Consider the following 259,160-nt stretch of genomic DNA (forward strand, 5'->3'; position numbering starts at 1 on the left):
AACAAGTGCTCCCTAACTAGTCACTGCTTTGAGCCAAACCCCTAAGGCTATGCTGGGACCATTCTGCTTTCCTGGAGCTCCTAGCAGCAGTAAAGCCCAATCTATTGTTTCATCGCGTCTGTTGAGCAGAATGATCCAGTCTGTTCAGTTCCTTTTAGCTGCAAACTTCTACTCCTGTGATCCTTCAGATTAACACTAGAGGCTGGTGCCTAATGTCTGCCATACACCCACAAGGGTAGAGTGGCCTCGATCCTCAAAGGTATTGAGACTCCTAACTTCCATTGAAATCAATGGGATCTGGGCCCTTGACAATGGCAAAGTACCATTCACATATCAGCAAGGCTTTTTTAAAGAGTGACTTTAAAATTAAAAGCTTCACGGTCTAAGGAATGAATCTTCCCCCTTCAGAAGTTTCACCACATGGAAGCCCCAGCAAAAATACAAAATGGCTGACAGCCCCCTGGCCTGGCCTGGGGAACTCCTCCTGGCAATTCTGCCCAGGACTAAAGAGGACAAAAGCTAAAAGCAAACTGTATTCGCTTGAAAGTACAAATCATCCTTCACAGCCACTGAAGTTTCCAGGGTTTAAACGAGGGCAGAATTTGGACAAGGAAACTCACTTTGATTTCTGGAATGTAGTTTTCTACGCTAAAAGTGAAAGAACTCTCTAGTTCTGTTGCTTTCAGTACAGCCTCTAGAAGCGGTTGACTTGTAAATTTATCCTCCTGCTCCAAATCCATAACTAGCAGCCCTTGAATGGAAAGTAGCAGATAATACACTGCATAGGGATCCCATGGATATCGCTCTTGTGAGCGCTTCTTGAAGGCCTCTACTGACTCACCTCAGAGCATGGATAACCCCTGAAGGTCATTGTGATGTTTGAATGTACCCACTATTGCATGGAGTGACGGAGTTAATAACCGGCAAGCTGTTGCTACCAGGATATTGCCACAGCTGTGTGTTAACTGCGGATCTGGCATACAAGATCTTTGCTAAGTCTCCTGAGCTCACCAGGTGCTTTTAAAGAGCCTCTGCTGGTGATAGAAAGTGACTGAGGAAGGTAATAATTAAAGGCTGGCCTCAGTCCATACCAGATGGTTATTTTAAAAGTAGCATCCAAGGCACTAAAGAGCTAGGGAAGTAATAGTTGCTACATCTCATACACCATAAACATGCATACTGTCCTATACATCTATTGTTCTATAGAAGCACTGACCTAGTCATGTCTGTTTTGCCCAGTTTATGCACTGGGTGTATTGCTGTGGAGAGAGTGGCATAGAAGCCAGCTGTGCCAGCCTCTCCCTCCTGTGGACTCTCCCATGCCACGACTGTTGCCAGCAGCATATTTACGGCTGGATTCTGTGCCCTTTGCCCCATTAAGGGATGGACCAGGCCTAAAAACTAATCCACTGCATTGATCCAAACGTTCTCAGCTGGGCAGGTTGACTGAATATGGTCTCAGTGTCTGTGGGATGGGGAGTGTTTGCGTTGCCCAGCTGTCCACCTACAGACATCTTGTAAAAAGCAATTGTGTGCTCACAACCTTACCACAGGGGTACAGCTACATGGAAAGTACACTAAGGGCTAATAATGTTGATTAATTATTATTTATGAACTTGCCAGTGTGGTGGCTGGAATGCTTGCTTCAAGCTTTGCAGGGAGGCTATGGGGGAATATTTTACACAGCTGACTAGCTTCAAAGCAAGGCACATTTGCTGTTGGTTAGTGTTCAGTGCAATGTTCATGAATGGGCATGACAATCAAAAACATCTTTTCACTTTCTAAGGCAGTGAACTTGATCGGGGATAAAAAGAAGCTTCCCCACAACACTAGCTAGTTCAAATGTAAACAGAGAGCATACACAGCCCCTTTAAAAGCCTGCATATTTTATAAAGCCTCCTTTCATTAATAAGTTTTTAAAAGGGAAATTTTACGCCCTTCCCCCCCAAAAAAAATCAGTGGCACAATCAGACCGTGAGACAGAAATGCAAGGCTGCAGATGCAAAAAACTGAACGTATATAGGTATTTTAAAGGCAAACGTTTTCATCTTGTCACAAGTGTTTTGTTTGCATCTTACCCAGAACTGCAAGGAACCATAACCACAAATACTTCACATGGTACTTTCAATTTAATAGCTCCCATGGTCTGTCTGAATTACTGCCTTTTATTTTATGACTAAATTAATATTATATGCACAAGAGCACATTTAAAACACCCAATAGGGTAAAAGAAATGATTGTGGTGTTGAAAAATAAATTTTTATGCACAGGAGTTATTAGTAAAGCCACATTCCCTCGTCTGTTTATGTGCATACATTTACATTTTCCCTTTTTTTTTTTCCTTTTGACCTTTATTTTCAGACACCCTGGCATGTTATCTTAAAGCTTTAATAAAACAGCAATTCACTCACACTTCTTATGCCCTACTAATTTGTCTGTGTTCCCATATACTGGGTTTCATAACTTTTATATGCAAATCAATACAAAACCCCTTTCATATCTCATTTAGATGATTGAATCCCAACCCCCAACTCTGCTCAAATGTGGAAGCAGAAGCTCACCACTCACCCAAGTTAAACTAAAAATGGTAAGGAAACCATATGCACCTTAGAAAGAAAACAAGACTCAAAGAAATCCACCTTATTTACAAGAAGCTAGTTTGGAAAATCACACCAATAAGAAGGAGAAAATCTTGCGCTTGGAAAAAGGAATTCTAGAATTCGTATGCAGCAATTCTAAAAGGTCGGGAAAAAAATTAATTTGAAGCCCAAATTAATTTGAATGTGACATTCATTTTCTAATAAAAGGAAAGAAATTCAAGTTAAATCTTTCAGCTCCATCCTGAACTCAGTCTACAATGTTTGGGTCTTGCAAGGAGCGCAGGGAATGACTAGAGTATACAGTGGTGAGCAGCATATTATTACGTCCACGATGAGCTCTGACACCTTGTGACAGGCTTCGTTATCCGTCAAAAAAAGCCATGAGATTTGCAACAGAATCCACCTCTTCATGCATTACTGTACTGCGAGCTCTCTCTCTTTTTTTTTTTTTAAATTATGTCTCTAGCCCTTGGGATTGTGAAGTTAACCTTGAGAACGTGAACCAACTTTAACCAGTGCAGTGATGTCTGAGTCTGCAGACAGCCTGAAACAATAGCTCTGGAGGATGAAAACTGCTGTATTCCTCTTGCCACGATTGTCTGGGAATCGCTCTCAGTCCCTGCCATTGCAACAGGCCTTGGAGACTGGTGTACCTCAGTCCCTCCTATTCTCTGTCTGTGATACATAACAGTCTAGTCTCCTGTGGGTTGTAATACTTTGATCTAATTTTGGCTGTGGGGTTTAGTAGTGTGGGGATGTGGGTGGTGCTGGTAGCCTGTGATAACCAGGAGATCAGATTAGATGATCTAGTGGTCTTAAATTCTATGACTATCTGCTGGTAGCACACTACAGAGTGAGGCAGTCTGTCACAGTCAAGTCTGAACATCTCCTGTGCTAGCTTAAGGTGCCCAATGTGGCACAGAGCCACCATTATTGCTGCAAGCCCTGAAACACGGCAGCACACAGTGTTGCCAATACTTGAAACATTTAGTGTTTTTCTTAAAACCCCAGATCCTGGAGTCATGTGATTGGGTGAGAATCTTGGCTTTCATTTACAAAAAATAGTTCCTTTTTAGCCTTTGAGGTTGGAAATAAATATTTGAAAATGTAACTTGAGTGCACTCTGAAGGCCCAAAACACAGAAGTCAAATAAAAAGATCCAAAATGTATATTTAAAAAAAAGAGGGAAAAAAAACAAAGCTTATGATTTTGGAGGGAGCAAGTTGTGATTTTTGGCATTTGATTCTAAGCCATTCAAAAATGTGTCATTGTCCCTTGTCACACACACCCATCCTAGCCCCTCTTTTAGGGGGGAAAAGGGCATTTCTCTACCTTTTTTTGTTGTTTGAAAAATACTGTGTGTGTGTGTGTGTGCGTGTGTGTATAAATAATTTTAATACTTTCAGAAGAATAAGGCCAACAAAAATTAAACTAGGAAAAAGGAACTATAATTTAACGACTATGCTTCATCACTGCACCTTCCCTTTTTTATCTTCTGCTCTGCTGTGAGGATTCATAAGGTTTCTAGGGGCACAGAACCTCCGAATGCTTCGATACAACCTAAGGCAGGGGAGGGAAAACTTTTTGGCCTGAGGGCCACATTAGGTTTCTGAAATTGTATGGAGGGCCGGTTAGGGGAGGCTGTGCCTCCCCAAACAGCCATGCGTGGCCTAGCCCCCAACCCCTATCCGACCCTCCCCCCCACTTCTTGCCCCCTGATGGCCCCCCTGGGACTCCTGTCTCATCCAACCCCCCCGTTCCCTATCCCCTGACGACTCCCTGGAACCCCTGACCCATCCACTCCTCCCTGTCCCCTGATCCCCCCACCTCTGATTGCCCCCCCCCACCCTATCCAACCCCTCCTCTACTTCCTGACTGCCCCCCCAGGACCCCTGCCCCCATTCAAAGCCCCTGTTCCCCACCCTCTGACCGCCCCAACCGCTATCCATACCCTACCCCCTGACTACCACCCTGAACTTCCCTGCCCTCTATCCAACCCCCCTGCTCCCTGCCCCCTTACCGCACTGCCTGGAGCACCGGTGGCTGGCAGGGCTACAGCCGCACTGCCCAGAGCACCGGGACAGGCAGCCATGCCGCCCGGCTGGAGCCAGTCACACCACCGTGCAGCACAGAGCACCGGGTCAGGCTGTGGCTCTGCAGCTGCGCTGCCCAGCAAGAGGTCACAGCCCCACCACCCAGAGCATTGCGGCAGTAAGCTGAGGCGCAGTAAGCTGAGGCTGCGAGTGAGGGAGGACAGCAGAGGAGGGGTCGGGGCTAGCCTCCTGGGCCAGGAGTTCAGGGGCCGGGCAGGAGGGTCCCGCAGGCCACATCTGGCCCGCGGGCCGTAGTTTGCCTACCTCTGACCTAAGGTGTCTTTGAAACACCATACAAGGACTGAAATGCAGTGATAATACATAGCACTTACATGCTTTTATGATGCCTCATTGTGTCAGTCCACAGTACACAGACCTTAATAAGTAGGTCTTTGAAACATACATTGGGCTAATTCAAAAATCAGTAAGTGGATCCTTGATGCCATGCATGACTATACTGTCAGCTTGTATGAACAGCATGATTAGAAAGTGTGCTCTGCAGGTACTGGACAGGATTCGGTGTGTAAGAAAGCCATATTCTAAAGAAGGAAAGAGAACATCAAAGGACCAGATCAAAGGAAGTAGGGCGATATTGTCCCCTCCACTAGCCAGACTTCAAACGCTCCAGTATAAGAGGAATCTCAGGTGGCACAGAGCTATCCTAACAGCTCAGATGCCAGCCTCTTCCCCAGGAGCTGATGCAGTGGCCATGGAAGAGGGGGCCTGGCTGGGGGCCCCCTGCACTCTGCTAATGACAATTAGCTGGGTGTAGAGTGGCCTCAGTCTGGGGGGAGCACAAAAGTCCGAAAGATCTAGGGCCCTGATCCTGCAGGCACTTCTGCACATGCTTAACTTTTACTCCTGGGGAAATTGTGTGTCACTGCACTTGGGCAGAATTCATGTCTCCTGCAGATTTTTTTGCTTCCCAGCAGAAAAATGTCTTCTGAAGGGGAAGCAAAGGGAAGACTCAGGAGTGGTCACGTGCCCCTCCCCAGCAGCACAGGCTGGTCAATTTGGAGCAGCTAGCAGAGATGCAAATCACCGCCATGGGAGTGGGGGCTGGGCAGTCTTGTGTGTGAGAGAGAAAGACCCTCTGTTCCTCTCACATTCTATTGTGGCATGCTCAGCATGGAGGGGCAGGGATTTGGGTTGTTTCTGAGGAGGTAGATGTGGGGCAGGCTCTGCCCCCTCAGGCAGAGAGAATGTAGCAGCCTGCCTGCTTAATGAATTGTTCCCATTGTCTCTGTGAATCCCCCAGGGGTATAAAACAGGTGTAAAAGTTTTAAGGCTCCTTTACATTGCCAGAGTGGTGTAAAGGAGTCTTATTTTAAAGGACAGTATGGCTTATATATGCTTATGGTGCTTTAACGATTAGAACTGGTCTAAACGTTTACACTGAAAACTTCCTATCAAAATATGCTCCATGAACTGTTTGCTACTGACCATTCTGGAGATGATCAGTAGCCAGTATAAACTGTAAGTTTAATTCCCAAGCCCTCATTTGCTCTTCAGTTACCTATGATGTAACAGTGAGCAAATGGCTGCATATATTTGTTGACTAATCACTAGAAATAAAATGTCAAACCTAGCTACATTACTATTAGACAAAGGAGGTTTGGGGATTTCTTCCAATGCTCTTCACTCCCATTCTCCATCCACTGCATTGTAGTTTAAATAAATTACTAAAATAATTGAAAGCAGAATGATTATATTGTGTCATTTTGACAAATACAATATGCAGAATTTTAAAATATTGTGTGCTTCATTTTTAATGTTTTGGCTCCGAATTCCCCCAGGAGTAAGTAACTTTATAGCCTGTGTGCAATCACTGAGTCCCACTGACATGGGAATGAAAGGAATTCCATAGCACAGAATAAGTTAGCATTACAAAGACAAGGTGGGTGAGGTAATAGTTTTTATTGGACCAACTTCTGTTGGTGAGAGAGACAAGCTTACACAGACCTGAAGAAGAGCTCTGTGTGAGCTCAAAATCTTGTCTCTCACCAAGAGAAGTTGGCCCAACAAAAGCTATTACCTCACCTACCTTGTCTTCCTAGAATCCTGGGATCTACATGGTTATATCACTGCATTCACATTACTGCACATTTTAGGGTTTCAAGTTCTTGCTATTTAATCTAGTGCCATTGTGTTCCAGGCTACACATGGTCTTGACTATCTTATGTGAACTTGTAGTCCACTAACCAGTTATGCTCTAGGTACCAGGATACAATTTTGAATCAATAAGTGATCAGCAAGGATACTGAGACCTTGTAAATTCTCTACATTTTGAGCCCAATTCTCTGCTTTCTAACTGTTTTATCTGCAGAGTGAAGGAATAATTGACAGAAAAATATATGTAGGAAGTAGCAAAGGTTGTTTAAATTATTCAAGACCTGCAAAACTACATTAAATTGTCATCCTCTCACATGCTGAAACAATTGTTTGGAGCACCAGACTAATAATTATAATACTAAAGATTTTTCTGTATATTTATGCTAATTTAACCAAATGATAGAAACAACCATAAGCTAAAAGATGAGTTGTATGATGAGTGAGATTTTCAAAAGCACTCAGTATTGGCCTATCTCTGTTCCCATTGAACATGAGAGCTTTACCATTGATTTCAATGGGAGTAGAGGTAGACCAACATGGCGTGAAGATCTCACCCAGAGAATATTATCTATAGTTTCACTCAACTGTGAATTACAAAATCAGACAGCAACTTTAAGGACCTGATCCAATTCCCAATGAAGTCAAAAGGAGTCTTTCTATTGATGTCAATGCACTTTCATTCAGACCTTAAGTCATTAAGCACACATGCCTGAGGTTGAGAGTATATTATGGTGTCTACCTGCATATTCATGTGTGTGTAAGAAGCAAGATTGTCTGTGTTTATCATTACATGGTGAAAGGATTTTGAATAGCTGACATTTATGCAATTCAAATAAGCATTTCTAACTATTTTACAGTTCTAACTTCTAAATTAATGTTGCTTAAACTGTCACATAAACCATTCAGCTAGGCTCTGTATTGAAAGAGCCATAATTTCAATACTAATTTTTAAAAAAAAAAACTTCATTGCATTCAATTAGTTAAGACTGCCACTTTGACTTTGATTACTTTATAATAGATTCTTTAGGCTTTATTATTCCTGATGAATTCTCATAATTTCATATTAAATTCATACATTTAACTTTATTGTGCTCAAAACCATCTTAATTTATTTTCTGCATCTACTTATTTATTCTGTGTTTTAGTTAAAAACAAATTGAAAGACAGTCTGCTGTTTGACCAAAGTAATACCTTCAGTCAAATGAATCTTTTGGGTTTGAGGCCTGTGTTATGCAGATGATCTGGGGAAAGCTTGTTATGGTTGACTTTAATTAAACATTGTGTTTTACACCCTATCATTCTCAAAACAGGTAAGATTTTTTGTGTTTAAAATATGGTTTTTAATCTGGCGGTGTCCCTTTAATTAGGCACAGGTTCAAGTGAGAATATTAGTCACAGTAGTGTATCAGCTTTTGTAAGTTCCCAGGCACTTTAAAGCCCTGATCCTTCAAACATTTACACACATGTGTTTCACTGTAAGCACAGTAACTAGTCTCAGTGACTTCAAGCTGGTAGGAACAGCAGACCATGGGGCCAGATACATCACCCGTGTAACTCATCAATTGAAGCCATGGAATTATAGCAGAGATGAAGTTGGCCCATTGTGTTTTAACAGGTGCCTCCAATAATTAACCCTATAATTGCTGTTATGTGTTTTTAAAGCAGTAAAGCACATATCTAAGAACAAAAGCAAAAATAATACTTCTGTTGTGCACTGTGGTAATAATACTTGAACTTTTACAGAGTCCCCAAAACACCTCATGAACATGCTTTGCAAATGCTAATGGATTAAGGCTTTGGGGGAGGGGATGGGCTCCCTGGGTCCCAGTGTCCTTTGGTTACCCTCACTTCTCCCTCCAGTTGGCAGTCTTTGGGGGAACCTCTCTGCAGGCCACCACCCACAGGCCAGGGTTTGGCTCTTGTTCCTTCCCGTTCCTTTGCAAGGGGAGGAGGGAGATCTGGATGGAACAAGGACCAGTCTCTCAGGTAGCCCCTAAAGTCATCTCTAAGGTCTCAGATCTACAGAGTCTATTGCCCCTTCACAGGATTTACCTTCTACCCCTCTTCCTGGGGCATATTGTTTACCGTCAGTCAGGATGGCTTCAGGAGCAACATGTCTCACATTTATCTCCTCTCTATTACCAGCAGTCCCTAGACAGAGTAACCTTTCTCCCATTCACCACCCCCTTCCTGTGGTAACTTTCCCCCTTTTAAGCTCCTCCCCCTCCTGGCTGAGCAAGCCTTGCAGGTGTGTCTCGTTGGCTCGGAACAGGCCCAGAGGAGCTCATTAGCCTCCTTCACATCGGAGTGAGGGTGTATCCCTTCACAAGGCTCAACACCTTTACAGATGGGGAGAACTGAGGTGCAGAGAAGCTAAGGCCAACACTTGCAGACATGGCAACTGATTTTTGGGAGCCTACTTGAGACACCTTGGGCCTGATCATCAGAAAGCACTGAACTTCCACAACTCCACATTAAAAGAGTGGGAGCAGTTTGTATTCATGAGTTCTGAAAGTCAGATCCAACAGGCCACAAGATGGGAACCCCAAAACAGTGACAACTTCTGAAAATTGGGGCCTAAACCCCAGATCTTCAAAGGTGTTTAGATGCCTAACTCCCATGAGAGTTAAATTCCTTTGAGGCTCTGGGCTTTAAGTGACACCAAAAGCCAGGCAGCAAAGTCTCTTGCTGAACCCAGAATAGAGCCGGGATTGTCAAAGAAGCCTACTGAACCTAGGTACCCCATTGAATCTGGACACCTACCCTCAGTGTCCTCTGACTACCCCAGCCAGACACCGTATGTCCTGATTCTAACTCCTTAACACAAGGTTTCCTCTCTAGTGATGACTGTTTCTACTCTCACACCAGCTGAGAAACGGGCCCGCTATCTTTTCTTGTTGGAAATCAGTCAAAACTATGAGCAATAATGTACAATTAGACATTGCTATAGGCCCCCACTTTACTCCCCCCACCCATCACCAAGCTTGGCCTACAGGTCTTCTTTCATTGGTTGCGGGGGGGGGGGGGGGAGGGCGGAATAATTCACAACCACTAAGGACAACTGGGATCAAAACAAATGCCAGATTAACCCAGTGTCCCATTCTAAAATATTTTGTAAATCCCTTTTGATCAGAGTCCCAAACTGAGCCAGTTCTCCATCTAAATGCAACAGTTTCTATATATCTATATCAAAAATAAAAAGCATTTTGAATTTCTATTAAGGTTTAATTAGTAATTAATATTTATGAAGCTATTGGATGAAATTGCTACAAGCTTAATAAATAAATTTTAACCTGTGAATATGATTTTGTTTTTTATAAAAAGCCTTGCATCTTAATAAACATATTTGTGTAACTATTATTTATTCATTAATTCATGTCTAATTCCAATTCCTCTTTGCTCCAGATGGAGGGGGGATGAGGAGAGGGCCCTCCAGGGACTGACACACTCATCGTTTTAATTCTCATTTTAGTTTCTATCACTACAAATTAAACGTTTACAAATCCTAAACAGGGTGTCTAGCAAATCTGATGTGTTGGCTAGATTCACCAGTCCATTAGAATCAGTGTTTCTTTGGTAAGTAAAGGGACAGGTTTGAAACCCAACTGTCCCATGCGCTTGCCCGTTATATATGCTGTCGGACAGCACATAGGTCACAGTCCTGTAGTCCCTGTGGACCTAACACTCCCATTGACTTCAGTGGGTGCTTTGTTTGTTTCAAGAATACAAACGATCCCGATGTGTCGAAAGAACAGTAAATATGGCAGGCGACCAGCTTGGCTTAACAGTGAAATCCTTGCTGATCTTAAACACAAAAAAGAAGCTTACAAGAAGTGGAAGATTGGACAAATGACCAGGAAAGAGTATAAAAATATTGCTCGGGCATGCAGGAGTGAAATCAGGAAGGCCAAATCACACCTGGAGTTGCAGCTAGCAAGAGATGTTAAGAGTAACAAGAAGGGTTTCTTCAGGTATGGTAGCAACAAGAAGAAAGCCAAGGAAAGTGTGGGCCCCTTACTGAATGAGGGAGGCAACCTAGTGACAGAGGATGTGGAAAAAGCTAATGTACTCAGTGCTTTTTTTGCATCTGTATTCATGAACAAGGTCAGTTCCCAGACTACTGCACTGGGCAGCACAGCATGGGGAGGAGGTGACCAGCCCTCTGTGGAGAAAGAAGTGGCTCGGGACTATTTAGAAAAGCTGGACGAGCAAAAGTCCATGGGGCTGGATGCACGGCATCCGAGAGTGCTAAAGGAGTTGGCGGATGTGATTGCAGAGCCGTTGGCCATTATCTTCGAAACTCATGGTGATCCGGGGAAGTCCCGGACAACTGGAAAAAGGCTAATGTAGTGCCCATCTTTTAAAAAGGGAAGAAGGAGGATCCTGGGAACTACAGGCCAGTCAGCCTCACCTCAGTCCCCGGAAAAATCATGGAGCAGGTCCTCAAGGAATCAATTCTGAAGCACTTAGAGGAGAGGAAACTGATCAGGAACAGTCAGCATGGATTCACCAAGGGCAAGTCATGCCTGACTAATCTAATTGCCTTCTATGACGAGATAACTGGCTCTGTGGATGAGGGGAGAGCAGTGGACATGTTGTTCCTTGACTTTAGCAAAGCTTTTGACACGGTCTCCCACAGTATTCTTGCCAGCAAGTTAAAGAAGTATGGGCTGGATGAATGGACTATAAGGTGGGTAGAAAGCTGGCTAGATTGTCGGGCTCAACGGGTAGTGATCAATGGCGCCATGTCTAGTTGGCAGCCGGTATCAAGTGGAATGCCCCAAGGGTCGGTCCTTGGGCCGGTTTTGTTCAGAATCTTCATTAATGATCTGGAGGATGGTGTGGATTGCACTCTCAGCAAGTTTGCTGATGACACTAAACTGGGAGGAGAGGTAGATACGCTGGCGGGTAGGGATAGGATACAGAGGGACCTAGACAAATTAGAGGATTGGGCCAAAAGAAATCTGATGAGGTTCAACAAGGACCAGTGCAGAGTCCTTGGACGGAAGAATCCCATGCACCGCTACAGACTAGGGACCGAATGGCTGGGCAGCAGTTCTGCAGAAAAGCACTGTTACGAATTATACCTAATAGGTCAAGCACACAAACTTCTGCGAATTATACCCGAGATGTCACGCACAAGAACTGCTGCGAATTATACCCGAGAGGTCACGCACAGTTCGAGTCTAGGCTGACGCACACGAACAAAGTCCACAACTGCAGAGTTCTCAAAGATACTAAATTTATTACGCTCGAGCGTGGTGCCCCCCTGCTAGTCAGGAGGGGAAATGTACAAAATACATACACACACTGTATGTAACTGCAGACAGGGGAAGCTGGCACCGTTCAGACAATAAGGACACATGTTTGACACATGCTAGAAGTATAGGGAATGCTGTTGTTGATGAATCATGCAGGAGGCCCAGAACTCATTTTTTGCCACTTGAACTTCAGTCATTTCAGGTTCTGCTCTAAATGTAACTTTCAAGATGATTCAAATGTGGGGACATTCCAGACTCAGGCTCTGACTAAGCCTGTGAAGTTGCTACGTCATGGCTTGAACCCTGATGACTTTGTTCTCTGACTGAGATGGGATTGTCCTGTGGGATTGGCACACAAAGGGGGCTCTTGGCATCTGGATTCCCTCCCCCAGGCAGGTGGAAGGAAGAAGGCAACAGTCTTTGCGATACCATCACCCCTCCCTCAAACTCCACAGAGAGCCCCCCATGGGGTCGGAGATCCACGGACGGGTGTGTACACGTCATCCCACCCAAACCCACAGGGAATTATCTACGGTCATTTGAATTTTCCCACAGAGCCCCTCCCATGTCAGGACATTCCTCCTTTAAGGGCGCTTCCAGGGGCAGGGGTGGCCTTGGTGGCCCATCTCGGTTGGCGATTCATGGTCAGGGAGCTGGAGATGGTGAGAGTGAACCACAAAGCCCGTGAGAAGCTATAGGGCCTTCACGTTACTGACCCTGGCCTCTGCAGATCCCCCCACCCAATACCTAACCCACAGAGAAGAAATCACATTTCTATGTACCATGTAAAAGGTAGAAACTGAAGCAGAGGGAGCACTACCTGAGCCTGCTGGGAGTTTCCTGCTGCGGTGATTATAATCCTGGGACACGTCTGAGCAACTAGAGCTATTCTCAACTAATAACAACCGTTCCAGATGTCGCGCCCACCTCCACGTAAGGCCTGCAAGGTTGCCGGGACACTTCAGGAATGTCAGGCAAAGCAATCTGGCAGCCTCTCTAATACCACATTTTTAAGTATGGCAGGGAAGGGTTCTCCTTGGGCATTGCCTCAAGCAGGTTTGCTCGCCACCATCTCTACAGCTTTACACAGGCAGCTTTACACAGGCATTGGTAATTTCTTCCTCTCCGCAGTTTCCATAATATCCAGAGTATGCCACGTGTCCGAGCTCCCCCTAATGGTTGTGGAATAAATCATACGCATTAGAAAGAAGAATGAATGGTTAATTGTGACAACGATTAATTAAATATAGGGCACCTGCTTGTGGTGCAAAGGGGCTTATAAAGCTGACTTACTGGGCTCTGTAACCATCCCAGTAGCCTCCAGGTCTGTGTCACTGGCATGGCTGAAATGGTGCAGGCACCCTGGTGATCCCTAGCTAGCATAGCGTCCCGTTGGGTTGAACTCCAGCCATTGCAGGGTAGGGAAGCTGTAACTTGCACCAGGGGGAGAGAGAATGGGGGAACCGGTCCCCAGCTATTTACAGGATCAAGAGGAGCAGAAAGGTGGCATTCAGCAGCCTTTCCCACCACCCTTTGGTCCAGCATTAAATTCAGGTCAGCCAGACCCAAGGCCTGGACTCTTTCCAAATAAATAGCAAAGTCTATCACTCTTTTTGAATTACATTATGGGAGATACAGTTATGTCATGGCTCCCTGGAGAGTTATGGAGACTTCTCTGACCTCCAGACATCCGTGAGCTGGGGTTGTACATTCGTTGTGAGGGGGAGTCTTCTTCTGATTTAAACTCCAGTGGGCAGGTAGCATGGTGATCATGCATCATCACTGTTTATAACATCAGACATGGGGACAGGGATTCAGCAGCCTTCATGGAGTTAGCAGGCTTTCAGAGAGAACCCAAGAACATGTCTGAGTTTTCACACACATTCAGGATTGGATATTAACATTCAAGCTCAGGTATTATATAGCTTCTGAAGATCAAATCCTATAGCATCTAAGAGGCAGTCTCCCCATCGCTTTGCACCTTGACACTTCTCTCAGTTTCCTTTAGAGAAGAGGGAAATACATTTGCTGATTTGCACCTCAGAAATTCAGAAACCATCAGTCACTATCTCCTCTCTGGTGACTACGAAGGATCACAAGTGCCTAATTCTTGAGGCTTCTGTCTTCTGAGTTGATGTTTCATAGCAAGATTTATCCAAAATAGTGGGAAGAAAGTCAGAAGAGTGTTAGTGGTAAAGAATATGAGCACCTGAAAGCTATTTATTTCAATTAATGGGTCACTGCCCAGCACACTTAGAATTTCCCATCTCATTGATTCACCCAGCATGTGTCTATGCACATGCTCATATTTTCAGATTTTCCATCCCATTTCATCCAGACCAGCAATGTCTGGAAAAACTTGTTAGCAGCACAATTTCTGTCTGGCACTACCTGAACTCCACTGATAAGATTAAGCTGTAGCCAAAGACCTTATTGCTTTATATTTCACAGTGACCAGACGGCTTCTAGAAAGCAACAGCAAAGCCATATGGATTCCTCTATTACAGCTGGCTGCCAATAAAAATGCAAAGTTGTCTTAAAACAATGCAATTTGAGAGAGATGTCAAAGAAATTCCATCTAGGACCTAAAGAGAGTTTAAACATAAGGGGGGTGAGGGGGAAGCTAGCAAAGTAGCAGTATTATTGAGCCATTTTCAAGTAATATACACCTATTACTACAGACAGGCCATATTAATACTGAATTTCATGCTAGAAGATAGAAGCACTTTACCTTCGAACAAGACTTGACAGAGCAGCTCAGAGAGCTTGGAAGTACAATGAGTCTGGGGATGTATCAGCTGGCCTAACAAGTCCTTCCATCTCTACATTCCACAGACTTTAGGCAGAGCGCTAAGCAAGGCTAAGATAGGAGTAGTCCCATCCTGCACTGCATCTCAGGGACACCCCTCTCTGCTTTCTCCTTGCTCTGGAAGCAGGGAAGTAATCATTTGCTACCAGTCTACACCAGTAGCAAACTTCCACAGCTCCTCAGCTGTTCTGGCTGATACACTGGGGGTGCTGAGACTCCTTCCACACGCCACTTCTTCCCACCCTCCTGCTTTGGGGGCGGGGGTGAGAATGATGGGTAGGAAGCCCATGCAGGAAGGTAATTAGGTTCTTACTTCCCCAGGCAGGAGTGTAGTCTAGTGGGGTCCTCTGAGTCTGTGTTCTTTCTCCTTTCTGATGACAGTGCTGTGATCTCAAACTGGATATTGGAGTTTTGCTGTGAACATGTTTTTTTCCCCTTCAGAAATTCTCGGGGTAAATGCTGTTCCTTCACATAGTGCAGTAGAATTTGGTTTGTCATCCGCTAAGGATTTCAATAATGCATTTCCTAAGAAATATATGCAAAAGCCATGCCGTTATTTAAAGGCCAAGAATATGCTCAGCGCTGTGCAAGAGCCAAAATGACCCAGCGCGCCAAGGAATTTACAGTCCAAGGAAATAACATTAGTCAAAAGGGCACTGAACTGGGAGCCAGGAGAGCTCAGTTCTGACTCTGCCACAGACCTGTGCTGTGTGACTTAAGGCAACTCAGTCTGCTCCTTTGTGCCTCAGTTTCCCCATCTGTAAAATTGGGATGCTACCTACTGAACTGTGCAAAGCGCTTTGAGACTGACGGATGAAAAGGGCCCTGAATAAAGTAACTCACAGTACCATGCAGGAGCGTTTGCAGAACTGGGCCCTCAGAGACAGGGAGAAGCTGGGAAGCCCAGAGAAAGGGTTAATTTACAGTCTCTACAGTACATCAATTCACAGTGCCTAGAACATTGTCAGGAACCAAACAATTTGTGCCATTTGCAACCAAAATACCAAGAGCTCATTTAAGCACCGGATAGAGACACATCTTTGGTTCCGACATTGATGTGCCACAGAAGCTCCCCTTGTAGGCAAGCCAGCATACAACACTTCACCAATCATTTCCTTTAGACAAGCGCAATCTTTGATGTTTGCCCTTTGCAGAATATTTAAAGTCATTTCAGCAGTTCCTGTCACGCAGTCACATCAGCTTGTCTGTCAGTGGACCTTTGTCTCCCTCCTGTGTTCAAGGTGGGCTACTGCCTTCCCCCCGCACTGAACAAGCCACTGGGCTCTGCTCAGGGGTGACTTACAAGAGAAGAAAGAGGCATCAGGGTAACAACGGGAGGAATATGTTTGGCAACAATAGCATTCAGAGGCCAAATAAATGATTCTTCTGGAGTCATCTGTACTGCCACAACTCCAAAGGATATTGTATACTCATTTGCAGCACTGGACATTCGGGTGAAGAAAATACACCTGCTATAAATTATTTTAAAGAAAATATTTGCAAGACATGCAAAGTGGGGGCTGCATTCTGCTCTCACATGCACTCTCGCAATCCCACCGACTACAGGAACTTTCCGTGGGTGTCTACAGGAACACCACTAATACTAGTAATAATCATTAGGATGCTCTCCTCTTGCTGCATTACACAGTCTGATCCTATAAGACATATCGCAGCATTCTGCCAAGCAGCAGCACAGTTTAGTGGATAAGATAGTGGCCTGGGACTCAGGAGAACTGAGCTGTATTCCTGGCTCTGACACTGACCTGCTGTGCGGCCTTGGTCAAGTCATGTCCCACCTCTGTTTCCTTTTCCCTGTCTATTTAAAGCATAAGGCTCTTTGGGGTAGGGACTGTCTTACTATGTGTTTATTCAGCACCTAACATGGCAGGACACAGTTCTACCTTGGGTCCACTTGTGTAGTAAAAATAATCTATAGTAATAATCTGCACCAGTGCCAGAAGAAGTCATGTTTTAGATCATAAAATAATGCAGTATAGTCTTATGCATCTTGTTTCACAGAGTTGCAAAGCTGATTCTAGCTGTAGAATTTGAATCACTCTTTCAATCGTGCTCCTCTCCAAATTCAGAGAAGCTGCCCCATTGCCCAGCCCCTGGTGCCCCATTGCTCATTAAGTAAGGGGCACTAGGTCAGGATGTTTGAACTTCTCGGGCAGATCTGTGCTGCCCAAATTTCAATCTGCCCGGGTGCTCTCTCCATCAACCCAAACACCTTCTGCAGACATGAAATGCAGCAAAAGGAGATTCTATCATTCACAACACACAGTGAATTGAGTATGGATGAAATTACCCTCGTTTCTTCCTGAGACAGACAGATATGATCTGAAATTACTTCCACATTTCAAAATAGTCCCCACAAAATTACTCTACAAATGTAGCTGTTTAGTTGTCATAAAACCCTAACTCTGCATTTAATTTCTCAGTGATCTAAAGTTGTTTAGCTGAACACACTACTCCCCCCACCCCCGAAGACTTTGTTAGCTTAAACATTTTCCATGATAGTTCCAAGTGAACCCGAAACTGTGGGCCAAGTTGAAGATGATGGGAGCTGTCTGATCCAACAAAGAGAGCACTGGGACATGAGTTAGGAGTACAGCTGAGCTCATAATTAATTTTTAGGTTTGGTGGACTAACCAAAAAATAAAAAAAATTAAAAAAAATTTTAAATCAGTTCATTTCAAACCAGAACTGAGTTTTGGGGAGTTTTCTTGCTGAAATAAGAAACAACCAAACCAAATAAATCATTGGGGTCAAACAAAATATTCTGGTTATTGTTGCAAAACGGTATTTCAGAGGGAAGCAGTTTGTTTCTAAAATATCAAAACAAACCATTTAGACTTTTTTCCTCATATTTTACTTGGCCAAATTCTACCAGAATTCAGGAAGAGTTTTGGTGGCCCTGAAACTGCATTTTGTGGGGAATTTACTAATTCAACTGAGAAATTTCACCCAACTCTCGTTAAGAGGCCTGGGCTGGGCTGCAAGGAGCTTCTGCTCTTAGTTGGGTAGTGACTGTCCCTGTACACTCTGGAGTGCCATCCAGCCCAAAAGAGGTGTGCAGGGAGGCAGAACCCTGGCCCTGAAGGGCTGTACAGCAACACGTGGGTGCATGCTCCCTGTGTGGATGCACAATGCCCCCTAGTGCTCCCACTGGGGGGGGTGCAGCTCCGCATCACCCCAATGCAAGACTGAAGCAAAAAAAAACAACCACCCCACAACAGACTTCTATACTAGCAAATCAGAAGCAAAGCAAACAAATACATGCATGCCGTTAGAGAGAAAAGCAGTCTCTAAGCAAGTTATTCTTGTTCATTTATTTATTTTATAGATTTACACAAAAGCAGTTGCGGAGGAGGAATTTGATCAAATGTTAGTCTCTAAGGTGCCACAAGTACTCCTTTTCTTTTTGCAAATACAGACTAACACGGCTGCTACTCTGAAACCTGTCATTATGCAAGGCACTGAATTTAGCCATATGAAGTGGAAATCTATCAACTTCATGAAAAAACTCATACAGATACAGACAGACATCATCTTCCTTTCCAAATGCAAACAGATGGACATATTAGTCTCTAAGGTGCCACAAGTTCTCCTTTTCTTTTTGCGAATACAGACTAAAATGGCTGCTACTCTGAAACCTATCAAATAAAGTGAGTCTCTTTAGAGAAACTATCACTGCCTGAAATACGGTAATCCCCAAATTTTCCTGTGTGTACAACCTGCAGAGTGTGTTGGGATTTTCATTATTTTTCAAAGAGGCAACTCTCACCAAGGTCAGCGCAAGCAACATGCGTAAACATCCACGTGTTGGTCTGAAAACATAGGGATGTCTCCTAAGAACAGATTCGCATAGAGCACCTCATTGTGGGGTATACAGTGCTGTGGACTGGGTTAACAACAAGATGGGTGGCAAGGGTACGTGAATATTATTCCATGCTTGTATCAGAGAGAATCTGTAAACCAAATCTTCAAAAATAATCTCTCAAACTCTGGTCCTTATCTGGCCCCATTGCCATAGTATCTGAGTGCCTCACTATCCTTAATGTCTTTATCTGCTTAACAGCCCTGTGAAGTAGGGATGTTCCATTATCCCCATTTTACAGAGGGGGAATGAAGGCACAGAGAGGCTAAGGCCAAGATTTTTAGAGTGATTAGTGGTTTTGAGTACATCAGTTTTTGGGTGTCCAATTTGAGACATCTTAATGGGGCCTGATTTTCAGAGTGTGGGTTGCTTTTCACTTTCTGAAAATCAGAGCCCTTCAAGGCACCTCAAGCTGAGCACCCAAAATTTGAAGCACTTAAAACCACTAGTCACTTTTGAAAAGCTTGGCCTAAGTAACATGCCCAAGGTCACACAGAAGAAGTCTGTGGCAGAGCAGGGAATTGAAATGCTGCCTGAGTTCCAGGCTAGCACCATAACCATTGAACCATCCTTCCTACATGGTACAAGAGCACCCTGAAGAGCGCATTTGTGATGTCAGAGATGCACTGAGCCATCAACCTCATTACTGACCACTAAATCTGGACTCTGCCTGACTTCTGAACACAGCATGATGGTCTGAGCTATTGCATGGCTGGTTAATTTATTATTAGGGCTGTGATTTTTCAAAAGGAACCCAAGAGCATTGGATCGCTGCTACCTCCCCTGAAATTCATATTTCTTTTTTAACAGCTAGTAAATTTTGTCAATGTTTAAGTACTAATTCTGTGTCATTATTTACACTAGCACTTTTGGGCCTCAGCTGAGATCAGGGACACGTTATGCAAGGTGCTGTACAGACACATTCAGAAACAGACCAGAGTTAACAATCTAAACAGACCGTAAGGGAGGGGGTAGGGTGAGGCAACATGACTTTTCTAGGGTATAGAATCCAAGTTTCCTGAATCCCAGTGCTCCACTATCATGCTGCCTACCTTAATAACAAGCATATCTGAGTACATAGCAGTTAAATTTTCAAAGAGTTTTAAACCCATTTGGACTGTATCTATCTTGTAATTGTGTTAATACATTGAAGAGTCTGGGCCAAATCCTACCCTCCATTTTACTAGTACAACCCTGCGCAGACTTCAATGGCAATAAAGTCAATAAGGCTACACAGCTGGAAACAGGAACAGAATTTGGCCCAGTTAAAAACATATTTATTCATGTTCGACAGCTGTCAGGACCAATTCTGCTCTGAGGCCTTGTGTGCATTAAGGATCCTTGCATCAGCGTATCTACAGAGAGTTAGACAGAAATCAGTGGACTCCATAAATTCATAGATTCCAAGGCCAGAAGGGATCAATGTGATCAGCTAGTCTGGCCTCCTGTAAGCACAGGCCAAGATCAAAGCCAGTAGAACAACTCGTGGAACTGCTGAGGGTTGCAGACTCTGGCCCTTCATCAATTACATCCGCTAGTTGTTTTCTAATTAATTCATGTTTGGAGATCGAGACTAATTCTGGGCCACCATATGCCCTTTACAATCCCATGGACCCCAGCTCAGCCCTTAGTGTGAGTGTGATGCCTGTGAAGGCCAAAGGGAGCTGCCCCCAGAGTCAGGACTCCCAGATCCAACTCAGATGTGGTGCAACTCAATGGTGATCAATTCTGCTCCAACTGACAAGGCTGAAATGCAGTAGGGGTCAAGTCTACACTTCTGCATATAGGTCTGTGTAGACATGTGTGGCCCTCCCTTGCCACGCCTCTTTGCTACAATCTGTCAGAGCCAATAGAGTAAACTGCCATTTCTGTAAACTCTTGCATTTGGCACTCGTGAAGCAGGGACTGGAGTCAGGCACAGTACAAGTGACCATCACCACACAGCACTACCATACCCAGTCCCAGCTTTAAACAACCTGCCTATCCAGGCACAGCCTTCTTTTGTGCACTGACATAGAATCATAGAATCATAGAATATCAGGGTTGGAAGGGACCTCAGGAGGTCATCTAGTCCAACCCCCTGCTCGAAGCAGGACCAATTCCCAGTTAAATCATCCCAGCCAGGGCTTTGTCAAGCCTGACCTTAAAAACCTCTAAGGAAGGAGATTCTACCACCTCCCTAGGTAACGCATTCCAGTGCTTCACCACCCTCTTAGTGAAAAAGTTTTTCCTAATATCCAATCTAAACCTCCCCCACTGCAACTTGAGACCATTACTCCTCGTTCTGTCATCTGCTACCATTGAGAACAGTCTAGAGCCATCCTCTTTGGAACCCCCTTTCAGGTAGTTGAAAGCAGCTATCAAATCCCCCCTCATTCTTCTCTTCTGCAGACTAAACAATCCCAGCTCCCTCAGCCTCTCCTCATAAGTCATGTGTTCTAGACCCCTAATCATTTTTGTTGCATTTTAGTTGTGGAACTACATCAATGCAGTTCCACATGCATCTTGACACAATGTATAAGTACCTTCATGGGGAACAAATATTTGATAACGGGCTCTCCCATCAAGCATAACATGATCCAATAGCTGCAAATGGAAGCCAGACAAATTCAGACTGGAAACAAGGACACATTTTTAACAGTGAGGGTAATTAACCACGCCAAGGGTCATGGCGGATTCTTTGTCACTGGCAATTTTTAAATCAAGTTTGGATGTTTTCCTAAAAGATCAGGCTCATAATGTATTTAGGAATTGCTCTTCCTTATTCTTTCTGCTGAATTCCAACACAAAGCTCCTATTCCCTTTCTTCTCTTTGCCTGTTTTAATTTTCTTAATGAATACTGATGCCTGAGTTATAGCTGAAAGTCATTGACTGAAGACTTCCTGTTATTGACTATCTCTTTGCTGTGTCATCCAAAGTTGACCTTGAGAAAAATACCTAATACATATTCATATCTCCATTTAGTTTAATCATTAGCTCCTCTGTATACCTAATTTATCACCATAACCATGTCAACGTATGAAACCTGCAATTTTCCTTTCTACATACTGTTGATGTAGTAATAAGACATCAACTTCATGATTACTAATATGCTATTCTAAATTAATACCTCCCGGTCTTCGAGGTGGATATAAAGGCGGATGGGTTTTGCCTTTATTTCACACACTGTCATACTGTTCTATTAGCCCAGCCATTATTCATAGCAAGTTACTCCATTTGTTCCTTAAAAAATTCATTAAAAAGAGGCAACAAAGCAATTTTTATCATAAGTCCTATGAATTAGAAAGGAAACCAAGTCAGTAAGGGCCTGTTAGAAAGCTCAGGAAGGACTTCCACAGACATCAACAGGGTTTGATTCTAAAAGCGCAATCCTGCATATAGTTATTCGTGGGCGTCGTTCTTACTGTCATGAGTAGCCCCACTGAAGTACAAGCAGTGATAGTAACAATGCCTAGCTGTTATATAGCACTTTTCGTCAGTACATCATAATGCTGCTTGCCTCCTTTGTAAAGTGCTTTATCTCCATTTTTTACTGATGGGGAAACTGAGGCAGACAGTGGTGCTATGACTTGACCAAAGTCATCGAGCAGGTGAGTGGCAGAGCTGAAAATAGAAATGAGGTCTTCTGAATTTCTGTGCACTGCTCTGCCCACTAGGCTGCACTGCCAACAGCTATTATGCCCAGGGGTATGTACAGGGCTGAGGCCTGAGTTGGATTTAAGCTCAAATATGTAAGTCATGAAGATACTTTAAGGCTGCCTGATTGACATTTGAGTCAGCAGGGATTTAAAGGAAGAGGTGTGTCCTTATTCTAGAGGCAGAGGTGCAAAGTGACAGGCCTCTGGGACCTCAGTGTTCATGGGGGGAGAGCTTTGTTCTGTGTTCCTTTGGGAGTCTATGTTTGAATTAATAAAGCGTGCCCTGAAGAAAGGGCCTGAAAGAGACTTGGGTGTGGCACTGGTAAGGGAGCTCACCAGCATACAGGGTCATATGCAATAATTGTGGCAAGAGAAATCATTGTCAAAGCTTGCCAACTAGGAAAGCAAAGAAATAAAAGCACCCTACCGAGGAATGCTATAGCTTAAATATTCTCTACAAGAAAGGAACTGAGATGTACATAGCTGCCAAACTGAGGCACCAAGCAGTGGCTCAGAAGATGATGCCTTTGCATGTATCTGATGTAAATGTAGAGCAAAAACAGCAAAACATAAATAGTTTGAAAGGCTCAGACTAGCACCAGATGCAACATCAAGGGAGCAGCACACAAGGTTACAATTACTTCCTCAGCATAGGCAAGAAGAAAGTGAAGTTGAAAACAAGCAAAGACAAATTAAAATTACATGACAGCACGATCATAAGATCACTGGGACGATGTACAAGCAGAATACCAAGGAAAAGTACACAGGATGAAATTTCAGTATTACAGACAACACAGAAGTCAGTGCTGTCAGCTAAAACGTGTGAATTCATGAACATGGAGACACTAGACCTGGAACAAACAATTAATACAATAGATCAGTGGTCCCAAACTTTTGAGGGTTGAACCCCTCCTTACCCCTGTCTTTGCCTCCTCATCCCCCTTGAGCCAGGGCTTGGAGCACGGCGGCGGCTCGTGGAGGGGACCACGGATGAGGTAAAGGGGCCAAGGCTGGAGGTAAAGGTAAAGGACTGCAGCTTGGGGTGGGTCTGGGGCCGCAGCTGGGGGCAAGGACGGGAGTGGAGCTGCAGCCAGGTCCACGGCCAGGTGCAGCCCCACTCCCAGCCTTGACCCCAGCCTCAGCCCCAGGCTGGGAACAGAGCTGCAGCCAGCAGCCGAAGCTGGGGATGGGGCCAGGAGCGCGCACGGCTGGGAGCTGGGTACGTAGTGAGGGGCCAGATCAGACCAGAGCTGGGGGGTGGGGAGGGGCTGAGTGGTGCTCCCTCCTCGCCCCCATGGGGGCTGGCCCTGGCCTTGTCACGCTCCCCTGGACAGTCATCCATGCCACCCTAGTGGGGTGCGCCACATACTTTGGGGACCTCTGCAATAGACACACAAGCAAAATAAAAAACAGAGCTAGAGCAGACAACGCACTGTGGCGTTCCTGCAGCAAAGCTGCTGAAAGATTACCAAGATGTTTCTGAAGGACTGTGGTGTCTTCCCAGGCACATTGCGCCCGGAAATAAATAAAACAATTATGCCACTACGGCACCTGCCTCTCAGAGTATCCATTTCATGAAGAGAAAAAATACTGGAAGCAATAAAGCAAGGGAAGGGAAAGAAGGTATTATTGCTCAAGTCACAGAGCTTGCAAGCTGGAGAAGCAGCATGGTAGCCCTTGAGAAGCCACCCAAGCTACGTATTTACATGGACCCAAGCAATTTAAATAAAGCACTTAAAAGGGCTCACTGCCAAATGCCTACAATTGAAGAAATATTACCTGACTTGGCAAAAGCAAAAATAGTCTCAATACTCAGTGCCAAAGATAGATATTGGCAAGAGCTACTGGATAAGGAAAGCCACTATTTCACCACAGTTTGGACAGCAACAGGTAGCTACAGATGGCGGGGAGTGCCCACATTGAAAAGGAATGTCTTGCAATAGTATTCCCATGTGAAAAGTCCAACCAGTATGTTGAAGGACAGGAAATCTTTGAGTAGAAAGTGACCAAAAATCACTATAGTGTTTTTTAAAATCAGCTGCTAGCAGCCCCAAAGCACCTTCACTGAACACCACTGAAATTTCAAAGCTGCAGCTTAGATGTACACCCCAAGAAAGGAACTGAGATGTACACGGAGACCTTCTTTATCCAAAGCAGCCTTGCAGTTTGAAAATATGGCAACAGAATAAGCATGAAATCTTCAGATTAATAGAAATACAGAAACACAGAAAGACATGGAAAGCATCTTCCACGGCAGTTATGTGCCAGTTTCAAGGCAAAGGCTGGAAAGAATCTGAGAACAAATCATGCAAGACAAAAGACTGACAAGTGCTAACATCTGTCATTCCATCAGGGTGGTCAGACCCCAGAGAGAAGCCCACCTGCCTCTCAAGAATACTGGAACTATCAAGAAGAGATGAGTGTATAAGGTACCATCTTATATAAAGGCAGTCAAAGCATAATACCCAAATAATTGAGATTAGAAACTTTCCCAAGAATACTTTGGAACCATTCTGAAATAGAAGCCTGTATCTAGAAAACCAGAGATGCCGTATACTGGCCAAACATGAACAAAGATATCCAAGTCCTGGTGAGCCGCTTTGATACATGTGGGGAAATGCAGGCCAAGCAGCAAAAAGAGGCAATGAAAATACACAGCATTCCCAGCAGACCTTGGTGGAAAGTAGGAATGGATCTTTTCATAGAATCCTACAATTATAGAATATCAGGGTTGGAAGGGTTCTCAGGAGGTCATCTAGTCCAACCCCCTGCTCAAAGCAAGACCAATCCCCAACTAAATCATCCCAGCCAGGGCTTTGTCAAGCCTGATCTTAAAAACTTCAAAGGAAGGAGATTCCACCACCTCCCTAGGTAACCCATTCCAGTGCTTCACCACCCTCCTAGTGAAAAAGTTTTTCCTAATATCCAACCTAAACCGCCCCCACTGCAACTTGAGACCATTACTCCTCGTTCTGTCATCTGCTACCACTGAGAACAGCTGAACTCCATCGTCTTTGGAACCCGCTTCAGGTAGTTGAAAGCAACAAACTACCTCATTATTGTAGACTAGTATTCAGACTTCACTACTGCAGGGACCATCCTAGACAAAGCAATGAAAGCATGTTATAACAGCAGGCACATCATATAGACAATATAGGACCCAAGTTCACTTGCAGTCGGTTTGTGCAATTTACCCAGGAATGGGAATTCAGTCATACCCACATCATTACCAGTCACGTAGCAAAGCTGAATCACAGTTAAATCTGCTCAAGTTCTAATAAAGAAAGCCACAACAAGCAAAGAAAATATATGGCAAGCCATTCTTAAATGGAGAAGTGATTCCACAGAAATCCATACTAGCAGCCTGAGTACAATGTTTGATGTTAAGATGCACATATACGTGGGTGCTTATAGCCCGAGCATCGCTACAACTTGCCGTAGTGGAAGGAGTAACAGACTAAAAAGGAAGAGAGACACACAAAGGCTAAAACCTATGAGGCCAACAATCTAAAGTCCTCCGAAAACTACAACTGGAAAACCTTGTCAGGGTCAAATTATTTCCCCAGGACAAGTTATGCGCTTGGAAGCAATCTATATGTGTTGAACAACTAAATCCTCATTCATATAACATAGCAGCAGAAGGGCATCTCCAAAACCACAAATACATTCACCCGCTGCAAATACAAAACATAAGCATGGACAGGAGGATGGTGAAATACTCACTCTGCTGAGACTTGATCAGCAGGACACCGAAGGAACATAAGTCAATTAGCAACCGATAGATATTAGAAAAGACTCTCAAAACACCACACCACCAAAAGAACCAAGTGCACGGCAGTCTCCTGTCATCACAAAAAAAACTTGCACTCACTCCAATATCAAGTTGCATGCAAGGTACACAAGGTATACATATATCACCGCATCTTTTTGCATAATGCAGTAGTGTGAGAAGTATGTATAGAGTAGTAGCGTAAAACCATAGGCTGTAGTTGTTGGTGTTTAACAGGCTGCTGCAAACATAATAATTTGGAGAAGCAATATCCCTCCTCTCTTAGAAATGTATTCCTCATTAACTGTATTTCACTGAATGAGCCAACAGAGCTGGGCAGATTTTGCACCTGAACAGCCAATTCTTCAGAAAAATTGCTTGGCCCTAAAAAGCCCAGTTCTTCATTTTAAACAGCTCACTGTCAAATGATGGAGAGCCAGAATATGGAGACCCAGTGATTGGCCTATGCTAATTCCCTCCTTCGGCCCACTGCCTTCTCTTACTAGAACAGGGCTTCCAGCTCCTGCATTTGAGAGTTCTTTAGCTAACTGCTTATGCTGAACTGTTCAGCGGAGCAGGGCTATTCCAGTGATAAGACAAAGAAATCACAGATCATGCTGATGTGGTGGTTGCACATACAGTTCAGAATCCTCATTGGCTAATCAGATGACTTCATTCAGTTATCATTTTACACGCAAGGGGCCCGATCCTGCAAGCAGTGAGCGCCTCCAGCAAAGTACGGTCCACCCTCAGTTCCTGGTAATCAGCTCTTTGCAAGAGGCGCTCACGCTTTTTGAGCAATCAGCCCTGACTTAATAGGATCTACTTCTCCCTCAGTGTACACCTATAACTGCTATTAATGGTAATCCTTTGCTAGTGCTACTGACACACATTAGCTCCCCAAAGAGAACTTTTAATTGTTACAACCTTTTTTCACACACGTAGTCCCAAATCACAGGCTTAGTCCCACTGATTTCAATGCAACACAAAGGGCCTAAAGCAATGGGAACTCTGTGATGCTGCTGCCCAGGGAGCAGGGAAAGAACCTGGATCTTTCTGCATGCTGCAGCGTTCCATGGAACCACTGCAATCTGGGAAATTCCACAGGGATAAGCAGAAGGAAACTGCAGGCTACAGAGCAGGAGTTATACCCCACTCCATCAATGGGGTGGGGAGGTAGGCGGTGGACCCATGTAATGACAGACGCAATGGAATGGCCTTTGTACCTCCTCCAGTATGCTGAGGTGTACCCTCACAGGATGCAAGGCCCTTGTCTGAGGTCCCAGCAGACTACTCCTCTTCTTCCACAGTGGCGCAGCACTCGCTATTCTCAGGCAGGCTCCTCTACGATGTCGGCATGTGCACAGGACTCGCAGCTCACCAAAAGGGAAGGAACACGGAACGATGTAGTCTGGAAAGTCAGTCTAAGATGGCTGCTTCCTAACATGGATCCAGGTTGCAATTAAATGTGCAAACAGATTTTGGCTGGAGCCAAAAGAATCCCTGCTCCTGAATGGTGTCCCTGTGAATCTGCCAGCAGGAGACGCCGCCTTAGCAATGTTTTCCCATTAATTTTATTTCAAGGAGTGAGCTCATTTTTCTAAAAGAAATTGGGTTTTTTTGAAAAAATTACAGGAAGCTGTTTAATGTCAGTGGGCCAGATTCTGAGCTTAGCTATGACAGCGCAACTCCCTGGAGCTCAGCAGTGCTACTCCTGTTTCACACAGATGGAACTGAGATCAACATTTGGCCCCCCCATCTCAGCAGCCATCTGTGCTCTGTGCTGGTGCTTTCACGGGATTGGAAAGCCCAGAATCTCAGCTTTCTTGGGATGCCAGGGCAGAGCTGAAATCCCAGGTGGTCACAAAGAAATACACACATTGAAATGGCACTCTATTGTTTGCAACTGAATTTAGTGCTCACAAAAGGGGCAAACCTGACAGGCCTGAAAGCTGAAATCCTGAAATCAATGCCAACTGTCAAGGGTTGAGTTGGGTTGGGTTGGGGGGAGGTTGGGGGGTGGATGCCAGTGCACCAGGCATTGGATTGAGACTCACAGCAAAGATAGTAACAACCTTCAAACACCACCCAGTCTGACTGGTACTGATATTTATAATAAATTGCTGTGTTTCTTTAGGAGTATAGGAATTGACCAAACTGATTAGATCAGTGATTTATCCTGCACAATCTCCTGCACAGCTGGTTAGGAAATGTGGGTTTTTTTCCTGTAGAAATGTTGTGGTAAAACCAAAACCTTCTGTTTTGGTGCCAGAAAACTGAATATTTTCCTCCCCAAATCACTGAAAACTGCAACATTTCTGGCTTTTGGTTTTCAGGTGAAAATGTGAACATTTTTGACAAGAGCAGTCACCCTCTGCAAAATCTTTCATTCTGTGGAAAATCCAATTTCCCTTTGAAAATAAAAGGTTTGATGGATAATTTTCAGGCAGCCTTAGTCTCTTCTCTGTGAAAGTGGCCAGCAACGGGTCTACAGGAAATAATTGTTCCATTTGATGGTGTCCCTAGCCTCAGTTTGCCAGAAGCTGGGAATGGGCAACGGGATGGATCACTTGATGGTTACCTGTTCTGTTCATTCTTTCTGGGGCACCTGGCACTGGCCACTGTCAGAAGACAGGATATTGGGCTAGATGGACTTTTGGTCTGACCCATTATAGCCGTTCTTATGTTCATATGAATCATTCAAGTTTCCTTCTTTTTCTTTTTCTTTTTCTTCTCAGAGGAAGGATGGTCTAGTGGTGAAGGCACTAGATTTGGAGTGCCACAGTCTTCCTCAGTTCCTCATCTGTAAAGTGGGAATAATACTGCTCCCTTTCTCCTGCCTTTTGCCTGTCCTGTCTCTACGCGGAGACTGTCTCTACCATGTATACATAACACCCAGAGGGCCTTGATCCAAGCTGGATCTATGTGGTGCTACCATGATACAAATAACAATCATGATCGATTTAAAAAAATCACTTGAGAGGAGGAAGGGAGTGTAGGATAGAGAGAGAGACTGGAGTGATCTAGTTTTTACCCTCACTTACACTTGGGCACGCCCACTGGAATTGAATGGTATGTGCAAGGGCGGGATTTGGCCAAGTGTATGTAACACCAATTCCTTATCTGCAACTGCCGTGCAGCTGCTGTCATTCATTGCTTCTGCTACATAATTACACATGGAGACACACAAATCCCTGATGTCTACATGTAATCAAGCTTCAGGGCAAAAAGGGTGATTCCCACCAACTTGCATACATAACCACAGTGTTCTCATGTCTAAATCCCTCTCACCTGCTGCTCCCTGCCAGTGTGAAACTTATACTAGGCATATGCCTGGGCAGGCCAACTCCCTTGTAAACATTCAGTAAGGAAACTGTATCTTGTATCTGATACTTAAGAGTCATATTACACCATGCTGATTAGCAGCATAAGCCAAGTAAAGTCCCTCTGATTTCTCTGCAAGCAAGGGGATGAGAATATGGTAAACTGGTAATGTACAGTAATATATCAGCCTATTTTTCCCTCAGAACCAAGAAAATAGTTTCAAATTACCATCTATAGTATGATGATCCTATATGTGAGATTTATAGAACCAGATTAAGAACATCTTGGAAACAGCTAATTATTCAGATTCTAGAACATTTAGACATTGGGCCAGAGTTTGATCTTGGGTACATCAGGGTATATCCATTACAATGGAGATCAGATTCGGCCCTGCCACATCAATAACATTCTTATTCACACCAGTGATGAGCTGCCAAAATCTTAACAACGGGTTCTCTCCTCACCCCATGAGGGGGTCGTTGCCCACCCCCACCCTCCCGGAACTCCTGCCCCATCCAACCGCCTCACATTCCTTGACGCCCCACCCAGGACACCTGCCCCTTCCACCCCCCTCCCCTGTCCCCAGAACCGGGCAGGAGGGTCCCGTGGGCCACCATAGTGGGTGCCCACCCCACCCCTAAGAGCCAGAGGCACCTGCTGGGGGGGGGGCGAGGTGGGGAGTCCCTGAGGTGCTTACCTGGGGCAGCTCCCAGGAAGCATCCGGCAGGTCCTTCTGGCTCCTAGGGGCAGGGGAGCATAGCTGGAGGGGAGCAGGGGAAACGGCTGCTCCCCCCACTGATCACATCAAAAGTGGCGCCTTAGTCGCTGACTCCCTGGGTGCTCTGGGGCTGGAGCACCCCCGGGGAAAATTTGGTGGGTGCAGAGCCCCCACTGGCAGCTCCAAGCCCGGCCCCAGCTCACCTCCGCTCCGCCTCCACCTCCTCCCCTGAACGCACCGCCCCGCTCTGCTTCTCTGCCCCCCCCCCCCCGGCCCGGCTCCCCGCGAATCAGCTGTTTGGCGGGAAGCCTGGTAGGGCTGAGAAGCAGGCGGCGGCTTCACACTCAGGCCCAGGGAGGCGGAGGTGAGCTGGGGTGGGGAGCGGTTCCCCTGCGCTTCCCCACCCCCCCACCCCAGCTCACCTCCGCCTCCAAGGGCCTGAGCGAGAAGCCGCGGCCTGCTTCTCAGCCCGCCCCAGCTTCCCGCGTGAACAGCTGATTCGCAGGAAGCCTGGGGGGGGCGGAGAAGCAGAAAGGGGCGGCGCATTCAGGGGAGGAGGCAGAGCAGAGGTGAGCTGGGGCCGGGGGTGGGGCCCCAACTCACCCAATTTACCCCTGGGGTGCTCCAGGGCTGGAGCACCCATGGAGTCAGCACCTAAGGCACCACTTTTGGCCAGTTAAATTTAGAAGCCCTTTTAGAACTGGTTGTCCCCCGCAGAACAACCGGTTCTAAAAGGGCTTCTAAATTTAACAACCAGTTCTAGCGAACCAGTGCGAACCAGGTCCAGCTCACCACTGATTCACACCAATGTAAATCTGGGGTAACTCCACCACGCTCAATGGTGTTAAGCTGGTGTGAAAGTGAGGTTAGAATCAGATCTTGCTCTGATATTCTGCCCCATATTCCATTTGTTTTTACATTATTATTCTATGTGTCAGTGTTAAAAACTGATTTCCTGTAGATGGAAACTGCATACTATACCAGTATGAAAGCAAACAGTCCTACCAGGGGCTTAGATTAAAATAGCAAAGCAATGCTGTCTTCAATATCTTCGAAATCCTAGAAATCAGCTACATTGAGCTACCCCACTGTTGTACGGTCTCCAAAATGGTGATGCAAGAATCTGAGGCCAGAAATACAGTGTAAATTTCTAACAAAGTCCCACAAGTCAAAGAAGAGAAATCACTAAAATTGTAGAAATAAAATAATTATAATGGAGTGCTCAGAAGCACTGATGGGTTACAGTCCATCTGACAACGGAAGCTTATCAGGGCAGCTAATACCCGCTACTCCAGTTGCGCTCAGCTCTAAAAATCTGGGCCTTCATTTTCAGCTTTGTCTACTTTCAAATGTCCTCAATTTTCTCTGCTGACAGCAAAGATAAGGACTAACCCTGTGTGGTTTCGAGGCTCAGTATGTCTCCAAATTAGGCCCATCAGTAAAGTTAATTTGACTTTTGGAACATTTCCTCTCAGTTGAGGAAACAGTCTCACCTGATCTTGAATACACACTGCAGGGCATGTTGGGTAAACATCTGGAACTGCTTTAACTCCCTCCCCTCCTCACTGGCAGCATTATGTTATCCGGGGGGTGAAAAATGTTATTCTGAGCTGGGGATCATTCAATTACCAGAGAAAAGCCAAACATCAGACCCTGGCCTGCTTCTGTGTCCCCTAAGCAGAAGTGTTGTTAGACCAGGAGTACTTGTGGCACCTTAGAGACTAACCAATTTATTTGAGCATGAGCTTTCGTGAGCTACAGCTAACACGGCTGTTACTCTGAAACTTGTTGTTAGACCATGGCTGGACTGTAATGGCAAGTCACATATTAGCTCAGAGGAACAGGTCAGCCTTAGGAAACTAAAACACTGAAGTAGTATTAAGACTGCTAAATCATCTGTTATAGGACTAGAGAGAGATTGTGTTATGATTCATAGATTCATAGATATTTAGGTCAGAAGGGACCATTATGATCATCTAGTTTGACCTCCTGCACAACACAGGCCACAGAATTTCACCCACCACTCCTGCAAACCTCACACCTATATCTGTGCTATTGAAGTCCTCAAATCGTAGTTTAAGACTTCAAGGAGCAGAGAATCCTCCAGCAAGTGACCCGTGCCCCATGCTACAGAGGAAGGCGAAAAACCTCCAGGGCTTCTCCAATCTGCCCTGGAGGAAAATTCCCTCCCGACCCCAAATATGGTGATCAGCTAAACCCTGAGCATATGGGCAAGATTCATCAGCCAGATACTACAGAAAATTCTTTCCTGGGTAACTCGGATCCCACCCCATCTAATATCCTATCACAGGCCATTGGGCCTATTTACCATGAATATTTAATTACCAAAACCATGTTATCCCATCATACCATTTCCTCCATAAACTTATTGAGTTTAATCTTAAAGCCAGATAGATCTTTTGCCCCCACTGCTTCCCTTGGAAGGCTATTCCAAAACTTCACTCCTCTGATGGTTAGAAACCTAACCTAATCTAATTTCTAGTCTAAATTTCCTGGTGGCCAGTTTAAATCCATTTGTTCTTGTGTCCACATTGGTACTGAGCTTAAATAATTCCTCTCCCTCTCCAGTATTTATCCCTCTGATATATTTATAAAGAGCAATCATATCTCTCCTCAACCTTCTTTTAGTTAGGTTAAACAAGACAAGCTCCTTGAGTCTCCTTTCATAAGACAAGTTTTCCATTCCTCGGATCATCCTAGTAGCCCTTCTCTGTACCTGTTCCAGTTTGAATTCATCCTTCTTAAACATGGGAGACCAGAACTGCACGCAGTATTCCAGGTGATGTCTCACCAGTGCCTTGTATAACGGTACTAAAACCTCCTTATCCTTACTGGAAATACCTCTCCTGATGCATCCCAAGACCGCATTAGCTTTTTTCATGGCCATACCACATTGGCAGCTCATAGTCATCCTGTAATCAACCAATACTCCAAGGTCCTTTTCCTCCTCCGTTACTTCTAATTGATGCGTCCCTAGCTTATAACTAAAATTCTTGTTATTAATCCCTAAATGCATGACCTTTCACTTCTCACTATTAAATTTCATCCTATCACTATTACTCCAGTTTACAAGTTCATCCAGATCCTCCTGTAGGATATCCCGGTCCTTCTCTAAATTGGCAATACCACCCAGCTGCGTATCGTCCGCAAACTTTATTAGCACACTCCCACTTTTTGTGCCAAGGTCAGTAATAAAAAGATTAAATAAGATTGATCTGTGGTTATGCACTCATCTGTATTAAAACAACAATCAGATTAATTAACCCCATTGTCAATTTAAACAATTTCTTTCATTAGGCCTATACACTTATAACTAAGAGTGAAATTCCCATCACATGTATAAAGATAAGATCAGAAAATAGTTGCCTCTAGCCATGGAAGTTTCCAAGATATAAGATCTTAAAAACACCACTTCATTACAGAATATCTATGGACAAGCTAATTCAGGCCAGAGACTTGATATCTGCTAGTTATAATTTCTCTTTTCTTCAGTGATCTGAACGGTTGGACTCATGCTATTGAGTACCGCTGCAAAAAATTCAGCACAAACTTTCATTCAAAAAACCTCAGAGTGGTAGTATTTACAAATTTGATTATTCACTTTCACAGAACATTTGCACATGAGAAAGTGTTGCAAACCCTAGTGAGAATTTGAATTAATGGAAATGTTCTCAATGAAAGCATATTGGAGGTTTAGGAGTCATCCAGGCAAGAAGTAGAAACAGTACTTCGTGATTAATCATGAATAATGAATTAAAATAACACATTCCCAAAGCAATAGGATGAGCAATGTTAACAGGTGGCATGGTCCAGTTGTTACCAGTTTTGCCCGTTCCTTTGGGCTACGCTCATTTATCAGGGTTACTCTTCCGGCGGGGGAGGGTTCTGTACTTCTATCAATGTACTGCTTGTGTTTTCATATGGTTGCTCTACTTTTCCCTTCTGCAAGTTCCTGCGCAATGGAGCTATCCTGCAGGACCTAGGTTCCCTAGGGCTGGGTTCCTCCAGCCCCAGAATCAGATGAACACGCACACATTAACAGAGCGCGTCTGAGTGGACTGGGTCCATCAGCACTCCCAAGCTGACCCCTTATATGCCCCTGGACTCCGCAGGCTGGATCAAGCAGCAGTTTCAAGCTGCCACTCTCCTATGCCACAGGTTCAGCATGTCCCTGTCCCCACTTTCACATTACAATTGTTCTGGTGCTACAGGGATCTTTAGTTTAGGTAAGAGGAGAGTTGCTGGAGAGCAAATGGGGAAGCCAAAAAACACAAAAGAGGGGGAGGGGAAGAGAAGCAACCAGTTTAACCATAAAAGTTATTTATTGCCAGGTAATAACCATACAACGAGAGCGAAACAGACCAAACAGTTACAATATTAAATGTAGCTTAAATTTGATTACAAAAGCCAGGTTTATAAAACTACACCTGATCACACAAGTCAGGGTTAGAAAGCTATACCTAGAGTAGAAAAAAGACAGAGAGAGAGAATTGGGTTCTCACCACTCTGAAGCTTGAATCGAGGGTTCAGAGTGCTGGAGACAGGCAGAGCCCCCAGCATGATCAGTCAGGAGACGATGAAGTCCCAATAGAACTGATGCAAATTTTGGATCCAGGCATCAGAACACTTACTTGAGCATGAGTAGGGGTTTTTTGTAGGGAACCAACAATGGTTCAAGGGAGAACACTAGATTTGTTTATGGGTAAACTGATGGATCAAGGGAGTATACCAAAGTTGTTTTGTTCAGGCTAGATAATAGGAGCTGATCATTCCTGGCTATGGGCGGTGTTTCTTCGAGGGAGCTGACAATGCAATTAGGCAGCTTCAGTATTTTGGATACCAATAAAGGATTTATTACTAGAATTGGTCTGATAACTACTGAGATGGGTGTGTGCAGGCGTGGGTTCATTAACATCTGGAGCAGAGATCACCCATCATGCAGTGCTTCCCAGCTTTTCTGGTCCCAGAGTTCAGTGCGGCTCTTACCTTGGAATCTCTGTTTTCTATTCCGTATGCTAATAGAGATGCCTCCCTGTCCCATCTTCGATGCAAATGAGGCTAGGGGAGTTGCCTTAATCCTGTCACCCTTGTCCGGAGAGGTTTAGGTGTGTCTCCCACTGCCTTTTCATTGTCTTTTGTAGGTCTTTCTTCTGATCAGTTTTGGTTCAAGCAGAGGCTGGCGGGGGGGGGAGAGGGGGGGTTGTGTCCTTCGTGAGTCAGACAGGCTGGGTACTGCACCCTGGTTCCCCCAGAACACAGAACTGACAGGTAACACAGTAGAGAGGGCACTGGATTAAGACTCATGAGAGTGGGATTCTAGTCCCAGCTCTGCTACTATGTGACTATGTGATGGTCCCTTTGTGTGTTTTGTATGGCACCTAGCACGAGGCCCTGATCTCAGTTGAGGCATCTGGGCACTGTTATATTATAAATAATAACAACGTAGGTCCTGAGCATCCATAAGCTAAAATATATTTGCATAAAACCATTCATTGATCATTCCAAATAAAAACCAAATACGTAAAAATTAAAGTCTGTTCACAGATAATTTATGAACAGAAAAGGGGACATAAATATTTTAATAAATATATTGTTTGCTACATATTCATATGTTTTAAGGCCAAACAGAACCAATGTGCTCATTAAGTCTGACTTCCTGTATAACGTAGGTCAAAGAATCCCACCCAGTAATTTCTGCCCCTAACCCACAACTGCTATTTAGCTATCGGACATCTTTCAGAAGGAGATCCAGTCTTGTCTTAAAGATGGCAAGTGATGGAGAACCCACCATGTTGTCCCAAGGTAAGTTTAGTTTCCCCAGCCGGAGTGCTAATGGAAGATGGTTCTCTAATAAGTTTTGCTTTTGCTATCAAGCAAATATATACATTAGTTTCCTGTGTGTCTAAGAAGCATGAATCAATGTGATACTGGTTTGTTTCTTTCCAATACAGATCTGACAATGGGGTTAGTTAATTAGCTTTTGTGCTCTCAGGTGTCTTTTGAGGACTGCGTATCTGATATAAACATTGACTTTTGGACTATTTCACTTAATTTCCATTTCAGGGCCAGAATCAACTCCTGTTCAACTCAGTAGGAATCTTTATGGGGATTTCATTGGAAGTTGGCCCAAGGCCTCAATTTCTAATCACATACATGGTTGCATTTGATCATTATGTTTTTATATTTGATTTCTGGTACCAAAAATATATTTTTTCACCAACCCTCCTCCCCCACAAAATAACTTTATTAAAATTTCTCAATCACATAAAATATTTGATATTATATTTTTTTTAAAATAGATCAGCCGGGAGATGTTTCCCTTTTCCTTCTCCATTCTATGGGGGAGGGATAGCTCAGTGGTTTGAGCATTGGCCTGCTAAACCCAGGGTTGTGAGTTCAATCCTTGAGGGGGCCATTTAGGGATGGGGCAAAAATTGGGGATTGGTCCTGCTTTGAGCAGGGGGTTGGACAAGATGACCTCCTGAGGTCCCTTCTAACCCTGATATTCTATGATTCTATGTAATGTAAAAAAATCCTAACTCATACGTGGACCCTTCTTTTAAATAAGAGGAAAAGTGCCCAATGATATGCCACATCTTTTCCAGTTTTTCTGCTGTGATACCAAAGTAAATGAAGTGATAATTATGTTCTAGCTTTTACAGATTCTGTGGTTTATTTTTCTGTTGTCCTTTTTCAAAAAAGGCTAAGAATGAAGGGTAGAGGATTTCAAACAGAAGTGAACTAATACTTTCTCTCTCTTAAAATACCACACTCACTCAAGGCATACTTAATTAGATTTGTGGATAAGAATATTTAATCACATAAATGTACCTGGGCCTAAACAGTAAGTACACCTTAAAATATATATATACTGGAATTGAATAAACACTGATTTCTGGACTGGGATATTCTAGGAGAGGCTCAGGCAAAGATCCTGTAGAAAAAATAGCATTTAATCATGTAATTAAAGACTGTGTCATAGGCAACATTAATTCTGGCATTTCCTAACTTTTGAGTGCTTGACATTGCAACCTTAGTAACAGTCTTTTAATGTACTTTGTTTTTGTGTGTGTAATATGTATAAAACATGGGGGGAGGGATAGCTCAGTGGTTTGAGCATTGGCCTCCTAAACCCAGGGTTGTTAATTCAATCCCTGAGGGGGCCATTTAGGGATCTAGGGAAAAAATTGGGGATTGGTCCTGCTTTGAGCAGGGGGTTGGACTAGGTGACCTCCTGAGATCCCTTCCAAACCTCATATTTTATGATTCTCTGCATGGAAGAATCCACAGTCACTATGGGATCCAAGTCTGCCATCATTATTCATGTCAAATAGTACATTATACAGTGAGCAGTCCCATTATTTTGAATGGGATACTTATAGAGTAAAGATAGGTTTCAGAGTAGCAGCCGTGTTAGTCTGTAGTCGCAAAAAGAAAAGGAGGACTTGTGGCACCTTAGAGACTAACCAATTTATTTGAGCATAAGCTTTCGTGAGCTACAGCTCAAGTGAGCTGTAGCTCACGAAAGCTTATGCTCAAATAAATTGGTTAGTCTCTAAGGTGCCACAAGTCCTCCTTTTCTTTTTGTAGAGTAAAGGAAGGCTGACAAAGTCTAGCTCCATCTCTCTCAGAACACTTCTCACTCTTCTACAGGAAAATCACTGGGCTGCTTTCCTTATCCAAGCACATTTCTTTGTTTCCATTTTTACCTTTGAAGTCTCTGAAATAACTAGAGAGGCACCAGTGTACCCATGTGGATGTGTAAAATCAGGGATTTAGACATAAAGATGTAAAGTATGTAAATGTAAAGTATGTAAAGATGTAAATACTATCAACAATACATACATTTATGTGGGCATGCATATCTACTATCTGTGTTGTATGCTCTAATATTTGCCATGGCATGTTACACATGCTATAGTAATCTAGAATGATAGATTGGTTGTAATGTGGCAAAGGCCCAGGCTGGCAGCTAATCTTTTGAAACCAATTTAGTCCCTAATGTAAAGGTGGTAATAATGCTGTGCATAGGGACTGATCCAAAGTCCATTCAAGTCGAGAGGAGTCTTTCCATTGACTACAATGACCTTTTTGGATCAGGTTCACACATACTAGAAGACCTGTGTGGCTAAGGATTTCAGTTCTCAAAAAAGCCCACTGTGGAATAGAAAAGTAGTATTTTATCCATTTTAGTGATGGGAAAATTGAGTTGCAAAAAGAGTAAGCAACTAGCCCAAGGTCACACTGAAAATCTGTGGCAGAACTTGGCATAAAAAAACAGGACCATCCTTGAAATATTTAAAGGTATTTTAAATGTAAATGCTGAAGAAACGGGCCTAGATAAGCAAAAGGACAGTGGTTTGCATGTCAAAGGGTGAGAAATGTTTGGAAAGATTTGATGATTCTGTAGCTTCTTTAAGGCATGTAACCATTTTCTAGTAGAGAAACCTGGATTTGCTCATTGCCAATATTTTTTTGCATATGTGCCTGTTTATCACTGTCAAGGTTCCTCCCCCACTCTGAACTCTAGGGTACAGATGTGGGGACCTGCATGAAAAACCTCCTAAGCTTATCTTTACCAGCTTAGGTCAAAACTTCCCCAAGGTACAAAATATTCCACCCATTGTCCTTGGATTGGCCGCTACCACCACCAAACTAATACTGGTTACTGGGGAAGAGCTGTTTGGACGCGTCTTTCCCCCCAAAATACTTCCCAAAACCTTGCACCCCACTTCCTGGACAAGGTTTGGTAAAAAGCCTCACCAATTTGCCTAGGTGACTACAGACCCAGACCCTTGGATCTTAAGAACAATGAACAATCCTCCCAACACTTGCACCCCCCCTTTCCTGGGAAATGTTGGATAAAAAGCCTCACCAATTTGCATAGGTGACCACAGACCCAAACCCTTGGATCTGAGAACAATGAAAAAGCATTCAGTTTTCTTACAAGAAGACTTTTAATAAAAATAGAAGTAAATAGAAATAAAGAAATCCCTCCTGTAAAATCAGGATGGTAGATATCTTACAGGGTAATTAGATTCAAAACCATAGAGAACCCCTCTAGGCAAAACCTTAAGTTACAAAAAAGATACACAGACAGAAATAGTTATTCTATTCAGCACAGTTCTTTTCTCAGCCATTTAAAGAAATCATAATCTAACACGTACCTAGCTAGATTACTTACTAAAAGTTCTAAGACTCCATTCCTGGTCTGTTCCCGGCCAAGACAGAATATAGACAGACACACAGACCCTTTGTTTCTCTCCCTCCTCCCAGCTTTTGAAAGTATCTTGTCTCCTCATTGGTCATTTTGGTCAGGTGCCAGCGAGGTTACCTTTAGCTTCTTAACCCTTTACAGGTGAGAGGAGCTTTCCCCTGGCCAGGAGGAATTTCAAAGGGGTTTACCCTTCCCTTTATATTTATGACAATCACTTATGCACATGTGCACTTGCAAGATTAAATATAGTTATTCACAATTCCTGTTCGGCAGAACTTGGAACGAGAAGGATAAAGTCATACCTTGCTTCTATTAGAAATGTCCGTCCCTTCTTTGATCTCCTACATGCAAAGGGCAGTTCTGTAACACAAAGATGATCAAATCTTCTGCTGGTACAAAGGTGAAATTCTGTTGGAGAGGATGGATTTGCACCCATTCACACCAGCAGAATAACTGATTCTTTAATTATGGTGACAGAAAAAAAATCTACACAAATCTATTCTGAGGCATATGCAGCTGTGAATGGGCAGAGTAGCTCATAGATTCCAAGGGCAGAAGGCACCTTTGTGATCATCTAGTCTGACCTCCTGCATAACACAGGCCAGAGAACTTGCCCAAAATAATTCCTAGAGCAGATCTTTGAGAAAAAACATCCAATCTGGATTTAAAAATAGTCAGTGATGAAGAATCCATCACAACGTTTAGTAAAGTGTTGCAGTGGTTAATTACCCTCACTGTTAAAAATGTATGCCTTATTTCTAGTCTGAATTTGTCTAGATTCAGCTTCCAGCTATTGGATCTTGTTATACCTTACTCTGCTAAACTGAAAAGATAAATGAGCACAGAGCTGATCATTAAAATAAGATTACAAACAGCATGTTTAGATAGACACGGCAGAAGTCAGCTTTCATTTCCATTTGTGCAACCTCAATCACTGTGGCATGGGAGGTCTCAGAGGCAGAACCAAATCCACAACAAAGAGAAATTTTCTGATTAAAGCCTAGGGCTATGCCTACACTTAAAACAGCTGTGCCGCTGCAGTGTAAACACTCACTCAACACGGGGAGGTGTTCCCTCATTGCTGTAGTTAACCCACCTCCCCAAGAGGCAGTAGCAAGGAAGAATTCGTCCATCAACCTAGCACTGTGTACACCAGCAGTTAGCATGGCATAGTTGTTACTCAGAGGTATGGATTTTTCACACCCCTCCGAGACATAGCTATGCCAATGTAAGTTTTCAGCGTAGACCAGCACAAGAGCTGGCTGAAAAATGGACTTTTCTTCCCATGGGAAATTCTGAGATTTTGAAATTTGACTTTATCCCAAAAATCAAAAATCACTGAACTTTTCATGACATGAAATATTCTGAAATATTTTGTTTTCGCCTTATTCTATTACATTATATTATAAATTACCATCAAACTAAATTGAGGCAAAGCATTTGGACTTTATCTAAATGAAACTTTTTGATCATTTCAACAAAATCCTAATCAATGCACTCTCAGGAAACATTTCAAACTCATCCAATCAGCATGTTCTGATGGAAAATTTCCAACCAGCTCAATTACAGATCGTTCGAAGGGCAAAAGTTAACAAGGGGCTGTAAGGAGCCAGGATAAGAGTTACAAGCTTTACTATGTGAGGTCTTAGTCCTACAAGCTGATCCACCTGGGATACAGAAGTCTCCCACATGGACCATCTTATAGGAGTGGAGCTTAAGGGAGATATCAGGGCCCTTGTACTCAGCCCAAGTGAACAGGTTACTTGTAGGAAAGGCCCACGCTGGGACAATGGAATCTTTTCCCTGTCACTCCAAGTAAGCCATAGGCTGCGCAATCACTGTGGGACGTTGGCCAAGCTCCACTGGCACTGTGAAAATGCTACATGGGAAGCCGTATCATTCCTGGAGATACCCACATGCATCCCCTGCACTGTGGAAAAAACACGATCCAAGTCACCACATCTATAATAGGAGGACAAGTGACTTCTCCTAGGCCAAGCCTGGCCCTGTAACATCATTGTGCAAAGATGGGAAGAATCTGTTACAGAATAAACAATTTATTGTATTGTCCTTACCCTCTCTCTAATCTGGAATGGGAGTGCATAGACAATCATGAGGCAATAAACCACCTACTTATTTATAAAGTTCTCAGATAACTCTGTGATGAGCCCAGTATAAATAACTAGATTCTCAAAAGGGACTAATCTATCTAAGTGTAGTGTGAATCTAACAGTTCAGATCTCTAAAGTATATAGGAATAAGGTAGTATCCCTTTAAGTAGTTTGTGAGCCTTTTAGTGGTGCTCACTTTGTCCTGTGTTTTGGAAGCCACAAAAAACAAGTCAGAGCCACAGTATGTATGTATCTGGACCTTACATCTTTTAGTATATTTAGCAAACACAGTTATTTGGGATCTAACTGTACCCATGTGTTTTCAGTATACTGTTGTGGAAAGAGTAAAAGACAAGAGTCTCAAAATTGAGTTTTGTTTTAAAAATAGGGTTTTTACAAAATATAGTATGACTATCATTGTTTAGAAGCATTATTAATTAAAACTAACAGATTTGTTTTAAGCATCAGAAAGTGAAAATGATTATAAATCAGAAAATGACATTGACTATAACGAACTACCTCTAATACTGCGCTTTTCATCAGTAGATCTCCAAGCACTTTACAAAGGGCAAGAAATATCATTCCAGCCTAGGTGCACTGTCCACACTGAATCAAAAGCAAAACAAACAAACTATATTAATGGTAAAAGTTAGATTTTCAATTCTGAAATAACTTGTAACAGCTATGAGGTCAGGATTTTTAATTTTAAATTCTAACACCATCCATTTAAATCAGAAGTTGCAAGCAGAGGTGACCTATAATAGTGACTATCATTCACCACCAGAGGGTGCTGCGTTGGTATCACAAATAATCAAATTTGCTGTTAAACAAGATTAAAGTAAGACAGGTGCACACCTTTAAATAAAAACCCAACACCTCTCAAGGTCTGCATTTGAACTGGCTTAAAGAGCTCAAGCCTTTTAAGCTTTGTTTATCTGAACCCATATTCTCACTTACTGATGTTAGGGCTACTTTAGTAGCCCAAAGTTGCCTCTGTGCACTATTTCTGCATGTTTTGTGTTTTAAAACATAGTGTGTCAGAACAGTCTGTTGTTCCATTCTGCTAAATGGTAGAAGAGCAACAATGCTGAAATAAAACCCAGGAGGATTTTCTGAAGCACAGCTTGACTGCTTGCACCTTGCACTCTGGATCTAGCATCTGTTTCCCTTTATTTTGGGCAGACTGGATAACTAATTAGGCACCCATTCATGGGTTTAATGGATCTCAACCTAGTGCAATCCTTCCAGTTTTGATAGGCTCCTTCCCGTCACGAGCTAAATTGCAGGGAAACCTGAATGAGTCCCATGTAGCTGCCTGGTAAATCAGGCACTTTGTGTTTAATTATACAGCTGAGTGACACTGATGAAACTGGGCTTTTTCCTCACTAGTTTGTCACAGGGAAATAAACACATTAGACTGTAAAACAAAACAACTGTGGCATAAATAGCGTAATTGCTGTTTTCTCATCTGTGGAAACAAATGATCTGTAAGCATCATTACGCGGTTAGCCTGAGCCACTTCGCCGTCTTGTAATCCTGGCAGATAATAAATAGTACCTTTGCCAATAAAAAGTGTTAAAATGCACTTCAATGCATTAAACTGATACAGAGTCACAATCAGATCAGTGGGCCACTGACAGAATATCAATGGAACTGGTGAACATGTTAGGACATGCTAGTGCATAAACTTAGTATGAATGGCATACTCCCATCTTCCTTGCTAGGCTGCTCCATACTATGGAGTCCAGATCCCAAGGCACTGGACCCCTTACAAAAGTCCCCAGTCCCACTCTATCTATCACAGTAGTGCACCGCTGAGCTGCTGTATCCTTGGAGTGGACTTAATTCTTGGCCACTCACATTCTACAAAGCACTTCAGCATTTGGACATAAGCATGTGCTTAAAGGCAGGTATGTGCTGAAACTGAACTGGGAGCTACCCCCTAAGGCTGCTCTCTGCATCTGGGCAAACATTTTCATTCGTATTTCATTTTGGAGGCATGGCATTTTCTTAGTTGCACCCTGCATCCGAGTGTCTAGTCCCGAGAGACAAGGAGCACTTTCTCAATGGTGGCCAGAGTGAGTGAGAAGAAGGGTTGCAGCCCACAGCGAGTTCCTAGCTGCATGAAAATCAAGCAGCAATAGCCAAAATGGGAAATTGAAACAGGATGAAGCCAAGCAGGCTGTGATTACTGGAGTGCATGTAGATAGGACATAATGGAATGAGAGTCTGCACATACATAGTGCTTTACTTCCAGGATTATAAACATGTGGCCAGATTCACAACCGAGCTTGCTGGCCCCCATGCTAGTAAGTTTGCTCAGATCTAGGGCATAGCAGCATAAACTCCCTGAAACCCCCATTCTACTGGAGAGGATCTGGGTCCAAAGATCATAGAATCATAGAATATCAGAGTTGGAAGAGACCTCAGAAGGTCATCTAGTCCAACCCCCTGCTCAAAGCAGGACCAACCCCAACTAAATCATCCCAGCCAAGGCTTTGTCAAGCCGGGCCTTAAAAACCTCTAACAATAGAGATTCCACCACCTCCCCAGGTAACCCATTCCAGTGCTTCACCACCCTCCTAGTGAAATAGTTTTTCCTAATATCCAACCTAGACCTCCCCCACTGCAACTTGAGACCATTGTTCCTTTATTCTGTCATCTGCACCACTGAGAACAGCTGAACTCCATCCCCTTTGGAACCCCCCTTGAGGTAGTTGAAGGCTGCTATCAAATCCCCCCTCACTCTTCTCTTCTGCAGACTAAATAAGCGCAGGTCCCTCAGCCTCTCCTCATAAGTCATGTGCCCCAACCCCCTAATCATTTTCACTGTCCTCCGCTGGACTCTCTCCAATTTGTCCACATCCTTTCTGTAGTGGGGGGCCCAAAACTGGATGCAATACTCCAGATGTGGCCTCTCCAGTGCCGAATAGAGGGGAATAATCATTTCTCTGGATCTGCTGGCAACGCTCCTACTGATGCAGCCCAAAATGCCATTAGCCTTCTTGGCGACAAGGGCACACAGTTGACTCATATCCAGCTTCTTGCCCACTGTAATCCCCAGGTCCTTTTTTGAGAATTGCTGCTTAGCCAGTCGGTGAGTGAAATGTGGCACAAAGAGACAAGAATAGATGACTGTGATCTGCTGCAGCAAAGTGCTTAAGCATGCAATTAGCTTAAAGCACATGGGGAATTCCATTGACTTCAGTGCACCTACTCACATCCTTAAAGTTTAGCATGTTCTTAACTGACCTTCTGGAGTGGGGCCTTATAAAGTGAGTCACTATCAGAACAAGGAACAGAACTAAGGATCCTGATTTCTAGTCTTATGCTTTCTACATAAGACTGTTCTCCCTGCCCCTTGTGACAACACAGCTATATCCTGCTCATGTTTTATCCTAATGTTGGGCCTCTCCTCCTACAGCTGGTTGCACCATCTGCAAAGTCATCCCTCACCTGCCAAGTGTTGCCACCCTTTGTGATTTTACTATGAGTCTTGCAATAGTTGGTGTTTTTCTTCTTAAAGCCCCAGCTGGTGGAATATTTATAGATTCATAGAGTTTAAGGCCAGAAGGGACCATTCTGAACACTGAGTCTGACCTCCTGCATAACAGAGGCCATAGGACTTCCATGAATTAATTCATGCTTCAGGTCCAATAGCTGTGTATATCTAATCCTAATTTAAAAATTTCCCATGGTCCAATGGTTCCTTATTCTTGCTGGTAAAAATGTATTTCTAGTCCGAATTTGTCTAGCTTCAGTTTTCAAAAAGTGGTACTTGTTATACATTTGTCTGCTAGATTGAAGAGCTTTCTATTATCAGAGTTCTGTTCCCCACGTAGGTACTGATAGACTGTGATCAAGTCACTACTTAACCTTCTCTCTGATAAGCTAAAGATTGGGCTCCTTAAGATCTTCCCCTATAATGTATGTTTTTCAAAGCTTTAATCATTCTCATGGCTCTTCTCTGAACTCTCTCCAATTTATTAACATCCTTCTTGCCTTGTGGACACCAGAACTGGACACAGTACTTCAGCAGTGGTCACACCAGTGAGGATTTGCAATTCACAAGAAAGCTCTTGAGAATCTCAGTTTTCACATTTAAAAAATGCATTTCTAATCATCCTGGTTGTGGAGAAAAGCTTGAAAACATGAACGAGGTGTAGCCTATAGGCTCATTAACCTGAAGGCTACAGCAAAGAACCCAAAATGTGTTATTTTAAAAAAGAACCTCATGGTTTTTTTGGGACCTGGCTCCTGATTACTGAACACTTGGAATTGGCAATACTGCACATGGAATGCTCATTGCACAGCTGTTCACCAGCAGCTGGGAAGTCTACCAGCAGAAAACATTATATCAGTGTGTGTTTGGTTTTCTCCTTGTGATATGTGCTTCGTCCAAAGGTCCCTGAACAGAAATAGGACCCAATTACGCTCACATTTCAGCTATGAATATCTAATTAGATGGAAGAATCTACTTGTGGCAGCTCTCTTTCTGCAAGGGATGGTTTCTGTTTTCAGAGTTATAGCAATTGGCCACCATGCTACTAGTGCCAATAAGAGGCCCAACCCTACAATCCTTGCTCATTTGAACTCTCCTTAGTCTCCCTAGGACTTTCAGCTGGAATGAGGAGGGCAGAAGACATCCCTTCACAGATCTTCTGTGAAGGAGGTGAGCACTGTTCCCTCTAAGCTGTGCTCATGCACACAGATCGTAAACCCCGCACACACGGTGAAACACCGTGCATACAAAAATTTGCACAGAAGCACAATTTGCACGGAAGAAATGTTTTGCACACACAGCCTGTCAAAAATTTGCACAGAAGAAATTTTTTGTGCACACGGCCTGTCAAAAATTTGAGGGAACACTGGAGGTGAGTACTTATATGCCCATTCAGAAGATGGAGTAAACAAGGGGTTTAATGGGACGATTACAGAAGGCCTGCAACCAGAGCTCCCACTGACTGCAATGGGAGTGGCAGGTGTTCAGCAGCTTTGAAATAAGGATATTAGTCACACAGGAAGTCGGCGGCAGAGACAGGAATAGAGCCCATACCACCTGACTCTTTGTTTGATGCTTTAACCACAGAACCATCCTTCCTCCTTAGCTATTAGCTCATGCTCTATTGTGTTGCCAAGCAAGTGTAGGTCTGTTTTAAGGACAGTGGGCCCATTTCTTCTGCCAGCAATTCTTGCCTTGGTAAAGGACCAATGAGCTTCAGTGAAGTTACTCCTGCTTTACACGAGTGTGAGTGGTAGGAGAATCAGGCCAAATGAGAAGCTGATTGTACTACAGTTGGCTACATCAGACATGGCTTCCATAGTCCTTTTCAATAGCTATTCATTTCCCCTGCTACTTTCTTCTCGCCCTCCATGCACACAGGTTTCCAGCCCACTGCTCTTGCTTTTGCAATGATATTTTGTGTCCCATAATCCTAGCTCTGCTGATGGACTTCTGTACCTAGTGTGTTCTGTGATGCCAGCCCTATCACAAATAAAAGCAAAAAATATCAGAGGGAGGTGCTGACTGGTACTAACAAAGGAACAAACAGCAGGGACTTGGCAGGGCATGTCTTCAGCCCATTGATCCAAGACAGCTTGGGTATTTTCTTTTTTAAATTAGTGTGAACTCAAGTAGGGAGCACAAGTAAAGTTACAGCCATGAAATGCACTAGTGATTCTACTATTGGCTGATGGTGCAGAATTTTAATAGGACAGCTCTCTGCAAGATGCTTTTTGCTATGGTTTACCTGCAGCAAGAGAATCCTGCACTAGCAAATTGGGTGGCTGGGTTATTCCATGCCTCTAAATTCAGATCCTCCGCTAGTGTAAACTGCTTTAGGAATAGAATATCAGGGTTGGAAGGGACCTCAGGAGGTCATCTAGTCCAACCCCCTGTTCAAAGCAGGACCAATCCCCAATTTTTGGTCCAGATCCCTAAATGGCCCCCTCAAGGATTGAACTCACAACCCTGGATTTAGCAGGCCAATGCTCAAACCACTTAGCTATCCCTCCTCATATCCTATATACCTTTTGGGATCTGGGCCCAAGAGTTTAAGTGATTTTCTCAAAGTCATGCAGCAAGTCAGAAGCAGGACTAGAACTCAGATTTTCTGACAATAAAGCCAGGGCCCTATTTACTGGATCACATGGCCCTCGTGCATCGGGACACTCTGATAGCATCTGGCTGAAATGAAAGCCAAGCAGCACAGCTTGGTCCAGCTCATGCATCTTTCTAGGAGAACTGTGTATCCTGGGACCCCACCACAGAGGCATATTGTTGACAATATTCCAATACCAACGATGTCCCATGACCATCATCTGCCTGACTCTCTTGCTTCTGACTATTTGCTTCCCCTTTTCACAGGGGAATATGTTTATTTGTTTGTTTTTAAACAGGGCCTGAGTTTTCTCCTTCCTAATGTGTTTTATGCTTCGGGAAGTGGTGAAAATCACGCCTTGCTCTTTGATTTTGGGAGCCAGATTCTAATCTCATCTACAGCTGTATCAATCTAGAGTAATCTAATTAACATCCATGGGACCCCTACAGATTTCCACAGTTGGGCCACATCAGAATCTGGCCCTTAACTTTCTGTGTTATGTTTCAGACACTTTAAAAATAAATGTTAGTTACTGACTCTTATTTGTCACTTGACACAGATTAGAACCTCTCTTTTCTATTACCTTGTATTTTTCCTTTAAGATTCAGTTTGGGGGTTCAGAGCCCAAAAAAACAGCATGTTCTCCAGTGGATTCTCTTCATTCCTTATATATTCATGTGTTTATCATCAACCCTTTCGGGTGTGTCAGACATGTGGGAATCTAGCAAATACATATTTTCTATAGTGTTTGCAAAAAGAAAAGGAGTACTTGTGGCACCTTAGAGACTAACCAATTTATTTGAGCATGAGCTTTCGTGAGCTACAGCTCACTTCATCGGATGCATACCGTGGAAACTGCAGCAGACTTTATATACACACAGAGAATATGAAACAATACCTCCTCCCACCCCACTGTCCTGCTGGTAATAGCTTATCTAAAGTGATCATTTGATCAGACACAAGAAAACAGATTTCTTTCTTTCATTCCTTTGCCGCTGCCCTGAAAGAAGTACAGCTGAATGCACGGCATAGATTTGGGGGAAGGGGAGCATAAATTGTATATATGAGGTTGCACTGAAATAGAACACTCTGTTGAAATTTACAAAATCAGTATCTCAGGGGCACTGAGTCTCTTGACTCAAGTTATTCTTAGCTTCAGGGTCACTTGGAAATGAAACTAAATGAAAATTACATGCTCATTTCCTATGGGAAACCGTATTGGAATGTCTGCAGTTATCATCCTGCTTCAGGAAGTGATAAAAGACTCCAAGTTTCATGGTATTTCTATAAGAAACAGTTTGGGTCATTTTCTCCACTAGCTAGAGCCTTCTGTAGTCATTTGCACTTGTGCAAAGTGGGGTAAAACCATGCTTCTATTCTGATTTGGAAGCATTTTGCACAAGTGCAAGTGGCTACACAAGGCACAACACAGCAGAGAATCAGGCTCTTTGTTTAATTGAATCAGTCACACTTAGGTGAGGGTCTAGCCAGTTCCAGTGCAACATTGCTCCTTTATGAACCTGAGAAATGTCTCAACACCTACAACTCCCCCAGTGCTTAATTTGTAATGAAAGCGGTGCTAGGCCTCAAGCAATTTTTTTTACATTCATAAGTGATGCAGCAAGCCCAGAGGTGCTGGGGCTATGAACTGCCAAGCCTAGAAGTGCTGGGGCTCAGCCCTGGCAAGCCCTGGCACAAATTAAGCACTGAACTCTCCCTAGTTTTACAGGCTCTGAGCTAGTGTCACCAAGGCTGTTTTGTGTCCTCTCTGGGTTGTGCTCACTATGAAGTCACCTAAGATTCTCAGATCTGAAATGAAAAATCAGGGCACCATATGGTTCATAGCCTCTTTTTCTACTTCTTTGGCATAATTGTTTCATTCCATAGGAATAAAATGGAAATAATATTTATGACACATTTGAGGGCTAGATCACATGCCCGCCCTCCTCCCGATTGTTTATATTGGCAGTACAAAAGGAGCTCATAACTACACCATCCCCAGAGAAGGACCCATAGTTCAGGGAGTCACAGTTCCACCAACCCAGAGGTAGCAATTTGCTGTGTACGTATACCAGCAGCAAGCTCTTACCCACCCCCCTTACACTGGTCATCTCAATTGGCTAGTGAATTGGGGCAAGACTAAAGCTCTTCCCATTCCCCTGCACCTGCTAGAGGAGGAATGAGGAACAGTCAGGGTGACCCAGCTGACCCCTGCGCACCCAGACTCAGGAGCTGGATATCCCATGCAGGGACATAAGGAGAATTAAGTACTGTCTTATGTCCCTGCACAAGGCCACTGTCCAAGGCACAATGTAGCCTAAATAGTTATATGACCCTGAGTGTTAGAAGCCAGAAGTTTGGTGGCTTGCCAGCACGAAGACACGGCAAGAACCCCTTTTGCTAAATTTAAATGACTGGCCCTGTAAGTTCTTCTCCCCGATCCACACTGTGGATCTCTTAGCTGAAGCACAGATCTTTACTACACACATGCCCTGAACTCCTTCCATGCATGAGACAGGAGTTCCCAGTCTTCAGTCATAGCGGGCCACTAAGGGGAAGTATAGGTGCAGTCTCCCTGAACTGTGACGCCATCTTTATTCATTATATTACTGTAGTGCCTGGAAGCTCCAGTCATTGACCGGGCCCCGTTGTGCCAGGGACTGTACAAACACAGAGCAAAAAGACTCTGCCTGCCCCAAAGAGCTGGTACAATAAATTTAACCAAGCATCTGATGAGCAAGCTCCCTTTCAAAACAAGCTGAGCATGGCACAACCCCAAGCCTGTGGGAGGCGGTGTTATCCTGTGGATAGGACCTTGGACTGGGAGTCAGGAGACCTGGTTCTGGCATTGACCTGCTGTGTGACCTTGGTAAGTCACTTCCAGTTGTTGTGCCATAATGTGTCTATACAGCAGCCAGCGTAATGGGGCCCTGATCTTACAGTCAGCAGGGTATCTCTGCCTCAAAAGGTGCTAGAAGCCATGGACTTGTAGTTGTCAGGCGTGTGCAATGCCTATGTGTATCCAGGGGTGTTTGGAATGCAGAAACGTTAGGCGTGGAATTGTGGGCTTCAGCCTCCACGGCATTATCTTGTGTCCTCTCTTTGTCAGGCCCTGATCCTTCTCCCAGTGAAATCAATCACAAAAGTCAGAATTAGCCCCAGATCCTCAGAGGGATTTCGGTGCCTAACTCCCATTGATTTCAACAGAAAATCAATGGGCATTAGATGCCTAAGTCCATTTGAGGAGCTGGGCCCTAGTCCTTAGAGTGCTCGGGAAGAAAGCATGTAACATTTGGTGTCTGCCTGTGCTTCCCTCCAGCCCACCCCTTCTCTCCCCGCTGGACTCAATCCTGGTCTTTTCCATGCAGAGTGTGCACAAGCGAAACATTGCCATGCGATGATACACAGAGCAGAGGGTGGGCAGTTCTGACTTGCAACTCCTCTGTTACGGCTGGCTGTGCTGCATGTCAAGTGCCCGTTCTGTAGCGTGGTTTTGTAGCTGCAGATATGAACCCTCTCAGGAGAGACTAACCACTTCTGCTTCTGCAATGTGCTAAAGTTGAACCTGACCCTTCGAGATGAATGGCTAGGCCACCCACTAATGCACTTTACTGCATAATACCATGACCACAAATGTTATTTTAACTGAACGTCACCATAGCCCAGACCCAGGGCAGCACAGGCTGCGAATAGCAGTAAACAGAGGGCTAGCTTGTGACTTTAGACACTTCATTGAGCAAGGGGCAATACATAAACTTCCCCCCTACAGGAGTAGCCCTGTGAGGCCTGGTGACTCAGAGATTCACCCTTGAGTCACAATTCCCTTCCATGCTTCCTCCTTGTTATGGGAGGAGGGAAGAGAGCAATCATGCACTGCTGGCCTATACCTACAGTAAATTACAACACCCCCCACCCCATGGGCTGAGCTGGCCAGTGAAGGAGGCCAACGCTCATCCCACTCACTCTATGTTCACCTGCTCTGGACATAGAGCAAGCAGGCATGTGGCCCTATGTACTCCTGAGTGCCAACTCCCTTAAGTAGGCATGTGGTTTGAGTCACAATCTAGCCTGAAGTAAAGACCATGCCATTCCAGTTTAATAGAGACCCCCTCACCCAGCCCTGAAACACTCTCAAACTGGGTCCAGCAAGTTTTTATCTGAGATTATTACGTTAGTCAAGTCCTTTTTTTTTTTTCTTTCCTTTTGGAGCTGTGAAGTTCCAAGAGTCACTCACACTGGTAACTGAGTCAGAAGAAGCCCAGCAGTGTCTAGCCAGAGCATAGTTTCTACCTCACACATGGAAATTCCCAAAGCGCATCAGCTGCCATGACTGCAGCATTCTGCATGGACAGAGCCCACGACAAGCATCACAGCTACATCACAATTAGCTCAGCGGCAGCCGTAGGATAAATGTTTTGACAATGTAAGAAAGCACTTAGAAAAAGCACTTAGTGTCATCTGACCAGGACCAGCCTTACAGATGAGTGACGTGGGTACTATGGTTGGGGGGGATGCTCCAGTCAATAGGCTTCAGAAGGGCCATGCCCACCTAGGAGGCAAGGAGGGAGGGGATAAAGGGGACTGCAGGGTGGGAGCCAGGCTGTCACACATGTCCCCTCTCTGTACCCCCAGCAGCATGACACCATGCTCTGCTTGTTGAGCCATCACCCACTGCTCAGGGAGCAGTACTTAATGGGCGCCAAAGAAAGTTCACCCATAACACCTGTCAGGGTTCCTTCCCCACTCTGAACTCTAGGGTATAGACGTGGGGACCCGCATGAAAGACCCCCTAAGCTTATTTCTACCAGCTTAGGTTAAAAATTTCCCCAAGGCACAAATCTCTATTTGTCCTTGGACTGAGGCGTGCTGCCACCACCAAGTGATTTAACAAAGAGCCAGGGAAAAGGACCACTTGGAGTTCCTCTTCCCCCAGCAATCCCCCCAAGCCCTTACACCCCCTTTCCTGGGGAGGCTTGAGAATAATATCCTAACTAATTGGTTACAAAATGATCAAAGACCCAAACCCCTGGGTCTTGAAACAATGGAAAAATCAGTCAGGTTCTTAAAAGAATGATTTTATTTAAAAAAAGAAAGAAAAGTAAAAATAGTCTCTGTAAAATCAGGATGGAAAATACTTTACAGGGTATTCAGATTCAAAACACAGAGGATTCCCCTCTGGGCAAAGCCTTAAAGTTATAGAAAACACAGGGGAAATTCACAAGCAAAACAAAAAACTAATCTGCCTTGCCTGGCTTATTTATACTGGTTGCAATATTGGAGACATGGATTAGGATGGGTTGGAGAAGACGGATTTCTGTTCTGTCCCTCTCAGTCCCAAGAGAGAACGGCCACAGAAACAAAGAACCCAAAACAAACCCTCTCTTCCCCCGCCCCAGATTTGAAAGTATCTTTTGTCCCCATTGGTCAGGTGCCAACCAGGTTATTTGAGCTTCTTAACCGCTTACAGGTAAGGAGGAATTTTAGGCTACCCTTATGGTTATGACAGCACCATTTTCCCTAAGGCCAGCCCTGCATATGGTATAGGAGCAGCACATAACACCCCAGTAATAACCACTCATGGTCTTGGGTAAGGCCCTGGACAGGAACTCAAGAGATCTAGGCTCAGTTTCCTGACTCTGCCACAGACTTCCTGGGTCATCTTGGACAAGACACCAGGGGGCAGATTTTTGAGGGCTCAGCACCAAATCTGAAGCTAGTTTTTTCAAAAGCGCTTGGCACCCAATACACTGAACCCTGCTGGAAATCTGGACATTTCATTTAGGTGTTTAATGGGGAGCAGAGCTCTGTTTAAAGCCTGGCCTCAATTGGAGGTGCTGAGTTCTTTTGAAAGCTAGCCTTTAAAAATCGCTCTGTGCCTCAGTTTCCCATCAGTACTTTTGAGATAATACCTTTCTCCTGCCCTTTATCTGTGTTCTCTATGTAGATTCTTCCAGTAGCTCTTCAGGACAGGGGCTGTCTCTGCCTTTGTACAGTGCATAGCACAGGGGAGCACTGACCACACTTGAGCCTTTTGGGACTAGTGCAATACAGTACAGTGATAATAATTAATCATAAGTTGAGTGATGAGAACTGCAGAAAGCCGTAAGGCAGGTGCTAATGAATTCTTGACATACTCAGAGGATATTCCATACTCTGTAATATAAGCAATCGGCCATGCTACTGGAATCATAGACTCATAGGACTGGAAGGGACCTTGAGAGGTCATCTAGTCCAGTCCCCTGCACTCATGGCAGGACTAAGTATTATCTAGACCATCCCTGACAGGTGTTTGTCTAACCTGCTCTTAAAAATCCCCAACAACGGAGATTCCACAACCTCCCTAGGCAATTTATTCCAGTGCTTAACCACCCTGACAGGAAGTTTTTCCTCATGTCTAACCTAAACCTCCCTTGCTGCAATTTTAAGCCCATTGCTTCTTGCCCTATCCTCAGAGGTTAAGAAGAACAATTTTTCTCCCTCCTTCTTGTAACAACCTTTTATATACTTGAAAACTGTTTTCATGTCCCCTCTCAGTCTTCTCTTCTCCAGGCTAAACAAACCCAATTTTTTCAATCTTCCCTCATAGGTCATGTTTTCTAGATCTTTAATCATTTTTGTTGCTCTTCTCTGGACTTTCTCCAATTTGTCTACATCTTTCCCGAAATGTGGCACCCAGAACCGGACACAATACTCCAGCTGAGGCCTAATCAGCACAGAGTAGAGTGGAAGAATTACTTTGCAATTGTTACTTACAACACTCCTGCTAATACATCCCAGAATGATGTTTGCTTTGTTTGCAACAGTGTTACACTGCTGACTCATACTTAGCTTGTAATCCACTATGACCCCCAGATCCCTTTCTGCAGTACTCCTTCCTGGCAGTCATTTCCCATTTTGAATGAATGTCCTCTTTGTTCCTCTTGCTTAAGTGAGAAAATATGCACAAAGATTCTGTTGCAATAGGAATCACTCTTCTTTTCTTTCCTGACACCTCCTCAGCATGAGAACATTGTTCCTCCACGGGACCTTCTGTGCCATACATGAGTCATATGATTATTTGACTCATGTCATTTTGTCATGGCCACAAAAAGAAGCCTGATTTTCACTTAGCCCCAATCAATTTACCGTCTGATCACAATTTCCACATAAAAAATGGTTTTACCCAATAAAACACCAGATAATTTAAAAAACACCAGCATCATTTGACTTTGTTCAGCTATCCAGATAGCCATTGACATGAACAAGAATTCAGGTGTATATGCTGCATACGTAACTATATATTAGGGATTTGTACAGATGCCATCACCATAGCATCTGAGCTCCCCACAATCTAAAACGTATTTATCCATATAACACCCCTGCGAGGTGGGGAAGCTCTCTTAATCCCATTTTACAGACGGAGAACTGAGTCGCACAGTGACTAAGCAACTTGCCCATGGTGACACAGGACATTTGTGGCAGGGGGTGGGAATTGAACCTACATCTCCTGAGTACTGGGCTACTATCCTAACAACTGGGCCATCCTTCCTTTCCTGAATATTCATTTATAATCTATATACATCCATGTATATACTATAGATTAGCAATAGTAGAATCACTTATCAGGGCACCTGACCTTAGCTTGGCATGCCTGAGGGATAGAGAGGAGGTGGCAGAGATGGTATTACACCCTTTTCTGGCCCCTTGGGTTGTCAGGAGGCCAGTGTAGCCTCCAGTGTAAACTTAGAACAGCCTCAGGACTGCTCTAAATTTACAAGAAACAGGAATAATTCTGCTTTCTGAGGATTGGCCAGAGTGCTGTGAGTGTTCCAGCTATGCCCCTCCCATACATCCCCTCCATCTCCCCTGTGATGAGGGATGAAGCAGGTGGTGTAAAAGCAGGCTTTGCACCTCCTTTTTCTGGGGGAATCCACAGCTACTCATTTAGGGGACTTGGAATCCAGGGTCCTCTGCAACCCTAGCAAGACTGGGCATCAGCTGGGGGAGAGGGGTGCAAAGACACAAGAGCAGCCCACTTTTCTGAAAACTTGTTTGCAGAAGTCTGAGTGTGATTAGGGAGTCTGAGCCAGTTGTAGGCCTGTTCATTTACAATGAAACATGATGTCTGCATGTAAAGAAGAGCCAGATTCATAACTATTCTGGGCTATTAGCCACTCCAGATGAGAAGCAAGGTCAGCCTTTGTTCTGCTGAATGCATTCGCTTTGAAAGGGCAGCCTTGTATGTGAAAAAAGATTGCTGTTTGTATCGGTTCCATCCCAAAAATGACCGGGGGTTGGGGGGGGAAGGGTTACATTTTTCCCCAAATCACACACTAGGCCTAAGTACTGCACACACAAAGGGGTTCTGTTCAGTTGCCTTCATTTAAAACACTGACTTAATTTAGCAAAACTGGGCAAGAAATACAGTGACATGTTGATGGCTCAAAGTGCAGAACGAGCTGCTTCTGCTTCATCTCAGCAGACTGAGATGATGGGAACAGATAGCAATCTGAAAAAAGGAAGGTCGTTCCTTTATTTCAGATGATACTTTCTTCTTCTATCACCTTGGTTAAACTGATTAAAGCCAACCATAGTCTGGCGCAGATTTGTCATTGAAAACATTAGCTTTGTATCCAAGGCTTGTCCATACACCAATTGCTTTAACTACTCTGGTGTAGTTAAAGAGGTACAATCCTCGGTGTGGATGCAATTATACAGTCCAATTATACTTTCAGTAAAAAGGTGCTTTGCTGGATCAGGGTTGGAGTGCTCAGAAACTTTCAGGATTGAGCCCTTGCAAAACAATTTCCATGAAATAGAATGCAGTTTACATTTGCCCATTTCTGCATGCCCTGACATTTTGGGAAGGTTGTATCACAACTATGGTATTTTGACTGTAACCCTGTTTTTTTCATACCCCTGAGCGACATAAATTATACCAACAAAAGTGGTAGCGTAGACATGGCCCTAGTGACATCAAGGGTCTGGCTACGTGGATATGATTGGAGCCTTAGTGTGAACATTTTGTAAAAACACATCCAGTTTCAAATGTATCTGAAATTTGAAAGTGGAAGGCAGCTTAGGTGAAAATGATCATGAAATGGTAGAGTTCATGATTCTAAGGAATGGTAGGAGGGAAAACAGCACAATAAAGATAATGGATTTCACCAAGTCAGACTTTAGCAAACTCAGGGAATTGGTAAGTAAGATCCCATGGGAAGCAAGTCTAAACAGTTCAAGAGAGCTGGCAGTTTTTCAAAGAGACATTATAAAGGGCACAAGAACAAACTATCCCACTGCATAGGAAAGATAGAAAATATGGCAAGAGGTGGCTTAACCTGGAGATCTTCAATGATCTGAAACTCAAAAAAGAGTCCTACAAAAAGTAGAAACTAGGATGCTTCTGAGTAGTTTAAAACAGAGTTACACAGTGCAGGAAAAGAAAACAAAGAACATGCAAGCACTGGTGCTTGCAAGATAGGTGCTATTGCAGTACAGGGCTGTGAAACCCAAATAGTCTGTGAAAATTCACTGTAGTTTTCAAAATGCATGAAAAGGCCCTGGACAGAGGATACCAGCGGAGAAGCTGAGCCAGCAGTGAGCCACACTCAGACAGTTTGAGATATGAGATGTAAGTCATCAGCCAGAGGTATCACATATAGGACAAGGTTTGCAATAGCCTTTCTTTGCGACCTTAGAGAACAGACGTTTTTGTGTAACACAATGCTACTAGCTGGGTCGTTGGCAATAGGGACTGAATGCAGGACTTTGTATCTAAAAGCATGAGGCTATACTGCATGTGCTAAAATAAACAGTTCTGTTAGCTCAAAAGGTATAGCAGGCTCATCAGTAAACATGGCTTCCATCTGTGAATTTGAATTGTAGATGCCTCTCCCATATGTTAAACACACAAAATAATATCAAAGGAACTGTCCATGAATATGACCAGCCCAACCATTAGCTCACTCCTTCCCCAGCAGCCTGGGGACAAAGAGAGGAAGATGTGCTTTGCAGTGTGCCAGGAAAACTAACATGTGAGAGCAGCAGGAGAAGCACTATTGGTTATGAAGGGATCTTAAGGAGGTCAGAGAACTCAATCTGTAAGATTTTACCTTCAATTAATCTACGCTTCAGTATGGCTGGATGTATCCAACAGAAGGCAGAGTCTGGCATTGGAATAACTGCAGTTCTTTAGAGATCCACCAGGCTGAATTTTGGTCTCCGTTTCAATGGTGTAAATAATGTGGAAATCTCTGAAATACAATATGTGAAATTAATCTGTGGTGTAACTGCATTGAAATCAACTAGACCTGGCTCTTGCTGCTTTGACCCCATTTGAAATCATGTTTGAGATGTAATATTTTGGGTGTGCACAAAAACTGGGACCTAAGCAGTAGGGGCAGATGAAGACTGAAGAAACAGAAGACTCTCTTGCCATGCAAGTCAGTATCTATCAAAATAAAATATGGGGAGGTGAGAATGACTGAAAAAAATCATTAAATATCACCTCTAATCAAGCTATGTTATATAATAGAGGCATGAGTGGGTTTTATCTTCATTTTTAGGCATTTGACCCATTCTTTAAATCCATATTTTATAAATAGTTTAAGTTCTTATCTTCCACCCATTTCAACATCTGTTTTAACATTGTAAACTTGTATCTAAATCTCGGTGTGTGTGAGAGAGAGAGAGAGTGATCACCAAATCCAGATCTTCAGATACGTCTCTGCAATCTTTATTAGCAAAGCTATTCTTATTTAATCTCCTGTGGTTTAGGGAACACAAAAAAAGCAAAGATTGCTCTATGAAATACTAGTGGACATTATCTTTGCCTATATCCCTTACTGTGCTTCCTGCTGCAGGAAATTAAACATTTTTTACTAATTTGCAGCTCAAAACTAGAGAAGTTTTTGTTGTATGTCCTGACCTTCACTTTGAGTATCATTTCCATGTGGATTAAGCAAACAGAGAACAGTTTAGAAATGTTTCTGTACAATAAATTACTTTGAACCTGGATCATGCTAGAGACCTGTTCAGTTTGAAAAAAACCATTCAATAATCCATAGGGAAGATTATAAAATATGATTAATACCATGAAACCTTGGGACTACAATTTATAAAGCTGTGCAATAATGAAGTGCTGTATATGTCAGATCCCTTTCTAAACAAGGTAATTCATAGAATCATAGAATCATAGAATATCAGGGTTGGAAGGGACCTCAGAAGGTCATCTAGTCCAACCCCCTGCTCAAAGCAGGACCAATTCCCAGTTAAATCATCCCAGCCAGGGCTTTGTCAAGCCTGACCTTAAAAACCTCTAAGGAAGGAGATTCTACCACCTCCCCAGGTAACGCATTCCAGTGTTTCACCACCCTCTTAGTGAAAAAGTTTTTCCTAATATCCAATCTAAACCTCCCCCACTGCAATTTGAGACCATTACTCCTCGTTCTGTCATCTGCTACCATTGAGAACAGTCTAGAGCCATCCTCTTTGGAACCCCCTTTCAGGTAGTTGAAAGCAGCTATCAAATCCCCCCTCATTCTTCTCTTCTGCAGGCTAAACAATCCCAGCTCCCTCAGCCTCTCCTCATAACTCATGTGTTCCAGTCCCCTAATCATTTTTGTTGCCCTTCGCTGGACTCTCTCCAATTTATCCACATCCTTCTTGAAGTGTGGGGCCCAAAACTGGACATAGTACTCCAGATGAGGCCTCACCAATGTCGAATAGAGGGGAACGATCACGTCCCTCGATCTGCTCGCTATGCCCCTACTTATACATCCCAAAATGCCATTGGCCTTCTTGGCAACCAGGGCACACTGCTGACTCATATCCAGCTTCTCGTCCACTGTCACCCCTAGGTCCTTTTCCGCAGAACTGCTGCCTAGCCATTCGGTCCCTAGTCTGTAGCTGTGCATTGGGTTCTTCCGTCCTAAGTGCAGGACCCTGCACTTATCCTTATTGAACCTCATCAGATTTCTTTTGGCCCAATCCTCCAATTTGTCTAGGTCTTTCTGTATCCTATCCCTCCCCTCCAGCGTATCTACCACTCCTCCCAGTTTAGTATCATCCGCAAATTTGCTGAGAGTGCAATCCACACCATCCTCCAGATCATTTATGAAGATATTGAACAAAACTGGCCCCAGGACCGACCCTTGGGGTACTCCACTTGATACCGGCTGCCAACTAGATATGGAGCCATTGATCACTACCCGTTGAGCCCGACAATCTAGCCAGCTTTCTACCCACCTTGTAGTGCATTCATCCAGCCCATACTTTCTTAACTTGCTGACAAGAATACTGTGGGAGACCGTGTCAAAAGCTTTGCTAAAGTCAAGAAACAATACATCCACTGCTTTCCCTTCATCCACAGAACCAGTAATCTCATCATAAAAGGCGATTAGATTAGTCAGGCATGACCTTCCCTTGGTGAATCCATGCTGGCTGTTCCTGATCACTTTCCTCTCATGCAAGTGCTTCAGGATTGATTCTTTGAGGACCTGCTCCATGATTTTTCCGGGGACTGAAGTGAGGCTGACTGGCCTGTAGTTCCCAGAATCCTCCTTCCCTTTTTTAAAGATTGGCACTACATTAGCCTTTTTCCAGTCATCCGGGACTTCCCCGGTTCGCCACGAGTTTTCAAAGATAACGGCCAATGGCTCTGCAATCACAGCCGCCAATTCCTTCAGCACTCTCGGATGCAACTCGTCCGGCCCCATGGACTTGTGCACGTCCAGCTTTTCTAAATAGTCCCTAACCACCTCTATCTCCACAGAGGGCTGGCCATCTATTCCCCATTTTGTGATGCCCAGCGCAGCAGTCTGGGAGCTGACCTTGTTAGTGAAAACAGAGGCAAAAAAAGCATTGAGTACATTAGCTTTTTCCACATCCTCTGTCACTAGGTTGCCTCCCTCATTCAGTAAGGGGCCCACACATTCCTTGGCTTTCTTCTTGTTGCCAACATACCTGAAGAAACCCTTCTTGTTACTCTTGACATCTCTGGCTAGCTGCAGCTCCAGGTGCGATTTGGCCCTCCTGATAACATTCCTACATGCCCGAGCAATATTTTTATACTCTTCCCTGGTCATATGTCCAACCTTCCACTTCTTGTAAGCTTCTTTTTTATGTTTAAGATCCGCTAGGATTTCACCATTAAGCCAAGCTGGTCGCCTGCCATATTTACTATTCTTTCGACTCATTGGGATGGTTTGTCCCTGTAACCTCAACAGGGATTCCTTGAAATACAGCCAGCTCTCCTGGACTCCTTTCCCCTTCAAGTTAGTCCCCCAGGGGATCCTGGCCATCTGTTCCCTGAGGGAGTCGAAGTCTGCTTTCCTGAAGTCCAGGGTCCGTATCCTGCTGCTTACCTTTCTTCCCTGCGTCAGGATCCTGAACTCAACCAACTCATGGTCACTGCCTCCCAGATTCCCATCCACTTTTGCTTCCCCCACTAATTCTACCCGGTTTGTGAGCAGCAGGTCAAGAAAAGCGCCCCCCCTAGTTGGCTCCTCTAGCACTTGCGCCAGGAAATTGTCCCCTACGCTTTCCAAAAACTTCCTGGATTGTCTATGCACCGCTGTATTGCTCTCCCAGCAATTACCAAGGAGTGGTCAAATAAGGGATAGTTCTCTCACAGACATGCCTCGATGCCTGTGATCCAGCATCTAGTCACATTGATGGAAAAACTCCTATTGACAGCAACATCCCCCTGTTCAATGGGAACACTATGTGACCCAGAACCAGTAATTATTTATTCTGAGGCAGTTTACTGACATGTTTAGCAAACATTTCAGCACAGCCCAGTCCATATGAAAAGTCAACTTGAGTGGCTAAATTCAGCCTTGCTTTATGCCAGCTTGTGGCATAAATGTCCATAGAGGTGAAGTTGCCTCACAGAAAAAGAACGGGCAGCCAGAAAAATGGGCAGTGCTGGGAAAGAAGGGTGACTGGCAGATGTGCATCCCCTAAGCAGGGCCAGTGCTTAATTTGTAATGAAAGAGGTGCCAGGGCCCAACTAATTAAGTGCCAGGGCTCAAGCAATTTTTTTACATTCATAACTGATGCAGCAAGCCCAGAGGTGCCAGGGCTACGAACTGCCACAAATTAAGCACTGAGCAGGGCTCTTATGCAGGAACTAAAGATGCCTGTCCCAGGAATAGCAACACTGGAAATGCTGCCTGCCCTCTGGAGTGGTCTTTATTAGTACACAAAATATCACAGTTTTCATCTCCTTGTGCCAGCGGTCATCAATATAGCCCAAGGACTGATGGCTATCACAACTGGCAAACCAAATAAATATTAGCTTTTTGTCAGCTTTGCATAAGTACAGCACACGTCACTTTCCACCAGGCAGATTTCACAGAGCGTATCACCAGCTCTACCACAAGGCACTTTAAGTATTGCTTGAAAACTGAGTCTAAATATGGACTCATAACCCTTGCCCTGTGCTCTTTTCGTACCAGAAGGAGTGGGACTGAATGGAGATGAAGCCAGGTGGGCATTGTCTATACTGGGAAAGGGCATCATGTTAGAAAACATGTTAAATTGACCTATGTTGTTAAATAACACACTATAAAAACACACAGGCTGAAATTTTCATTGCTGCCTAGGAGACGTGGATGCTTAATTCCCATTAAAATTAATAGCTGAGTAACCAACTGAAGTGATTTTAAACACAACAGTCCTGGTCTATACTGAATGCTAAGTCATGTTTACATTGCGTTAGTTAATGAGTTTTCTAAACCAATGGATTTTTCCCAGGATAGGCTTGGTCTTTCATTACTAGGCTTATGCTTTCATAAACCTCTGGAGTGAAATCCTGGCCTGGGATAATGGGGCAAACTCCCATTTGAGTTCAATGAGGCCAGGATTTCACCCCTAGTTTCAAACACAGGCTCTGGTTTCTTGGAGGGTCATTTAAGTGCAGATAAATGAATTGTCTGAAGACAAAGATTCACTGAATAATAAAGCTCAAACAGTGAATTATGAAAAAGAGAACAGGCGAGCAGCAAAGCATGAGAACAAATGTATTAGCAGTGATGGGTGACCTTCAAAAGGATTAGAGTTCAGGTTTCTTTCAGATAAGCAGCCAAGAGTTTGGAAAGTCCAGTCTTGCCCCATTGAACCCCATGGAAGTTTTGCCACTGATTCCATTGTAGCAGGAGGAGAGCCTTTGTGCTTATTCAAACCCTATTAGTTTGTAAAATTGGGCTACCGATATTATGAGAACAAGATTTCATGTCCCATGTTGGAACAGAGACAGCATCACTCTAGTGTACAGACGTGGGGACCTGCGTGAAAACCCCCTAAGCTTATTTTTACCAGCTTAGGTTAAAACTTCCTCAAGGTACAAACTATTTTCCTTTTTCCCTTGGACTTTATTGCTGCCACCACCAAGCGTCTAACAGATCAACTGGGAAAGAGCCCAATTGGAAACATCTTTCCCCCCAAAATCCTCCCCAAACCCAACACCCCCTTTCCTGGGGAAGCTTGATAAAAATCCTCACCAATTTGCATCGGTGAACACAGACCCAAACCCTTGGATCTTAAGAACAATGAAAAAGCAATCAGGTTCTTAAAAGAAGAATTTTAATAGAAGAAAAAGTAGAAGAATCACCTCTGTAAAATCAGGATTCATAGATTCATAGATATTTAGGTCAGAAGGGACCATTATGATCATCTAGTCTGACCTCCTGCACAATGCAGGCCACAGAATTTCACCCACCACTCCTAAAAAAGACCTCACACCTATATCTGTGCTATTGAAGTCCTCAAATTGTAGTTTGAAGACCTCAAGGAGCAGAGAATCCTCCAGCAAGTGACCCGTGCCCCATGCTACAGAGGAAGGCGAAAAACCTCCAGGGCCTTCCAATCTGCCCTGGAGGAAAATTCCTTCCCGACCCCAAATATGGCGATCAGCTAAACCCTGAGCATATGGGCAAGATTCATCAGCCAGATACTACAGAAAATTCTTTCCCGGGTAACTTGGATCTTACCCCATCTAAAAACCCATCACAGGCCATTGGGCCTATTTACCATGAATATTTAATTACCAAAACCATGTTATCCCATCATACCATCTCCTCCATAAACTTATCGAGTTTAATCTTAAAGCAAGATAGATCTTTTGCCCCCACTACTTCCCTCGGAAGGCTATTCCAAAACTTCACTCCTCTGATGGTTAGAAACCTTCGTCTAATTTCTAATCTAAATTTCCTAGTGGCCAGTTTATATCCATTTGTTCTTGTGTCCACATTGGTATTGAGTTTAAATAATTCCTCTCCTAACCTTACAGGGTAATCAGATTCAAAACATAGAGAATCCCTCTAGGCAAAACCTTAAGTTACAAAAAGACACAAAAACAGGAATCTACATTCCATTCAGCACAGCTTACTTTATCAGCCATTTAAACAAAACAGAATCTAACGCATATCTAGCTAGATTACTTACTAAGTTCTAAGACTCCATTCCTGTTCCGTTCCCGCAAAAGTGTCACACAGACAGAGATCCTTTGTTTCTCCCCCCTCCAGCTTTTGAAAGTATCTTGTCTCCTCATTGGTCATTTTGGTCAGGTGCCAGTGAGGTTATCCTAGCTTCTTAACCCTTTACAGGTGAAAGGGTTTTTTCCTCTGGCCAGGAGGGATTTTAAAGGTGTTTATATTTATGACAGCATCCAATTGAAAAATATCATGTGGCCTAGAAGCTAGTATTGCTAGCTGTGGTATGTCTTCAGTGGGGTTGCCCAGGTGTAAGCGTGGGAGAGTTTGGCCCATGTAATTTCATTCCATTTGCAAACATATGATGCAATCAGCCGTGATGTGTTTTGTGCTAGCAAACCAGGGAAATATGGTCTAGATGAAATTAGTGTAAAGTGGGTGCACAACTGGTTGAAAGACCATACTCAAAAGAGTAGTTATTTATGGCTTGCTGTCAACCTAGCAACCTGGGTCCAGTATTATTCACTATTTTCATTCTGATTGGATAATGGAACAGAGAATAGGCTTATAAAATTTGAGGATGACACCAAATTGTGAGGGGTTACAAGCACTTTGGAGGACAGGATTTGAATTCAAAACAACCTTGACAAATTAGAGAACTGCTTTGAAATCAACAAGATGAAATTCAATCATGATGAGTGCAAAATACTATACTTAAGCAGGAAAAATCAAATGCACAACTACAAAATGGGGAATAACAGGCTAATTGGGAGTGCTGATGAAAAGGCTCTTGGGGTAATAGTGGTTCATAAACTGAATATGAGTCAATAATATGAAGCACTTGCAAAAAAAGGGTAATATCCATCTGAGGTGTATTATCAGGATTGTCATACGTAAAACACAGAGGGTAATTGTCCCACTCTACTCGGCAGTGGTCAGGCTTTTGCTGGGGTACTGTGTCCAGTTCTGGGTGCCACACATCAGGAAGATGTGGATAAATGAGTGAGAGTCCAGAGGAGAAAACAATAATTATAAGAGGTTTAGAAAACTTGACCTACAGGGAAAAGTTAAAAAAACTGGACCTATTTAGTCTTGAGAAAAGTGGACTGAGGTGGGGACCTGATAAAAGTCTTCAAATATGTTAAGGACTGTTATAAAGATGATGGTGATCAACTGTTCTCCAGCTCCATTGAAGGAAGGACAAGAAGTAATGGGCTTAATCTGCAGTAACGAAGATTTAGATTATACATTAGGAAAAACTTTCTAACTAGAAGGGTAGTTAAATTCTGGAATTGGCTTCCAAACGAAGCTGTGGAATCCCCATCATTGACAGTTTCTAAGAACAGCTTAGAAAACCACCTGTTGGGGTGGTTTAGGTTTACTTGGTCCTGCCTCCACATAGGGGGCTGAACTTGACCTCTTGAGATCCCTTCCAACCCTATATTTCTATGATTCTATGCCACGGGTGGCCAACCTGAGCCTGAGAAGGAGCCAGAATTTTCCAATGTACATTGCCAAAGAGCCACAGTAAAACGTCAGCAGCCCCCCATCAGCTTCTCTGCCCCCCCCCCACAAACTCCCAGCACCTCCCACCCACCGGCAGCCCCGCCGATCAGCACCTCTCCCTCTCTCCCTGCATCTCCCAATCAGCTGTTTCGTGGCGTGCAGGAGGCTCTGGGGGGAAGGGGAGGAGCAAGGGCGGGTGCAGGCTGAGGGGAGGGAGTGGGAAGGGGTGGAGTGGGGGCAGGGCCTGTGGCAGAGCCAGGGTTGAGCAGTGAGCACCCCCTGGCCCATTGGAAAGTTGGCACCTGTAGCTCCAGCCCCAGAGTCGGTGCCTGTACAAAGAGCCGCATATTAACTTCTGAAGAGCCACACGTGGCTCCAGAGCCACAGGTTGGCCACCCCTCTTCTATGCTATTATTGAATGAACAATGCAGGACAGAAGTCAACTGCATAGTCATTCTAATTTGATCAACACTGAGAAAACAATAACAAATGTATAGGGAAGTAAACTGATTATGAGTGCTTCATAAACCTAGTGAATTGTGTTTGACAATGAAATGCAGAGATGAAAAATAAAAAAAAATGCACACAAGATCTACACCCTTCTATAGAGTCTCGTGCAGACTAATCGAGGCATAGGTGGAGATGAAAATATGACCCTGTACTCTTTTTGGGTGTAGAATAATAATAAAAAAGGCAAATGCTAAATAAATTTACAGAGGAGCCCAGAGCTCAAATGGTACACGTGCGTGTAAAAAGGAAACAACTTTTCCCCGTCCTATTCACTCATTCTCTCTCCCTTTTTCATGCACACAGTACTTTATTTCAATAAATTAACATGGAAACCTGTGTTCTTTCCAGTTCCTCCTATTTCACTTCAGTGGGACAGATTTTTGTGGGGTAATGGCCAAGGCTGTTGCAAAGAGACACAGCTCAACTTCATAATTGTCATAGTCCTTACGTCTTTTTCCATTGCCTGCTGTTGGCGAGCCTTGCCCTTCATTTCTACATGAGATGACAGAGGTCCTCTCACAGCCCAGAAATTCTTCTGCATGGTGTCACTTTTCCTCTCATTCCTAACTGATGCACTGAGCTAGCTGGTGTGCAATGTGCAACTCAAATCCCAGATGGGAAGCAGCGTTGCCAATATGAACTTTAGAGTAGGATGGGTGAACTAAGAGCAGCTGAGCAGGAAGCCTGGTGAGCCCCTGTTATAGCTCAGAGAAGCTCCAGATACACCACTTTATTCAAGGGCTCCAAAACAGCCAGGCCTCCCCTTACCCCCTACTTCAGTGATTCCTAAACCCCAGGAGAATCCCCAAGAAGAGAAGAATAAGAGATCAAACAAAGGAGAATAAACATACTGAAGTATAAAATATCTGGGATTTGTCTTTCTTCAGCCACTGAAGCAGCCAATACCTGAGGACATAAAGCACTTCTATTTCCTGGGTAATAGTTAGCCCTTTAAAAATCAAGCTTAAAACCTATTCATTTCAGAAAAACATTCTTGGGGGCCCATCAATTTGTTTTGGTGGGGTGTCTATGTTTATTGCATTGGGGTATTAGCTGGGAAAGAACCACAGCAATTAAAAGGATTATTTTTTTAAAAATAACAATAGAACTGTGAAGGTTAAGAGCTGTTCCTAAAAGATGCAGTCTCCTTCTCCCATATCCCCTCCCCACCAAGAACTAAAGTTCTCCCGTCCCACCCTCAAAAAACCCTTGTGTTTTACAAGCAAATGGTGACATCAACATCACATAGGTCCACTTTTACAGATTTCCCAAAGTTGCATATTTATCCTGTAATCATTGCGTAACCTAAATCAAGCGTCAGAAGGCTTGGCTATCCCCAGCCCACAGCAATGGTATTACTGTTCAGACATTGCAAAACAGCTTCATCCTGACTTTCAGTTCAGTTTTTCTCCCTCGCCGAAGTCTGTCAGGTGATGTCACTGGCGGGTTCGCTGAGTGGAATAAAATGCTCATCAACTCTTAGGGTATGTCTACACTACAAAATTAGGTTGAATTTATAGAAGTCGGTTTTGTAGAAAGCGTTTTTATACAGTTGATTGTGTGTATCCCCACACAAATGCTCTCAATGCATGTAGTCGGCGGAGTGTGTCAACAGTACCACAGCAACCGTCGACTTCCGGAGCATTGCACTGTGGGTAGCTATCCCACAGTTCCCGCAGTCTCCGCAGCCCATTTGAATTCTGGGTAGAAATCCCAGTGCCTGATGGGGCTAAAACATTGTCACAGGTGGTTCTAGGTACATATCTTCAGGCCCCCCTTCCCTCCCTCCCTCCGTGAAAGCAAGGGCAGACAATCGTTTTGCGCTTTTTTTCTTGAGTTACCTGTGCAGACACCATACCACAGCAAGCATGGAGCCTGCTCAGCTAACTGTCACCGTATGTCTCCTGGGTGCTGGCAGACGTGGTACTGCATTGCTACACAGCAGCAGTTTATTGCCTTTTGGTAGCAGACAGTGCAGTATGACTGGTAGCCGTCATCGACGTAGTCCTGGGTGCTCTTTTAACCGGGCGCCTGGGAAACATGGGAGTGACTCAGCCAGGTCATTTCCCTTGTTTTGTCTCATGGCAATTGAGTCCTACCAGCAGTGCACTGTCTTTTAATCTGCAGCTAGCAGAAGATGATGGCTAGTCATCATACTGCACCATCTTCTGCTGAGTGCCCAGGTGTTGATGATGGCTAACGGTCGTACTGCACAGTCTCCTGCCAGCAAGATGTATAAAGATAGATGAAGTGGCTCAAAACAAGAAATAGACCAGATTTGTTTTGTATTCATTTTCTCTTCCCTCCCTCCCTCTGTGAAATCAATAGCCTGCTAAACCCAGTTTTGAGTTCTATCCTTGAGGTTTTGAGTTCTATCCTTGAGGGGGCCATTCAGTTTCTCACAAAGCCACCCCCTTTGTTGATTTTAATTCCCTGTAAGCCAACCCTGTAAGCCATGTCGTCAGTCGCCCCTCCCTCTGTCAGGGCAACAGCAGACAATCGTTCTGCGCCTTTTTTCTGTGCAGACGCCATACCACGGCAAGCATGGAGCCCGCTCAGCTCACTTTGGCAATTAGGAGCACATTCAACACCACACGCATTATCCAGCAGTATATGCAGCACCAGAACCTGGTAAAGAGATACCGGGTGAGTAGGCGACGTCAGCGCGGTGACGTGAGTGATGAGGACATGGACACAGACTTCTCTCAAAGCAGGGGCCCTGGCAATGTGGGCATCATGGTGCTAATGGGCCAGGTTCATGCGGTGGAACGCCGATTCTGGGCTCGGGAAACAAGCACAAACTGATGGGACCGCATAGTGTTGCCGGTCTGGGATGATTCCCAGTGGTTGCAAAACTTTCGCAAGCGTAAGGGCACTTTCATGGAACTTTGTGACTTCCTTTCCCCTGCCCTGAGGCGCATGAATACCAAGATAAGAGCAGCCCTCACAGTTGAGAAGCAAGTGGCAATAGCCCTGTGGAAGCTTGCAACGCCAGACAGCTACCGGTCAGTTGGGAATCAATTTGGAGTGGGCAAATCTACTGTTGGGGCTGCTGTGATGCAAGTAGCCCACGCAATCAAAGATCTGCTGATATCAAGGGTAGTGACCCTGGGAAATGTGCAGGTCATAGTGGATGGCTTTGCTGCAATGGGATTCCCTAACTGTGGTGGGGCCATAGACAGAACCCATATCCCTATCTTGGCACCGGAGCACCAAGCCGGCGAGTACATAAATCGCAAGGGGTACTTTTCAATAGTGCTGCAAGCACTGGTGGATCACAATGGATGTTTCACCAACATCGACGTGGGATGGCCGGGAAAGGTACATGACGCTCGCATCTTCAGGAACTCTGGTCTGTTTCAAAAGCTGCAGGAAGGGACTTTATTCCCAGACCAGAAAAAAACCTTTGAGGATGTTGAAATGCCTATAGTTATCCTTGGGGACCCAGCCTACCCCGTAATACCATGGCTCACGAAGCTGTACACAGGCAGCCTGGACAGTAGTCAGGAGCTGTTCAATTACAGGCTGAGCAAGTGCAGAATGGTGGTAGAATGTGCATTTGGACATTTAAAGGCGCGCTGGTGCAGTTTACCGACTCGGTTAGACCTCAGCGAAACCAATATTCCCACTGTTATTACTGCTTGCTGTGCGCTCCACAATATCTGTGAGAGTAAGGGGGAGACGTTGAGGCAAATCGCCTGGCTGCTGGTTACGCACAGCCAGATACCAGGGCGGTTAGAAGAGCACAGGAGGGCGCGGTGCGCATCAGAGAAGCTTTGAAAACCAGTTTCATGACTGGCCAGGCTACGGTGTGCCACAGGGGATCAGGACTTTTGTCTCCTTTCACTGGTAGAAATATGGAGGGGCTGACTCACTCAGTGAGTAGCATTGCTAGCCACAGGTTAAGCCCTGGTCGAATTGCGTCCACAGTACCCCAAATTCGACCCAGCAAGGCCGATTTCAGCGCTAATCCCCTTGTCGGGAGTGGAGTAAGGAAATCAATTTTAAGAGCCCTTTAAGTCGAAAAAAAGGGCTTCGTTGTGTGGACGGGTGCAGGGTTAAATCGATTTAACGCTGCTAAATTCGACCTCAACTCCTAGTGTAGACCAGGGCTTAACCTGTGGCTAGCAATGCTACTCACTGAGTGAGTCAGCCCCTCCATATCTCTACCAGTGAAAGGAGACAAAAGTCCTGATCCCCTGTGGCAAGCAGAAAAGCGCCATGCATACCCTTTCCTTCTCTTTTCCCCATCTTCCCCCCTTTGATGATAATAATCATGTTTAGAAGGTAAATGAATCCTTATTCCTATTTTACAGATGGAGAAACTGTGGCACTGAAGTAACTTGCCAAAGGTCATACAACAGGCCAGTGGCAGAATTGGCCTAAAATCCTAATCCACTGACCTACTCCAGGGTGGCCAACCTGAGCCTGAGAAGGAGCCAGAATTTACCAATGTACATTGCCAAAGAGCCTCAGTAATACATCAGCAGCCCCGCCGATCAGCGCCTTCCCGATCAGGTGGGAAGGGGTGGAGTGGGGGGCAGGGCCTGTGGCAGAGCCAGGGGTTGAGCAGTGAGCACCCCCCAGCATGTTGGAAAGTTGGCACCGGTAGCTCCAGCCCCGGAGTCGGTGCCTATACAAGGAGTCGCATATAAACTTCTGACGAGCCGCATGTGGCTCCGGAGCCACAGGTTGGCCACTCCTGTCCTACTCACTGGGCCTCGCAGCATCTATTTAGCCTACTCCGATCTTCCCCAACTTCCCCCTCACCTCCTTTTTCCTCTCCTCCATAACCCCCCTCCAGCAACAGAATAAAGGACTTGGGCTCCAGGCCCCACAGTCAGAGGGAGCCCGATAGAAGAGAGAGTCAGTGCCAGGGTAGCGGGTAAGCACACAGGTGCAAGCCAGCTCCTCTCTGATGTGGGCAGTTTCATCTGGGAGGAAGATGAACTGAGCAGGCAGAGAAGAACGGATCACTGCAGTGCTCCCCTGTCACTGGGCTCCCATTCAGTAGTAGACCCAGGTTTACGTCCTTCACCTTCAAGGCTCTCAATATGCTCAGGAGCAACTGCTGGGGGTCGCGTCTCCCTCTGCTCTATGTGATCAACAAGAATACTAATATCGATGGCACAGAGATGAGCTTCCTGAGCAGGGGACAAAATCTCTCCTCTTCAGTAGGATTCTCTGCTGCACGTCAAGCTGTGCTCAGGTTGTCTCCCCTACTTCAGCTCAGAAGCAAGACACAACCCTTTCTCCCAAAGGAGGCAATACACTGATCAGTACCAAAACTGCACCGGGGAAAAGGAGAGACTTTATTCTAGACACCACTGCCAGAGGTGCTCTAGACTACTGCATGGGACATGCAAGGAGGACTAGAAGAAATCCATCCTCCCAGCTTTGGCTCTTATGTTGTGTTTGCTTCATAAAACATTGGGCATGTTGGGTTGTAAGTGAGGTGACATCTCTAGAGAGAAGCTAACAGCCAGAATTACCCTGGCTACGGCCAGGGAGGCAGAGACACTGGATCCTCAGCTCACACCCTGTGCACGCTACAAGTTCCACATAATTTTCTGTCACCTGTGGATAACGTTTCCCCATCCTCCCTCACCCACCTCCCCTCCTCTTCCACCATTTCCCTTCTCCTTCATCCACTCTCCTGCTTCCCCCATCTCCCTTCACCCTCATCCACCCTCCCCTCCTCTTCCACCCCTTCCACCATCTCCCTTTCCCTTCACCCACCCACTCCACTCCTTCCACCGTCTCCCTGCACCCTCCCCCTCCCTCTCCTCCTCTTCCACCATCCCCCTCACCCACCCACCCTTCCACCATCCCCCTCCCTCCCATCCCTTCCACCATCTCCCTTCTCCCTCATCACCCTCCCTTCCTCTTCCATCTCCCTTCCCCTTCATCCACCCTCCTCCTTCCACCATCTCCCTTCACCCTCACCCACCCTCCATTCCTCTTCCACCATCTCCCTTCACCCTCACCCACCCTCCTCTCCCCTCCCACCAGCCTCCTTCCCCTCCCCTTCCTTCCATCATCTCCATTCCCCTTCATCTACCCTCCTCCTTCCACCCTCCCCTTCCACCCTCACCCACCCTCTTCTCCCCTCCCATCTCCCTTCCCCATCACCCTCCCTCCCCTCCCCTCCCTTCCACCATCTCCCTTCCCCTTCATCCACCCTCCTCCTTCCACCGTCTCCCTTCACCCTCACCCACTCTCCATTCCTCTTCCACCATCTCCCTTCCCCCTCACCCACCCTCCTCTCCCCTCCCACATCTCCCTTCCCCATCAGCCTCCTTCCCCTCCCCTCCCTTCCACCATCTCCCTTCCCCTTCATCCACCCTCCTCCTTCCACCCTCCCCTTCCACCCTCATCCACACTCCTCTCCCCTCCCATCTCCCTTCCCCTCCCCTCCCTTCCACCATCTCCCTTCTCCCTCATCACCCTCCCTTCCTCTTCCATCTCCCTTCCCCTTCTTCCACCCTCCTCCTTCCACCATCTCCCTTCACCCTCACCCACCCTCCATTCCTCTTCCACCATCTCCCTTCCCCCTCACCCACCCTCCTCTCCCCTCCCACATCTCCCTTCCCCATCAGCCTCCTTCCCCACCCCTCCCTTCCACCATCTCCCTTCCCCTTCATCCACCTTCCTCCTTCCACCCTCCCCTTCCACCCTCATCCACCCTCCTCTCCCCCTCCCATCTCCCTTCCCCATCCGCCTCCTTCCCCTCCCCTCCCTTCCATCATCTCCCTTCCCCTTCATCCACCCTCCCCTCCCACCATCTCCCTTCCCCATCACCCTCCCTCTCCTCCCCTCCCCTCCCCTCCCCTCCCCTTCCACCCTCCCACTTCGCCCTCACCCACCCTCCCTTCCTCTTCTAGCATCTCCCTTCCCCTTCACCCCCCATCCCAGGTACGGGCCGGGGGGTGGGGGCCGAGGTCTCTCCTCCCCCTGCTGCTGCGGGGCCCCTGCCGTTTTGCCGCAGGGCAGGGAACGGCTGCCCGGGGGCTGCTGGGGAGCCGCGGCCCTGGCTGGGCGGTGCCTGGGACCCGGCGCTCCCTGCACACAAGCCTCCGGAGCTGCCCGGCGAGCAGGACCCGCCCAGCATGGGGGCCGGGGGCCGATCGGCAGGGGGAGAGCGGGGCGGGGTGCGGCTCCTCCACGTGAGACGCTGGGCAGTGACAGGAGCCGATCGCCGCCTGCACAGCGCCGGGGACCAGCTGGGCTGGGGCTGCCTGTCCGGACCTGCCCCGCGCCCGCCAGCGGCTCCCTCCCGGGCACGCACTGGAAGCAGGGAGAGGATGATCTTGGCTGCCCCGCCTGCCAGCAGCAGCTGCCTGTGAAGGAGAGAAAAACAAGCGCAGGGAGAGCCGGGTAAGACCATCCTCTCTTTCCCACTGACCCTGGGGGGCTGCTGCGGGAGTCAGGGGGCGGCAAGAAAGTGTCAGTGGTGGCTTTTGATTTCTCAAGAGCCCGGGGCTGCAGAATCGTTTCTGGGCGGAGGCAGGCGAGCTCCGCACGCGTTCGGTAGAGAACAGGGTCCCCTGCAGCAAAGCCCGCTGCATTCAGCTGGAGGAATTTGTTTTTCCTTTAAAAGAATTGTGAAAGATCTGATTGTCTCCGACTCCGCTATGCAAAGAATTTCAGAGTGGAGGGTAACAAAATCTGGGCTGGCCCATCCACCTTAATTCACGGCGGTGCGCCAAAAAAAAAAAAAAAAAATCGGATTGAGAGCTAGTCTGTACCTTCAGTCCTAGGCTGCTTTTTAGCAGAAATATGGTAAGAAAAACCAGTATTTTTAGACTTGAATGTGTATGGCAGGGGTGTTTTGTAGGTATGTTTTGTAAAATATTACTATATAAAAGGCCAGATTCTGACACCTTACTCTTACTCTGCTGGGGTCCCACTGATTTCAGGTTAAAATGTCAGCATCTGCCCCTTACAAATGCCTTCATTAGCTGTGATGGGCTATAGTGTAATTACATGCTTTAAAATATTATCATAATTTACTTAGAATAACAGCTAAATTGACCTATAAACTAACCGATATGCTCTCTCTGAAAGATGCAATCCTTCTGGCTGAGGGTGAGGCACATTGGTAGTGGAGTATGGGGAAGTTTCTACTTCTGCTTGCTGTGCTAGATCTAGAGACATACCACATCAACTACATGCTTTTAAAAATTGCTTTTGAAGGAAAAAAGAAAAGGAGGACGTGTGGCACCTTAGAGACTAACAAATTTATTTGAGCATAAGCTTTCGTGAGCTACAGATCACTTCATCGGATGCAGCTTATGCTCAAATAAATTGGTTAGACTCTAAGGTGCCACAAGTACTCCTTTTCTTTTTGCGAATACAGACTAACACGGCTGCTACTCTGAAACCTGTCATTTTGAAGGAGAGTATCCTGTCTGGCATTTTTCAGCAAGGCTTCCCCATATCTTACCCCACTCATTCCTGTGTGCACACAGGTGCACACACCCACTGCCATTTCCCAGAGAGCATTTTCGCTGACATCCTAGCAATGCTGTGAAGGGATAACCTAATCAGCGCATCAACAACCTCAGATGAGTTCCAGAGCCATGAGGAAAATCTAGGAGCTCTCCTGGCATCCTGGCTATAGTCTCAGGCAGGAGAAACTCTCCAAATCCTGTCTGAGGTTCTAATTCCCAGCACTGTACCCATTTTATGAGACACACAGTTCTTGCCCAGGTTCCTTGGACTCAGCATACATACATGCCAAATGATCTGACGTGGCAACTCCTCTGGGTGGGCAAACCCCAATTTGAGAAGCACATCAAACAGAATATTTTGTAGCTTGCACCGTACTCAGGGGTCAGACTGTTGGCCAAATTCAAGCCTGGTGTAAAGGAACTGAACTGAAGTGAGTGGAGTTACACTAAGAATGAATTTAGCCTACTGCATTTGCCTGGACTTTAACTTCTGTTTCTCAATAGTCGGACTCAACCCTATTTGATCCTTGTTGACTTGATTTTCCATTATGCAGAGGAAATGTAGGTGCTGTCAAATAAGACCTAGAAAATATGGTATGCAGAAATTTATCAAGATACCTGAAAAGTTATTTCTGTCTTGTAATAAATGGATAGTTCTATCAGACTCTCATCAAAGGATCTCACTTTACAAATGTTAATTTTGAAGTCTCACATGACCATTGTGTATAGGATAATAGATGAAGGATTTCTCCCACTGCTATATAATGAAGCCCTGTCTGCAGGAGAAGATGGGAGCTGTTGATAACTATACAATGGATCACATCAGGAATAAACAACTTATCCAGTTAAAGCTGGCCTGATGTTTTAGGAGGCCGAATGTAATTATCTGAGATGCCGTTCAACTCTGGGACCATGCTAGGGGGGAAAGTCCCAGAGCCCAACCTCCAGCCTGAGCCCAAATGACTACAGTGCAATTTTATAGCCCTGCAGCCCAAGCCCTCCCGCCCACGCCAGCCCAAGTTAGCTGACATGGGCCAGCCACAGGTGATTTATTGCAGTGTTGACATACCACAGAGTCCTAGGAATTATCCATGCTTTTTTACATTTATGATCTTGATACTTTTTACTTGATTGAGTAAAAATGTTAAATATATTGTAAATTCTAGCTGTAGTCTTACAATGTGATTTAACACTATTCTGACTTTGCCGTGGCATGGGGCTCACCACTTAACTCTTAAAACGTTATCAAAGTATTTTCCTAGTCATTTTCACAGCACACTTTATTAGGAGTCTCTAATTCCCAGCTAGAACCAGAACTCAGGTTTATTTACCTGTTTTATGGAATCACATACGTACAACAGATTATTATAGGGATGCTTATAAGTACTGTGCTCCCAACACTGACTTTGTCTTATAAGGTGAAAAATGAACACTGAAAGCACGAAGTACAACATGGATTTTGCAAACATTTATCTTTTTAAGATACTTGGGAGGCACTCATGTAGTACCCTGTAAAGGGCCATGCAAATACTTACATAAACGATTAGATCAAATCAAAGGTTGAGATTTAGACTATCATCCTTGATTATAGTTAATTTAGCTGGCATTGTTTCTGTTAGTTCTGCTGTGGATTTGGGCGTGGGCTCCGACACAATGTTCTGGTAGTTCCAGTTTAGGAGCTGTGCTGGAAGAATACTAAGGAAGGAACAATTAAAAGAACCTTGCAAAAGAAATGCACTGAATAGTTCTGTGCCTTAGCCAAGCAACTAAACTTTCTAATCAGAGGCTGGGCACTGTCTGTTTTCCCTGGGAAAGTGACTGCTGTATAACAGACAAATTTTGTAATTGCTTCCAGATGTCGACAGCTTGGATGGGTAGCCAATTTTATGGAACTGAATGTGGAAATAAGTACAAAGAGGGTGTCTGTATTCATATGCTGTTGAGTCACAGCGTATGCATATAAAGAGTTATTGCAGTTGAAAGTAACTAGTTGTATAATGTGGCAGCTGAATATTGGTTGTGATTTGTCAGCATAGTCTTTTATTCCCACAGAAAGTTTAAAGTCAGAGGGGTCTTTGTTGATTAGCAGTATGATAATTTTTCCATTTGACATAATGATCAATATTGTTTCCAAGTTCAGCTATTTCCAACAGCCTGGCATCTTACCTGACATTTCAAAATGCTTCAAAATAGTGAAGTCAGAAATAAATGAAAACATAGGATTTCATGATGTACTTAAAATGACCTTAGGAAAGCTGTGAATGAATAAAGGGCCTGACAACAAAGTCAATGGAATTATACTGGACAGGAATTGGACCCAAATGATAAAATCCTGGCTCCATTGAAGTCAAATGGAGTTTTGTCATTGACTTCAGTGGGATCAGGATTTCACCCAAAATGTTAAAACCACCTTAAAAGTGAGAGCTGCCTTCAAAAGAGACATTAGACTAGGAATAATCCAGTTTAACAATAAGCAGCTGTAGATCTGTCAGATTTTGGAGTTGAAAAGGTCCCAAGTATGGTTCTGCTCACTATAGTTATAGTTATGGCAGTTGTTCTGTGCCAGGAGACGGAGAGTTTGTTCTCTGCCTTGGCGTACAATTAGAGTCATAGGCCTGGTCTACACTTAAAGTTAGGTCGAGATAGGTATGGTGCTTTGGGGTGTGAAAAATTAACACCGCTGAGTGCCGTCATTAAGCCAGCCTACTCCCTGGCGGAGACACAGTTAGGTCTATGGAAGAATTCTTCTGTCAACCTAGCTACTTCCGCTCAGGGAGGTGGAGTTCCTGCATCGACTGAAAAACTCCTTCTATCGCTGTAGAAAGAGTCTACACTAAGGTGCTACAGCGGTATACTTGCATCATTGTAGCTGGGTGGCTGTAGCACCCATGATGTAGACATGGCCATGGAGTTTAAGGCCAGAAAGGATCACAAGACCACCTACTCTGACCTCCTGTACATCACAGACACTTAAGGCCCACTCATTCGCCCTTGTACTGAGCCCAATAACCTGGATTAGACTCGAGTCCGTTCTTCAGGTAGAATTGCTCCCTGAGAACTGGGCATTGGTGTTGGGATGAGATTCCTGAAAGAGAGGAATATAAAAGGGAAAGTCTGATATATGTGTAAATAAAGCAGTTACAGTTACACTTAGAAGATATCCAGATGTCACTTCTTTGATTTTCTCCTCCACTGGGAAGCCAACCTGAAAGGCCCTAGACATCTGCTACTGCTTGGCAGAGGGGCAATGCTGTTATCAGAACAGGAGACTGGGGTCAGGAGAAGGGGCAACAATAAGTACCTCAAAGCATCCGAGCGTCACAGTGGTTTTGCTCACTTTAGTGTCTCTGGCTTGGAAAGCTGAACCATGTTTTAGTGAGCCAGGACATCAAAGCCCAAGGATAGAAGTCACGAGAGGAGAGTTGGGCAGAATGCAGTCCAGCTCCATCCCGTGCAATGCAGGATGCTCGATATACTGAGCAAGACTGTCCCCAGCCCTTGCACAGGTCACAATGGGTAAGAAGGGATGGAAGTAGACTTCCTTCCTTGGTAGAACCTGTGGCCAGAGCAGCACAGGAACTAATCCTTTCCTGTACTCCCAGGAATATATGCCACTTCCAAGGGGCCAGGGAGGAGGTGGGGCCATCATACCCGCCTCTTTGTACTAGCCTTCCTAGCACACTAGCAGAACAAGTGGCATCTTCCTAAAGGATGTTCACCAAGGCGAGCCCAGGCCTGCTTGAAGCACATTCCTTCGCTGAGCTCCTGAGTTTACGTGCAGCCTTGTGTCTCTGCACTGTTATCAATACAAGGCTGTGCAGAGACGCCCCAGCCCTCACAGCTGTCCAACAAAATGAATGAAGATGACATCGTTTTTAACTTAGCTGAGCCGGGTCTGTTTGTCTTGATATAGCTGGGACATAACTTCGTTACAGTCCAATCACTGGCAATTAAACTACATTATTTTTAACAAGGCAGCTCTCTCTGTGCTTCTTATTCCACATTGGTTTTATCTATCTGCAAGCTGTCTTCTGCTTATCCGTTTGGATGACATTCTCTTCTGTTAAGTCATGCACATCCAGCCCAAAAAGGGATGTGTTGTATTTTCTTTCGAAGATGTTTGCACCATCCGTTCTTAGGGCCTCCAGATGGAAGCACAGGCTTATCTAATACAAGGTAGCTTAGTTTCGTAAATAGATTTTCTTCTATAGTTCAACACCCAAGGGCCTAATTTTCCATTGCCTTTGTGTGGTCATGCATAGCAGCAGTAAAAAGCTACCATTCTGAGGCCTTGTGTACACACGAACTTGACCCTGTTTAATTCAACTGGATTAGTTAAACTGGTGCAAACCCCTGTGTGGACACTCTTATTTCAGGTTAAGAGTGTTTTATTTCAGTTCAGTTTAATCTTCATAATCAATTTAAGGTAAACCACAAAAATTCTGGATTACAGCAAAATTAGTGTCCACACAGCTTTTGCACTGGTTTAATTACATTAATTTAAAATCATACCTTAAATTGAACCAGTGCACCACTGTGTATAGACAAGCCCTGATTGGGTAGCATTTTACACCCATTTTTCACAGGTGTAAATGACTACAGAAGGTGCAGGGCATTGGAGAATCAGGCTTCTTTCCCTACCTGTTCCAGACCAAAATTTTATCTTCCAGAAGGCCAGGATACTCCCAGATACTTTGCCTTGCATCTGCTTCCCAGATCACTATTTCATCTCTGTGAACTGTTATCTACTTGGTCTCCCCCGCCCCCAGTAAATTATGAGAATTTATTTTGCTTTCAGTTGTCAGTAGCTTTCTCTTCTGTAAGCATGGCTCTCCCGTTCTCCAATGGCAGTATCCACCATGTTTATTTAATCATACCCCACAACTCCCACCCCCACCTTAGTTTCTCACGCAAAACCTCAGTATAAGAGCCAGTCAACGAACTGTACTTTTCTAATGTTTCTTCAGTAATGTGACACAGCCCTTCATGGTTTATAAAGCCATGAGCGACCACTATAATAATCTAATCTGGCCTCCTGTATAACACAGGCCATAAAACTTCCCTGAATTAATTGAGTCTTCTAGAGAGGTGCCTGCCATTGTCTGTCACCATTTGTATTTTAAAATGCAGGCTTTTGGGGTGGTAGCTAACTCCATAAGACTTCCACACATCTAACTCCACCAATCTAATTTAACACTGTTTAGTGATTAGTCATGGCCAGGAGCCCATTGTGCAGGGGACAGAATCAAGATAACAAAAAGACAATCTTCGCCTCAAAGTGTTTTCAGTCTAGAAGATGCAGATTGTGTTTTTCAGCCAAGATATAATGCTGCAGCCCAAAACTGCACTGAGGTCCGTCCCGCTGTTCATAAATTATAGCTGCTACATAAAATATCCAGAGATTCCAGCTTTCTGGGCCAGATTGTGGAGCTTTTGCTCATATTGCTGAGCACATCCATAAGTAGAGCTATTGATTTCCGGAGGGCTGTTTGTGAGTGTAATTGTTCGCCACTGCAAATGCTCTACAATCTGCGCCTTTTGTGTATTCTTAGATCAAAAATGGCTGACAAAAATGAGTCACTCCATCAATTAGATTAATTACTTCTGCCATTAAAAACTTTGGAAATCATTGGTTTAAGTTTCAGCCATATCTAGAATGTAGACATAGTGGGAATAAAAAGCTTGTTGGGAGAAAGAAAAGTAGATTGCAATATTTTTACAGGATATTAGTGATTCACACTAAGATATTGTGAAGCAAACATTGACTTGCCTTGTTCATGTGAGCTAATGCACTGTTGGGCACAGAATCAAACCTTCCCCTTGGCTAAACTGCAGGAATAAATACACCTAATGTTATAGACTAGAAATAGCTAAATCATTTCTCTCCATTTTAATTAGGGAAATGTGGCTTTTAGCTCATTCAGTTGCCGTTTCTATAAGTAGCAAGGTTGAATTACTCAATTTTTCTCTATTACATTGATTTCCTAAGGGTCAAAACCTGATCCCACTGAACAACGGGACTCCAAACTGCAGAACATAATGTCCAGTATTTGTGAGCTGTTTAGTGTTTATCCATCTCTGAAGAGCACTTGCTGCTTTTGAAAGCCTGGGGACAAATTCTACTCTTCTCAAATGTTACTGTTATTCCTATCTAGATATTGGAGTTACATTGGATTTACACTACTGTAACTGAATGCTAAATGTGCCCCACAAGGTCTATAAAGGTATGTTTACACTGCAGTTAGACACCCATGGCTGGCCAGTGCCAGCTGACTCGGGCTTGCCGGGCTCAGGCTGCAAGGTTACTTAATTGTGGTGTAGACTATTGGGCTTGGGCTGCAGCCTGGGTTCTGGGATCCTCCCACCTTGCAGGGTCCTAGATCTTGGGCTCCAGCGATTAAACAACCCCTTAACTCAAGCCCCACTAGCCTGAGTCAGTTGGCTCGGGCCAGCCGTGGGTGTCTAATTGCAGTGCAGACGTACCCTAAGACAGTGGTTCTCAACCAGGGATCCGGGGCCCCCTAGCGGACCTTGAGCAGGTTTCGGGGGGTCTCCACGCAGGGCCAGCATTAGACTCGATGAGGCCCAGAGCAGAAAGTCAAAGCCCCACCACATGGGGCTGAAGCCCAAGTCCCTGAGCCCTGCCACCCGGGGCTGAAGCTGAAGTCTGACCAATGTAGCTTCGTGGGGGCCCCTGTGGCATGGGGCCCCAGGCAATTGCCCTGCTTGCTACCCCTTAACGCCAGCCCTGGTTTTTATATGCAGAAACCCAGTTGCTATGACACAGGTGGGCCGTGGAGTTTTTATAGCATGTTGGAGAGGCCTCAGAAGAAAAAGGTTGAGAACCCCTGCCCTAGGAGAATGAAAGGAGCTCTATTACCTGGCCAAATTGGTTACACTTTCTCAGATTGATTAGGAAGTCTGCAAGCCTCAAACTGTTGTTCTGGGTGCACTCATAAGAAAGCATTGGAGCAGTTCATATGTGTAGAGCTGGACTGCTTTAATAAAAAATGTCATTTTATTTATTCATTTAAAGATATTGGACAAGTCTAGTGTCTTCTATGTATTAGGCCAGGCAGTGAGAGACAGCTCCTAAGCTGGTGTAAAGTGGTGCAGCTTTTTAAACTTCAGTGGAGCTTTGCTTGTTTACACCAGCTGAGGATCTGGCCCAGGTAACTTAACCCACTTTTCTATTTATTTGGAAAGACAGAGTAAAATAAAACTTAATGCCAGCAAACTGTTTATGAAGTTCTTGAGATCCTTGCATAGAAAGCACTATGGAAGAGCAAGACATTATTACTACTAATGGAAACACACCGTATATAACTTTAAACAATCTTTATAGCAAAGGCGTTTTGCTACAAGCAGGAACATAAAAATTACTCATAAAACACTTTGCTTTCAATCCACCCTGTCTGTCACTTCAATTACAAGACATTGGACTAGATTTGAAAATAAAAGGTTTGAGAAACACAATTCTAGGCCCCCAAAACTGATGTCTGAAATAATTGATACCTCATTGGTACAAATTCTGGAGCAGAGCAATGGAAAGGTTAAAATTGGCCAAGATGTTTTAGAATTACAGAACTGCAACGTGAATAAGTTTTTTAAACTGGCTTCAAACTTTTCTATATGGCTCTAGAGCAGTGGTTCCCAAACTTGTTCCGCCGCTTGTGCGGGGAAAGCCCCTGGTGGGCCAGGCTGGTTTGTTTACCTGCTGCAGCCGCAGGTTCAACCGATCGTGGCTCCCAGTAGCCGCGGTTCGCGGAGCAGCAAACCGCGGCCACTGGGAGCCACGATGGGCCGAACCTGCGGCCGCGGCTTCCAGCAGCTCCCATTGGCCTGGAGCAGCGAACCGCGGCCCCTGGGAGCCGCGATCGGCTGAACCTGCGGATGCGGCAGGTAAACAAACCGGCCCAGCCCACCAGGGGCTTTCCCTGCACAAGCGGCGGAACCAGTTTGGGAACCACTGCTCTAGAGAAAGTAATTGGATTAAATTTAAAAGCATTTCTGGAGGGGATTAGTTTCTAAGCACACTAAGCCCCTTTTCTACCTTATACAAGAAATGATTTTAAACAGCTCAGATTCTTAACTTTTAAAATTAGTGACTGAACATGCTCAGTAGCAATTCCTCATAATGTTTGTATGCAAACAAAGCTTCCAATAAAGTACAATAGAGAGGCACAGCCACAGATTGTAAGGTGAGGGAGATAATAACTTTTATTGGACCAACTTCTGCTAGTGAAAGAGACAAGCTTTTGAGCTTACACAGAGCTGTTCTTCAGGTCTGTGTAAACTCAATAGCTTGTCTCTTTCGTCAGCAGAAGTTGGTCCAATAACAGATATTACCTCAGCCACCTTGTCTCCCCAATATCCTGGGACCAACACGCTACAACCCTGCTGCAAGCAATAAAGTGTGTGGAAGAGAGAAAGGATCCAGTCACTTGAAAGAGTGGGTGTGTTATGGAAATCCCAGCTAAGGTTAGTTTAGTTTGAATAGGGGGTGTGTACATATCGGGTGTGTGTAATTAGGCCACTTGCTGTGTAAAATAACCAACTGACCTGGTTCAATGTAATGCCCATAAATATTCATTCAGATTGTGAGTGGCTGTTTGGTTGAGCCCTGTTTTTGCCCCATTCATTTGTGAACATCCATACAAATATTTTTTGTTCCCACTGATGTTTGGGAAGTGGCTATTCTCTGTATGAATGTCCATCTTCTTGTGTGAATATCCATCTTGTATTTGTGCACATACAAGAGTAGGACTGGTCCAAAAGTTTTGAATTAAACATTTTCCATCGAAAAATGCAGTTTCATTAACATCAAAACTTTCTGCTTGAGAAGATCAATTTTGGTGGAATTTTCTGTTGGTAAAATTAAAATGAATCTCTATCTTCCATGAGGCACAGCAGCAGTTCAGGCACAGGGAGAAACTTAGGTGCATCATGGGAGATGTAGTCTAGCCAAGAGTAGGGCCCATAGAGAAAAAGGGATACAGGAGAGGCCAAGAACTACATCTCCCATAAGGTACCATGGTGGCTGAGGCAGACTGAGAAATGAGTGTCAACCTAACTCAAAATGAAACATTTCAATATTTCTGAATCAAATTTTTTCTGAACAATGTTTTGATATTTAGACTTGTCATCCAGATTCAGGAAGAAAACAAATGTCAAAACATCACAATTTCCTGCAAGACAGAAATTTTATTTTGTATTAGCTTTATATTCTTTATCCTCCACCTGCCATTCACTTTGTTTGAGAAGTTTCAGGCTTCCAGTCAGGGGGCAGGAATAATACCATGTGATTTAGGTTTCAAATCACACACCAAAAGTAGCATGAAAAAAAGTGAACAATCTTTAAACAACCTGTAGCCTGAAAATTCTTCCACCAGACTCTTTGGTGAATACTCATGCACATGTTAGCAAGAAAGCTGGATTGGCTTGCAAACAAGTTGTAAACACAACAAAGGGATACCTTGGATAATTTATTCACAGTAAATAATTTGGCCAGCTCTAACAGAAAAGCCCATTTTGTTACGCCAAAGTAACATTATTATTAATTGTTCATGTTACAGCAGCACCCAGAATGCCCTAGCAGGATCAGGGCCCCATTTTGTTAGGTTCTATTTAAACACATAGTAAGACAAGAAAGCGAAAGTGTGGGACCCTTACTGAATGGGGGAGGCAACCTAGTGACAGATGATGTGGAAAAATCTGACATACTCGGTGCTTTTTTTGCCTCGGTCTTCACAGACAACGTCAGCTCCCAGACTGCTGCACAGGGCAGCACAGTATGGGGAGGAGGTGAGCAGCCCTTAGTGGTGAGGTTAAGGACTATTTAGAAAAGCTGGACATGCACAAGTCCATGGGACCGGATACAATGTATCCAAGAGTGCTGAGGGAGTTGGCTGATGTGTTTGCAGAGCCATTGGCCATTATCTCTGAAAACTCGTTGGCAATCGGGAAGGTCCCGGACAATTGGAAAAAGGCAAATATAGTACCCATCTTTAAAAAAGGGAAGAAGCAGAATCCGGGGAACTACAGACCGGTCAGTCTTACCTCAGTCACTGGAAAAATCATGGAGCAGGTCCTCAAGGAATCCGTTTTGAAGCACTTGGACACGAGGAAGGTGATCAGGAATAATCAACATGGATTCACCAAGGGCAAGTCATGCCTGACCAACCTGATTGCCTTCTATGATGAGATAACTGGCTCTGTGTATATGGGGAAAGTGGTGGACGGGATATACCTTGACTTTAGCAAAGATTTTGTTATGGTCTCCCACAGTATTCTTGCCAGCAAGTTAAAGTTTGGATTGGATGAATGGACTATAAGGTGGATAGAAAGCTGGTTCAGCTGGTAGTGATCAATGGCTCGATGTCTTGTTAGCAGCTGGTATCAAGTGTAGTGCCCCAGGGTCGGTCCTGGGGCCGGTTTTGTTCAACATCTTCATTAATGATCTGGATGATGGGATGGATTGTATAGCTGTTTCTTTGAGAAGCTTTAGCCCCTTCATGGTTTTGAGCAGAGGCTTGAAATTTGGTAGGACTATTGCTTGGTGCCAAGCATGTGCCTTTTTTAGATCCCAGGGAAAAGGGACTAAATTTGGGCAAGCTATAAGCCTTTGCAAATCTCAGATCGCACACACTCATTAGAGACTAGTTAGAGTTTCGAAGCTAAGATCTCTGGAGATTCAGTCTGCACTGAGCATCCGCCAACCTAGGGCTGCAGGAGCCAAGCAGGACTTCCCTTGCAATTTGCACCTCCCAGCTGCTGTGGTATTGGGCACTGGAACTGTAAACAGGGAGACTGCTTTTCCTGTGCTCACAATAACTCCCATGCTGGTCGCAGACTATGTGGTGGAGGAAGAATAGCATGACTCAGATGGAGAGGGAAAAGACCTGGACCATAGGGAGTGATGAGAAGCTAAGATCAGATGAGGAACTGAGATAGGGAAAGACTGGAACTGGCTGGACATGGAGACTGGACCTGGGAGTTGAGGGTGGAGGGGACTGAGATCTGAGGAGAAATCTGGAGGAAGGGACTTGAACTGACGAGTGGGCCAGGAGACTGGTACAAGGAGGACAGACCAGGATGAGTTGCCCAGAGATGGAAAGTAGGACAGGGCACTGGGTGAGAGGAAGACCGGGACTCAAATGGGCAGCCCAGAGTGGGAGACAGACTGGCTAGGCAACGAGACTGGGACAAGGAGCCCAGGGGTCGGGGAAGTAACAGGAGTAGGACAAGCATAGGCCAGAGGTGGCGGGGCAGAAGGATCTGTGACCACTAGCGAATAATCTCTTTCAGAACCTAGGGTGACCAGATGTCCCGATTTTATAGGGATATTTGGGGCTTTTTTTATATGGGCTGCTATTACCATCCACCCCCGTCCCGATTTTTCACACTTGCTATCTGGTCACCCTACCTGGAATAGAACCCAAGACTGCTGAGCTCAACGGTTCCTCTGCTTTCAGCACATGCCTATGAAATCCCAGAATTAAGGTTGCCTGTGCATTGTGATACAGTCTTTAGTTACATGATCACATACCATTTTTTCCAGAGGATCCCTGCCTCATTTAGTGCACAGGATGGACATGTCTCGGGATAAATCAGGATTGTGCAATGAAGGAGGCTGTGGTCTGTAGGACCCCGTCGCATTTCTTGGAGTAGTTGGGAAGTGTGTAATGAGTGAGAAAGGGGATTGAAAGAACAGAAAAGAGGATGGTCTCATGGTTTATTTAAGCAGTTGAATGCTGTCCTGCAGAATTAGATTCTGTCACTACCTCAGCCACTCCTGTGTAATGCTGGGCAGCTCACTTGAACCAAACTTTTCACAGGTAGCCACTAACAGCGTGTTCTTCATTTCCTGGGTACCTAACTTGAGACTCCAGGGGTCTGATGTACAGAAGTGCTGAGTCCTCACAACTGCAACTGAAGTCAGTGGAAGCTGTTTTTTGAACATTTAAAGTGCCATATAATGCTAAATACTCTGAAAAATCAGGACTGAGGCTTCTCAAATTGGGCACAGAAAATTTTGGATGTAATATATATGTATTCAGAATAAATAAATAATAAATATCAGCACTACCCCACTGGTTCTCTGTATTGGCATTAGTAATTGGCATAAGCATATCTGTTTGAAAATAATTTGTAAATGTTTCCCGTCTATATTAGGATTACTGTGTTCATCACTCTATATGCAACCACTGATGCTGTTTTTTCTGGATACTTTTGTAATCTCCATTCCAAGCTGAACAAAGCCCAAAGTGTTGCACTGAAGCAGAAGATCCTTCTGTACTGCTGCATGTACCCTCCTGAAAACAGGATATCTTATCTCACAATGTTTTCCTAGTTAAAAAAAATGCTGATATTTTTAACTATGTATCACATTTAAAGCAGGCATTAAATGGAAAACCTCTGCCAAGAAGCACGCACGTTCTGGCAGCAGTAAAGCCACTGCAGCTAGTCCTAATTATCCATCAGATAAAGAATTTTCCCAATTTGTTCTTACAACGTTCCATACATACAGAGTATATTTTACGCAAAGGTGGTAGGAGAAATAGTTGTGAGGCGGAGAGGGCTGTAGTGTTACCAAGGTACAAACACATCCAGAGGTCGGAATCTCCTTGCTTTTCATGGTTTTCATCTCCAAGGGAACTAGGGAAGTGAAAGTAGGTAGAGAGATTCAGGAGGTGGCACAGGAGGTGGCTTTACAGCCCTATGTGTTCCTCCTTGAGACTTCCTATTCCTTATGTGTTCAGAATGCATTGTTAAGGCTACAGTTATGTCATGGAGGTTGCGGGAGTCATGGAATTTGTGACTTCTAGAGACCTCTGTGACATTGGGTCCCTGCAGCAGCCCAGCCACCGGATCCTCCCCCAGCTCCCAGGGGACCCAAGAGCTTTCCAGTCGCCACGGGCAGCAGGCCCCTTCCCCGCAGCTCCCATCCTCTGCAGGGGGATCCTGGAGCTCCCCAGCCACTGTAGACGGCAGGCTCCCCCCGCCAGCTCCCGCGGGCAGGGGGGGATCCCCCTAGCTCCCAACCACTGGGCAGGGTTGAGAGAGGGGCTGTAGCTCCCAGCCGCTGCATGCCGTGGGGCAGGGTGCTGGACCCCATTTTGTCAGGGATGTTTTTAGTAAAAGTCTGAGACAGGTCACTGCATCCGTAAATTTTTGTTTATTAGCCATGACATATCCCTGACTTTTACTAAAAATATCCATGACAAAATCATAGCCTTATGCATTGTTCATAAATGAAGAAACAAACCAGACTGATTTTAGATAGCCAGATATCAAACCTAGGAAATACCCCATCATCACTATTGCCTCATAGGCCGTTCCCCATCTGTCACCCAACCAACTACTCTAAGGAGTTTCCTGCCTCTTTGCAAGTAGGCACTGTGCCAAGGAAACCATGTTCCTTCCCTTCTTTGCAGTTAGAAGGAGTTGTACCCCCTCAGTTTCCTCTCCATGCACATTTGGAGAGAGGACACTTAATTTAAATAGCTCCTCTAGTACCATGGCTGGCTCTGATTGCTGAGGCATTGGTTCAGCGCTCAGTCAGAGGGAAGACCTGACCATCTCCTGAAGCACCAAGGTTACTTCTTGCAACACCCTATAGCTTTTCCCTAGAACTCTCTTAAACAAGTACTGACTCAGTCTGACCTGGCTTACAGCTTAAGAGACCCAGTGACTAACATTCCTGTGCCATTACTAAGGACTGGGTAGCTTACCACGGAGAGGGTTATGGAGATAAATATTACTTCTGTAACTCTCTGGCGCTAGTCTCTTCCAGTATTTTACAGCAGGTGAGTCTTCTGCCTAAATCACCCAAACAGAACACTGCTGTTGCATTTGCTGAGTTATTGGGCCTGTGCCAGCTGGCAATGTGTTGTGTATCTAGTTTCTAAAATTCTTAGCACTCAGCCTACAAGAACAATCTGAACCACTTGGATGGTGCTGATTAGTCACGTAAATCTACAGTTGCAAGACGACACTGATTGCTAGAATTCAGAATAATCCAATTTTTAAAGGCAAAATTGACTTATTTATATTTAATTAGTTTATTTCATTTCATGTATCCATTGTGTAACCAGACAATACAGTAAATTATGGAGGCAGCAGTGAAGATGCCATAGTTCAGTGGTTCTCAAAGCCGGTCCGCCACTTGTTCAGGGAAAGCCCCTGGTGGGCCGGGCCGGTTTGTTTACCTGCCGCGTCCGCAGGTTTGGCCGATCGCGGGTCCCACTGGCCACGGTTCACCGCTCCAGGCCAATAGGGGCTGCGGGAAGGGCGGCCAGCACGTCCTTCGGCCCATGCCGCTTTCTGCAGCCCCCATTGGCCTGGAGTGGTGAACCGCAGCCAGTGGGAGCCGCGATTGGCCGAACCTGTGGACGCGGCAGGTAAACAAACAGGCCTGGCCCGCCAGGGGCTTTCCCTGAACAAGCGGGGTACCGGCTTTGAGAATCACTGCCATAGTTAAGGATTCACTGGGCTTTTTGCTTAAAGCAACATTAAAATCTCTCCGTTTCACACAGCAGTGATTGAATTAAATTACCAAAGCTTACCATAATTACTGCTCAGAGAGCAGGTACATTTTCTGCAAGAGCTTTTGTAAAAAATATTTGCTAACTATTCCCAAGACAACAATTAGAAATGAGTCACTCTTGAAATTTAGCCTTGATTGTCTCACATTTTTGGCTAAACAACCTCAAGTTCAAAAACTTCACATGCAGACACAGGTCCATCCTCATCATCACACAGTAGAAGAGACATCTGTAGCAGGCAAATTTGCCGGACAAACAGTTTGAGCAGCTTGCAATCAGGCCTGGTCTACACCTAAAACTTAGATTGACTTATTTATGTAACTTAAGGCTGTGAAAAGTTCATGTCTGAGCACCGTACTTAGGTTGACCTAACCCCTGGAGTAGGCAAAAGAATTCTTCTGTCGATCCAGCTACTGCCTCTTGAGGAGGTGGATTAACGACGTCAACAGAAAATCTCCTTTCTCAATGCAGGAAGTGTCTACATTACAGTGCTATAGACTGACTATGGGAGAACTGAAGGCACTAGGGCAGGGGTGGCCAACCTGAGCCTGAGAAGGAGCCAGAATTTACCAATGTACATTGCCAAAGAGCCACAGTAATAGGTCAGCAGCCTCTCGTCAGCTCCCCCCACCACACACTCCCAGTGCCTCACACACAGCGGCAGCCTCGCTGATCAGTACCTCCCCCCTTCCTCCCCGCACCTCCCAATCAGCTGTTTCATGGCATGCAGGAGGCGGGGGGGGGTAAAGGAGTGAGGGCACCGCAGGCTATGGGTAGGGGCGGGAAGGGGTGAGTGGGGGGCAGGGCCTGTGGCAGAGCCAGGGGCAGAGCAGTGGGCACCCCCTGGCACAATGGAAAGTTGGTGCCTGCAGCTCCAGCCCCGGAGTTGGTGCCTGTACAACGAGCCACATATTAACCTCCGGAGCCACAGGTTGGCCACCCCTGCACTAGGGGTATGTCTACATGTATGTCTATACTACAAGCCATACCGTGGCACAGCTAGACCGCTGTAGTGATGCAGTGTAGACACGTACTACTGCGACAGCAGGGCTCTTCCATCACTATAGTAAATCCACCTGCTGGAGAGGTGGTAACTAGTGCGATGGAAGAATTCCTCCGTCGACCTAGCTGCATCTACAGTGGAGGTTAGGTTGACCTAACTGCGTCATGCAGGGTGCTGCTCCCAGCCCAGCTACCTCATTCGCAGGGTCAGGGAGTGGACGGAGTTCTACGCAACCAGTGGAGTTGGAGAACCAAGGCAGCAGCAATTTAATGTTGAGCTGAGGTTTTCTTCAGCAGCCGGAACATAGCATAGAATTCACCAGTAGGAGCGGGCCCCTTTGTAAGCAGTGTTAATCTTGATGAGGTCCTGGCTTCAGTGTGATTTTGAGCAATGGGATCAGTGCACTGTGGGAGACTATTGCCTATCATTCTGACCAGTATTGTCTCATTGATGCCTTGTACGTTCTTATCTGTCTAGATCTATCTGTTGTCTCTTGCCTTGTCCTTGGACTGGAAGCCCCCTGGGCAAGGACTGTCTTTTTGTTGTATTTGTGCAGCTGTCAGCACAGTCCTGGTCCATGACGAGTGATCCTAGCCACTAAAAGAATACAAATAAATAATAAAATAATAATAATTATTATTATGTTGTGGAACTGAGGCTTGCATACGTTCAGGTAGCTATTATGATGCAAGGCCTGTACATTGAATTTGGTCTGGATTTTAATGTTGTCTCAACTGGTGATCTCTTTGACGACTGTTATTAGTATTTTTTTGTATTGCACTAGTGCCTCAGGGACCCAGTGAAGAATCATGGCCCCACTGTGCTAGGCTGTAAACACAGAAAAACAGTGCCTGCCCCAAAGAGCTTGGAAACCATGTATAAAACAAGAGACGAGAGGTGGATACAACAGACAGATGGCGTAGCAATGATATGACTATGATCAGTTCAATAAGCAGTGATCACAGCACACCAGCTGCCTTACCCTTATTGAGATTTTTGTAGGCATCCCAGCAAAGGCGAGTTTCAGAGGGAGATTTAATTGAGGACAGTAGGTGGCTTTGACTGTTAGGCCTTGTCTACACTAGAAAGGGGTTGCTGGTAGAGCTATGCCAGTTTTGCTATATTGCCAAACCCTCTTATGGAGACATACCTTATACTGTCAGAAGGGTTCGTTTGCCAGTATAGCTTATATCTGTTCTCTGAACAATAAGCCTTTTTTTTTTTTTACAAGTATAACTGCATCTACAGCCAGGCGTTTGCTGCCACAGCTAAGTTAGCTGGGGTGTGATTTTTCCAATCCCTTCATTGACAAAGCTATGCAGCAAAGCTTTGAAGTGTCGACCAGGCCTTAGTGGCTGTGCTGATAGGAAGTTCACTAGGGCAACTGTGATACATTGGGGGTAGGGGGGCAGTAGCTCCCTTTGATGGACACCCAGCCAGCCAGTTAGATGTAAAATCCCTCTTGGTAGCTGTTCTCTCCTTGCTTTACCTGTAAAGGGTTAAAAAAGTCCCCCAGGTAAAGAAAAAAAAGGTGGGCACCTGACCAAAAGAGCCAATGGGAAGGCAAGAACTTTTTAAAATTGGGAAAGAAACTTTCCCTTTGTCTATTGTTCTCTGGGCTGCAGGGACACAAAGCAGGAATGCTATGTAAGGTTTGAACCAGGTATGAAAAAGTATCTTCCATACCTAGAAGAAATAATTTGGATAGGGAATGTTTAGTTAGACACAATCAGGTTTACTTCTTATTTTGGCTTGTGGATCTCCTCTGTGCTAACCCTGGATGCTTTTGTTTGCTTGTAACCGTTAAGCCGAACCCCCAAGAAAGCTAGTTTTGGTGCTTAATTTTTGGAATTGCTCCTTTAAAATCTAGCAAAAGCCTAAATTCCAGATGTATTTTCTTCCTTTTTGTTTTTAATAAAATTTACCTTTTTTAAGAACAGGATTGGATTTTTGGTGTCCTAAGAGGTTTGTGCATGTTGTTTGATTAGCTGGTAGCACAGCTAATTTCCTTTGTTTTCTTTCTCAGTTCTTGCCCGGAGGGGAGAATTCCCAAGTGTTCCTTCCTGGGTCCAAGGGTTGGGTTTTTTTTGCATTGGGTGGTGACAGCGTTTACCAAGCCAAGGTCAGAGAAAAGCTGTAACCTTGGCAGTTTAATAAAAGCCTGGAGTGGCACGTATTAATTTTTAGAATCCTTGCAGGCCCCCACCTTCTGCACTTGAAGTGCCAGAGTGGGGATTTAGCCTTGACAGCAACCTTAACTCCAAGCTAACTGAGGCCATGTCTACACTACAGCTGCTACAGTGGCATAACTACGGTACTATAGCTGTGCCATTGTAGTGTAGATGTTTCCTACATTGACAGAAGTGTTTTTTCTATCACTGTAGTTATTCCATCTCTCTGAGTAACAGTACTGGATCGACAGAAGAATTCCTCCATCAACCTAGCCGTGTCTATATCAGAGGCTAGGTCGACCTAACTATGTCAGGGGTGTGAGCTAGGTCAAACTAGTTTTTAAGTGTAGACCAGAGTGGAAATTCCCCTGTTTCTTTTAAAAAGGCAATACATAATACAAGTAAAAAAGGGATTGGGGTGCAAAGTCTGCAGATGAGAGGATTTTGCTACTTTTCCATCACAGATTAAAATAATGTTAAAAATGGAAGTTGCTTGAAACTGCCATCATAGACTCATCACAGCAGACAGAGCATGGTCAGTGTACTCGCAGCGAGCAGCCATACTGGCAGTGTTGGAGACACCTGGAAGGAACATGTCTGACTGAAGAGCCACAGGCTTGGTGTCAGTTTTTTAACTCCTGCCCTGTCCCCTCCATGTCCCTTCATTGGCAACGTGTTCCTGGTACAGGGAGAGAGAAATTGCAATCCATCCAGTGGCAGTATGACAGCAGCCAAAGAGCTTTTGGATTAATTTGTTCCCCTCTGTGCATGAACACAAATGGTTTTGGCACGATCACACCAGTTCAGGATTAAACTGAGGTCTCCTGGCAGTTGATATCCCTTTACATTTCTTCTTGCAGCAGTGAGGGATGGAATTTGAAACATCAATATTCTTTTCCGTGTCTTTTTTTTGTCAACATAATCTACTGTGAAACTAATTCTGCTTTAAGAATCGGCTCAGCAGCCGACATTGTCAGGATTTGTGGATTACACCTCTGGAATGAGCCTAACATAAAACAAAAATGCATTTACTGATGTGAAATCCACCAGGGATTAACATTTCTCCTCTGTTATATAAATAAAGCCCCAGACTGTTTCCTACAGCAGGATGGAATGCTTTGCAAAGTCATTTCCCTGCACAGTGAATTATAAGAGTGAAACTGCTCATTTTAGAAAGTGCCTGGGCCAAATTCAACTCTGGCTAAAATAGGCTGAATTTAGCCTAAAGGGCCAGCTCCTCAGCCAGTGTAAATTGGTGTGTTTCTATTGAGACTTGAAGTCATTTTATACCAGCTGAGGATCTGGTCCTTCATGGAATATGAGACAGATGTTTGCAGTATGAGATCAGCAGAATTTATACTATGCTCCAATTTCTGACTTTTATCATTCAGCGATACAGGTTAGATGGGGCGCAGGGGGGAATAGCACTCAAACTACAGTCACAGTCCATAGCCCCAGAGTAGCTGGAGGCTTCTGCTACAATGATCAGTCAGTAGTGAAACAGTTAGTGTTACGTCCAGTGGCACCTTAAAGACTAACAGATTTAATTGGGCATAAGCTTTCGTGGGTAAAAAACCCAAGAAGAAGTGGTTTTTTACGCACAAAAGCTTATGAAGTGGTTTTTTACCCATGAAAGCTTATGACCAAATAAATCTGTTAGTCTTTAAAGTGCCACCAAACTTAACACTAACTGTTTTTGTGGATACAGACTAACAGGGCTACCCCTCTGATAGTTAGTGTTGACATTTAAATAGCCATTAGGCTTCAGTTAACACCTTGCAGTGAAATCATAGAATATCAGGGTTGGAAGGGACCTCAGGATGTCATCTAGTCCAACCCCCTGCTCAAAGCAGGACCAATCCCCAATTTTTTTCCCCTCAGATCCCTAAATGGCCCCCTCAGGGATTGAGCTCACAACCCTGGGTTTAAGAGGCCAATGCTCAAACCACTGAGCTGTCCCTCCCCTCCAAAGAAGGAAATAAGAAACTTTTCAGTAATAGTGTGCTGTGACACTTCTGTATTTTTATGTCTGAAATGAATGGGTGCATTCCATACCTTTAAGAGCTATTGTTCTAGACTATCTCCAACTACACCTGCTCACATTTGAGAGGGTTTTGTTCGCAGGCACAAGGGGCTAGAAACTTTTTCTTTCAAAATTAGACATTAATTTCTGTAGAAGCTGATTCGACTACAAAAGAGATACGGGCATAAACATTCAATGCATTCCAGCTGAGTCTGACTCCTATGTGCACAGAAATAACTGTAGGATTCCAGTATTCATGTACCTGGCTAATATGCTCATTGTCTAAATGCTGGGTATGTTTACATGATGTTTCTAGCTGCAGACTCCAGAGAAGGTGTCATAGTCAGCCATCATCATCACTATAATACTCTGCACATAGATAGAGCCATTCATCCAAAGATCTAAAAGCACTCTAAGACCTGGTCTACACCTAAAATTTGGGTCAACCCAAGACCCCTGAGAGATGTAGTTAAGCCGACCTAAGCCCCAGCGACCTAGATGTTACGTCTGAAGAGAGTGGATTTACTACAGTGACAGAAAAACCCCTTCTATCGCTGTAGCAAGTGTCTACTCTACAGCGGTGTCATTGCAGCGCTGAAGCTGTGCTGCTGTATTGCTTGTAGTGTAGACAAAAACACCCCTGTATGGTAGGTATTATTTTTCAGATAGGGATGACGCAGAAAGGAATTTAAATGACATTCTGATGTGGATCAGAGAGCAAAACTGAGCCCTTCCTGCAGCTTACATGAAAGGCACGTGCTTTCTCTCATCAGAAGCTTTATAAGAATGGTATTTACATAAACGTAAACACCGACATCCTGTCAAGCTTTCTGATACAGCGCAACTTTCAGACACACTCAGGGATTAAGCCTTTATTAGCAAAAGGTTGCTTGGCACAGAGCAAGAATGATGGAGCTTTGGAAGTGAAAGTTTACACAGCTTTTTTAAAGGAAGCTGATTTGCTTCAGTGTAAGAAAAAGGCTGCAGAATGCTTTGGCTTCAGCTATTAGACACATGAATTCCCTCCTCTCTGCCAATTTTACCATCCTCTTTTGCAAGGAGCAAAAATGCTACCAACGATGCTCTGTGGCACTAGTTTTCTTAGCTGGTCCTGCAACAGCTTCCTGCTGAGATATTAATATAATTGTCTTAGAAAGTTACAAAAGCATTTTCCATGTTGCTGGGTAAAACAATTTCTATTCTTCACGTGATCAAAAAATTAACTGTTAACAAGTTGCATCTTGAAATGCCAGATGGCTTAAACTTTGTTACGTGTAAATTAAAATTCTCCTGGGGGTGGGGGAGGAGAGAGAGAAGGAGTGTGCTGGGAAGAAAGGGGTGTGTGTGGAAAAGAAGGAAGGAATCAGATTATATCTAGTCGCTAGGGGTAGAAGAAAGGAAGGACGGAGTGTCTTAAGGAGTTAAGGGGTGTGTGTGCTAATGGGGCAAAGGGTGTGTGTTTCATTTGTGATCACTTTCGTTAAGCTATTACCAACAGGAGAGTGGGTCTGGGGGTGGGGGGGGGAGAGAAAACCTGGATTTGTGCTGGAAATGGCCCAACTTGATTATCATACACATTGTAAGGAGAGTGATCACTTTAGATAAGCTATTACCAGCAGGAGACTGGGGTGGGGGGAGAGAAAACCTTTTGTAGTGGTAAACACCCATTTTTTCATGCTTTGTGTGTATAAAAAGATTGCACTACAGGGAGGTTGGGATGGGATGTTGGGTTTGTGGACTGGTTGGCTGGTATTCCACTCCCACTTAAGGTACCAGTATTTGAGCCTCCAGCAAGATCAGCTAGCTGGAAATCCACTCACCCTTTGCAACCCTGTTCATTCAAGCGAGCTAGTTTAACACAAGCCCCCTCAAGATAACACATTTGAAGCCCTGTTAGCTAGCCAAGTTGCAGGCAGACTCTTCCAAATAGAATGGGAGGAGATTCAGGTCCATCATAGAATCATAGAAGATTAGTGTTGGAAGAGACCTCAAGAGGTCATCTAGTCCAACCCCCTGCTCAAATCAGGACCAACACAATCATGCCTGCGGATGTTGTTTTCAGAAAGCCTAGAGCCATAATTTATTTTCCTTTAAGTGACTAAGTAGTCTGGCATGCTGAAAAAGAAAAGGGCTCGGCCTGTTTTCTGTGGCTGGATGAGCATGGGATTTGCAAAGAAGAAAACCATATAATTAAAATTCACTTAAACAGAGTAGTATTCTGAATGCTCTCAATACGCGCAGGAGGACTTAGCAGGAAAGATCTGTGCCTTTAAAAGGAGCTGCCACTGTTCTCAGTTCAGAACAAGAGGGAGCAGGAGTGCTCTGGACTGAGCAGGGAACAGAGCCAAGAAAAGCAGCACTTAGCACTAAAAAGTAGCACTAAAATCCACTGACCAAGACAAGTCAAACCTTGTGGATCTCACTGCAGAGCTTCTCCTTCCCTGCTCACCTCCCAGTCCTCCAGCACAGGAAGCAGCATGGCTGGCAGTGTTGCTTTCTGTGCTGCCCTGGCTTTCTTAGCAGAGCACATGGCCCCTCCTCCCATGTGGTTCACAGATCCCCAGAGTGACAGTCACCATGGCGGGTAGTTACAGCCGCCTGTAGCCACGGTGCTTTGGGCCAGCAATGTACCAGAGGAGGCTCTGATGGTTACAACGGCATAGTGCAGCACATTACACCCAGGGGCCTGCTCCAGGTTGTGCTGTGCTGGCAAACTCCAGGTCCCTGGCCGTGAGGATTGTGGGTGGCTTGTAGGGTTGCATCCACACTCCTGTTAGTCTTTCTGACATGGGGGGTTCAGACCTGGCTTTCAGGGAATGAATCAGACCAAGAAACAAGTAGACCAAGTTCGACCTATAACTTCCCATCCCCGTCAGTTGATAGGATGGGTCCCAGCTGCTCTTCTACATGACTATTCAGCTCTGACACCCCTCCCCCCGTCAGCAAGACATGTAATTATTCAGAGCAGATCCTCTGCTACGTAGCTCCATTCTCCCCAAGTTCACAACCAGAAGGAAGTGTTCACTCCCCACCCCAGTTACCTCCCATAGACAGTGATGAATAAACTCCCGGTGAGTCACTGGTTCACATTAAAGAGAATGTGTATTAGCACAGTACACAGAGGATTCCTAAGTATTAGTCAGAGGGGAAGAACAACGGGGTAGTTGGTTCAATAAGCTGGGTTGGATGGATTCAGAGCACACTTAGCATCGCCTAATGGCTTTGCAGAGCCCACTGCTCAAAGAGACCATCTGGCACCATGAACCACATCACCATCCTAGACAAGCACAGGAGGAGGAGCACTGTGATAGCTTGGCCTTTCCCAAGGGAGGTTCTTTACATCCTAGTATTTCTGCACTGACACTTCCCCTGCGAGCTTCCTCTTGCACGCAGGCCTAACCGGCCTCACAGAGCAAGACGCGAGATCATGACAACTGCATTGATCAGAATGGAATATTCTGGGGCTGGCTAGAGGTGCTCTGGAAGGGCAAAGACCCTAGTAGAATGCTTCCTGGAACTCAAGGGGCAGCCCACTGTATATAGCGTTCCTCACATCCCCAAGCACCTGCTGCCCGATGCTAGCAGTATGGAGTGTGGGCCTTTGGTGCACTAACCCTGCCCTGCCCGGCGCCCAGGAAGCACTACTGTCCTCATCCTGCCTGGGTCCACACTGTGAGGGGCAGGAAGGAAGAGATGAGCCTCCTCTCTCCTTCATCCCCTCCTCCACACAGAACAATGCAGAACTGAGTCTGGTACATTGTCTCCTTTCACAGGGAATCTCCTTGATCCAGTCAACACAGAGCTCAAATTTCTTCTCCCAAGGACATGAAAAACATGTACTGTCCTGTAAAGGGGCTAAGCCAGGGCTCGACCCTCTCTGGGGCAGCGGGGAGCCACACCGGCTCGCTACACACAATTAACGTTGGGGAATTTGTCCGACCACCGGAGTCTCCCTCAGCAGCCCTTGCAGTAACTGGACTGAGCACCGTAGGTCCGGGCCCTGAGTCAGGGCGGGGCACCAAATATTCAGTAGCTCATGCCCTCAGGCAGGGGCTGAGCAACACAGCATGTGTGAATTAGCCCAGGCCTCCACGGACCTGGAAGAGGCGGAGACTGCTACCCACGAGTTGGGTGGCAGGGGGGATGCAGGGGCCCACCCACTCCACTGCGTCCCAGCCCGGGGCCCTAGCAGCAGCAAACGACCCGCTGCTGGGTCAGTGGGGATCCTGGCCGCAACACACTGACATGGATTCTGGCAGAATCGTAGAATCATAGAATATCAGGGTTGGAAGGGACCTCAGGAGGTCATCTAGTCCAATCCCCTGCTCAAAAGCAGGACCAATCCCCAATTAAATCATCCCAGCCAGGGCTTTGTCAAGCCTGACCTTAAAAACTTGTAAGGAAGGAGATTCCACCACCTCCCTAGGCAATGCATTCCAGTGTTTCACCACCCTCCTAGTGAAAAAGTTTTTCCTAATATCCAACCTAAACCTCCCCCACTGCAACTTGAGACCATTACTCCTTGTCCTGTCCTCTTCTACCACTGAGAATAGTCTAGAACCATCCTCTCTGGAACCACCTCTCAGGTAGTTGAAAGCAGTTATCAAATCCCCCCTCATTCTTCTTTTCTGCAGACTAAACAATCCCAGTTCCCTCAGCCTCTCCTCATAAGTCATGTGTTCCAGACCCCTAATCATTTTTGTTGCCCTTCGCTGGACTCTTTCCAATTTATCCACATCCTTCTTGTAGTGTGGGGCCCAAAACTGGACACAGTACTCCAGATGAGGCCTCACCAATGTCGAATAGAGGGGGACGATCACGTCCCTCGATCTGCTCGCTATGCCCCTACTTATACATCCCAAAATGCCATTGGTCTTCTTGGCAACAAGGGCACACTGCTGACTCATATCCAGCTTCTCGTCCACTGTCACCCCTAGGTCCTTTTCCGCAGAACTGTTGCCTAGCCATTCGGTCCCTAGTCTGTAGCTGTGCATTGGGTTCTTCCGTCCTAAGTGCAGGACCCTTATTGAACCTCATCAGATTTCTTTTGGCCCAATCCTCTAATTTGTCTAGGTCCCTCTGTATCCTATCCCTACCCTCCAGCGTATCTACCTCTCCTCCCAGTTTAGTGTCATCTGCAAACTTGCTGAGGGTGCAATCCACACCATCCTCCAGATCATTTATGAAGATATTGAACAAAACCGGACCCAGGACCGACCCCTGGGGCACTTCACTTGACACCGGCTGCCAACTAGACATGGAGCCATTGATCACTACCCGTTGAGCCCGACAATCTAGCCAACTTTCTACCCACCTTATAGTGCCTTCATCCAGCCCGTACTTCTTTAACTTGCTGACAAGAATACTGTGGGAGACCGTGTCAAAAGCTTTGCTAAAGTCAAGAAACAATACATCCACTGCTTTCCCTTCATCCACAGAACCAGTAATCTCATCATAAAAGGCAATTAGATTAGTCAGGCATGACCTTCCCTTGGTGAATCCATGCTGGCTGTTCCTGATCACTTTCCTCTCATGCAAGTGCTTCAGGATTGATTCTTTGAGGACCTGCTCCATGATTTTTCCAGGGACTGAAGTGAGGCTGACTGGCCTGTAGTTCCCAGGATCCTCCTTCTTCCCTTTTTTAAAGTTGGCACTACATTAGCCTTTTTCCAGTCATCTGGGACTTCCCCCGTTCGCCACAAGTTTTCAAAGATAATGGCCAATGGCTCTGCAATCACAGCCGCCAATTCCTTTAGCACTCTCGGATGCAACTCGTCCGGCCCCATGGACTTGTGCACGTCCAGCTTTTCTAAATAGTCCCTAACCACCTCTTTCTCCACAGAGGGCTGGCCATCTATTCCCCATGTTGTGATGCCCAGCGCAGCAGTCTGGGAGCTGACCTTGTTAGTGAAGACAGAGGCGAAAAAAGCATTGAGTACATTAGCTTTTTCCACATCCTCTGTCACTAGGTTGCCTCCCTCATTCATTAAGGGGCCCACACTTTCCTTGGCTTTCTTCTTGTTGCTACCATACCTGAAGAAACCCTTTTTGTTACTCTTAACATCTCTCGCTAGCTGCAGCTCCAGGTGTGATTTGGCCCTCCTGATTTCATTCCTACATGCCCGAGCAATATTTTTATACTCTTCCCTGGTCATATGTCCAACCTTCCACTTCTTGTAAGCTTCTTTTTTATGTTTAAGATCCGCTAGGATTTCACTGTTAAGCCAAGCTGGTCGCCTGCCATATTTACTATTCTTTCGACACATCGGGATGGTTTGTCCCTGTAACCTCAACAGGGATTCCTTGAAATACAGCCAGCTCTCCTGGACTCCTTTCCCCTTCATGTTAGTCCCCCAGGGGATCTTACCCATCCGTTCCCTGAGGGAGTCGAAGTCTGCTTTCCTGAAGTCCAGGGTCCGTATCCTGCTACTTACCTTTCTTCAGAGTTACAGCCAGACTAGAGTCGGCTGCCCCCGGGCTACTTCCTAACTCCCCTCCTTCTGGTACCTGGGTCCCGGCGGTGTTCTCCGGGGGGTCCAGCACCATGGGTTCCTCGAGGCAGTGGACAAGCAGCCAGCCTTGTAACTCCCCTGGAGAGCTGGCACGGGGCAGGTCCGGTAACTCCCCTGGAGAGCTGGCGCGGGGCAGGTCTGGTAACTGCCCTGGAGAGCTCGCGCGGGGCAGGTCCGGTAACTCCCCTGGAGCGCTGGCGCGGGGCAGGTCCGGTAACTCCCCTGGAGAGCTGCCGCGGGGCAGGTCCGGTAACTGCCCTGGAGAGCTGGCGCAGGGCAGGTCCTGTAACTCCCCTGGAGAGCTGGCACGGGGCAGGTCCGGTAACTCCCCTGGAGAGCTGGCACGGGGCAGGTCCGGTAACTCCCCTGGAGAGCTGGCGCGGGGCAGGTCCGGTAACTCCCCTGGAGAGCTGGCGCGGGGCAGGTCCGGTAACTCCCCTGGAGAGCTGGCGCGGGGCAGGTCTGGTAACTCCCCTGGAGAGCTGGCGCGGGGCAGGTCCGGTAACTCCCCTGGAGAGCTGGCGCGGGGCAGGTCTGGTAACTGCCCTGGAGAGCTGGCGCGGGGCAGGTCCTGCCAGTCTTGGCGTGGACCTGGGGCCGCGGGATTTTCCCAGTCACAGGCTAGGCTGGCTACGTCTGGCCTCCCCGGCAGCTGGTCCTCTAGTGAGCTCTGAGGCCCCCCATTATACTTCCGGGTCGCGCCTTTCTACTTCCGGGTCGCCACCTGACCCTCTGAGGGGCGGGCTCAGAGCTTCCTGGCTCCGCCCACTCTGCTGTCTGGAGGGGCTCGACCCTCTCCAGCGCGGCAGGGAGCCACACTGGCTCACTACACACACACACACACACACACACACACACCCCAAGTCCGGCTCCTGCTCGTCGGGGCCAGACTCTTCCATCTCTCCTAGGCGGAACAGGGCAAGTCTGCGTTCACATGGTCCTTACCAGCCCTGTGCCAGATGATTATGTGGCTCTAGGAAGAAGGATAAAGGAGTTGGAGGCGCAAGTGGTGTTCTCGTCCATCCTCCCCGTGGAAGGAAAAGGCCTAGGTAGGGAGCGTCGAATCGTGGAAGTCAACGAATGGCTACACAGGTGGTGTCGGAGAGAAGGCTTTGGTTTCTTTGACCATGGGATGGTGTTCCATGAAGGAGGAGTGCTGGGCAGAGACAGGCTCCATCTTACGAAGAGAGGGAAGAGCATCTTTGCCCGCAGGCTGGCTAACCTAGTGAGGAGGGCTTTAAACTAGGTTCACCGGGGGAAGGAGACCAAAGCCCTGAGGTAAGTGGGAAAGCGGGATACCGGGAGGAAGCACAGGCAGGAATGTCTGTGAGGGGAGGGCTCCTGCCTCATATTGGGAATGAGGGGCGATCAACAGGTTATCTCAAGTGCTTATATACAAATGCACAAAGCCTTGGAAACAAGCAGGGAGAACTGGAGGTCCTGGTGATGTCAAGGAACTATGACGTGATCGGAATAACAGAGACTTGGTGGGATAACTCACATGACTGGAGTACTGTCATGGATGGTTATAAACTGTTCAGGAAGGACAGGCAGGGCAGAAAAGGTGGGGGAGTAGCACTGTATGTAAGGGAGCAGTATGACTGCTCAGAGCTCCGGTACAAAACTGCAGAAAAACCTGAGTGTCTCTGGATTAAGTTTAGAAGTGTGTGCAACAAGAGTGATGTAGTGGTGGGAGTCTGCTATAGACCACCGGACCAGGGGGATGAGGTGGATGAGGCTTTCTTCCGGCAGCTCACGGAAGCTACTAGATCGCATGCCCTGATTCTCATGGGTGACTTTAATTTTCCTGATATCTGCTGATAGAGCAATACAGCGGTGCATAGACAATCCAGGAAGTTTTTGGAAAGCGTAGGGGACAATTTCCTGGCGCAAGTGCTAGAGGAGCCAACTAGGGGGGGCGCTTTTCTTGACCTGCTGCTCACAAACCGGGTAGAATTAGTGGGGGAAGCAAAAGTGGATGGGATCTGGGAGGCAGTGACCATGAGTTGGTTGAGTTCAGGATCCTGACGCAGGGAAGAAAGGTAAGCAGCAGGATACGGACCCTGGACTTCAAGAAAGCAGACTTCAACTCCCTCAGGGAACGGATGGGTAAGATCCCCTGGGGGACTAACTTGAAGGGGAAAGGAGTCCAGGAGAGCTGGCTGTATTTCAAGGAATCCCTGTTGAGGTTACAGGGACAAACCATCCCGATGAGTCGAAAGAATAGTAAATATGGCAGGCGACCAGCTTGGCTTAATGGTGAAATCCTAGCGGATCTTAAACATAAAAAAGAAGCTTACAAGAAGTGGAAGGTTGGACATATGACCAGGGAAGAGTATAAAAATATTGCTCGGGCATGTAGGAATGTTATCAGGAGGGCCAAATCGCACCTGGAGCTGCAGCTAGCCAGAGATGTCAAGAGTAACAAGAAGGGTTTCTTCAGGTATGTTGGCAACAAGAAGAAAGCCAAGGAATGTGTGGGCCCCTTACTGAATGAGGGAGGCAACCTAGTGACAGAGGATGTGGAAAAAGCTAATGTACTCAATGCTTTTTTTGCCTCTGTTTTCACTAACAAGGTCAGCTCCCAGACTGCTGCGCTGGGCATCACAAAATGCGGAAGAGATGGCCAGCCCTCTGTGGAGATAGAGGCGGTTAGGGACTATTTAGAAAAGCTGGATGTGCACAAGTCCATGGGGCCGGACGAGTTGCATCCGAGAGTGCTGAAGGAATTGGCGGCTGTGACTGCAGAGCCACTGGCCATTATCTTTGAAAACTCGTGGCAAACCGGGGAAGTCCCGGATGACTGGAAAAAGGCTAATGTAGTGCCAATCTTTAAAAAAGGGAAGAAGGAAGATCCTGGGAACTACAGGCCAGCCAGCCTCACCTCAGTCCCTGGAAAAATCATGGAGCAGGTCCTCAAAGAATCAATCCTGAAGCACTTGCATGAGAGGAAAGTGATCAGGAACAGCCAGCATGGATTCACCAAGGGAAGGTCATGCCTGACTAATCTAATCGCCTTTTATGATGAGATTACTGGTTCTGTGGATGAAGGGAAAGCAGTGGATGTATTGTTTCTTGACTTTAGCAAAGCTTTTGACACGGTCTCCCATGGTATTCTTGTCAGCAAGTTAAGGAAGTATGGGCTGGATGAATGCACTATAAGGTGGGTAGAAAGCTGGCTAGATTGTCGGGCTCAACGGGTAGTGATCAATGGCTCCATGTCTAGTTGGCAGCCGGTATCAAGTGGAGTGCCCCAAGGGTCGGTCCTGGGGCCGGTTTTATTCAATATCTTCATAAATGATCTGGAGGATGGTGTGGATTGCACTCTCAGCAAATTTGCGGATGATACTAAACTGGGAGGAGTGGTAGATACGCCTGAGGGGAGGGATAGGATACAGAAGGACCTAGACCAATTGGAAGATTGGGCCAAAAGGAATCTGATGAGGTTCAATAAGGATAAGTGCAGGGTCCTGCACTTAGGACGGAAGAACCCAATGCACAGCTACAGACTAGGGACCGAATGGCTAGGCAGCAGTTCTGCGGAAAAGGACCTAGGGGTGACAGTGGACGAGAAGCTGGATATGAGTCAGCAGTGTGCCCTTGTTGCCAAGAAGGCCAATGGCATTTTGGGATGTATAAGTAGGGGCATAGCGAGCAGATCGAGGGACGTGATCGTTCCCCTCTATTCGACATTGGTGAGGCCTCATCTGGAGTACTGTGTCCAGTTTTGGGCCCCACACTTCAAGAAGGATGTGGATAAATTGGAGAGAGTCCAGCGAAGGGCAACAAAAATGATTAGGGGACTGGAACACATGAGTTATGAGGAGAGGCTGAGGGAGCTGGGATTGTTTAGCCTGCAGAAGAGAAGAATGAGGGGGGATTTGATAGCTGCTTTCAACTACCTGAAAGGGGGTTCCAAAGAGGATGGCTCTAGACTGTTCTCAATGGTAGCAGATGACAGAACGAGGAGTAATGGTCTCAAGTTGCAGTGGGGGAGGTTTAGATTGGATATTAGGAAAAGCTTTTTCACTAAGAGGGTGGTGAAACACTGGAATGCGTTACCTAGGGAGGTGGTAGAATCTCCTTCCTTAGAGGTTTTTAAGGTCAGGCTTGACAAAGCCCTGGCTGGGATGATTTAACTGGGAATTGGTCCTGCTTTGAGCAGGGGGTTGGACTAGATGACCTTCTGGGGTCCCTTCCAACCCTGATATTCTATGATTCTATGATTCTATGATTCAAGCATAGGGCTGTAAGGCCAGATACCACCGCAGTAATCGATTGTTGTTATTTTTCATTTTCGTTAACCATTGGAGGGCGACGTGGTCCGTGACTAACGTAAATGGAGCCCCAAGGAGGTAATACCGCAGGGCGTCACAGGCCCACTTCACGGCGAGTGCTTCCTTCTCGATCACGGCATAGTTCTTCTCGCAAGGGAACAGTTTTCGGTTGAGGTATAGGACCGGGTGGCCATCTCCATCCACGTCCTGAGACAGGACAGCCCCAAGCCCCACCTCCGAGGCGTCGGTGTGGAGGATGAACCCCCGGTCAAAGTCCGGACTGTATAGGACTGGCTCCTGGCAGAAACATGTCTGGAGTGTCCGGAAGGCATCTTCAGTTTTGGGACCATTGCACCCACCAGGGACTGTTCTTCGTCAAAAGTCCTGTTAAGGGGGCTGCGATGGAAGCAAACTATGGAATGAACCGCCGATAGTAGCCGGTGAGCCCCAGGAACTGTCATACTTGGCGTTTCGTAGTAGGAGGCGGACAGACTGCCAGGGCTTGCACTTTCCCCACGAGGGGTTTCACTCGTCTTTCCCCTATGGTGTACCCAAGGTACGTGGCCTCCTGCCACCCGATGCGACACTTTTTCGGGTTGGCTGTCAGTCCCACCTGCCGCAGTGATCTCAGGACCGCCGCTACGCGTTCCAGGTGGTCCTCCCAGTGGTGGCTGTATATCACGACATCATCCAAATAGGCTACCGCATAGGCTTGATGGGGTCGCAACAGGCGATCCATCAGTCACTGGAATGTCGCCGGGGCCCCGTGGAGGCCGAAAGGCATCCAGGTAAACTGGTAGAGTCCCGAGGGGGTCGCGAATGCCGTCTTCTCCTTAGAGGTGTAGTCGAGCAGGATCTGCCAGTACCCTTTACTGAGGTTGAGGGTGGTAATGAACTGGGCCTCCCCCAGGCAGCCAAGCAGTTCATCTACATGAGGCATAGGGTAGGCATCGAGCCATGAGATGGCTTCACCTGCCGGAAGTCTATACAACCGGGTGCCATCGGGTTTGGGCACCAAGACCACTGGACTACGCCACTCGCTCTGTGACGGCTCAATGACTCCTAAGGCTAGCATGGCCTCTACCTCTTCCTCCACCTCCTGTCGCATTCGGTATGGCAGCGGGCTGGTCGTCTCCCGGATTACCTTCCCTGGCTCAGTCTGGATGGAGTGATGGACCAGGGTCGTATAACCGGGTAGGGCCAAAAAGGTTCTCTGGAACGCCTGTAGGAGACATTGAGCCTGCTTGCGCTGTTCCTTCGTGAGGGTATCGCCGAGCTGGGGGCTGGCAGGATCCTCAGTCAGGGACACGTGGGGACCCAACTCTGGCTCTAGCGGGCAAGGGTTAATCAGCAGACCCTCCCGCTCTCGCCACGGTTTCAACAAATTCACATGATACCGTTGGGTCTTCTTGCGCTAATCGGGCTGGTGGATCTCGTAGGTGACGGGCCCAACCTTCCGAGCCACCTCATAGGGTCCCTGCCAATGGGCCAGCAACTTTGACTCGCTCGATGGCAGGAGGAGCAGGACCCGATCTCCTGGTTCAAAGGCACGCACCTGCGCGTCCTGGTTATAAGTTTGTTCCTGTATCTCCTGCGCGGCTTTCAAGTTCTCACGAGCTAGGGCTCCAGCCTGAGCGAGGTACTCCTGCAGCTGGAGGATAAACTTCAGGAGGCCTTGGGTTGGAGAAGGGGACTGCTCCCATGTTTCCCATATGAGGTCCAACAGGCCCCATGGACAGTGTCCATATAGCAGCTCAAACAGGGAGAACTTCGTCAACAACTAGGGTTCCTCTTGGATGGCTATCAGCAAGGGAAGGAGCAGCTGGTCCCACCGGCGTAGCTTCTTTGGGGGGAACTTCCGCAACATCTCCTTTAGGGTTGTATTGAACTGTTCCACCAGCCCGTCCATCTGCGGGTGATAGACGGACGTGCGTAATTGTTTCACCCCTAGGAGCTCGCATGCCTGCTGCAACAACCGGGAGGTGAAATTGGTGCCTTGGTCCATTAAGATTTCCCGGGGCAGGCCCACTCGGGCAAAGGTCTTCACCAGTTCACCGATGATGGTCCGGGCGGTAGTGCTCTGCAATGGCACAGCCTCCGGGAACCGGGTGGCGTAGTCAACATGACCAAGTCAACGATGACCTGAAGGATTTTTCGGGAGCGGGCCCACCAGGCCCATGGCCACTTGCTTGAATGGCATCTCCACTATGGGCATGGGAACTAGAGGGGCCCTGGGTACTTGCGGGAGAGTGGCCAACTGGCACTCCAGGCAGGAGCTACAATAGTCTCTCACCTCCTGGTGAACACTGGGCCAGAAGAACCATGTCAAAATCTGGGCAAGGGTCTTTGCATGGCCTAAGTGCCCAGCAGTGGGGATGTCGTGCGCAAGCTTCATCACGGCCCGTCGGTGACACCGCGGTACCAGCTACTGTGTTCGTGCTTCCTTCGTGCGGGGATCATTTACCTGCTAATCTATCCTTGTGGTCAGGAGATACAAGGAAAATGAGGAGCTCTTTAAAGATGAGGCTAAATGAACTTAAAGAACTACTGGTGCTTCACAGCAAATATGGAAAGACAGTCTATTTATAACATCTCAGCAATGCTATCTGTATTAACACGTTTATCACATCATCGGTATAATGATACCATCTTTTCCTCTCTGTTTGTTTTCTTCCCATTTATATAGCACATTTTTGGATATTTATTCCCTTCTTTTTATGACTAAAGATGTTTCCACAATAATAGGCACTTTCTTCCTTATGGAAAGAGTTTATTCTCCTGGTAATAAATTGCAGTTAAAGATGAGAGTTTATTTTAATCAATCCAGACTTTTCAACCTAATGCACAACCACGAGCCTTTATTCTTTTCAGATGCACCTGTTTGGAGTTGTGCTGGGCACGTCTTCTCTGCAGATCTGTTTAGTGCAGGTGGTGAGGAAGGCAAAGTGCTGATAAACAGGAAGCTGTAATCAGGATTTCCTGTCTGTGCTTGGAGCTGGTTTAGCTTCAGATATTAACTTGAAAATATAACAAAAAGGCAGCACAATTCTGTTATCTTCAGACTTTTATGGATGATTTTAAATTGATTTTATAACAACAATGTATTTTGGTTAGGGCTGTCAATTCATTGCAGTTAACTCGCGATTAACTCAAAGAAATTAATCACAGTTAAAAAAATTAATTGTGATTAATCGCAGTTTTAATCACACTGTTAAACAATAGAATACCAATTGAAATTAATTAAATATTTTGGATGTTTTTCTACATTTTCATATATATTGTATTCTCTATTGTAATTGAAATCAAAGTGTATATTATTTTTTATTACAAATATTTGCACTGTAAAAATGATAAACAAAAGAAATAGTACTTTTCAATTCACCTCATACAAGTACTATAGTGCAATCTCTTTGTCGTGAACGTGCAATTTACAAATATAGATTTTTTTTTTGTCACATAACTGCACTCAAAAACAAAACAATGTAAAATGTCAGTCTACAAGCCCACTCAGTCCTATTTCTTGTTCAGCCAATCCCTAAGACAAACAAGGTTGTTTACATTTACAGGAGATACTGCTGCCTGCTTCTTGTTTACAATGTTAACTGAAAATGAGAACAGGCATTCCTTTACATGACCCTTTTGTAACTGGCATTGCAAGGTATTTACGTGCTAGATATGCTAAACATTCGTATGCCCCTTTGGCCACCATTCCAGAGGACATGCTTCCATGCTGATGACGCTTGTTTAAAAAATAATGTGTTAATTAAATTTCTGACTGAACTCCTTGGGGGAGAATTGTATGTCCCCTGATCTGTTTTACCCGTATTCTGCCATGTCTTTCATGTTATAGCAGTCTCAGATGATGACCCAGCACATGTTGTTCATTTTAAGAACACTTTCACTGCAGATTTGACAAAACACAAAGAAGGTTATGAAGATAGCTACAGCACTCGACCCAAGGTTTAAGAATCTGAAGTGCCTTCCAAAATCTGAGAGGGACAAGGTGTGGAGCTTGTTTTCAGAAGTCTTAAAAGAGCAACACTCCAATGCGGAAACTACAGAACCCAAACCACCAAAAAAGAAAATCAACCTTCTGCTGGTGGCATATGACTCAGATAATGAAAATGAACATGCATTGGTCTGCACTGCTTTGGATAGTTATCGAGCAGAACCCATCATCAGCATTGATGCATGTCCCCTGGAATGGTGGTTGAAGCATGAAGGGACAAATGAATCTTTAGCACATCTGGCACATAAATATCTTGTGATACCAGCTACAACAGTGCCATGAGAATGCCTGTTCTCACTTTCAGGTGACATTGTAAACAAGAAGCGGGCAGCATTATCTCTTGCAAATGTAAATAAAATTGTTTGTCTGAGCAATTGGCTGAACAAGAAGTATGACTGAGTGGACTTTTATTTTTGAATGCACGTTTTTTTGTATATAATTCTACATTTGTAAGTTCAACTTTCATTATAAAGAGATTGCACTACAGTACTTGTATTAGGTGAATAGAAAAATACTATTTCTTATGTTTTTTCACAGTGCAAATACTTGTAATCAAAAATAAATATAAAGTGAGCAATGTACACTTTGTATTCTGTGTTGTAATTGAAATCAATATATTTGAAAATGTAGGAAACATCCAAAAATATTTAAATAAATGGTATTCTGTTATTGTTTAACAGTGTGATTAATCACAGGTTTCAGAGTAGTAGCCGTATGAGTCTGTATCCGCAAAAAGAACAGGAGTACTTCTGGCACCTTAGAGACTAACCAATTTATTAGAGCATAATCTTTTGTGGCTACAGCCCACTTCATTGGATGCACAGAATGGAACATATAGTAAGAAGATATATATATTCATACAGGTAAGTTGGAAGTTGCCATATAAACTGTGAGAGGCTAATTAGTTAAGATGAGCTATTATCAGCAGGAGAAAAAAACTTTTGTAGTGATAATCAAGATGGCTCATTTAGACAGTTGACAAGAAGGTGTGAGGATACTTAATTTAGGGAATAGATTCAATATGTGTAATAACCCAGCCACTCCCAGTCTCTATTCAAATCCAAGTTAATGGTATCTAGTTTGCATATTAATTCAAGCTCAGCAGTTTCTCGTTGCGGTCTGTTTTTGAAGCTTTTCTGTTGCAAAATTGCTACCCTTAAATCTTTTACTAAGTGGCCAGAGAGGTTGAAGTGTTCTCCTACCAGTTTTTGAATGTTCTGATTCCTGATGTCAGATTTGTGCCCATTTATTCTTTTGCGTAGAGACTGTCTGGTTTGGCCAATGTACATGGCAGAGGGGCATTGCTGGCACATGATGGCACATGCTGGCACTGTAGTAGCTGACTTAGAACAACGCTTCCTTAGCTCTCGTCCCCTAACACCCCTGCTCTACTTGCGCTACATTGATGACATCTTCATCCTCTGGACCGATGGAAAAGAAGCCCTTGAGGAATTCCACCATGATTTCAACAATTTCCATCCCACCATCAACCTCAGCCTAGACCAATCCACACAAGCGGTCCATTTCCTGGACACTACTGTGCTAATAAGCGATGATCACATAAACACCACACTATACCAGAAACCTACTGACCGCTATACTTACCTACATGCCTCCAGCTTCCATCTAGGACACACCACACAATCCATTGTCTACAGCCAAGCTCTAAGATACAACCGCATTTGCTCCAATCCCTCAGACAGAGACAAACACCTACAAGATCTCTATCAAGCATTCTAAAAACTACAATACCCACCTGCTGAAGTGAAAAAACAGATGGACAGAGCCAGAAGAGTACCCAGAAGTCACCTACTATGGGACAGGCCCAACAAAGAAAATAACAGAACGCCACTAGCCATCACCTTCAGCCCCCAACTAAAACCTCTCCAGCGCATCATCAAAGATTTACATCCTGTCCTGAAAAATGATCCCTCACTCTCAAGGATAGGTTCCTGACAGCTGCTTCTGCTGGGCTAAGAGTATAGTTGGATAGGTCAAACTGGACAGTCTCTACGTAAAAGAATAAATGGACACAAATCAGATGTCAAGAATTATAACATTCATAAACCAGTCGGAGAACACTTCAATCTCTCTGGTCACGCGATTACAGACATGAAAGTTGCGATATTACAAGAAAAAAACTTCAAATCCAGACTCCAGCGAGAGACTGCTGGAGACATTTTTATGGCTGACTTAGAACAACGCTTCCTCAGCTCTCGTCCCCTAACGCCCCTACTCTACTTGCGCTATATTGATGACATCTTCATCATCTGGACCCATGGAAAAGAAGCCCTTGAGGATTTCCACCATGATTTCTACAATTTCCATCCCACCATCAACCTCAGCCTGGTCCAGTCCACACAAGAGATCCACTTCCTGGACACTACAGTGCTAATAAACGATGGTCACATAAACACCACCCTAAACCGGAAACCTACTGACCGCTATTCCTACCTACATGCCTACAGACAGCCCCCCAACCTGAAGCAAATACTCATCAGCAACCACATACCACACAACAGAACCACTAACCCAGGAACCTATCCTTGCAACAAAGCCCGTTGCCAACTGTGCCCACATATCTATTCAGGGGACACCATCACAGGGCCTAATAACATCAGCCACACTATCAGAGGCTCGTTCACCTGCACATCCACCAATGTGATATATGCCATCATGTACCAGCAATGCCCCTCTGCCATGTACATTGGTCAGACTGGACAGTCTTTACATAAAAGAATAAATGGACACAAATCAGATGTCAAGAATTATAACATTCATAAACCAGTCGGAGAACACTTCAATCTCTCTGGTCACGCGATTACAGACCTGAAAGTTGCGATATTAGAACAAAAAAACTTCAAATCCAGACTCCAGCGAGAGACTGCTGAATTGGAATTTATTTGCAAATTGGATACAATTAATTTAGGCTTGAATAGAGACTGGGAGTGGCTAAGTCATTATGCAAGGTAACCTATTTCTCCTTGTTTTTTCTAACCCCCTCTCCCCCTCAGACCCTGGATTTGTGCTGGAAATGGCCCACCTTGATTATCATACACATTGTAAGGAGAGTGATCACTTTAGATAAGCTATTACCAGTAGGAGAGTGGGGTTGGTGGAGGTATTTTTTCATGCTTTGTGCGTATAAAAATATCTTCTACACTTTCCACAGTATGCATCCGATGAAGTGAGCTGTAGCTCACGAAAGCTTATGCTCAGATAAATTGGTTAGTCTCTAAGGTGCCACAAGTCCTCCTTTTCTTTTTATTGAAATATAGGAATGAGAATACAATACGAGTTTTCACTTTCAGCTGAGGATCTCAAAGCACTTTACAGATGCTTAGGAATTAAATCTCAAAACACCCCAATGAGTTAGGAACGTATTATGGTCATTTTACAGGAAGAGAAACTGAGAATCAGAAAGATCACTGACTCAGCCACAGACACACAGAGCAAGGAACAGGACTCCTTATTGCTAGCCTCTGCTTTGGTCATTAGACCATTCTTTCCTCCGAGGAGAAATGCTATGCGCAGAACTAGACGTAGACAAACATTAAGGTGTGGGTAGCAATTACTGGTGCCAAGACAAAGTTGCACACATAACAGTTTGAATTCTTCCAGTGGTTTCACACACCTTAGCTCCAAAGCCATTCCTCACGCCCTTCCCCACCCAAAGAGACACTGCAGCAGGAAATGTGCTTGAGGAAAACAATTGCCCATTAACTTTGCTCTGCAGGCAGAGGAGGCAGTCTTGCTTTTATCTGCTTCGATATAAAACACTGACATCATCTGGCAATAGGGAGAGGTGCTTTTATTTATTTACTTCCCTTAGCCGCCTCCTCCTCCTGTAAAGCTAGAGGGCCCTGCCTGCAGTGAGCACCTGGTCTAGAGCTCATTGAAGTCAGCCAGCCAGATCTGGCCTTCTCATGGGCTTGGCATCGGACCCTGGAAGGAGTGTGGTTTTCATGCAGAGCATACGGCAGGATTTGAGGCACATGGGAAATGGGTTTGCTGCATCCCTGCCTCCATCAGAGCCCTGTTTCCTGGGGAGTTCCTTTGCAGGAAGAGAACAGGCAGTGACCATAAATCCACTGTGCAGCAACTCCCCTGGTAAGAGGGCTACTTCTGCCTCAGGGCTCTAACAGGGACTGCATATAGCTCCACAGCTTTTGGGGTGGGGAAGGATTTTTTTTCTTCCCCTCCCCCACAGATCACTGCTTTGTGCCAAGCCCAGCTTCTTGTACTTAGTACAGTGGGAGAGAAGCTTCATCCCAGTGAATTTAATGAGGCTTTTGCCCAAGTTAGGACTACTGCAGAATTCAGTTGTTAATGACAGATCATAAAAGTCTGGCTGCACTTGGAATGGATTTTTGGTTTGTGTATTTTTTAGCTATCCAGTACATGCCTAAATGGCTCATTCGCTGCTTCACATTTTCCATTGTTACTGTAATTTTTTCAGTCAAACAGAATTGAGAGTGAAGGGGACGCAGACTAAGTGGTGCTGAAATTTTCTCTGTAGCTTCAATAAACATTTGATATCAGGAACTTTTTCTGTAAAACTCCCCACAGTGACACCACCCCTTTTGACCCCTCACCCAGTTTTAAATCAGTACCCATTGACTTTAGTGTGGCTGGCAAACCTGCATGATCAGAGCTTTTTTCTTTTTGAAAATAGCAGTCAATCCAAATGCAAAAGTTCTGAAAAGCTAAAGCAGTTACAAGTCTAGTACATTCCATTCCGATGACACATCCGTACTGCAAGGAGACACACTTTAAAGCAACAGCTCCACACCTTAAATGCCTGTGGCTGGTGAATAGACACATATATGCATAGGTTTCCAAAGGCCTCCTAACCCTAAACTAAACAATGATGGGGGAAGGAGGGGAAGGAAAGAAAGGGGAGAGTAAATAAAGTTCCCTCTGAATCTGAAAAGCTGGCTGTATGTACAACAGCATAATGGACACAGGGGTAATCACTGCTATTGTCCCAAACATTGAAAAATCACAAGTCAGGCACCAGAAAATCGTGAGATTGGCTTTAAAACCACGACACTATTTTGGAACAATTATAAATATGGGTTTTTTTTCATTTGTCTTCTGAACCTTTTGATACACTCAGTTCATGCTTTCAAACTTTTCTCCACAACCAGAAGGGCTAGAAACTTACTGCTTCAGTGGGGTTATTTTAATGGAAACTGAGATTCTTGTATAATCACTTGACTTCAGGAGCTGGGACTTTAAGAAAAACCTCAAATATTGCAAGACATGATAAAAATCACAGGAATTGGCGGTCCTCGGTTACTGTTATAGTTCAGCCATTTGCTCATGGGGCTGCTGTTTCTAGCTGCCCTGCAGTTTACGTGTGGCCGGTGCTGCAGAACATTAGAGAGTGAGGATCCAAAACACTAATTACTGTAACCCATGTGACTGTTTCATCCATTATTATAGAACCACTAGGCCACTGTTGTCCTGCCTTTGTCAGCGGAGGGGATGAGCTCCTGGAGGACTGGAGCAGGAGCAGCATAGACAGTGGTGCTACCTTTGTGCTGTCTTTCTCTCCACTCCCATCCGTATGGAAGCCTATCTTTCGATGTTGCATTGAGTTGATGCTCTGTGGCTGAAGGGAGCTATCAGAAATTAGAACAGGAGAACTCTCTTCACATCAGTCCACCCTTCTCCTATTTTGTGGGCCTGACTCCACTAATTTACCTTGGTTTCCTTTGTCTGTATGGAATTCCTCACCCAAGAGAGGTGGGATTCTGGGAGCTGTAGAGATTCCCTGGCAGCACAGCGGTGTTCTTAAGGGAGCTGGCGGGAGGGGAGGTGCTCCAGGAGGCCAGGTGAGGAACCAGAAGCCAGCAGAGCATTGAGGCTCAGGGCCTCTGTGTGGAGGGCTCTAGTCTCTGAGATCGGCTGAGTTTAGGGACTGAACCCTGGCCTGTGCTGGTTCAATTGCTCCTGACCTCCAGGAGCAATGCCAGAGAAACTCTATAAGGCAAATTTTGGAGCTTGTAGCAACCTAGATGGATAATTCCCTTATTATTTTGATTTGAACTGTCCTGTTAAAATGCAGCATAATGACGTAAACCCGCTTGACAGGCTGTCAAGAGTGACTTGACTCTAGTTTGACATTGCTTTCAATCCCTGTGCCTCCTTGCTGCAAATAGAATGCCTGTTGCAGACTAGACCCTCATGGTAGAGGGGCCTTAAAATGAGGTACCTCATAAGATGTACTGCTGTTAAAATAGCCTCACACCTCAGTTCTTCTGCACACAACCCATCACACTTTCACATATGCAGGGCCGGATTAAGACCTTTAGGGGCCCTAAGAACTGAAAAGATTATGGTGCCCCCCCCCATGTAATTCAAAATAAAAACAATACACCTCTAACCCGATATAACGCGACCCAATATAACACGAATTCGGATATAATGCGGTAAAGCAGCACTCCACGGGGGCGGGGCTGCGCGCTCCGGTGGATCAAGCAAGTTCGATATAACGCGGTTTCACCTATAAAGCGGTAAGATTTTTTTGGCTCCCGAGAACAGCGTTATATCGGGGTAGAGGTGTACTATACCGTAAAATAAAATTTTATTTTTCGAAATGACACAAAACTTACATGTATGCTGAAATTAAAATAGCTTCTTTCTAGATTTTCTGATTGCAAAATTCTGGATAAGTTCATCGAAGCTGACTAGACGAAGCATGTCCGCTTCCATACACAATAGGGAAAGCGAATCACGTCTGTCCTGACACATTGTTGTTCTCTGAGGGTTTTTTATTCTTTTCAGCTGAGAAAAGATTTTTCCCATGATGACTACTTCGATGCTTTTTTTGAAATATCAAATTTTTTAAAAAAAAAAATCTCTTTTTTTTGGTGCCCCCGGCTTTGCTGGTGCCCTCAGCACGTGCTTAGTCTGCCTACTGGGTAATCCAGTCCTGCACATATGATATGCAAATAGCACATTTTGCAAGTGATGTCCTATTAGAATGGAAGAGGAAGACATTAGGAAGCTGTTACCAAATTAACCTCCACATCAATCTAAAGGAAACAAAAGAAAAGAAAACATTTGTGTTAGGATGTGCTTAGGAATAGGATCTGATCAAACTGAGTTCAAGAGCATGTTCTGAACACTTAGAAATTTTAAAACAGTTCAGCTGTGGTGAGATGTAAAAGAACAGTTAAAGGGAAACTCTCAGATGCCATAATTGCATATTTTTAAACATATTATTAATTATACATGTCTGGAAATAAAGCCAGAGATTTGCGCAACTAAAAGAATTTTTAGAAAACTAATTTACTCTCCATTGTTTATGAATGCATGAACAGACAGACAGAGGATAGGTCTTTGTCAGTTGTTTACATTGCATATTTGGTTTAGCTTGAACAATGAAGACAGGTTTATCAGGCTGACTGTTCTTTCTGGCAAGGAAGCATGAACCTTTCAGGGTTAAAGATTTTGAAAATCTTCAGTTGATGTTCACACACACACACACCCGTAATTGAAACCATGGGGCTCAGTCCTCTGCTATGTCTAATGTCTGCTGCCTGCCGCAGTGGGAGGGAAGCCGTAAAGGAAGTGGTTGCTACTCCCTGGGCCTGGGGCAGCTGAGAGCCAGTTTTGCCCTCAGCATAGATTAGAACAGCCATGGAGTTGCCCTAAACTATCTCAAAAATACAGTGACCATCAGACCATGGTCTGCCACAGCACAGCCAGCCAGCCAGCCACACTCCCTTGCCCTAGCACATCCCCAAGAGATCCACTTTGCACCATGCAGATATTCTTCCTACATCAGGAGAATCCGTGGCTAGCAGTTTAAGCACAATGGAGCTGTTTGTGAGTCTCAGGATTCAGCCTGTGTGTTTCCCAAGAGTGGTTCAATTGAAAAAAAAAAAAGGCAAAAGAATGTTGCTGTAGCTGAAGGGAAGCCTGTGCTAGGTGTCAGGAGGCAGGGCTCGATTTACACCTTACTTGCCCCTAGGCACGGCATCTTCCGTGCCCTCCCGCCCAGAGACCCCTTCACAGATCCCCCACCACAACTGCACAGCACCCTGCACACCCCCACCCAGTGCTCCACTGCCCTCAGACCCCCCCCACTGCCCAGCACCCCCCCACACAGCCCCACCACCACAACGGCCCAATGCCCCACACAGACCCCCCTACTGCCCAGCGCCCCAACACACACAGACCTCCCCCATCGCCCACGGGCCAGCACTCTCCACAGACTTCCCGACTGCCCAACACCCCCCCCCACAGCCCCACCACCACAACTGTCCAGTGCCCCAACATACACAGACCTCCCACACCCCCCACTGTTCAGCGCTCCCCACAGACCTCCCCACTGCCCAGGACCCCAACACACAGAGACCTCCCCCACTCCCCAGCACCCCCACAGACTCCCCCTACTGCCCAGCACCCCCACACATAGCCCCACCACCACAGCTGTCCAGTGCCCCACACAGACCCCCCTACTGCCCAGCACCCCACTTCTCCCACTCCCTCACTGCCCAGCACCCCCCACAAATCCCACGCTGCCCAGCGCCCCCACCCCCTCACTGCCCAGCACCCTCCCACAAACGCCCCCCAGAGACCCCCTTTCTTGTGCCCTACCCCCCGGCCGCATTCACCAGCCCCGCTGGGAGGTGACTGTTTCCGCCGAGCTGAGCTGGCAGTGCGGCCGGGGCTGGTGGGGATTTTTCTGGCCTCTCAGGAGCGGCACGATCAGCCATGCTGGAGCAGGGGTGGGGCCTGCCCAGGCTGGGCTCCCTCAGACCCACTTACCTAGCAGGGCCCCCTGCGTTGGACTGCTGAGCTGTTCACCTGCTGCTTTGCCTTCCCTGCTGTCAGGAGCGCTCCAGCAGGGCTGTGTGGGGCCGTCTCCCCCTCAACCGGCCCCGCACCCTGCCCGGACCTGCGAGCGGCAAACGTTGAATTGTTAGCCACCGTTAGAACTCGGGTGCCCCTAGGCATGTGCCTATTGTGCCCAACTGGAAATCCAGTTCTGTCAGGAGGAGAACTCCTTCTTCAGCACGTGTCCTTTAGAGGCAGTGTATTTAGTTTTTCATGAGAATGTTTCCATCACTCTCTCTCTGCTCCTCTTTCTACTGTCTCCTCTAAGGAGAACACGAACCCCCTAATGTCCAAAACTCATGATGCTCCATATGAGGTACAATAGCTTCACCCCTCTCCAGTACCTACCTGGCTTCATTTCTCATTCTCTTGCACCATGCTGCAATGCTGGGGTTGGAAACACCACAGGGGGATGTTTAAATGCATACACTAAACCTCTGTGTATATTGAATTAAGAAAAAATTAATAGAAACTATTATTAGCTTTTGAATTTTTCTTTTCTTTTTTTTAAACAGTGTAGACAAATCCAACAGGAGGGCTGGTCAAATTTTTGCCATCCAAGTTATTTAATGATGGAAAATCGGGGTTTGACCAAAGATTTTTTGGGGGGTTGCAAAAACAAGGGTTTGTTTTTTGTGGAAATTTCTGATTTTTTGTCAAAACAAAAATCATCCAACCCCCACAGTGTTTTGCTTTTCTGCCAAAATCTTTCAGTATTTGAATTTTTGCCAAAGAGAAAAGAAAATTTCTGTGGAAAATTTAAATGAAACATTTTCTGGGTGGAGGGGTAGGAGGACCCAAACATTCTTCAACCAGTTCTGTTCAACAAAACCTAGGAGATGGCCTGATTTCATCTTCTTCAAGTACACAGAGCTAAAGGAAAATACCAAGCCCACACCTGATAATACAACACTTACACCACCATCCTTTCCATTGTGTGAAAACTAGCAAGTGGTTATTGAGTGAGGTAAATTAATTACTTTTAAAACTATGGATTCCTGTTATGGTTAAACCAGTCTGGACAGATTGCAGTGATTGGTTGTGATGTGAGTGGATTAAATGCAATGGTATCTTCTTTCAATAGCTGGAGGGCTACTCTTCCAGTTGATCAGAGTACCTGCTGGGTGAGACAGACCTTTACTATCTGTGATTTAAGTCTCTGATCACTATGGGAAATGCCCCTTCATTTGAGGAGAAGTTGCCAAATCCAAATATTTCTCACTTTGCCTTTTCGTTCCCTTTAAAGGAGAGATTATTCATGATGTCTGTCAAGAAGGAAGGTGCCCAGAAGAAATGGGCTGCCGTAAAGGAGAAACTTGGGCCCCAAGAGACTGACCAGTCAGAGGCCAACCTGGAAAATGCAGAGCCAGAGCTATGCATTCGCCTCCTACAAATGCCCTCAGTAGTGAACTACTCTGGTCTCAAGAAGCGATTGGAGAGCAGTGATGACACCTGGATGGTCCAGTTCCTTGAGCTGAGTGGCCTAGATCTGCTCTTAGAGGCCCTGGACAGGCTGTCTGGAAGAGGAGTATCCAGGATTTCTGATGCCCTGCTTCAGCTCACCTGCATTAACTGTGTGCGAGCTCTCATGAACTCCCACAAGGGGATCGAATACATTGTCAGCAATGAAGGCTATGTCAGGAAACTCTCTCAAGGTAAGAACGCTTATTGTTCCTTTTAAACACACACAAGTCAGCTTCGCAATAAGGCTTCTTGTTGCTTAGTCACCAGCTCCGTTCTGAACATATTATTTCACAGATAGATATTAAAGAGTTTTTTACATTTTTATCATGCTGTTTTCTTTTAAATATAGGGCTTTAGCAGCTTTCTCACAAGGACATTAGAGGCTATACTTATGCCTACTCATTTAATAAAAGAGGGATTTTTTACTCTAAAAAAACCTACTGCTTTTAAATGCCACTTCCCCGAATTTTTGGCATATAGCAGAGAAGAAATATTGGAACCGTTTCCACACAGAAGTCTTTTATGTTTTGCCATCAAAGTGTAAAACGTTCTCTGTCTTAGGATAACATAGGAACTACTGGTTCCTTACCTCTCTGACTTCACCTTGCAAACAGATATCTGTCACTTATTGTTTGTCAAGTCAAAAAATAGAGTGTGGACAGTTAACCAAATGGACATCAACAGCTACAATTGACAGAGAAGAAGGGCATCTCTGTGGTTAAGACTCAGGACATCCCAGTTCTATACCTGGTGCTGCCACAGATTTCCTGTGCGACCTTGAGCAAGTCATTTAATTTCTCTAGGCCTTAGTTTCCATCTGTAAAATGAGGCTAATGCTGCCTTCTTTCTTCCATCCTTTGTGTGTCTTGGTTGTTTAGATTTAAGTTCTTCAAGACATCTCTTACTATTTGTATAGTGCTAACCAGAATGAGGCCCTGATCTTAGCTGAGGTCTCTAAAGTTACTCAATGCCACATGGATCAGCGTTCATGTCGTGCTCCCTGTCAGGACCTGGCCTGGGCCGGGGAAGCTAATGATCCAACCAGTGGACCAAATTCGGTGATGAATCCTAGTCAGATGTTGCGCATATGCTAAGAAGAATTGCCATATCTACAAACCCATTATTTATAGCTATTTAAACCCTCCACTGTTTGATAAGCTTTTCTATTTTAAAGTGATCTTCCTTTTTCTCCTCCCAAAAAAGAAAAGACTTGTCTTTCCTAACAGCAATAAAATATAGGAATGGGCATTTTTCACTGTGGAAGTAGGAGCATTTGTAGGGTTATTCAGTAATGCAATCTCTTTGCTTCAATGTAAAAGATCAATAAGGTATATCCTGGCCTATGCTCTGTGGAACACACAGGGAAAGGGGAAGCAGAAATATAGGATGGCTGATGAGAGCAATTCATAGTGCACCCATTTAAACTCAAAGAATAAGACTGTTCAAACAAAAACCTGCGAAGTTTCTCCTGCTTTTCAAGAAACTGAACCGTTTTTACGAATTTGCAACAAAATGTGTAATTCTTAAGTGTCCAGGTATTTGAATCTCATTGCAAATACTTCCTGTAACACGTGCACAGATGCAAGCCACAAGTACATTGCTTATGTACGTCACAGATTATGGATGTTGATGGAGTTTCAGAGAAGTATACACTAATAAACATTTTCTCTTTTTGGCAGCACTGGACACATCTAATGTCATGGTCAAAAAACAGGTGTTTGACCTGCTCGCTGCACTCTGCATTTACTCCCTGGATGGGCATGCCCTGGCTTTGGATGCTCTGGACCATTATAAGGCAAGCGCATAGTCAGAGTACTATATAGTGTTATTATCTAGTTCCCTGCGTGATAGGTAGACCAGTGTGCTCTATTATTTTGGCTCTGATCCTGCAGCTGGATGCACATGGGTGCATCCCTCCACCTGGGGGCACAGCGCAGACATAAGGATCAAGTTGCATCATTCTGGCAGAGAGTCAGGGACTTAAAGACAGAGCTTTGTAGCAAGTAAAAAAAAAAAATAGGTGCCTTGCTTGTCAGCAGAAGTCTGAGTGGCTGCACAATGACTCAGCTGGAGGCAGCTGGCTGGCAGCCGTAAGGATCTTTGTGGCAGCCCTACCAGCATCAGTGGGAAACTCCCAAAAATCAAAGGTACCATGCCTGTGGGTTTCACAGCCCTGGATGGCTGTACCAGGGAGCAGGAAGAAGTCTCAGGTCAAAGAGGGAACCTTTCCAATGCAAGTGATCAGTTTCCATTTACTTTCCCTGCTGACTAGATGTCTGCTCAGTGATTGAAGGAGCTGTCTCTAGCACACATTTTTCTTTCTCATGTTTAGTGAGATATGCTGATGAGGAGTTAAGATACTGACTTTGTTTTAGAGTCTGTTTTTAAAAGGGAAAAAAAAGTTTCTGAACTGGAACATCTGCAATATCACCTGTGTGTTAACAGACGGTGAAGAACCAGCAGTACCGATTCAGTGTCATAATGAATGAGCTCTTCGCTACGGATAACGTGCCTTACATGATAACACTGCTAAGTGTTATTAATGCCGTGATCCTGGGGACTGAAGAACTAAGAATCAGGACGCAGCTCAGAAATGAGTTTATAGGTAAGAAAGTTGGTTGGATCTAACCTTATCAAAGGAATTAAACTCTTGAACTCAAGCCACTTCTGTGGTAGGTTTTCAAAATAACAGTAAGATAGTGAAATGAAAAAAAAGTGCAAATTGCAATGTGTCATACCTGAGACACCAATAATGAGCCTAACTTATAGCCAGAGCAGTAGCCTTTGACTCTTGTTTTATATTTGATAAACTTTCTTTAATCCCATTATTTCAAGCTTTGTTCTTCTTTTTCACATAAACTTGATCTTTTCTCCTTGTATGCTAACAGAATTCCAGCTTAATCTATCCTATAGATACACTGTATCCTCTATTCCATGAGCTAGTTTAATCAACTCATGTCTGTAGCAACCCAGTCTTTATTCAGGCCTGATCTACACTACACAGTTATGTCAACGTAAACTGCCTTACATTGATCTAGTTCTGGAAGTGTCTCCACTTAAATTTGGCTTGCGCCGATTTAGTAACAGTACCCAAGCGGCATAGAGTCACGGTTGATATGATTAGGTTGATGCAGTGTCAGTGTAGATACTGCGTTGCTTACATTGACTGTGGCTTTCAAGAGCTTTCCCACAATGCCCCTTATTGACCATATAGTTGATACAAGCACTCCTGGTGAGGATACGCACCACCAACACAAAGAGCCAAGTGTGCACACACCCAAGCGATTTAATAACTGTGGTGGCTGTATGCTGATGTAAATTAGGTCAACATAATTTTGTAGTGTAGACATGGCCTCAGTAATCCAGGGCCAAACTGAGATCTGATGCAACTCCTCTCACAGTTAATGGGAGTTGTGCTTTCTTTCACCAGGACTCAGTTTTAGCCCATCCAGTGTAGCACGTGATTTAAGAAAATAGTAGTCTCTAATTCCTTGAACATAAGGAATGTTGGGTACAATGAGACCGATGTTCAAATATTCCGTTTTAAGAAATTTCATGTGCAGTTGAGGATAATACACCTATGTTTTTCATAACATTGTAAACTAAAGTCCTGATCCTGCAGATATTTAGCTCCAGGGTATTACGTACCTGCACAAATATTTGCAAGATTGGGATCCAAGCTCTTTTTAATGAACATTCTCCTTTCTATGTCCCAATCTTGCAAACATTTATGCATATGCTTAACTTTACTCATTCTGAGTAGTTCTGTTGAAGGCAATGGAACTGCTTGCAGTAGTAAGTAGTACTAAGCATGTGCATAAGTCTTTGCAGAACAGGGGTCTTAATTTTTTTTTTTTTAATTTTTTGTACAGCCTTGCAATATGCAATGATTCGAGGTTTCAAGAGGAGAATTAAGTCATCTTGGTAATAATAAAAAAATGTAACTTTAAATAGCAATTTAATCCTTTGCACCTGGGAAATGTTAGATGTAATGCATATACAAACTCCTTACAGAAGTGCTTAACATCTAGTAGATTAGAATGACAACACTTTTTATTTTCCTCTGTCAGGTCTTCAGTTGTTGGATATTTTAACCAAGCTAAGGTAAGGTTTTCTTCTTTTAAACTTTATTTTATAATGTGATTCATTTTGATACAATTGTAAAAATATTTAGTGCTTATTTTAGCAATTCTTTCACTTTATAAAAATTTATATTTTTATTTTATTTCCTTTTTTAAAAACATGTTTGGCTTATCTATATTTTTGTACTGCTTCCTTTCTGAGTTCTCTCCTGGTTAAAAATATAAAAAACAGACTCCAACGAGAGACTGCTGAATTGGAATTAATTGGCAAACTGGATACAATTAACTTAGACTTGAATAGAGACTGGGAGTGGATGGGTCATTACACAAAGTAAAACTATTTCCCCATGTTTATTTCCCACCCCCCACTGTTCCTCAGACGTTCTTGTCAACTGCTGGAAATGGCCCACCTTGATTATCACTACAAAAGGTTTTATTCCGTCCCCGTCCCCCCTTCTCCTGCTGGTATTCTCCTATCTTAAGTGATCACTCTCCTTACAGTGTGTATGGTAACACACATTGTTTCATGTTCTCTGTGTATATAAATCTCCCCACTTGTATTTTCCACTGAATGCATCCGATGAAGTGAGCTGTAGCTCACGAAAGCTTATGCGCAAATAAATTTCTTAGTCTCTAAGGTGCCACAAGTCCTCCTTTTCTTTTTACGAATACAGACTAACACGGCTGCTACTCTGAAACCTGTATTTCACTGCACTTTTTCCTGTGGTATCTCATTTTTTTCTCCCTTTATGTTAACCATGGGCCAGAACCAAAACCCAAGAACCACACCCCCTCCCCACCCCTCCCTTCGCAGTGTTCCGAATCTGAATCGAGATCTAAATTTTGTAAATAGCTCCTTTTTCTAAACCAAAACCTAGGATCCAAGCACCCCAAATTTTGGAGTCTTTGAAATCTAAATCCAGATCCAAATTCTGATGCTTGAGCTCATCTCCATGTTGTAGGGCCCTGATCCCGCAAGTATTTGTGCACATACCTAGCTTTCAGCATGTGATTGTAGTCCTGTTGAAGTCAAGTGAACTACTCCATGCGTATCTTCAAGAATGTGTTTAAGGGCCTGATCCACATAGCACATTGATGTCAAAGTGAATCTTTCCATTGACTTCAACGAGCTTTGGATAAGGCCTGATGTGTGTTATTAGACTGGAGCTAAAGTGATCAGCACCTTTCAGAGTAAGCAGGGCAGTCCTTACCCATACGCAAAGTACACAGCTGCGTAGGGCACCAGGAAATTTGGGGCACCAAATTTCCTGGTGCCTTGCACAGCTGCATGCTGCTCCAGCCCCTGCTCCGGCTCTGCCCCAGGGCCCCGCTTCGCCCCCAGCCCCGCCCCCACTCCCCATAGCTCTGCAGCAGGGTCGGGCCTGCAGTCACTGGCGGTGGGAAGTGCAGCAACCCAGCCCCCGCCGCACCGCCGGTGATTGCCGGGGGATGATTCCTCTCTGCCCCCCAAGCCAGCCCCCCCCCCGCGGAGGCCTGCCCCCCCCACTCCCCTGCAGGGGCGCTGCGTAGGGCCCCAGAACAGCTAGGGACAGCCCTGAGGGTAAGCCCGAAGCGACGGGAGGCAGATGCATCAATGTTTTCCATGTGACAACTGGATTCTTGCTGTAGGCAGCCCTTGATATATATTTGTGTTGCCACATAGTTAATCAAAAGGATGGATTAAAAGATCAGGTCCAAAATCTGATTTCCTTTAAAAGATTTCCCCCTCCCACACACACACTCCAACTCCCTTTTATGGCTTGTTTCTAATTTATCAACACAGTTATGCTTTAAAACAGTGGTTTTCAACCTGTGGTCTGGGGACCCCTGGGGTCTGCAGACTATGTCTAAGATTTCCATAAATACTACAGTGGAGGTGCCAGATTCAAACTCTTTCAGGTTTCCATGGCACAGGAACACTAAAATCAGTCTCGGTGACACAGAAAGCCAACAGTGGTAGTAAATTAAATCTTCATTTTACCATATTTTTTTCGTTTTTGGAGGCTTTTGGAATCCATTTTTAAGCGACAATTTCATTTTAGCGTTGTTGAAAGATAAGGTAAAAATCACCACCAGACACAGAATTACCAACTAGCTGGGAAGTGAAAATTCCCAGGTGTGAGTAAGGTGAGAAACGTGGTTTTTTTCCCCAGTAGGTCTGTAATACATCTAGCAACATTGAATATGAATGCTAATGCTACTGCTACGACTAATAATAATAATGTAAAATCCATATATCCAAGGGTTTAGACCAGGGGTTCTCAAACTGGGGGTCGCAACCCCTCAGGAGGTCATAAGATTATTACCTGAGGGTCATGAACTGTCAGCCTGCACCTGGCGGGGTTCAGGCTGACAGCCCCATGCCCACGTTAAATTAAATTAAAATTAAAATTTCCATTTTTAATTTATAAGGGGGGGGTCGCACTCAGAGGCTTGCTGTGTGAAAGGGGTCACCAATACAAAAAGTTTGAGAACCACTAATTTAGACTCTTCGTATAGATATCTGCAATTCTCTAGACTGGAAGGCTCATCCAACAGCTATTACCATGGTCAAAAACAGTTGTTTCTGTGGATTCGGTCACCCTGACTGGAGTGTACAGGAATTTGTAGTCAATAATCATATAATCCGGGGGGAGGGGGGAGGAGGAATCATATGGTATTAAATGCTGTTTCAAACATCTTCAATCTACAGTAACCATTTAAACATGGTTTGTCTGGGAAGTGTAGAAAGGGTGCAGCTGTTTTAAAATGAAACTTGAGAAGTTTTAGGCTGACATGGCTTAAAGTGTCGCTTACCTGGCGTTTTTGGTTTTTATTTTGGGTCAGGGGACGCGTTCAACAAAACAAGTTTTGCCTCATCCACACTGACCACCGCTTTAACAGGGGCAGTTTCCAAGATTGTTTTTGCAAAGAGTTTGCAGACTTAATCCAAACAGATCACTGTGGATCGATGTGCTGTTGTCTTGTTGAGTCTGTATCTCAGCTCAGCTTACAGTATCAATAGCTTCTGGTCATTGTACAGTTTGAGGACATTTTACCGTTTGATTGCTGATTCTTGTCCCAGAAACATCCAGCTAAGACACATGGCTGGACGTGCCTGTCTGAACAAATTGTTCATTTGGAAGGACAGTCCATGAGGAAACCATGCCAAGTTTTAAGATATGTGCATAATAAATGTCAGTTATTCACACGGTTGGGATGTAAGCTCCAGTCCTTTAAAAATTAAGAGATAAGTGATGTTTCCATTGCCATCAGCTAACCAGGGTTGGATGCCTATTCTGTGAGTCCTGCAGATTGTGATTTCCAATTTAAAAAAAAAACAAAAACGTTTTTGATCAGGGAGTTGAAACAGCAAATAAATCATTTGAATGATCCTCCTTTGTCTGAATAAATAACTAGTGTCAAGTGAAGAGGGAAGAATTAAAAATGGGAAATGCCATGATCCTGTCAAAACTCCCAGCAGATTTTTCTTTTCCCTGCTTGCAAAACACATCCGGGGTCAGGTTTGGCCACACTTCTTTACCTTGAGTAACACCTTCTCTGGAAGCTGTCCCGTTGATTTCAGGGAGTTACTTGCAGAGAAAGGTACTCCGCAGCAGGGGAGAGAATGGTGGGATTGGCTCCTTTATAAATAATAAGGGAAGGGTCATTTCAGCAGTGAATATTAGGTTAGTGGGTGATGAAGTACAAGCGACACCAACACAGAAGTTTCAACTGGAATTGGTGCTATACGCTTTCCAATTAAAATGGGTGCTGTGATATTGTAGAGATATTGAGGACGAGGACCTGTTTATCCAATGTGAGACATTTGAGGAGTCCAAGGCCGAAGACGATGAGGAATTGTTAAAGATATGCGATGGGATTGACATGAACAATCACCAAGAGGTCTTTTCCTGTCTTTTCAATAAAGTGAGTAGGACCTACTTTGGGGATACCATTCTGCACTGGGAATGACAGCAGCCAACCCTGGAGACCAGAAGTGGGTGCTGCAGTGATGTTTGAAAGGGAAAGGATGCAATTAATAGGAAACTGTCTTGTATTTCAGGTGAGCAGCTCTCCAGTTGCCATCCAACTGCTGTCCATTCTCCAGACCCTTTTGCATTTGGAACCTTCTCATCAGTCCAACCTGTTGTTGTGGGAATCTTTGGAAATCTTAGTGAACAGAGCCATCTTGCTTGCAAATGACAGTAAGAACTTGTCTGCTATTTCAGGCTTTGCATGTCCCCCACCCCCAACTTCCCCAAATCAAATGTACATAAATTACTTCCATTATTGAATCCACTCAGAATTAAACAGAACCCAAGGAAAACAAATAGGTAGTCTGTGCTGAAATCCTTGGGTGAAATGCTGGCCCTATTGAAGTCACTGGAATCAGGATTTCACTCCTTGGCCTTGTCTACACTAGAGAGCCTTTAGCTACAACAGCAGAGCCCCCTACTGGAAATAAGTCATAAGTCAACAGAAGGAGGTCTGCCACCGCAGGCACAGCACCTCCCTGAGAGCCATTACCTTAGCCACCATTACCTGAGCTTAGGTGACATTACCTTAGCTAACACAAGCGTTCTTCTGCTGGCACAGTTGCATCTACCCAGGTTTTTTGGCCAGCATAGCTATGTCAGCAAGAGGGAATGATTTTTTTCACTCTCCCAGCTGACGTAGCTCCACTGGCAAAACATTGCAGAGTAGAGTAAGTCCTTGTCTCTACAAACGAATCCCAGGGTTTATTCTGATCCAAAACCTGTTGAAGTCAATGGGAGCCTTTCTATTGATTAAAGAGAAGGAGGACTTGTGGCACCTTAGAAACTAACAAATTTATTTGAGCATAAGCTTTCGTGAGCTACATCCAATGAAGTGAGCTGTAGCTCATGAAAGCTTATGCTCAAATAAATTGGTTAGTCTCTAAGGTGCCACAAGTACTCCTTTTCTTTTTGCGAATACAGACTAACACGGCTGCTACTCTGAAACCTTTCTATTGATTACAGTTGGTATTGGATCTGGCCTTCATTGCTGGGCAGGGCAGCACCATTTACATACACAAAGGTGTTGTTAACATGTGAGACCCAGCTCCTGTGGCGAGCTCAGTGGGAAAAGCTCGCTGCGGCAGAGATCAGTTCCAGAGGTTTCTGTAACATAACCGACGAAACCTGTGGGATGCTCATGTCGCTGCTGATCAGTTGCTCAAAAAGAGATCTGGATAGTCTTTAATAATGTTTAGTTTACATTTGTTTTCCCCTCACCTGATTGTTACAGTCCAAGGGAACAGCATTGAAGAAGTCCTGGAGAGACTGTTATCCATAAAGAAGTGCCCAAACCAACAAAACTTAGAGCGAAAGCTATCAGCTGAGAGAGTGAGCGAAAGCACTCAGACTGACACAGATTTAGGGGAATCCCTGAGTGCAGCTCAGAGCTCTGCTACGACAGCCTTCCCTCCGGTGACAGCAGCACCTCCACCGGGGCCACCAGGAGCCACAGAGAACGTCTCACCCTCCCAGCTACCAGCCTGCTCCACTTCACCAGGGCAGTGCATATTCCCGCCTAGTTCTGCTCTTCCTCCTCCCCCCCCACCACTGCCCGGCACGGCACCTGTGCCAGCCCCTCCTCCCCCTCCCCCACTGCCCAGCCTGGGAGGCATGCCTCCGCCTCCTCCCCCACTGCCCGGCCTGGGAGGCATGCCTCCGCCTCCTCCCCCACTGCCCGGCCTGGGAGGCATGCCTCCGCCTCCTCCCCCACTGCCCGGCCTGGGAGGCATGCCTCCGCCTCCTCCCCCACTGCCCGGCCTGGGAGGCATGCCTCCGCCTCCTCCCCCACTGCCCGGCCTGGGAGGCATGCCTCCGCCTCCTCCCCCACTGCCCGGCCTGGGAGGCATGCCTCCGCCTCCTCCCCCACTGCCCGGCCTGGGAGGCATGCCTCCGCCTCCTCCCCCACTGCCCGGCCTGGGAGGCATGCCTCCGCCTCCTCCCCCACTGCCCGGCCTGGGAGGCATGCCTCCGCCTCCTCCCCCACTGCCCGGCCTGGGAGGCATGCCTCCGCCTCCTCCCCCACTGCCCGGCCTGGGAGGCATGCCTCCGCCTCCTCCCCCACTGCCCGGCCTGGGAGGCATGCCTCCGCCTCCTCCCCCACTGTCCGGCCTGGGAGGCATGCCTCCGCCTCCTCCCCCACTGTCCGGCCTGGGAGGCATGCCACCTCCTCCCCCACCAGGAGGCAACGTGGAGGAAGTAGTGGTTGCCCACGTTGACTATGCTTTGGGCTACGCCAGGCCTTTCCCCAAGAAGGTGAAGACTCCGACCCTGAGAATGAAGAAACTCAACTGGCAGAAGCTGCCCTCCAATGTGGTGCGAGGTAGGTGTGTCTAATGGCTGCACTTAGTCATTGTTTTTGTAGCTGCTGTAGCGAGACGCACACACGCATAGCTGCCCCAGTGTGTCCTACGCTATCCATTTCCACTGGATTTTGTTGGGTTGGGGGTGGGTGAATAGTGTTTTCCTTATATCTCCCTTCCCCAAAACAGCCTGAGGTGCCCTAGCACTGAGTCTTCCCGTCGGCTTCATTGGGTTTTGGCTCCAGTCCAGGGGTGCTGAGAGCCATTGAACCAAACTGTAAACCCTGTATATGATGGAAGCCACTTCAAGCCAGGAGGTGCTGCAGGACCCCTAGTTCCCGCACCGATGGTCCAGTCTTCAGAACTAGTTACCCCACAGTGTCTATCACTGCACGTTTAGTAATTCATTGTGACAATAGCCAGAAAATGAGACTAGAGAAGCAAAATGGCCAGACTGTGGCCGGTGCCTGTGCATGCATGCGAGGAGATGGGCTGGGTGCTAGCCACGGAGCCATGCCTCCCCCCCCCACCCCAAAGCCCCCCGAATCACTCTAACCCAGCCAGCTACAAAGGAGAACACCATCTGTATCCTTTAAGGAACACGGCTGTGCTGCCCCTCCATGCCTGGTAGCTCCTAAAAGCATCTTGCCCTCATCGCAGTGCTTTGGTGTAAAGTCACAATTTAGCCCCCAAACAAATGAAGGTTCCCCTTCCAGCATGTAGCAGAATTCTCTCTAGTATAACTAACACTGTGGATAGCTTCACATACTGGGGAGCCAAGGAGTCATTTAGAGGGTTCCTAATGAGTCTGGCGGTGTTACTGACCTTCGGGAGCCCTTACGTAGTAGGGCTGTTTGCATCTCTGTAGAGATGATAACCTAACCCGAGCTCAGTGTCCCATGTGGACACCTGTGATTTTGCAATACATAGCCTATCATCTAGAGCAAACAGAAGTTAGTAAATCCCATTTAGCTCGGCTGCTGCCTTCAGCTTGGCTAAATCGCGGACGGCTGTAGATTTCCGGGTTTAATTCACCTTCAAACCTTTGGGATCCTGTCTGTGGGAGAAGCCACTCTTAATTAGCACAGGTCCAGGGCTAATCTGTCTCTTTTCTTATTTATTGCATTCATCTTTCTCAGTGTTTCCCTTTTAGTAAGTAGGGTTGCCAGTTTTGGTTGGACGTATTCCTGGGGGTTTCATCACATGACCTAATCTTTAATTAACGATTAATCTTTAATTCCTGGAGACTCCAGGACAATCCTGGAGGGTTGGAAACAGTGGTAGTGAGGAGCATTACCTTGATGTGCTGAGTTTTGAGATGCCTCTGTAGCATTCTTAGTGCCTCGTCTCTTTCAGAAAGTCGCTCCATGTGGGCGTCAGTGAGCAGCGGCAGCGATGAAGCTATAGAGCCGGATTACATGAGCATTGAGCAGCTTTTTTGTTTTCCGCAAACAAAGCCCAAGGAGAAAGCAGCTACCCCAGGGAAGGTGGAACCAAAGGAGGTAATGGGCTATTTCTCAATGTTTGAACATTATGGTAAAAGGCCACTGCACATGGCTTATCTAACATAAAGTATTATTTCTTAAACAGATCACATTCTTAGACTCCAAGAAGAGTCTCAATCTGAACATATTTTTGAAGCAATTTAGATGGTAAGCTATGAACTGGTTTCACAGTTGTTGAATAAAGCAACAGTTTGGCAAGTAAAATTAGCATGGCCTTTGTAGCAGACAGTTCTGTGAGGGGCTGAAAAATCCATATGACTCCCAAGACCCCGGTTAATCCCTGAGCCACTTGGCCATTCTTCCTCTGAGGACATCCAGGGCCTGGTCATACAAATAATTACAAACGAGTAATTCTATTCACAGCAGCAGAGTTCAGTGGGACTATTCACTGTTGGAATTATTTGCAGGATGACACCCTAAATTTTTGTAATGAGAGACAATACAATAAAGATTGTATTTGAGATTTAAAATGAAAGGACAATACAGAGCAGTATATTTCCCACAGTTCAAACACATCCTGGATTCTAAGACATAGAGCAAGTGACTGACCATCCAAGGAGTGACTATAAAATGACATACCTAAATACAAACAAGGAAGACAGCTAGTTCAATCTCATCTATTTATAATTTTTCTATATTTTCTGTAATTACATATCTATTCATGTCCACAGTTACTGATTTTAAAGCATCTCGCTTATGTTCCACGGTGTGAAAAATGATGGAAGGTAAACACAAGAGGGGAAAATAGTAATTTTATTTGAGACAGTGGCCACTTACTCCTACACTATCAGTCCCTCTTATCTTCAGTTTATTATAGCTATCTACTGAAGATAGACTTGTAAATTTTTTTAAAAAATTTAATGTATTTATTGTCACAAAACCCCAGCAGGGAAGGGCAGTGCTATTTATACCCCATTTTACAGAGGGAAACTGAGGCACAGAGAGACAAAGGGCCAGATTTTTAGGTGCCTAAAGATATGGACAGGTACCTGATGTGTAACCTTTGGTTTTTGTGTTCCCAACTAGTAGTGTAAAGATAATAAATAAAACCAAACTGAATTCTGTAAGGTTTGAGCATTCAGGGCAGTTGCAGATAGTTTAATTCAGTGGAGGCCTGTGAATGACACAGTAAGGAGGCCTGTCAGTAAGGCCTAATTATGCACCATTCACTAGGGTCTGTAGGACCTAATCAATAGCATATGGTCATAGGGAGCTGTCCAATGTTATTGTTCTGTTGTTGCTTCTAATTACATGCCTGTTCTCTGCAGCTCAAACAAAGAGGTAGCTGACATGATTCAAAAAGGGGACAGGACCAAGTTTGACGTGGAGGTTCTGAAGCAGTTACTGAAGCTGTTACCCGAAAAACATGAGGTTAGATGGAAAGACTCTTTTCATTCAATCCACGAAGACTGCAGATATGATGCAGTTCTGGGGTCTTGAGTCTTGTGTTTTCTTGTTAGATAGAAAACCTGAAAACCTTCAAGGAAGAAGAAGCCAAGTTAGCAAGTGCAGATCAATTTTATCTTCTCCTGCTCAGGGTTCCCAGGTAAGGCAGATCATTAGCAACTTCAGCCTGATCTTTTGCTTGCATATTGTATTCCATAACAACAAGCTTCACTTTTTGATCCAATTGGATGTAGCACTCTGTGTCATTTAAAAGGATACTAAAAGGACTCTAAATTAGAGCATTACTCTGCAAAACGTTCTGAATGCCAAGACATTGGCTGCACTTAGGGAAAGTCAGCTTTAGAGTCTCTTTTATTGTGATAACACTATAGAAAGGCCATCTTAAAAAAAAATCTTTCTTTTAATGGATTTGTTGCTTTAAAACTAAGCCTTTCTTAAAATGCTTTTAGTGTACGCCAAAGTTGTTGGGTTTGTTTGTTTGTTGGCGTTCATATTATAATATTGCACTTGTATATTTATTTGCATTTCACATGCCTCTTCCATCAGAGACTCTCAAAGTGCTTTACAAATATTAATCATCCTCTCCCGTGTGAGGTAGGGGAGTAGTCTCTATGTCAGAGAGGAGCAGACACACTGGTACAGTGAAATGTAAGTTATACATTGCTGGGCCAACCTGGCCAGTTACTCAAGGTTAGTAAGACTGCTGTACTGAAGGAAGGGATAGCACCAATGCCCTTCTGGGTTTGCAGCCAGAGGAAACAGTCGTAAGGCAATCGGAATCCCTGCCAGCAGATTGTGATGAGAGGATGTGATGGCCATACCCTTCCACAGTTAGTGCTGCCTCTTTTTCAGGCTGAGGGGGATGTCTGTGGCCTTGTAGAATGTGGCTGGTCCCGCACAATCTTCTGCACTGAGATGGCAGAAGCTGGCATAGGCCCTGGGTGTGGCCAGCTGGTTAAGTAACTTGCCCAGTCACACAGGAAGGCTTTTGGAGTGTCAGGAATAGAATCCAGATCTCCCAATAGCCACATGGCCGTCCTCCCTCTCTACGGAGATCAGTGTATCCTCTACGGCAGGAGCCACCATCTCCGTGCTGCCAGTTATGGCCTGCCATTGAGAAAGAACCGCCCCAAGCCACAGACAGAGCTGTGCAGTATCAATGTGATGCAGATGTGGTAGCTGGTCACGAGTCTGGATGTGGCTTTTGGCAGAGGTTAGAGTGTGATGGTTTGGGAATGGGTCAGGAATCTTTCTGTTGGCAGGGTCAGGAATCTGTTAAGCGTAACTGTATATTTGTGCCGACTCCATCTCTTAGCTACCAGCTGCGGATTGAGTGTATGCTGTCATATGAAGAGACCGCTGTCATGCTAGATATGCTACAGCCAAAAGCAGAAGCAATCAGGAAAGCCTGTGAAGGTAAATGGGACCGTGTCACCCCTCAGCGCGTTGTGTTCAGAGCCGTGTGAGGCTTTATTTCGGCTTGTAGTAGTATATCTATCTTACCTGAGAATTTAAGGAAGAAGTGGCCTTTTGTTGTCTCCATCTCATATATATGCAAATCTGCAACTAGCCAGCACATTGCATGCTCATCCTATCAGACACAGACCTGGCCAGGATGGCCCATGTATTCATGGCCACCAGGTTCAAATTATTGCAACTCATAGCTAGGAATAGAGCTACAAGCCTTGAAAAACCTCCAACAGGTACAAAACTCAGCAGCCTGTCTGCTTAACACCATTGGCTACTATAAACACATCACCCTAGTTCTCCACTCTCTGCCCTGGCTCACCTATGAACATAGAGTGTAGTTCAAGCTGTCTTTCCTGATGTTCAAAGCCCTACCATGGAGCTGGCACTGGGTACCAGAGAGAGGACACTTCACCCTCTATGACTTCCCAGGATACAGTACACTTCAACAATGACTTTGTCAACCAGTCGGAGGCTTGTTAGTGCAAGTGACACAGCTTTCAGAGAAGCAGGTTTTAGACTATAGAACTCACTCTTGCATAGGGTGACCAGACAGCAAATGTGAAAAATCGGGATGGAGGTAGGAGTAATAGGAGCCTATATAAGAAAAAGACCCAAAAATCGGTACTGTCCCTATAAAATCGGGACATTTGGTCACCCTACTCTTGCAGAAGTTAAGAATGACCAAATTTAGAAGTTAATGCTAAACAAATCCATTCAACTGAGCTTTCCCTCAATAAATTCCTCACACACAATCCTGCCTCACCTCACAAAAAATCCCACTCCCAAATCCTCCTATAAACTAATCAAAACTCGAGATTTTGGAGGACAAGAAAGTTTGTTATGTTTGCTTTTCTAAATAGGAAGTGCTTGTATACAGCAGCGATGTAGGCCATCATGCATATACCTTGGTATATCACGTAGTAGCCCTCACCATATGTTATGCTTCCTTTTTTGGAGTACGTGAAGTTGTTTAGGGAGCACAGGGCTGATATGAAAAGAACAGAATGGGAAATGCTTCTGGAAATAAGGTGGCAGGGGAGGAAGGAAGGAATAAATGTATTGAGCGATTCTTAGGGTAGGTCTACACTACCTGCCGGATCGGAGGGTAGCAATCAATATATCGGGGGTCGATTTATCGCATCTAGTCTAGACGCGATAAATCGATCCCCGAGAGCTCTCCTGTCAACTCCGGAACTACGCTATTCTCGTAGCTGAAGTTGCGTACCTTACTTACATCGACTACCCCCGCAGTATAGACCAGGGCTTATTCAAGATCTCCTGCTATTGGAAATAAAGTCACTAGCTCCACTTTTAGGGCACTTTCCAGGCTGGCAGCCCCAGCATCTTTACCTCCTAGCTGTAAGTGGCTGCCCCACACATGGGGGTGGGGACAGGCAGCCCAGATGTGCCTACCTTTAAGATGCAAATACTATACTGTGCCTGTATTGCTTTTTTTTTTTTTTTCGGGGGGGGAGGGAGGGAGAGGGTGTCTTCCAGTTTCACATGGGGTCTACTTATAACTCTGGTGTTTGAGAGTCTTTGAGGTTCTAGTGTATGGAAATCCTGCCTTGGTACAATGGAAATTCTGATCCAATTTGGGAAACAATCAGTTTTGAAGCTCACCCTTATGTAAAGGATAACTTTATTTTTCAGATCTTCTAACGACCCATCGTCTGCCAGTTTTCTGTCAACTGATTCTCAAAGTTGGAAACTTTCTTAACTATGTAAGAAATCTTTTTTGTTGTTGTTGTTGTTAAGAGATCACTACATTTTATAGATGAAAATAACTTTTCTTCTCTCTTTTGTGTGTATAGGTTATAAATACATAGTAAGTGTTTGAGTTTGACATGGGTTATTCCTGCCTCTTCTTTCTGTCTTTCAGGGAAGTCATACTGGAGATGCTGATGGCTTTAAAATTAGCACTTTACTCAAACTAACTGAAACCAAAGCAAACCAAACCCGTGTTACTCTTCTCCACCATATTCTGGAGGTACTACTGCAATTTCCTTCGAGAATTTTGGTTGGACATGAACTATTTTTCCAGCCATACCTTCGGTTGATGTTATATACTTGTGTTTATATGCTCGTCACTTGTTTGTATAACCCACACACCTCCTGGGTGTGCTGCTCTGTGCCATCTAGTGGCACCAAGACCACTTAGACAGAGATTAATGAATCTGCTCTAGAGCCTTAGCTAAGAGCCATATCGCTTTTAACTCATGCAGTAGAACAGTGGTTCTCAACTGTGGTCCATCGTTTGTTCAGGGAAAGCACCTGGCACGCCGAGCCGGTTTGTTTACCTGCCGCTTCCACAGGTTTGGCCGATCGCGGCTCCCACTGGCTGCGGTTCTCTGCTCCAGGCCAATGGGGGCTGCAGGAAGCGGCACAGGCCGAGGGATGTGCTGGCCGCCCTTCCCGCAGCCCCCATTGGCCTGGAGCGGCGAACCGTGGCCAGTGGGAGCCGCAATCAGCCGAACCTTCGGACGCGGCAGGTAAACAAACTGGCCCGGCGTGCCAGGGGCTTTCTCTGAACAAGCGGTAGACCACAGTTGAGAACCACTGCAGTAGAGGCTCAGGCATTTAGCTCCAGAGGTCCCAGGTTCAATCCCACCCGTTGATGATCTGGGTCTGTGGGTGTTACATTTGCATAGTACTGGAGAGATTGCTTAATTTGCTTGGGCTCATAATACTTGGGCTGCAGGTGCTACCTAGCTGTAAAAGAATTCTAAACAAAGAGTTGAGAAAGCAAAGAATCTCATCCAAGCCTTAATCATTTTCCACCTTGATTTCTGTAAGTTCCTCCTCTCTTGCTTCTTTGACACCCATCTCACCCCCATCCAACCCATATGAAATGCAGCTGAAAGGAACATATTCCTGGCCTGTAGCTCCAGTGAAGTCCCCTCCAGTGTTGGCACGCTGGATCTCCCCTTTCTACCAGATCACATTCAAGCTTCTTGCCCAAGCTTTAAGCTCTTTCATAGCTTTCTCACTGCTGCTTAGCTGCCCTTATATTTATTTTTTGTATTACCATAGTGGCTAGGAGCCCTAGTCATGGACCCATCATGCTAGGCACTTGTACAAACAAAGAACCAAAAAAACCCAGTCCCTGTCACCCAGAGCTTACCACTTCTCCCTCTCCTCTGCCAATGATGCCAGTCTTATTGCCCTGTTCATTGAGCTTTCCCCTTACCAATCCTATGCATTCAAACCCTTTTTGGGGGTCCCACTTTTACCATGACACCTAAAAAAAAATTAGCCAACTCCTAATTGCTATGCTGAGGTGCTCAGACACTGTGGCAAAGATGGTTGTATAAGTTAGTAGATAGATAGTTAGGCAGGCAGATAAACTAGAACACAGATATTCTTAATGCATAGACAGACCCGTAAGAATTGCCAGATTGGATCAGACTAGTGGTCCTTTTAGTCCAATATCCTGCCTTCAGCAGAGGCCTGGACCTTGCACTTCAGAGGAAGGTGAAAGAAACCCCGCAGTAGGAGATTCTGGGATAATCTATCCACTGGGAAAGTTCCTTTCTAACCACCCATCAGTTAGAGATCGCCCTCCGCCCTGAGGCATGAGGGTTCATACCCCTTTCAATACTCTTGTATATTTTTTAAATCTGTACTCTTATAATTCTGGATAGTCTTGGCAACCATAGAAACGGCTGGTCCCCTTTTGAATCGTGCTAAACAAACAGTGGGGGGTGGGGTGGGAATGAAACATTGCGCCCACCAGTCATTCCCTCTGTTTGTAACCCTTCCCCTCCTCCCCCCCACTGTGCACCTGCTGCGTACGAAAAATAAATACAAAAATAACAAACGTTTCTGTTTTAGGAAGTAGAGAAAAGTCACACAGACCTCCTGCAGCTTCCCAAGGACCTTGAATGTGTCTCAAAGGCAGCCGGGTAGGATTGTGAACCTCATACTTTAAATAAAAAAAAGAAGAACCACCCAGATTCAAGAAATTAAGACATAAATGGCTGTTATTATAATCCATGCATTAACCGGATAAAGACTCAATTAGTTGTAACCAAAGGATTTCCTTTTGCAAATTCTGAAGCCATTTTAAAATGCAAATCGGCTATATGCACAGTTCAGCAATAAGCAAGACAGTAACTAGGGTCAAAAATTGTTCTGCATTCAATTAATTCTGCTTTGCAGGAATTCACAGAAATGGTATGGCGTTCAAGGAGGCTCTGTCTTTTTAATCCTAGCTACCTATAAGCAGTGCTGAAGTATCTGTCACTGCTGTATTCAGGGACAATAGCCTAGCAGCTTCAGAAGAGCCCTGAATCTGTAGATTAGTCTCTCTAGTGTGTTAGTGAAGCCAAACAATTAAAGTCCGTATGTATCCATTTCCAAATGTACAATACACAAGATTCCAGTTAGACCTGGCCCTCTCTTCAGAAGTGCTGCTGGGGGATGTTCTCATGGCCAAAGAGCTGGCTTGTTAACAAAGGTGTTTGTGTTGTTGCTGGAAGATTTTGGGGGGACTGTTTGGATTTTTCATCCGTCTTACACTAGTGACCCTTTTGCTCTTGAGAACAAAACATTAAGCACAATAAGATACGTGTGGACAAATGTCCCCTGAGAATTTGCACAGCCAGATAATTTTGAGCAAATATTAGCATGATCCATTCTAGCTGGTGATGCTTTGTACTATCAGGGGATTTGAAAAGCCCACCTAAAGTGTTTAATGACTTAGTAGCACAGCCCCATTGAAACACAAACTCCATTGAAAGTGAATGGAGCTGTGCTCCTAAATCATTGAAGCACTTTGAAAAGCCCACTCTAAATTCATGAATTATTTGCATCACAGTAGTACCTGAGGGCCTCAAATGAGAGCAGGGCTCCCTCGTGCTTGGCGATTAGTGGGCCAGTCAATGAGACAAGTGAAGTGATTTGTCCCAGGTACAGCAAGTCAGTGGCAAAACTAGGAATGGAACTCATGTCTCCTAACTCCGCCCAGTGTCCTAACCACTAGGCCATGTTTCCCTGTGGTGCTACCTAGAATGACACAGGCATAGTTCTGTGCTTAATACCATAGAGTCACTGGGAAACAGAAAAGGGGAGGAGAGTGGGAAATCATTGCTGTTTTTCCCCTCTTCTAGCTAGCCCAGCTCTCCGAGAAGTGAACTGTGTTTAATCTCCTGCGGCTTTGTGTTCATTTTCAGAATTAACCTTGAAATCATACGTGCGGAGTCCAGTTCCAATTTAAAGAAGCTGCTAGAACTTGAGCAAAAGGTTTTGTCATCGAAAGACGACGTGAAAGCCCAGTATGAGACGCCCATCCAGGTCAGTGAAAGGAGTGCCCTCCCTTGAGGAGAGAAGAGCCGAGACTCTGCAAAGGCAGCATGTTCAGGGAGGAGTGAAGGGTGGAAACATTTGTCCCCTCATCGCCTCTCATATTTGAAAATGAATGTGAATGCCACACAACCCTTTTGTGTTCATTTGCCATGACCAGCAGGTACTGACTAGAAAGGCAGAGAGCAGGGCTAAGGGAGAACCCAAGCCATCTTTGCACTTCTTCTCCTAACTGCCCCAGGAGCTCCTGGGTCACAGCCAAGGATCTGGGCCTTGGAACTGAACTCTGGTTACATTGTCATTCTAACTACTTTTTTCTATTAGTCTTTCCTTGCAATGTCTGATGCACAATGCTTTGTAACTTGGCCTAAATGCATTTCAGGACAGCATAAATGCATCAAAGAAGTTGGAGGAGGAGTTTGAAATCATTGAAAGGAAGAAGGGGGAACTTGCAAATTATCTCTGTGAAGATGCAAACAAGCTGTCATTAGAAGATATATTTAGCACCATGAAAACCTTCAGGGATCTCTTCATCAGAGCACTAAAGGTTTGCATTTGTGAACATTATGCAGTAGGATACAGGTGCTGGAACACATGCATCAGTTCAGATAGTAAATAGGACCTGATTTTCCCTTACATCTGAGCTCCATTTGGTGCAGGGGGCAAGGGCAGGGTCATCAAGGAGCTCATTATGGCCCTTTGATTCAGCACTGTCCCAGCCCTGGTTTTCATTAGAGCAACCAAGTGGCTGCTCTAACTTCTCCACAGGCATAAGGTCCCTGAGGGACTATGTGCAACTGGAGAACTGGTGTAACAAAGCTCTGCTCCGCCACACCCTCAGCCGACCCCCACCACGCTCCTTGCCCTATTCCATCCACCTCTAAGCATGTCCCCTAAGCCAGGTGGGCAGGACTGCAAGAAGTGTTCTCCACTGGCCATTTCCAGCTGGAATCTATCCACTTTGCACCATCTGATCACACTGGAGGATATGAACCTGAGGTCAGATCCTGAGCTAGGGCCTTCCCCTGCTAAAGTCCATGGGATTTTTGCCACTGACATTACTGGGCTCTGGGTGTGGTACTGAAACAGCCAGCTTGGGGATTTGACTGAGATCTGCAGGGAGCTTTCAGATTGTGATGTGCACTAACGAAGGAACCTCCTTGCCGAGTGAGGATGGAAAGCTCAGTGAGCTTTGCACTACCAAGCTAGAGCTGCTAGGCTAGAGGTTGGCATTAACCCAGAGTTTGAGTGATGGACCCAGGACGCTCTCTCTTCCAGGATAAGTTTGTAGAAAAGTTGTGGATTTATAGTGGGTCAGAAACTGATCCCTGAGTCCAGCCCAAGCAACCAGGTTTGACTCAGAGAGGGTTTTGCAGCAGCTTGGGAGGGTTGCAGAGTGCATTGCAGCTGTCGGGGGAGATTCCTCAGCCTGCTGTACATCCCCTGTATGTGGGGCATCTGGACAATGGATCCAGTCACTGCCCGTCCCCATGGCACACTGTGGGATGGGGATGGAGCCCCAGGCAAGTACACTCACTGCCTCTCACCCCCACAATGGGGGAGCACACAGCTCCCAGCTGCCTATTGGATCTCTCTGGGAGGGAGGAGCCAGGATTTCCCCCTTGTTTTGCACAAGCTGTGAATAGATTGAACCATCTTCCCTTTAGGACGCTTTGCTACTAGATATTTAACCAAACATCCCCTGTGACTCTTCTCTGGCTCCAGGAAAACAAGGACAGGAAGGAACAAGCTGTAAAGGCAGAAAAAAGGAAGAAACAGTTGGAAGAGGAAGAGGCTAAGAGACAAAAAGGAGACAATGGGAAGATCAGTGAGTATTTGAAAGGGTTTATTTAAAAGGAGATGTACATACCTCACCCAGCTTGTCTCTCTATGGATTGTAATACAGTATCTTTTATTGGACCAACTTCTGTTAGGGAGAGAGACAAGCTTTCGAGCTTACACAGAGATCTTCTTCAGGTCTGGATGGAGAAGTTTACTGGACTAGACGTTGGTTCAATTAAAGCTATTACCTCACCCCCCTCTTGTCTCACTAATATCCTGGGACCAATATGGCTACAATAACACTGCATACAATCCATATAGGTGAGGACTGATAGAAGCTCCAAACTCTTCCTGCCTTAATGTTCCAATAATAATCATTCAGGGTAGATTTCTGAGTGTTCGATGACTGAAGGCTTTTGGGTGCCTTAAAGAGGGTCCCTACCACAGTGCAGCAGAGAACAGCAAAGGAGAGAAACAAGATTACCCCTCCCTCACTTTCAGTAAAATTCAAGATACAGAACAGGAGCCATTTAAAGGCCTTGGCCTGCAGGGTGCCACAGGCGTACTTTGGCATAGGGCAAAGCGGAGAGAATACTAGAGTCGCCGACCCTGGTTGGCAAGGGCTCTGGGCCAGGTTCTTCGCTGCCCTTCGCCTTCCATAGTCATTCACACCGGTGCAGTGGGTGTAGAATGGTGCCAGCTCAGAGAGGCAGTGTTTGACACCCACTTTGCACTGGAATGGGTGATACCGCAAGGGGCAGGGCAATGGAAAATCAGGGACTGCTCCCCAGCATATACCCTTGGTGGTAACCCCACCACTTTCAACTATCACTGCCCGTTCCCCCGGAGTGCGACGTTAGCCATTTTCCCATTTTTGTTTAAAACACTAGTTAAGAAAGGGGCCGTGAAGCAGGACGAGGTGTGTGTTATTGATGCCCTGCTGGCCGACATAAAGAAAGGTTTCCAGTTGCGGAAAACGGCTAAAAACAAGAGTGCGCCGGACACTGCTCCTAAAGCCTCACCTGCCGAAACGCTGAAGGAGAGAGAGCCTGGTAAGACCAAAGACTCAACCATACCTGCAACCATTAACCTCCAGTCTGCTGCAAATATTGTAGCAAAACAAATACTTATGTAACCCACACATCTTCTGGGTGTGGTGTTCTGTCCCATCTAGTGGCACCGAGACCACTTAAAGATAAAATGAGTCTGCTCTATAGCCTCAGCTAACAGTCAGCTGGCTTTTAGCCCATGCAGTCGAGGCTCATGCACTAAGCTCCGGAGTCCCAGGTTCGATCCTGCCCGCCGACGACTGGGGTCTGTTGGCGTTACACATACAGAGGAACTTCTCTTTGAATTGTTGCAGTTGATCAATAGACGAGGGGGACCATTTTCAAAAAATTGTGCAAGTGACAAAGTCCCATTTTCCAAGGGACTTGGGCACTTCGGGAAATGTTACCCAAGAGATGCTTATTTTCTAAATTTGCAGTGTGAGCTTCCTTTCCGCTTTTGAGGTGATAGCCTCCACTCCCAGAGGCAAACCAGCCAACAATCTTGTTTAAGGCCATCACCCGGCCTGCCACAAGAGATAACGTGCAAATTGCAGCCTTTCTGCAATCCCTTTAAAAAGCAGGGCCAGGCTGGGTTGCAACTTGGATGGAGAAACCCAGATGGGGGGAAGTTCTGAAGACATGTCTCAGGCAGAGCTATTTTCTGCAACAGCAGGATCAGGCCCATGATGCCAGCTGGGAATTCATTGTCCCTTAGCTCCCCTCAGGTAGGCTCCTATGCAGCATGTCTAAGTTCCATTGACTTCAGTGGGAATGAAACTGATTAACGTCAATGGGAGCTAAGCACAGACTCAAAATTATGCGCTGAAGTGCTTTGCTGTGTTGGGGCCTGCGTTCTGAACCAAATGCCCCCATGTGATGTTTAGGGTCTATGGGACTATGAACTATGGGAGTGGCTAGTTTTTGGATGAGACATAAAAAGCTCCTGATCGCATATGACCATTATAAATCCATTGGCCCCTTTGCCCTGAGCCGTTAGCCCGGGGCCCATTGCAGGTGGTCAGATTACACTCAGACGACCCATTGTTGTTGGTTGACAGTCACACGCTAGACTGAACAACTGTGCCTGATCCTGTGTTGTCCGTTTAAAGGAAAGAGTGTTGATGAGTCAGAAACAGCAGCAGCGAAGGAAAGTGCCTCTGAGACCAAGCGAAAGGATGGCAGTCAGCACACAGAAAACACTCCGGCCTCAGAAGCTGCTGCCACTGCGAAGGCTACCGGTAGAGTTGTCAAAGAGACACCAGCTTCCGACGAAGTGCTTCCTAAAGACAGAGCTGGAGGAAGTTCGCCACAACAGCCCTGTACTGACAGGAGCGCCTTAGCTTCAACTGAAGTTGAGGGAACCCATCAGCCCAACAATGGAGTGAGTATTCAGCAGATCAACGGCTTGTGTAGCTTTCAAGAGAATGTGGAATACAACGCCATTGTGTTCACGCCATCGAACCCCGGAACAACTATAAAGTTTGCAAGCAGCTATTCAGGCAACTGTACTGGTTTAGAAGAGGAATTGAACGGATCCCTCTCAGGAGACAAAAACAGTGAATCCGGACCCACTCAGTTAGAAAGAGGCCTGGTGTCTAACGAACAAACGTCACAACCAAGTGATGCAGTTGGGAACGAGGCTAAAACCAGAGCTGAACTAGCACCTGGCAGTGCTAAAATGACTCCAACCAATGAGTCGAGTTCTCAGCATACAGAGTTAAGGGGGACAGAGAAAGAAAATGACGACCCGGCCGCAGACTCCTTGCTGGACACCTCGCAGGAGAAATCCTTCTCAGAAGAGCCAGTGACTGATTCCTCTTGCTCAGCAACAGTCCCTCCAGCGCAAGCACTTACTGACAAGGAAGGGCAAAGAGGGTCTGGGAAACGGAGAAAGAAGAAACGACACAGCAAAAGCCTGTCAGGTAACACATTTCAGTGCAGCATATGGAGATTAGCAAGCCTTTAGCTAAATACAGGAGACTGGAGTTCACATCTTCAGCTCTCTAGGATTTTTTAATTAGAAGTATTCCTTCCTTTTTTAGGGTCCATTCCTGCACCAGTGAGGTCAATAGGACTTTTACTATCCTCAGGAAAAACACTGTTTAATGCAGATGTCCTTTAAAATCGGAGACTGGTTAAACAATGCAAAAACTTTGGCCCCACTAGCCATTAGGGGCATGTATAAATAGTTTATAAAGGGTTAATGATTAATGGATCAATAGAAACATGTTGCACACATGAATGGAGTACAGTACAGATGGTGACAAGCACATCTGTCAAAGGTGCTACAGATAGTTGTAAATTAAAGTTAGATGCAACTAACTGGCCCATTGGACTCTAGAAGCAGTGATTAATCATTTACTATAGTAGAGACTAACCATTCATTATAACATCTATTAATCATTTGTTAACCCATATAAACTATTTATAAATGTATCTTTAATATAAGTGTATTAAAACTCTTCCCCGTACTCCCATCACTCAATTTTTATGAGGTTTTCCCCAAGACATCAGTTACAAGAGTATTCTGCACATGAGAATTAGTGTCACCGAAGTGTAAAGTTCTGTTGTATTTCAGTGTGACCCTTCCTTAGTGTTAAATATTCAAGCACACAGCTTGAGGGGGAAAAAAATCACACTGATGCTTGTGCAAAAGATCACGTTCTTAAGGCTAGAGACAGCTTTTAGATGTAGCCCTGACTACGTGTAACTGTGCCGCCCCAGGAAGGACTGGGGGACTCTCTGGCACCATTCCTCCAGAGCTCTCCGTCTCACTTGGGATTTATGGGGAGATCTGCTGTATCTTCTAGAGGGCTGACACAGTGTATTCCCATTGCTGTCCCAACCCGACATGTGCCCCGCCAGCTCCAATGGTCACCAGACGGGAAGGACAGTAGTAGACCCATGTCTCTTCAACTCTCCACCCCTTCTCCTCCCTCATGAGTAAAGGGGAGAGAATATTGGGTATGCAACTCCTGCTCTTCCCACCTCCATGGCTGGAGACATGATCAAATGGTGTGTTTCCCGTGCAGTGGGATGGGGATGGGGCTTTTACTCCACTTTACTCCTTGGGTGGCCACCATAGGGTCCAAGCACAATTTAATCGTTTAAGTTTTCAGACTGTTTAGCTATTGACTAAACTAATAGTTTTTAATCCCAAGAAATATAAACTAGTCATGTTTCCAAGAGGACGGTCTCTATCCTATGACGTTCCATGTTGTTACCTTTATGTCACAGCGGTCAGATATATTTAGTGTCTCTCTTTTATTTAAAAGCAGAGGTTGACATTGATACTGGAGATAATAAAACCAAAAATCGTTGTGTGATACAGTGAGGTATGTAAACACGCAACATTGCTTTTATGTGAACTAACCCCAGCACTGGGACTTTACACTGTATGATGCCATCAGTAATCATTACGGCAACCAAGCTTTTTGCCTTAATATCTGATTATGTGTTTGTGATTTTTGCTGTCCAAGGGCTTGATCCTGCCCCACTGGAGTCAGTGGCAATACTCCCAGTGCTGCAGGATCAGGTCCCAAATGTCTGTCTTTTACGTCAGCAGCAGCCAATCTACCTTTCCCAGCAGAGACCATAAAGTCTGGTGTTAATTACCTTAACCAGGATAACTGGAGGCCTTGCTTTTGTCTGATTATTATTTTTTCCAAAAATTGTAAAAATGTAACTTCAGTACATTCATCCTTCGAAAGAGGCGACTGCTCCTCCCCTAGGCTTCCGGTTGTGGGTGGGGCTTATCCATTACAGAGTCGTTTTAACAGGTTTATTGGAATTATTTAAGCAGAATAGTGGACCAGGGAAGAAATTCTGCTCATACAGGACTACCAGCCCAACTGAAATCCAAATTTCATGTGCTAGTCAGCACTAAGGTCTTGGTGTTCAAAGACATGTGCATGTACTTAAAATTAGGCTGATGAGTAATCCGTGGAAGTGAATGGAGCATGCAGCTGCTTACGGTTAAGCGCATGTGTACATCTTTCCAGGGCCATGTCTTCACTAGAGAGCTTACAGCGGCACAGCAGCATCGGTATAGCTGTGCCGCTGTAAGACCTCCCGTGTAGTCGCTGACCAGAGAGCTCTCCCGTTGATATAATTAAGCCACCACCCCAGCGAGCGGCGGTAGCTATGCCCGCAGGAAAGCATTTCTCGCTGACATAGCACTGTCCACACCGGCGCTTCTGTCAGTGTAAGGGATATTTTTTCACACCCCGAGTGACATAAGTTTTACCAACAAAAGTGCTAGTGTAAACATAGCCCAGCACTGGGGCCTGATTTTGCTTTGTCTGAGACACCCATGCAGCTATGGGTAAACCCAATTTTTCTGAAACTCTCTATCAAGTGCCCCTGCACCTCCCACCTGATATCAGGGTATTGTATGTTCCTGACATTTTACATTCCAGTTTTAAGAAAGCTTTGGGTGACCCCCACTAAGATTTTCATTTTCCAAGATTTGCCTTTATTTATATTAAGGGGGCAAGGGGGAAATTGCATAGTTACATGTACTGAAATTGCATAGTTACATGTTTTCCTTTGCATTCTAATCATGAGCAGCCATAATTAAATGAACCAATAAACTGAACCCTCTGAATATCTGATTTCATGAACAAAATGTATTTATTCTACAGAGTCTGCAGTTTCTTGCTATGTAAGAATATTGGGTATCCCTCCCTAGTGATCCCCGGAAACTAATATTCCTCTTAGCCAGTCATCTACTGGTGGTGAAATAGAAGCCATGGGAACCACTGCTAAGACTTTTTTTTTTTGGTATTTTCTGCATCAGTAGCCTGAAGACTGCTCTAATTTACCATGACAGGAACCAATCTCTCTCAGCCATTTTGGTAGCCAAGGATTAGCCAGAGAGCTATGTGTTCCGTAAGAAGGCCATTTGGTCCTCTTTTGGGGTTGTTTGTCCCCCATGTGGTACTGAGACAAAACCAGATGTGGTTGTCTCCAGTATCATACCGAGGATGCCATAATGAAGAGTGTGCTTCTCTGCCTCCACCACCAGCATTAGTGCACTGTCACACCAGCGAGATCTGGGCAATGTGCTCTTCAGAATGAGCCCTCCCATGTGGTGCACACAAAGCCATGCTGAGGGACGGAGTCATGCGACGCGACGTTCCTGGCAGTGCCGGAACGTCCGGTGTTCTGGGCATGTGCGAGTGACCATCCTAGTGTTCTGACTCATGGCTCCTCCTGCACCAGTCACACCCCTTCTCTACAGCCTCCCACCTGAAAGAGGCGGGCAGCTGCTGTGCTGCCTTTCAAAATCCAGTCGCCAAAGATTGACAGGAGCAGCAGCAAAAATTCACATTTGAGACACAGGTCAGGGACTGAGCCCCCATATGTCAGAAGAGTAGCTTCAAGAACATTAAAGATGTTTGGAGCAAGATGACCATACGTGAGTTTATAACATCCCTACTCAGACAAGACCTGAGGCACATCCAGGTTTTTTTTGGACTGGCCTTGGAATACACAAGAAAGCCACACACAAGAATTTACATTAAGGGTCTGATCCAAAATTGGTTGAAAATCAGTGGGTCTTTCCACTGATTTCAGTGGGCTTTGAATCAAGCCCTGTGAGAGCTGTAAAGGTCCTGAAAGAAAGCAGTAAAAGTAAAGGCAATTCACAGCTGAGGTTGTCCTAAAATTCCAGCTATGATAGGGTCCCACCTTAATGTCTGTCTGTCAGTGCCCTCTGGTGATCAAGTATTGGAAGAACATGCTACAGTGAGCCCCTAACTGAAATTCTGTCCTTTCCGTCTTTTATCTGGTGTCTTAACATTATTTGCTTGTGTGAATTAGAGTAGATGAGAAAAGCCCTTTACTTCTGTTGCCCTACAGCCTCTAGCCACAGCTTTTTCCTCACCAGTCTGTCTGTAAATCCGATTCATGGTTCCCACCTATCAGTACAAGCAGCAGCACTGTTACTTCACTAGGCAATGAACGTTCGCTGTAAAAGAGAGTGGGAACAATCCCAGTAAAACGAGGAGATGAGTTGTGCTATTAGTCATTGTCACCTTCTGGGGAAAAAGTCGCTGGATTTCCATCCTCCCTTCCTTTCTATCGGAATACAGCCTTTTAGTTTGGAACCCAAGGAAGCACAATTTGCAGGGAATGAGGAGAACGGATTTACGTTTGGGAAATGGTCATTTTTTAGAAGCCTTTTGCTGGATCTTGAAGTCATGGCAGCTCCCCATGCTCCCCCCTGGCCAAATCCAATTGGAAGATCAGAGCTGAACCTCTCGCAGCTTTTAGCATGCTGTGGGTCTGCAACAGCAGTAGAATAAAGACAGGCTTTGATGTGCTCAAATTTACCTTGTTTCACAGAACCATAGATTTTAAAGCCATCTAGGCTGACCACCTGCATATCACCAGCCATAGAACCTGATTCCTGAATTAACCCCAATTTTATTGAAATAGCTGTTTGTAAAGGCCAAATGATGCTACTTTTGTTCTCCCCTCATCCCCAGAAGTATAATTTTGTTCTTCAAAGAGTAAAAGATGAGTGCCTGTGCTTGGCACTTGTTTCTGTTTGAACAAAGCAGTGTGATCACAAAAGGGAGGAGGGAAAAAGAAAATAAATCAGGGAGGAAGTAGATTTCAGTTTATCAAGGGTTACAAAGAAAAGTAAAACAAAAAAGTCCCACACTATGTATTATCTAAAAAAGAAAAGGAGGGACTTGTGGCACCTTAGTGACTAACAAACTTATTTGAGCATAAGCTTTCGTGAGCTACAGCTAAAGCTTATGCTCAAATAAATTGGTTAGTCTCTAAGGTGCCACAAGTCCCTCCTTTTCTTTTTGCGAATACAGACTAACACGGTTGCTTCTCTGAAACCTATATATTATCTGTTACATATACACCTTGACCTGCTCTTTTTTCCAAAAGGACTGTATTTCTTCAGTCTTAAAAAAAAATAAATTAGGATAACTTTCATGTTGGGTCATTTTTGTTTTCTAATTCTAGGGGGATAACAACCCATGTTATCTTCTACAACAGATTCAGTGCTTCTTATGGTCTTAAATTTTCTCATCTGCCACTATAATCTAATTATTCACTCTTGTGAGTGTGTATATCTTTAGTCATGGTGTCCATATCTGTAAAATATTCATGAGATCTGGAGGAGGTTTTGTTTGGTCAATGAGCTAGAAAGCACCTTAACATTTACAGATTAAGGCTCCAATCCTGCAAACACTTCCTGAAGTGCCTAACTCACATGAGTAACCTCATTGTCTTCAATGGTACTACTCACCTGAATAAGTCTGTGCAAAAGTAGAATTCCTCGACACTGGAATTTTGGTGTTTTCTTTCTGGAAATTGACACACTGGGAAGATTCAGTTAAGTCCATGCTGAATATCTTTCACCACCACTATGCTAAAACTAAAGACCCCACTGTACTCCATTTACAACCCCATTTATGCAAGTTACTCTGTGCTAGAAGAACCCTATGCCTGCGTGCAGCTCTGTGTGAAGGCAGTAGGATGTCTGTCTCCTCAGATTTACTTGTGAGATCAGTGCCCAAGTCAATGGCAAAACTGCCAGCTCCTGCAGAAGAAGCAATATTAGTCCATAAGCTTGGTGTGTCAAACTAGCATACAGCTGAAAACCTAGTATTTCCAGCATTCAGCATGGAGAACATGACATTTATTGTTTCAAGTACTGTGCTGAATTATTAGCAGTGACCAGATCCAGAACAAAGAAGATGGTTAAACTCTTCAAATAAAGTTAGAATCTCAGTGCATGAATGAAATTGAGTTTTCATAGAGTACATACATTAATAGTTTTACCATTTTTTTGTTTTTTCTTCCTCTCCTCTTTTTTTTTTTAAAGTGCATTGGGGCACCTGGCTTATTTGATGGATTTAAAACCAGTTTTCCCAACTAGTACATCATGTACAGGATACGCACACACACACACACACAAACACCTGACCACAACATTTTTGTTGTTGTAATTGTTTTATGTTTTCTCCCACAGGTGTCACAGCAAAGCAGAAGAATAAATAACAAGGAGTCAGTGAAACACTGACAAATCCATATAATGCTGCCATGCTCTAGGAAGCACGTTCCACAGTGTTGAAATTCCATTACTGATCATGTTTGTAGTAATATCTTGGGATGTAAAGTTTCTTCTAAAATGGTCTTTCACTAATCCTTCCTTGGGGATTCTGTGTATCCAGCAAATAACCGCCAGATGCAAGAGACTTAAGCACCTTCAGAATGTGCCTTATGTGAATGCTGTCAGGGTCTGATGCTGAAAATGCTCCATACCCAGAACTTCTGTGGAAGCTGATGGGAGTTCCATGTGTCGAGAGCTGATAGGAGTAGGCCACTGATAAACTTCACTTGGGGTCAAATCCTGCAGTCCCTTCCTAGGCCAAACTCTTACTGAAGACAATGAGGGCATGGCCTGGGTAATGACTGCAGCATTTTACCCCATGAGTCATTTTAGAGACAGCAGTGCCTCCAAAACTGAATTATGGGTAAATGTAGGCACTGTCATCAGCATCTGATTGGAAATCTGTTACTTCCCATTCTAGTGCCGTACCAGCAGTTGGAACTGATGTTGGACCAAATAAAAGACCCAATTCAGATGAACATACTTTCCCTTGCTATCATTTTAGACAGGGGATATCTATTAAAGGAAAATGTATTGTAGTGAACAGCTGGCTGTTTGAACACTAAGGACTTGTCTATATGGAGAGTTAGTTCGCGTCAAGTTGGAGTTCAAATGTACAATGCACTGGCCTGCTGCGAACTAACTGGTCATGTGGGCCCTGGTACCACACACTAGAAGTTTTACGTTGCACTTTGATCTACTCCAGTTTCAGTTTGGGGCAGTATTCTACCTATTTCAAATGGGAGTAGATCAAGGCACACTACAGAACTTCGAGTGGGCATTCAGAGGGTCCACACTGCCTGTTAGTGCATGTGACAGGGTGGGGCACTACACTCCAGCTTGCTGCACACTAACTCTCCATATACACAAGTCCTAAGGCCTGGATCCTGCAAAGACTTAAACACACGTTAACTTTAGGCACATGAATAGTCCTATGGAGTTCAGTGGAATTTCTGATGTGCATAAAGTTAGACACATGCATGAGTCTTTGCAGGTCTGGGGCCTAGAGTATCTATTTTGTTAAAGAAACAGGAAGAGATTTTTCTAGGGGGATCCATTCAAAATATTTTAAACTAATGTTATTTTGCAAATCTCTGGTTCTGAATATTCATTGGCTGCTGCATGCACTCAAAGGCATTTGGACTCAAACTACAGAATGTTTAGAGTCTGTTTCAGTTTAAAAGATAGTTATGCAATTTGTGCTTTAAAACTGGGAACCTGCAGTATTTTGTGTTAAGAAATCAGAGTTTTATTTCTGAATTATGTTTTATAATAACCTTGTACCATGTAATTTTGTACATAGCTGTCAATTTAAAATTCTATATGTTTGTTCAATCTGTATTGCAGTATTAGATTGCAGTGGGAACTGTGTGGAAAATCATTACTTTTAGCAATCATGCCTATATACAATAACTTGCTGAGCATATATAATAGTCTTCAGGTTAAACCGATTTTGCACTGCTTATTTAGAGTGGATCAAGGGTCATTTACTATTGAAGTTCAGAATTAAAACAGGGGCTACCTTTAACTAAAAACTTTGCTTGGAGTGTAGTGAAAATTGGTTAACTACAGCAATTACCAGTTTAGAATGGACCGCTACCTTTATCAGATTCGGCTGCGGAAATCTTCTGTAGCAGTGTAGCAAAGCTGCATTTGAAATCGTGTTCACCACTGGCGTAAACATGTAGAGGTTCATTAACTTCAGTGGAGCTGCACTGTCAGCAATGAATGGGACCCTTCGTAATGAGAAAACACACATACACACACAATCTATACACAAGAGCTTAGGGGTCAATCACCCTTGTAATGGTCATGGCTGGAGGGCTAGCTGCACTCTGTCCCCTTTTTGGTCTTTCTGAATGCATGCCCTCAAGTGTCAGGCCTCGTGTCTTTACCTATCCCAGGCTGGAAATCTACAGTTCTCCCACTCAGACTGGTACCTGGGCTTCAGTACCCAGCAGGTTGACTGGGTTCCGCACTTATGGTTCTTCCCTTCAGGAGCCTGTGGCCAATGGTGTCTAGTGACAAAACTGCCTTAGTGAAAATGGAATATTGTTCATTCTATGTATAGTAACAAAGCATGCAGATAAAAAGCATTTTAGGACAACAAACAGTCCACACTTGTCCATCTTACCCAAAGGCTTACCATCCCCTCAGGGTCACCTAGTCAGCCCTAATTTCTTCAGACAGTCCATCCAACGCCTGCATCTTAGTCTGGTTCCCCCAAACAATGACTCGTCTCCTCAGAGAGCACCCCTCCCTAAACTGTCAGAGTTGCTTTGTTCTCACATTCTTGGGCTTTGTCTTTGGAAAAAACTAGTTTTGGAGGTTGGCTTGGGAGGAGGTAAAATATTGATGCTATAAGAGTATGAGCATTGCCCACTGAACAACACTCCTGAGCCATGCTTCTTCCCTTCCTGCTTGTTTTCTTTATAGCCACCTACTAAACTAAACCAATATATTCACACAATAAACATCCCAAAAGCCAGGTCAACACTCACTGTTCATAAATCATGACAGAGCAGTTTCAATTTTGTCACAGGAATAATTTAGCAAGAATACAGGTGACTGCGACAGGGTGGGAAGAGGAAGGCTGTCTGAGTGGGATGTGCAATTTTGGGTAGTATTTTACCTGTGATCTTTGCGAGAAGCTCCCATTGATTTTCTCCCAAAAGAGCTAAGTAGTCCTCATGATTTCTTAGTAGTCACATCAGGGCCAAATTCAGTGCTGGTGTAAGCAAGGCCCTTCTAATTTGTTTCAATGGAGTTGCATCCACTTATGCCAGCAGAGCAGTTAATTTGGCCACCAGAAAGAAATTCACTTTTCCTTCAAGTATTTTAGTAAAATTACAGCAAACAAACAAATTAGAGTGCATTAAACAAGCAAGCCTGTGAAAGCCACAAGCTTCTAGGAATCAGGTTAACTGTCCATGTTCATTTAGCATTAAGCAGCATCTGCATGATTAATCTATGGTATAAATAAATTCAAACACCTTTTTTTTTTTCAAGGTCCTTGCATGAGAGGTAGGGGTTTTTTCTTCTTCATTTCAACATTTTGAAGAAATTTTTTAAAATTTAGAATTTAAAAAAATGGAAAAGATGAATTCACAACTTTCCTGTTTTTGAGGGGGAGGATTCCACTCTATTTTGTATGGTTACAGATATGGTTATGGGGATTATAATTATAAAGTTAACATATTACATTGTTACCAAATAAATATTCCTACCGGAATCACTTATTTAACACAGTTTTATCCCAGAGAATCTCAGTCCTTCCCGCAGTGAAAAGAAACAGAAAATAAATCAAATTGTGAAACTAATAGTACATTTCACATTTCAGTTGCATTCCTTTTCCACCCTCCTCCCACATCTGTACAGCGCCTGAAGCCTTCATCCTGCAATCCATATGCACATGCTTAACTTTATGCACTTGAGTAGACGCCACAGAAGTCAGCAGGACTTCTCATATGTCAAGTTAAGCATGTGTGTCGATCTTTGCCCGATGAGCGCCTTACATTGCAAGCTCTTTGGACTTTGTCTCCTACTTGGCTATAAAACACCTAAGCACACTGTTGATGGCATACACATAGTAACAATTGTCACATAGTTATTTTCTCTCATACTGACCTTGTCTATGAATTTACAATAGTTTTTGACCTACAGATGGTGCTAACAATTTCCACATTCAGTACAATGTCAACGGGAGTTGTGTGTAGAATGGGGCTAGAATGGCTTTTGTGTACAAAAGTTATGTAAATACCTGTCTGCCATGGTCTCTTCATTATTTGATTCACTTGTTATGTGCTATTTGGGAGAGAAGATTAGAGAAGCACCAAAGGAAATTTACAATAAATGTAAAAGTTAACCAATTTTCATCCCCTCTAAATGTAAAGCCTAGTTCTACAGTTAACATTTCTGGGTTTCTGTATGTAAAGGATTGGTTTTCTGTACACAGTACTCTATTTGGAGTGCAATATAGAGCTTACCAATAATAAATCAGCACTATATGAAATCTTGCCTTTTTTTATTGGGTAATAATTCATCAAAAAACAAACTCAGTCATGGAGTATTCTGTGTTCCACCCACTCTCAGTCACGCTTTGTGTAACGGTGTGAAAAATGGTTTGGTCCCGTCTAGAGCCTTGACTACTATGTGGAAAACTGGGACCTGTAATTTCTCATGAGGGGTTGTAAAAATGGAGGCTGTAGTACAGATAGGGCTCTTGTGTTTTTACAAGTGTGTGATGACAGCCTGCCATAGTATGCGATTACACTTTCGGGAGCAACAATGCAGCTCTACTTTTGTTAAAAAGTGGGTACTAATTTTCCTGGTCTAGACAAGGTACCAGAGTTTAAAGACCAACAAAGACGAGCACTTGTAACGTTCTGCAAGCAGATCAGCACATGAAAGAATTATATACACACATAGCTGTATATAATAGTGCATGATATATCTAGCTATAGAGAGTGATTATACATGTGTGTGGGTGTGTATACACACACACACACACACTATCCATATATATTACACACTCACACACACTTTGATCAGTACTAGTACACAAACTAACTCACAGTAGGCTCTTAAATCCTTACAGTGTTTGCCATGAAAATCTTGTGTAAAAATGCGGGTAAAACTGCATCATGCAGAGCCAGACAGAATAGAGCAAAACTCCCTAACGATGCCACTGCCTTAGGGCCCAAGTGGGCAAAAGCTCATCGTCTTTAAAATTCAACTGGCTTAGAGAACTTATTGACCAAAGCCTGCAAAGAGACAACCTCAGACACTCAGGGCTTAAAACCAGTAGAAAATATGTAATAATGCTATGATGGTGATAAAACTTTGCACACCATGTGTCAGGATTCTACTGAACATTTGGCGAGTGCTGCCTTGCTGAACCACAAGAGAGAAAAACTCCACAGTGAGCCAGGAAACTACCGCCTCTGGGGGGAGCAGTAACCCCAAAGCTAGATCAATTGCCTTTCAGGAATTAGAGTAGACTTGAAAGGATTTCTCCACAGTGAACTAAACCAGATGCTAAAGTGAGGCATATTGACAACCAGGTTGATGCCACTGAAAGAAAAGTTTTCAAGCTGTTGCTCTCTCATTTCAAACACGCTTCCTATAGAGTTATCAGAACAGTTTGGCCTGTATACACTCCCAGATGAGGAGAGCCAGGATGGACCACTGGCTGACAAGGTTTCATTTTCTAGGACAAGCCAGGATATACATCAAAACCTGTTCTGAGAAGATTTTCTCCTGCAGGACTTGGAGACATTGGGGGAAGGGGAGAACTGTTGTTTCCCTTACGTGGCATCCATAATAATCCAGTCAGTCCCTACTGAATTGGTTTGAATACAGTTATTAAGCCCCCTTGGTTGGATGGCTATCTATATTTACCAGTATCTCTTGGAAGTTTGGTATCTTTTGCTGACAACACCTACATACTGATTAAGGCTGGTTTAGCCAGTTCTGGGCAAAGAGAACCCTTTACAGGTTTCAGAGTAGCAGCCATGTTAGTCTGTATCCACAAAAAGAAAAGGAGTACTTGTGGCACCTTAGAGACTAACAAATTTATTTGAGCATAAGCTTTCATGAGCTACAGCTCACTTCATCGCTGTAGCTCACAAAAGCTTAGGCTCAAATAAATTTGTTAGTCTCTAAGGTGCCACAAGTCCTCTTTTCTTTTTGCAGAACCCTTTGCAGTTATTTAGCATTCAAAGAGGTCAAACACTTATTTCGGAATGTAGCCTGATTTGAGTGGGTTAGGGCTTACCTACAGGATAAGGCAATTTAAGAAGTCCGATAGAATGATTACAAAATGAAAATCATGAATACAGCTGAACTAGGTAGTCTTTTGCCATAGTGACGAATGAACACATATACACACACACACACACAGAGACAAGAAGAATAATGAAGGGAATCTACAGTTCTTCTAGCTACATTCTTTCCAGATCCCACAGATTTACTTTGAGACATAAGGCTAGACCCACTCCCCTGAAATCACTGGATACTCAGGCCCTGATCCTCAATTTAGATATTTTAGCTCCTAACTTCCACTGAAATCAGTGTGTCCCTTTGATGCATTGTGCACAGTTATACAGTACCTCTCTGACAATTTTGGGTTAGGGTAAAATCAGTGGAAGTTAAGACCCTAAATACCTTTGAGGATCTGGGCCTCAGTACCTTGCAGGACAGAGACCGCACTCACTATGCAAACTCATTGTACCACACTCTGTACAGGGCCAATGGACTCCATCAGTGTCTTTTCCCCTACTTGTATTGCCACTTACATGACTAGCACCAGATGCAGGAGCTGCAGAAAAGTTGGTAGCTGTCACAAGTCCAGAGGCCCTTTGAAGAAGGTACTTTAATCCTGAAAATAGTCAACAGGAACGTAACACCCAATGAAAAGGAGGAAGGATGAAAAGTTGTGGGGTTTTTACCATGTTCAGTGAGCGCATTTCTTGTGGAAGTTGCCACGCAGCCAGCTCTGGAGATAAAGGCTTCTGCTATCCACAAGGCAACTACAGCATAGGTACAAGTGGTTCAAGTTTTTCCCAACCATCTCATGGACATGCTGTAGCAACCCTAACACTTATAAAGGCGAGAGGGTAGTTTATGTATATTTGGTCCTTGGCCTCTCTGCAAACATGGGTGTCAGGGAGTGCCAATTGGAATTGTGGGTTTTCAATAAATTGTGAGGTCATAAGGGGTCATTATGATCATCAAGCCTGACCTCCTGCATAACAGAGGCCTGGTTTTGTGACATGTATGGCTGTCCACAGAGATCTGGACAAAGACCATAAATTCCTTTCACATATGCCACACGATAGCAAACACATAGTAAATCTCTTCAGTCGCTACCTGTCTGGAGTCCAGCAACCATCCTAGAAATTGAAGTGTTTACAATCTGTCACTAAGCCCCTGAGCCATACAGTCCCCAATGAAGTTACTGAAGAATCTTCTTTGTCACAAGCATTAAGTACTGTAGTGTTCTTTATGAATGTGCACAGTATCAAGGCTACCTTATTGGTATATGACAGGTCTCCCAGAATTATGTACGTGCTACTCTTGATTTATCTTTCACACTCTACAGCACACAGTAGCTCTGTGATAATTCTGGATTAGGGTCATGCATATTTGCCAAGGCAGGTTTCCCACAGGAAATGGTTTTAAAATAGCTAATTAATAAACTAACAAAAAAAACAGGATTATCATGGAAAAGCTGGCAGACCTTAAGGAAAAAAAAACTTGTTTTTAAATATGGATTCTAATTTAATCCAGCGCTGATATAACAGAGAAGCAAAGAATGATCGCTCACACATGGTATAGAATAGAACTTGAATGCCTGTATATCATGAGCAATTACCTTGAATTTATTAGGGCTCTTATAGACAGGCAGCACTCAACAAAAGGAAAGACAATATTACAGCAGATATGCTAAAAGTTAGCATTACCTCTGTCTCCTTTTCTTGTTCCAAGTTTCTCCCATAAAACCTAGACATTATGATAACTAAATCAGAAATAGGTGAGTAACTTAAAATATTGGTAATAAACAACACCATTCACAGCTCCTCTTGTTTTGGTGTCTTAATACAAATTTATTGTTCTAACAATAATAATGTGCGCACAGTCACAAATGGAAGTGTAACTTTAAAGTTGCTGCTGTCTCTTTAAAACCTCTCCAAAACCAGAGCCTAGTGAATCCTTGAAGACCATATAACTTTTCCTGACATTGTTGAGAGAAAAGACTCTTGAAGGTAGGATGTTAAATAGTTTGCTTATTGGATAGGAATTAAGATCCCTGATTTCATTTAAAACTGTGTTTAAGGTTTTCTTGAACATCTTTATAAAGATCTCAAACAAGAATGGGAAGACAAAAAAATTGTGAAATCATTAAATTAAATCATTGTGAAAAATTAACATCGCTTTACCAAATCCTTGAGACAAGCAAAATACTAAATACCTATTGTAACAATGTTGCTCATTGTGAGACAATCAGAAGTATGTACTCTCCAATGATTGGAAACCGGCTATATATGCGATTGATTAGCTTCCTGTCTGGTTTATTTATATATCTTATATTTATATTTAGTTGGCTTCTATTTACTTAATGAACAAGTCATTTTATTGCATTTCCAGAATAACTGATTTAAGTCCTACAATAGTTATATATTTCACATTTAAAACTAATACATTTGGATTCACTTTACTTTCAAATCAGCTTTTAAGATAAAGCTTCTGAGCTAGTATGTCTGCAAAAAAGGAAATGTCAGGTTTTTGAAGTGTCTCTATTCAGCAGATGAATGGGCTCTCAAATATCCACTACAGATAATGAGGTCTGACATGATTATGTAGCTACCTATCTTCAACAACTCTAGGAACTGAAAACTGAGCTGTGCAAAGACTCTCAGAAGTTAGAGGTAAAACAAACTTTTTAAAAAAAACTAACCTTTTAAAAAGTAAGAATTTAAATTCTAACTTGGGGAAATTGTGTGCTTCTACATCACATGTTTTCAATCCATTGGTAAAATAGATGTATGTGAAAGAGATACACAGCTTGCATTCTGTCATACAGACATCAGTAACTCTCCTAGGATTAGGTTAATTTAGCAGCGCATTGAAAAGAAATAGCCATGATATTGGCAGTTGTAGGTAAATTTACTTTAACTGGATTATCTCAGTTAGGATATCCTATTTCAGTCAAGCTCTGGCTCCTTGCCTCTATGCATGCTAATATAATTGCTATTCCTTAGCTACTAACCAATTTATTTGAGCATAAGCTTTCGTGAGCTACAGCTCACTTCATCGGATGCATACTGTGGAAAATACAGAAGACGTTTTTATACACACAAACCATGAAAAAATGGGTGATTATCACTACAAAAGGTTTTCTCTCCCCCCACCCCACTCTCCTGCTGGTAATAGCTTATGTAAAGTGATCACTCTCCTTACAATGTGTATGCTAATCAAGGTGGGCCATTTCCAGCACAAATCCAGGTTTTCTCCCCCCACAAAAACCCACTCTCCTGTTGGTAATAGCTTATCTAAAGTGATCGCTCTCCTTACAATGTGTACAATAATCAAGGTGGGCCATTTCCAGCACAAATCCAGGGTTTAACAAGAATGTCTGGGGGGGTGGGGGGGGGACAAGGGGAAATAGGTTACCTTGCATAATGACTTAGCCACTCCCAGTCTCTATTCAAGCCTAAGTTAATTGTATCCAATTTGCAAATGAATTCCCAATTCAGCAGTCTCTCACTGGAGTCTGGATTTAAAGTTTTTCTGTTGTAATATCGCAACTTTCATGTCTGTAATCGCGTGACCAGAGAGATTGAAGTGTTCTCCGACTGGTTTATGAATGTTATAATTCTTGACATCTGATTTGTGTCCATTTATTCTTTTACGTAGAGACTGTCCAGTTTGACCAATGTACATGGCAGAGGGGCATTGCTGGCACATGATGGCATATATCACATTGGTAGATGTGCAGGTGAACGAGCCTCTGATAGTGTGGCTGATGTTATTAGGCCCTGTGATGGTGTCCCCTGAATAGATAGGTGGGCACAGTTGGCAACGGGCTTTGTTGCAAGGATAGGTTCCTGGGTTAGTGGTTCTGTTGTGTGGTATGTGGTTGCTGGTGAGTATTCGCTTCAGGTTGGGGGGCTGTCTGTAGGCAAGGACTGGCCTGTCTCCCAAGATTTGTGAGCGTGTTGGGTCATCCTTCAGGATAGGTTGTAGATCCTTGATAATGTGTTGGAGGGGTTTTAGTTGGGGGCTGAAGGTGACGGCTAGTGGCGTTCTGTTATTTTCTTTGTTAGGCCTGTCCTGTAGTAGGTGACTTCCTGGAACTCTTCTGGCTCAATCAATCTGTTTCTTCACTTCTGCAGGTGGGTATTGTAGTTGTAAGAATGCTTGATAGAGATCTTGTAGGTGTTTGTCTCTGTTTGAGAGGTTGGAGCAAATGAGGTTGTATTGCAGAGCTTGGCTGTAGACAATGGATCGTGTGGTGTGGTCAGGGTGAAAGCTGGAGGCATGTAGGTAGGAGTAGCGGTCAGTGGGTTTCCGGTATAGGGTGGTGTTTATGTGACCATCGTTTATTAGCACTGTAGTGTCCAGGAAGTGGATCTCTTGTGTGGACTGGACCAGGCTGAGGTTGATGGTGGGATGGAAATTGTTGAAATCATGGTGGAATTCCTCAAGAGTTTCTTTTCCATGGGTCCAGATGATGAAGATATCATCAATATAGCGCAAGTAGAGTAGGGGTGTTAGGGGACAAGAGCTGAGGAAGCATTGTTCTAAGTCAGCCATAAAAATGTTGGCATACTGTGGGGCCATGCGGGTACCCATAGCAGTGCCGCTGATTTGAAGGTATACATTGTCCCCAAATGTAAAATAGTTATGGGTAAAGACAAAGTCACAAAGTTCAGCCACCAGGTTAGCCGTGACATTATCGGGGATAGTGTTCTTGATGGCTTGTAGTCCATCTTTGTGTGTAATGTTGGTGTAGAGGGCTTCTACATCCATAGTGGCCAGGATGGTGTTATCAGGAAGATCACCGATGGATTGTAGTTTCCTCAGAAAGTCAGTGGTGTCTCGAAGGTAGCTAGGAGTGCTGGTAGCATAGGGCCTGAGGAGGGAGTCTACATAACCAGACAATCCTGCTGTCATGGTGCCAATGCCTGAGATGATGGGGCTCCCAGGATTTCCAGGTTAATGGATCTTGGGTAGTAGATAGAAAATCCCAGGTCGGGGTTCCAGGGGTGTGTCTGTGCGGATTTGATCTTGTGCTTTTTCAGGGAGTTTCTTGAGCAACTGCTGTAGTTTCTTTTGGTAACTCTCAGTGGGATCAGAGGGTAGTGGCTTGTAGAAAGTGGTGTTGGAGAGCTGCTGAGCAGCCTCTTGTTCATATTCTGACCTATTCATGATGACAACAGCACCTCTTTTGTCAGCCTTTTTGATTATGATGTCAGAGTTGTTTCTGAGGCTGTGGATGGCATTGTGTTCTGCACGGCTGAGGTTGTGGGGCAAGTGATGCTGCTTTTCCACAATTTCAGCCCGTGCATGTCGGCGGAAGCACTCTATGTAGAAGTCCAGTCTGCTGTCTCGACCTTCAGGAGGAGTCCACCTAGAATCCTTCTTTTTGTAGTGTTGGTAGGGACGTCTCTGTGGATTAGTATGTTGTTCAGAGGTGTGTTGGAAATATTCCTTGAGTCGGAGACGTCGAAAATAGGATTCTAGGTTACCACAGAACTGTATCATGTTCGTGGAGGTGGAGGGGCAGAAGGAGAGGCCCCGAGAAAGGACAGCTGCTTCTGCTGGGCTAAGAGTATAGTTGGATAGGTTAACAATATTGCTCGGTGGGTTGAGGGAACCATTGCTGTGGCCCCTTGTGGCATGTAGTAGTTTAGAAAGTTTAGTGTCCTTTTTCTTTTGTAGAGAAGCAAAGTGTGTGTTGTACAGAACACCGCTAGCCGTCACCTTCAGTCCCCAACTAAAACCCCTCCAACGCATTATCAAGGATCTACAACCTATCCTGAAGGATGACCCAACACTCTCACAAATCTTGGGAGACAGGCCAGTCCTTGCCTACAGACAGCCCCCCAACCTGAAGCAAATACTCACCAGCAACCACATACCACACAACAGAACCACTAACCCAGGAACCTAGCCTTGCAACAAAGCCCGTTGCCCACCTATCTATTCAGGGGACACCATCACAGGGCCTAATAACATCAGCCACACTATCAGAGGCTCGTTCACCTGCACATCTACCAATGTGATATATGCCATCATGTGCCAGCAATGCCCCTCTGCCATGTACATTGGTCAAACTGGACAGTCTCTGCGTAAAAGAATAAATGGACACAAATCAGATGTCAAGAATTATAACATTCATAAACCAGTCGGAGAACACTTCAATCTCTCTGGTCACGTGATTACAGACATGAAAGTTGTGATATTACAACAGAAAAACTTCAAATCCAGACTCCAGTGAGAGACTGCTGAATTGGAATTCATTTGCAAATTGGATTCAATTAACTTAGGCTTGAATAGAGACTGGGAGTGGCTAAGTCATTATGCAAGGTAACCTATTTCCCCTTGTTTTTTCCTACCCCTCCCCCCCAGACGTTCTTGTTAAACCCTGGATTTGTGCTGGAAATGGCACACCTTGATTATCATACACATAAGGAGAGTGATCACGTTACATAAGCTATTACCAGCAGGAGAGTGGGGTGGGGGGAGAGAAAACCTTTTGTAGTGATAATCACCCATTTTTTCATGGTTTGTGTGTATAAAAACGTCTTCTGTATTTTCCACAGTATGCATCCGATGAAGTGAGCTGTAGCTCACGAAAGCTTATGCTTAAATAAATTGGTTAGTCTCTAAGGTGCCACAAGTACTCCTTTTCTTTTTGCAAATACAGACTAACACGGCTGTTTTTCTGAAACCATTCCTTAGCTAGCCACCTGCATTCCATGAGATAATTGGTTCATTTTCACAGGTTTCTATAGCAAGCCAGTCCTTGCTCTGTTTATTAAGGTATAGCTAAGATGATTTAATTAGAATGATATGAGGGTTCCTCTTAAATGCTCGAAGATAGTGGATTTTGTATGTAAAGATGCAGATATTCTAATAGTAAGAATCTTCTTGTGCAGCTTTTCTTTAAATATTCCCATGGGCTCATTTGGACACTAACTGCAATGCAAGCTAAAGTGCCCTTTAAATGATAATACTAAACTCTTAAACTGTCTAACAGCATGGATTTCTCTAGAGGTTCTTAAAGTATAATCTATGGTGGAACTTTGTTATAAACCCCTTTATCATTCAAAGAATATTAACTATAAGTGTACATAATTTATATTCATATTTAAACAGTTTTTTTTAAAAAAGTAGCTCTACTTGTATAAGAATCCTACAGTAATCACTTAAAACAGTTCTCTGAAAAAAAAAAGCTTCCTAATTAAGTCTATTACTGATTCCACCAATAGCATAATTAGAACGCATAAGCACTAGAAGTTTAGTATGATTATTTCTAATATGATATTTATCATCTCGTTTTAGTCTTAACACTTATAACACCAATAGGATTATTTCTCATTAAGATAGTTCACAGTAATAAAATCCTCACTTACCCTGCTAGAGTAATTACAAACATCTGCACAACTTTAATACAAAGATTGTAAGATCCTAAAGGGGATACATTAAGTTGCTTGAATAAAAGAAATCAAAATCTATTTTACCTTTGGGAAAGCATTAGTGATTATTTGTACAAAAATCATTATGGAAAGTCAGGGTGAGAGATTTCAAGTAGACAGCAGATATAAATAATGCTCATTTGCTATTTTAGGTCTGTAGCTGTTGCCTATCTTAACCAAACTAAATTTTGAAATGATTCTATTTCATACCTAAATCAAATGTAACTTTGACTGATTTGATGCTTTTGCTGGTTTCTAATGAAAAGATCTTGTTCATAAATTAAGATTAAAAACCACAAGCCAACAGTTTTACCACTTTCTTTTAACCTTGGTGCCGTTGTTCCAAAGTTTACTGTGAAGATATTATAAGATCAGTGAACACATTGTCATCAGTATAAAAGGTACTGGCTTTTTAGGATGAGAGTTGATTTGGGTTACTGTAGAATTGTTAGTGCAGTAGTATAGGACTAGGAACCGGTAAATTTCTGGGTTCTAATCCTAACTCTATCATTGACTTTGTGTATCCCTTTGCAAATCACTTTTCAAATTAATTCATTAATGTTAATCCAGAACTTTGGAAATACAAAGCATTATATAAATACTAAGTCTTCAGTCCAACAAACATGCCTGAGAAGAACTCTACTCATAGTGTCATTAAAGTCAATGGTGCTATTCACAGGTATGTTAAGCCCGTGCATGATCAGAGCCATTGTTATTGCTGCTACATAAATTATTTAAAGGAGTAGATGTTTACCTGCAATCCTTAGAGAAGTCTTCCCACTGTCTGTAGGTCTTTGCTTCCTTGCCATTTGAAGTGCAATAGGCAGTGTTTCCACCTGCTTTCCTCTTGAGGTTAGTGATGAAGAGGAATGGTAAAGTTTGTTATAAAATGTCAGTAGGTAGCCAAGGAAACTAGGAAGCATCTCCACACCTTTTTTCTTTTTCTTTTTTTTGTCTTAGGCAATTCTTAATGCCCTCTCCCTACCCCACCTGTGGCCTTCCCAAATCTTTTCACAGAATGTTTGCAAGGCAGTAGGCTTTGTCTCTCCACCACTTTCAGGTTAGTGGCTTACCACGGGGGACACTCAAATGTTCTGCTAGATAGCTATAACGTTGTTTCATATATTCCCTCCAGTCTCCCATTGAGACAGCTATGTTCTTTAGGTGAGGGAGGCAACAGGGATCAGTGGATAGGCCACTAGACTGGGAGCCAGGAGACCAGAAGTCTACTTCCATTCTGCCACCTCAAGTAAGCCACTTATCTTTCTGTCTATTTTCCCCATCTATGAAAAGAAATTAATGTTACTCAGCCATCTCTTGTACAATGGTTTGAGATATATGGAGGAAAGGCTTATATAAGAACAGTATTATTGTTTAGATGTGGTAGACTGCCTTACATCTCCGTGGGTAAGTCTATTGTCTGATCAGATATTATTAGTACCCCATGTAGACCAAATGATATAACAATAAGCCCATAGGGTTTTCAAAAGCAAAATGTCCTTTAGATATTGATCTCATAGACTAGTATCAGAGGGGTAGCCGTGTTAGTCTGTATCCACAAAAACAATGAGGAATCCGGTGGCATCTTAGAGACTAACAAATTTATTTGGGCATAAGCTTTCATGGGTAAAAAAATCCACTTCTTCAGATGCATAAGCTAGTATCTTTCACAGAAGTTTAAGGTGTCAGCAAACTTCCTTTCCCAGGCGTCCTCGCAGCTTTTTGATCAGTGGTAGTGGTAATGGAAAGTGTGAAATGACATTTACTTTATGCTAGTCACAGAAATGGATGCCACTTTAAAAAAAATCATTACTAAAGGATTGGACCACGTGGTCTGGGAGACCACCGTGATATAAGCAGTGAGAAATTAGGTCCTAGTCCTACAATCCATGGGGGCACAAAGGGCTGCTGGTTTCTCCGAGACCTCTTTCAATTTGTCCATCTCTGCAACTTCTCCTAACTAGCTCCTATATCAGGTTCTTCCTTGCAATTGTCTTGCTAGCAAGGGATCCTTCTGATAATCTTCCCATTCATTCCACACTTCCAATAAAATATGGTGGGGGGAAGTTCACAGGGACTTCATTTGACCAGGCATTCAGAACTTGAACCTGAGCTTGCAAACATTTATGCCTGTGAGAAATTCCACTGAATTCAATGGGACTACTCACTCGTATAAAGCTAGGCATGTGTATGCGAGTTTTCTGGATTGGGACCCCTGTTTAAAGCTGCACTAGCCTCGTTCATTTCTCCAACCTTAGCCACTATGTTGCTAATTAGCTAGTCACTGAGTGTAGGAAACAGTAATATTTTCTGGCCTGTTGACAGTTGTAGTTTTTAAGGCATACTGACACAACCACCTCTTTGAAACACTGAGGAATGTGTTGTGATGTGGTTGGATCCGCGTGGCTACTATAAAGGAGAACGATGCCTCTCCAACCTATTAATGTTCTCTGGGAGAATCCATAGAGTAGTGAATGAGGGAAAACCACTGGATATGATTTAGCTGAACTTTCAAAAAGCCTTTGAGGAGATCCCATGCAAGAGGCTATGAAGGAAACTAATCAATTGCAGGGTGAGAGGTAAAGATCTATCCTGGGTTAAAAATTGGTTGAGAGAAAAAACAAAAAGTAGGAATAAATGGCTAATTTTCAAGCTCATCTGCAGTTTACTCATGCCATGTGTAGGCTTCTAGGGCAATGAGCCAGCCCAGTCAAATAACCCTGGGCTATCCCCAGGTGTAGACTATTAACTCATATTACCTACAGCTTCTTTCAGGGGCTTCTCATTTCTGAAATCTAAGTAATTTCAGTGGCAATACTTAGGATCCTTGGATCTCAGGCCTGGGTGACTCATTCTAGGTGTGGCTTCCCCTGGGTTCCATCAGATTTCTGTCTGATCTTTTTCCTCACAGGTGAATGACTCTGGGAAGAGAGAAGTGGCTGAGACTGGCTTCCTCTCAGTCTTTGAAGTAGGTAAAACAGTCTAATGAATGTATGAGTGATAGGGAAAGAGAGCAACAAGGGAAGTAGAGTGATTGTTTCCCATTAGCTAGTACCTGCTTCTTGTTGCAAGGGTGGGGATACAGTGGAGACAGTGCATGGGTTTGTGGTCTGGGCTTTGCTCTTATTGATGCTGGATTATTCCCTGACATGGACATGTTAAAACCATGTTTAAAATAGAATTTGCTTGTGCAAAGCAGATTTAAACATCACCAGGTGAAATATTTCAAGTGAGGCCTGATCCTTTTGTATTTCCAGATGGAATTTTGCACTAACTGTCAGTACTGGAGAATTTTGCTAATCCATAGGCCTTATTATTTTGTAGAATAAGAAAACAGTATTGAGGAAGCCATGGAGGGACTTCCAGCACACAAGAAATGTCCAAATAGTAACAAAATGGCACAAAAGAGATTGGTGCAAAAAGTGAACAAGTGTGTTCAAGTTGACATGGACTTAGAAGAGGAGTCCCTCAGTGCAGATCAGAACACTGCTACAAATATCTGCCCTCCAGAAACACCAACCCTTTCACGGCAGCCACTAAGAACTTCAGAGAACTCTCTATCTTCCCAGCTACTGGCCTCTTCAGCACTGCCAAGGCAGTGTGCGCCTCCACTTCCTGCTCTGCCACCATCCCTCCTGCCCCCGCCACTCCCTCTGTGGCCTTGTATTGGGCGAAGTATGGGACCCATGCCACCCTCTTATCCCCCATCATGCACTAATGCTGCATGTGATGGTGCTTCTTCTGGACATGAAAACCAGCCTTGTCCTAAGAAGGCAAAGACACCAACATTACGAATGAAGCCGTTTGACTGGCAGAAGCTTCCCTTGGATGTGGTGAGAGGTAGGGGCTTGTAATGCTGCATTCATGTACTTACTTTACCACTCTTTAAGAAAAATGTCACCACCAAAGGTTAGGCCCTGATCACTGCAAGCTGCTTCATATGGGTGGCTCCTTACGCCTGTTCTGAGTCCCCCTCTGCCTGGAAGCAAGCATCCCACTGCACGGTGGGGCTTGAGAAACTGGGCTTTTAGTTAGTAGAAATATTTGCTTGAGTCAGAGGCCTTGTGGGAGAAGCACAGGACTGGGAGTCATAAAATCTGTATTCTGTTTCCGGTTCAGCTAAGTGAGAACACTTTGACATGTCACTCAACGCCCCTGCCCCCCCCACCCCCCCGCCTCAGTATCTCATCCATAAAATAGGGTTAATACAGAGACTTTACTAATTCAGTGTACTATAAATTCAGTTAAAGAGCACAATAATGCTTTAGCAATGAACTTCACCAATTTGTGGTGTTGGGTTTTTTTGTTTTTTTTTTTTAAACTGGTGTTCTGATATTGTCTTTGATGGAAGCAGCAAAACAGATCTCGCACTGCCAGAAAACATCAGTCACCAACCCATTTCCAGGATTGTTTATGCAGCCTTGGGAGTCCTTAAGTATTTTAGGCAGAGATGTTAATCTAATTTGAGCTCAATGTCCCGTGTGTGCACACTGCTATTCTGCAATATGTAGCTGATCAGCTAGAGTAAACAGAGGTTAGTAGAATCCATTTAGCTCGGCTGCTGTCTTCAGTTCATTTAATTACAAATGGCTGTAGTTTTCCTGATTTAATTCGCCTTCAAACTTTTGGGATATTGTCTGTGGGAACTGCCACTCTGATAATTTCCCAGTGTTTCCCTTCTAGTAAGTAGTATTGCTTTGAACACGATATGCTGAGTTTTTAGATGTCTCTGTAGTCCCAGTCTTATTACCTTATCTTTTTCAGAAAGTCGCTCCATGTGGGCTTCAGTGACCAGCAGCAGCGATGACGTTATAGAGCCTGATTACACAAGCATAGAGCAACTCTTCTGTGTTTCACAAACAAGCCCCAAGGAGACAGCAGTACCCAAAATAAAGGAACCAAAAGAGGTACTTGAGCATGCCTCACTTCTGGCTATGGCAAAGATCATGGAAATGGCTTTCTTAAAATGAAAGACTTTTATTTTTGGTTGTCTCCTGTATTTTTATACCATAGTTGACTCTTTATTCTTATTAGCCTTTCATAATGCAGTAAGACGCCAGGGATATATTCCCTCCCCATGCCTTTGATAGCATGTGGCTTATGCTTTTAGGGTACATGAATGACAGCTTTACAGTAAACAATATTTCATCAGCGCCAGTGAAGGTTAGATGCAGTCTTGTGGGTGGGTAGTGGGTGGAAATCAGGCACACTAGGGTACTCTGCCGCCTTATAGTCTTTGGACAAATGACTTCACCTTTCTGTGCCTCAGTTTCTCTAGCTATAAGCAGGAGATGATACTTGCACTCCTTTGTGAATTGCTTTGAGCTTAACTTATGAAAAGTGCCATCTAAGTAATATAAACCTGATACGCTAAAATCAAAAAGCCCTTGCCTAGATTTTATTAAAAAAAGGAAAATGTTTCTTCTCATCTGATTGCGTTTTTTAACACAGATCACATTTATAGATATGAAGAAAAGCCTTCTCTTGAACATATTTTTGAAGCAATTTAAATGGTAAGATTTGATGAGTACCTCATTGTTTGAATAAAATACAATAATGGCATGCAAATCAATTCAACAGAAATATTTTAGCAGATCTAAAATATCTTTAATAGGGAGTCAAAAAGTGTTTTCTTTTAAAACCGTAAGATATACCTGGCAATATATTCCTGGACCAAGTCCCAGATTGTGCTATAGGACCTAAGGGTGAATGGGCTAAGCCTCCAGACAAGGAATATTGGTACATAATAACAAAGGAATCTTTCAGATTGGTGCATCTGCTGGGCATTAGTGACATAAATGTTACTTGCTGACATCAAATGTGCATGGAGATTCCTGATTGGAAGTTCTAAATCCATTCAATAATTTAAAGAAACACTTCAAGTAATTTAGACCCAAAATATAGTCAGTGTCTTGAGTCATCTTTTCTTTCAAGAGGAAAATACCCTACTAATTAATAATGTTGTCAAATTCATGGGCTGAATTAGCCCATGGGATGGCGCGAAGAGGAAGAGATCGCAGCAGGACCTTGGCCAAATCTCTTCCACAGAGATTTCCTCACATGATCACATGGTGAAGGTGTACTTTCTCCCCCCACACGCACATAACCACCATGTAACAGGACATCTCCACTGGAGCCACACTGCCATGTACTCCTGCCTGGGCATGGCTGCTCCAGGACCCACCTTTAAGAGGAAATCCATACCTTGGAAGGAATGTCCCGGAAAAGATAGGTCAGCCCCAGCCTGTACTAACTTAGTATAAATGCTGCTTTCTGTGTGGGATATAGGGGCGGAAGGATGGAGAGAATGGTATGTAGCCCATCCAGTCACTGCTTCCTCCCTCTGTATGGACCCCTAAATGTAGAGAGAGGCCCACATGGGATCAGAGAGAGATTGGAATGGTGTTGCAAAGCTGGCTGAGCCTGTCCTTCCATTTGTGAGTGACGAGATCCATGTAAGCGTGACCTCCTCTGCTCTCAGCTTGGTGGTCATGCTCCATCCCAGTTAGTATAGCAGCTGTGAGTTTGCAGAACCAACACCAGAATCTTTTTGATTCATGTCAAATGTATCTTGTTTCACCAAGTTTGGGACAGCAGGGAGAGGTCATGAGGGGGTTCGGATAAAACATTCTGATATGCGCCCATCCCAAACTAGTGACATGTCTTCATTACGGCAGGAAGAGAGTTGTCTTTTGCTTTGACTTCTCTGAAAGGTGGGGCGGGAGGGACGAAGGAGAGAGGAGGAAGCTGGGGGGATTAGAATCTTTCCCTATGATACTGGAAACTCAACCAAACTAAAAACGGAGCTTTTTTGGTTCAGTGTGCAAGCCAAATGAAGTTCAAAATGTTGCCAAGAAACATAAATAAATAGCGACAACTACATTAGGCTTCTAAAATTCTTCCCATTTTAATAATCTAAGGGATATGGATAAATGGAAGGTTTGCCTTTTGCACAAGCTGAAAAAATGGATGGTCATAAGGCTCATTAAGTAACTTTAGGAATGGTTCCAGTGAATAGACGTCATTTGAGGTGACTATGGGCTGCTTGTCGAGCCTGTATCTGCATGTGACTGAGTGATAGTAGGAGCTGCAGATGAACAATTCTTCCTTTCTCTCTCTCTCCCCTTTTTTAAAAAAAAAAAATTGTTTCTAACCTGTCTTGACAGTTTCTCTCTTCGTATCATCCTATTTTTCTAGCACACCTACGATCCTAGAAATAAAAGTAGGTAAACACAGTAGAGGGGAAAAAGCAGTAACTTCCACTTGACCGTGATCCATTACTGATGCAATGTTAGCTGCAGAATCAGTTCCTCTTATATTTGGCATGTTACTCCTAGTTCTCCTGCAGCTTTTAAGTCTTTCCTGCAGCTCGAATGAGGAGGTTGCTGACATGATTAAGAAAGGGGACAGGACCAAGTTTGATGCTGACACTCTGAAGCAGCTGATTAAGCTACTGCCTGAAAAGCATGAGGTATTGACACTATTTATTCATTCTTGCACACTGTAGACGTGTCTGGTTCTGTTTAAAATACAGACGAAATCCCAGTCCCAGCTCTTAAGAGCTCACATTGTATGGGACAGATTCTGCAACTGGATCCAAGGGTGCTCTAAGAGGTAATGTGTCTTCCCATCTGGAGCTGATTGCAGGATCTGGCACTGAGACAAAGATTAGACAACATCACGTTGGGAGATTCAGAGTGGATATCATTTTAAACACTGGGTTTAGCACAGTGGTCCTTTTAAATTGGCTGGGTGGTAGTCTAATGTTAAAATATGTTAGCACAGTGGTTTTCAACCTTTTTTCATTTGCAGACCCCTAAAATTTTTTGAATGGAGGTGCAGACCTCTTTGGGAATCTTAGACATAGTCTGCAGACCACAGGTTGAAAACTTTTGTTCTTTGGTAATGACCCCTTAGACATAGTCTGCAGACCCCCAGGGGTTCATGGACCACAAGTTAAAAACTACTGTGTTAACATATATAGGCTTCTCTAAAGAAGCCAGATTTCCAGATGTATAAGGAGGAAACTTTTAAGTTCAGAAGTGGCTGCCTAACTTGGGTGTATATTAATATTCATTTGTCTGGTGATAGATCCTCAGACCCCCCCCCCGACCCCTCCCCCCGCACCAGGTCACAGAAGAGGACCCCGTTGTGCTGGGTGCCATACAAACACAGAACAAAAAGATTGTAAGCTCTTTAGAGCGGAGACCATCTATGAATTTGCACTCACAAAACAGTCCTTGGATGCCCAGTTGCCCACCTTGTCCATGTAAATACTCATTGACATGTGCAGCATTAGGCGGTCGCTTTTGAAAAGTGGGCCCTGTGTGAGTATGGAATGCAATTACCAAATGCAATTATTAGTGTTAACGGATTTATTCCTTGTTAGATAGAGAGCCTGAAATCCTGCAAAGAAAAAGCAAAACTAGCAAATGCAGACCAATTTTATCTCCTCCTCCTTGGGATTGCTAGGTAAGGGAAATCTTCACTGATTTCAACGTGTGTGTGTGTGTGTGTGTGAGTTCTCTCTCACAACAGGGATCCTCCCTGGGGACTAAACCCACAACACTAGATGCCTGTGCCTCTCCTGCTTAATCTTAAGTAGCAACTCCTCTATTTGCAGCTGTAATAGACTCCTTTCTTCTGTGCACCAGCCACTGTCAGGCGTCACATAATAAACACTAAATAGTGGATTATGTATGTGCCAGACAGTATTTGACCAGAGGAGCAACCTTCCTGAATTAACTGGGCAGACTGGCAAACGTACAATCATCTTTGTACTATTTATGAGAACACTGTGACATGTAAATTGTAGTCGTATTCTACAAAAAATCCGAAGGTTTGACTATTCTGCATCCACAGAGAGACTGTTTTTAACATTCTGCAAAATGCTGTAGAAATTTATATCTGTCTCAAACTGCATTTATTGCTTTAAAATAACCCTTTTTAAAATGCTTTCTTGGCTATTCTAATATTTGTATACATTACTGTGGATCATTGTGCATCACTGAGAAAGATTCAGGATTTCCATGCAGGCAAATACTGCCTCTCATTTAAGAGGAGAAGTACAAACCCCAGCCAAAGCTATATAACAGGAAGCAGTGTGGTTTAGTGGACTGGGTCTCGGGAAACATGAGTTCTATTCCCATCTCTGCCACTTGCCTTCTGGGTGACCTTGGGCTAGTCATTTCACCTCCGTATGCTTCAGTTTCCCCATTTGTAAAGCACTTTGAGATCGACTGATGGAAAGTGCTAGGTATTATTATTTTATTACCATAATTGCAATGATGTGTTTTTCTTGCGTAGGTTGCAATATGATGTTGCCTACGTGGGTGTTCTGGTGCTATGGGGCGTGTTTATAGGACACTTGTCTAAATGTCTCAGAAGGTTTGATTTATTTGTAATCTAATCCAATGAGGGAAATATCTCACGTGGTGGCATTAAGAGAACAAGATAATACTTGCGCTGGTCTTCAGCAACATGTTGCTGTCATGCTAGACATGCTTCAGCTTATTTCTTGCATTGACTTTCTCTTTTAGCTACCAGTTGCGAATTGAATGTATGCTGTTATGTGAAGAGACAAGCAGTCTATTGGATTTGCTATGGCCTGAAGCACACATGATCAGGAGAGCCTGTGAAAGTAAGAGGGATGCAATTGTATCACTGCTTTGGGCTCAGAGCCAAGTGAAAACTCGCTGTTAGTTGAAATGAAATGACACCTACAACCTAGACTGGATGAGTCTCTTCATTATCTGAACAGGAAGCTCTGTGGGAGCACTAGCCACAGATTTCCCATTTCTGGAATATTTGATGCAGAACTGCAATTTGTACAGTTCAGCTGTGAGACGGAACACACAGAATGGGGGAATGCTTCTAGCAGATTGTGAGTAAAATATAGATGTGCTGACTAACTCCCTACCAAAGATCTCCACTAGTGAGGGGGAAGGTCCCAAATTCTACATATAGACCACTTGTTTTTTGTTTTAATCTAGGCTTATTTTTGTGTGTACCTTTTTTTTTTTTTTTTTTTTTTTTTTTAACCATTGGGAACATGCACAGCAAAACACCTGATGATGACCCTTTTGGCCTGATCCACTTCAGAAATTGTTCAAGCAGTTCTTCCTACTATTGATCAATTTATACATAGACATATTCTAAACGTAAAGGGAAGATCAACTTTCCACATAACTATACAGTCCAAGCCTACTTGGGCCATTTTTATTCAAGTTATTTATTCCTGTTTCTAATTTGTACTGGACAAACAAATCCTATGCCTGGCATGTTTCCAAAGCCATAAAAATACTGGCCCTGCCTACTCTGAGAAAAGACCTTGGGGCAAGCCCTATTTAAACTTCAGGAAAATCCAATTTCCAGGTCTTCACTGAATTTATTTAAATCATCCATTTTAATTTTTTTAGCTCTTCTTACCAGTCACCGGCTGCCCATTTTCTGTCAGTTGATTCTTAAAGTTGGAAATTTTCTGAACTATGTAAGTAAGGCTTTTTAAAATCATTACATTTTTATAGATGGTAAAATATCATTTCAATCCAGTTTCCTGTGTATGTATAAAATAAAAATAACAAAAATTGAATAATGAAGCTTGCTTTATTTTAAGCTGAAACAAGGATTTTATTTTATTTTATCTATCTTTTTTAGGGGCGTCACACTGGAGATGCTGGTGGTTTTAAAATTAACGCTTTGCTCAAACTAACTGAAACCAAAGCAAACCAAACTCATATTACTCTGCTCCACCATATTTTGGAGGTACCGCTGCAGTTTCTTACTGGGAAGTTAGTCTTGCATGTAACATATTTCCAGACGTACATTCAGCTAATGTTAATGTGCTCTAATTTAAAATGTACCTCATTTACATTTTAAGATCTGCCCCTGTACCTGTTGAAGACAGTGGGAGCTTTGCCATTGATATCAGTGAGGACAGGATCAGATCCATATACAATGCCGTCTAAATTATACCGAGGTCCTGTTCTTGACTTAACGTATAAATGGCCATACTGAGTCAGACTATCTAGCCCAGAATGCTGTTGTCTGACAGTGGCCAGTGCCAGATACTTCAGAGGGAATTAACAGAACAGGGGAATTTATCAAGTGACCCAGCCTCTGTTGTCCAATGCCAGCTTCTGGTAGTCAGAGGCTTGGGGACATACCGGAACATAGGGTTGCATCCCTGACCATATTGGCTAATAGCCATTGATGGACCCATCCTCCATGAACTTATCTAGTTCTTTTTTGAACCCACTTCACAACATCCCCTAGCAATGAGTTCTACAGGTTGACTGTACGCTGTGTGATGAGGTACTTCCTTGTTTGTTTTAAACCTGCTGCCTATTAATTTAATTGGGTGACCCATGGTTTTCATGTGAAGGGGTAAATAACACTTTCTGCACCCATTCATGATTTTGTAGACCTCTTAAAATATTGCCCCTTAGTCAGGGGTGGATTAGGGTTTTGTGGGGCCCCTAAGCCAGAGCAAGTGGGGACCCCTTCCCACCCCTTCCACTTGCAGTCGCTCCCCCTCCCCCCACGCGCTCCTGCTGGGGAGTGGAGGCTTGCAGGAGTGCCAGATGGGCAGATGGAGCAAGCCCCTGTGCCCCGATCCCACTCCCCGGCTGGAGCACTGGGTGGGTGAAGTTAGGCAAGCCCCCATCCCTCAAACCTGCTCCCTGGCAGCAGTGCCAGTGGATGGCTGGAGTGAGGCAAGCCCCCATGTCTCAATCCTGCTCCCCGGCAGGAGTGCCGGATGGGTGGAGCTGTCAGGTGCGGGTGCACCCATTTTTCTGGGGGGCCCCAATTGGCCGGGGTGCCTGGGCACAGGCCCCATTGGCCCAATGGCTAATCTGCCACTGCCCTTAGTCGTCTCCCTTTTTCTTATCCGAACAGACCCAGGTTTTTAAACTCTCTTCATATGGAAGCTGTTCCATGCCCTTAAACATTTTTGTTGCCCTTCTCTGTACCTTTTCCAATTCCAATATCTCTGTGGTTGTTGTTGAGATGGGGTGACCAAAACGGCCCACAGCATTCAAGGCATGGGTGTGTCATAGATTTATATAGTGGTTTTATGATCTTTTCTTATTTTCTATCCCTTTCCTAATGGTTCCCAACATTGTTAGCTTTTTCGACTGCTGCTGCACATTGAGCGGATGTTTTCAGAGAACCACCACAATGACTCCAAGATCTCTTTCTTGAGTGGTAACAGCTAATTTAGACTCCATCATTCTGTATGTATAGTTGGGATTATGTTTGCCACTATGCATTACTTTGCATTTATCAGCTTTGAATTTCATCTGCCGTTTGATTGCCCAGTCACACAGTTTTGTAAGATCCCTTGATAACTCTCCATAGTCAGCTTTGGACTTAACTATCTTGAGTAATTTTGTATCATGTGGAAATTTTGCCACTTTTTTACCCCTTTTCCCAGATCATTTATGAGAATGTTGAACAGCTTTGCTTCCAGTACAGATCCCTGGGGTGGGGGGACCCTGCTAATAACTTTCTGAAAACTGATGATTTATTCCTACCCTTTGTTTCCTATCTTTTAACCAGTTACTGACACATGAGAGGACCTTCCCTCTTATCCCATTAGTGCTTAATTTGCTTGAGACCCTTTGGTGTGAGACCTTGTCAAGGCTTTCTGAAAGTCTAAGTACACTATATCCACTGGATCACCCGTGACCACATGCTTGTTCACCCAGCCAAAGACTTTTAATTTTCTTGGAGGCATGATTTCCATTAATAAAAGCTTTTTTAATGTAATATCTCCTAGCTGCTCCTTTTGTCTCCTCCTATCTTTGCACCTTCATTCATGCTATTCCCATGCTGGGCCAATCTGCCAAATTAAATGAATTTTCTGTCCTCTATTAGTGAGAGACAAGAGGTCAGGTTCTTGCATCGCACAGGCCGGCTGGTGTACGTTGGCCACAAACCCTGGCGAGCACCACCCCAGTAAAAGGTGATTCTGCAAGTGGTGTAGAGCTGGAACAGAGGCTTGTTTGGCCCGCATTCTCTCTGGTGCTGGCAAGGCAGGAAAAGGGGGTGTGGTTAGAAGAAAGGTGTCTTCAGGATGTTTCCTTTGCCATGCCATTCCTGGGTTGTATTTTTTTGTCCCCTTGTAGGTGTAATAGGCCAGCGCAAATCAGCACAGTCATCAGGTTGCTTTGTCGACACAGTGTAAATGGAGAGCATCTATAGGAACACACTGGGGTCAGAGCAATTCAAAGGAAACTTTACTCACACACCTCTGATTTGACTTCTGTGCATTTTGGCCCTGCCCAAGAATCTGTTTCAAGAAGAGTTTCTTGTTAGGTATGTGGAGGGTCTAGCATGTAGCACTTACTATAAGATGCAGCATTTACCCTATATATACCAATTATCAGATTTCAACATAGTAGAGTCAGATAAACTGATACTCCCCACGTGTACAATGTGTATGAGACTATTTAAGTCAATGGAGTAATAACAGGGCTAAACTTACCACAATACCTGTAAACCGTACTTTCTTAGTTCTCACTTTTTAAAATTAAGCGTCTCGGTGCCCACATGAGTAAGGAAATGCACTATACAAAATAAACAAATTTCACTTACATTTTAGGAAATCGAAAAAAACCACGCAGATCTACTACAGCTTCCCAGTGACCTTGAATGTGTTTCAAAGGCAGCAGGGTATGACCTTTTTTTTTTTTTTTTTCTTTTTTTAAATCTTTAAGGGTGGGATCTACAAAAGTACTTAGGCACATAAACCGCAGACTTAAGTGCCTAAAATAGGCACTTAAGTCCCAGTTTTGGCTCTACTGAAATCCATAAAACTCCTGTTGAAGCCTGTAAGCACCTAAACTTGCTCTGAGTCTGTTTCCAGAGTCAGAGGTCCTGAGGTCCCTATAGTTCTGCCTCTGAGCATGTGCATTGCTGCAGACTGCCTAATTGCTCAGAGTGATTTCACAAACCAGTGGAAGCTAGGCATTCAGCTGCATAAGGCCTGATCTGACCAGTATGCATATGCAAGGCCTGATCTGACCAGTGTGCATGCTCAGAGGCATCCTGCTGGATCAGGTCCGATTCAAAATCTGGCTGGATGAGGAGCCGCTGCCATCTGCCTTATAACTTTGTAGCGCAGTGGTTGGAGCACTTGCCTGGGATATGGGAAAGCCAGGTTCCATTTCCCCCTTCTCAGGCAGAGATGGAGAAAGGATGTGAACAGGGAGTTCCCACCTCTCAAGAGCAGTGCTCTAACCACTGAGCTATGGGATATTCTGGGGTGGGGCTCCCTCAGTTTCTCCTGCTAAAGCTATTCCACTATGGATAAATAATGAAAGAAAGACAGGACCCAGGATCTCCCACCTTTTAGGGGGGTGACCATAATCACTGGACTACAGAGTCATTTTGTTTCTCTCTTTTGCCTAATGACTAAGTATTTATCCACAGAGGAACACAGTCATTGAGGGAACACCAAATCAGAATTAACATTATAACTAGTGCTGATTTATGCTATATGCATTCACAAAATCTCTGTGGTATTCTAGGAGTCTGTTTTCCTTGCAGCTAGTCACGGAGAGAAACTGTAAATCTGAAGATGGACTCTCATGGTCAAGCAGTTGCTAAATTAAATGCAAAGAGTGTATTTTTAAGAAAATAGGTAGCATTTTGGCTTTAACTTAAATTCTGAAGTAGCTTGCTAATGCTGTTGGAAAGTAAAAGTATAAATATTCCATTACCTAAAGTTCAAATATGAGTATTAGTATAAACATGCTCATCATATATTTCTGAATGTAATGGTACTGGGGTTACGCCACTCCCTGAGAATTTTCAAAACAAATTTTCAAACCCAAAACCCTGTTGATTTAAATAGATATCCAGGTTTTCATTTGTAAATATGAAAGGGGGGGAGGGGTGGCTTTAACGCCGCTTTAGCGGTTTACATTTGGATGTACAGTATAATTCTGCCTCACATTATGAGGATACAATGCTTTGCCTACCATGAAGGGATAATCAGAAACTGGAAAGTATGTTTGGGCCCCTATGCTGCTGCCACATATGCTTTTGAGGTTCCCCATGAGCACAGAAGTCCACCCACTGGGATGCTATTGCAGGACTGGGATTTTACATCCTTCCTCCGTTAACAAACCAGGCTAGTCATTATATTGTTTGCAATCCTCTTGGTTTACTACCTTCCTGTGGAATTTTCAGAACCAACTTTGAAGTTATGAAGGCAGAGGCAGATTCCCATTTAAAGAAACTTTTGAAAATTGAGCATAACATGTCATCAATAGATGATTTAAAAGCACAGTATGGAAAGTCTATTCAAGTAAGTAACATGAGTCTGATCCATCTCATGCTTCCCTCTTCCAAGATGTCCTATATCTCTAGGAGGTCACAAACAGGTCAGAAAAAAGGGGTGTGCCTTAATTCCTAGATGGGAGGAGGGTCCTGAACCCTTTTTCAGAGTTCATGTGCAGTCGCAGTATGGAAATGGTTGAGAACCACTGGTCCATTTAATCCCCCCCTCCCCCCCCAAAAAAGCTAAAATTAAGCTTAGGATTCTATAGTACACAGATGTACCACTGCGGCATGACATCTTCTAGAAATGCCAAGGAGTTATTTGTGTTTTTTGCTTGAAAAACTGTTCACATTCCTGAAGAATAGCAAGGTTCTTTTGTATCCATTTATAAGCATTGATTATCACGGGTCCAGTCTTACTCTGCTTAACTTAACATAACAGGATCAGGCCCTTCCTATGTTTAGAAAGTAGGTGCATCTTAAACAAAACTAAACCCTTGTGTATGTATTGCATATCTCCAAAGTAAATAATTCACTATCACACCATCCTTCAGAGTCTGTCATATTATGAAGAGATACTCTTAAAGCAGGGTAATATTAATTAAGGGCAAGGAGGTAGTCATGTTCCTCACAAATCTTCTGCTTAGCCATGTAATGCTGGCCAAGAATGCCAAGTGATCATGTTGTGACAGTGACAATACATGTGTTGCAGGTAGGTAGGGTTCCCCAATAGTAACATACTTTTGAGGAAAACAACAATTACAAGTAAAGTAGCATACTGTAACCAGTTTTAACTTTCCATTAATTGCTGTGTTTCCAAAGCAAGCAGTACTTAGAGTTCTGTCTGATTTTCTAAAAGCTATTGCACTGATTTGTTAACTACTTTGCCCCTCCTCTTGAGACTTCAGGGTAATTGAGATGCATGTTGCTTTTAACTTGAATAAATTGCATTGTAAATATGTCTCAGGACCATATAAACCTTTCAAAAGAACTGGAGGAGGAACTTGGCACCATTGCAAAGAAGAAGGCAGAACTTGCGGATTACCTCTGTGAAGATCGAAATAAATTGTCATTAGAAGATGTGTTTAACACAATGAAAACCTTCAGGAATTTATTTATCAAGGCACTAAAGGTGGTTTACACTTGTGAATAATTAGGGCTAGATTGTGATTTGAACTTTTCACACTTCCATGCATGGGTGATTTCCCCTTCTCTTCTAAGCCCCTTTACACAGATATATGGGCTACCCAGACCTTGGATCTGAGTACCTAGGAGTCAGTGGGGCTGTTCACCTGCTTGTGTCCCTCCCCCTCCCCAGCAGGTGTCCAGAGAATGGGTGAACAAGCTAATACAAAAATCCATTATTTATATAAAAGAATTAAGGACGCTCCAATCTCTTGGGCTCTACTTAAAATGACTGGCTGGCCTCAGTGAAGTAAAAGCTAGTGATGTGTAAAAGTGAGTAAGCAAAACTGATACATTTTTAGAAGGGAGTGAAGATCTTACTGAATAGCAAGCCTCAAAACATGATAGGCAAGGCCTACCAGGTGTTTACTCTGAAGAGCCTTCATTCTACCACTCATCCCACAGCCCAGAATCTGAGTGACTGAGTCACAGCAGTGGGTATCAAGTGAAGAAGCATGTTTGGAATAGCTTTTGCTTATAACTGCAAATATCTCCATCAGCTCTTCTCTAGTTAACTTTTCTCTTAAATGTTTTATTTAACATTCTATCTGAATGTTTGTATGTAGGAAAACCAAGAAAGGAAAGAACAAGCTACAAAAGCAGAGAAAAGAAAGAAATTGCTTGAAGAGGAGGAAGCTAAGCGTCAAAAAGGAGAATATGGAAAGATCAGTAAGTCTCACAAATGTATTTTGGAATTATTTGCTACTTTTTAAAGAGAATGTATGTCTATATAGATGTGGATAATCTGATTTGTGACTGAAAAAGCATTGGTTAATTTTCTAAGTCCTTGGCATACTTATTCCATCAGATATGAGAGAAATTTAAAAAAAATACTAATTTTGAAGCCCTTTTTTCACACAAGGATGATAAAAATGTACACACCTCTTTTCTTACACCCCTCACAATGGGGCTCGAGCTGAAAATAATAACTCACAGTAAACAATGCATTAGCAGAAATAGAGGCTAATTTAAGTTTGGAGGCTTCTGATTTCTTTGCGTTTCTTTTAATGCTCGTTTGCATCTTTTTAGGATATGACTCCATTAAGGAATATTTGAAACTAAGCTGTGTTGGGCAAAGCACATGTTACTCTTCCCCTTCTCCTCCTCTTTTCTGTCCTGATTAGGGCTTTGATTCAGTAAATGCTTAAAATTAAGCACATGCTTTGCTGAATAGGAACTGGATGAGTTGTATTCTTAAAGTTAAGCATGCACCTAAAGGGATATGCATTTTTAGTGTAAATGTGTGCATGTGTAAATTTAAAATTCCCTTTATATTTTAAGTTCACATTACATGAAGGTTTGTGCCAGTAAAATCTGATCACTTGATTGTTCAGAGATTGAATGTAAAAGGAGCATTAGCACAGCTGAACAGGATTCATGAAATTGACTGGATGGTCACACACAAATATTTTGCATTTTTCAACAAGCTCAAAGTAAGAATCTGTGGCCAAAAAAGCTCAAATCTTCTTTAGCCCTATTTGTTTTAACATCTATTCCAGTTATTGATCTTTAGAAACTTCTAAAGAAAAATCTGAATGTTGATAACCAACCACAAGAGGGCCAAGATTGTCATTGGACAGACTGTATTTCCAATGTGTTGTCATTAGCACATAACAACAGGTTTCAGAGTAACAGCCGTGTTAGTCTGTATTCGCAAAAAGAAAAGGAGTACTTGTGGCACCTTAGAGACTAACCAATTTATCCCATCATGCACACTGTAGGGATAGTGGTCACTTTGGATGAGCTATTACCAGCAGGATAGTGAGTTTGTGTGTGTGGTTTTTGTGAGGGGGTGAGAGAACCTGGATTTGTGCAGGAAATGGCCCAACTTGATTATCATGCACATTGTGTAAAGAGTTGTCACTTTGGATGGGCTATCACCAGCAGGAGACTGAATTTGTGTGTGGGGGGGTGGAGGGTGAGAAAACCTGGATTTGTGCTGGAAATGGCCCAACCTGATGATCACTTTAGATAAGCTATTACCAGCAGGACAGTGGGGTGGGAGGAGGTATTGTTTCATATTCTCTGTGTGTATATAAAGTCTGCGGCAGTTTCCACGGTATGCATCCGATGAAGTGAGCTGTAGCTCACGAAAGCTCATGCTCAAATAAATTGGTTAGTCTCTAAGGTGCCACAAGTACTCCTTTTCTTTTAGCACATAACAGTACATTTAATGTAAACTTATATTTAATGTAGTCTTACTAATTAGAATCTACATTTTAGTGTAAATACAAAAAGTAATTTAATATATTGGAAAGTTACTTAAATATAAAATTAAGAGTGAAATTTACCCCCCATGCAGAGAAACAGCACAAGGCCCTTCACCATTTAAGCTTTCCAAATTGGGTTTAAGAAGGACTCAAGCGGTGTTGACCCACTGCATCAGGGTGAATCCCATCCTATATGGGTATAACTCAAATGTGAGTTGGGAATCTGGACTGAAGTTTCTTCCTCAATATTTATTGCAGAAAACTGTGCGCCTAGCTACTTCAGCACTTGTGGCCATTCTTAGCTGCAATTTCTATTCACATTGAGTTTTATTAAAGTAAGCTTGGGGACTATCAACTCTGATAAAGTTAGAACCTGGGTGTTTGTCTTATTTAAGCTCCCCTGAAAATTCCCATCCTATGTATACAACTCAGACATTTTAGAATCATGGTAATGGTGTTTTAGGTTTTTTGTTCATTTGTTTTTAAGTAGATGAACTAGATTTCCGTTTTTAAGGAAGAAAAACTGGATGGCAATGGATTAAGTGAAGTCCTATTAGCATGTATGGACCAGATTCTTAGGCCTTGATCCAGCAGAGAGTTAAGCACATGCTTAATTTTGCTCAGTGAGTAGTTCTACTGGAGTAATTGAGACTATTCATATTGTATAACGTTAATTAAGTGCATAAATCTTTGCAGGACTGGAACCTTAATCTTTGATTTACTGACATGAATGACTGTCACAAGTTCCTTCAAGCCAATATCTGGTTTCTGTATCTGTGCATATAATTGAGGATCACATATCTGCGGATGACAGACAGGCCCTTAGCTGTAGCTGTCTCTTAGGATTTCAGAACACACGGCATCAAAGTATTTTGATATGTATTATAATCTCTTCTTTATAGTTCAAAAAGGAGATGTGAGACCAGAAGCATGTGTCCCTGATGCCTTATTAGCAGATATAAGGGAAGGCTTTCAGCTATGGAAAACTACTAGGAACAAGTCTAAGCCAGAAATTGTTCCCAAAACCTCACCTACTGAAACTGGTAAGAGCACAGATCCAACTGCACCTGCAATGTGGCTACAACTATTAAACTCTAGTCTTCCATTAAACAATGCTAAAAAGATATAGGTTAGGATTTTCAAAGAAGCCCAAGGGAGTTAGGAAGCTAGGTTCCACTGAATTTCAAAGGAATTTAGGTACCTAGCTCCTTTAGGCTACTATTGAAATCTCAGACATAAGAGATTTTTATCTGCATTATTTTTGATGCTTTATAATGGACAAGAGATTATTTCTCTACTGCTTCATTTTTCTTTAGCTTCTGTTACTTCAGCTTCCATTACCTGAAGTTATCAGACAGTTACATTGTTGAAGTGCATCACACCAGCTTGCTTCAAGAAACTAGTCTATATATATTGTGTATGAGATGCTGAAATATTTGTTTTGCTTTAGTTAATCAAGTGAGAAATATGAACTTATTTTAATGCAAACATGCATATATACACTTTCCTATTAGTTAGAATTTTATATGAACTAATTTAATTACATGTCTTGTGTCATGGTTCCTTCCTCACTCTGAACTCTAGGGTACAGATGTGGGGACCTGCATGAAAGACCCTCTAAGCTTATTCTTACCAGCTTAGGTTAAAAGCTGCCACCACCAAAGTGTTACACAAAGAACAGGGAAAGTGCAACTTGGAAACTTCTTTCCCCCCAAAAAATATCTCCCCAAGCACCATACCCCCTTTCCTGGGGAAGGCTTGATAAAAATCCTCACCAATTTGCATAGGTGAACACAGACCCAAACCCTTGGATCTTAAGAACAATGAAAAAGCAATCAGGTTCTTAAAAGAAGAATTTTACTTAAAGAAAAAGTAAAAACATCACCTCTGTAAAATCAGGATGGTAAATACCTTATAGGGTAATCAGATTCAAAACACAGAGAATCCCTCTAGGCAGAACCTTAAGTTACAAAAACAGGAATATACATTCCATTCCGCACAACTTATTTTATCAGCCATTTAAACAAAACAGAATCTAACGCATATCTAACTAGATTGCTTACTGACTTTTTACAGGAGTTCTGACCTGCATTCCTGCTCTGGTCCTGGCAAAAGCATCACACAGACAGACAAGACCTTTGTTTCTCCTCTCCCCCCCCCCTTTGAAAATATCTTGTCTCCTCATTGGTCATTTTGGTCAGGTGCCAGTGAGGTTATCTTAGCTTCTTAACCCTTTACAGGTGAAAGGATTTTTCCTCTGGCCAGGAGGGATTTAAAGGTGTTTACCCTTCCCTTTATATTTATGACATCTTTTCAATACTGGCAATACTAGATGTCTTTCATATTGGACTGTCCAATGACAAGTGTAAGCAACAAAGATATACACACACAAAAGAGGAGTAGGGGTTGGTTTAAACATCTGGTGTTAACTTATATTCATCTTATTTTTATACAAAAACTAGTGGCAGAAAGTAAAATTCTGTTAAATTGATGAAAAGCAATACAGAGTTCAATGTATGGTACAGAAGTTCCACTGAATTAAAAGGGCCTGTCCTGCCGTCTTTGTGCTCTCAAACCAGCCACTGACTTCTAGAGCTGCAGAAGCAGACCCCAAAACCAGTTTCTTAAGCAGTGTTCATTTTTAGTGAGAGCCAAATTCTGCAATCCTTTCTCAGGTAAAATTCCAATTGTCTTCAGCAAGAAAGGACTTCAGCGTTTGGTCCTTAAATAATAAACTCGGAGATGTCAAAAAGGTCAGCATCAATTGGAGAAGTGTGACTAATTGTTCACCCTTATCTACTACTTACAATGGTGGAAGATTCCAAGCTGCAAGTGAAACCAGTTGAAGGGAAATGTAGTTTTGTTGCCTGCTTCTTCTTTCCTCTTTGATCATTGATTTGCAGTGATAAAGTGTAATAGTGGTGAAAAAGTACAAAGAATAGTCTGCAGGAAACAAGACACAGAAACTGAGTGTCTGATAAGTAGTACTTTGAAATATAATGTAAAATCTTGACGGTTTATTAATGGAGCATCATTTAAAAATAGATATACATTGTATTGTTTTCTATTTGTACTTGATGCATATTTTGTTCTTGTCTTTGTTCATCTCAGTACAATGCTAAACAAAGTTGCCTGTTGTGTATGTTTTGTTTTCTATGAAGAAAAAATGGTCATTCTTTTACTAAACTGAGCCCTCCTGGTCTCTCTAAGCATACCCTTTAGCTCTCAAGCCTCTAGAGGTCACCTCTCTCTCAGGGTGGAATCACATGATTCTCTCACTCTCAGACCTAGCTCTGGGTTGCAGTCCCCTGGTACTAACTGTGATTATCTCAGCAGGTCTGACCTAGACACAGACCCTGCAGTCCTGTATCTTCCAGGGCAACGACAGTGATAATCAGTGACCAAACAGCCTTCTGAAAGCAAAGTATCATTTATTTACAACAAAAGAATTTCAGAGAAAACATACGTTGAAAACAATGAACCACCCTATATATACCACACATATATTATATATATAATATATGTCTGCTTATGAAAAATCTAACCATCTCATGCATGGGGACCCTGGAAGGACTAATTCTGTAGACTCTTCTACAGAGCCCCCTCTCTGTCAGCACCTTAGAGACTAACCAATTTATTTGAGCATAAGCTTTCGTGAGCTACAGCTCACTTCATGCATCCGATGAAGTGAGCTGTAGCTCACGAAAGCTTATGCTCAAATAAATTGGTTAGTCTCTAAGGTGCCACAAGTACTCCTTTCCTTTTTGCGAATACAGACTAACACGGCTGTTACTCTGAAACCTCTCTGTCAGCGTGTGTCCCTGTCAGAGTTCACTGGCAACACCCTGCACAGCCCTTGGCAACTCACCACCTCTCCTTTTCCTCAGAAGGTTTTTAAGTGTTCTTTTGAGCTCTAGCCTCCAAGCCTGGTACAACAGCTGTGTCACTTCTGCCTGGAGTCTGGAAATCTGCCATTGTTTGCAGGGCCGGCTCCAGCTTTTTTTCTACCCCAAGCGGCAAAGAAGAGAAAAAAACAAACCCCGATTGCGTTGCTGCTGAAGAGGAAGGGAGGGAATGATGGACCTGCTGCTGAAGACCCGGACATACCGCCCCTTTCTATTGGCCGCCCCAGGCACCTGCTTCCTTTGCTGGTGCCTTGAGCCGGCCCTGAGTGATTGGTAACTGCCCCCCAATGTTTGCTGGGAGGTTGCTTATCTGAAACCATTGTGTTGCCTTCCTGTTTATTCTTCCCACAGTCCCCTATTAAGCATTCAGACAGGAAAGTCTAGCAACCCCAATATACAATACCGTCCCTTCACTGACCCATCACATATCATGTTCATCAAATGGTTACGTCTCAGTACATCATTACATATCAGCTCCATGTCTATTACACTCCCTCTCTTCTTTTCTTGAATGCTTTGACAGGTAGGGAATTAATTTAAATCTCAATTTCTTTAACTATTATCATTAGGCAGAAGACTTTGAGGAAAAACCTCAGTGTAGACAAGAGTGTGTGAGTGTGTATGAGCCTAAATAGTTCTAAATATACTAGGAATCTTGTAATTTCTATAGAAAGTGTAAAGATTGTGTGCTCCATCCCTCAGCTCTTACAAATTCATATCGGTCTATGTGACCAAGAAAGTTCAGTATTCAACACAGTGAGACATTCCCCCTCTGGTGTTATCCGGACCGGTGATCTGCTAGTTCACTCCAATCCTTGACTCTGGAAGCCAGCCTTACCTTGCTCTGCTGTGAGAACCCCCACTCCTGGGCTGTTCACGCACAGCCTCTAGCACGTAAACTGCTCCTTGGATTGTGCTACCGAATGACACTAGCCAATATCTCTGGTCCCAGACACAACTCTAGGAACCTCTGTCTTGCAGTGTCCGGTTATGCCTGCTGGATGCTGCAAGCTTATATGAGTTTGTCAATTTAACAAAGAAATTGATATGTAGAATCATAGAATAGCAGGGTTGGAAGGGACCTCAGGAGGTCATCTAGTCCAACCCCCTGCTGAAAGCAGGGCCAATCCCCAATTTTTGCCCCAGATACCTAAATGGCCTCCTCAAGGATTGAACTGACAACTCACAAACTCGGGTTTAGTCAATGCTCAAACCACTGAGCTATCCCTCCCCCCCAGGTTTGTTATCCCAAGGGGAGTCTCTGACATGCTTCAAACCAAACACACTGCTTCAGGTAGAATAAACAAAGATTGTTTAACTATAAAGATAGATTTTAAGTTATTATAAGTCAAAACATAAGTCAGATTTGGTCAAATGAAATAAAAGCAAATGGCATTCTAAGCTGATTTTAACTCTTTCAGTGTCCTTACAAACTTAGATGCTTCTCACTACAGGCTGGCTGGTTGTTCTTCAGCCAGGCTCTCCCCTTTGATCAGCACTTCAGTCGCTTGGTATGGTGTCTGTAGATGTAGGTGGAAAAGAGAGCGCAAGCATGGCAAACATCTCTCCCTTTTATCATGTCCTTTCTTCCCTCTTTGCTTTGCCCCCTGCTTCAGAGTCAGGTGAGCATTACCTCATCACAGTCCCATACTGACCAAAGGATGGGGGATGACTCACTCGAACAGATCCTTTTGCTGCTGCCAGTGTCCTTTGTTCCTGTGAGGCTAGGCTGGGTTTGTTTCATACCTGCCCTTAATGAGGTATGAACTGCCTCTCTGCTCTTGGAGAGTTTTTTCCTGGGCTTATTTTAAGCCATGAGGATACATTTTCAGCTTCATAACTATATACATGAAATTATAACCTATAATATTACTGTAACAATTACGATAACATCACTATAACAACAATGCTCAGTGCATCGTGAGCCTTTCGAAGACACCCAACATGATAAACTTTGCATTGGATACCACACAATCATTTTATAAAGATGACCATGGGGTGCTGGGTGTTCCCCCAAGGTACAAAGCATCACACACATCCACACAATGATGGAGAACCATGTGCATGAGGCTGGAACACGTTCTGTGATCTTCCATCCACCTTTCCCTCAGCGACACAGCCCCATGTGTCTCAAGCCAAAAGCCGTTGTGTCCATTCCCTCCCCACCGACACACACATACACTGACACAGTTCCTTAGGTCTCAGGTATTAATGTGCATGTGTGACACCTCCAGTGACACAGCCCCGTCCAGGGGTGCTGGAACAATTTGTATAGCAGTGGTGTTGAGCGCCATTGAACCAAACTGTAAACCTTGTATATCATGGAAACCACTTCAAACCAGGTGGGTGCAACAAACCCCCCACAACTCTAGTTCCAGCACCTATGGCGCCATCTACCACAGGCTGGAGTGTCTGTCTGTCCCCAGCCAGGGTCATCACTTGCTATGGGGAAAAGGTGGCAGTTGCCCTTCTGACATTTATTCCCCCCCACAACTTTTAATAGGTCCACATGCTCCACTTTTTGCTCCACAACCACTCCAGCCTTTTCAGGATATAATATAATCACGTATAACCTTATATATGCTGACACACCCTTGCTCCCTCCTCATACAGACAGAATTTGCCTGAAATAATGCCCCTGTCCCCAGTGACACAGCCCCATGTGCCTCAGGCTGGAGTGTGTGTGTGTGTGTGTGTGTGTCTAGTGACACAACTCCAGTGCCTCAGGCTGGAGTGTATGTCCATCCAGTGACACAACCCCGGTGCCTCAGGCTGGAGTGTGTGTTTCCAGTGACACAATCCCTGGTGCCTCAGGCTGGAGTGTGTGTGTGTGTGTCTAGTGACACAACTCCAGTGCCTCAGGCTGGAATGTATGTCCGTCCAGTGACACAACCCCGGTGCCTCAGGCTGGAGTGTGTGTGTGCGTGTGTCCAGTGACACAACCCCTGGTGCCTGTGACTGGAGTGTGTGTTTGTGTCCATCCAATGACGCAACCCCTGGTGCCTCAGGCTGGAGAGGGAGTATGTGTGTGTCAGTGTAGTGTATCCAGTCACAGTCCCCCCCGAGTGTGTGTCGGCTCCGGCTGGGGCCGGCCTCTGAGTCCGCCTGCCCCCCACTGCCCGCCCCCGCCCGTCCCGCGCTCCGGGCTGGCCGGGCCCTGGGCAGGCGGCTCGCGCGTCAGCGCGCGGGGCGGGCTCGGGGCCCGGCTAAAGGGGCGGCGGACGCGGCGCGGTAGCGCGCACACAGCCGGGCTCCGGGCCGGGCGGCGCTGAGCGAGCCAGGCAGGCCCCATGGCCACCAGCCGGGCGTCCAACGGCCGCGCCGCGCACCCCAGCGCGGGGCTCAAGCGGGCGCGCGGCGAGCCGGGAGGCAGCAGAGTGACCGTGGTGCTGGGGGCGCAGTGGGGGGACGAAGGCAAAGGGAAGGTGGTTGACCTGCTGGCCACCGAGGCGGATATCGTCTGCAGGTGCCAGGTGGGTGCAGGGGGGCGGCGGCGGGGGCCGTAGGGGCTCGCAGGGGGGCAGGCTCCGCGGCTCTCATGTGCGCTGTGGCGTCTTGCTTGGCTCCTGGCGTGTTTACCCTGGTGCCTTTATTAATTATTATTCTCCTCTTCGCTCCGATTTGCCGTTTCTCTTCGTCTCGCTTTTCTCGGGCCCTTGTTCTGTCTTTTAACCCCTCTGGCATCTTCTCTCCTCCACTTTCCCCGGATCCCTTTTCTCTTTCTCCCTTTTGTCTCTTTTTCGGGTTCCCCCTTTTCTCTTTCTAGCTCCAGTTTCTTTAATCTAATCTATCTGATCTCTGGTATCTTTCTCTTTATTTGTCTATTTCTGATCTCCCTCTATCTCTGATATTTCTCTTTGTCTATCTCTGATCTCCGCCTTTCTCTTTCTCCGCCATCTCTGATAGGTCTATCTCTGATATCTTTCTCTTTATCTCTCTGTTTCTGCCATCTCTCTCTGTCTCCTTTTGCCATCTCTGCAATCTCGTTCTGCCATCTCTCTCTCTCTCTCCTCTTTGCTTTTCTGGACATTCGCATTGTTTCTCTCTCCTCCTGTCCCCCACTCTCTGGTCCCCTGTTGTCCTTTCTCTCCCTTGTCTCTGTGCTCGAGGAGGAGGTGTGATTCTTCCCCAGGACCGGGCTGGGAACCTTCCCCCTCCTCTGGTTGCAGATTGAAATGTCACTGGGAAAGGGAAAAAGTCCTGAACTATAAATATAAATAGCTGAGCGTTCATGATAAGAGACACAAGATCCCGATGTTCAGACAGGCATGGGCCGTGACTGAGCAAGGCGTCTGCTGCCGTCTGATAGCGGCCCGTCGGCTGGCTGGGGACGCGATGCATGCAGCAGGTGTCAGATGATTGCCTCTTGGAGAAAAGGTTGCCTAAGGTGACCAGAAGTCGGAGCAGCTAGTGTTTCCTGGGGGCCTGCCCTCTCCCCTCCTTGCACTACGTCCTCATGATCGATGGATGCTTGCCCCTTTGGGAAATTAATCTGGCTGGGTTCTGCAGGAGCCCTACATTTCTGTGATTATATGTAACAAGTCCCAAGATCTTTCGTTGAGCAGCCCTTTCCACTCAGTTGACCACTTGCACTTAATGGATTTAATACTACTCCAGTTTTGTTATTGTGTAAGGGAGAAAGTACTAAGTAGTTCAAAGACTGGTCACTAATAAATCTTAGTTTTCTTCAGTTTTGCCACCACATGTTTTGGATGGGCAGATCTTCCCTGCAGAATTGCTTGAAACTTCTTTTAAAAATATTTTGAAATAGAATGTGTATAGTGAAAATAGAGAAAGGAAGTAGCCACTTGAAGTATTTTTGTGTGGTCATGGAACTTATTACACTGCTTTGCTTAGATTTATTTCTGATTTGGTCTGAATACTAAATAGAGTATAGTTCACAGAGGCTCAACACACAGAGACTTGTTTAGTATAAGCTAAAGAATGTGGACATATTGTATACAATATACATAATCTTAATTACTTAAAAAAAAGATAGTCAAAGCATGAATCATGAAAGTGCTTATGCAAACATAGTTACAATGCTTATCTGAGGAAGAGCTCTGTATAGATGGAAAGCTTGTCTCTCATACCAACAGAAGTTGGCTCAATAAAAGATATTAACTCACCCATCTTGTCTCTCTTATCTTTTAACTGTTATAATTATTTCTATAAATTTTATTCTGATTGTATTCATACAAGTTCAGCTCAGTTAACAGGTTATATGAACTGTTTCGGTTTTAAAATGCACAAGGACAAGCAGTGAAAAGCACTGATATCCTTGAAACTGAGAACCCCAAGGACATTTCCTAATTAAATAAGTTAAGTAAATAATATTTAACTTATGTGTCAAAGTTTAAGAATGTGGGTAAAGTATTTTCAGTTGGTATTGATCTTGAATCCCCTTGGCAGGTTCTCTCTACAAATGGAGACTAATGAATGTGCATTAATATGACTGTACTTAAGGTTCCTCCACAATTTTCTGTGTCAACTTTCATAAGCAGCAGTGTATACTCTGGTTTTAGAACCACTTTAGGAGACTGAGGCAGGGAATTGGCTTGAAAAGCTTAAAACTGGACCTGGAAACACACTTTATTTAGGCCCTAATCCTGCAAATTTGTAAGCGTGCTTAATTTTACTACTGTCAGTAGTACCATGGCAGATGGTAATAAAGTTAAGCACAGTATATATGTGGCTGGAGGATTTGGGTCTTAATGGGTGGTGGCTGAGGGAAGACTTTAGTCATTTTGAAGGGAAAAATAAAATTAGAATAGCAATTTTTTATATTTGAGTGGCAAAAAAGTAGAAGTAGACATCTTAAGGTGCTTTAAAAGTGGTCTTTTTCCAAATAAAATATTTAAAGTGCTAATCTGGATTACAAATTTGCTATTTAGAGGACAACATTTTTAAAAGATTGTCAACTTAATCATATATTGTGAATAAATCATTGTAGCTTGTGTTAATATTAACACTATAGATTATTAAAATGGAAAGAAGTTTAAAAATCCTGTTTAATTTTGACAGGTTTCAGAGAAACAGCCATGTTAGTCTGTATTCACAAAAAGAAAAGGAGTACTTGTGGCACCTTAGAGACTAACCAATTTATTTGAGCATGAGCGTTCATGAGCTGAGCTGTAGCTCACGAACGCTCATGCTCAAATAAATTGGTTAGTCTCTAAGGTGCCACAAGTACTTGAGCTGTAGCTCACGAAAGCTCATGCTCAAATAAATTGGTTAGTCTCTAAGGTGCCACAAGTACTCCTTTTCTTTTTGTTTAATTTTGACTATCTTGTTTCTTTACTATTTGTCTCCTCATTGGCAACGAAAATCAAAGAAGTCTTTTTCACTTGTGTTTATAGTCAGTTTCACATTCAAGGAGACAGTTTTGTAAACACATAAGCATGTGTGTAACTTAACTCATGAGAATTCAGATGGAATTGCTTATGGCAGTAAAATTATACACATGTTTAAGTGTTTGCAGAGTCAGAGCCCAAGTTCTCAATATGGCAATGTTTGGTTTTCAGGCTCTGGGCATAGACAATTGGGACTTGGATTGTTCAGGATTGCATTAGTAAATAAAGGAAATACTGAATTTGGAACAGAAGTTCATTAAATTTGTTTATTTTTAATAAACTGAGATAAGTTATGGTACAAAATGCTCATTAAAGTGATATACAACAGCTTGTTGTATATTATTATTGTAAAACTTTAACCCCCTCCCAATGAAAAAAAACTGCCTACTCTCCTGACCGTAGAGGAATGTTTATTTCTTTTAAAACAGTTGTTTCTGCTGGAATCAAATCTTTATGTCGTGGGAACATGTTTTCTGGTCTAAGGTTTGTAAAGTATTTTCCTTTCTTTCTAATAGAATTTAAAATTGGGGCCAAATTTGTTTCTCAGGATCCCTTTAAAATAACAATTAAAAAAAATTAATGTGGATTCCAACTGGAATTTTTAGTATGTGGATTTATTAATGCAAATCTGTGACAATCAGATTCTCATAGATCTCAGCCGGGGAAATAAAGCAGAAGTCACAAGGACTAAATTAAAAGTGGAAAGCAGGGGTAGTCAGGAACTGTGGAGGTCAGCTGGAGAACATCCAGGTTCTTCTTCCCCATTCTGTCTTGCTTCTCCATATCCACATGGGAAATCTACAGTCACCCGGGCAGAAAAATCTGATTGTGCATTGGCCAGCTGGATTCTGCAATTCTGGCTGTGTTTGCAATATTAAATTTCGAAGGAATGGCTGATTCCCAAACTTTTTTGGTCACATTGTTTCAGGTGAGTTTTTTTTTTTTTAAATGCATACTTAAGATATCTGCCCTGTAATTTATCTCAGTTTTACAACAAGCAGAGCTCAAAACTTTAGCTTTAAAAAAAAAAAAGAAATTTTAGGATGAAATCCTGATCCAATTGAAGTTAGTAGTAAACTTCCATTGAAGTTAATAGGGCCACGATTTAATCCCTGTAGTTTGCAGAATACAGCAAAATAAATCCTTGTGAGTCTCTTCTAGTTCAGCAATTACTTTTGTGCTTCTATAAATATGAAAGATTGTTACCTAGCTATAATCATGGACCATTCTAGGGGGCATGTTTTCAATCTCCCTTAATTAAAATGCCTGCCAGATATATGAGCAAATCTTATTGTATATGCAAATCCACAGAAGCAAGCACAAAAATGCATTTTATGTACAAATAAGTTTAATGACCCTAACTACAATTAGCTTTGTGTAAGCATACAAGTGGGATTACATACACATTCAGAAACCTGGATTTGTGTATTAGAGGTGGGCAACAGAAAATTTGGCCCCACAAATTTAACTCAAAGCAAAATTCAGAAATAAGAACATAAGAATGGCCATACTGGGTCAGACCAAAGGTCACCTAGCCCAGTATCCTGTCTTCCAACAGTGGCCAATGCCAGGTGCCCCAGAGGGAATGAACAAACAGGTAATCAAGTGATCCATCCCCTGTCGCCCATTCCCAGCTTTTGGCGAACAGAGGCGAGGGACGCCATCTTACCCATCCTGGCTAATAGTCATTGATGGACCTATCCTCCATGAATTTATCTAGTTTTCATTTTCTGGCAAGTTCCACAGGTTGACGGTGCATTGTGTGAAAAAAATCATTTTTTTTTTAAGCCTGCTGCCTATTAATTTCATTTGGTGGCTCCTAGTTCTTGTGTTATGCAAAGGAGTAAATAACACTTCCTTATTTACTTTCTCCACTCCAGTCATGATTTTATAGACCTCCATCATATCCCCCCTTAGTAGTCTCTTTTGCAAGCTGAAAGGTCCCCGTCTGATTAATCTCTCCTCAGCTGGCAGCCGTTCCATACCCCTAATCATTTTTGCTGTCCTTTTCTGAACCTTTTCCAATTCCAGTATATCTTTTTTGAGATGGGGCAACCACATCTGCACACAGTATTCAAGATGTGGGCGTACCATGAATTTATATAGCAGCAATATGATATTGTCTGTCTTATCTATCCTTTTCTTAATGATTCCCAACATTCTGTTTGCTTTTTTGACTGCCACTGCACATTGAGTGGATGTTTTCAGAGAACTATCCACAAGGACTCCAAGATCTCTTTCTTCAGTGGTAACAGCTAATTCAGACCCCATCATTTTATATGTATAGTTGGGATTATGTTTTCCAGTGTGCATTACTTTGCATTTATAAACACTGAATTTCATCTGCCATTTTGTTACCCAGTCACCCAGTTTTGTGAGAGCCCTTTGTAGCTCTTTGCAGTCTGTGGAAAAGTGGGCTAATGTTGGCTTCTAAGAACGGTAACACCCACAATATAAAATACTGTGCATTAATCTTGGCTCCCTGCAGTAACTACACAGAGTGGAATAAATTAAGGGTTTAGCTGAAAATATATAATCTTAAGTAAAAAAACCAAAATCTTTAACATGCTGGTGCGTTTTTGGGGGCACGTCAGGCTTTTGATTAATAGGGTATCAGGCATAAATGTGAAAGTTTATTGATTTTTAGCCTTCACGACATTGCAAGATGCAGCACCTAAGGGTAGATTTCTAGTGTAAAAACCACTTTAAATAGTTTGGACAATCTGCAGCAGTGGCTCTCAACCTTTCCAGACTACTGTACTCCTTTCAGGAATATTATTTGTCTTGCATACCCCCAAGTTTCAGCTCACTTAAACTACTGGATTACAAAATCAGACATAATACAAAAGTGTCACAGCACAATATTACTGAAAAATTGCTTACTTTCTTATTTTACCATATAATTATAAAATAATTCAAATCTAAATATTGTAGTTACATTTCAGTATATAGAACAGTATGAACAGTCATTGTCTGTATGAAATTTTAGTTTATAGTGACTTAGCTGTTGTAAAACTAGGCAAATAGCTAAATGAGTTGAGTACCCTCTGGAAGACTTCTGTGTACCCCCAGGGGTACATGTACCCCTGGTTGAGAACCACTGCTCTGCAATCATGTTAAGAATGACAGAAGTTCTATAATGCCGTGGTTACCAAACTGCTGTTCATGGAGAATCTTTGTGGTATGCAGTGAGCTGAATAATCACATGATGCTGGCTCTCTTCCTTGTTTTCAGGAGCTAAATTTAATTAAAAGAAGCTAACTATACATTAGAGAGACTTCTCTAAAATTTTCCTTTTTATATATAGTTGCCAAAGGGATGTTGCATGATCTCAAACGGGAGACAGTGTGCTTTGCACTATCTTGGGAAGCAGTTTGTGAGAATCTTTCTTGTAGTATGTGTTTTCACACTGAAAATGTTCATAAATTCCAGCTGTGATGCATATCATGCAATTAGAGCTGTCAAAAATCATTTGACACTTTTCCAACCAAAAAAGATTAATATTTTTTATTTTGTCAAAACAGAAATTTCCTCAGAATAGTCATTTTCTGATTTTAGGTTTTATTTTGAAAAACTAAAAATGGTTATTTGATTTTCAGTTGCCAAAAACTCAAACTTCTCTGTTTTCAAATTTCAGCAAACAATTTGGCCAGATCCCCTGAAATGTTTATGAACTTTGTTTTTTACAACCTGTAGGAAAAAGTGTTGGCAAAACAATTCCATCAACATGTTTCATGGAGAGGGAAAATGAGTTTTCGTTATAAGAAAGGCTACATTGCTGATAAATCCTTCATGTGGTCCTCTTTTAACAGTCAGTAAATGTAATAGATTTTGTGGAACAGACTGATTAGAGTAGCAAAGTATTGCTATACAGCATTTATGCACCTCCCTAATTTCAGCCTGAAAGAAGTATAACATTGATTCAACAATAGTGACTAGTCCAATAAGGTAATAAGATTAAAGATTCACTCCTATTAAAAAAAGAAAAGGAGTACTTGTGGCACCTTAGAGACTAACCAATTTATTTGAGCATAAGCTTTCATGAGCTCACTTCATCAGATGCAGCTCACAAAAGCTTATGCTCAAATAAATTGGTTAGTCTCTAATGTGCCACAAGTACTCCTTTTCTTTTTGCGAATACAGACTAACATGGCCGTTACTCTGAAACTCCTCTATTAGAGGCTGGTTTTCCCCTCTGTCAGAGGTCATGCATGCCCTGTCCCCTTTTGGGATGGGGTACGGGTTGTTATAGGCTCACAGGCATGTCTGCACAACCCCTCTGGGTCTCAGAGTAATGTGGCCAAACAGCCAAAGTCAGTCTACCTGCCCTCGCAATCAGGGCAGCAGAGCCCAGGTAAGCAGAGCAGCTCTCACAATCAGGGCCCAAGTCAGCAGAGTTGGTGTGGCTGGGCTGCCACCCCAGGGTGGGCAGCAGCCAGGATAGGGGGATCCACCCCATCAGGTCCCAACCCAGGGCCCTGTCAGTGGCAGTGTTGCCCACCACCAGCTCAGCAGGGATCCAGCCAAAATACATCCAGGTCTCCAAACACCTCCTCACAAAGCCTCCCTGGGTTACTTCCTAGCCGCTTCTCTGCGGCTTGTGGTCTCATGGTTTCCCCGGTCTCTCCTCCTTCTGTGGCTTCTGGAGTTAGTGGGTAACTGCCATCCAGCTGGCCTCTGCATCATGGAGTGTCAGCAGTCCTTCAGCAGGAGTCTGCAGCAAACCTCCTTCCTCACCTGCAGTCAGCCTCAAATGAGCTGGGCTGCTCCCTTTATACCTGGCCTCCAGTCAGAGCATGCCCAGCAGAGCTGAGGGGGCATGGCCTCCTCAGCCCAAAGAGAGGAATTAACCCCCGCAGTCCCAGTGCGGGGCATGCACGCCCTGTTACACCCTCCCATCCATGCCAAACAGTGGACTTGTGAGATCAATGACACTTCTAGCTTCCAGATGTCTGGAAGGAAGGACTCTTAAAGGATTCCTGAAAAATACAACCTGGCAGCTCATGTCAAAATTCTTTTAGGAATGGGAAGTAGAGATGGAACGCCAGTTTAGTGGAGGTGGCTGCTGTAAGAGTTAGCCCAGTTCCATAAACAGTGGGGAAAAGTTTGCAAAAATCTATGGCTTACAAAAATCTACCATCAGGGCAAGTGCTATCTATTATTAGTTGTTCTCTGAATATATAGGAAAATTGTAGATAAATCACCTTGTGATGTTATTAATATAAACTGTGACCGTATAGATCATTGTTGCAACCAAGATCATATAGTGGCACCAAATCTTGTACAAAGAAGGGCCAGTAAGGTGTCTATGAAAAGGTTATGATTTGCTGGTTATGATTATGCTATCTATATGCGGGTATCATTTTTGTATTTAGAGTTATAGGTATTGGCTCTATACTGTCTGATTTCAAACTTGTGCTATGCTTCTGGGTGACACCCCAGACAATTTGGCATCAGCACTGCCTAGCCTGTTTGATGGCCCATTAAGGACCATCAGCTGTACAACTGACCCATTGAGAGAAGGCAGATACACCTTGTGACTCAGCAAGGCATGCAGGGACATGCCTATGGACAGAATTCTAAGGTTTTTCCATGCCATGTGTTGGGTAGTTTGTGCTTGGACCAAAGGAGGCATAAGCATAAGCAAGGGACTATAAAAGGCAGCTGCACCGTCTACATTTTGTCTTCAATCCTGCTTCTTACCTCTGGAGGAACTTTGCTACACTGAAGCTCTGAACAAAGGACTGAATGACCCATCCAAGCTGTGGATGTACTCCAGAGCCTTGATTTGAGCCTGCAGCTTATTCCATCACTGCTACAAGCCTGAACCAAGCACTTTGCCATTACTGTATGTCATTGATTCCATTTAATCAGTTTTAGCTCTCATCTATATTTCTTTCTTTTTATGAATAAACTTTTAGATTCTAAAGGATTGGCAACAGTGTGATTTGTGAGTAAGATCTGACTGGTATATTGACCTGGGTCAGGGGCTTGGTCCTTTGGGATCAGGAGAACCTTTTTTCTTTTAATGGGGTATTGGTTTTCATAATCATTCATCCCCATAAGGAGTGCTGGTGGTGGTGAGACTACGGAACTGGAGTATCTGATGGAATTGCCAGTGAGATAAAACCAAAGTCCTCTCTGTTTGGCTAGTTTGGTATGCCTTAGTAATAAAGGACACCCAGCCTTGGCCTGTAACTGCCCTGCTCTAAACAATTTGTCCTGAATTGATACTCTCAGTAGTGTCCCACCAAAGGCAGCATCATTATACACCTGTATCCAAGTTGGATTATTTTCCAATTAGGAATTGTCTCAGCTTTACAATAAAAGGAATGTCAGGCATGGATAGAAAGAGATAAAAATCATGGGTGATATTAGTGACGAAAGCAAAGTGCTGTAATTTAAAATGATAATGTAAATCCCATAATCTCTCGTTATTTCTCAGTTGTGACCCAGAAGTTTACAAACTCCTTTGTACAGAAGAGGTTATGAACAGCACATTAAAATGAAGTGTATCAGATGTTATCAAGTGAAGTGTTGAAAGATTATCAAATAAGAAAATCTAGGGGAGAGACTGGGATTCAGATGGAAGTGTAAAGGCTAGCAGGACTTGAATCCAGCATCCCCACACTGCCACCAGCTATTACCTGGCTACTCCCTGTAGCCCACAATCCACAGACATTTGATGCCACAGGAAGTTACACCTCAAGGGGTCTGATTGACAATGGTCTTAGCCATCCCTGATTGGCTCCTTGTCCCTATATAAGCCCATGGAGCATCCCTAGAAGTGTTCAGGTAACAGTATGGATCCTTTATGAGCTACCCTACTTCTCTGTTCCTAATCTCCTTGTATTGACCTTGGCTCTGACTTGTATTCTGACTCCTGATTGACCCCTGGAATTACCAACACAGACCCTGAGACCTGGTATTGACTCTCAGCCTGATTCCTGACTCTGTCTCTGACCCTCAGTTTACCTCCTGACTCTGACTCTAGCTTGGCCCTCAGCTTGACTCTTGACATTGATACTGGCTGTGACCCCTGGCTTCAGTTCCAGAATCCTAAACTCCTGCCACTAGTCCTGCGTTCCTTTGCCCAGGATCCTGATGGCTTGCCTGGACCATCCCTAACCTGTGGAGAAGGCTGTCCCCGTTGGACATCGAGGCAGTGGGTTGCCCCCTTCCCAACATGTCCCAAGGGATCCTAGACACAGCTGAAAGGGGTGACAGCCCGCAGGAGGAGCTTCCCATATTGCAGACACAAGTGGTCCAGCTCTTGTCTGTGAACCAGACCCTGTAAGTGCAGACCACCCAGCTATTTGATGAAAATGCCATGTTACAGGCCCAACTGACACAGTATGCCACCAAGAACCAGATACTGTGAAAGCAGGCTGCCTGGGTGTGGGAGGAGAACACTGTGCTACAGTCATGTGCTGCAACAGCATACCTGGGCCAAAAATCCCCTTCCCAGAGCATTTTAGCAGAGACTACCAAAATTTCAACCAGTGCTGCCTTCTGTTCCTGCTCTGCCCCCAGTTCTTCTCCACTGACCAGGTCAAAGTCTCCTGATGGGAGAGGTACTGCAGTGGGCTTCACCCTAGTACAACTATGGAGCCCAACATTGCCAAACTGGGACACCTTCCTCCAGGCCTTCTCCTCTATTTTTGATGACCCCACCACATTGTTTGTTGGAAGGACCCCTGCGAAAACTATGGCCAGAACAGGGACCGACTGGCTCCTCCACCACCCACTTTTGGCAATTCAGCTCCAATAGAATGGAATGAAGCAGCCCAGCTCTACCAATTCAAGGGGAGATTACGTGAAGAGATCCAGCATAAGCTAGCTCATGTGGAAATCCCAATCCACATAGATGCCTTCGTCAGTCTTGTCATAAGCATCGATAACAGGCTGCGCAAGCGAAGAGAAGAGAGGAAGTGCACGGCCACCCTAGTGCACGCCTAGGCCGACAAAATTGCAGGGCGGCAAATTTATAATAGCAGCCAGAGGCTGCTTCCCCCCGCCCCAACTCCACCCCTTTCCTGCCCCCTCCCTGGCCCTATTGGTCCTCTTCCCCAAATCCCCGCTCCAGCCCCGCCTCCTCTCCTGAGCGCGCCGCATTCCCCCTTCTTCCCTCCTCCTTCACGAACCTGTTTCGCACACAAGCACTGGCAGGGAGAAGCAGGACCTGGCAGCACGCTCAGGGGAAGAGGCAGAGCAGAGGTGAGCTGGGGTGGGGACCTGCTGCGGGGGAGAGCGGCAATTATTTCAGGGCCTAGGGGCAGCAAAATCATTAATTTGCCACTGCTGCCACCTAGCTGATATACCCCAGTAGGCTTACATTACTACTAAAACCCATGAAGGAGGAGATGCCATCTTCTCTTAGCACTTGTTTCTATAGCTAGCCACTAAAAGGAATGTAAACTTTGTGTAAAGAATGGCACACTATAAAAATTTAAAATTCATTCTTTTAGCAGTTCTGGTGATTGTGGTGATACCCACTCTAAGTCATATTTTCATAGCAGTAATAAATATATATAGGGTACATCAGATCATTATAGATTTAGAACAACATGGTGACACAGCTATTTTAAATTTAGGCCTCTCCTTTGGGTACCAATGGGATCTTGTTAGGACCACCTGGATTATAAATACAGAAAGAGAATGTCAGGTTTAAAGTTACCAAGAAAACAAGAAAACAAGCTTCCTAAGAAAACAAGCCTAATTTCCAGTATCATATATAAAATCTACTAAATGTATTATCTGATATAAGCATTAGAAGAAAACAGCTGAAAATTAAGATCAAGTGACATCTTTTTTATTTCATTTGTTGTGTGACTGGCTAGCCAGTCACACAATTTATTTACAGATATCAGAAAAGTAATGTTCATGTCCTTAGGTCATTACTCCCCCCAGGAACATCACTACTCTTCTGCAGAAGAGACGGGCTAAAGATGAGCAGACATCTTATGCTGTTCCGGTTTTAATTCCTCGGTTCTGGTGTTCTGCTCATTTTCATCAGGATGTCTAATTATCCTGTTTAGGATTTAGAGTGAATGGGCTGTAACAAACTTTGAATATGTTGCTTTCTTCCCATCTTCTGCAGCCCAGTTTTGGGGTTTTGTTCCGAGGAAGAGGGGTTCTATTTACAACCAAGAGTTATTTAACCTTACTCGTATGAAGTATGAAATACAGAGCTGCAGTTAAGGATATTAACTTTAGAAATATTTTGTATGTTCTTTCACAGGTCAGAAGCTTTGCTCAGGTCTCGAGCTGTGTGTATTTGTATTTATTTATCATACTAATGATGAGCTCATTAGGCTTTAGGAGATTGAAACATTTTGTTCTGATTTCAACATCTTACAATTTAAAAAAATTTATAAAAGTAGGGGGTTGCACACCTCGTAGCTTCTGTAGGCCAAGCTCATTGGATGCACCAGGGGCTCCTAGCATCCCTCCTTTCCACCCCACAAGCTCCCTATGTATGGCCTCCCGTCCCCTTCTGTTTAGGGACTCCCTGCAATCCACTCACATGCCAGAGGCTCTCTGTGTGCCTCCCATCTCTCCCTCCCCCATCATTCTTTCCCCAGAAATTGAGGGGCTCTGTATATCCCCCATTCCTCCATGCTATGATCCCCCATGCTGGTGGCTCGGTGTGCAGCCCCTTTTTCCCTCCATGCCAGCCAGGGTCTCTATATGTCCCACCCATGCCAGGGTCCCCATTATTCCTGCATGCCAGGGGCTCCATGTACCCACATTTCCCCATGCTAGGGACTCTGTATGCCTCCTCCATTTCCCCATTTCTCTCTTTTCCCCAAACCAGGAGCTCTGTGTGTACCTCCTTTCCCCACATGTCAAAGGCTCTTTATGCACCGCCATTCTCTTTTTCCTCCTCCATCATGCTTTCCCATCCCCGTGCCCCCATGTTCTCCTTTTTCCTTCCTTCTTTCTTTCTCTGTCAGTATTTTAAAACTGTATTGGGAGGATAAGAAGAGCTAATGTGAGGCATGTTGTTGTGCTGGAAATTGCAGAGCTGGTTGAAGCTTGATACGGGAATACAATATCACAGATAGGCCTAAACTCCAAAATCTTTAAAACTGGAAAAGTTTTAAATAAAATGATGTACTGAAGAAGGCAACAAGTTTTATGAGGTAACCCAAGAGACTTCTTATACTGTGTCCTTTGCAACCTAGGCACTACAAGGATGGGTGTTTGATAATATATTGTAAAAATAAATCTATTTATCAATGTATGCATTCTTTTAACGGAAGTCTCACCATGCAGGGACTCTTGTGCAATTAGTAGAATGCAGCAGTCCCAAGGAATTCCCCTTGTTTAAAATGAGAAAGTTGGTCTTATCTACACTTAAAAGTGATGTCAGCCTAGCTCCATTGGTCAGGGGTATGAAAAACTACATCTCTAATTGAGGGCTTGTCTACACTTAAAACACTGCAGGATGCACTGCACTGCAGTAGCGCTTCAGTGAAGATGCTACCCACACTGATGGGAGAGATTCTCCCATTGACGTAGCTCTGTCTACACCGGGGGGTTAGGTCCGTTTAACTCTCACCCCGAGAAACATAGCTATCCCAACCTAATTTCCTAGTGTAGTCCAGCCTCAGATATAATGGAAGACGGCTTCTGTCAATGTAGCTAACATTATTTAGGGAGTGGAGTTCCTGTACCAGCAGAAAAACTGGAACCCTGTTGGTGTGGACTACGTCTATCCTAGTGGGCTGTCCTGGCATAGCTCTATGGATATAGGCTTACTCTCACTTAGTGCAACTTCCCCTCTTATGTACACTTAAATCTCTTTTTGAGCCTGGAATATGACATGCATCTCAGGCTGCACTAAATTTAGACCAAATTGTTGGAAAGGGTTTTAAAGATTTAGAAGAAAGACAGTATGATTTTAAAACAGCACAGGAATGTAGAAAAGTTAAATAGAGCAGCCTTTGGGCTGGAATTTATTGAAATTCCACATAACATACAAATGAAAACAAGTAACATAACAGTAATATTATGTACATACTAATGTACATAAAAGTGCATTAAAATAAACTAAAATACCTCAGATTTTCTTTCATATAATATAAGCCATGTAGTAATGAATACACAGTGTTGTCAACTCTTGCCTTTTTGTCATGAGTCTTGTGATATTTGATGCTTTTTATTAAAGCTCCATTTTCTAGAGCTATGTAATTACCTGAAAATTTCTGATTTCATTAAAAGATACAAGTTTCTAGCCCTCGTGGTTGTGGAGAAAAGCTTGCAAATGTGACCTGAGTGCACCCTAAAGGCTCAAAACCCAGAAGGCAATTAAAAGAGAACCCAACCTTTATTTTTTTAATATTTATTAAATCTCATGATTCTTAAATCAATCCCATGATTTTGCCCTTAGTCATGGGTTTCGAATGCTCTGAGACTGTAATACTGAATACACATCCTATAACACAATTAATATAGCTATGAGGGCTCCAGGCACCCATGGTCAGCCCTTGAAGGGAAAAAATATCTTGTGGTGTTCTTGAGCAAACTACTTGGGAGTTAGATCCCTAGGCACTTGTAAAAATCCCAGTAGTCACCTGTCTGTGTGTTTTGGTGCCTAAACAGCATTAAAAATCTGGCCCTTAGCTTTCAAGGGTCACTTTCAGTTAGACTTAGGTTTTTAAGTACCTAAGACAAGTTTAGAATATGAGACTTAGGTTCTTTAGTAACTTAGGCACTTTTGAAAATTTCCCCCCTATTCTCCAACTGCAAGACATTAGTGACTTAAATAACAGAACGCCACTAGCCATCACCTTCAGCCCCCAACTAAAACCTCTCCAACGTATCATCAAGGATCTACAACCTATCCTGAAAGACGACCCATCACTCTCACAGATCTTGGGAGACAGGCCAGTCCTTGCTTACAGACAGCCCCCCAACCTGAAGCAAATACTCACCAGCAACCACACACCACACAACAGAACCACTAACCCAGGAACCTATCCTTGCAACAAAGCCTGTTGCCAACTGTGTCCACATATCTATTCTGGGGACACCATCATAGGGCCTAATCACATCAGCCACACAATCAGAGGCTCATTCACCTGCACATCTACTAATGCGATATATGCCATCATGTGCCAGCAATGCTCCTCTGCCATGTACATTGGTCAAACTGGACAGTCTCTACGTAAAAGAATAAATGGACACAAATCAGACGGCAAGAATTATAACATTCAAAAACCGGTTGGAGAACACTTCAATCTCTTCGGTCACTCGATTACAGATCTAAAAGTTGCAATTCTTCAACAAAAAAACTTCAAAAACGGACTCCAACCAGAGACTGCTGAACTGGAATTAATTTGCAAACTGGATACAATTAACTTAGGCTTGAATAAAGACTGGGAGTGGATGGGTCATTACACAAAGTAAAACTATTTCCCCATGTTTATTCAATTCCCCCCCCCCCCCCCCGTCCCACTGTTCCTCAGACGTTCTTGTCAACTGCTGGAAATGGCCCACCTTGATTATCACTACAAAAGGTCTGTTCCCCCCCCCACCCCGTGTCGCCCCCCCCCCTTGCTGGTAATAGCTAACCTTAAGTGATCACTCTCATTACAGGTTTCCACACCCTCAGTAGGTAAAACAATCACATCACCTTCATGCTCTCCTTGTGCCCTGGCTAGGATCTCACCCTGATTAGACAGAGTTGCTACACCCTTTTCCAACAACACACTAGCAACAGGCAAAATACAAGCACCAGAATTGTCTGGTCTCTGGGATTTTACATAGACACTAACTGGATGCGACCTAGTTACAGTGCCATTCTCCCGAGCAGACACAAACTTAGGACCCTTCCCTTCCTGGGCTTTAGCTGAATCCAGAACCAACTCTGAGACAACTGCACTATTTTCAACCATCACAGGCTGAAAGGGCCCTTCTGTCTGCTCCACAGACAAAGAAGAGCTGGACACACTTTCTCCTTTACCAAGCACCTTGCCACTCCCAACAGATAACCTGCCCTGCCTGTGTCTCCCCACACTCAGCTGGGGTCTCAGCTCCCACTGTGCGCAGCGCTGCCCTTGCTGTCCCAGTGGGGGTAGGCAGCAAGCTCGCTGCTTTCCTCACTGCATCAGAGCCAGCGTGAGCCCCCTCTCCACCGATTGGTTCCCTGGATTCAAATTCAAACCCTTGGCAGTTACAGGAGCAAGGCCTGGATCCTGTCCCAAAGAGACACAGTCACCCCACAACAGGGTCTCGCAGCTGGTATCCTGGAGAACCCCAAGGACCAGCCAGCCCGACCCCTCCTGGGTCTGCACAGGGATCTGGGCCATAGGCAGGGCGAGGGGCTTCATCCCTGGGACCCTCACCCAGCTCACACACCCCTCAGCATCTGAGGCTGCACCACCCAGGGCCTGACAACAGTTCTCTCTGTCCCAAGATCTCGCCACCCCAGGAATGTCTCCCCATTGACCATCACCTTCCGCTCCCACTGGAGGTCCGAGGGGCCTGACCCCAGGAAACTCCACACAGACATATATGTTGGGGTCAGGAATGGGAGCCTGTCCACCTCCCCACCCATCTGGCTGACGGAGTCTATGGCCTTGGGACCCAGCAAAGGAGCTAGACACCGGGGCTTTTCCGCAGGGTCCCCCTGGTTCAAATCTTCAGCCTGCTCAAAGGCAGTGAGGTGGGCATCCACATTGCCCCGCACCTTAACCAGGGGCAGCAATTTAGTCTCGAGGTTCCCTGCAGAACTGGCACCCCGGGGTCTATCCCCACTCACCTCTGGGAGGTCCCCTAGGCCTCTCCGCTCCACCACCGCCAGTTCATGCTGCTGCTGCTTCTGCAGCTCTTTCTCGGGCTCTCGCTGTCTCTCACAGTCCTCTTGCTCTCTCGGACTCAGCTCCAATCCCATCCATCTCTGATCCCCCGATGGGGAACCCGATCATGAAGACCCTCGTCTGGTTGGGGACAGGAGTCTTGGTGATGCCTGGCTACCACTCCAGCTGCTCCCAGATCCTGCTATAGCCCCATTTGGGGTCAGGAATCTGTTCCTTAGAGCGGTCATCCTCCTCCAGCTGCACGATTAGCTGTGCTTTGGTGAACTTTCCAATGCTCAACCCTTCCTTTCTGCATAGGGTTACAATGTCCTTCTTAAGGAGACGGTGACAGGCCATCACTCCGCTCTTCCCAAGTTGTTGTGGACTCACAGGCCTGTGTGCTCTCAGCTCCCCACGGTTTCCAGGGAGAACCCCTAGTGTGCCTGCCCTTCTCGAGGTCACCACCTCTTTGCCAGGGTCGAGCTGCAGACTCCTCCGCCCCTGGGACCGCTTGCTGCAATCCACCCTGTTGTGTATGGTAACACCCATTGTTTCATGTTCTCTATGTATATAAATCTCCCCTCTGTATTTTCCACTGAATGCATCCGATGAAGTGAGCTATAGCTCACGAAAGCTTATGCTCAAATAAATTTGTTAGTCTCTAAAGTGCCACAAGTACTCTTTTTCTTTTTGTGGATACAGACTAACATGGCTGCTACTCTGAAACCTGTAATTAATTAAGATGAGCTATTATCAGCAGGAGAAAAAAACTTTTGTAGTGATAATCAAGATGGCCCATTTAGACAGTTGACAAGAAGGTGTGAGGATACTTATCTCACACCTTCTTGTCAACTGTCTAAATGGGCCATCTTGATTATCACTACAAAAGTTTTTTTTCTCCTGCTGATAATAGCTCATCTTAATTAATTAACCTCTTACAGTTTGTATGGCAGCTTCCACCTTCTCTGTATGTGTATATCTATATATCTTCTTACTATATGTTCCATTCTATGCATCCGATGATGTGTGAGCTGTAGTGCACGAAAGCTTATGCTCTAATAAATGTGTTAGTCTCTAAGGTGCCAGAAGTACTCCTGTTCTTTTTGTGGATACAGACTAACACGGCTGCTACTCTGAAACCAATCAGACTATAGTTCTTGAGAAAGCTGGGAAAAACTGAAAAACTAAAATAAGGTGGAAAACATGGGGACCTGACCAAGACATGGATGCAGAAATAATAAAGATCAAACTGCCAAATCTTTAGCTGCAGTAGTAAAGAGACATAATAATGTCCTTAATCATCTGTTTGTGTCTTTCTTTTGCAGGGTGGGAATAATGCAGGCCACACTGTCGTTGTTGATGGGAAGGAATATGATTTTCACCTCTTTCCTAGTGGCATAATTAATCCAAAGGCAATTTCTTTCATTGGTAAGATAAACATCTTGTCCTGTTCAAAAGTTAATGTTGCATGGAAGGCAATCATAATCAGGGTTTTATAAAACAAATAAACAAAAACATGAAAGGTTGTGAGTAAGGATTCTTTTGGCTTCAGCTGTTTTATTTTTATTACTACAGTTGTAAGATTATTTGCCACATTTCACACCGTTATTTCTTATTCAATGTCATGTTAATATCCATTATTAGAGAAACCGTGAAAATATAAATCTTCCTTTCTGTATCCTTGCTTTTTTAATGATATTTGGGAGTTCAGCTCTTGTCTTCCAGATGTGCATGTTCAAAATTGCATATGCATATACATTTGCCTGCACTTTGCAGATGCGAACACCTGTACATACACTAACCGATCCTTTTACTTTTCTCTAGCCTCTCCTCTTTTCCCAAATTTCAGAAATAGGTCCCAAGATTCAGTGCTTTACTTGGCAGAATATCTTCCAGGCAGTCTTTTGCCATCCATACTTCTTGAAATGTGTGCTCTTCTGGGCTGATGTCACATCGCAATGTTATGATTTTTGTGTTACAACATCATGATATAAGTGTCATTGCAACACTGCATTCATTGGGTTTGTCGAACATGGTAGCTGGAATGCAAACCAGAAGCTGGATTTCTAAGAATGTATCTAGCTCCATTTCCTACATACTGACTATCGCTAGCATGAACTGCATTTCATGAATAATTTTTCAACAGGATATTTACTATAGCTGAACTAAACTAATGGGCCGTTTGAAAAAAATAGAGGCCAATGGTCAGATTTTAAAAGAAGTTAGTGCTTGAGCCTACCCAAGTGGTAACTCTGTACTTGTTTGCAAATTGGTTGTTTTACATGAACAGCCTGGGTTTTCTTGGCACAATTTATGCATCTGAGTTTGACTATTTGGTCCTAGCAAATAAACAAAGATTTGAATGGTTTGTATCTTGCTTATTGTCCCTAATTATACCACTTGTCAGCAACATAGATATTACAGGGAATATGCAAGACATGACAAATGTAATTAAAGCTTTTAGAAAAAGTAGATGTCACAGTACACTCCTTATATGAAGTATACCTTACTCTGAGATTTTACGTTGTACTAATCAAAATAGCTTCAATTTTCCTTTAACATTACACCAAAAGCAACACTAACATACTGTTATAAGTACTCTAAAGGTTGGCCTGAGTCAGATTACTTAGGGTTGGTCTACACCGGGAATTTACATCAGCGTAGCTGGGTCGCTCAGGGGTGTGAAAAATCCACACACTGAACGACGTAGTTAAGCCAACCTAACCCCCAATGTAGACATCAAGTCAACAGAAGAATTCTGCCATTGACCTAGCAACTGCTTCTCATGGAGGTGGATTAGCTAGGCTGATGGGAGAATCCCTCCTGTTGACAAAGGTAGTGCCTGCACTTGAAATGCTATAGCAGCACAGCCCTTAGATCCAATCCCAGATTTTAAATCTTTTCCCATTCCAAATTTTGGAGGTGCTCAGATTTGTGGTACTGGTTCCAGCCCATCTCTAGTTTCAATACTAAAATATACTAAGTAAAACTTCTGTTTTTCTGGTGATAAATATGGTTGGTTCTGTTTCCAGTTAGTATGGAAAATAACTAATAACCAATCTAGATTTATGCAGAGAAGCAGGTACTGCATGTATTTCTGGTGCTTCCAGGAAGAAGCAAGTAGCAGCTGTTTCCAGCCCACCATGTCTCTAATCCTTCCTCATCTCCAGTACACACTGTATTGTTTATAGAACTTAATTTCCAGTTTTAAAGGAAAAAAACATTTCTCATGTATCACAGTAGCTATTTTGAGCTCAGTGTAAAGATATAAGAACATAAGAGCTGCCATATTGGGTCAGACCAAAGGTCTGTTTAGGCCAGTATCCTGTCTTCCAACAGTGACCAATGCCAGGTGCCCCAAAGGGAATGAACAGAACAGGTAATCATCAAGTGATCCATCCCCTGTCGCCCAGTCCCAAATGCATTTGATAGATGAAGACTTAAATAATATCAGCCATATATGTCCCTGGTGTAAGTCCATTGACTTCTTTGAGCTTACACCAATGTGGAATTGAGGTCCAAAAGCCATTTCAATCAAAAGACTCCATTGACTTCAGTTGGCTTTGAATCAGACCCCAAATTCAGATCTGATGTAAGCAGGTACCATTCTATTGACTTTAGTAGACTTAGCACCTGTTTATACCAAATGTGAATTTGGCTCCAAAGGTTCTTAAAACCAATTAATGATGAGCACAGGGTAATCTTCAGTCCTAGGGAAGTTTTAATGAGATTTTTTCAGTACAAAATATGATGTTTACATGAGTCATTTTAAAGGATGGATATTCTATCTCCTGCTTTTTAAAATAAATCTTTTGTGTTTTCCCAAAGGTAATGGGGTGGTTATACATTTACCAGGCTTGTTTGAAGAAGCTGAAAAAAATGAAAAGAAAGGTTTGTGTCAACTAATCTTGTAAATAATTTTTTTATAATGGTAGGTAAATCAAAGTACATTTCAGACCCAGATTTTGACCACTTGCCATAAATATTCTGCACAGCAATTTTCCAATTTAAAATAATTTAGAGAGCAATCCTGACAAAATACAGGGTGTAAGTGTCTTATGGACAAATTTTAAAGAACAGTCTCTGAATTCTATGGGGGCAGTTATTTGCTGCAACAAAAGATAAGGTGAAATCCTGGTTCCACTGAAGTCAGTGGCAAAAATCCCATTGACTTCAATAGGCCCAGGATTTCTGTGTCCTAGCTTCTGTGCAGAAATGTTTATAATTGCAAATTCTATGCTTTGGTGGGAACAAATTGTGGGTACAATTTTTAAAAATTTAGTTAAAGCTTTTTTTCATAGACAGGCAGCACTTTGGAAAAAAAATTAAAGTATCATCATTAGCAACACAGTTAATAGCTTTTGACTTAATTTATAACAAAAATTGAATGTGTGCTACAGTATAATGGGATTATGAAGAATACCTGATACCTTTATCCATACCAAAATCAGAAAGTATTGTCCAGTTGAAAACAGTTGATTGATGTGTTAACCAAGGTGACTTCTACTCCATTTAAAGTAAACTGTACATCTGGATTTGCAACACATTTAACAAGAAAGAGAATTAGAGGAAAGATACAGTAAAACTAAAAGTAAATGCCCAAGTCTGACAACCTCAGTAGAATATAAATCTTAAGTCTTTAATTTATATCTTCTGACAGGTTTAAAGGATTGGGAGAAAAGACTCATCATATCAGACAGAGCACACATTGGTAAGTATTTATCAAAGTGAAGATTAAAGCATAGAAAGGACTGATAGGAAACGCAAATGATAGGCCCAGGATATGCATTCAAAACTGCTATTTTACCTTGAAAAGGAATCCTGTATTTGTATCTAATATTGTTTCTTCCCATGCTGTAGAGAATGAATAAACTTTACCAGTAAGATATTAATAGAATTTATAGTTCCTAATATGTAGTTCTGCATATTGTTTTCATAATATTCTGTAATACTTCATGTGAGAACAGTGCATATTCAACAATCACAAAGGCTTTTGGACTTAGCATTTAAATTGTAGATACCAGTGTGTTTTGTTTTGTTTTTAAGATGTTTTTCTCCTTCGGTGTCTCATCCTGTTCCTGTGGTTTTCCTTTGCTGTGCAGTGTTTGACTTTCACCAGGCAGTTGATGGACTTCAAGAAGTACAGCGTCAAGCACAAGAGGGAAAAAAGTAATTATATATCAACATCTTTATTACACACACACACCCCTCCTGCCCTGGGGGTTCTTAGCTGAGTTGAGCCAGATCCAAGGATTGAGGCCTTTTCTGCACACAGTGCATAGTAGCAATTATTATGCATGTGTACTGAAGCAGGAAAACTTCAATATCTGTAATAATAAAAAGTTAGAGCTTTATTCATAAAATATTCGTCTCCATTTTGGAACACTTCCCGAATATGTAGTATAATGAAAAGTTTTGATAAAATTCAGTAGCATAAAACATATTTTTATACACACGTTTAGACACACTTTTTTCTTTATTTAATTAGTATTGGTACGACAAAGAAAGGAATTGGACCAACATATTCTTCCAAAGCTGCACGAACAGGCCTTCGTATTTGTGACCTCCTTTCAGACTTTGATGAATTTTCTTCAAGGTACAATTATTAATACTTGTAAAATAGTCCATAGAGGAATGGTACGTTTTGGATGACAAGTTGGCTTTATAAGGGGATATTTTTAAACTAGTGTGTATGAGTTTGTGTGCAAATCCTTTAAATAAAAAAAATTAAGGAAGTAGGTGCAGGGGAAACTTTAGTAAATATTTATTGTGTGTGTGCACAGCTTCCAGTCACTTTAAATGACCAGGGCATGGATAAATGTTGTTTATACTCGTATGTGAGTCATATGTATTTTCACTGGAGAACCTTTACTATACTTATTTTATGATACAAACTGAATAGTTGCCAAAGATTTTTAAAACAGAAACTACTGCAAGTTCTGCATATACAAGTTTTTGGTATTTTGCAGGTTCAAGAATCTGGCACACCAATACAAGTCAATGTTTCCCACTTTGGAAATAGACACAGAAGGGCAACTGAAAAAACTAAAGGTAAAGATTTAATATTGGGGAAGATTCATATAGTCATAGATTCTAAAGCCAGAAAGGAACACTGTGATCATATATAAAGATGTAAAAAGAACCAAGGTAGAAAAATGTTAAAATCTAAATCCAGCTGAAAATGTCTCTGAATTATTTCTTATAAAAACTGTAAAACTACAAAAATTGTATAAGAAATTAAAGCATATTGAGGAAATACATACATACATACATACATCATCATACAACTGATGAATCACAGTAAAATATATATTTTATAATAGAATGCTCTCAGATAAGGAATATTAAAAATAAGTCCTAATAAAAAGAGATGTTCAAAACATAGTTATTATTCTAATGTAATGTGTATCAAGATAAATTGATCATGCTTTATTAAAGAGATCTGGGCAATACAGACTTGCGGTCACTTTTCTTATTCTTCTGCCCGTGACTGAATTCTAGGCTATCTAAGAGACTTCCAGGCCTATTGCAGAACTAGTTTTAGCAATTAGTTGTTGCACAGAGCATTTCTGTCTCATCCATATGTTAGTATGGCTAGATTATGTTCTGTTTAAAATATGATGTAGCTGTGCATCATTGCTGCTGAGGTACACAATATAGAAATGGTATACAACATTCTATCAGTAATCGTCTTTTTGGGTGTGTGAGTGATTAGGCACAGTTTTGTTATGGCATGATAACGAATTGTTTTGTTTTCCAGGTAAAATGTAGTTTTGAGGCTGGCATATTAGAGTCATTTGTGAGTTTTTACAGCTGACCATATTGTTCATTGCTCCAGCCATTCTGGTAGCATTGTTTGGTGAAATGTACATTTATATTGAAACTTTCAGGGATACGCTGAAAAAATAAGACCAATGGTCCGAGATGGTGTTTATTTTATGTATGAAGCTCTTCACGGCTCCCCAAAGAAAATTCTTATTGAAGGTGCCAATGCAGCACTACTTGACATTGACTTTGGTAAGTAACCCTGTAAAGTACATTTAACTCCTGAGAGATGGCTTGTTTTCATTTGTCTTTGCATCAGCTTTGCTAACAGTAGGAAATCAGAAAAAAAAATCCTCTTATTATATCATTTGGGGATTATTGGGAGAATGGCCAGAACATTATTTCACTTTTCATAATTCTGAACTAAACATTACTGTTCAGGCAAATAGCAGCAGTGCACAAATGCAGTGGCTGATGATTTTACAAGATATGCTAAAGGAGGTGGCTTTGCCTCTGTGGGCCCTTACACCAAATTCTGTTATCCTAAATCCAACCGAAGTGAAAGCTTTATCAGTTTCAATATATGTATACTAGCCTGGTGGATAGGGGGAAGTGGTAGATGTGGTATATCTTGACTTTAGTAAGGCTTTTGATACTGTCTCACGTGACTTTCTCATAAACAAACTAGGGAAATACAGCCTAGGTGGAGCTACTATAAGGTGGGTGCATAACTGGTTGGAAAACCCTTCCCTGATAGTAGTTATCAGTGCTTCACAGTCAAGCTGGAAGAGCATATCAGGTGGGGTCCTGCAGGGATCGGTCTTGGGTCCAGTTCTGTTCAATGTCTTCATCAATGATATAGATAATAGCATAGAGAGTACACTTTTAAAGTTTGTGAATGATACCAAGTAGGGAGGGGTTGTAAGTGCTTTGGAGGATAGGATTACAATTCAAAATGGTCTGGTCAAACTGTAGAAATGGTTTGAAGTAAAGAGGATAAAATTCAATAAGGACAAATGTAAAGTACTCCACTAAAGAAGGAACAATCAGTTGTACACATACAAAATGGGAAATGACTGTCTAGGAAGGAGTGTTGTGGAAACGGATCTGGGGGTTATAATGGATCGTAAGCTAAATATGACTCAACAGTGCAACGCTGTTGCAAAAATAGCAAACATCATTCTGGGATGTATTAGTAGGAGGGCAAGCAAGACACTAGAAGTGATTCTACTCCATGCTGATAAGGTCTCAACTGGAGTAATGTGTTCAGTTCTGGGCACCATATTTCAGGAAAGACATGGACGAATTGGAGACAGTCCAGGGGAGAGTCATAAAAATAATTAAAGGTCTAGAAAACGGGTCTATGAGGAAATATGAAAAAAATGGGTTTGTTTAGTCTGGAGAAGAGAAGACGGAACAGGGACATAACAGTTTTCAAATACATAAAAGGGCGTTAGAAGGAGGAGGGAGAAAAATTGTCTCGTTAACCTCTGAGGATAGGATAAGAAGCAACGGGATTAAACTGCAGTAAGGGAGGTTTAGGTTGGACATTAGGAAAAACTTCCTAACTGTCAGGGTAGTTAGCACTGGAATAAATTGCCTACGGAGGTTGTGGAATCTGCATTATTGGAGGTTTTTAAAAGCAGGTTAGAAAAACACTTTTTCAGGGAGATCTAGATAATACTTAGTCTTACCCTGAGTGCAGGGAACTGGGCTAGAAGACCTCCAAGGTCCCTTCCAGTCCTCTGAGACTCTACCTCTGAGGACAAAAGAATGGTGCACTACAGCTAACAAAGAGAGATCTACTTATGGGTATAATCACCTATATTTCTATTGGTAGAAATGTGACAAAGTAAGCTTTAGCAATGAGGAACATGAAATGGGCACTCCCTGGAGAATATCATTCTGCTGGCTATGAAATCTGAGTTGGATACTTCCAATGGGTACAAATCTGGTTCCTTTAAGTCTCATGCTTGAACACAGGAAAAAACACCCATGCTTCTTACTCTGGTATTCTGAAATGTCAAGGTATTCCTCTCAGCAGGAATATGTGTAGGAACCCGGAAGAAATGTATCTGATATCACCGCTTCAAAATGCATGTCCTGCTGAGGAGCCAAATGGAGAGAGTAGTCTTCACAACTGTCAAATACCATGTATGAGGGAGCCATATATAATGATACTTCCAAAACCTAACCTTTAATCTGGTGTGGTGACTGCATGATTAAACCTGTGACAGCTGGCAGAGCTGCAGGTTGGCCTAACTGACTGCAATGATGGTTTGTCTTCAGACTATCGAATCATGGAAATGTAGGGCTGGAAAGGAGCTCAAGAAGTCATGAAGTACAGACTCCTGCACTGAGGCAGGACTAAGTAAATCTAGACCATCCCTGACAGGTTTGTCGAACATCTTCTTAAAAACTTCCACTGATGGTGATTCCATAACCTCCCATGGAAGACTATTCCAAAGCCTCAATACCCTTAGAGTTAGAAAGTTTTTCCTAATATCTAACCTAAATCTCCCTCGCTGCAGATTAAGCCCATTGCTTCTTGTCCTACCTTCAGTGGACATGGAGAACAACTGATCACTGTCCTCTTTATAATAGCCCTTAATGTATTCAAAGACTGTTATCAGGTCCCCGCTTTAGTTGTCTTTTCTCAAGACTAAACATACCCAGTTTTTTTTAACCTTTCTTCATAGGTCAGGTACTATTATAGCTCTATATACTTAGCAATCCATTGGATGGCAGAATCGTAAGTCTGTGTTTAATGTAGCAATATTGTATGTGGACTGCAGATGGCCATGTTCTCTTTTCATCTTTTATGTTTTGTGCTCTATGGCTGAAAGTAGAAGATTCCAAGTGAGATTTTCTGCCCTGTTGGTGCACAGAGATCTGCATGCAATGAGGAGGATACATACCATGCATGGGGCAAACCTTCCCTCCTCTTCAAGCTTGCACAGGGGTTACTACTGTCCTTGTACTGTGGAATTGTGCAACAAAAAATTATCCTTCTCTTTACCTATGCTGATCTGCCAGGTGTATAGCATGATCACTCAGGCACTACACCAGTAACAAGATTTGCCTTAAGAGGCAAGAGGTGAAATCCTGGCCCCATTTCAGTCAATGGCAGTTTTGCGTGTGTGCATGCATACATACACACACACAGAGGTCTCACTAAAATGCTATTGAGAGTAATTCATGTTCATTGGGAATGAAATTCATCCCAGTGCAGGCAGCCTGTACAATACTCTGTGCACCTGTTATGCTCTAAGATTGATATCCATTGCATCCACATAAAGCCTCTGAGTACTTGGGCTCCATGAGGTTGAAGTGCAGAACAGTAGGGAGGTGAAATCCATGCTCCATTCTAGGGCCAAGGTGTAAGGCAGCTGAATAGCATCCTGTAGACTGGGAAAGAAGCTGAAGCCCTCTGCCAGTTGTATAGGACTGTCTGATCCACATAAAAGTGACTATGCAGTCCCTGCTCTTTTGTGGCCTTACAGGCCAGATTGCGGGGGCTGATGTAGACACATGCAACTGCTTCCCCAGCAATTCCACATTGCAGCCCCTAGGCCTGCTTTGAATGTCATCCTGACAGCCAGTCTTAAATGGGATGCAAGAGATGTATGCTTATGACCTTGTGTGGGCCTTCTGTATCGGGATAAATTTCACTGTGAAAGAACTGTGGTTTTCTTAATTTGGCAGAGCTAATGATTTTGGGCACTCTGAAAGCCGCCTTATATCACATGGAAGCATCAGTCAGTAAAGTTATCTTAATTTGAATAAAGTCACCTTTAAATTTCTAATGAGACTTTAGAGAAAAAAATTATACAACTGAAGCTACTCTGATCACCAAGTGGGAGTGTTAAGGGAGCAGAGCTCAGCTTTCTCTGCTAAATTGCTACCCCTCCTCACCTTGGGGTAAACAGCACTTCTCCCTCCTCCTTGACTGGTGTGGTGAGAGCTTCTCCTATAGAGTCAATCTAATTTAGCCACCGGTGGTAACCATGTGAAGTTACAAATGCAAGCCCATCTTTGATTAATACAAGGAAAGGTAGCCTTTGTTTTCCATCACCATGGAAACAAGGTTGTGCTGTTTTGTTTTGTTTTTTGGCAGGCACGTACCCATTTGTGACATCATCAAACTGTACTGTGGGTGGTGTATGCACTGGACTTGGTGTTCCTCCTCAGAACATTGGTGAAGTATATGGTGTGGTGAAGGCATACACTACTAGAGTGGGAATTGGAGCCTTTCCCACTGAGCAGATAAACGTAGGTTTAACATTACATTACAGTAACCGAGAAATAAGGTCAATGGGATAGAATATTGTAACAGGATAATGGTCTCCTGCTGACACATAAATGCCAAGCCAATGTCAAGGGACCACATTCATCCCTAGTGTAACTCAGTTGAAGGCAGCCTGAGATGTTTTTTGCAAAGCAGACAACACTGATGTGATGGCATTCTATTACAATCTCTGTACCTGTCATAACAAATTACAGATATAAATGTCTTCCATTGTTGTATGCTGTGTTGTTGTAGCCATGTTGCTCCCAGAATATTAGAGAGACAAGGTGGGTGAGGTAATAGCTTTTATTGGACCAACTTTTGCTGGTGAGAGAGACAAGCTTTCAAACTTACACAAAGCCCTTCTTCAGGTCTGGGAAACGTACCCAGAGTGTCACAGCTAAATAAAAGGTGGAACAGATTTTTTTTTTAGCACACCCATAACGGGTATCATCAAACAACTACAACCCATACCTGATGGGGATCCCATCTGGAAAGAAATCTTTCCTGAACCCCCTCTTCTGGCCTTCAGACAACCCCTCAACCTCTTCAAGCTCATCATCAGAAGCAAGCTCCCCATAGACCAGGACACACCACCTCAAAGCTGCACCAGACCCTGCCAGAACAACAGATGCAAAACCTGCAGACATTTCTCCACTGCTACAATGATCAACAGCCCCCACAACACATCTTTCAAGAACAATGGATCCTACACGTGCCTATCACAACATGTGGTGTATCTTAACTGCCCAAATAGCAACCATGCGCATGAAACTAGGCAATCACTACACTCTCAGATGAGCACACATAGGAAAATGATAAAAGACAAGAATACAACATCACCTGTTTGATGAACACTTTTAACAAAGCAATTACTCTATATCTGACCTTTCAGACCTTATCCTCAAAGGAACACTCAAAAGACAAGCCTTTTTGAAAGCTTTTGGGAGCTTAAATTCATAATTTCGCAAGACACTAAAAATCATGGACTGGATAGAGACACTAGATATGGCTTATTACAACATCTATAACCCCCTAACAGCCCCTCCCTCCTTTCTTCCGTATGACTGGAGGGGTATTAATGGGCCACTTCACCTTGAGTTGTCCCTTGCAATATGTGTTAAATACTTATGCTAAACCCTCTTGTACTTAGCTGTGACACTCTGCTGAAGTTTCCCAGACCTAAAGCTTGTAAGCTTGTGAGCTTGTCCTCTCACTAACAAAAGTAGATACAATAAAAGATATTACCTCACCCACCTTATCTCTCCAGTATAAATGTCATCATTTTATCTCACGGCTATTGGTGCAGTTACACTGGCAATTGTTTGTTGTTGCCAGAACCTCCAGCCTTCACTCAGGCAAAACTCGTTGCTTCACTAGGAATTTTGTCTGTATAAGAACTTGGGAACTGCAGGTTATAGTCTTGTGTTATTAACGATATGATGTATTCTGAATGATTTATAAAATAGACCAGTTTGTGCTTCAGCCAATCATGCAAAAACTTCTTGATTAAAAATGGGGAGTGGGTAGGGTTTTTAAATGTATATTGTACCTTCGTTATCAGTAAACTGGATGGCTCAGGAGAATAATAATGAGATATGCGTCCATAAACTTCTAGGTCTCTGGTCTGAATCCTCTTTAATGTTACAGTGACTAAATCTAATGGATGCAATGAAATGAATTGGTGGTCTGGTTCAGTTCCTCATGGGAAGGTTTTTCTCTTCTTTTTGTTCGCATAACAAAAATTGCCATCCCAATGGGCACCAGCTGGCACTTTTAGTTATTTGTATTATTATAATGACACTTTTTATTAATATTTATTATTTGTATTATCATAATGCCCAGGAGCCCCAGTCATGGACCAGGACCCCATTGTGCTAGGCTCTGTGAAATACAGAACAAAAAGATTGTTGCTGCCCCAAAGAGCTTATGGTCTAAGACAAAAAAGGCACAACCCCTCCTGCAAACCACCAGATGGAAACAGACATACTGATGGGGGAGTGCAAGGAAATAAACTCTTAACAGAGAAATCAGGGGCTGAATTGCTAAGAAGATTTTCTTATCATATGAAGGGGAAATAGGGGCTCCTCCAAAATAAGAACCAGTCATACTGAAGCATATTGAAGCACATTGTGGGAAAAGTCATACTGTTGATGCTGTACTGTACCAGTTTCTGTGGATAGGGGCATTAGTTTCAACTGAAGTCCCCTTTTAAGAGAACTAAGCTTTACTTTAAAAAAAAATTGATTTGACAGGCTGAGGTTTGTTACCTCTGTTGTTGAAACACCATCGACGTCTCTTTATCTTCCTGTAGGAAATTGGAGACCTCTTGCAGTCCCGAGGCCATGAATGGGGAGTAACCACAGGCCGGAAAAGGCGCTGTGGCTGGTTAGACCTTGTCATTTTGAGATACGCTCACATGATCAATGGATTCACCGCGTAAGCGTCACAGATTTTGCGTTACATATGGAACAGATAATTTTGTTTTTCACAAAATAAAATATGTAGGTCACGTTAATATAAGTGCAGTTAAGTGTTACATTTTATTCAAAAATGCAATAAAATATTGTCATAGGGAAAATAATCTCAGACTGCTACCTAAATGCCCATGAAATGCAAATATGTGTATTCTTAGAGCTAGAGACTTTGTGTGATATGATGACATTCTGATACAAATACTCATTTGCTCTGCACCAAATGACTGATGTCGAACATATCAGTGTATCAGAGTTTGCTGCAGCCGTTCTTCTGTCTGTCATTCTTTACCTAGTGCATTCAGAAAGACTCCCATTGACTCCAGCAAACATTGGATTGGTCCATTAGAGAGCCTGGCAAAGATCCACAGGATCTGTGCGATGACCCAGCTTTCAAACAGTTTCTTGGCCATCTGTGCACCAGGCCCCCAAAGGTCCCACTTTTCCTTAAGGGTAGGCCACGCAGACTCAGCATCTCTAAGATGGTGCCTCTGGGCTGCAGCATTCTTGCTTCTCACTGAGAGCTCTGCCCATTGAGCCCAACTCGGAGAGACTCGTGTTCAGGGACGTGCACCCTCTTCAGGGGTCAATGCACGAGAATTTGCAGTGTCTCCAGGTAGCATTTTCAAAACAGAGTAGGGTTTGTTAGTGAACTGGAACACAGCATTGGGAAGTCCTGAGGTTTGCACAGAGAAGCAAATGTTAAGGCAGAGTTCATACTGGCCAATTCCAGGGCTCCCTCTTAAGCCATACAACTATAGGAACCATCTCTGTTTCCTTTCCCTATCTCGGTCCCTTTTTCATAGGCTATATCTACACTAGCACTTTTATTGGTCAGGGGTGTGAAAAAACACCCCCTGACTGACATAAGTTCCATTGAAAGAAGTGCTGGTGTGAACAGCGCTATATTGGCAGGAGATGCTCTCCCCCAAACATAGCTACCACTGCTCCTGAGGGTGGTTGAATTATGCCGATGGGAGTGCTCTCTCCCGTCGGCATAGAGCGGGTACATGGGAGACCTTACAGTGGTGTGGCTGCAGTGATATAGCTGTGCCACTGTAAGGTCTGTAGTGCAGGCGTAGCCTTGGTCCCAGGTAGGAGCTCTGAATCTCTCTGTGACCCCAGTTCCTATCACCCCCTCTGGTCACCATCCTGCATTGTCTTCCTGCTGAGTTCATGTGTGCTCCAGCCAGTCAAGCTAGGAGCCTCCTGTTAAGTGTCGGTTGTTCAGTCCTTGGGGTTTCCATTCTCTCTGTAGGGCTTTCCATTGATATGGGTTGGTCCCAGCCAGTCCTCAGTGCGGAACTTTCCAAACTTTTTTGCTGGCACAACCCCATTTTAATGAAGTATTTCCTGCTGAGACCCCAGACAGCATGGACGATGCCATTTTGAAAAGCAAAATGGCATCCACCATACACTAGGGATCACCGCAACCCCATCTGCTGATGATGCAACCCCATTTGGGGTCGTGACCCACAGTTTGGGAACCACTGCCTTAATGACCCATTCATATCATCCCAGACAGCTATGCCACTGTAGTGCTGTAGTGTAGACGCTTGCTACAGTTACAAAAGTCATTCTTCCATTGCTGTAGTAAATCCCACCCAAGAGGCAGTAGCTCTGTCAACAGAAGAATTCTTCTTTTGACCTAGCGATGCCTATACTGGGGCTTAGGTCAGCTTTACTATGTCTCTAAGGGGTGTGAAAACATAGATTTTTATCAGTCATGAAACAAACATGAAACAATCTTTCTGCAGTAACTTATCTGAATGTTTTGTAAAATTAGTGTTTACCCAAGGCCCTATGTTGTTTTCACTTCTGCATCTCCATTCTTTGTAGAAGTGACATTAAAGAGCTATAGTCTGTTTCCTTTTCAGTTACATGGAATTACTGTTTTCCCCATCAGCAAAACTATGTTAATCCTGGGGACTTTGGCTCAGATCCTCCAAGGAACTTAGACTTCTAATTCCAATTGATTTCAGTGGAAGTAAGGAGCCTAAATACTTTTGATGATTTGGACCCTTGACACCTAAGCAACAATAGGAGGTGTATGCCAGTGGCTCTCAACTATCCAGACAACTGTACCCCTTTTCGGGAATCTGATTTGTCTTGCATACCCCAAGTTTCACCTCATTTAAAAAGTACTTGCTTACAAAACCAGACACAAAAATACGTACATGTCACAGCACACTATTACTGAAAAATGACTTACTTTCTCCTCTTTACTATATAATTATAAAATAACTCAATTGGAATATAAATATTGTACTTATATTTCATAATATATAGAGCAGTATAAACAAGTCATACTAAATTTTAGTTTGTATTTACTGCACTAGTCCTTTTTACATATCCTGTTGTAAAACTATGCAAATATCTAGATGAGTTGATGTACCCCCGGAAGACTGCTGTGTATTCCTGGTTGAGAAGTGGGAACCACTGATATATGCCATGAATGAGGCAAAGAACAGCAGCCCTGTGCATCTCTTTCCAAATTTTTAATGACTCCTTCATCCTCCCAAAGTCAATCTAACATTGAAAACATGCGTATGTCTGGCCAGATCCCTAGATGAGTGATGCAAATATCAGTGGAGCTACACCGAGGATCAGGCATGTTGTTTTTAGAGATATTTGGGTACTATTTTCAAGTGCAGTTCTACTTCGAAAAGTGACTCTGCAAAAACAGCACCTTAAGATTCCACTATTTATCCCTTTATGATTTCTACATGAAATGTGTTTTGTAAAAGATAGCCAGGCTATCAATTAAATAAACTAACTCATCTAGGGATCTGGAAGTCAAGCTGGGATCTTTCCTGACTGCATATCATCATCAGTAATAAAGGTTCTGTAGGCCAAATTATGCCATCAGTGGGTTTACACAGGGCTAAGTGCTTGGCCCTGTAACTGGAACTTATTAAACAATTCTGTTGAGGCCGAAGAAAAAATAGAACTCAGCTCTTTTTCTCTTAGCCTTGTTAGTTCTGCAAGGATAATGTGAGTAAACAGTAGTACCACTAAGGTAAGAAGATGTGCATCTTAATACAGTGACTACGCCTGATAGTTAAAAGTGCCGTTTCACATAATCACTTTTCAGTGCATAATTGCATTTTAAAGGATGTGATTGAACACACTGTTGTTCACCTATATGAGCAGGCAAATGTGTGGAAGTAAAACATGGTAATTTGGTCATCACAGAGGCATGAATTCAATTAACAAAGTTCATATTCTAATATGTCTGAATTTTCCTTTATACTGGGTTGGCTGAACTTGGTCTATGAGTACAAGAGTAGAAAAAGCAGGTGGAAGGGATTAAAGAAGACGATGATAGAAGGATTCAACTTGTGTGTAACTTTATCCAATGTTTTTCTGGACAGTCTGGCATTAACAAAACTGGATATTCTGGATGTCCTTGATGAGATTAAAATCGGTGTTGCTTACAAACTGTCTGGAAAAAGAATTCCATATTTTCCAGGTATGTTTTTAAAAAAGTCTTGGTGATCACTTCTCTCTTTTCTGTTAAGTATTTTGTACTTAAAAGCCAGACCTGATTCTCTGTTGCCCAGCGCTTTGTAGGAACTTACACCGAAGCAAAGTGGTGTAAAACGCTTCCACCAAATCAGAATAGTAGAGTTTTACTGTCACTTCGTACAGGTGTAAATGACTCCAAGATATAGGACAATGGAGAATCAGGCTATGTATACACAGTGATATTGGATTTTTTGTTTTCGTTTTGGGGTGTTTGTTTGTTACATTTTAATCTCTGATGAACGAGGGCTGCAGTCTCAGGAGTATGTCAATGAAATCATGCTTCGCAACGGAAAAGTAAAGGGAGTATTGTTATGTTGTAAAAGCTGAGACACGGAGACAAACTGCTTTGCTCTCTTTGCAGAGTGCCAGTATAATTAGCAGCAATTGACATTTTAGTTCATAAAAAGATACAGTCCATTTCAATACATGTTAAAACTTTTTTGACTTTGGTTTAAAATAACATGGGATTTCAGATGTTAGGACTCTTACTGGTCTAATGATAGCCTACCCCATAATGCTTTGCAGCTTTTCATGCTCTGATTTTCTTACCCAAATGGTGTTCTCCAAGCCTGAGGATCCCTCCTATTTTTTCACTTTTACTCCTCCCTCTCCGAGGCCCTGCATTGTGCCAAAGTATCCTTGGGTAGGGATTTCAAGGCAGCCTAAGGGAGTTAGATGCTCAGCTCCCATTGAATTTTAAGCTGGAGGGCTTCCTCTGGAGGCTCTCTGTTTAACTTCTAAGTTGATTAGAATGGCTACAGGAAGTAGACTCCTTTCCCCCATGAGCTATGTTTACTGTTCCCAAAGGTGGCCAACCTGAGCCTGAGAAGGAGCCAGAATTTACCAATGTACATTGCCAAAGAGCCACGGTAATATATCAGCAGTCCCCCATCAGCCCCCTGCCCCCGCTCCCAGCACCTCCTGCCCACTGGCAACCCTGCTAATCAGTGCCTCCCCTTCCCTCCCTGCACCTCCCAATCAGCTGTTTCACGGCATGCAGGAGGCTCGGGGGGGGGGGGGGAAGGGGAGGAGCGAGGGCACCACAGGCTCAGGGGAGGAGATGGGAAGGGGTGGAGTGGGGGCAGAGCCAGAGGTTGAGCAGTGAGCACCCCCTGGCACATTGGAAAGATGGCATCTGCAGCTCCAGTCCTGGAGTTGGTGCCTATACAAGGAGCCACATATTAACTTCTGAAGAGCCGCATTTGGCTCCAGAGCCACAGGTTGACCACCCCTGACTGTTCCCATGCCCTGCTGATGTCATGCCTGAGAATAGACAAGACTCACTTGTAGTCAATACGAACTTGCTGTTTTTATTCAGACTGCTGCACACAGTGACCCTGTAGCTTCCCCTGGCTCTCTAGTTGCCAAACTAAGGGCTTGGCTACACTTGCAAGTTAGAGCGCGTTAAAGCAGCCCTAACTCATGACCCGTCCAGACTAACAAGGCACTTAGAGCGCCTGGACTCTGCAGCTGGAGCGCTCCTGGTAATCCACCTCCACAAGAAGCATAACACTTGCTGCGCCTCGGCTGTAACGCCCCAGTGTCAGTGTGAACAAGGTATTGCATTACTGCGCTCTGATCGGCCTCCAGAAAGGTCCCATAATCCCCTTACATCAAGTGGCCACTCTTGTCATTGTTTTGGAATCGGCTGTAGGAATGCGGCTGTGCCCTTTCAAAGCTCCGTTTCTGACAGCCAGCTGCTTATCTGCCCCAGGACAAAGCAACCACTGGTGTGGAATGTTGCTTGCTGTGAGTGTGTGAGAGAGAGAGGTGGAGGAGAGGGAGGGTCTGCTGCTGTCTGAACTTACAAGACAGAATGCTGACATGCTCTCAGCCCCCGCAAAACCCACTCTCTCTCCCCTCACATACACACAACACACTCCCTGTCACACTCCCCCCCGCATTTGAAAAGCATGTTGCAGCCACTTGCATGCTGGGATAGTTGCCACAATGCACTGCTCTCTGTGGCGTTGCAAGAGCTGCTAATGTGGCCATGCTAGTGCTCTTGAATCTGACAGTGTGGACACATGGCAGCGCTTTCCCTACTGCGCTCTCCAAGGGCTGGTTTAACTCACAGAGCTCCACATCTGCAAGTGTAGCCATGCCCTAACTAAACAGCCTATGCCTAATGACACAACACAGGGTTTCCCTAACTTACGCAAGGTCACTTATGGCTCTGACTGCTTGCCTACACTGAGCAGTCATGGAAGAGTCCACTGACCAAACCACAATGGCCTAAGGCTCTGCCAGTGCTAGACCTTTGGGTCAAAAATTTCCCACCATTTCAACTAGTTCAGCTCCATGGGTGGTAGCGATGGTGAGAGTTCTGTGTGGAAAGGGCTGCCTGCAGCTGCCAGCATTTTAACCACTGTGTTATTTAACTCTGTCCTAGAGATGAGACACTGGCTAATGTGCTGGCTCCCATTTTTGCTACCACTTGTACAGTTGAACTGATTAAAAAAACCAAACAGACAAAGCTTCTGTAGATAAGGCCTAAAATAATTGTTTCCTTATCTTCCTAGAAATATTAGTCTCATCAGTATAGCTCTATATATAGCATCACAGGGTACTGAGGAAATGAAACCAAATGAGCTGGATCCTTTTCATCAGAATGGTCTTACTCTGTAGGACTGAGGCTTGGTCTACACTACAGACCTAGATTGACATAAGCTGCTAGCTATGTCAGTGTCTACACTGCAGCCTTGCTTCCGCCGCTGGAAGTGCACTACTACACCGACAGAATAGCTCCACCTCCACGAGAGGGGTAGGGCTTGTGTTGGTCTAGTTAGGCAATGCAGTGTCTGTCTAGACACTGCGTTCCTTACATCAGCTGTTGGCTGCCCCCAGCCGGGCTCCTGCCCGGTCTCTGCTCCAAGCTGGGCTGCCACCCAAGTTCCTGGCTTGGTCTGCAGCCCAGGCTCCCCACTGGGAGCCCTGCTGCCCCACCTCCCCCCCCCGGGTCCCAGCTCCCCGCTGGGGACACAGCAGCCGACCTAACTCTGGGTGGCAATATCCCTGCCAGAGGCGATAAGCCCCAGGCGCTGCCCCCGTTTCCTGGCGGAGAGCAGGGAGGCGAGAAGCCCAGGAGGCAGCTGGGCTCCTGGCGGGGAGCTGAGCAGAGCTGAGTGCCCTGGCTCTCAGCCCCCCCGCCTCCCCTCCCCCCCCCACACACTGCCCCTCTTCACTCAGTGGAAGCGCTCCTGGTGAGGAAGGAGGGTAGTGTGGACATCAGCCACCGCATTAATTACTGCTGTGGCTGTAACTGAATCTAACGTGGGTCAACTTAAGTTTGTAGTGTAGACATGCTCTCAGTTTGTCTTTGGATATACCGACAACAACAGTACTAGTAAATAGAGTGAGCTGTTGGCTCAACATTATAAATGTTCCTGTTTCATGTCATTATTTTCATTTTTTTAAACATTCATTAAAATTTTCCTGCTCAAGATCTATAGATATCATCTTTTAAAGTGGAACTATTGTATTCATACATGTTGCTAACTGTGCTTTCACAGCTAATCAGGAGATACTGCAGAAGGTGGAAGTAGAGTATGAAACAATGCCTGGGTGGAAGACTGACACGACTGGGGCGAGGAAATGGGAGGATCTCCCACCCAAGGCACAAAATTATATTCGATGTGTGGAAAACCATGTTGGAGTGCCAGGTAAATGTCTCTTCACCTGTGCTCATGGATAGGCCACGGCATGTACATGAGGCTGTGAATGAATACTCAACCTGCTAGCCAGTGTAGAGCATTGATGGGGCCCAAAGCAGTGGAGATACCAGAATTGGGAGGCAGGTGGGAGATCTCAACCAGAAGCAGCTCGGGCAGCATACTGTGTTCTCGCTCTCTCTGCTCCCCCCTTCCTCCCACTTGTCTTCAGCTTATGCATGTGGGGGAGGTTGCTTTTCTTTCCCTTCCCTCCAACCCCCTTCCTTGTGCTTTAGGGTGTGTGTGTGTGTGAGGGAGGAAGGGTATCACATACTGAGTCAGGTATTAGAGATTGTCCCACCCACTGCTGCTGCTAATGGTGGTGGGGATGGTAATGGGACCATGGAATTGGCTCCTGCCTGCAGGAGCTGGAGGGGGAGGCAGTTTGCTATCATCTGCTGCCTAGCCAAGTAGCTATCCTGGGCTACCTGTTTCAGCCCCACCATTCCCACCTTTGATATAGTTGACAGATCTCCTTTGACTCCAGGACTAGGCTGATCCCCAGTTTTGGGGTCTGGAAGAGTTTTTTCCCCATATGTCAAAAGTGGCAAATTACCATATGGGTTTTCACCTTCCAGCCAGCACCCAGGAGGTCGGATTTGGTGGGTGTCAGTTACTTGTCACAACTTTAGCAGATTCCAGTGCAGTTGTGGGGTGGGTTAGAAGGTGTTTCATGGAGGTCCCTGTAACTCACAGTGCTGTCTGGACACTGGTCCTGAGAGCAGCAATGCATGGTGAGCAGATATGTCTCCATGGCTCATGCAGATGTGTCTCCTCCTCATCTTATATCTTCTACCTCTGATGTGGAGGAGGGGAATGTGTTTGGGGTGTTAACTTCCAGTCAGGGTCCCTTGGCAGCCCTTAGGGCATGGCCTTCACACCGATTCTCACATTTGTAGTACCCAGGGCCATTGGTGCCAGTGGAGAGCTTCACTGGGTGAACTCTACCAGATAGTTGGATGATTACCAAGGCTGCCCAGAAGATTCAGGGGGCCTGGGGTCTTCGGCAGCGGAGGTCCTACCGCTCCGGGTCTTCGGAGCACTTTGCCGAAGACGTGGAGCAGAAGGACCCCTCACCGCCGGAGACCCGAAGCGGAAGAAGCGGTGGCGGGTCTTCGGCAGCGGGTCCTTCACTCCGGGTGTGTTTGGTGGCACTGAAGGACGTGCCGCCGAAAACTCTCGTGGGGGCCCCACTTGCCCCCCCCCTCTCGGCAGCCCTGATGATTACCCCATCTGTGTAATCATTTTAAAATAAAGTGACAACCTCCATATTTAACCATGCTATGGTGTTTGTGTCTCATGGTTTTCACATCTACATTGAGAAGACTATAAAGTCTGACAGAATTCTTGCTTTAGATTGCATGGGTTTAGCTAGACATCCATCACCCAAGATAATGACAGTTGACCATGCAACTGACGTGCCTCACCCTTCTGTTAGGCCTTCAAACTGCAATGCTTTGTGTTTATAGCATAATTACTCCATGCTTTCAATGCTCCAGTATACTCTGTGTTAGTGATACAGCAGGAGAAACTATTTAAGAGAGACACTTTTTCAGCACTTTGTTTCAGGTTTGGAGTTTGTTGCCGATTTTGTACCAAAACTTCATATTAAAAAATTAAAATGATTAAAATTAATTCATGATACTATTTACTCCCAGTCAGTGTTCTAATAGTCGTTTCTCTCCCCTTCTATCCCTCACCAGTAAAATGGGTTGGAGTTGGAAAATCAAGAGAGTCAGTGATCCAGCTATTTTAAACAAAGAACTTCAGTGATGAGAAGCACAATTTAATGTTCATCTGTTCCTTACTACTCCCAAGTTAAAATGGAGCTGCTGTTTAAAACCAAAATGTTCTTCTAGGAAATTATTTGTAAGAAATATATATTGTATACTTTAATATTTTCATTTGCCAGTAAATGCAAATTGTCAGTGATAAAAATCTGCTTGGTAGCTACCATCTTTTTCTCCCACACATATGCGCAAAAGCATAAAGAATTCAGTAACTGAATAAGAACTGGAATGAAAAAACAAGTGGTTTTCTTCCCTTTTCTCTGACTTGAGCCATGTTGCTATTCAGAAGTGTTTTACGTCCATTTCTTTGGGCTGATGACAATACTGAACATTTTTCAGTGGTTACTGAATGATTGGAAAAGCTGAAGTTATTCTTCAAAGGGAAAAGTTATAATTCCTGTTTCTATGGGTTGGCAGCAATAAGACATATATATTGCATTTAAAATTGTCCTGGTTATGTAGATCTTCAGTCCCCAAAACACAGTAAAATTAGGTAGGCATTTCTGATTTCATAAAGCAAGGCAAATGCGATTAGCTTGAAGCCTGAGATATTTTTTTTACAACCTACTAAAATAAATGGGAGAGAAGCTACAGTGATTGTATCACAAAGTGATGCAAGCCAGTAACTGAGGTAACTTCTGGGGATGAGCCAGACTGGAGATAGCTGAGCTGTCTATGTATTTCCTTCAAATCTCCTGTTTACCAACAGGCACCCCACATGGAGGCTGGCAGAGCAGCTTTCCTCCCCTCTTGTGCAAAATAAAGGAAATCAGAGGAGTGATGAAGGGTATAAAGGGCCCCAAAGCCACAGAAATGGTGTGTGGGGGAGGGAGGAAGTAGAGCCAATGTAGCATGATGCATCTTCTCCCTGAATCTGAGATGTGTCTCCATGCAAACACTGTACTTCTGGAGCAACCCCGATTTTGTTGGGCATAGGTGGTGAGGCACTGGAGAGTACCAGCTGTATGGTGACATGCTGTCCTCCAAATCTGGTGCATTTCCAAGGATAAATCTATGCATGATTTAATGCTGCTAGTTGCAGCCTTAACTCCCTTTCCCAGCTTTTGACCCCATGCACCAAACTGTAGGGGGTGATACCTAGTGCTAAAGGAGGGAGCATATGACAGCACAGCTCCTGACAGGGCTAAGCTGTTTGGGCTAGTGAGGTACAGCACAGAGGTTCCAAGATTTCCAGGGATGGATCTGGAATTCCTCATGGATCCTCTGGTTCTGCATGGTTAGAAGGCCATGCTCTCTGCCCCCTCTGCATGGCCCAAGCCCCTCTTTTAGAGAGGCGAATGCTGCGGAAACTGAGTTATTCCAAAAGTTACGGAATTTTCAGAGCACATTGACGTTTCTGTGAGTTTTTCCACAGGTAGGGAGAATATAGCCCAATATTTTTATGATATTCCCAGATACCTTGGTGCACATCTAGGAATGGCATCACCACCTCTGCTGGTTCCCAGTGCATTAAGGCCATGATTTCCTTTGTGAAAACACCCCTTTTTGGGACAGTACTTCCAGGAGTAATGGCATCCAAAATGGTGGTACCCTTGGGTGCAGAATGGGGAAAAATAAGACCTGTCCATGGACCTCCAAACACTTCCAGATCCAGTTACCTCATGTGCACTCCCCCATGTTGTCCCATCTCTAACAATTATCTAGATATCTTTTAACATTTCAGATCTGTTGTATTTTTTAAAGTAAACATAACATATGAGCAGCCATGGCTTCTATAATCACCAGGTAGTAAAGCAGTTTATGTTACCATACAAAGATGCATTGAGGCTTGTAGTACAGTCCCTCTGCACCCTCCTCTGGTAGCAGTGCAGTCTCTTCACACACCCCTTCAGCGCAGCCTGTGGCTTTGTGGATAGGTGCTGGGTTCGTAAAAATTGAGTAGGGGGCCAGGAGTTAGAGCCTGAGGATTAAACCCTCAGTAGGGGTATAAGGAGCAGAACCCCCCTATACTTGGTAAGGCATGGCAGAGGGGCAGCTGGGCCAAATTTGAGTGTCATTGTGACCCTCTGCACCAGATCGCAGTGCCACTCAAATTTGGTCCAGTCAGGCAGGTAACCACAGCTGGGGATGGGCCCGCTTTCCCCATGAGTCCATGTAATCTGGCTCCTATGGCTTTATGCCATCGTCTAGTCCTTTATGTCCAGTGATTTAAGCACAAGAACTCCTGAGTCCTAAACCTGACTTCTTCTGTGGCCTAGGGCAAGTCATTTAACCTGTGTGCCTCAGTTTTGCCATCTATAAAATGGCAGATAATAATACTTACCTACCTCATATAGGTTTTGTGAGGATTAATTAATATGGGCCAAATCCTGTAGTACTTACCCTTCTCTTTTATTAGGCAAAACCCCCATTGATAATCAATGGGAGTTCTGCCAGCGTAAGGACTGTAGGATTTAGATCTTATGTAGTGTTTATAAAGCACTTTTGAAAAGTGCTCTGTAAGTGCTAAGTATTATTATGATTAGCACTGTAAAATGTAGCTCATGTTATGAGGTATCTTAAGCACAAGCACTCTTGGCAATGCACTGCTAATCAAGTTTCATTTCCAATGGGCTCAATCTCATGGCAGTGATCAATTAGAGGGTTCAGATTGATTCCTTCCCTCAGCCCACTGTCCTCAGCACATTTTTATTAGCACAAAGCCATTTTATTTGGGCTTTGTTCAGTTTTATAGGATTAGGTCCGCAGTGAGTAACAGTTACTCACAATGTATCAACAACCATTGGATTAAGTGATCAACCCTAAATAAATCATTTTGGTACCTTAAAAATGAAGTTATTATAAATTAATTGTCACAGCATCAATGTCTCTTGCTTGACCTAGACCTTTATTTTCCATGAAGTGCCTTTCCATTTTGCCTTTGCTTTAGGGCCTCATCCAAGCCCACTGAGACCCTTGATTTGCACCACATCAGGAGACCATTATCCTGTGACAATGTTATGTTCCTTGCATTTAATTTAATTGCATAGGTTTTTTTAAATTAGATTTCTTCTCCTCCTGAATTCTGGGAATTTTGCCACTGTGTTCAGTGTGAACAGGTTCAGGCCTTTATTTTTAGAAGTTCTTTACAGGCTATGTGATGACACAAACTTTTAAAAGGAACACGTTCGATTTAAACCATACGTTCATCTTGACTGTTTCCTGGGGCAGACTACTTTAGATTGGAACCTTTGCTTGGAATTTCATTGTAATAATAACCACTGTGGCTAATTTAATTTTTCTTTGTACACAAGTTGAATGTAATAATTATTGAAAGTTGTTCATGTATCATGTTAGATGTACTGATGGAAGAATAAGGGAAATATCTACTAATATGGTATATTATATTGTGATGGATTACAGTAAAAAAAAGTTACTAAACCATTCAGGTAAAACATGTATTTGACAGATTTTTGTCAGACTTGCCATCACATTGCGGCCTTCATAATCAGGTGTACACTTCCTAACATATGCTAGTTTTTTGGGTGGTTTTTTAACTGACCTGTATATGCTCTTACAGCACTGGCCAGCTGCATTTTATAAATTGAAACAAATAAAACAAAGAGTTTTCAAAGTAATGTGCAAAATGTACATACATTCACCCACGCACCCATGTAGATATTGCAGGAAAACTTTGAAATCTCATCTCATTCTTTTACCCTCAAAGACACATTTAGATTCATTTTAAAACAAATGTTTCTTAGAGTTTGGGGATAAAATTCACTACTTTCAAATCCAGAAACATAGACAAGTGTTTCCTAATGCTTTTAAAATAACGATCAAGAAGTTTTGCATAAGAAATGGATATTTTCTTTCTAGCTATGAGCAGCAGATATTTACTATTGGCATTTCATTCGTATATTCTTAGGAATGGATAGGGTGAGTCCTGGCTAGCAATTCCTGGCAGAAACACTTACTTCACTCATGAAACAGAACTTTTCCCTTTGAACATTTTGTGACTGACTCCAATGAGTTCTTTCCATGATAAATTGCTTAAAGAAACTTGAACAATTAACTCTTTACAGTTCTTTATCATTACAAATCCATCCATAACACACTATTGGGGAAAGGAAGGAAAAAATGATCTCACCTAATATAACTAAGGCTAACCCCTACAATATGGCAGGCCTTCAGAGTGGTGGGGGTGGGGACTTTTGGGATCCTGTTTTACAGGTAGGAAAATCTCCATTTCTCATTATCTCCTGAAATCAATCTGGAATAGGCCATATCCAATGAGCGAGAGACCAGGTCAGTACATCTACTGAAGGAGATGTCTGAAAAGGGACTGGGGAGACTTCTGTGTTGCCAGTGGATAGATCTTGTCTACAAAGGTTGACTCACTTTCTTCCAGTCACATGAAGACACCCTTAGTGAAATGAGCTTTGACTGGTAACTGGCCTCCAAAGCAGTTTCATCACACCCCATAAGTAGGGACTTGTGTAAATCACAATTTATTTTTAGAAAATTAATGACAATGCAAATGGCAAAGTATTGAATTTCACTGAGTTTGCACGGAATGAATTTTACAAGTTAACATTAGTCAATTCAAAGGATGAAATGAATTTTACAAGTTAATTTGACCAATTTTACAACTAAAATGTATTCCATCCTGGAAATTGACTAACGTTAGCTTGTAGAATTCATTCCATCCTTGGAATTGACTAACATTCACAGTTTGGGGGCATTTTTATGATTTCTGTGTCCTCCATGAAATTGTGGTTTACACAGGGCCCAATCCATAAGGCACTGGTGTGTCTGGAGCTGCCAAAGACAGAATGGAGACTGGGTTGTCTGCTGAAGCTACCAGTCAGGAGCCCCTCCATGGGATAAATTCTGCTTTATGATCAGTCCAGATGGGCAGTGGAGAATGCTCCACCCCACTCCTGGTTTAGACTCGGGAAGAAGGGAAGGAGGGGGGCATGATGAGAAATATCATGTGGAAACTGGATAACCATTTTTACTTTGTTGAAACACACTAAATAAAGGGCATTACTGGTCCTAACCATTTTATAACAATAATGACTGTTTATGGGGCCAAATCTCACAGGTCCTACTTACTCCTTACAGAGGGTCTGATCCACAGACATGTGGCCTTGTATGCATGGATCACACTCCCTCCCCGAGGGAGTGTGTGTGTGGTGGGTTTTCTCACCCCCTTTCCATACCAACCTCTGCCCCTCTATCTCGCTCTCCTCCCCCACCCCCTGCCACCCACAAACCTTTCAGAGGGCACTGTGTGCATCTGGGAATCTACACAGTGGGCTGGCGCATCATCTGTCCCTCCCCCTCCCAGTGAATCCTGTAGGAATCAGGGCAGAAAGAAAAGACAACTCCCAACTGTTATCCTTCTAAAAGTTCCTTCTCTGTGGTGTAGGCCGCCATTAAAGAAGTTCCCCAGACAGTCATCAGATGCAGAAATGCTAGCTGTATGGTGCCCGTAAAGCTATACCGCCAAAAAACAGGGGTGCCAAAGACAGTCAGCCAAAAAAACGAGGAGTCCTTGTGGCACCTTAGAGACTAACAAATTTATTTGGGCATAAGATTTTGTGGGCTATAACCAGAGGTGAAAGTAAGCCGATCCGGTATGACGTACCGGCAAAAGCCAGTACACAGTACTGGACCGGACTGACTTCCGCAGGCTGCCACTTTAAATACCTTGCCAATACCTTCAAAAGATGAGCCTGGGAGCACAATTTCATAACTTTCTTAGACACTAAAAATCATGGATGCAATAACTGATGCATAACTGGATTTATGACTCATTAAAAAAATCTATAGCCCATTAACCTTCCTTCCGCCTAGACTGCAGAGGCGTTAACTACCCACTTCACTTTGAACAGTCTCTTAGAATATGTTAACTGCTTATGCTAAACAAACTGTTCCACCTTGTCATCTCTGTGACACTGAGTGCCTTTCCCACCCTGAAGAAGAGCTGTGTGTAAGCTTGAAAGCTTGTCTCTTTCACCAGCATAAGTTGATCCAATAAAAGATATTACCTAACCCATACTGTCTCTAGCATTTATTCAGGTATGAACACATCTATTTAAACCAGACACATTTTGTGGTCCACTTCTGTATAAGCCTGCATTAAACACTGAACCTGGGACCAGATGCTTAGCTGAGATAAAATGACATTGTTCTGCTTACACCAGTTGAGGTTCCGGCTCAGGATGTGAACAAAGGGGAAATATTTAGTACAGAATGTATCATGTAGTCCCGTAACAAATACCCATTACATAGCAAAATGATAATAAAAATATATTTTTGCTTTCCTATTATCAATCACTTACTCAATATGTGACAAAACTGATTGCCGATGCAAATCATTTTTAAATCTAGGTGCACCTGCAAAAATATGCATGACCATAGAGCTAACATAACCCCATATTTGTATGCATAAACCAGAATTTGTGCACACAAAGTAGCTGTGGATACAAATGTTGACTAAATTCCTATTATGTGGACAAAATGGGTTCATTATACAGTATTTAGTGCATTTGTGCTCACATATTTGCATGCACAACTGCATAGCTAAATTCCCTCTAAGCTGCATGGCCGTGCAGCAGCCTATTTAGTGGTGCACAGGTGTTCAGGGATGTGGCAGGGAGAGATTCCTTTCCCCCAACCCTGGCCCCAACCCAGCCCAGCCACGGACCTGCCGCAGCTGGAGGAGACGTGCCTCTCCTGCAGCCCCAACCCGCCCCAGCACGGACCTGCCACGGCCGTGGGAGAGGCGCCCTGAACCCAGCCTGAACCCAGCCCCATCCTGGACCTGCTGCGGCCTTGGGAGAGCTGCCCCACCCCATGCCTCAACCCAGCCCCAGCCCGGACCTGCTGCAGCCGTGGGAGAGGTGCCCCTCTCCTGGCCTCAACACAGCCCCGCCTGGACTTGCTATGGCTGTGGGAGAGGCACCTCTCCCGTGGCCCCAACCCAGCTCCGGCCCAGACCTGCTGCGGCAGGGAGAGGTGCCTCTCCCCCAACCCAGGTGCTGCTGTGGGGAAGGAGTGCTGGGAGGACTTCTTGCTCCCCGTCGCAGCCCCAGGGCAGCCTGCATCCCATCCCCTCATCCCTGGCTCCATTCCAGAGCCCGCACCCCCAGCCAGAGCCCTCAACCTCCTCACACCCCAACCCTCTGGCCCAGCCCTGAGCTCCCTCCCACACGCTGATCCCCTCGGCCCAACCCCCGCCACATGAATTTTGTTATGTGCACCAATACGGAGGTAATGTGTCGCACCTCACCTCCATACTGGTGCACATAACAAAATTCATTCTGTACATGGGTGGGAAAAATTAGAAGGATCGCTGCTGCATAGTTCTCTTTTTTTAGTTCTACAGCTAGATTAACATAATCTGGAAGAAAACAAAAGGAAACCACTGTCCATAGTAAAACCTTAAGGGAGACATGTAGAATGGGTAGAAAAACTAAATAAAGAGGCCTCTTTGTAACACCTGTACATATCCAGCTGCAAAAACCAATGACGGATCTACAATAGAGTATCAAACCACAGTACTGGAAACACCCTGCAGCAGTAGTGAAGGAAAGCACGAATGTTGTTGGTATAGCATAGTTGATAGACTAGTAGCACTCTATGAAATTTGTCCAAGCCGTGCTAATTTAAGAGCAAGTGCGGGCTGTCACCTAGACTGCAGCATCTTGGCATAAAATGGCATAGTCTCTAAGTCTGCACTTATTCTTGGTTTATCAAACTTTATTTGATGCATATATTTATTTATCAAGATTAGAACCATGATCTCTGCTGCTAAAATATAAATATTCATTATAAAATAATAATGTACAACTTTGTTTTGGCACTTGCTATCACATAATTGCTGAATATGTAGTACCTTTCATGGAGTTTGTAAACATGTTGATTTGTTAAGGTTGACAGGCTATAATTAGGCTTGAGAGAATTCAATTTTTTTTAACTTGATGGATAATATTGATGTTTATTTTTAATCATTTTCCAACTTTTATCGATTTAAATATTCACACTTGTACAAAATTATGGAGTTTAAACTTTTTTTTATTTGTATCTATTTACATTTTCACAGTTGTTGGAAACTATAGAGGGGTGTCAGCAAATATGTGGGGTCAGGAAAGTAATTATTTAATGACAGTAGATATTGAGATTCAAAAAATTAAAGCTTATAAACATTAAAACACAAACTGTCAACATCCCATGTCAAAATATATAAACTAAGTATCCTTAAATCAGACTAATACATTATCAAGCAGCATTTTTCTTACTTGCCTATCTGTAAACTTGATGGAAATTTGTTATTGCTACCACTGTTATATAATTGCAACAAATTTTGTACAAAGTGTAACACATGGCCAGAAAGGGTTAAGCACCCTGCAGGCTAAGTGACCCAAAGCCAACCATTAAAGACATGTTAGAAAGTATCTGAAGGGTAATTAGGGCCATTCCCTGCTAGATAGGCCAGAACTTTGAAGTGCAAACCTGTATTAAGAAAAGGAGTACTTGTAGCACCTTAGAGACTAAAAAATTTATTTGAGCATAAGCTTTCGTGAGCTACAGCTCACTTTGAGGTGATACTAATTGTGTGTGTTTACTTATATTTTGTTTAATAATTACCCATGTAAACAGACAGTTTCTGTCTGTCACTATAGCTATTGATTCAGAGATCAAAAGGGAATATTAACACTTAGCTGAATCTTGAATGCAATAATGTCATTGTCTATATGTCTCTTTATAGTTTGTGATAGACTGCCTAATGGATACATTATTTTATGTTAATCCATGACTTTAATTACTGGTGAGGTTTAGGAAACAGAAGGTTACATCAAAAGCCTATTGTTCACCCAGGACTGTATTAGAACAGTTCAGAAATCTCGTATAACCTCAAGGATTACAATTTATTAGCCAATTGCAACAAAAATGGAACAAAAATATTTTATAAAGTAGTAACACTTCAAGAAATACCATTATACTTTGGGTGGTTGATGGCATTTATGTTGAAGGCATAGCTGAGGTATGCCAGCATTTATAAATGTGTTGTTTGTATTACAGATGGAGCAGAATCAAAATCAAAGATATGAACACCTTTGAATTTTGAGGTGTTCATAATCCCCACCTATGCACAAATGTTGTAAATGACCTTTATTTTCATAATGGACAGAATCAGAACCCCAGATCAAACATGCTCACAATTTGGGGGTGTTTGAAAGCTGGACTGAAAAATTGTGTGGCATCGGCCTGAATGTGGCTTGCATAATAGATACTTTTTTCAGAGTAGCAGCCGTGTTAGTCTGTATTCGCAAAAAGAAGAGGAGTACTTGTGGCACCTTAGAGACTAACCAATTTATTTGAGATACTGAAACTGTAAAAATATCTAAATAAATAAAAATAAATTGCTTTGTTTTAGGAGTTAGAAAGTTTTCAGCCAACCATTTTTTCATAATACACACAAATATGCCTAGATGATTCTTGGAAGAAGAGCACATTGAAAATGGGATTGTCTAATTTTCCTTCTTGCTTCCTTTCACAAACATGCTTTCAAAGATAAACCAGATTAACATATTCCCAATTACTATTGGTAGTCTCTTTTGTTTTTTCACAGTCAGAAGTAGAATAACATAACACAGACTCTCAACTAACTGGGAAATTGTCACCATTAATTTTCGTGAATGTTAGATGCTAGCAAGCTTTGCCAGATCAGATCATGGTCCTCTCTTCTGTTTCCAAGTCACCAGTGGATCTTCCTCAAGGCATATTGCAGTGAGATTAATAAAAGTACTCCTGGATCAGTCTTTTGGGTGAAGAGTCAACAGACTAGCAGATGAACCAACTCTCTCCCCACAGGACACCAAGCCATGTTGAGACACATGAGACAGAATTATTTTGCCTTGTAGCCTACAAATTGAAGATGCCTGATCACTAGCAGATGTTGTCAAGGACGAGGCTTGTGAAGCAATTAAAGAAGAGATGTCAGCACCTTAGGCAGAATCTAATGGTTGCAACAGAAGAATTCTGTGTTTGCCCTGGAGTGGGGTGATGGCAGCATATTGCAAAGAGAATTATAACAGAACATCTTGACAATATCATATGTCAGCCTCTAGGCAAAATGCCCTAAATTCTGCCCTTAAATGAAAGATCCTGCTGTGCAGTTGTAGCACATGTTGCTCACTTTCAACCCTATTTCTAAGATCAAGAGTTTTAGAATCACCCTCCACTACCAGAACATAACTCTTATTGTTTGATTTCTCATTTCATCTGATGTACAGAATCCAAAACACAAGCAGAATTTGACTGAATTATTACACCCTCACCCCACGTATGCTATCTTAGCATACGTGCAACAGGCCACAGGTGGCACGCGACCAAAATTCATCACTGAATTTGGTCCACTGGTTGGACCATTAGCTTCCCTGGCCTGCGTATTGATGGGGAGTGCGATAGGAATGATGATCACACTCCCACTGATCTCATATTTACCCACCTTTGTAAAGCACAGAGACAGCCTAAGAAAGGTGCTAAACAAAGGCTCAAGACTGCAAGGTGCTGAATGCCTTCCATGGACCTAGGATCTTATCATGAACTCCCTTTACGTACTCAGCACCTGGCAGGTATGGGCCCTTACCAAAGGGTATTATTAGAAAATAGAGAAGTAAGAAATGTGTTTACATTTTCAGCAGAATATTGTACCTGATTGGGGGAGGAGGGTGTCTACAGGATTCTATGCCCTGAGAGGGAACAGAGGGCTGGTGGGGGCTATGTTTCTATAGTATTGATTGACCCGTGGATCTCAAAATGCCTCAGGGACATTAAAGTTCTCCCTTTCATCCCATTTTACAGATGGGTAACTGAGGCATAGAAAGGAAGTGACTTAAACCCAGCCTCGAAGTCCTGGACCACAGCTTTATCTTCTAGGCCCCCATCACCCAAAGAGGCAGAGCAGCACCAAGGAGTCTTGGCACCTGGCTCTACCCACTAGGCCCCCTGGCACCTCCAGAACCAGAGCAGAACCCAGGACTCCTGGCACCTGGCTCGACCCACTAGGCCCCCTGATTCCCCCAGACCCAGAGCAGAACCCAGGACTCCTGGCACCTGGCTCGACCCACTAGGCCCCCTGGCACCTCCAGAACCAGAGCAGAACCCAGGACTCCTGGCACCTGGCTCGACCCACTAGGCCCCCTGATTCCCCCAGACCCAGAGCAGAACCCAGGACTCCTGGCACCTGGCTCGACCCACTAGGCCCCCTGATTCCCCCAGACCCAGAGCAGAACCCAGGACTCCTGGCACCTGGCTCGACCCACTAGGCCCCCTGACAGACACAGCACAGTACCCAGGAGTCCTGGCCCTCCACGCCCCTCAGGCTGCCCCTTCCCAGTGGGGTCCAGCCCCTAGGCAAGGCAAGGTCGGGCAGGGCCGGGCCGGGCCGGGCCGGGCCATCCAGCAGCCCCGCCCCCCTCTCCCACCATTTCACGGTTAACGTGCGAGCCCCGCCCCCTCCACTCTTCTGCCTCGCCGCCCCGCTCCTGCTCGCCCGCGCTCCGCCCTATTCCCTTCCCTTGATTGGTCGGGAGTTTGGTGACGTCAGCGGTCAGGGCTGAAAGTGGGCGGGGCCGAGCTCGGGCCTTCGCAGCTTCAGGGTCGCTCGGCCTCAGGCTGGTGTCTCCGCGGCGCGTCCCTGCGGGGGTCCGAGCGCGGCGGCGCCCGCGGTGTCCCTCCGCCGCCGGGCCGGGATGCCGAAGCGCTCCTGCCCCTTCGGGGACACGGCCCCGCTGCAGCTGAAAACCCGCGTGGGGCTGCGGGAGCTGAGCCGCGGCGCCCTGGGCGAGAAGTACCGGCGGGAGCTCTTCGGTGAGGGGCCGGGCGCGGGCGCCTCCCTGCCCGCGGGGAAGCGGCAGGGGCCGCGCGGGGCAGGTTATAGCGGCCCCGGGCGGGAGTCCCCGGTGGGCGCGGCGGGGCGGGGTGGTCTTGTGTCGCCCCGGGCTCCCTCCGCGGGCAGACGGGGGTTGCGGTAGGTGCCCGCTGGCGGGGCCAGGGCTGCTCCCGGGGCGGCTTGTGAGGTTGGTGGACAGCGCCACGGGGGGGAGCTCTGGGGGCGCCGGGCAGTCCCTTCCTGAGGGCAGCCGAGCTTGAGCTTCAGAAAGCTCCAGCGTTAATAACCCCTGGCACACAAGCTGTCAACGTCACCTGGCAACATGTTCCCGGGAAACGTCCTTAATGCCAACTCCCAGCCCTCAAACGGCGTCTTTCTTCCTCCGCCCAGCCCTAAATTGCAGCTGTCCGGGGAAGCAGTTTTTCTGTGGGTTTCCATGCCTGCGGTGAAATGGACATTGACCCATTTAAAAACTCATCCTTCCAGGCCTAGGATGAGTTCCTAGCGTGCCCCTCTATAGGGCTGTTCTTACCGTGACTCTCTTCTTCCCATCCCTGTTGCTGTCTCCTAGAAAAGACCAAGGAGCTACTCTTCCGAGGCGCCCAGGCCTACATGGATAGCATGTGGAAGGGCAACGCAGCAGGGACCTGCACAGTCCCCTGCTTTCCAGAGCCACTTAAAGATACACAGGAAACTTGTACTAAGTACAGTTGGAATGGACAAATGCTCATTGGGCAAGATGGAAAACTACTGAGGCATTCCCAAGCAATGGAAAAGAGTAAGTGGCATCTAGCTAATTATTTGTTATATCAGCAGGTATCTGCAATGTCTTTGGATCAGCAGCATAGGGAACAGAGTCGCAGCCATGTTAGTCTGTATTTGCAAAAAGACAAGTACTTGTGGCACCTTAGAGACTAACAAATTTATTTGAGCATAAGCTTATATGCTCAAATAAATTTGTTAGTCTCTAAGGTGCCACAAGTACTCCTTTTCTTTTTGCAGTTTAGGGAAGTGGACTTCATTAGTCTCCTTTGATGAATGCACAGAACATACCTTTTTCTACTAGAGTTGCTTAGCTGTTGCTAATGACATGTTTAGTTGATGTCATGTGGCTCCCTTTTTGTTTAAAATATAATTGATTTAAAAGCTGAGATCCTCATAATCGGTTTATAAATTTAGTTAAATATAATCTGCTTGATAACCTAGGTGTGGCATGCCACAAAATTCTGTCTTCAATGAAACTTCATAGGTGGGCTATATTTTGTGCTGATGCCTGGAGTAATGCACTTTAGCTGTCAAAATTTCCAACACCACTAATGTAATTGCAGTCATAACATTGATATGGAGGTAATCTACTATCCTGAACATTGTAGAACTTTAAACATCTGATGTTCAAATCTTCTGTTCTGGTATAAGAATCTAAAAACCTATTTCTAAAACAGCTCCACCAGTCGGAGTTTCCAAAGCCTGTTCCTCCTGCATAAGAACTGTTGATATCAAAGAAGCTTGCACACAGTGTGATCGTTTTGTATGCCAGAATTGCAGCAAACTCTGCAAGTGCTGTAATGCTGTTGCCTGTTCCTTGTGTTCGATTATCGAGTAAGTGCCTCATGCAACTTTTTAGAATATACTATTTCAATAAGGGAAAGGCTGCAGTATGCATCAGATTGTAATGGCCCATTCCTATGTTGTGCCTTCACATACTGTATCTTCATGTTGTACCCAAGTGATCCTGAAATTTTCAAGGGGCATGTAGTTTTGTCATTAAACTATCTGAAACAGGAAAGGATATAGTGTATGAAGTAATCTACTCTTACTGTAAGTGACTCTGCTTTCTATCCAAATGTTCTGTGAGGTGAGAAAGGCATGTCTCCTATCACAGCTCTGTAGAGCTGATAGAGGGAATGGATACTTGTGAAGTAGCTGGAAAGAATTTACAGCACCATTAGTGTTTCTCTAATGCAGCGGTTCTCAAACTGTGGGTTGGGACCCAATTTTAATGGGGTTGCCAGGGCTGGCTTAGACTTGCTGGGGCCCAGGGCTGAACACCAAGCCTTAGTGCCCGGGGCAAAGCCTGAGGGCTTCAGCTCTGGGTGGCAGGGCTCAGGTTACAGCCCCCCTGGATGGGGCTGGAGCCCTTGGACTTCAGGTTTGGCCCCCCTGCATGGGATGGGCTTGGGTGGGCTCAGGCTTCTGTCCCCTCTCTCCCCCCGGTCATGTAGTAATTTTTGTTGTCAGAAGGAGGTTTCAGTGTGATGAAGTCTGAGACACCATTTATGTACATTACAGCAGGGGTTAAGTCTTGTTTGTGGTGAGCTTTGAAGAAAGGAGGGGAAGCTTTATACTGTGTCCAAAATAGTGTACACTCATTTGACATGTGACTGTTTCTCTTCTAGTTACAGTGATACTGGCGAGCAAGTTCTCTGCAATGGCTGTTCAATGTTTGAAGCCTGAAACTCTTAATGAACTATCAACACCTCTTTATGGCTAAGGTATCAAGTGCCATGAAGAACATGTTTATATCTGACCCTTCTAGTGTGTGGAATTAACAATGGGATTTCTATGCATTTTATGTGATATTTTTTTAATACTGTAGCTAAATAAACTTTTTTATATGTTGAAGAGACTTCTGAATTACTGATGCTATTATCTGAGGCTACAGTTACCTTCAAGGACTATCTTGAGCTGGATTCTACTGGCATAGATGAGCATAGTTCTCAGCATTACAGATAACAGAACACACATTTTGTGTCTGAAGGCTGTTCAGTTGCTGCTATCTCTGGATACTGGTTTATGGGTCAAAATAGTATCAATTCATGTAGTGCTTTTTCATAGGGGGATGGCATTGTTCTAGACACACAACTTTCATCTGTGAGGTCTAAGCTCAGGCACTTGTCCTAGGTCACATAGCTCAAAGCAGAGACCGGAGTAGAGTTTGACTCACAATATGATCTGACTTGTAAACGTTCTCTTCCATACGCATTATTGGCTGCCTGAATCTTCATGGTTCCTTCTAGCATAACCTTGATCTAGAAAAGATGCATACGTGGTACCCTCCTTCGGAGTACACATCAGAAATCTAATTATTCAATGAGCAGCTTTGTATGTAACTATATCTGGACATTAAGTTTGATGTCTGCCTCAACCAGAAACTGCAGACTGTCAGTGGGAAAGGATACTTTTTCCTAAAATATTCAAACTTTTTTTTTTTTTAAAGTAAATTAAATTTAAAGATCATAAAAAGTTATACCAAACACTTTTTTTGGAACGGTGACACCAGCTCTACAGCCTTCCTTCATCCTTCTGTTTTTGTTATAGTGGAAAATAGCTTAAACCTGTATTTTGTGAATGTAAAACATTCTTTGGTAGATGATGTTACTGTGCTTAAATATCAGGGTTTTTTTAGAGAGATTTTAGGAAACAACTTTTTGAACAGAAAACAGTGGTTTAAGGTTAAGCTCTTTCTACAAACTTGAACCTCTGATGTGTCTGCTTTTTTTTCCCCTTTCCACTTAGGGTTACAGGCTGAAAATAGTGACACTCTTCCAGGCTCCTGGAGAGATCAGGCAGGTTGTTTACAAAGTATTTGTATTTCAAAATAGTTGACAGACGCATTTTGGCTCATTTATCCTTACATTTTATTTCATATGAGCTTGTGGTCGAAGACCACTGAAGTGGATTTCATGGCTCAAAATCCCTATTAGTTAGTGATCCTCAAGCCTGTCCCTTCGAAAGGTGGCTGTCATGATAGATGCCTCATGCAGACAATGTAGATTTAGAAGGAAGGAGGGAGAACCAGAAAAGGAAAAGGAGTGCTTCTCTGGGTTGCATGGATGGGAAGAAAAAGGAAACCGAAAGCAGAGAAACAAATGGCAAAGAAAACTTGCCCGTATTGGAACGGTGTAATGTGCTCCAGAAATGTTATTTAAAGGGCACCTGCCTTCTTTGTTTCTTCACAATCCAATTGGAAAGTCTGAAAGGTTTATTTTTGCCTCAGAAATATCCTTTTGGTGTAGTTGTATTTTAACTCTCAAAGCCTGACACGTTTTGTTTTTAGGGGAGGATTGGGGAACTGGAGCGAGAGCTTTTCAGCCCTCCATTAAATGTTTTAAATCTTTTAACGGACTTATTCCCCTAATAGGCAATTCAGCGGGGAAAGGATTTTTAGTCTGAGTATCGAAATCTCTTTTGGCTTTATTAGCTGAGGTATAGGTACTAACGGTCCTTCCTATGCCATAACGGGAAAGACGCAGATCACAAACACTTTCTACATTTTCAAGTTACTTTTAAAGTGTGTTGCTGGATCTCCTGGTTCCCTTGGTGCAGTTTACTATGGAGCAGTATAGGGTCTGCTCCTGGGATGCTTACAGAGCTGCAGGCAGTGGTAACTGCATATGTTCCATTACTGGAATGGTAAATAGGCCTCACTTTGTTGCATTCAGCTGCATTTGAGTTTTCTTTGTGATTACAGTATTCCATTATTCCAAGGTGGGCACTGAAAACTTTAAGTTGGGTGGCTGCAAGTATTGGGACAGTGTAATAATGCTAAAGGTTCAGACAAAGAATAAGTCTCTCTTCTAGCTGCTGGGTTGGCTGTAGTTCTGGAGTTTTAGCTTTTACACCACGGCTATGAGAGGGTAGGGGTTTCCTTTAGGCTATGGATATAACAAAATAACTGCATGAGACCCTTCCATTCCATTGCTATACTTACTTTGTTCTAAGGCTCTCTGTGGGTACATCTTACACTATGTGCTTTTTTCGGTGGTGTGTAGTGTATGTAACCGAGTAGCTTCCCCAGCATGGTATAATTGCAGTGTAGATAGTGGGGTACAGCTAGGGCAAGTAAAGACATACATGAAAGGTGTGTGTGTGTGTGTGTGTGTGTGTGTGTGTGTGTGAGAATACATGGCTCTCACCTTGTCCAAGCCATGCCTCCATGTCTACAATGCTACCATTAGCAGTGTAGTGTCCCACTACCAACTGGCTGCTGGAGCCCTTCCCCGACCACAGGGAAAGGCTCTGGTGGTGGAGGGGAGGCGCCAGTGCCTCCCCCCTGCCAGATTCTTTCCTTGCTGCAGTGAAAGGCTTTGGCAGTGGAGAGTTGCTGAAAGCCTTTCCACGCTGTGGAGCCTTTCGCTGACACTTGTAGCTACATACTGCAGTGTGGGTGCAGCTTGCTTTTTACTGCAGACACTAGTGTGTAGTGTAGATGTAGCCTGTGTTGCCTTCTAGCTTCATTTCACCCCACTGAGTTGGCCTCACAGAATTCACCTTTTTCAAAACAAAAAAGTAGATGCTTAAGATAAAGGAGATAACACACTTAGGTTACTATCGTTTCTTGTCCCTGAGACCCTTAATATGCAGGAAAGAAAGAAAGTGTATCTGGAAGTAAGGCAAGGATCTAAAGTGAAATGCTTTATTTTATATATGCTTTGTTTTCTGTGAAAGACCTCTCATTCCCCTACAGTGTGATGTAGGAAAATTGTAATCTGTTTTTAAAGGGCGTGGGTAAGATGGTGGGAACACGTGCTGTTTACCTGCTGGCCCCATGGAGCTCGGGGAGAACAAGTAATCCAGCCTTGGAGACTGTTCTGCTGTTGAGGACAGTCACTGTTCGAGGAAGCTGCAATGCAGCCTTACAGCTGAGGAATGGGGCAGAGCTGCTGCAAAGGCACAGAGCCTCAATGTAGCCATCTTGGAATGCTTGTAGTACATAAGTGAACCTTGCAGCCTCTTTGGCAGGGGCAAACCCATCATAGAATGAGTGGAGAACTCCTTGAAGATTTTCTTTCCTACAGGCCCCTTGTGCAGGCTTTCACATGGGAGTGGCTAATCAAGTCCTATCTCAGTAAAAATGGTGTATAAAGGAAAAAATCTGGTTATGCAGTACATCGATTTCTTTAGGTTTGTTCAGCAAGTTTGCAGGGCACAGTATGCTTTGGATATTGTGTTAACTGCTTCTCACTTATGCTGAAGCAAATCAATTATCCTACTATAAACAATTACAAGGACAGTCCAAAGGCTTTATAAAATTTTAACATGGTTCATTGGATAGTAAATAAAAGATCCTTAATTAAAATGGCTGTAGTGGTTTAGGATGGTTTCTGTGCCTTTTCTTGCCAACTGTCCTTTGAATCTTATATTTTGGGTTAGCAGAGATGGACCAAGTGACCTGACAGATGATTTATTTTTCTAGATTGACTACTTCTGTTGTACAGCATTTTGTACCTTTTGCATTGTGTAGAGGTTATTTATTTTTAAGTGGCTCAGATGTCATACAAACAAGCTGCATAGCACTTTAATTTCTGTATTGTAATGCCATTTGTGTTGCCAGCTCTAGCAATTTTAACATGAGTTTTGCAATATATTGGTGTGTTTTTCTTAGCTCTCCAGCTCCTGGTGTCAGATGATTATGTGAGAACCTCAGCTTTCATTTTTTTTTTTAAAAAAAGAAAAACAAACAAAAACCCCCAAAAAACCCCACAAGTTTCTTGCCCACATGATTGCAGAGAAAAGCTTGAAAAAGTGAATGTTAAAGGCTCAAAAACCTGAAGACAAATTAAGACTGAAATTATCATTTTTAAAATATCATTATTTTGGGGGGCATTTTTGAATGTTAATTCTTGAGGTTGGAAATAGTGATTTTAAATGTGTTTCATTTGTTCTTCAGTTCAGTTATATATATTTTTTTGTTCCTCATTTAATAGTGTAAATTTTTCATCGCTGCCCCAGTGTCCATTTAAACTGGCGGTATAGGTAGCGCAGGTTGCTTTAAGGTTTTATACAGTGATAATTACTTCGTATATGGATGTGTGCACTTGCTTTCAGCTATTTCCGTAATTCTATTTTTATCAAAATGTAATGGTTGGAACTAGAAACATTACTACTGATTGGGGTTTGTACTTTATTTTTGTAATCTTTTAATTTCTTCCTTCTATTCATTCTCTCGGAGGAATACCAATGTAGGTGGTAGGCCAGATCCACAGCTGGTAAAACAGCATAGCTACATTAAAATCAGTGGAGTTACGCCAGTTTATACCAGATGAAAATCTGGTCCACTGTGAATGGAATAGACTTTTTTTTCACTGAAATACTAAACCTGTTCAAATACACCTGTTGATCTGTCATAAATAAATAGGCTATTTCAACAACATTTGGTAACAGTAAGATGTTTAAAATGCTCCCATTATTTTCAGACTGCTTAATGACTTAGGCCCTGATTCTTTTGTTCAATATCTTCATAAATGATCTGGAGGATGGTGTGGATTGCACTCTCAGCAAATTTGTGGATGATACTAAACTGGGAGGAGTGGTAGATACGCTGGAGGGGAGGGATAGGATACAGAAGGACCTAGACAAATTGGAGGATTGGGCCAAAAGAAATCTGATGAGGTTCAATAAGGATAAGTGCAGGGTCCTGCACTTAGGACGGAAGAACCCAATGCACAGCTACAGACTAGGGACTGAATGGCTAGGCAGCAGTTCTGCGGAAAAGGACCTAGGGGTGACAGTGGACGAGAAGCTGGATATGAGTCAGCAGTGTGCCCTTGTTGCCAAGAAGGCCAATGGCATTTTGGGATGTATAAGTAGGGGCATAACGAGCAGATCGAGGGACGTGATCGTTCCCCTCTATTCGACATTGGTGAGGCCTCATCTGGAGTACTGTGTCAAGTTTTGGGTCCCACACTTCAAGAAGGATGTGGATAAATTGGAGAGAGTCCAGCGAAGGGCAACAAAAATGATTAGGGGACTGGAACACGTGAGTTATGAGGAGAGGCTGAGGGAGCTGGGATTGTTTAGCCTGCAGAAGAGAAGAATGAGGGGGGATTTGATAGCTGCTTTCAACTACCTGAAAGGGGGTTCCAAAGAGGATGGCTCTAGACTGTTCTCAATGGTAGCAGATGACAGAACGAGGAGTAATGGTCTCAAGTTGCAGTGGGGGAGGTTTAGATTGGATATTAGGAAAAACTTTTTCACTAAGAGGGTGGTGAAACACTGGAATGCGTTACCTGGGGAGGTGGTAGAATCTCCTTCCTTAGAGGTTTTTAAGGTCAGGCTTGACAAAGCCCTGGCTGGGATGATTTAACTGGGAATTGGTCCTGCTTCGAGCAGGGGGTTGGACTAGATGACCTTCTGGGGTCCCTTCCAACCCTGATATTCTATGGTTCTTTAATGTGATCTATGTGGATCCAACCTTGCACTTACCCCACTGCCATCAGGGGGGTTCCCTGAAAGCACAAAGGTCCAGGCATACTTATCTGATTAGAGGATTGGGGCCTATGATTTAAATTTTGAAAAGTTTCCAATATTTGAATAAATTGAAGTGTGTAATGGCAAATGCCCACTGTGCTAAAACTAGTTTTAGCATATAGCCACAAGGTGGCATTGCCTTGCAAGTTTTGCATAAATTCTTAATCAATATTCTGTTTTTCCTCAAATCATGGCAGCTGGATAGAGGCAATCAAGTCATGATTGGGTCAACAGTTTTAGTTTGTAAAAAGGTGCTTTTACAAAACCTACAGTAAGAACAATAGAATGTTTCCAGGAACTTTAAAAAAGTCAGGGGGAGGTAGTTATTTAGCAAACATTCCTCTGCAATATTAACTTTGAGGGGACTACTCATGTAAATAACTTTAAGCACATGCTTAGGTATTTTGCTGGATGAAGCTCAAGTTAAAATTTTAATATGCTGTTATTTGTCCTAGCCCATGTTAGTTCCATTTTAAACGCCTGATGTGCCTACTCTTTTACAAGCAGATTACTCATGTACTGAGATTTTGATTTCTTTCCATAATACTAAGATAGTTTAAGGCTACAAATTAGATTCAGAAGTAGAGCTTGACAGCAAATGGTTTTCCCATTCTATGACCATCTTTGATATTTCAATTCTTTTCCTCCCCTCTCCCCCCGTTTTGTATCAAGATAAAACTGAGATCTTTGGAAAATTTTCAGAACAGAAGTGTAAATATCCTACTGCACATTCAAACTGAGATATTGTGATCTTGTGCAAGATGATTTTTTTTTTTTTAAATAATCATCATCTGGTCATTGTCCTATAAACCACCTTTGTTCTGAAGATGAGTAAACTTCTTTCCAGGTGGTGATAGTTGTTAGTGTTACTGCTTCTAGAGCTGTGTGAAGAAACCTGTTCTATTCAGTATTGGACAGATTTTCACAAGAGCTCAGCACCCAACATGCAGAACTCTTCAGATCTGCTCATACCTGTCTCAATGGAAGCTATTGTGTGCTGAGCTCTTGTGAAAATCTGGTCCTGACAGTAAGATTTAAAACTGAGGCAGACAATCATTTTTTTTTTTTTAAATATACACATGGACATAACTTTCTCTATTGTTCAGACAGCTTTGGAAATATCCAGCAGACATGTAGGAACTGGAATTAGCCAAAGAGCCTTAGATCTTTAGTAGTTTGGTGAAAGGTGTTTGTTGTTGGGGAGAAGAGGGTGTGTGCCTGTCTGTGGTTTTTTGTTTTTTAAACACCAAACCATTCAGAGTGATGACACTGGTATTTCATGTTACTGAGAGAGAGTTTGCACCAGCTCTAGAATCTTATCTTTATGTGCTCGGCCTATATTTAAACCTACCTCCAGCAGTCTTTAGTCTGGTTTGCTTAGCTGAGGGTACATTCTTGGTAGTGGTTTATGTCTACTGAGAAATTTGCTGTTACTTTTCTTATAAAATAATACAAATTCTTACTCCATCCAGAATTTAGTGAGATACAATAATGCTGATTTAGTTACTGAAAAGAGTATTATAGTGCATTTTTTGTAGGCTGCATAGCAATTGAGAGCTCTGTAGCTGAACTGATGCTGGTACAAATCCAAAGGGCCAGATCTTCAGCTGCTGTAACTAAGTGCAAATACACACTGAGTCAATGGAGCTATGTTGTTTTATACCAGCTGAGGTTCTGACTCTGTTTTGGCATAAAGCTGTGATGTCATCATAATTTGTTTAATGATAACAATAGGCTTGGCTGCCTACACATCACAAACCCTTAGCCTGAAGAGTTTACAGTCTGAAAGGTCAGACAGAAAAAGCCAGGCTACACTGGAAAATCCAGAGAAAGGAATGACTGGATTTTTGAAGTGGTAAACTAATTTCTTCTATCAAAGATGGTTGGATGGTTAATTGCATGCTGTGATGTTTTAAATATCCAGGGTAAAATCCTGGCCTCATTAAAGTCAATTGGAGTTTTGCTAGTGTCCTCCTGGGGTCAGGATAATCACCCCATAAATGTATATACCAGTATTCTACAGGAACTTCATCTACCCAGGGGGCAGTTCTATATAGATATTGTACAGCACAAAGCAATGCTACACAACAGTTTGCGCCAGGCAGGAAAGAATACTGTACACAACTGCAATGGAAGGAGGAAGACTCACTATCCAAAATAACCACGCTCTCTTGGTCAAATTCTAACACAGCTGCTCCTGCAATAAAGTGCATTGTGAAATTTTGTGACAGCAAGTGTGGAGACCTTCCATTGTACATGCTACTGAAGAGTCAGTATTCTCAAGGGCACTGGCTCAACACAGACCCAAAGTGAAGGTTTATTGTGTTCACTCTCTAATAATTCTGCAGGGGTAGGTTGACATCAGATCTGGATTTGACACCGTGAAGGGGTTTGCCCCTACTGGTATCACCAGTCTCTGCTGTGGGAGCATAGATCAGCACTCCATTAGCTCTGCCCCAAAGCAGGTAGGACTGACAGCATGCATCTGTCATCAGGCCTATCTGGCCCAGCAAGCCAGGCCTTGGAGTGTTTCAACTGCTGAGCCTCTGGTTTACCTCTGCTCTCTTATACATGGGGGAAGGCTGGAAGAGAAAACAGCTCTTATTGCCTCCTTTCCCTGTGAGGTTGGAGGGCAGAAGTGGCTCCTCTATAAGTAGCCACAGGAAGAGGGGAGCTGCACAGTGGGATTGGGAACAAAGTTAAGAGAATAGTAGTTGGGGAGAGGAGAGAGCATGGACCAGAAAAGATGAAGAAATCTGGGAGCATCTGCCAGAGACACCAAATATATGTGTGTGGCCGGGGGGGGGGGGGGAGTCAAGTCTCAATGAGAAATTAGTCAAAAGAAGAAAAAATACCAGTACAAAACGTTGAATATTATAGAGAAAACTGAGGGAAAACTGGCAAAGATTAAGACAGTTTTTATGCAACATTAATAAGTAACAGTTGGCTGGTCCATGTTTCCCTTCCATTCCTCTGTATACAGGCAATACACAGTGGGCCAGATCCGACTAAATGGCAGCGGCAGCAGCAGCTCTGTGGAGCAGGGAAAAGAACTCATACAGGCAGGGGTAACTTTCATCTTCCTGTATGAGCTCCTTTCCCTGCTTCCCCGAGGGGGCTTCATTCGCTGGAGGGAAGGCAGATGGTGGGACCAGTGCCCGCCCTCCTATGGGGTTGGTTGTGTGGTTTTTTTTTTTGTTTTTGGCCAGATGGGGAGTTTGAGGCTACTTTGCACTGTCATAGACTCTCTCTGTGGCAGCTCTCAGCTGCTAGAGGCTTCCACCAGGGTCTGCACCAGCAGAAGCCAACCTAAATATTATGTTATATACACACACATGCTGTGGCTCTGTACATCTGAATTGATGCTACTGTGGCTGTACTCTAGGAAAATATACCTGTGTATTTGGGACTGTTACTTTAGTGTATCTTTTTTCCCCCCTTTCCTGGAACCTGCATGTACATTGCGTTATTATTATGGAAGGGTTGCTTATGAGCACAGGGCTGTTTGCATCTGTTCTTTTTAAAGAAAACCTGAGTGAAAAATTTTTAGATAGGAGAACCCCAGATAGTGCTATGGACGTTGCAGCCGAGGGAGGGTAGGTCAAATCTGAGTGCTGTAGATTTCAAAAATGTCCTTTTTAAATAATGACCAGCCATGTTTTGAGTTCTGCTCCATGAAGAAAAGGAGTGCTGAGTAGTCAAGCTTCAAGCAAGGTGGTTTTATTCACAGTTATATTTTAAAAATACACATTAAATGCTGCACTGCTATTTTTTATTTAGGGATTGTCTGATACTATCATTAAGGTGAATTTATTATGCCAGATTCCAGGTCCATATATTGGGCATTCAGCAGCTAAACTTCTATTACATCTAAGACCCTGGGGGAAAGAAGATGATGTTTCCAACAGCATCAGACTTCTTAGGCATGTTGCTGTGTAAATGTGCTATTTGGTTAGGACTAGATTTGGATACCTTCACTCTATCCACATTGAACAATAACTAGCCTCAGTGCATCTGGATTCCTTTGAAATCAGTGGGACCACTTATGGAATACGGTGTGACTCCAGAATTGTCAGTTCAGGTTGGGTCACCTTTTCCTACGAAACTGTTTAGCAAAGAGAGAGTTTGACTTGGGACAGAATTCATTTGTAAAATGTGCAATTATGGAGAAAAACTAAAGGTGATTCCTTTAGCTAGATCTACACCACAAGCCGGGGATGTGATTCCCAGTTTCCACAGCCAGGCTTGCCCTAGCACTCTTTGAGCTGCCCTACGAAAAAGCATTGTGTAGTCAAGGACGTACAGGCTAGGTGCCTCGGTGCATACCCCGAGCATCCAGATGGGTTTAGACTCAGGGCAGCTAGCCCATGTTACCCCAGCTACGCTATTATTTTTAGTGTTCTTGTTCAGTGAGAGCTAGTGCGAGCATGTCTACTACAGCTCTAGCCTCTGCTTTATGCTCATGCTTTCCCCCCCTCTGGTCTTCTCCAGTTGCACCAAATGACGTTACAGCTCTCCTTCAAATCCTCTGATACCTCACTCGGCTTGGACTCACCCTACCCTCTGCAGTGCCATCCATTCTTACTCTAGTGCCTACATTTTACTCCTCAAATTTTGCTAATAATTTTTATATCTAAAAATGAATTAGTGTTGTTTGTGGCAACTGAATCCTATGACGATTCCTATTGCATCCTTCCCTTTCTTCCTTTTGCAGCAATATTGCTTCGCATTTTTATTATTCCAGTTTATAAAAATGCACCTGTTGTGATTTCTCTGTCCATGGACAAGCGCTATGAAGCCATGTGTTGGAGCAACATTAACTAATGAACTTTGCTACCCTAAAAAGGTTTCCACCTGAACCTCAAATCCTCAAAGCAAGAATGAAGAGAAAGGCCTTGCAACTGTATCTCAGGAGTCAAACTTACACTCTGTTGGACCAGGGTTAGAAGCTAAATTTCAGAACATAGTGCTGTTCACTGAGAATACCTTGCCTCACACAGCTAGGGACTTCCTGTTGAGGCTCTGCTGAAATATGATGAAAAAAAGTGGTCTTTTCAGGTATATGGAATCCAAAAAATGTTTCACTAAACTGATGGGTTAGTCACACCCATAAGACCAGAGACACAGCAGTCCATGGAAAAGAGTGAGGGAGTGGAGTATTGTAATGAAATGGTTTGGTTTGAAATGATTGCTCTCTGACAGAGCAACTAGTCATCAGTTCATAAGACTGCAATACATATGCCATTAGACTTAAGCTAAGAAATGTCTGCACTCAGCAACATTTGGGATAATAGGCTGCTTATTCGCTATATGCACTGTGTGTCTTTTCCCCTGTTATTAAAGAAGTTGATCTAAAAGGGACAAACTTGCTTGTTTGCAATATACACCACCCAGGAAAAAAACAAAAAACAAAATCTTTCTTCACGGCCTGATTTCCTCAAATGAGCTTTAGTGATACACTGCTGTGAAGCCTACAATGAGGTGGACCAGACCTTCATCCTAAATCCCTGCTTGGGGGGCAGAAAGTTGCTTAACATATGTTCCCAGTTCTTGTTAAGTTTGGCATGGGCAAGCAAAGAGCAGGATCCTCAGTCAGAGAAAAATATTCAGAATTGTCAATAGTACAAGTCTCATAGTTACTACTTAAAATAAATACGTGTAAGCAATTTGAAGTGGCAACAAACAGAAAATGTGTTCCAAGATAAAGCAAAAGTCCCAGAGTTTAGGTAATCATGAGCTTGAGCCTTGAAAGTTGAAAGGTCATGATATTCAATTTGGGGAGGAAGACATCTTGGATTCAGGTTCAAGCAGCAGGTGGGCTATCTCACTCTGGTTGGGAAAGGAGCAGAAGCTGTGAGATGTGTGGAACCTAAGTATTTGTAAGATGAGAATGTATTGTAGGGGGAGGAATGGGGCATTTAAGGGAGCTATTTTTCTCTGAGGTGCCAGTCGATAAAGTTTTGGGTGTTTGGAGACCTTCTAAATATTGCAGCTGCCCAGAGAACACAATGCTTTTTGCCCATGTTTGTAGGAAATACACTTTGGCGTACGCTAATGGAATATGTGGTGCTTTTCAGTTTGCCAGTAGGAGAGTACAAAATGTGGTTTGCATGACCCACTGTTTTTTGTCTGATCTAAAATTTCTCCAACCCTGTGACATAGGCAGAAGCAAGGACAATGCATTCCTGCTTCCTTGTCAGCATTCTGAAGCATTCTTGTCTTGCCCTGGCTGTTGGCCTCAGATAGGTAGAGGCCTTGTGCTTCTCATTTGCAGTTGCAGATTTTCTCTCCTGTTTTTACTACAGTGGTTCCCCGTCTGTGAACCACTGGTGGTCTGAGGAGAGCTATTACTTATTACTTGTATTACCATAGCACCTAAGTCAAGGACCAGGACTATGCCACACAAACAACAAAAAGACAGCCTCTAGCCCTAGTAGCTTAGAATCTAAGACGAGACAACAGATGGATACAGACAGACCGAAGCTATAAGGAAACAATGAGACAGTATTGGTCAGCGTGACAGGAAGTGGTCTCAATCCACCAACAGCTGAATTGTTGTCAAGTTTTTTGTAGGCATCACTTTAAAGGAGTTTGAAGAAGGGATTTGAAGGAGGATAATACGTAAGTTTTGTAGATGTTTATGGTGAGTTCCTCCAAAGCATGTGGGGCAGCATGGGAGAAAGCCTGTTTGCAAATTTAACAAATGGGAGATGGAGGTTGGCCTCATGTGCCAATTGGAGGCAAAGGATGACATCCTGATTCTGAACGAAAGACGATAGGGTGAGGATAGGCCATGAAGGGGCTTGAAAGTGAAGACAAGTAGTTATGTCTGATGTGATAGAGAAGGGATGTAAAGAGATGGTGACATGGACAAAGTGATGGGCTAGGAAAATCATCTTTGTGACAGCATTCTGAATAGATATGAGCATGGAAAGTAGCATTTGTAGAAGCCAAAGAGAAGGATGTTATGATAAAAGCCTGGGTGAGAGTTTTAGCTGCGTGGACGGTTAGAGGAAGGCTGTATTTTAGGGCTGGTCTACACTACCGCTTAAGTCAATGCAACTTGCATCACTCGGGGTGGAGTTTTTTTCATACCCCTGAGCAATGTAAGTTACATTGACTTAAGCACTGTCCACACCGGCGCTATGTCAGTGCGAAACACTCTCCCACCAGCATAGCTTCTGTCTCTGGCGGAGGTGGAGTAATTATGCTGACTGGAGAGCATTCTCCTGTCAGCAGACTGCATCTTCACCAGAGTGCTACAGCGGCGCAGCTGCATCAGTGCAGTTACACCGATGTAGCACTCTAGCGTAGACTTGTCCTTAGCGACGTTATGCAGAAAGAATCTGCAAGACTGTCCTGGATGTGGGGACCTAGAGAGAGGGCTGCGTCAACAATGAGCCTAACAGGCGGGATGCAGGGTGTTGTTCACAGTGATTGACATGCAACTGACTCTCCTTATCTTCATCTACTAAATCATAATGAAAGTTAAAAAGATGTTACATTTCCATGTAAGCAAGTGTAATAGCCGTAGGGATATCATGCAATCAGAGGCAAGATGGGTGGTATAATCGCAAATGGGAGGGGATATGATCCATGAGACACTCTATTAAGATGCGGACCATACTGTGAAACAGAATTGGTGACTGTTTTACTCTGTTAACACTGGCTTCATTAGTTGGTTCTTACTGATTTGCAGGGTTTTGTTGTTGTTCCGTTAAGTGGCATTTTGTGTGGTGGTATTGAGACAGAATCTATCACCGCAGCAAACTGGCAAAACACCCCAGCGAGATATAACTTTTCTCTGGAGCATCTGAGATGGATTACATTATTTTTCTGACTTGTCTTTCTGCATTTGGAAGGCAAGGTCGCTCTTTGGGAGGTTTAAACAAATAGGCAGAAGTTATTGCAACCTATATTAGGATGCTTTATATATATGTTGGCTCAGAACTTGTAACAACTTGTAGAATCATAAAATTGTAGGACTGGAAGGGACCTTGAGAGGTTTTCTAGTCCAGTACCCAGTACTCAAGGCAGGAATAAGTTTTATCTAAACTCTCCCTGACAGGTGTTTGTCTAACTTGCTCTTAAAAATCACCAATGATGGAGATTCTACAACCTCCCTAGGCAATTTATTCCGGTGCTAACTACCCTGACAGGAAGTTTTTCCTAATGTCTAACCTAAACCTCCCTTGCTGCAATTTAAGCCCATTGCTTCTTGTCCTATCCTCAGAAGTTAACTAGTAAATTTTTTCTCGCTCCTCCTTGTAACAACGTTTTATGAACTTGCAAACTGTTATGTCCACATCCCCCCCGCCCCGTCTTCTCTTCTCCAGACTAAACAAACCCAATTTTTTCCATCTTCCCTCCTATGTCATGCTTTTTAGACCGTTAATCGTTTTTGTTGCTCTTCTCTGGATGTTTTCAGTTTGTCCACATCTTTCCTGAAATGTAGCACCCAGAACTGGACACTGAGACTGAATCAGTGAGGAGTAGAGCAGAATTACTTCTCGTGTCATGCTTACAACACTCCCGTTAATACAGCCCAGAATGATGTTTGATTTTTTTACAATATTGTCACACTGTTGATTCATACATAGCTTGTGATCCACTATGACCCTCAAATCCCTTTCTGCAGTACTCCTTCCTAGGCAGTCATTTCCCATTTTGTATGTGTGCAACTGCCTCTTCCTTCCTAAGTGGTGGAGTACTTTGCATTTGTCCTTATTGAATTTCATCCTGTTTTCTTCAGACCATTTCTCCAATTTGTTCAGATCATTTTGAATTTTAATCCTCTCCTCCAAAGCATTTGCAACCCCTAACTGCTCAGTATCGTCTGCAATGTTTATAAGTGTACTCTCTATACCATTATCTAAATCACTGATGAAGATATTGAACAGAACTGGACTCAGAACTGATCCTTGCAGGACCCCATGTGATATGCCCTTCCAGCTTGACTGTGAATCACTGATAACTACTCTGGGAACAATTTTCCAACCAGTTATGCACCCACCTTATAGTAGCTCCATCTAGGTTGTATTTCCCTAATTTGTTTACGAAAAGGTCTTGCGAGACAGTATCAAAAGCCTTACTGAAGTCAAGATATACCACATCTACTGCTTCCCCCACATCCGCAAGGCTTGTTACCCTGTCAAAAAAAGATATTAGGTTGGTTTGACATTTGTTCTTCACACATCCATGCTGAGTTACTTATCACCTTATTATCTTCTAGATGTTTGCAAATTGATTGCTTAATTATTTGCACCATTATCTTTTCAGGTACTGAAGTTAAGCTGACTGGTCTGTAAGGCCCCAGGTTGGCCTTATTCCCCTTTTTATATATTGGCATTATATTTGCCTTTTTCCAGTCCTCCGGCATCTCTTCCATCATCCATGACTTTTCGAAGATAATTGCTAATGGCTCAGATATCTCCTCAGTCAGCTGCTTGAGTATTCTAGGATGTATTTCATCAGGCCTTGGTGCCTTGAAGTCAGCTAACTTGCTAAGTAATTTTTAACTTAGCCCTATTTGGTCTTGGTGTGCTGGTTGGCTCCATTTCTTAACCCAAACCTAGGCCCAGGGTCAAGAGCAATAGGACTCAAGGATGTGTTATATAAGACAAATGGGGCATGCTGTCTGGCACACACTGAAGGCATCCCTTTGCAAGGAAATAGACCCCACTCTGCCCCCCAAAATTTCATGTGACCACACAGACACATGCTGATGCTCCTAGCCCACCATGATGCTTAATAATTATTGCTTGGTTGGGTGAAGAAGACTGCAGAGAAACGCTTACGCTCCCTGGTAAGAACTTGAGCTTTGGTGGACAGTAAACTTTTTAGGAATTACAGCCCGTTGCTTAAACCAAACAGACCTGGTTTGGGTGTTTTGTTGCTTATTGCACAGCTGAAGCATCCATGGTTAGCTTCAAATATATTGTGTTTAAACAACAGTGTTTTTTTTCCAGCACCTACAAGGAGAGGGAACACTCTTTTTAACAGGAGCCCCTGGAGTCAATGAATACTGGCCTCCTGTGGCCCTGACTCAAGTGACTGGGGCAGGAAATAAAGATTTAGCAACATTCCTGCATGTCACACCTTAAT

At 44.0% G+C, this 259,160-nt stretch overlaps 3 protein-coding genes across 7 annotated transcripts; all 3 read left to right on the forward strand.

Annotated features, from left to right (window-relative positions):
* Nucleotides 1-2,750: 2,750 nt before the first annotated feature.
* Nucleotides 2,751-232,532, forward strand: ADSS1 (adenylosuccinate synthase 1). Of its 3 annotated transcripts, XM_073349802.1 has the most exons (13): nt 189,441-189,718; nt 207,729-207,831; nt 210,232-210,294; nt 211,064-211,114; nt 211,506-211,572; nt 211,892-211,999; nt 212,373-212,454; nt 213,294-213,420; nt 217,286-217,440; nt 219,771-219,895; nt 223,305-223,402; nt 226,971-227,120; nt 228,872-232,532. In XM_073349802.1, the coding sequence occupies exons 1-13, from the start codon at nt 189,536-189,538 to the stop codon at nt 228,922-228,924; spliced, it is 1,365 nt and encodes a 454-aa protein (XP_073205903.1). In that variant the 5' UTR covers nt 189,441-189,535; the 3' UTR covers nt 228,925-232,532. The 3 variants fall into 3 exon arrangements, 2 of the variants coding, with proteins under 2 accessions (XP_073205904.1, XP_073205903.1); XR_012159583.1 differs by lacking the exons at nt 226,971-227,120; nt 228,872-232,532 and having other exon boundaries at nt 189,440-189,718; nt 219,771-219,960; nt 223,305-223,372; XM_073349803.1 differs by lacking the exons at nt 189,441-189,718; nt 207,729-207,831; nt 210,232-210,294; nt 211,064-211,114; nt 211,506-211,572 and adding an exon at nt 2,751-2,754.
* On the forward strand, nt 72,950-154,464 carry INF2 (inverted formin 2). 3 transcript variants are annotated; one of them, XM_073349798.1, is made up of 23 exons: nt 72,950-73,460; nt 119,177-119,585; nt 121,074-121,189; nt 121,840-121,999; nt 123,465-123,498; nt 127,244-127,385; nt 127,522-127,663; nt 128,727-129,815; nt 131,152-131,297; nt 131,386-131,447; nt 132,569-132,671; nt 132,761-132,846; nt 134,023-134,123; nt 135,831-135,901; nt 136,060-136,167; nt 138,012-138,082; nt 139,352-139,472; nt 139,864-140,028; nt 141,207-141,309; nt 142,154-142,315; nt 143,422-144,234; nt 145,588-145,647; nt 150,312-154,464. In XM_073349798.1, the coding sequence occupies exons 2-22, from the start codon at nt 119,189-119,191 to the stop codon at nt 145,644-145,646; spliced, it is 4,251 nt and encodes a 1,416-aa protein (XP_073205899.1). In that variant the 5' UTR covers nt 72,950-73,460; nt 119,177-119,188; the 3' UTR covers nt 145,647; nt 150,312-154,464. The 3 variants fall into 3 exon arrangements, with proteins under 3 accessions (XP_073205899.1, XP_073205900.1, XP_073205902.1); XM_073349799.1 differs by having other exon boundaries at nt 145,591-145,647; XM_073349801.1 differs by lacking the exon at nt 145,588-145,647.
* Nucleotides 232,533-240,528: 7,996 nt separating the features above from the next.
* Nucleotides 240,529-243,428, forward strand: SIVA1 (SIVA1 apoptosis inducing factor). Its single transcript, XM_073349814.1, has 4 exons — nt 240,529-240,784; nt 241,378-241,584; nt 242,249-242,405; nt 243,203-243,428. The coding sequence occupies exons 1-4, from the start codon at nt 240,667-240,669 to the stop codon at nt 243,258-243,260; spliced, it is 540 nt and encodes a 179-aa protein (XP_073205915.1). The 5' UTR covers nt 240,529-240,666; the 3' UTR covers nt 243,261-243,428.
* The last annotated feature ends 15,732 nt before the right edge of the window (nt 243,429-259,160 follow it).

This window comes from Lepidochelys kempii, chromosome 6 (genome assembly GCF_965140265.1).
Source record: "Lepidochelys kempii isolate rLepKem1 chromosome 6, rLepKem1.hap2, whole genome shotgun sequence".
Taxonomy (NCBI): domain Eukaryota; kingdom Metazoa; phylum Chordata; order Testudines; family Cheloniidae; genus Lepidochelys; species Lepidochelys kempii.

Coding starts and splice junctions, on each gene's coding strand:
- ADSS1 (XM_073349802.1), top strand. CDS start 189,536: ATGGCCACCAGCCGGGCGTCCAACGGCCGCGCCGCGCACCCCAGCGCG. Junction 211,115..211,505: donor ATCAGACAGAGCACACATTG/GTAAGTATTTAT, acceptor TTTGCTGTGCAG/TGTTTGACTTTCACCAGGCA. Junction 227,121..228,871: donor AAACCATGTTGGAGTGCCAG/GTAAATGTCTCT, acceptor ATCCCTCACCAG/TAAAATGGGTTGGAGTTGGA.
- INF2 (XM_073349798.1), top strand. CDS start 119,189: ATGATGTCTGTCAAGAAGGAAGGTGCCCAGAAGAAATGGGCTGCCGTA. Junction 129,816..131,151: donor GCCCTCCAATGTGGTGCGAG/GTAGGTGTGTCT, acceptor CGTCTCTTTCAG/AAAGTCGCTCCATGTGGGCG. Junction 139,473..139,863: donor AGTATGAGACGCCCATCCAG/GTCAGTGAAAGG, acceptor AATGCATTTCAG/GACAGCATAAATGCATCAAA.
- SIVA1 (XM_073349814.1), top strand. CDS start 240,667: ATGCCGAAGCGCTCCTGCCCCTTCGGGGACACGGCCCCGCTGCAGCTG. Junction 241,585..242,248: donor TTCCCAAGCAATGGAAAAGA/GTAAGTGGCATC, acceptor TTTCTAAAACAG/CTCCACCAGTCGGAGTTTCC. Junction 242,406..243,202: donor TCCTTGTGTTCGATTATCGA/GTAAGTGCCTCA, acceptor TTTCTCTTCTAG/TTACAGTGATACTGGCGAGC.